Raw genomic sequence first — 288358 nt, forward strand, 5'->3', positions numbered from 1 at the left:
TATCTATTAGAATAGTTATATGAATTTTGTACACATGTAAATAATTATAGTGAAATTATATATGAAGTAGTAGTATTTTTTTTTTTTTTTTTTTTTTTTGTATAATGTTACTTGAAAATCTGAAGAAACGAAGCTTTGCTGGAAAAGTAAGAACACAGGGACAAGTCTAGTAAGCATTGTGTAAATGGCTGTCACTAAATTGGCGAGATATGGCCAAGCTGGCGACGTTTTGAAAACTAATTTTTGTCGACAAATTTAAGTAGAAAGAGAAAAATCTACGAGAAATCGCCCAAAGTCACCAAAGTTGACGACCATTTGGCGAATTTTTTGGTCCTGTCCCTGTATAACTATAATCGGTATTGAAAATGAATAATTGTAATTAATCACATATGTAATTGCAATCGTATCCGGCCCTCTTATGCCTTCAAGTAATTTCGGGAAGTAGAAGGTACTAGAGATTTCTTGGTGGCTAGGAGAGAAACTATATAAGACCGCAATGAGCATAAGTTTCGAAGTAGAGTTGCTTAGTTCAGGGTGAGTTAGGAGTATTGAGATATCTCCGTGTTAGCTTCGCTGTTTAGATGCGCTTTGCATTTTGTTGTGTTTTACGTTCTTAGTAGTTTGACTGATTGCGCTCTGTTGTACCGAAAAGAGTTGTACGAGTATTTTTGTGGAAAGTTTCAGAAGTGTGAAGTGTTCTTTTTCGTAAAATGAATTGTATCAAGCTGTCATCGTTCTGTGAGCATTCAATCTATTTCGAGCCCGTACGCATGCTACAATATGATATGAGATATAAAGTATTTCCAAATTGTTTTTCTTTACATTTTTTGCGCAGAAAAAAAGAATGAAATTTTTGCAAGCTGTATAAATCTTGGTGATACTCGGCACCTACTTTCATTCATTTTCACCAGTATATCATGCATTTCTATATTTCTTGTAGTTTTAATGAGCGTTTTAATAATTTCAAGAGTCTTGAAAATTATCAGGAATAACCTTACTTCGACCACAACGAATAAACGTTTAAAAGTAATTCTAAAAACACAGATGCAAACATAAAGGCCAATCTCGAAGCGTTAGTCCATTCCAGCGCTTAGCCAGAGTTATAGCCCGAAGCATAAGTAACGCAAAAAATGAATACGTTATTCGCTTATTATAACACTATATGAATTTATCTATAGGAGATAAATTTGAAATCTTGTGCTTAAAGGAAATTTACCTGCAATAAACCTATGTGTGTAAAAATTCCATCATAATCTACATATCTCCAATTAAGTGGAGATATGGTGATAGAACTCTAAACGACTATAAGTGAATTGTAATGGATGCAAAATTATTTACTTTATGTAATATTTTGTTAGCTAATTATATTAGTTTTACTTTGATTCTAATAAGGCAGAAAGGAGATTTCGTTTTGTTTCATTTCAATGCATTTTTCTCCCTTTTTTCAAAGCCGACATGAAAAGTAAATAAAATATAATCAGATTCTGTTAGGTATAAACTTTACTTAATTTTTAACATTAAGCTTAGATGTGCTTATTTTACCTCTATGCAGTATAAATAATTACGGTATTTCATCATGCGTAATACTTCCTTATAATACCCTTTTCTTCTGAAATAGTTAAGATGAGAAGTACTGCCTAGCTAATTAAACTATCTAGCGATGCATGTGCTTATTTCTTTTATATTATTTTACTGCATATAAATTATTAAATAACGTATTTTTTCCCGAAACAGGCAATATAATCCTCAGGCAATCTAGTTTGGAAAATATACAGATAAAATAAAATTTCAAGTTTTCTAAGAAGCATTCAAAAGAATATGTTTAAATTTTGCCTAGAGTAAATGGCCAGAAGACGTTTAGACGCAAAGAGGCGAGAAAATTCTTATATCGCTTTAGCTCTAAAGTTTTCTTTTTCGTCATTAAAGAACAAAATATTAATGTCTAGACTGGGTTGAATTTACTTCATAAAATAGAGAGGTTTCTCTGAAGCCCGTTATTGTTCTTCGTTTGTACATAAAGCCTCACACTATAATTTTCAAGAGAAATATTAGAAATTTCACAGCAAAGGAAACTCAAAAAATACATTTTTAAAACATCTGAAACTGGAGTTTGCTTATGAAGAATAAAAAATTTCTAGAATAAATTTATAAAAAGTTATGCTTATGAGATTGAAGTCTTTAAAGTTAAAATGTATATTATAAGATTCATATTTTAAGCTTAAAAATAACTGCTCATATTCCAAACATTTCAAGCTAAGAAACGAGCATTTTAAAATACATTCTTTCTTCGTTTTTGAATAAAAGGCAATTATAAGTTTAGAATTGCTTTGATAAAATTAAAATTTTATCAAAACAATTCTAAACTATTAACTAAATTTAAAAATTGTTATTTACCTTTGGAAAATTTAACGTATGTTCCTAAGTGATTCAATTACCCTTCCGTTATGAACAAAAGAAAATAATTGAATCTGGCACTATTCTGTCGCAGAGTCCTTCTCAAGAAACTGATAAGTATCATGATACTTTTGAAGAAGTTAAAGCAAAAACAGATTGTAAAATTTCTATATAACTCACCATTTGCGATAACAAAAGCTGTTTTTAATAGTGCAATGGCAAAATGTCATTTTTAAGAAATAAATCACATTATTGAACTTTTAATTTAATTAAGGTCCAATTGGGAATTTATTATAACTCGTTATACAAATTCTAAGCATTTTAATTTATAAGGTATTTTCTCCCTCTTTTCAGCATGCCTTTGCAGTGTAACTGTAGCACACATAGCGCGTGTTCGAGAGGTGACTTTGTAGAGACATTAGGATTTTTTGGAAGCCAGAGAGATGAAAAATTAGCAACCGCCTTCGCCGGGAATCGAACCACGGAGCTCTGGATACCGGCCCAGCGTGCAGAACCACTACACCACGAAGGACGCTAGGAAAGTGGGAGAAATACCTTATATACTCCCCTTTTTAAAGGGCGACTAGGGTTTTAGGGGACCTAGTCGCCAAATCCTGGGTGTGGAGAATCATCATCCACAACCCTTTTAGTTTGGGCGCCATTGTAGAGACATTAGAAATTTTTGAAAGCCAGGGAGATGAAAAATTAGCAAACGCCTTCGCCGGGAATCGAACTACGGACCTCTGGATACCGGCCCAGCGTGCAGGACCACTGCACCACGAAGGACGCTAGGAAAGTGGGAGAAATACCTTATAACTTTATGACTTAACTTACTTAACTTTATGACTTACTGTACAGTTCGTCTGCAAGACATTAGAGCTAACTTTTAAGAAGTTTCAACAAACAAGCTAAACGATAATTGACAGCATTTACTACAATGACGTCTCAAACTGACTTTTCTAAAATGAATTCTGTTGCGAGAAAGAATTTTCTATGTAAATAATGTTTGATTTGATCCACTAAATATCTGCCGTTAGACAATATTGGATGTTTTGTTTATGATCCGCAAAGGAACAGCAATCATCTGCTTAGGTTCAAGAAGATTCGCCGTATATACAGAAAAATGGAAAATGTGGGTTCAGAAATCTCGAGTAAGGATCATGTTAGCGATCATTTTTAATTGGAAAGCGACAACCTTTTAATAAATTCATTACTGAGAAACAGACTTTGAATTCCAAATTTAATGAAGAATTAATATCATGTTGGGGATTCTGGCAAATTCTTTCCACAGTAATGTAATAAAAGACTTTTCCCTGTGTACATTGAACAAATATGATTACTTCAGAAAAGAGGGGACGTTTTTGGTGATAATGCGTAAGTTCAACGTGATCTCACAGCTGTAACTGTAAGCAACTACAATTAGTTTGCATTTCTCTCTTCACAGTAAGTAAGAAAGCCTTTCGTGATGCACACTGTGACTTGAGATTAAAAGAAAGACTTTTTTATAATTCTCATATTACTCAAGAAACTCAAGAAAGTCGTACTCAAGAAATTATATTATTCTCATATTACTCAAGAAATTCTCATATTACTCAAGAAATTCTCATATTACTCAAGAAATTATTCTCATATTACTCAAGAAAGTCGCTGGATGAATGTAAAAGAGATGCCGAGTCTTACGAAAATCAAGGTTGGTTTGTTGTATTTGTTCTTGTGTTTGTGATCAAGTCCATTCAAATAGTGCCACGGGCAAAGATGACACCCCTGGCAATCTGCAAAATGTTTTAAACATGGTTTAGTTCTGCATACACTATCTTTACAAAAGTCGTTACCTGTCTAAGCTATTTTCTCCCTCTTTTCCGCACGTCTTCGTAGTATAACTGGAAGCACGCAAGACGTGGAGGTCTGGAGTTCGAATTCGGGTGAGGGCATGGTAGATTTCTTCAGTTTCCAGACATCGAAAAAAACTCCTAATGACTCTAAAGTAGCACTCGAACTAAAATAGGAGGTGGTGGACAAAAGTTCGTCACCACCAGGATCTGGAGATTGGATTCCCTAATCCCCATTCGGCCTTTAAAGTTGTGGAATATTTAAGGTATTTTCTCTGGCTCCTTTCGCATGGCTTTGTAGTATAATTTGGAAGCACATTTGGTGCATATTCGGGAGGTTAGAAGTTCGAATCCTGGCGAAGCGTTTTTCGTTTTTCAAGTTCCTACATCGATGTTACTTAATGACTCTGCATCCGGAATTTTTATCCCATTTTTTGGTTATACTTACATTTAGAAACCATTTATACTCATTCTAATACTTATAATTTAAACTCATTATAAAAAGCACAATGCAAAACATTTGACTTCCGTATAAAAAAAGTGAAGGACATATTTAATTTTAAAATTTCTGATGCTCAATGTCATATTCCTTTTACCTCGAAGGCTTAATAAATAAATTAGACTTCATAAATAATTCGAGGTTGAATTTTTTCTTTTAAATGCTATTCGATGATATTCTTCTTCTTTAATTTATAACTTTGCTATAATTAGTCCAGCGAAAGAATTTTGACACAAATAATTTGCATGTTCTGAAACATAACAAATACTTTATTAAAACTCGCCTGAATTTTTTTACTTTAAAATTCTAAACTAAAAATCATGCGCAAATTCATTCAGATACATTTAAAATTTTTAATTCATGAAAATAATATGCTAAAAATTGGCAGCATGACAATGGTGACTTCCGGTGTTTTCTAGGTAAAGAATTCTGTAAAAGTACGTAAACATGAACTCTTTTTTAAAAACCAAAAAGTCATATTGATCAATACTTTCTACAAGTATTGATCAATACTGCTTATAAATATTCGTCAGTTAATCTACTGATATCAAAATTCTTTTCCTACGTTGATATTTTACTAGTTGTTAAATACAAATGAAAAAACGTGGGTCTTCACTTTGTGCTGAATATGATGCCCAACTTTAAAATTGGAGTACAGAGCATGCATACCTGCATTATTTAAAACAGTTTTGTAAGCGCAAGTATACGAGTAGGATCAACGGTTTGAAAAATAAAGGCTGAAGAAGCACTGTTTTATGGACACAGTATAAAGTAGGAGACAGAACGTATGATTATTTTGAATTTGTTTGCTATAAAGTAACCTGAAAATTAATGCAAAAATCTGATATCTTCAATCATAATATTTGAAACTAAATTTAAATAGGAAATACTTGCATTAATCAGCAGGCCTTGGTGTCTTTCTGATTTTCCTCATATGTAAATTGAATAACGTTTGCTTTAGTTTATTTGATTATCGCAAAGCACTCAAGGCGGCTATCTGCCTAAAAGGAGGGATGTCTGTGGTGGACTTTCCAAGTAAAACTGGCTCGTGTACACGTAACACACGGTAAAATCTAGAAAACACTCATTCAGCCAGCTCGTTCGTGGAAGTCAAACCTTGGACCGAACTACCAATGTTCAGGGATTTCACCGCTCAGCAGCTGGTGGGCCCAAAATGTTGCCCAATTCTTTCATAATGTCCTATATCAAAGTATTCCTTCTCTTAGGAAGTTATCCCTTGGTTTCAAATTTATTTATTAAACAAACAATGAAAACTCAAAGTTGCTTGGAATTGACTCAGTTAATTGAAACTTAAGAAACTTACGATTTAATTTGGTTTCATCTAGTTTTGAATCTCCATATAAATTGCAACATTCAGACACTTAAAAGATAATCTTAATAAAAGAGCCGATAAATTTGTTATTACCATTTGAAAAACCTTTTTGAAATGCAGTTGAATACCATGAAAAGTATGGCGTCACATTCAAATTTTCTTCAATGCTTCCCTTTCATTTCCATTCCTAGAAGAACGAGAAAAAAGTCACAGAGATAAAATTTAGGCAGAAATTGTGTTGTTCATATGGCTTCAGTTTGGGACTATTCTAATCTTTAACAGAAATATCAAATTAACTTCATATGCGAAAAACAGTTTTCATGATTTCATTTACTTGAAAATTAAATCTATATTTCTCCTAACTGTTTCTAAGACTTCCTCTTTCTCCACAAAGGGATTTAATTAAAATATTGTTGACGCTATACTTAATTAAGGAATCTATAAACCACATTTCCTTGCACAATGAGATAAAAATTTCATTCTAATTATAAAGGAAATGCAGTATAAATTCTCCTTCATATTTATATATTACATGTGTCCTTTACCCACCCAGATTAATTCATAAAATATTTTTTTTACGAAACACGAAACCTCGAGCTGCATGCACGATTTAGCATTTACATGAAAAGGTTGTATTTTTATAGATAAAATACGTGTAATTCTTAATACTTCACTTTTACTAATAAATAAAATAAAGGTCTTCAGTGGTAAAGAAATGGCTAATGTTCTAGCTAAGGAAGGTATATTTTACAGACAGAAAAGGACAGTTTTATAGCTCCCATTCTACTAGACCGATGGTCGAAATGTAACTTGTTTTTTCCATGCCTCGAAAGGGCGACTTAGGATATATATTAGATTTATATATAGCATATATAGCATTGTCCTATTTTGATACAAAATCGGACTTTTTCTGAAATACTATGCCAATTTTTTCATATTTAGATTCTACGATTAAAATTACGCATAGATATTAAATTTTGTGTTTTTGGTGAGAAATTTATGGAGAAATTTAAAATTTTACCTTATCACAATTTTTTGCGCCACTTGGCAAACTTCTTAATTTATAGCAAACTATTTTCCTTTCCTTTTTTTTCATTATATACCAGCGGAAAACAGGTAATCGTACTTTGAAATAATTTTAACAAAGTGCGTGAGCCACATATGGCGTTACTATCGCTTATAACAAATAGACCAAATTTCGAAACTCGCCAATTTAACAAAATTCACGTTTATCTTAGGAAATTCTAAATAAAAATATCTAATTGTTTGCAGATATGCTTAGAAAAACATCTACTTTAAGATGGTGGTAAAAATTTTATAGGTTATAATCCCAAATGTTTTTTGAGAAAATTAGAAAAATGATTTTAAAAGTACAAACTTTTAAAATAAATCGTAAAAAATGGGCGAATTTCTTTTGAAATGAACCTAAATTTCGAAATGTGAAAGGAGGAATCAAATCAGTTTTATAAAAAAAGAGATATTAATAAATATGTACCAAATTCAACTAACATGGAGGAGCAAAAATTTTGAGAGCTAATTTTTTAAAAACTACTCGAGCGATTTTTACAAAACTTGACACTTTGGCATAATTAGAGTCGTAGAATCGAAATATGAAAAAAACATAGTATTTTATTTCAGAAAAAGTCCCATTTTGTGCCAAAATACCTATGTTAGATCAATGTTATATATAAAGCTAATATATATCCTTAGTCGTGCTTTCGAAACATGGAAAACGAAAGTTAAATTTCTACAATCGGTTAACTAGAAAGGGAGATATGGAACTGTCTCATTTTTTGTGGAATGTATACTTCACTGACTCTGACCACTGGCACCCTGACGTTTTTTGGAGATCTGCTCTAGAGTCAAATCCAGTGTTGCCTTTTACTGGCATTATCCTCCGACACATGGCTGGTACTTTGGTAGGCAGCCGGGAGGTGCTATTGCTTTTGGGGGTAATCTGGCTCAGCAGACTACTTTGACGAAGCTTCTAAATGGACATTTGACCGGAGAAATAAGATCTAGCCTATCTGTAGGAAATGTAATACTGATCATTTTACTCCTAAACATCTTCTTATCTGTTTTGGACTTGTGAAAGAGGACCTTTGAAAAGACCTGCTCTCGTTTTGGATTTATTGATGGTTCTTGCACTGATTGATCTGATCTAGTCCTAAAGGCTAACCAGTTAGGATAAGTAACAACAATGTAAATGTTGGTAAGATCGTACAAAACAGAGGTTGATTTATGAGGTGGAGAAAGTCGTTGTCGCAAAGTACTCTGTGTTCTATAGGGTTCCTAAAGCATCAATGCTTTTTTAATCGTGTCTTCATAAGAAGATTCCAAACAAAATCAGGTGATGTTGATCTCATTTTATAAATTCACCGCTGCAAGGAGAAAAATCAGAAATATTTCTTAGAATAACGAGATCGAAAAAGATTAATAAAACACTGAAATATGTCCTGGAATTGTTATTGAAGAGTTACATCTTATCACAAACGCACGAATAAAGAAAGTAGCTGTGTCGCAAGAAGTGATTTAGATGAAAGCGAGAGAGGAAGGGGATTAAAAGAGATAGCATTGATTAAAAGTGTTGGATGCCGCCCAAATAAGATAATGAATAGTGACTCTGACTATAGGGAACAGGTGACGGAGGACGTGGGCACCATGTCTTTACCATTATGGTTAATTGGTATTGCACCACGTCCATCATTGTTTAGGAGACTCTGACTAGAGTACCGAAGGGCCCGGGTGCGAATCCTGGAGAAGGCGTATATTCTAATAATTGTATAGTGTCTTTGCGGCACTCTAAATATATGGCGAGCCGAAAGTTCTCTTGTGTGGTTTGGTAGTAAGAGAAGAGGGGCGGGAGATACTCGGACCCAAACCTATGTCTTTCCCTCAAATTAGGGTGGAGCTGGACAAAATCGTACTACCACTTATATCGTGCTCAAAGCTCTTGACAACAACAAACATAATCTCGTACTCCTTGCCACGGTGAATTTCTCGGGCATGCTCTGATGAGGTGAGATATGGGATGCAAGCCACAACAGTAACAGCAACAACAAAAGTATTGGATAAACAATTCGATTTACGGAATAAAAGGACTCGGCCAAATTAAAAAAGAATCATACCAAGTTAAAATTTAAAATTAAGCGGAAAAGTCTTCTTAGTCTATACCAAACTAAGCTTGCATTTCTTGACTAATTTTAAAAGAATTTAGTATGGGGAAGATAACCACCCTCACACAGTAACTACAGAAATTCACTGAAACTTTGCGAAGCCAGACTATGGTTCAAAGACAGGATTGCAGAAGTTGAAATCGCAAAAGGTTCTTGAAATCCTCAATACTTTTTTAAGATGTAAATGTATCCTGTTTCTTAAAACAAAAAGGCTCCAAACCATCAGGTGAATAAGGCCCCTATATTTCACAGATCCATCACTGCATACAATAATTACCATTACTAAAATAGTCCCCTATTTTAGTATATTTAATCAGCAAGTTATAAGTCATATTTTAGTATATATAATCAGCAACAGGTAAAATATTGTTTGAAATATTTATTGACAAAGAAAACAGCTTTATTTTATACCATGTGCAAAATTTCCCATTATACATTAAAGAATGGATTATTGAGTGTATGCAATTTATTATCAAGAATTTATTTATTAATATTTAAAAAACTAACGTTGTAATATAAGTGTTGATGAAAACATACTGCGAAATATTGTTCATACTTTCTGTTTTGTTATATGTAAGTAGCAATAAGTTAAACATTCAGGAAACCTACGGTAAGAAAAAACTAACTGTTTCACTGCATTTTTCTGTTTTTTCCCGAAATTATTTTCAAAGTTTTGAGGATCCCAGGTGTTTGAGAAATCACGTTCATATTTCCCAGTGATTATGTTAGATATACACTGCTCAAAACAATTAAAGGATATTGCGGTTTTAGGTGGGTCTTGTGGCTGGGAAACGTTTTAGCTGATTGATACATGGTCGACAGACGTAGTAGGTTATATGAGAATAAATTGGCAGAAAAAATGCATTTTATTGCGCATTTGTGTACAAAAGGAAAAAAACACAATTTGTGCATATGAGAAGTAAAGAATAAGAAAAGATGTTTTCTTCAAAGGAAATCATTTTCAGTAGAGGGTAGGGTTTCCACGGACGGCCAGCAACGTTGAACACCTTTGAGGCATGGAGTCAATGAGGCTATTAATCACGAGTTGGAGTATTCTGTCCCACTCTTCCAGAAGAGCTCTTTTCAGTTCTTGGAGAGTTTGTGGTGTTGGTTGGCAGCCAGCAACTCATCTTCCTAGAGCGTCCTAAACGTGCTCTATTGGATTCATGTCTGGAGAACACGCTGACCATTCCATTCGTACGATTCCTTCCTCGAAAAGGAAATCCTCCACCAGGTTAGCACGATGTGGCCTGCAGTTATCGTCCATTAAAATGAAGTCATCTCCGATTGCTACAGCGTAAGGGACTACAATAGGTCTGAGGATCTCATCCCTATATCGGCGACCAGTCAGAGGTCCATCTCGAATGATGTAGAGGTCTGTGCGCCTGTCAGTGGAGATGCCACCATACACCAACACTCCCCCACCGCCAAATCTGACACTTTCGTGCACGAACGCAGGATTATTCCTACTGCCACGGTCCCTCCACTGAAAATACGCCTATTATCAGGATGAACAGAAAAACGGGACTCGTCAGAAAAAAGAACATTGCTTCATTCATTTCCTCTTCAGTTCACATGCTCTGTTGCCCACTCCCTGCGGTCGCGACGATGCCTTGATATTAGTCTCACACATACCATCGGTCGGCGAGAATATAGACCTACACCATGGAGCCGGTTTCGGATAGTCTGAGTTGAAACGTGGGGCCAGTAGCCGAGTGAAGGTGTTGTTGGAGAAGAGTTGATTCATATTTCGGTGTCTCCGAGCCGTTAACACTAAATAACGATCTTCATTGGGTGTTGTTGCCCGTCTACGACCTTGCCCTAGTCTTCGGCCTGCACTTCCAGTTTCCAATAAACGGTTCCAGATCCTGAAAATCACACTTTGTGACACTCCAATGGCTTGCGCTACTTCGGCTTGAGTTTGGCCCCCTTCTAACCTACCAATAACTCTCCAAGCTTCTGAATCGGTTAAATGACTTCGCTGAGACATCGTACTCATCGAAACAAAGCAGTCACTGAATGCCGATCATCCTTGTCTTCATTGTCTTTTATTCAGTTGAAAGTCAGATTTCATTCGCTGCCGCTGAAGCGACGTTTTTGACGTCGAACTCAAAATTAGCATACTCCACAGTTTGAAAATCAGAAAAATTTGCATTTGTGATTCTTTTCTTCCATTTTCGGCAAAAAAAATTTCGCTTATATCTTTATTTTATATAAAACTTACAATATCTTTTAATTGTTTTGAGCAGTTTATAATCAGCCATATTAACAAGTAAACAATGTTCTGCATATTGACTTATCGATTTTTCATTTTTGTAGAAGAAATAAGCCTTATAATAAGTTAATAACCTATGTAAGAGAACTTTGTCTTTTCATTTTGTCAAAAACTTTGTCAAAAAAAAATGCAAGTCATTCTTCTGTTTTATCCAAATATTCTAGAAATATTTTCACAGATTTTCTTCGAAATAATTTCTAAGAACTGTCCCTTTTTTAATCGATTTAAAACAAAAAAAAATTTTTGAAAACGAAAATGTAGTTGAGCTCAGTTTAAATTTTTTAATCTCTTTCTTTTTTATATAAATTTTTAAAAAGTCCTACAGGTGACATAATTTCCATTACATAACTGGCTTTGCCTAAAACAGGATTTTATTTAATGCAAGCTGGGTGGAATTTTTCCCCAGTTTCTGTAAAAGATTAAAACATAATTCCGTGAAAAAGAATTACAACAGGTTTCCTTCAGTCCTCTGAATGAAGGAATTGCGCAAAGTCATGTTTTATTTTCATTCTTAACAGATATTTCTCCTGAATTATTTTATGCTTTAAATTTCCCTTGAGAGCCGAAAGGAACTTGAATTGTTAACTTTTACTGAAATGCAACAGCTAATAATGGGCAAGACTAATGCTTGATCTGTTTACTTAACTATATAGCTATAGAAAACATACCATGTAATGGCATAAGGAAGAAATTAAAATATTAGAACTAGAGAATATAAACATTATGGAATAATATCATTACTATAATAATATTTTAGGTTTTGAAAGTATGTTATTAAGTTCCCATTTTGCTATGAATACAGTAATGGAGAAAACCGATAATTGTTCGTTCAAAATTCTGTTTTCACTTAACATTCGATACGCTAATCTCATTAATTTAATGTTCTGCAAGTTTGTTGCAATTCTTTGCCTACTAATATTAGTATAATTCTTACTTGCCTAATTTTGCTAATTCATACATCATAATTGTCCAGATATGAGAGGATCTCGCTTGTAAAGTTGACTCTTAATTTTTAAGTTCTTGAGTGAGGAAACAAAAACGAACTTGAATAAACTATAAGGTCACATATGTGAGATTGAAGTAAAGATATTCTAGGAGAAAAAAACTTATGAATATGAAGTGTGTTTCAAAAGAAACATAACTTTTGTTATAACATCTTTATGGCTTATTGTATAACATTTTAAGCACCTTCCTCATCAAAGTAATCCTCTCTGCTGGTAGTACACCATTGCCACTGTTTCTCTTATAAAACCTGAGCGAAACCTGAGTGATAAAACCTCATCGAAACCTGAGTGAAAACCTCCCGGAATGCACTTTCTTCGATGGCCCGCAGATCGTTTGATACAATGCCCTGAATCTCTATGGTTTGGAAATGACGTTCTTCCAACGTAATTTACAGTTTGAGAAACAGTAAAGTGTCTGCTGTGGCTAGGTCCGAAGAATACGGTGGGCAAGGCACAACTGGAGTGCGGGTTTTGTTAGATAGCTGCGGAAAAAGAGTGACACGCGAACCAGCGCTCTGTCGTGAGGCAGCATCGAAGTCTGTTTTTCCCATTATTCAGGCTTCTTCCTGTGCATAGTACCCCTTAAATTCGTTAGAATTCTTGGCACGCTTCCTTTTTGTTTCCGTGCGACTCATATTATCCTCTCCATAAGCTTGGTTAAGCAACTGAAATGTCTCTGTGAACGTTTTGCCAGATTGGCAGCACACGCACACGTTGTTCTGGAAGTTCTTTCATGGTCACTTTGACACTAATCCGACGAACAACTTGTGCATGTGCTCACGTCAGCAGTTGCATCTCACCAACTGACTGTCAGAACGCAATGCGAAGAATGGCAGTTTGCTGTTTAAACCTTCGGTTACGTGCATTTAGTAGCCTCAACGTATTCTCTTTGTCGGTTGGCGCGCTATTTCAAAAGGTTGGTCTCTTTCTGAACATACCTCGCATGTTTTTTAGTATGAAGGTTAAATTAAGTTAATACATTTTTAACTGAAGAATAAGATAATTTTAATCTCCAGAAAAGTATTTGAAAAAAGTTTTTCATTCGATCCAGAAGGGTGGCGTATAATCGATAAACCTCTTGAATTTAAATTAACTCTTTTTACTAAGACTCTTTTTAAGACATATAACTATTACTTTTACCTCACTCGCTAATATAGAAATCTAGTCTTTCTTAAATCCTGTACTATGTACCTCACTATAAATTATCTTCTACTATATACCTCAACCACTAAGTATTATATTATATTACAAATACTTATTTGCCAAGAGGTTCCAACTCTTGAAAACAGATAGTGGCTTTCAGATTTAGTTGGGTGAATTTACTACTCCGCAGCATCTTTCAGAGAAGTGTGATGAATGATTAAAATGCCCATATTGTTCCCAAATGAAAGAAAAATCTTGGGTTTTAATGCAGTTACTGTATGTCCTGCGTTACTGTATGTCCTGGAAGACGTCATGGATTTTTTTTAGTCGAAGTGACGTTTCCATACTAAGATGGAAATAGGTTTGTAAAATCAGAACAGAAGTATGTTCAAGAATAAAATCCAGTGCACTCTAGCAGTATCTTTGCTCTGGAACTCGCGAATACCACCAGGAGAGAGGCTTGTGAAAGATATTTAGGTTTGATTTCTGTCCCAACAGGAATTTTAAGAACTCAGATAAATTCAAAAACGTTAGATGGCCGAGACATTCAGCACTTATTATGACATAGTTCTGTACATATGAAATTCCGTTTTAGCGTCCATAATCGTAATTAAACATTTCTCATGATAAAATTCTTTAACATAATCGAGATTTATTTATTAAAAAAGTTTAATTTTTGTGTAATTGTGATACGATATATCGTAAATTCATTAAATTCAAATCCGAATAAAAGTTTACTGTTAAAGCACTTGTTGTAATACCATTGTTTCTACATGGATACGAATACGCGCAAATGGATAAAATTATTTTAATAATTTTAATTTAATGTAATAATTTATGTCATATCGCATTTATTATTGTGAAGTTCCAGTTAGAAAATAATGTTCATTAATAACGGGTAGTAAAACAGCAATCATAATGTTACACAACGACTACCCATTTGAACGGAGATCGGGATCCATTCGAATTCCAGTCGCGATAACCGAAAATAGTGCACTTTATCGGAAAATTCTCCTAAACACTTTGTGATCTCGGGAGTGAAAAAGAAATCAGCCTTATATTTTGCATTTCGATATATTATGACATATTCCCGTTGCCAAAAGAAATCAGTGAGGAAGTCAAAACTCGAACTTATAACCTTTCGGACGATCTTCAGCGCTAGAAAAGAATATCACGTCTCCTACATGTTCCATCAATCAATCGGGTCTCTGGAGCACGCAACGAGCCGTGTATGAATTATTTGCCCACTGATCGTAATCCCCCCAACTTCCGTCTACCCTCCCCCAACTTCCCTCTGGCTTGCGCTCACCTATCTTCTTCTTCTTTAGAATATTCTCCATCTAAATCATGAACGACAGGGGGGACAATCCTCACATTTAGGGAAGAATATTTTCTGCTCCATTAGAGATCGCTGACAGCCTCATTACTTATTGAACATTTAAAGAGTCTGAAGTTTTATTTCACTTTGAGATGGAAAAAGTTTAGTTGGAAAGAAGTCACGGTTTTCTCACTTAAGTTTTATTTGTTTATTATCATTAAAGAATATGTTTTATAGCAAAAATAGCTAAATTTATTATTTAATAAATTTAATGCAGGATCTCAGAGAAATGAGTGGTAAGATTTCATGAAACCTTTTGAAAGCACCATTCTGTGAACTGTACTGGACATAAAACAAACGAGCTGAATAGCCAATTTCCAAAACGATGGATTAGTAGCCCATATCCTGCGAGGAGTCGTCATATTAGATCATTAAGTTTCATTTGCTATCAAAAATGTAATTTACAGTCGAAAATCTGATGAATTCTGACACTCCACAAGGAGAGAACCATAATCTGTTGTAAGCATTATAGCAAACAGTGTAGCCAGAATACAGATCGAAATGAAATAATACTATGACGTATAGGTCATGCTGTTAATGATTTACATATTAATTAATTAATTAATAATTAATTAATAATTTTTATTTGTAATCTTTTTGAGAGACCGAATTAAATGAAAACATTTTCATTGCATGTAAGTCATATTTTACAAATACGTACTGAAATTATACCATTCACTCTCAGAGAATATAAATTTTTAATTATCTTGTGATTCATTTCGTTAATTTCATGACTGCGCTTGTATGGAAAATGTATATAGCACAAATTACCTCAAAGCATTCGGAAAACTGAATAATGGATATTCTCTTCTTTTCCAAAACTTTCTTCTCTCTAAGCTGTGTTTTAAAAGCCAATGTGCAACAATTAAATACTTAATTCAGAAGTTAAACAACAAAAATCAGCGTTATATTTTCAAATTTTCACAGGACTAGTTTCGATGGTATTACCGAACCACCATCCTCAGCTGCAAAAGCGCAAATGATTAATCATTATATCCTATCTCGTTCATTTACGCTTTTGCAGCTGAGGATGGTGGTTCGGTAAAACCATCGAAACTAGTCCTGTGAAAATTTGAAAATATAACGCTGATTTTTGTTATTTGACCTCTGACTTAGTATTTGTTCGGCGTGTTATTGTGTCTTAATTAATTAAATACTTATTACAGATTTATTCACTTTAAAGTACATTTTCCATTGAATGTGAAACACTTCTGTGCACAGATTTATCATAACATAAAAGTTAATTTTCACAGGAGAGGGATATTTTTCGATGAAGTTTATAAAATAATTCCGATTTGATGACCTTTGGTGAGTTTTGTAAAGATTATCTGGGTGTCTGTAGCTAGCTGTATATGTTTTCGATTCATATGCATTCCTAGCTCGTAATTTTTACTCTATCCTTCGATTCTGAATAGATTAAAAATGCTAAATAGAAAGAAGATTGTGGCTGGTAGAATGTTTCAATGAAACTTTTTAAATATAAGAACGCATATTCAAAAATTAAAAAAAAAAATTTTTGTATTATTACTGCAAAAAGTATAGCTTATTGTTGTTCTTGGTTAAAATATGAGCCAAAACTGAGTAAAACTGAACAAATGTAAATTTTAATAGCAGGCTGGTCACTGCTTTGGGCCCAGTGGCGTAGCTAGGGAGGAGCAAGAGGAGACATTTGTCCCCACGCGCGGCATCTAGGGGCGCCAAACTGATGTTAAGAAATTTTAGAATGAAATGTTTTCCATTCTTGCGAAACAGGAGGGGGGCACGAAATCTTCAGGTGTCCCCGAGCGCTGAAAACCCTAGCTATGGCTCTGTTTGGGCCCTAACATTTCTCTAAATGTTTTTAAGTTACTCAAGAGTCTTTTTTTAGCAAAATACCTTTCAGAAATTATTACTTGGCGAAGGTACGTAACCTTAATACTTTCGATTTTGAAAGATTATGAAGTCAATTTATAAAGTTCATATATAATCACTTTGCTTTAATGTTATTATAGCAGTTAAGCTGAAGTAGTTTTCTTGGCAGAGAATTGTTCAGATCATTTAATTATTAATTTTCTATTGATGATTATCTCCTAGGAAGGAAAATGCAAAACTATTGTAAATTGAAATTACGAAATGTTAACACTTAAGACGGCTATGATAAAGCTATTAAAAACTTATAAAAAATTTAAGTTTAAAATCTGTAATGGTATGCATTAAAAACGCACATTTTAAAATTCACAAATATATATAGCTCTGTAAAGTTCTTTCATAGTTACGGTTGATTTAATGATATCATAGCATTTAAGATGATATACTATAGAACAGATTCTTTAGTTAACAGAAAATTGCTTTAGTAAGTTGTACATATATACGGTATAATCATATGATTGCGCCTATAACATTCTGAACAGAGAAACTGCATATGTCTTCGTAAAGCAGCGTTTCTCAAACTATAGTTCCTGAATTCCAATTGGTCTTCTAAAAGCCCCGTTCACATGCAACGCTCCTTCGCACAGCTGCCGTTAACAAGGGGAGAAAAGGAGACATGAAAGAGTTTCGTCTTCAGGACCCGTTCAGAAGACCACCGTCTTCCTCCCCCTTTACACCTAAAGCCTCTGTGAACAATCACGTCTCCGAATTGGCAGATTTCTAATACTGTTTACACATTTTTAACGTGGTTTACTGTTGTTAATTTTGTAATCTGTACTTTCGCAACTGGTACCTGAACTTTCGTAATGGTTCCTGAAAAATATTCCTGAAAAATTTTTAATTATTATTATTATTTTATAAGTTGTTATTTAGTTCACACTTGGTGCTTGTCGCTATGGTTAAAAGATGGTAATGGATTTTTAAACTGCTTCTCGATAAGATATAGAACTCAAACTTTGTACATACACTGCTTGTGGATGTGGTGTCACGCTTTTGATTTTTAGAGGATTAGATTTTTTTCAAATTTAAAGTTGAAACGACTTTTTGCAAATATTAACAAATAAACTGAGAATCTCAGAATATTATAGTTTGCACCATAACACACTGTGGAAGAAAAAAAAATTAAATGAAATTTTTAGCGTAATTTTTTAAAAAATATTTTGGGAGAATTTTTGAAAATCGTTCCTATTTTAGACTTTTTGACGCCCATTAATTTTAAAATTTCATATCTAAAAATATATCAGTTACAAACTTCCGACATTTTCACAGCTTATAAAACAAACTTTTCGCATTTAAAAAAAATGAGGAAATTAATTGGATGATTTTTTTTTACTTTTTTGAAAGATATGCAATGAAGCAGAATAGGAAATATTGGTTCTTCTTGGGCATCAATACGAAACATCGGTTTTAAAGTAATAATCTCATTATACCACACTATTTTTATGACATTATTTATGCTATATAAGTTGTTATTGTTACCATTTGTTAGTTCAGCGTGAGATTGGAGATATTTCTGAGTTAACTTTCTTTTAAGATGCGTTTTGCATTCCGTTGTGTTTAACGTTTTTATTAAATTGAAGCATAACTACTGATTATACTTAGTGATATTCTAAACACTTGTACGAGTATTTCTGTGGAAAATTCCAGAACTTTGAAGTGTTTATGTTGATACAATAAATTTAATTAAGCTATCATCGGATTTGAGTGCAATGACAATCATTTACGAACTATTATCAATCTATTACAAACCCGTACGCACACAACAATATTATAATTAATTAATGTATTAAAATTGTTTTGAACGTGTTTTACAAAACAAAAGCAGGTAAAGAAAAATTCTGCTTGCGTTTTATGAGTTTTTGCAATTTTTCTGGCCACATAAGGTTTTAAAAAAAGGTTTGTAATTTATATTTATATTTACCAATTGAATAAATAGCACTAGGTTGGATTTATATACATATGTGTGTATTGAAATTCAGTAATAAAATTTAAACGATTTGAAATGATAAAATATCTATTTAGACAGTTTGTATTCTTTAAACTGCAAATGCAAACTGAGAAACCTTTTGCACTTTTTTCAATAAATCCTTTTACTTAAAGTCCTAAAACATATACAGGTATGGACTAAATTTTTTATTATTTTTACTGCTTATATAAAATTATATACTTTATAGAAACAACGATGGGTTGTGCAAAATACTGAAAGGAAAAAATTATTTAAAATGAAAATGTGACTGAGATCATATTTGTTTTAAAGATTTTGGATAAAAATGTATTTTTTTCCCTCAGAAACTAATTCATTAATTGCAAAATCATTCCTTGAAGTTATTAAAAACACTCTAATAAATACAATAAAAAATAACTGGGGGGGGACATTGAAAATTGTAGGAGAAGAAAGACATTTTAATTGTAAAATTTTTCTTCAAAAATTTTAATTAAAAAAAATACTAGCAAAGACCTTTTTTCGGCTTAAAATTATTTTGTCTCTCAAAACTATTTAATATTCATAAAAAGTAGATGAAAATGCTTAAATTTTTTAAAAAAAATCATTCAAAAGGTACCGAGTCCCTTTTCGCGTTGAAGCCGATATGCACTTGTCTTAACTTTAGTTTTAATTTGAACGATATTCCCGGAATACCTAGCATCAGATAACCTTGTCTGTATTTGTCTATAATTTCCATATCTTGTACAGTTCTATCTAATTTTTGGGGGGATGCTATCACATTCCCAGACATCTATCAGCGCGATTGTTTCGCTGACAGTCCAGCGAGCAGTAACTAAAATTAAGTGAACCGCACAGTATAGTACGGGAAATCTCCCCATTTGCCCTGCTCCCGAGAGGTAAGGAACATTCAACCAAGTTCTACCTCCAATTCGGCGAGGCAGTTAATGCTTGTCCCATGTGAACGGGACACGTTGGAAGAACCGGTTTTCGCTACCGGTCGAATCAGCTCTTGTGAACGGGGCTTAAAACTGCTCATGCGGTTCTCTCAGGTTCACAAAAATGTCTTGTAAGCTAAATTAACTAAATTTTACTTCATTTCTTACTGATGACATGTGACTATGTATACTGTTATATCTTTTCAAAGCTCATGAACACAGCGAACTCAAAGTCAATGCACACTTGAAATCAATGAATTAAATATTTGTCCACAAGATATTTCTTTGACTATTCTAAATACTCATGAGAATTTAACCTACCCCATGAGAATTTAAAGGGCTTTAGGAGGAAATATTTTATGGCTTAATTGTGAAATCAAAGAATTTTTCACCATTTTCAGGCTTTGGGATCTTTTTCAACAGAAAATTATATGTTAAATGGGAATTATGTATAACATACGCTCTCTTATATTAAACTTTTTTAATGGCCGGGCGCTTTATTTAATATCCATTGTCCTTGCGCTATTATAAGGGCCGGAAGTGGTGACCATTTCATTATGGAAGCACCTAATGGGTGGTTACCGGTGCTTCCTATGAAGGGACGGACAGTTACAACCAGGCATTTTCCGGGATTCGAACTTAAGCCTTTCGTTACAGCAGTCAGGATCACTAACCAATATACCGGTTGGGCGGTTCTCAAGTGAAACTTTAAGGTCATAATTTGAACTTGTTTTCCAAGCGGCAAATATAAGGAGAAGATTCATGAATTCTTGATATTTTTCATAGCGAATTTGAAAATGACAATTATAATTGAATGAAAGAGAACAGTTGCTTCAAATCTGTAATGAAACAGAACTTAAAATGAAATTTCAAGCAAACGTTTAATTTTTGGACACCATTACCACTGAAAACGGAATAGTAAACTGTACAATCGCACTTAAAAATTAAAATTATGTTTGTTTCCGAGTATCTATTTGAGAAGGGTTAAGGACCTAACATGTTTAATATATGCGGTTGTCTCACACTTAAGCTTACTAGGATGCATCCAAACATAAAACAGCTGTGCAAGAATCGGCAAGTTTGTATATCTGTAGTATAGAAATTTATTTAATTTTTAGTTAATAAGATAAATATTATGTACCCCTGAATTATGAAAATAAAATATAATTTTCCTTCTAGCCCACCGTTCTGCATGCCTTCTAGCACACTCGATGCGTATTCGAGAGGTTCAGGTTCGAGTCTTGGTAACGACACTACTAATTTTTCTCCTTCCCTGCTTTAAAAAAATTCTAATGCTTCTGTAGTGGCGCTCAAACTAAAAAAAAAAAAAAAAAAAGGTGGTGGAGAATGATCCTTCACCACCAGGGTTTGGCAATTGGGTTCCCTAATCCTAAGCCGCCCTTTAAAAGGGGGAGATATTTTCTCTCTCCTTTCCGCATGCCTCCGCAGTGTAACGGTAGCATACTCGGCGCCTATTCCAGAGGTCCTGGTTCGAGTCTCGGCGAGGGCATTTATCATTTTTCGTGTTTCCTCCTTCAAAACTAATGCCTGTACAACGTAATTGATTAGTGACAGTATAAAATTAAAGAAATTTTTATTAACTATATTTTTAAAATATAAACATATTGGTAGTTACGCCAAAAGAATTGAAAGTGCAGCCGGGAAGGCCAGACTTCAAATCAGACGAGGGCAATGCTTATTTTTCCTTTTTTCTGTTCCAGAAAATCCTAATGGTTCTACAAATATCGACTGAAATATTAATTACACTTACATTACATGAAGTTTTATTAATTGTATTTGTATTTACATTATTTATATGATTGATGTAAATATTATTAACTATATTTTTAAAATATTAGTAACGTAGTCATAGATGCTAAAAGAACTGAGAGACCAATCGGAAGATCTGGAGTTCAAACTTCGCACGAGCGATGCATATTTTTCTCGTTTTCTGTTCCAAAATTTCCAAATGATTGTAAAATACTAAAATGCGGTAAAATACGATTCGTCACGACCAAGATTTGGCCGTTGGATCTCATCCTCCCCAGTAGCCTTTTAAGTGAGGTAAATATAAGCCATTTCCTCCTTTCTTGCAGCGTGCTTTCGTGTTGTAATTGAAAGTAAGTCCAGCTATCAGTCAGAATGTCCGAAGTTCAATTCCGGCGACAGCATTGCTCATTTTTCACGTTTCCTATTCCAGTGACTCAATAGTTGCATATGATTCACTCAGTTCGAAATTAATGCATTTAGGAAGTTCAAAAGCACATTTTATTTGAAAACTATACGTTTCCTTCGGAAAGAAATAGCTATCTAATAGTCATTTGAAAGGTATACAGCTTTATCTAAGTTTAATAGTAATTTAAATTTGAATTTTGCATTTTCTTTAACATTTCTCTCCGTTAATTAAAAATAACGTCTAGACAGAATAACTTTTAGATATACAATGCGGCCAGAAAGTCCCTTTACACCTGAACCAAATGCGTGTGACAATGTAAGATGGTAAGGTATATGAGATTTGAAATTCCCATCCTGATCATTGATATGACAACAGTGCACCTTCACATGAATTTACATTGTATGCCAATTGACTGTCACGTGATTGCCAGGGGAGGAGAATAAAGTCTGTGCGTTGACCAATTCATTGTCTCGCCTTTCTGTGCTTGATGAAGAACAATGTTAGATATCAACTACTTCATTTCGAAGGAGTGATTAGTGACAAAAATGTCCGTCCATGAATGGAAGCCCAAGAACGAAAATATGACAGAGGTGATGGATAGGTTTTTTGAACGTTGCAGTAAGGAGCCACCAAGTCGTAAGACTTGTCGTTCACGTGGGAAAAGAAAGCTTTGAGCGGGAATGACTGAACAATACATCCTTGGTCCGTGATTCTGAAGGTTCCGTGACCTAAGTTACTTATCTGGAGACGCTAAATGACTAGCTTCTTCCACAGCTGGAGAATTTGGGCATTAATGATATGGTTATTTACCAACACGATGGACCACCAGCCCATTTCGCACTTGCTGTTCGTGAATGTCTGCATGTTCTGCTTCTTCCCTAACCGGTGGATATTGCGTGGGTCACCTGCCCCTTATCCTTTGTCTAAATTCACCAGCCCCTTATCCTTGGTCGCTCCCAGGTCCGGACCTTACGAAACCTGACAATGAATGCCCCATGAATGATTATTAAATTATAAATTAGGGAAAAGTGGTACGTGGACATTGACGTCAGATGTGTTTGAAGCCTTCCAACGTATGATACTGCAGCTGCTAAAGCGAATGAGTAGGAGGATATTCAGGCATATCAAGTGTGCACATAGGAACGTTTGGGACAAATAACTGTAAGTTTAAAAGTTACAATGAAATAATTACGCGCGTAAAGGGACCTTGTTGACCACCTTGTATATTTATAAAAACAAATGTGAAAAACTTGTGAAAATTCACCTGCATATTTATATGTAGTATTTATTTTAAATTTAGCACTAATACTGTTTTTGTATTTTATTTTCATCGTAATGACAATAATAGCAAATAAAACAAAATTAAATTTTGACTACAAAACGTTTCATTGGACGGAATAAAAGCACTTATTTTTTTCACTAAAATAGAAGCTTCTTAATAATAAATAATAATGGTAATAATAATAAGTCTCACGATAGTTTTCACATAAGTGTAGCAAACAAAAAAAAATCACGCTGATAATTATAATAAAGGTAATTAAAATAAAACTAAGGATTTGCTAATATTCACTTTCATTGCACATTTTAAATTGATTTTCAAGTTTTCAGAAAGTCACGACTTTGTTTATGACGTCTCCTTTGCGTTATTCATAAACCTGCGCGTAAATACGGCGTTCAATAAACTCCTAAATCTTGTTTATGCCGACACTAGCGTTAAGTACAAACTATGTCTATCTTCTAAACTAAATCAACTAACTATTGAAGATACTTTGAAGTGAAAAGTCAACATTTCTGCTCACCAAATAGCTTAATTTATTCTTTAAAGCACTCAAACTTAAACTGCTCTGAGAAGTATGGCTTAGAATGCGAAGACACATTATCTTAACATTATAGTGTTTACGTTCCACTAAGAGAAATTCTGACAACTTCCATGAGTGTAAATGTAGCCAGACAGCGTATATCTCTGGGAATAGGATACCAGACGAAACTTTTGTTTGTAATTGATACACTAACTTTCTTCAAAAATCTGTTTGAGTTTATTTTATATATTTTCGAGTCAAAGTTTCAGTCAAACTGCTCTTTCTTGCAAATTTAGAAGAAACAGTTATCTTAAAATATTTCCTATTTTGGCGTTTTTGTTAACTTAGGAAAATTTATGTCCTACAAGTAAATGTTAAAATACTTACTTAGCAATTATTTTTATGTATCAATTCTACGTATTTCGGGAGACAGCCGCTTTGGTTCGCCGTTCTTCAAAATTTAAAAGTATTCTACAAAAAAAATTTTTGAAAATAAAAATTGCACCTAAGTTTTCAGATTACCTAAAGCATAATGCATTAAAGTAGGGGCTCTCTACCGGATCCTTATTAACCGCTCTGAGTAGACAAAATTTTAATGCGAGCCACTGATGATAAGGGGATTAATTGGGGGTCGACAACCGAATATGCACCGGCAAAGTTGATTGGCATAATCAGGATTTCATTAAGTAAAAAAATTAATTATAAAACTGATAATTAAATTGACACAAAGCTATGTCATGCAATGAAGAAATGATATAAATTTTTTTTTAAAAATCAGTAAAATTATTTAATGTATTTTTGAATCAAAAATATTTTTTTAATATATAAATTTCAAGCTAATCAATTTTATGTCAGATATAAAAACGTTGCATTACTACATCAAGCGTAGCTATCACATTAATTAAAATCAAATATTTATGCAATTAAAATCTGTGATTTTGTTATTGAAATCTTAATTATATTTGTGAAACTGAAGTTAATAATAATGTAAAAATTTAATTCTAATCAAGCATTTTTTTTCAAAACGCTTTTACATATTCTTAGTCTAATCCTTATCTTTATGAGCAATTATCTGCATTATGATTATGTTGTATGCAATATATTATAGACGAAAATGCAAAGCGTCGATGAAGAGCACCATTCTTTTAAAAATGTTTATGTAAGAAAAGCAATCTTTGCGTTAAACTACAAGACAAAAGAAAATCCCTGCGTTGAAGTATAGAAAGGAAAAAAAAAAAATTCTCGAGAAATGAAAGGAGTACATATGCAGAAAGAAGTGCATACTCGATACAACCAAGTACTATAAAAGAATAGAATAATCAAATAAATTCAAAGAAATAAATCCAAGATCATGCATATCTTGTAACCTCTCTTCAGGTGTCTAGTGTCTTAAAATAATGAATATAATTGGTTCAAGCAAAAGAACTATTAAACTGATACTACAAAACTATAAAACTGGTACTATAAAAGAACAGAATTGTAGAGACATTAGGTTATTTCGGAAGCAGAAGGCGTGAAAAATGAGCGATGCACTCGCCGGGACTCGAACCACGTATCTCTTGAATACGCGTCAAGCGTGCTGACCACTACAACACGAGGGCATGCTAAAAAGGAGGGAGAAATAACTTATATAATGATGAAATAAATTTAAAAAATAAAACCAAGGTGATGTACATCTTGTAACCTCTCTTGAGGGGTCTAGTGTCTTAAAATAATGAATATAATTGGTTCATTTTGCGTCAAATGCCAATTTTTTTCATAAAACCAGTTCCACTCTGAAACCGAATTTTGCCCACTTTTAAATTTTTAACTGATATGCTCCACTGCAATGCATGATTGATACTTAAATTTAAACGTGAATACATTTGGAGTTAAAATAAATATAAGCAAGCGATTTCCAGAAAAAAAATATATATACAAAATAAAGTTTCTCAAATGTGTAATTAGAGTGCTCTGTGAACCAATAGAAATTCCTTTAAAAATAGTAAATTATCCAAATCAAACAGAAATTGAATCCATGCAATTTCTTTTTTAAATATTAGAGGATATATTAATCAAAAACAGTATAACTGACATTTTAAAATACATACTGAGGCTTATAAATGATAAATACCGAGTAACAAAAGAAACTAAAAAAGCAAAGACTGAAAAATACGAAACTTTTCTTCTGAAGAAATCTAATCTTTCATGTTTCGAGTAATAAATTTAATGAAATTGAACCTTTAGATTTTCTTGTTTTGGAAACGAAGCTTTTAATTTAGCTATTCTAGAAAGGAAAAAAATAGCTCTAGAAGTTTTTTTTTTTTTTTTTTTTTTTTTTAGAGTAAGACATTTTTGCTTATTAGAGGTTACAAAATACATTCTTCATATTTGAATACGAAGCTTTCAAACTGAAAACATTTATATCAGAGCAACAGAAAAATTTAATTATGTTTTTGTGTCATTTGCTTAGAACTCATGCGATTAATCAGGGTTAATTAGGCGTAATTGGGGAGGTATCAAGACATATTTTATGCAACATTTTTTATTCTGGAAATAAACAACATAATTGGAAAAACAACTAGGAAGCCTTCTAATAACTGAAATTACCCATTTGCCTCAGTAGCTTATTTTGCTCAGGATTTACCGTAACCGTAATCGTAAATTATGTTTATTTTCTCAGCAATAAGAGAAAGAGCGGTAGTGCTAACGTTGAACGTTTTATTTTGTTTTTCTTTTTGAGCGTGTGCTAAAATATCGATCGTTTCCTCATTTTATTTGCAAAGAAATATAAATTTCAAAGAAAATGGAGATTTAAAAAAATATATAACTTTTTGAACAAAATATTTTATACCGGTATCTTTAAACTCGTATTTTATAGTTCTTTTAAAGCTTTTGTTTTGATGGTTGTTTAATTCGTATAACAAAGCGTTTAAAAGCTATGCCTTTATTGAAAGGTTATATTTTGGAGTAGCTGCAGTTTCCTGAGAACTGGAAATAAGATTTCCTTAAGATTCTTTTATATTTTTTAGCATTGTTCCCATTCTCGAGAATTGAAATACTTCCTGGAAAATTCTGGAGATATTAAATCAGGTCCAAATTTATTTTCTGATATAAGATGCATGTAATAATTCCTGATTATAATTATTTGTAATTTAGCTATTTACTGCCATAAAATTTCATTATTTTATCTCAAACGAACTTAACTTGATTTTAGTAAAATAGTTAATGGTATAAAATTAGTAGCACAACAAACTTGAGTTTGGCGTAGATTTAAGTCAAGATCTCAAGAGATTTCGAAGGCAAACAGTTCAGGTCCATCTTCATCAGAAGGAAAATATCTGCAAGACTGGTGAAAGTTCTTTGCTCTTTCATGACAGAATTACTTTGATCCCGATGAAGAGGGACCTGTACCTGGTTGTCCTTGAAATCGATTGAGATCTTGACTTAAATCTACACCAGACAAATACTACTAATATTATGCTTCACCTGGCGTGTTCCTCTTCTACTTTCGCTTAGTTAATGGTAGTAAAATAAGTGATCCACTCTATTTATTTTCTATAAATTGCTTAATTTTGAAAATTATGAGCTGGGATTGTCCTTTTTTGAAACTATTGAAATCATTTCCAAGAAATATACTAAAATACCAGGTTAATAAAAAGGGCATAATTGGGATACTTTAAATACGAGAATAGTTTATGAATTTCCCTTTAATGTATTAAATTTTGTTATAAGGAAGATTTCATTAATCTTGATGGTTGGTGGACTGAAATGTTTACTTCTGGGCATCAAATAGTGAAACAGTAGAACTTATTTATCAAATGGAAGATTAATTTGGCAAACCATTTCAATGACTTAAGTAAATAATTGTTAGCAATTATATGCGTTTTAGTTTTTGATTTAGCTCGGGCGAAAGCCATAAATATGAAAAGCTTAGTTATTAGATAATATCTGATTGTAACAACAATTTTCCGCCAAAAACGTTTTTAATAAAGTTAAAAAAAAACGAAAGCAGCACCTTTAGTGTGGGTAGTAATCACCAACCAAATCTATGACTTTTTGCTAACGTTTTGGTAGTTTTTCAAAGCCTTCGCCCCAGAAACTTCGTCTTCGAAAACCCAAAATCAGATCAATATCATTTCAGACGTCCTGTCCAGAATGAAAGACAGCACCAAAAGATGTTACAGGTGTGCAAAAAGTAGAAATCCGAAGGAACGATGTCTGCGCTATATGGTGAGTGTGGCAAAAGATCCCATTAGAGAACGTATAGAGTATAAACGGTGAATAAAGACACATGTGGTCTTGCATTATCTTGGTGAAACATTACCGTTTTTGCACCGGAACACAGTCCGACGTTTTTCCTTGATAGTATAGCGTCAGCACGAGCTAGCACCTCCCTATACACCTTAGTATCGAGAGTTTTACCCTTTTCCTGATACTCTTTGTAGATAATACCACGGCAATCCCACCAGATACAAAGCATGATCTTTCTGTTAGTCAAATTGCGCTTTACGACGTTGCCTACCAGCTCACCGAGGCGCAGACCAACCCTCTTTTCGGCTTGTGTTGTTGACGTAAATGCATTTTCATCACAAGTGACGAACCGCTCCAGAATTTTGTCATTACGTTGATATTCGAGCAGATTATTACAGGCCCGAACACGTCTGTTCTCATCTGAATGAGTTCAGTGACTCAGTTCATGCGACACCCAGCTATTGAACTTGTTCGTCAAGTTTATGCGATGCACAACGCAACTAATGGACATAGCATTAACTTGTAACTCCTTAGCAAGCTTTCGAGTGGTTGCATACTGATCTTCTACAAGTTCTCGCAGGCGGTCCTCATCGACAGCATTAGCTGACCAGAGCGCTCTGCGTTTTGAATGTCATAGTCCTTGTTTTTGAATTGTTGGTACTAAACCTTTACAGTCTAATATAATACAACATTAATACCTAAAGCTGTACACATGATTTGGTGTGGGCAACACATTCTATAGCTGACTGTTTGCAACAGTCTCGTTTTTTCAAATGTCAAAAATCATTTGACAAAATATGATTAAACATGCCAGCGCGAATTGTTTGTTAAGATGGTATTTGCGGTGGCGGGAAACTTTCGTCAAAACCCGATATTTTCTGTATTTTAATTATTACATTTTAACTAAACCATTTCTTATTTTGCCAGAATTATCAAACAACTTCTAAAATCTGTTAAATTACCTTTTAAAGTAGGTTTATGTTTTTATTCTCCTTTGTCAGCATACAATTGCTGTGTTTGTGGTATGAAAGATGAAATTTTCGCATACGTAAATTATGTATGCGAATATTGATAGAGTAATCATTTTTCACATGGTGAATACTGCCGCGCTACATAATGTCTATCTTTAGATCGCTCTGGAAATCAGTTAGGTGCACATTTCTCTTGCTTGTGATTCTTCGCAGCAAATTATTTACTTTCAACTGAATTTGAAGCAATTTAAAAAGGAATTCATTCAAACAGAAAGTAGAATATCGCGTAAGGCACATTCCAGTTTAAAAAATGTTTTGAAAAAAAATAGTAGCACGGTTTTATCGTCTTCCTCGGAAACTTAAAGTACGATAATTTTCAGGTAATTGGTATTAAAATTTATTCATGTTAACACAATATAAAAATACGAACAATTACAGCAAAACGCAAAAGGCTGTATAGTTAGTTACTTTGGATGTTTTTCTCGTAATCATTTTCATTCTTTAAACATGGAACACTTTTCTCATTTTTAAAATGCATTTTCTCTCCTTTCGTCTTATTGGATTCGTATAAGAGTTTGGAGACAGCATCCAGCTATTCCACTACTTTTTCATGAATACTCTGAATGGTTTGCTATGCCAGACATCTAAGAGACCAAGCTGAAACTGATACACCGTGCGTGGAAATACGGCTAACAGAGTTTTTATCTCTCTTAAATTTCTGTTTTGCAGTTTCAGCTTCGATATATCTAAACTGATCCCATGCTTTCTAGAATATGTTTCTTCTTAAAGTCTCTCAGGGTGTTTATATCATAATTATTTTATCCATAATTATCATACATTTTATTCATCCGTCGTACATCTAGCCTTCCGGTGAACATGAAAAAAACTTTTAAGATTCTTTCCTTAGGTGATATGCTCTTAAATACCTAGAAAAGATGCAATATTTTCCAACTGCACAGTAATATATTGCTTAAAATTAGGTAAAAAAGAATTTAGGTTTGTGTATATTTTAAATGGAACACAATACAATATGGTTTTTTTTTCCTAGCGTTTGAAATATAAGTTAGCTCAAACTGAAAAAGTCTTGACATCTAAATAACATCTAAGGTAGCCGCCGTATGAGCCGCAACGTATTTTATCACAGTATTTCTAATAAACAAATTACATCTTCATCATCATTCATGGCGTGAGAGCTTAGGTTAGGCCAAGAGGACTTCCTTCTCTACAGCATCTATCCATCGATCCATCTATAGCATCTAGGTCTTCCTCTTCTTCTCGGTTACCCGGTCTACCAGAAAAAAAATATTTTAGTATGTTATTGTCGTTCATACGGATGACTTGCCCAGCCCAATTGAAGCGGCTTATTTTAACGTAATGAGAAACATCTGGCTCTCTGAACATTCTGCACAATTTGGTGTTGTGCCTTCTACGCCAGGTACCATTTTCCTGCACAAACTATGCCTTATTCTTTGTAAAATAATGTAGCTAAAATTTGTCATTCTTCCGAATATGCAGTACTCAAGCTAAAAAGAATTCACATTTTACAAAATCATTGTTTTCAGTCATTTCTGCTTATCTTAGAAAGAAGACAGTTTATAGACCCGGTTTAATTACAACTCAGCATTAATTAGAAGTCAGCAGAAGTTAGAATATTGTTACCATCTACAGGTTCCTGGATTCCTTTTAAATAAACACTCCAGATGAGCAGGAAGTGATTAAAAATTTATTGTAATTAATAATAATATGCATCAAAATAGCTAGATGCAAATGTCTCAAGGAGAACCAAGATATAAAAAAAAGTCCTCCTTAAGAAGATACTATAGATTGTTTGATATCACGCACATAACAAATTCTAGAATACAACTGTGTTTAAATCTCAGTCATTCTGAACATACTCAGAAGCTGAAAATGTATGCCTTCTGGCTGTCCAAGCTATATTTATTTGGTGTTGTGTGGCCTCCTCGAAAACGTCGCTCCTACAGCCTCCAAAACGCATTTCCCCAAAACTGCCAAAAAATCGTCAAGTTGGCGAAAGGTTGAAAATGTAGCTAAAGGAACTTGGCGATAATTTTTGTCTCCAAGATGGTTTAGGAGGATCCTTTTATTTTCTGTTCATAACCCTGGGTTCTAGATATCTTTTTCCAGAGCTGAAATAATATTGGATTCAGAATCAGAAGATCTATAATTCCGTACAAGAAATATGCACTCATATACAAAATACGCGGTCATAAATTAGAATAAAGGGTTTCGCAAATTATTCTCTCAACTAATACGTTTAAAAACGTTTATTTAAAAAATATTGCTCTCACAGAGTGCTTGTATTAATATTTCTAGCAGGTAATATATTTACCTTATAAAACTTTAAAAAAAAGATTCTTCAATCTTCCTTAATATAAAGGATATTTATAAGGTATTTCTTCCGCCTTCTTAGCGTGCCTTCTTGATGTAGTAGTCAGCACGCTCGGCGCGTATTCGAGAGGTCCGTGGTACGAGTCCCAGCGAGGGCACTGCTCATTTTTCGCATCTCCTGCTTGGAAATAACCCAATGTCTCTACAGTGGCGCCCGAACTGAAAGGGTGGTGGGCGATGATTCTCCACCATCAGGATTTGGAGACTGGGACCCCTAATCCCCATTCGCCCCTTTAAAAGAGGTAGTAATAAGGTATTTCTCCCGCCTTCTTAGTATCTCTTCGTGGTGTAATGGCCAGCACACTGGGCGCGTGTTCGAGAGGTCCATGGTTCGAGTCTCGGCGAGGGCATTGCTCGTTTTTCCTGTCTCTCAGCATAAAAAAAATCCTAATGTCTCTACATATTAAAATGCATGCAAAGGTTACTTTATGTTTTATTGCCAAGTTAAATTACAAGGAATAATCACACGCTGTAATTCTCCTTTTAACGAAATGCATCCTATATAATTAATTTATAATAACAAAATAATAAAATTTACCCTGCCAATTGCGTGTTCCCGCTCTAGATGGAATATGAACCATTAGAATTCCTATCATAATGACTAGAAAAGTGCCGGGATGGAAGATGTATTCTAATCTAGCTAAAATGTTATACCACTCTGTAACTTTTACATGCTCCCCTAACTGAAACTAACCACCAGATGGAGGGGGAAAGGAATGCCATCACAGCCGTCACCAAATAGAACACGACAGACTGTCTGAAATGATTTCAACGAATGTATTCTTAAAAATGTTTCAGCATGTAAGGAAGTGGTGAGAAAAATATTGTGCATTTTTTCTGTCAAGTGGACTCGCAGTTTTATGGAGATTACGACAGCGATCTTTTGAGCAATAGCTTACGTTTTGATGCCTTGTATAATACGAGTATTGCTGTATATATCAACAGTTAAATCTCCGCTTTGTTCTCAGCACAGTGCTTTTATTGTTAGTATGTAAATTAGGTATTTTCCTATAATGCTTTTCAGACATTATTTTACTGAATGCAATGAAGAAGTTTATCGCTCTTTTAGAATTCTTCAATCCCTAAGACTATCAGTTAAGGTGGTTTCATAGAAAATAATTAAAAATATATTATACGAAATAAAAGTCTCAAATGAGAACGATTAAGACGAATCAGAATTTATTTAAAACATATGTCATGGTGTAAGCGCGTATTCAAGTTATCAAAAAGAATCGGCTGTTTTAATCAGGCAAACGAAGAATGTTCATATTGGGAAAAATAGCATCCGACATTTGATTGTAAACCTATTCTAACGTCGTATTCTCTTTTCTATGATAAAATGTCCTCGACGTTGAAGACTTGGTGAATTATTTCCAAGTCCTTTAAAGTACTATAAAGTAAGGAGGGTGTAAAGGACCCTTTATTAACTCAAATAAAAGTTACATTCGGCACCACCTCGTTCTTACAAAAGTCAATACTTTTGTATTAACTCATAAAGGTAAAGAATAACTTAAAAATTAATGAAGTACAGCTCTAACGGCTTCGCAGGTTAACTATGGCCTAAGCTGGCGCTGACTCAAAAGTCGAATTAAACAAGCCTAATGGCAAGAAACTCAACGCCACAGAATTCTAATCGGTAGAGAATTAAGGTTAGAAACGTGGCTTTCAAGCAGGTAGAATATACCTGGATTTCACCCTTCAAAATCTTCGAAAAAGGAAAAGAAATGAGAATTGAAAGGAAGGGTTCTTTAACTTAAAATAACGGTTTCTAAAATTAAACGATACTCTACACTAATTAAATAAAATTTGAGAAAACGTGATACGTCTTGCAAAGCATTTCAAGCGTAGAAATTGGTAATTAGCATTTAAAAAAGTGCATTCTCAGTTCGTTTATAATAAACCATGAATTTGTTTTATAACTAAATTTACACGTAGACTCACATACCTAATTGTTGCATGCTTAAAAAACAAGCATTTGAAGAAGAAAATTTTCAAAATTTATAAAATCATTTTTCTATTTCATAAAATCATTTTACAAAGAATATGCATTTTTTTTTAATTTCTGAAAACGAAAGCAACATATATTGGATATTTTACTCAATTTTAAATTCATAAAGCAAATACAATATAAAACTTATTTTATTTAACAAGTAATTTTTATGTTACTGTTTTATAAACTTCTATTCCTCCCGTCAGCCATCACCAGGATGTAAATTAAGTTTGAGTTTTAATTGAGAATGAAGTTGTAATTTGCATAAAACGCTCTAGCAACCAACCAGTGCAGCCTGTTATTTTGAGAAAAGGAGGCCGTCCGTCTAATCGAAATGTGGATTGTTGGGTAAATTTTGCATATGTTAGTGCGTAGGATTAAGCTGATAGGAGGGAGCCGAATTAATATGTCGAATGTTAAATTATTTGCTTTAGAAATTTAAACACTAGATCTCCTGAAACCTCGAGAAAAGCAGTGGATATTGTTTGTTCGTCTAAGCTGTAAACTACAAGGTGTATTTTAATAAACATTGTGGTTAAGTTTCACATTGTTTCTGTGTTATTTTCTGTGTGTGTATGTGAACGAGAAGGATAAAACAAGTACACTTTGATAGTTAATTAGGTTTAACCTACAGTCATGATATAGTCAAGTAGGATTGATATTCTGAGCATTTTGTATTATATTTTTTCCTCCGTTTCAGTGTGGGTTTTCGGAGTATATATTTTTTCAAAGGTTATTCATTCGGTGGTAGCCAGAAATTAAATTAAATTATTAAACTCACATGTTCAGATTTGCTTTTAAACTTTACTTGCAGTTATTCTTCCTAGAAAATAATATCTGAAAATGTTCAGGGTCACAATTATTTAAGAAAACGTAACTGAAATTTCTCAGTATAAGGGTAAAAAGAATTATGCCCTATTTAAGTACCTGTCTTCACATACTTTTACATTTTTACAATCATTCCATTTAGTAAAATACCTTTTATTGAATGGTAAGCAGATGACTGTTTACGTTCTAGTACCTAGAAATTGTTTATTAAATTTTCAGCCAAATGAAACTTCAGATAAACTTGGCGGTCATAAATACGGTTTGAATTCTATTTCTGTTTCTTTTCATAAAATCTCGTTAACAATATAAACAATACCATTGTACTAGGAGAAAAACGCAAAGTTGAATTTAAAATTAAACAAAATACAATCTTTGACTGAAGTGGTTTTTTTTCGGGGGAGGGAGGGAAGAGAAGTTTCGAGAAAATTAGCAGAGTGTTTCTTCTTAAAAGTGAAGCACTTTTATGTAAGTCTTTATATAACCTAAATAAAATAAGTAAAATGATGCCATAAATCTAGTAATCTAGTTTCATATATCAAACGAAAGATATAAATTCCAAAGATTATATTGTACTAAAGTATAGAACATAAATCTTAATAATATTTGCTATATTTTTATGAATCATAATATTAATCCAGACATTCGTAGTTTATCAGTAGGGTTTACTAAGTTATGTCTTTTAACTGAGGTAGTATAAAATTTACAAATTAAATAAATTAAGAATAAAATGAAGCTATAAATTATTAAGACGTATGTCTGTTGCTTTCAAGTACCTTGGTATGTTAAATTAATAACATTGCAAAAAACTTCATTGGTTCTGAAATTCATTTTTCCGAAGTTGAAATAATGTAATAGAAACCGGACAGTAACTTAGTATCAATGAGTTAGATTTTGTCATTGTAATTCAGTACATTAATGACCTAGATAATGAATACCAAATGATATATATGTAAAATACGTATAAAAATAGGACGGCTTTGCTCTACGCGACCAAGCAACCTTTAATTAACTTTCTGCAATTTCAACATCTTCCCCCTAGACCAGTACTTTCGAGAACATTCCAGCCTATTACGTAACCGCTTCTATAAATTGAGAACTCGCGCCATTTGGCTTCCCAGAAGCTCCTCTCTCCCTCTGCTGTTAAGTTCTATGCCGCTGCGCTTCTCATCTTTCTTCCCTTTGTTAGAATAGTTATGACGTCAAAAGCCTAGATTTCATCGTATTTAGTTTAAAACACTATTTTATATGTAATTATGAGAATTTCATCTAAAAGAAAAATTATCGGTCATTTGAATTGAACAAAGATGTGCAATTAAAAGCAAAATCCTCTGTGTCATAATTCTGCTGTATTTCACTCTGCCAAACAACGCCTGGACTCTGATGCCAAGCTTCGTCATTCATGTGTCCGACTGCCAAAATATTATATATATATGATGAAGAAGACATAGCGATGTTCATGACGTAGAACGTAGATCCATATTGAAGAGATTAAACCAAGTAAGTTATTTGTTATGCAAAATAAGGGAAACCCTATACATTTAAAATCTTTATGGCGGAGTTTCTTTTAACATTTTAAGATTTTACCTTTGAAACATTCCGTTTTTACTTGGGTATGTATTTGGAACAATTTCTTTCCTTGAAGCCAAACTTTGGCGTTTTGGTTTCCTTTCGTGTTGACAATATTACATGTTATAAGTTTTTGCTATTGAGAAACCATGGCTTTCACTGTGTTTATTGATAACTAGATACGAATATTTTTTTCGGAAAGAACCCAGATGTAGCCTACCATTCACTGCTTGTTTTAAACCGCAATTTTGCATGAAAGCAAAACTGACAAGTAGCGGACTATAATTTATACTTTCAAAATTAGAGTTGTAATTCAAAAAATTTTCCAAGCAGATGAATGTTTTTTGTAGTAAAGCAAAATCTTCTAAAAATGCGCGAATATCCTATGTAGGCACCGGAGGAATATGTAAAATGTTAAATTTCGTGATCTTTATGAAACTTTTTTTTAATCTAAAAATGTTAAAATCTTAATCTTTATATCAATTAAAGCAGGGGTTCTCAACCGCATATACGTAGGCATGATGGTGCCACCCGATCGTTTAATGCGTGCCCTCCGCTGTGCTATCACAATAAAAGTGTTTTAGTTTTCAATAAAATTCTATGCAAAAGTTTCGTAGTTTTTAAATGAAATTTACATCCAACGCAGATACCAGCACTTATGAAGTGAGATTTCTAACGGCAAAAGCAGAAGACATTTACTCATTTCCATACGCAGTAAGAGTAAGACCCCTGTGTGTTCGGCTGAGGATCTTTATCCATACTGCTTGCTTACTATATCTGAGCCAACGCCGTTAAGATCATTCCGCAAATCATACCGAAAAGTTGCACACCAAACGTAGCAGGTAAAGGGAATACATATACACTCTTTGATGTTGAGTCTGAATCGGTCGTTACGTTATCAAGCAGAGGTCTGATTTTATTCGACAGATATAATAATTCTCATACGCATGTCTTTTTTCTCTTATCAGTAATTTGGATATATTGCATATGAATAAATATTTAAAAAATAAAGAAAGAGTTATTGTTTCGCTTTTAGCTCTGCCTTTTAAAGCTTAAAAAATTATTTGAATAAAGAAAAAAAATGAAAATTCAAAATTTTAAAAAAGAAGGAGTACGGATGTGATTTTTATTTCATTTACAAAAAGTTATTTAAAAAAGGCTGTTTATGTTTAATTCTAGTATATAGTATCCTAAATTAAATGTAGCTCATTTCGAATCCTAACATTAGAACTTTATGAACAGATTTAAGAATGTTATGTCTCTAGTAATCTTATTTTAAAATCTACCCTTCCCTCACAAAAAATTAAAGGTCATAGTCATATTCTAATATTTGTTAAGTAATGTAATATTTTATAAACCACCAAACCTCAGTTGTAAACTTGAGAAAACGCAATACATAACATAGAAATTTATGTTATGTTCTGGTCCAGATGAAGCTAACTTTCGGAAATGCAAAAATAAACAAGTCATTTCTTTTCTTTGTCATACATTTCTTTTCTTTGTCAAACAAAATTCATGTGAAAAAATGATTATATAAATACATAAATACCCAACTTCTTTCATGAACATGCGATATAAATTAATCAAATGCGATGTGATTTAGTTGAGGCGATATCAAATAAAAATATAATGGCGCAGATTAAATACTTTCAACAATAATAGTAGTAAGAAAGCTAAACAAATTAATATTCTGTTTTCAAAACTGTCTAATACTGCGGTCGAGGGTCATGGTAGCTTTGACTGCTACTTGTAAAAATAGCTACAGATTTTAAAGTCTTCTATACTTTCACCTGTTAAAGTTTTGGCTCATGTGGTTGCAACTTACCGAGATCTTGACGTAAACATTTTATCAAACTATATTCAGTAGTTACTTGATTTGTCAAATAACTAGATAATGATGTGAGATTTTGTCATAATTGTATAATGACTTGTGAAAAAATATCCATACAAAGGCTATATAGCTATAGGCTCACTGCATATACAAGCAGAACCGGATTTAAATTTGTTACGACATATTTGAAATATTGGGCTCTTTATAAGTCTGTCATACTATATTTTAATAATAAATTTAGGCGGCTGATCTTTAGAATATGGTAACTGGTAATTTGGCGACAATTTCGAGGCGATAAAGGTTACTACCTGGGACTTTGGTAATAATGTGAGCAGTACTCAGTTCCGATTACGCATTATTTTGTGTGAGGGAAATGAGAGATCATGGGATATGTCGTAATATTAATGGACGAATTACGGTTCTTTAATCGGAAAAGGGTGGAAATCGTGAAAAAATCTGGAAATTTTGTATTTGGCTTTATTCTGTGTTGTGTGAAACAGTGTTCGTTAATTTTTAGATCCCATGGCCCTAACTAAAGTGAATTCGAAATGGGTATTTAGTGGGATTGAAAGGGGTAGTAATAAGTGTTTCTTTAACGTTGTGCGAGATAGAAGTAAAGATGTTTTATTAAGTTATTTATTTTACCTGGTACCTTGCTGTGAACTATAAGTATGATTTTAAAGATCCTGAAACAGAAATAAGAAAAGTTTATCGGATACGTAATCAAGATTCTGAAGAAGATTAGGTAAGTTAGTATTTTTAATTATTTGAGGATATTATTTTTATGCATTGTTCTAAATGTAAGGTGGAAGTAAAGTAATTTGGTATTATTGGGAAAATTGTTATTAGCAATGATTTAGTTTAAAGTAATTAGGATTGTAAGCTAATTTTTATTAATTTAATGTATGTGCTTATTTATATTTTAAGTAGTGTTTTTGAATTTAATTATATTTTAATTAAATGATAGTTATTTTGTGAATTTTATGTTTGTAGGAATTTGGTATACGTTTTAGTTGAAGTAAACGTGCATGGAAATAATTTAAATATTTGACACCAAGTATTTGTAATGCTTGCGGTATGAATTCACTGGTGACGTTTATAATATAATAGATGATTTAGAGGTAAAAGTTTTTGGATATTTTATTTATTTTATATGTGGAAATGTTCATATTTGGAAAGGGTATATACTTTTTCGCGATCAGGTAATTTCATTATATGTTCTTTTTACCGGGTTTAAAGATTCAGAAAATTGTCATGTATTTTCGTGAAATTTTCTAATTTATGAGAAAAAAGCAGTGTACATGGATATAGTGAAGAGTGTGCGCAATGCGATTTTTGTGTAATTCTGGGATGTTTTTTTAAGTAAAAATAAGTCGACGTGTACATGGTTTATGTGTATGTGTTATTTTGAAAAATGTGTAAGGAATATGGTATTGTACACTTTTTCCCAATTTTGCAGTGAATATTTGTCATGATTAAGCAGTTTTGTTAGATAAAATTTCTAGCATAAGTGTAATTCGGCTAGTAGATTGTTGGAAGAAGTGTTAAGTAGATAAAAAGAAAAGAAACATGTCTTTACTTAGTGAAGACAAAATGGCGGCGGGAAAAAAAATAGAGGGTTGCTGTAGGAGAGTTGGTCGCCAAATTTTCGCCAAAAAATCGCAAAGTTACCATAGTCTAAAGATCAACCTAAATTTATACTATATTTTAAAATTTTTGGAGGGCTCCAAGAAAGTGGGGGCGCTAAGCTATAGCTTGTGTAAACTTATACGTAAATTCTGCGCTATATACAAGCAATCGTCTCTAGTATAAAAAACTCGCCAATCCATTTCCAGAGATGAAAAATTGTAATTTGAAAACGGTGAACTTGAAAATGGTGAGATATCTGCACATGATCTTACTACACATGAAACATGTGATTTTATGGCATTAAATTATCCTGTTTAAGATTCTGAAAGTAGGAAGATTGTCGAGAAAAATCGCATAGAAATCTCGATTACATGGCCATCAGAGTTTACGAATTAAGGAAATCGTATATTGCTTGAAGGTTCTGATAGAATATAAGATGCATTTTTCGCTCATGAGAATGACTGCTTTACAGAAGTTCCCAAAACATTTCTTCTTAAATACAAGACGCAAGCCTAAGTACATACCAAGAGTCACATACATTTGTAACTGCAAAAGAATGATGTTCTTCTCTAGATGCCTGTTGTCACAACAATGCTTGAACTTCATTTTCTACCAACAGTTCTAAATTCAATGAGTACTTTACTGGTCATATGTCTGGATTACGACCTTCGAACCACCGTAAAAATCTTTCACGTAATCCCAGAAAATTTTGTCGATCCATATCTATCTCATCTGTATTTCATGAAAACTGTATCATGTTCTAAAGTGAGTATCTCTGTTTTGCATTCATTATATTGTTAATCGTTGCTGCGTTCTGTGAGTTGTTGGGTCTGGAATAATTGATAATAACACTTGATGGAGAATCAAAGCACAGGTTATTCGCCAGTAAACACTATTACACAGGACAGCTCCGAAAACGTTTACACTTGTCGAAAAACTACCACAAATACGCTGAAACAATCAGCAACACTGCCTTTAGACTATAACGGCGAAGACAGCTTTACGGTAAAGCACTAAAATACAGCTCCCGACTCGGTCAATCGTTTTCAAGCTAATCTTTGAACTCAAAACACTACTTTCTTCCCTTACAGCCAGGGTATATATAGCTTAAACCTACCTTCGAGAATATTCCCCTGAAAAACCGCTAAACCTGCATTCTAGAATGTTTTAGCTCCGACTGATATCGGCTATTTTGTCGCCAAATATCGCCAAAATGGCGATTCAGCGACAAATCTGGGAATCCTGCGTTTCCGTGGTACTTTCTGGCAACCCTAAGTCCTTCACGCCAGTAGGCTTCCTTCTTCCGCTCCGCCCGAGCAGCTTCGTTTCTTTCTCGTTTTGCGTGTTGGCTATCTCACCGAGATAGCCAACACGCAAAACGAGAAAGTTTTTGTGCATTCCTAAAAAATAAATCAAATTTAAAGCTCTGTGAAATGCAGACAACATAAAACAGCATGCGACCTTGATCCATCTTCTGAATCTAAGCAGATTATAGTGAATTTTAGTTGGCTTACGCAAAGAATAATTATGTTTTGATTTTCAGAATCAAACTGCAGTTTTTGAAATTCTTAATTCAATCTGGAATATGTTATTTATCTTTTAAGAAGGGAAAAAAAAGACCATAATTATTGTTTACTCTCTTGATTTTTAATTATGCTTCTTTAATGTCTTAAAAATCTCTTTGTGCTAAATGAATTAATAATATATATTGCAAATTCACAAATATAATAGTTGTATAAGTATTATTCGCCTTTAATTCGTATCATACAGTCTTTTGAAAAAAAAAATCGAAGCATCAAAAAGGACTTTTGAAATTGTGATGAAATTTGATACGCAAAAACATCTTGATCGAACATGCAAATAATAAAAGTTTCAAGGCAAAAGAACAGGAATTGCGATCATAGCGCGCAATTCTAGTGCGCAATTCGCAAAGTATAAAACCAGTAACAGAGGCGGAAAATTTAACTTCTGTTGTTGCCATTGTAATTCCGTAAAGAAGCAACTAAAGATGCCATTACGATGATATCGAAGACCTTACAGATAACTAAACGATTTCGAACGTGGTCGCATTGTAGAGTTGCGTGAAGCTGGGTAGTCATACCGAGCAATGGGCCGCCACCTGCAGCGTACATACATTGCTGTGCAAAGATGTTGGCAGCAATTTTTACTACAAGGAAATTGCCGGCGAAATGAAAGCTCTGGAAAGCCAAGGATCACAAATGCGAGGCAAGATAGGATGATTGTTCGCCAGGCCCGAACCGCCCGAACGGTATCATTGTCGACTATTACAGCCACGTCTATACTTCTCGTGATACCGTCAACTATCTCACGGCGCTTGTCTGAGGCGGGCTTACGCCCACAGAGGCATTTAAGATGTTTGCCTTTGACCCCACAACATCGGCGGAGTCGTCTGGAGTGGTGTCGCAGCCGATCATCATGGCTGCCATCAGACTGGTATCGTATAGTGTTCAGCGATGAATCCCGCTTCACTCTTGAAGCAGATGACCACCGCGTTCGTGTCTGAAGAGGACGGGGCCAGCGGTCCCAATCAGCCGTTGGTTTTTACAAAGGCATACGGTCATAACCCTTAGTGTGATGGTGTGGAGCCCTATTTCTTATAACAGCAGGTCATCTTTAGTCATCCTCAATACATCTTTAACAGCTCAACGATATGTTGATACCCTCCTGCAGCCGGTTGCATTATCCATCATGGCACGTTATCTTGGGACCATTTTCCAACAAGATAATGCCAGGCCACATATCAATAGCATATCTCTGGACTGTTTCCGTGCGGTTGATACTCTTCCTTGGCCAGCAAGTTCACCAGACCTTTCACCAATCGAGCATGTCTGAGACATGGTAGGCCTCCAGATTCAGGCACCACAAAATATAGCAGATTTGGAGCGACAACTGACGAATGCCTGGCAGAATGTGTCGCAGGATGATGTTAGGAACCTCTATTATTCCTTGCCTCGACGAATTCAAGCATTCATTGCCGCCAGGGGCGGTTCGACCAACTACTAATTTGAACACTCAATGGGTGATTGTGAGCCGTGAACAGGTACTATGACCTTGATTTTTTTAATCATTTTATTATCTGTGTATAAGCTATATAAATATTCAATTTCATCAAAAACAACAACTTCCTTCATGGTGCTTCGATTTTTTTGCAAAAGAATGTATATATATATATATATATATATATATATATATATATACTAGGGCCATCCAGGAAGTAGATTACGTTTCCGTCTGTGTCCGCTAGGGGCGGGGCTAGCGCGGCCATCTTGGGGTCAGAGCGTTGCGCAGCTCAGTCTGCATCTAGCCGTGCTAGTGAGAGGTTCGTGCTGTGCTCCGTTCAGATACTGTGACGGTTTGAAATGTCTGCGTTAATTGAAAATCCCGCGAGCTGCGAGGTGCGCTCAGTAATAAGGTTTCTGACTGCAAAAAACTGTAAACCGATAGAAATCTATCGGCAGCTTCGTGAAGTGTATGGGGACAACATTATCACTGAAGGTGGAGTGCGTCAGTGGGTCATAAGATTTCAAAATGGCCGAACCAATGTTCACGACGAAGATCGAAGTGGGAGACCCAGCATAGTGACCGCCGAACTTCTCGAAAAAGTCGATGCTAAAGTCCGTGAAAATCGAAATTTCACAATAACGGAACTTTCTTTGAGTTTTCCACAAATTTCGCGAAGTTTGTTGCACGAAATCATCAGCGAAAAGCTTGGTTACCACAAGTTTTGTGCAAGATGGAAGGCAAGAAGAGGTAACGAAGTGGTTGAAGGCGCAGGCGGCCGAATTTTTCGACGAAGGAATTTCCAAGCTCGTACATCGCTACGATAAATGCCTTAATTTGTATGGTGACTATGTAGAAAAGTAGTATTTGAGTGTGGCTTTCATCTGTATATAATAAAATTTGTTTCCTATACTTTGTTTATTTTTTTATTCCAAAACGTAATCTACTTTCTGGATAGCCCTCGTATATATATATATATATATATATATATATATTCTAAGTTTTAAAATAGTGTACATTTATATATGCGCTGTTTTAAAACTTAGTGCAAATAAATAAAAAGCTAAATCAGGCACTGAAAGCTGCTGTAAATTAATGGCAATAAATTTAAATTAAATTAAAAACAAATTCAAATATCATATACAAATATGACAAAATAAAACCTAGCGTAATTATTACAAACAGTGCAAACAATAAAGATAAAAGTGAAAAATCTTTCAAAATTAAACAATTTATAGAAGTAAAATTAGAATTCTAAAATGGGAGTAATTTCAAGAAACACCAGATAAACCAAAGTTGAACAAAAAACGAAATCTTGTTCCTTATAATTACTCTTCTTTTTAACATCTATGTTCTTTACTTTCTTATTCTTATTTTATACTTTCTGTAGTGCAGTTATTGGCATTCCAGATCAATGCAACTGAGATTTGGTGAGTTAGGTTGTCGTAGCAAGACTGAAAATCTCTAGTGAATATTCTTCTACCCATCATTTGGCGCCTGAGGATTTGTATAATGGATCACTTTCCTGTTACGAGAAACAAAAATTTGTTGCAATTAATGTGAGGTCTGAACAATTATGCAATTCATCGGAAATGATATCCACTTAGCTTAACTTCCAAAGGATATTTGTAGACGTACCAAGGATCCTAATGACACTGTAAATTAAACAAATCCTAAGATACAAAGAGCCCACCAGCGGCCGAGCGGTAAAGACGCTGAACACTGGTAGTTCGGTCCGAGGTTCGAATCCCGCGAACGGGCTGGCTGCATGGGTGTTTTCGTGGTTTTCCCCATGTGTAACGTGTATACGAGCCAGTTTCCCTTAGAAAGTCCTCCACGAAGGCATCCCTCCCCTTAGGCAGATAGCCCTCGTGTGCTTTGCCAAAATTGAATAATCCATCCATCCTAAGATACAAAGAAGTTACAACAGTTGCACAGTCACCCAGACTCTGCTGACATGTGAAATCTACTAATTTATCATAGATCTTTCCTTCTACCAGACTAAAACTTGCCTAATCAGACCAAGTAATTCTTAATTATTAAATGATTAATGGCGGAATTTTTAAGCCTAAATGAGCTTATCCGTTCTGTTGCTGTGCAAACGGTTTATGGATCCCGGAAGGGACATCCTTGATTTTTCGTTCATAAAGCATAATATTCTCTAAAAAGGTGGTCAAAGGCCGAGTCACAGAACACTAGTAGTTCGGTTGGAATCCAAACAAACGGGTTGGCTGCAGGGGCGTTTTTGTGGTAAATATGAAATGTTCTCCATATGAAACGTGGATATGACACAGTTTTCCTTAAAAATTGTCTTCCTACATGGAGGGACCCACCAGCGGCAGAGCGTTAATGTGGCTGAACACCAATAGTTCAGTCCGAGGTTCGAATCCCGTGAACAGGCTGGCTGCAGGGGTGTTTTCGTGATTTTTCCCATGTGTAACGTGTACACGTATCAGGTTCAATGTTCCTTCTAACCTTCTTCGGGAACATGCAAGGACCTGACTCGGAACAGAGAGCTTACTAAAGCTATGTTCAGAACTGTGGGAAGTAAACAGGATACACAAGAAGGGTATACAAAACCCTTTATTTTTCTCTATTTACAATGACTTCCGTACTTCGGAATACACCGACCCGCTACTTGGGGTCAAAACGTAAAAGTATAAAAATAAAACTAAACTCTAATTTAACTTTAGAATAATAAACGTGGAAGATTGGCCTTATATTAACAGGAAGCGTATGTAGTACAGAGAACTGTGAACACTACAATACGTTTAAAATTTATCAAGAGAATTAAAACCTCTGGCCTGGAAGGCAACAAGCAACTGCGTAACTTCTAAGGTAAGCGGCCTGCTTCGACTAACTGCTTCCTCTCTCTCGCTTGGCAAAAAGCCACAACTTACATACTTGGCGTTCGCCAGACAAACTTTGCATAAAAACCTTAACGCTTATAATTCTGGCCGGAAGTAGAAAATAAGAAGTGATAGTAAAGATTTAAAATAAAATAAACGTTAGTAAAACTTAAGATCCTTACACACGAGCCAGTTTTCCTTACAGAGTCTTGCATGAAAGCATCTGTTCCCTTAGGCAGATAGCCCTCGATTCTTTTACGTAATTAAATAAACCAAACCAACCGAACTTCCTGCACGGGGATCCCTCTCTTTGATGATTATCATTATGTGCAGCGCCATAATCATACTTATAATAACAGTAATAATAAACTGTTGTAGATGAATAACTCATTACTATCTGAAGAGCGTGGAGTGCTATCATGTTTTTTTTCCACTTGCCTATTAATTTGGAGGATAATGTTAGGTAGAATTGATAATAACACGGGTAATATCAAATTCCTTTCTCATATGCCCCTGTGATATACGTACAACGGTTTTAAGTTAGTACATCCAGCACTGGAAAATCTATGGTTCAAAACCCAATTAGGGTGGGTAGTAATATACCCCATTTCTCGTTTCTAAAAGTTTCTGTAATGTAAATGCGATGTTTCTACAGAATGGAAACTCTTAAATTCTATTTCTCCTTCAGAAGAGATATTTTCCTTGAAAGGTTACTTGTAGGTGGATAAGAATAGGGGATCCTTGGATTTCATCCCCCAGCATATTATTAATTAAACGTCAAGTAGATATAGTGAATAAATGTGTACTGGAATGGATTCAAATTCTTATCAGCGCATGATACGTGTATAGGGAAGTGTTGATAAATTAGTAAATATAGTGAAATTTATGAAAAATATAATCTAATTTTCTATTACATTTAGTTTCAAGCAAGTATTTATATACATACGTTATTACTGATAGCCAACTACTGAATTTAAAAGTATATTCCAGGGAAAAATACCTCTTTGTTAACATAAAATTTATGCATCGCTAGAAACTAATAAAAACAAGTTTTATCTTTCATTAATTCTATATTTTTCGATAAAGAAAATCGTAAATAATGAAAACCTTTCTGCTTCTTGCTAGCAAATGATCGAGGTTTAAAGGAATTTTGCTTTGCTTTCAATTTCTGCTTGCGTAATTTCAGAAAGGAGAAAGGAAGTTACTTCAAAAAAGGTTACTGTAAAATATGTATTAAAATGTTTCTAAGGTAATCAAATTTGCGTAAAATATACTTTGTCTGGATGGAAAAGCTGTCGAAACTAATGAAAGGAAATGAGTGTTTTAATTTAATTTACTTCGCGTTTGCGTTCCACATTTGTGAAACAGTCTTTTAAAAAAAGTATCTTTTTTGTGTTGATATGTTTTTTTCCAGTCTAGTACCATAATATATAAAATTAAATACCTGCTAGACGTTTCAAAACACTAAATTAGGTTTAATTTATAAAAATGAACCTTTCAGCAGTAAAGTTGGCTGAAATATTAAACTGAATTATGTTTTAAGATAAACAAATAAAAAAAAACATTAAAAATTGATCATTTCAATGACTAGAATAAAGCTGCATAAATCTACCTTTATTTTTCATGCTTGTAGAAGTTACAAATTATATTAAGGGGGGAGTGAGAGCCTGTATGTAGTAGAACTAATCGACTTCTTTAACAAGTTCATCGAAATTATCTATGATTTTGAGCTAACTGCTCTTTGTACTTTTATATCTCCATATTATTTGTACTTCTATATCTCCATTTCTTATATGTATTCCTACGAATTCTATAATATATGTAAATAATTTTAGTGGAATTGTACGCAAATTGTAGAATTATTTGTATAATGGAACATGAAAAGATTCAAGAGTGCGAAGCACCGCTGGAAAAAGAGGACTAAAGCTGTAAGTTTATTTAACATCCAGGTAAATCTTGAGGTAATACTGGCGAGATAACGCCAAACTGGTGATAAGTTTGGCGACTAACTTCTATCGATAAATTTCATGAGAAATCGCTAAACGTCTCCAAACTTGGGTTTTATTGGGCGACATTTTAGTCCGAGCCCTATGTAATGCTAACTGTGTATGCCTTCCAGCCATTTCGAAAAATCGAGACAGAAGAAAGGGTCAGTTTTCAGTCCAATTCGAGTTCAGCTCAGAGAACTGAGATTATAGAGAGATCAGTGTCCGAGCCTACATATTTAAGGATTTTTATAATGATTTGTGTTGAGCGTTCTTAAGTAGTTTCAAGTAGTAATTACTGACTGTACTGTGTCATACTGAAAAGAGCTGTACGAATACTGTTTTAGGAAACATTACAGAACTGTAAAGTATTTTTTGAAAAAAAATAAATTTGATCAATTTTAAAAGTGGATCCACTTTATTACGGACACGTATGCACGTAACATAATTTTTTAGTTCAAAGGGGCTTAGTACCTGACGGTCTATTGTTTTCGTTTTGCGATTTTGGTTCGAATCACTGAGTGTCCGTTTCACTTTTCAAACTATTGCCACCAAATATTGTCGCTCTGTATTATATTTGAAGAAATTAAATAATGAAGAATGTGCACAAATGTATGCATGTTTCGCGCATTGTGATAAAACAACGGTACATACAGCCATCGAATTTTGAATGACGTAATACTCCTATTAATATGGGCCTGTGGAAGACCAAATTTGAAATTTCGAATTCGTTTTATTATCAGTTTCATATTTTGCAGAACTTTAAGAAACTTTTGATTAATAAACTCAAGGATTTAAAAGCGGGCAATGACAACGTTGTACAGAAAAACATTTTTATCTTCAGCGCGTGAGAGTGTCTACCGGAAATTCTAAAGATGTGCTCTATTTAAAATTAATTTGCGATAGTGCTCTTGAACTGAATTTTATGGTTTAACCCTTTGTGGCACAGTGTAACCGGTCTGAACACACCTAAAACTTTCCTTCTGTACGCACAGAAAAATTGAATGAAAAAGGATTTATACGTTACTATAGGTTATTCTGAACCTTCTTTATTTATAGTAGATGGCAGTCAACACAAACAACTCACACAAACACAACTCAACACAAACCAGTCCATATATTTTAGCAATGTTTAGTGTTTTAAGACCCTCATTTTTCAAAGAAATCTTCCAGAAATTTTAGGGTATAAAAGGAATTGTTTGAAAAGAAATTTCTATGTTATTTTTTCGCTGTATGCTAATCTTCTTATTCTATATTAGTTTTAAATTTTTACCTTGAAATCTTGCTTAAAATCAAACGGCTAACCCTAGGTGTGCCCAGACTGGGCTCACCGATGATCTAGGACGACTGAGAGTCTGTATTCTTTGTTTCTCCGCATCTCATCGGTCAGTTCATTGACAACAATGCTCGTTTCAGCACTTTTTCGAAGCTCTATTCAATCAGTGTGCCACTTTCGGCACACCCACAGAATTAAAACGAATTGTGCTATATTCACAAAATTTTACTTGTGTATTCCTCTAGGCCTAATTGGACTGTCTAGCTTTTTTTTTAAAATCAAAACTCTGACTTTAAAAGGTAGCTTGCCGGAAAGGGTTAAGTGTGAAGAACATAATATTTAATAAAGGTAACACACAAAATGTTAAAAAAACGCCCCTTTAGACATGTTTTAAAATCTGAAACCTTTCAGATTTTTTTTTTTTTTTTTTTGATTTTTTTAATATGAAATTCTCAGCTGTTTTTGTTTCATTTAAGCATATGAAAAGTTAATGAAAAATAAAGATCAAATATGTAACGGTCAACTGCGAAAATACTATAAGAAAACCCATAGCACACTAAAGATCTGTTATATATAACCACTGAACACTGGAAGTTCAATATAGGTTAGAATTCCGGCGAATGACCTGGTTGAATGGCCAGTCGTAGTTTTTCGGATGCGTAGAGGGTTCACCAACTACCAAATTGTAAGACAGCTGAATGCTAATATTTTGACCTGGCAAGTAGCATTAATGTTTCCGAAGTTTTTCTCATATCTAAGACGAATATGGGAGAATTTTTCATAAATTCCTCCATGAAGGCACGGGTTTCTTGTTAGTAGTTTCAGGGAAAAGCAAACATTCGGCATTATTGTTTCCTGCCAATCAATATTTTAATTCCTTTCAGATAGTTTTTCGATTAAACATCGATGTTTTCAAATTATCACTGTTAATAAGCTTGTTGTATTTGTGGTGCGTAGTTCACAGTTGTATTTAAACAGGTCAATCTATATTTAATAGATACTTATGGGGTCTAAAATTTAAAAATAAACTACTTTTCAAATATTTTGCTATATTTTGTTAATATACGAATTGATAATGAAAAAATGATTAGTGTTATCTTTCATTTAGACATTTTTTAATTTAGTTTATTTGATTATGGCCAAGCACGCGAGGGCTGTGTGGCTTTCGTGGAGGACGTTTTAAGATAAATTGACTTGTATCCATTTTACACATGGAGAAAATCACGAAAACGTCCATGCAGCCAGCTTGTTTGCCAGGAATCGAGCCCAAATTGAACTATCAGTTTTCAGTGACTCTATCGCTCGGGCGCTAGTGGTTAGGTAGTGGTTAGGTTATTTTATTACGGAAAAGCCTCGAACGCTATCTGCCTAAGGGAAGAGATGCCTTCGAGGAGGACTTTCTAAGGGTAACTGGCTCATATACACGTTACACATGGGAAAGACCACGAGAATACCCATGCAGCCAGCCCGTTCGAACCTCTAACCGAACTACCAGTGCTCAGCGACTTTACCGCTGGTGGGACGTCAGGTGTATAAGGGGAAAAAAATCATGTATACATATCTGGAAAAATATTTATTGAATGTAGATTATTTTACAGCTCAATTTCAATGCGCTATTTCATGTTCTATATCTTAAAAGAGTGTCCGAATACTTAAAAAAGAGTGTGTTCTCTATTTTGAACTTCTTGAGTATTAATTCTTAAAGTAATATGCTGATCGTAACTGTTTCGCTTAAAATTATGTTAGAGATTGAAGTATAATATACGTACAAAGGTTTGGACGCAAATTTGAAAAAAGAGAACAAAAAAATATATATATATATAAATTTTTAAAAATTCTGAAAGGTTTCAGATTTTAACTGTCACCCAGAAGAATATGTTAAAGATTTTAAGCTGTTGCTGAGCTCGCGGTCTACCAGTCTACACTTGCACTCACTCCTAGTAACCCATTTTATTAGATAAGATTTTAGCTTATAAAGTGAGTGAGTGAGTGAATGCACCGCTATTATGGCTTTCGACCACAGACATGAACCAAACGGAATTATCTACCATCACGGCGGTGAAACTCCGTGATGGTAGATAATTCCATAGTATAATAGTACATACTAATAACAGTTTCTATAGCTTGATAACTGCAGTCACCAAGCGTTATTTTGATTATGTGCTTTAAATTATGAACATTTGAAACGTAATATTATTCACAGTGCTTTCTGCTTACGCAGTGTCTTGAGATTTTACATATTTCACCAAAGGTTACTCTGTTTTTGAGTGTGTTAGACATCAAAATTGCCCAGGTACAGTCCCCTGGTTTCTTCAAGTGCCAGGTTCTTGTACAATATATATACATAATGAAAGTATAGATGGTCCGTGTCGCATTCCTCTCCGCATTCGCAGAAAGCACAAGAACTGTATTAGGCTAGCACGGTACGTCTTTATTTCCATGTTGACTTTTACCAGTGAGCGATATTATCTTCGTCCTACCTCTGCCTCTATCCTACTTTGCAAGTTTTATAGCAAACTTATCAAAGTTATTCGCTTAATGTGAGACCAAGGAAGTTTAGTTGGTCGTTCTAATAAATCCGCGCAGTTGGCTGCCTGCTTGGTCAGTAGGTCAGCTACTTCATTGCCTTGATTCCCTGTATGAGCGGGAACTCATTTTAAAGTGTTTCTATGTGAGATTTGTCAAAAGCTGTTTCTGAATTCGGTAAACCAAGGGACTCCGGCTGTTTTGACGTAATTAAGTCAAGTCTGGCGATAGCCGCCAGACTTGATGTCGAATCGCTGAGTACGGAGAATGTCTGCTGTTAACATGTGATTGGAGAGGTCTAAGCTCGAGTCCCGGCTAGGGCATTGCTCTTTTTCACGTCTTCAGCATAAAAAAAAAAAAAAAAAAACCTAACGACTCTACAAGCTTTATTATTAAGCATCGTCTTCTTTGCACTTAATGCTAATGTAATTTATAAAAAAAATATTGAATATTTCTAATTAGGTTTATCATGGTTTTGATGCAAGTTTATTTAACTAAATCACATTAAAAAGTAGAAAATATTCTCAAGAACTATATTTATTGCTTTTAAATCGCTTAGTTTATTATTCACTAACCTTCCAAAGTAAATCTGAAATCATCTTAAGCTTTATCAAATGGCAACACGCTGGAACGTGAAAAGTAAAAGTATTTTATTTCCAACCGCGGCAACACATTACTTTCGTTGAGCCAAGTTTGTTAATTAAAACTGAATGTTATATATCGTACATTTTTTTTCGAACGGCAACAGTCTCATGCGCCGGATATAAAAAAGTTTTATTTCGAACAGTGTTGCCACTGCTCACTTTCAAGTTATTAAGTTTTTAATCAAAGAATTCATTACAAAATAGGACATATAGAATGAAAAAAAATTCGAAATTCAAAATTCGGGCTTCCAGGTTCATATGGAGGACTATATTATTGTTCAGTGGAGGACTATATAATTCAAAATCTGATGGCTAGCTGCCGTCGTTTTCTCACAATGCGAGGAACGCACATACATACAAGCAGATTCGCTATTGTTTAATTCTCCTAAAAATAACAGAGCGATAATAATATTTGGTCGCAACAATTTAATAAGCCGTTCATAAAGAACCAATGGAAAATCATAATTCGAGAATAATGCCTCTTCTGGATGAAACAAATTGCTTGAATTTTTTAAAATCAAATGATTTTGATACATTTTTAACTATTGAAAATCTAATTATATTTTTAATATGAGTTTTATTTAAATTTTTAAATATTTAAAACCTTTTTAACTTTTAACAATATATTTTTCTAGATGTTGGTATGCAATCTGAAATGCGTTGTATTTATTTTTGTATGTACAATAAATTAATGATAGTTTTTGTACATTATGAAAACTATTTTGAAATGAAACATAAAAAATTATTGCTCCCTAAAATTTAAAATACAAAATTTTGGTGTAGTTTTCAAATATATCTAGAGAAAATTTCTCTTCAGATTTTCTTTCATTAGTGAATTCAGAGCAGAATTTGTGATTTAGTAGCATATTTGGCTTACTGCCACGGAAACTGCTCTTGTTCATAGCGTGAATGATCAGTTCTTGCCTTTCATCGCCGTATATCATGAAAAGCGTTCATTCACGGCTATTTCGTACTAAATTGATAGATGTAGTCTCACAATAAAAGTGGTGTGGTAAATCACGGTTTCGTGTTTGGTTTCATTAAAAGTACATTTGACAACGGTGATTTATAACTACGCAGTTCTAACAGGATACGTTTTTCGGACTTTGATTAAAGTTTGAAGGAAGAGCTATATCGTTTTGAGAATATTAATGCTTAATTCTTGCAGATTGCATTATTTTCGCTTTGTGTTTCTCGATTTACAGCCATTTCAGTACTTCAGCGTGTTCTCCCTAAAATCATCGGTAATTAATATGTTCCCGATAAAACGCGCTTAGCGACTATGTAATGATTTCTCGAGAGATAAACTCTCTCCCAATAAAAGTGAGGTCGCTCAGCCACTTTTGAGTTGGATTGAACGATGTAGATTTACGACATACGTTTAGAACCTACCTATAGCGTAAACAAGCCCAGCTAAAACAATCCCACAAAAATATCAGAATTACTTTTTTAGGAAAATAATTTTATAATGCATATATACCAACGTATCGAGAAACTAAATGAATGTAGAAAATGATCATGATTCATGATTTAATTTTAATTTTAAGGTTTTCATTATTTTAATTAACCCGTTATTATAATTCAGACCTTTACTGTCGTCTTGCTAGAATGCAAATTAGTTTGCTAGTATTTAAACTGAGGTTTCTATATTGTAAGACACAGTATATTCTGCTTCTCGAGTCTACGTTACTAGTTTGCTTTTACCTCAGATAAGATTAGTAGTCTTCAGTCTTGCATTGTACCTGCCGATATTTGAATATCTACTCCTGTTAGATTTGTGAGCCAACTACACGTAAACTGAATTGTGTAGTGTTTAACTACTAGCTTATTTTAAATTTGAAAGTACTGATACTTTACGTTATATCACTACAAGTTGGTTGGCTGAATTACAAGCACGATTTGTACATTTATGTTACAGTTCTGATTTAATAAAAGGGTTTGTGTAAACCTTCTCAACTCTCTGCTGTTAAATTTAGACTTAGCAATAATTCGCTGTCAGTCTATCTAAACTGTGTTCACAATTTATGATAGCTAAAAAGACTAATCATGCAGTGTACATATATGATCGCATGCAAGTACTTATTTTTGAGGCCCACCAGTGGCCTTGCGGTTAAATCGCTGAAACTTGGTAGTTCCGACCTGGTTTGGATTCCAGGCTAAAGAAGCTGGCTGCATGGCTATTTTCGTTTTTTTTCGCAAGTGTAAAGTGTATAGGAGCCAGTTTTTCTTTGAGAGTTCTCTAGAAGGCATCCCTTCCTTAGGCAGACAGCCCTTGTGTGCTTTACCATAATCAAACCAAACTAAACTGTTTATAAACTGCAACAAACCAATATATCTGAAATAACCCATGGACACCCACCTCTTTAGCATTATTATAACAATTCATTTAACATTGTGTTGCCAGTACTAATTATAATTATCTCATTATGTTTATTTGTTTATTAATTATGTTTATCTCCTATTTTTGTTGCACCAAATCAGATGTTCAATTTATCTTGTGAATCTCAAATTGTATTCCGACTATTTTGTAATCTACTTATGCCCTACACCATTATTTTTAATAAATACTGGATGCGGGGCGTACTGTGGAATTGCACGATGTACCATAATAGGCACACTTTAGACCTTTTGAAAAGCTTCAGTTTATGCAAATTCTTATAAAACTTGCAATTACCCCCCCCCTTTTTTTTTCTCAAAGAGTTAGTATGGGAAGGCATTACCAGTTGACCTATGGTACATCGCTGGTGTCCCCCATACTTTTACCTTTACCTTTACCCTTTACCTATGTGCATTATAAATTTAAGAAAAAGTACAGAAAATGTTGGATAAACATCCAAACTTGAATATTTTTTTGTTTTATTTATAAATTAAAACTAAACGCTTAGTAGGTAAATAAAAACCTGACCTTGTTCTCATATGAAATTGTGAAATTCCCCTTAAGAAAAATACTGCGCTTGTTGAAAATCCTTCTGATAAAGGTTTTAATTATAGTCTCATCTCAAATTATAAAGTGAAGGAACAATATGAGGTAGAAAATATATGGCCCATCGCTTGTCGAGTGGATAAGACTTCTGAGTAGTGTTATTTCAACTGGCTTTGAATGCTAACGAACAGATTGATGTTAGCATTTCTCCCATGTGCAATGTAAATATGAGCGTTAAAATGCATTAAAATTTCTGCAATTTAATACTGATTATTCTTATGTATATGTATCGACAACTCAATGATATACTATTTTATTTCTCATTACAATAGGCGTATGATTTTTGTTAGATTTCGTCGGCAATGATTTACTGTTTATACAAGAATAATAATAAAATCATATCTTAATTTAAGTTAGGAAAAATAATTATACTGGATCTATCTCAAAGAAAGAAAATTATCATATTAGATAGTTAAAATTGACCGTGTCACAGGTAAGTATTGCCAATTAGATTGTTTGCGATAATTATTTGTAACAAGATAACCTTTTAGAATTATTAAGTCAGATAGTTATTTACATTTGATGCTATCACAGGTAAATATTGCCATTAAATTGTTTGCTACAATTATTTTTAAGATGATCGCATTTTTTAAAATTTTCTCTACGTATTTCAGTTAATGCTAGGAGAAGTTCACTTCAGTTTCGTATGTTCTACCTACAGTGCATTTTAAAGTGATTCAGCTTTCTAGTTCTTAACGTAATGAAAAAGGGGTTGTTATGCTCGTGAATTATTTCGTAATGAAGATTTGAGTTTTATCGTTACAAAATATCTCGAAATATACACGTTTTATATTGCATAGTCTATAAAGTAATAAAGCTATTCAGAATTGTTATTCTACGTGTGTTCGCTTGAATACTGCCTTTACTGTCAGTCAAGAATTATTGCTTATGTCCACAACTCGAAACAAGAAGCCTAGCTTTTAATTGCTCTCAGTGTCAACAAGTACTCTTAATTATTTTATAACATTTAGTCTTTAATTTAGTTAATTTAACATTTAGTTTTTAATTTCGATTTTTAAATAATTTCAGTGCTGGGAAGCGTACTAGGATTATCATATGCTTACGGAAAAGATGCTTTGGTGGAAGCTTTTCCAACAGAAATTGACTCGTAACAAGTTACGCATGAGAAAATCCACAAACATTCCATTTATGAGGATTTGAGTCAGAGTCGAAATGCCAATGTTCAGAGATCTCACTACTTTGGCCATTTGAAGGTAAATGTATTTTAATACGACGTTTATGCAGAAAGTTAGAAATATTACTAGAACTAAATTGTACAAATTAAATTACCGTGAAAAAACGTAATGTTATTAAAAATTATGAGGTAGACAGTTTTAACGACAAATGCAACTAAAAATAGTCTTTTTAAGGATTAGATTATTTGGCTATGACAAAGCACATTAAGGTTATTTGCCTAAGAGAAGGCATACCATTGTGGAGGACTTTCTATAGGAGACTGGCTCGTATTTATTTTGCACATGGGGAAAAACACGATACCTCTTATGCAACCAGTTAATTTGCCACATTCATAACCCAGGTCAACCCCACCATTGTTCACCGTTCTTAACTATTCGGCACCTCCCAACAGGTATAGTGGTTAACGTTGCTGAGTGCCGTACCGAAGGACTCGGGTTCGAATCTCGGAGACGTTTGTAAATGTATAGTGTCCTTTGCGGCAGGGGGGGGCATTCTATGCGGCAAGCCGAAAGTCCATTCGAGAGGTTGGTGGTAGGGAAGAGGAAGTGTTGGGGACCCTCGGACCCGTTCATCTGAGGTGCTCTCCACCAAAATTTTCGGCGGAACTGATCTAAGTCACACTGTCACCTGTAAGGTGTTGAAAAGTGTTCCCATCGACAGGCGTAATCTTGCGCTCCTTGCCACGAGGAATTTCGTGGGCTTGGGCTGACTCTCTTGGTCAGATAAGTGAGCATCAGTCAATAATAATAACCTATTCGGCCATTGTTAGAGTCCAGTGCATTGAAATCTTAAAATAAATGCAGCATTATCACTGAACAATCAGAGGCAAAAATGTGGAAAAAAATCGTATGGCTATATTTGAGTTGCCAATATTTCAGTAATATTTAAACGAATCTGACTTTATAAGCTAATTACCGAGTTATAATACGAAGACATTATGACATCAAATGCAAATACAAAAATTACAAGATCGTTTGGCTCAATACATGATTACCTTAAAGCTCAATCCATGATTGTCATAAACCTAAGGTCTAAAAGGGCGAAAAAAGAAAAATCTACAAAATGCCACCCAGCGAAGTATGCCGATAATTGATTCCCAGACTATTGCTGTTAGTCTTGTTTTCTTTCTTTACGGCAAGTACCCTGCAAACTTTTAAAGCCTCTTTCCTTCCGAAAAGTTTCTGCATTTTTCCTAATTATTTTCTTTAGCACTATTTTTCAGTGCACAATACTACTCGGGCATGCCCCCCTTTTTTTTTAATCCTTTCGCTATATATCGAAAAACTTAATGGCGACGTGGACACTAGTGGCGGTAAGTGTCGGGACCGAAATGTCTTGATTTATGGGTCCTGATACAGGGCGTGCCATGGCTCGCTAAATTACGCTCTCCGAGCTCTACAGTTTATCGATCAAAAATGTCACTTCGTCGAACCATCGTTGTTTTCTTCCAAGCATTTTCCAACAGATTTATTTATTTTCCTTCACTATTTTTATGTTCTTCTACCATTTTTTACATCAGCTAAACCCTGTAAAAATAGGTAAACTTCTTTAAGATTGGTTGGTCAGTCAAAGTGAATTTCGATTTTAGTTCTATTCTCGAAGCTAATCTGAAAACTCAGGAAATGGTACACAGTATGGACATCTTCCAAGTAATGTATTCTGTTCAGATAGCTTTTGCAGAATAATTTCGGTTATTAGAAGAATTGTTTAGGCTTATATATTGAAAAAAAATGGATTAAACTGGAAAAATAGCTCCTTTTTACTTCACAATTGCTCATTTTTACTAGCATTTTCAGCCATTATTTTTATGTCAGAACGATATTTTTAAGAGAGAGTAGAATCTATTTATTCCGGCGTATAACACGCCCCTGTGTATAAAGCGCACGTATAAATTTAAACTACATTTTAAAACTTTTAGATATATTCGCCGTATAACGCGCACCCTGTTTTTACCAAGAAACCTGAAATATAACATGTGGAATGCTCTTACGTTTTTAAGTCTTTCATTCGAAGATTTTTCTCAGGCTTTCGAAGAATAATACACTGAAATGACCAGCCATAAGAAGGAACAATATGTGTGGGGAGAAACGCTATGGGGAGTAAATATTTCTGCACAAATGGGTTGGGTTGTATTCAATGTAGGTGTGCACAAGAATGTTATTCTAGGGTTTCGAGAAAAGGGGTAAATAATTTCGGAACGAATGTACTTCCGACCCGAATGAATTCGTGCAGTTTAGAAGTCAGATGTTTTCTCTTTCTGTATTGATTTGAATCTGTGATTCAAATCAATACAGAAATGAGCATCGAAGTATTTCGATTGCATTTTGATTTGAAATGAGCGTCGAAGGGTACTGTAAATTGTATTTGCTTTAATTGAAATACAGTTGTTCTAGTGTTCCTTTTAGTAGTAAATATGGCTCCTGCCAAATGAAACATAGTTCTGGTTTCAAATGCGAAGTCGTTCAGTTTGCGAAACAAAATGGAAATTGCACTGCAACAAGGAGGTTTGTTAATGGTGAAAGCTCCATACGCGAATGGAAGAAAAATGAAACAACAATAATTAATAGGCCAAGGAATAAATGATAGGCTTTGTGTAAAGCAGGAACGAAATAGTCTATCCTAGAAAGAAAGTGTTGCGAACTTAGTCTTAGAAAATCGCCAGAAACAGCATTTAATAGGTAAATGCAAAAATTTAATTTATATATGCTCCTTTTTTCTAAATCCATAATTTTTATGCTATAACGCGCACCTGTAAATTTTGATCTTATTTGTTGCATTAAATGTGCGCATTATACGCTAGAATACGCGTTATACGCACTCTTACAGACAATATTAATGTGCAGGGTGTATAACTAGAAGGATGGTAATAAGTTTAAGGAATGCTAAAGCTTGACAAAGTAATGTTTGCATAATATAGTTGCGCGGTAGAATGTGGCAAGCGACCGGCTCGCTCACGTAATTGCAAAGAATATGAGAAATAAAAAGTCGTTTTCAACCATATATATTTACAAGAAATAATATTCGATATTTACCAGAATTGTTTAAATTAATGATCATCAATCGATATACGTGCATCACAATTATGATGGAATGACTGGCATATACTTTGAAAGGTACTTAAGTTGCACATATACCTGCAGCATCGATACTAACTCAGGCGACAGTGTTTTCAGGATAGTCAATCTGCATCTCGTAAACAAAGCTTTCCAGTTGCTACTCAAAAACCAGTTGAATATTTTTAACAATTATAGCACTTGGCAGGAACCCAAGACACTAGATAAATGGGTATCTTAGGAATCCTTTAAAACGGATTTCGACTGGAAGTGCATATTACTTCACACGTAAAAAAAGCAACTCAGTTTTGCTCAGAATTTTAAAGAGTGATGAAAGATGAACGTCCCGTAATAATAGCTCTTCTGATCCGTGGTTTTAAATGCAGCTCAAGTCATCAGATCATCAGAGTTAAAAAATACTGCGTTAGTTATTTGGTGGTTTTTAGGCGGTGCAATTTATCGATCTTTTTCCTAATCGTTAACCACCGCAATCCAAGTGTCTCAGTTTCATTGCAGTGCAGCCTCAGGCTATACTGCAATTATATCGTAACCACCACGCGAAAACCTCAAATATGCAAAATCGCAGTTTCGCGAAATACGCACGTGAATGTTAAGCAGGTGGTTGGTTACGAGAGAAGTTAAGCTATGGATAAGTTCTATATAGTACATTTCTATATAGTTCTATATAGTACTATATAGTACATGTTCTATATAGTACATTCTCATAGAATATAGACTTCTTACTTTTCACATGCTAAATAACATGATATATAACATATAAAAAACATGCCAAATAAAAATTTTAAAAAAGTATCCTGTTTATGGGTTGGATTTACAATATACAAATTGCGTATTTTTTAATAAAGTATATTTTTTTACTAAATATAAGTACATTTATGGGGTTATACTTGGTCTGGAACCACTGTAAGCTGGATGTGGGCTGTAATCAAGATGTGGGCTGCGATATGACGCTAAGTGGAATAATTACAACTAACAGAGCTGGTAGGAACTAAGCAGAGTTTTCACGCACATCCTAGAAACTCGCTCTGTCTTAAAATCCAAAAACCTCAGTTCAAATACTAGCTATCACATTTACATTCTGGTCAGGAAAACGGTAAGTATGAAATACATTGTGAAATTTTATTTATTTATTTTTAACTAATAGTTAATTTTAAGTTCAGTTACTTTTCTATCACTTTCTTTTCATCCACGCTTTTCATGCGAGAATGTAAATAAGACAGCGAGCGTTTATTCAGATTGAGGGAGAAAGAAGTACTCTTTAAGCGAACGTTACGCAAGTTATTTTTTGATCATGTTCTGCCTATTCCAGGCCACGTTGTAGCGTAACTATTATCGATTTAATTCTGTGACTTTAAGTGCTTCTAGCCATTTAGCTTGTATCGTCGGTTTCCTACAAACCAGAGCCTTTCCTGCGCATTTAAATTATCCTGTGAGCCGTTAGGCTAATCTAGTACATTTGAATTACTTCAACATTACATATTTAAGTTAAGCCAGATGTGTTGGCTTCTAAAACCCAAGTTTACTCGTTGTTATTTCTTTATGTTAAAATAAAACGGCTTTTACACCCTTCTTCTGACTTTGTCTACAGTTTAAGACAAGAGGATTACTGCTCTGTAGTCCTTTTAGGATACACTAGTTTATGCTACCAAAGAATGTGACATATAACATAAAGAAGTATTAAACTGAATGATAAACATAAACAAGTATCAAACTGAATGATTCGTAATTTCTTCTTATCAGGAAACTTATAAGAAATTAAGAAAATATAGTGTAGGAAACCGCTTTATGTTTAATAAGGGTTAAAAAAACGTGTTTTTTTAATTTAATGTGCCTTCATATAGTAAGCAAAAGAATTTACAAGGATTACGCGAGTAACTCTGAAAAAAATTATTTCAATCTATTATTCCTTTAAAATTTCCAGAAAAGAGAAAAATATATTTCTTCATATTGATACATCTAATTGTTCTTCCGTTACTTTCTGTTTTCTTCAAACATGTGTTTTATGTTCCAGATCTTTAGATGACTTCAGAGATCTTCTTTTAGAGCGCAGTATTTCAGAATTTTTGCTTTCTAGAGAGTGTTCAAGAGGATTATTTCTTCCTATCCTTTAATCCGATTAACAAAATGATATTCTCCGGTCAATACAGATCTTCATTCATGGGGCATATCTAAAATTTAGTTTGAATCCGAGGGTATATAAATAGGACAAATCCTCAAACCTTTAAAATTAAGGTTAAGAAAACCGAAGATTACAAATGAAAGCAATGAAAAAAAGAATGATTATCTGTAAAATTCTATTGTATGGGGGTCAAGCTTAAATTTCTCATTTTTAACACCAAACAGCTAGTGGTCAAACTAGGTAACAATCTTTAAATTTTAGCATAAAATAGCATGATTTTTATTGTACGTGACAATAACAATACACTGGCTGAACATTCTGTATTATCATCCAGCAAATGTGTGGGTGAAATTTTAGGAGTTGAAACTCTACAGATATTATAGGGGTCATCTAAAATTTCACGAATAAAATAGCTAGTAAAATTTAATAAACAGGAAAAAGCAGTATTATTTATAATTTTCATCCTTACAAACGATGATTTCCAAATTTCATGAATTTCATTGAGAAGATTTTCATCATACATCACATTCTTTTCAACAGAGCTTGTTCAAAATTTCAAACTTCTTACTAGAATTATTAGCAAATGTTTTGTCAGGTGTCTGAATTCTGAACGTTTCGTAGAACATTACAATTCACTGCAAGGTTAAAGTAACCCCTTTATGCGAATTATAAGCTTCAACGATTATTCTCCAGAAACTCATAAATTTTATGTCATTTTATTCTACTAATAATTATGAAATTTAGCAAGATTTATAACTGAAATTTGTATATAAAACCTAACACTTGACGATATTTTCTAGACAAAGAATATAATACCAAGGATTCTGTTTGTGCTACAGTTGTTCCATTATTACTTCTTTTGACTGGACATGATTGTCTCAATGACCTCCTCTTTTATATTAGATTTAGGAATTCTCCAGTTCATTTTTCTAACAGTACACAGTCTTTGAACGAAGAACATTTAAAAATGTGCTCTTTACTCAATAGTTTTAATTCTGTCTCCCAGAAGTACTGGAAAGCGAGACGACTAACGATTTAAATGCTAAAAGCCAGTGTAAATAAATAGCAAAGAAATATGTAAATACATTTACAATATCACTAATAAGAAGAATTTAACATTTTATTACACATTTTTTGGAAATTATTTATTCATTCCTATAAAATCTTACATAAATCTTTCTTCTGCAAGGAGAATTTTGTATTAAATATTTGGTATAATATTTTTGATCTTTAAAAGAAGAGAAACCTTTATTATGGGGTCATCTAAAACGTTTTTGCGGAATTTGATGATAAATACAAATGAAGCAATGTGAAACCATTATAAACTTTCATTGAATCACATAAGCACCGCTTTGTTCTATAACGTTTCCCCATCTCTTAGGCAGCTGGAAAACTGTTCCTTGTATGAAGAAACTGAAGTATTGTATTAACGAAATTTTTGGGGTATCAAATTTCGACGGAAATATCCATTTTGAACCTACTCGAATCCATCTGGGCGACTATTTTTGCGTCACGTCTGTACGTAAGGACAGAATAAATAAATCCTTTTCCCAAAACGGATTGTAAAATGGATTTTGAGATTTTATAGTCCGTTTTGGAATGGATTTTGAGATTGTAAAATGGATTTTGATTGTAAAATGTGGATTCGAAAGGGATGCATGTAACTTGACGTTGACTCAAAAATCCGTAGAATAGTGAAGTTTTGCATATTAGCGACCATACACGTGACAGTACGGCTTTGCTACTCCTCTCCCCCATTTTTGATGGAGAGCACCCCGGATGGACAGGTCCAAAGGTCTCCCACCCCTCTTCCCTCTACCGCCAACCTCTTGAGAAGACTTTCGAGTCGCCGCATATTAAGATTGCCCCATGCCGTACAGACACCACATTTACATGATTTCTGCGGGATTCGAACCCGAGTCCTTCGGTACTACAGCCAGCGTCGTTAACCACTATGCCGGTTGGGCGGTTTAACTTGCCTCGAGGGATCAATTAATTTTGAATAATTCGAGGAAATAAGTTTAAATGAAATGTAGCAAAAAATGTGTATAATTTAATAAGCGTGCAAAGAAGTCATTTAGTGTTAAAATCAGATTTTTAAAAAAGCCATTAGGTATTTTTTATTCTTAAAGAAGTTATCAGTCTGGAAAAGATCTAACACAAAGCCCTTGGAGAATTTTTATTATCTAAGAATAACCTGACAGAAATAAAAATCCGAAAGGGTAAGGTCTAGTGAATGTGGGGAATAACACAAAATATCTGAGGCATATTAAGTTTCATTCATTAAGTTTTTTGCGACATTCATCGAAACGTGGGTCCGAGCAATGTCATGATGGAAGACGAAATCTCAAAGATTGATCAGTTCTGGACGCTTTGCTTTGATTTCTTCTTTTAACACTGCTGCTTGGGAACAGTATTTTTCTGAATTTATTGTCTGATTTGGTGGCAAGAATCATAGTATATATTTCCCTTGCAGTCCTACACAAAGCATTAATATTTTGGGATGCAGAACCTTGTCGATATTACTAAACAAGTTTCATTTAGCTTACTCCCTGAATTTTTCTTGCAATATTATTGCATAGTATCCACTTCTCATCTCTAGTAATGAGCTTTTTTAAAAAGAAGATTTTTTGTTATTTGCAAAGAATAACATGCCAAAACTCGAGTAAGTATTATCTACTCGGTTAAGCTATGGGGTACCCATACATAAAAGCATGTTTCATACCTAGTCTTCTTTAAATAATTATGTACACTACTGTTTGGAATATTTATTATATGAATGTTCATGGCCAGCTTCTTTTAACAGGTTTTTTATTAAAGAGGATGATCGGTCGATCATCAAGCCCCTAATTGCATGCTTAAACCACCTCGAAATGTGTCATCAGAAATAGCACCTCTTCAATGTACAACCCAAGTTTTATGAGCGGTCGTAATAGCACTTTTGTTTTCCTTTTTTAAGAATAAAAGACCATACTATGATGAAAATTGATTTGTTTCTCCATTCTTAGCACTTCCGTGAAATTATGCCGTATTACATGTTAGTATTATTTAATATAAGCAAAAATATACCTTATATGCGTTAATTGAGGTCACTTGGTATCAGAAGTGGCAAAATAATTAGAAGAAAACTCGCTTCGATTCGAAAAATTCTAAGATTTTTTGGGACGATCCCATCGATTTCTATAAAGAACAGAGGATATTTTTATAGAATTCTCCAGTGAAGTTGTAAATTTAGCGTAAAGTTCCACATTGGAGGACTAATCCCCAACATATATCTTATATTCAAAGAGAAACATAAGAAAAAATTAGACTTTTCAAATTTTTAGCGTATTGAAGCCAAAGCAAAACTGATGAGACTTGTGGAAGACTAAAGTATTACCTTCTAGACAACGAAAATGTCTTGTGTTCCCTAATATTCAGTACCTTACCTTGCGAATCCCATCCTTTTATTCCTCCTCATATAAGAAATATCAAAAATATAAAACAAGACGTCATTGCTGATGTGCCAGGTCATACAATCTTTGACGACTGCCAACGTCAGTAATATCAGCAAATATCGTCACGTCCTCGGTCAAATTGTAGCCGTTCTCTTCTGTTTCCCGCACGCCGTAAAGAAAGAAATTTTTCCCAGTGGAAAAATGGGAACGACGAAAAAGAATTCTTCCCCAAGGGCTTTTACAAAAATTTAGCTGGCAGGTCCTTCCATTTCTTAAAATAAAAAGAGCACTTCGCCTAGGGGGCGGTTACGTGGTTTTCATTCTGAACAGAGGCTTCTCTGTGTATATTCTCGTGGTATTGATTTGTAATCATAAAATATTTGGATAACTCTTAATGAGAACAGACCTTGAAACTTATCAGAATAAAATCAAATGAGAAGTGCGGTATTATACATTTATTTAATCATTGGATAAGTAAAGAATTTTCAAATAATATATAGACTGACATTGCAAACTTATTCAGAAGTCAAACAACAAAAATCAGCGTTATATATACAAAATTTTCACAGGACTAGTTTCGATGGTTTTACCGAACCACCATCCTCAGCTGCAAAACCGCAAATGAACAAGATAGGAAATAATGATTCGATAAGATAAGAAAGCCTGGACAAGAATAAGCAAGTGGCGCCATCTGTTGGTGAAACCAGAACTAAAACATTATTTCTCTAAAGACCGAAGGCAAATTTGGATTGGAATTAGGATCGTTAACTAGAACAGAAAGATTTTTATGAATGTGAAATGCCTCTAGAAAATCCAGTTCTCCAATGGAAGATGTTTTTTGAATAATTTTGGCAGCAGAAATTTGAAAGTGTGATTTTCAGACCAACAATGTTGAGCAACAGAAGACTTCCGTGTTTCCATTTTTCTAACATATGCCTCATGTTCCTTGACGCGAAATTTTAAGGCTCTCTTAGTTTGGCCAATGTAAATTAAACCACACTGGCAAGGAATCCTATAAATACCCCAGGAATTCATATCCGGAATGGGGTCCTTGAGTATGGAACTCGGAATTTTATTGATGGGAGAATAAACAACCCGAAAGTTAAATTTCTGCAAAATATGTGCAACTTTATAGCTAATTGATGGAAAGAAGGGAATGACAACAGAATTTTTATAATCTCCTAAAACAAGAGTGTGCCTTTTAGTGTGTTGAGATGAGAATTTTTTAACTGCTTGATTAATAATGTTGGGTGAAAAGCCCCTGTCAATAGCTATTGCTTTTAAATAATTTAGTTCTTCAACAAGGGCTAGTTTGGAGGAGAAAAATTGAAGAGCACGGAAAACATAGGAATAAAATAAAGCTAACTTTTGTTTAGTCGGATGACTTGATTCAAAGTGTGGTGGAAGGCAAACCGATGAAGGTTTACGGTAAACCGTAGTACTGAAGTTGGATGTATTATGTGTGATCAGAATGTCGATAAACGGAAGAGAATTGCAAGTCTCAAGTTCAAAAGTGAACTGAATAGCAGGTTCAATAGAATTCATTGTCGAAAAAACTTTATTTAAATCATCTTTATTACCTTCAAACAGAGTAAAAGTATCGTCTACGTAGCGGAACCATGCCGGGAAGTTTCAAACAATTTTGATTCATAATAGTGCATGTAGATATCAGCCAGGATGGGACTGAGGGAGATACCCATGGCTAATCCCTCAGTTTGCTTGTAATATTTATTTTGGAAAACAAAATGTGTTTGTTTCAAACAGAGTTGAGTGAGAGAAATTAGCTCATCTATTTCGATGCAAGAGAAATGAAATTCGCGAAGTCTGGTTTCTAGACATCTTAATGCACCCTCCACTGGGACATTGGTGAATAATGATTTTACATGAAAAGAAACCATGAGTAAATTATTAGGAGAAATGTTTTTAACCTTTTTTACAAACTCTATTGAATTTTTTATGGTGTAAATGTTATTGTCTAATTGAGCTATGATATTCAAACAGATTTTCTTCTGAAAATAAGATCATTTTTAACATTTCCTCTGTTAGCAGATTAATTCATTGATTTAATTTACTTGAAAATATTGTGTATTATAATTTATCTTGTATGTAATTAATTTACTTAAATTCAACTTGCTATTGGTACAAATACATCACTATATATGTTTGTTCATGGGAAATCTTGCAACATTCTTCATATATACTTTAGATTTATTGAGTTTTGCGCCACGTCCTTATTAAAACGTAACATAAGTTTTTGACGATATCTGAAATCAGCGCTACTAAAGTTGGCAATTAAGCTGGGTGACGGTTTTAATAAGAACAGATATTTTAGTTTTTATATTTGTGAATTTATGTAACAAAAGGATCAGATAAAGTAAGGAAATAGATAAATAAAATATCGTATTTCCAGTAGTTAGATACGTATAGCGAGTACAATCAGGGCTTAAATTCGGCTGGAACATATCGGAGATCCGTTCCTTAATTTCTCAAGTTTTGAATTAAATTTTAATTCCATCAGCAGTCCCAAATACAATAAGCATAGGTATCTATACCATTAAAATCTGTTTGTGTCTGTCTGTCTGTTTGTTTGTGGCATTATCTCCTCCGGGATAGTGGGGACTTAGTTTTGAGAGAGGTACTCCTAGATTAGAAAAATTCATGAAAAGCCATTTTGACCATTGTCATCTTCGTACCACTTGCTAAGATGGTATTTAAAAACGTTAATTTTCGCACTCATTTTTTTCCAGTGGCTACAGTCTCGCGCTCTGGAGATAAAAATCTGCTTTATTTCGAAGCGGTATTGCCACTGCTCGCTTTCAAATCGTAGAGTTTGTTAATCAAAAATTTGTAAGTTTCACAAAATATGAAATATAACAAAAATCTGAAAGTTTTTAGATTTTATATTACCCCTGAAGTGGCTTTTTTAATACTTTGTGTGTTACCTTTATTGATTAAATATCGTGTTCCTTCCACTTTAACCATAAAATTGAATTCAACAGCAATATCTCAAAGTAATTTTAAAATGAGCATGTCTTTAGAATTTCCGTTACACAGTTTCGCGCTCTAGAGAAAAACGTTTCCCCCCTTTCATTGTTGCCATTGCTCGCTTTGAAATCGTTGAGTTTGTTAATCAAAAATTCGTTAAAGTGTTACAAAATATGAAATAGATATTGAAACAAATTCCAAATTTCAAATTAGGCCTTCCAGATGTTCATATTCGGTGGAGAATTACGTTATTCAAAATTTGATGGCTCTAGGTGCCATTGTTTTATCACAATGCGAGAAACATACATGCAGCTGTGCAGATGCTTCATTATTTAATTTTCTTAAATATAATACAGGGCGATAATATTTGGTGGCAACAATTTGAAAAGTGATTTAACACATTTAAGTTTTCACCACAAAATGCCAAAACGAAATTAATAGCCCTTCTGGACTAACCCCCGTTGTGTTGAAAATAGCATTGCCGAACATTCAATATATTATTATTATATATTCTGACACTGAAGAAAGAACTCTATTGCATGTGACGTCATTGTATGTCGGAAATCTTTCGTTAATGTCACCATTTTAGATAAATAACTGGTGATGGCAACCTTTTTATTTCAGATTATGATAACTTATACGGTATGCTGCCATGTTAATTTTTTATATTGAGAAAAGGTAGTTATAATATATTAAATTTAAATCATGAGGTTCTGAAGCGTCGAAAGGTTTTGTTTCCTGGTTTGGCAACAAAAAATTATTTACGAATTGGTTGTTGCTTCTAAAGAATAAACTGATTTCGTTCATATTAAGTTGATTTTATACATTTTCTCTTTAGGCCGCGAAACGATCACACGGCGATCTTGCCTGCGCTAGTTTTAATATATCATTTGACTTCAGTTTTAAATTCCTTATTCAGTCCTTATATTATATTTTATTTTAATTACTAGTTTTTATTGCTTAATTTGTCTATTTTTGTTTACCACCGCAGACGCCCTTACATATATTTCTGGAATTTCTAAATTTGGAAATTAAGCCTTGCATAAAGTTCTATGTATGTCTTACTCTATATTATGCAGATCAATATAACTTTGATTATTATGCTTGTAGTTTCAGAAATACATTTACAGAGTTTCTTAAGTGAAATTTAATATGTTCTTTTAAGTAACTTATTTATAATATGTGTATTTAAGTAAATAATTTATAAACCTATCTCTCTTCACCTGCGCAGAGAAAGATGCCTATAAATTTCTAAATTTTGTGTAAAATTTTATTATCTTTATTCTCATCGGTTTTTTTTTATCAAAAATTATTCTACCTGCTTATGGTTTGCTCCCATATAGTTTCTGCGAGATTCTTATGCATTAAGTATAACCGTCTGTTGGAGTTTTCAGAGATTTAATTCACTGTAGAGTTACCCTGTAGAGTTGTACGTGCATTCGAACACGTTTTTAAGGCGCTAACAAAGTTTGTTATTTTCATAAAATATAAAATAAATAATCATGCTAAATGTTTAAAATACTTCCAGATAATTGTCTAACTTAGTATAGTGGACAGAATATCAGAAAGCCTTCCGGATACTTTTATGCTGCTGCAATAATCCAATGTAGAACGAAGTCTCTCGGTATTAGCAAAGCTGGAAGTAATGGTACGAATGGCACCAAGTTTGTCGAAAATCTCGAATTTCATGTTACTTCGTGACTTTCGCACTGTTTCATTGCGCAAAATGCAAATTTCACTTACACATAGCAATATTAGTTTTATATGCTACTTTACTATGAATTTATCTATTTTATTACCATTATGACTTATTATATTGCGGAAATTTATTTATCTGTTCTGTTTACAGGTATCTAGAAAGCTGTATTCATTTCGTCTACTGATTTTTAAGATTTGGCCAACAAGTACTTGAAAAGTTCTATTGAATTGTACACGAGTTGGCCTACGCTACCCACATAGTTCATTGGCTTTATCTACCAGTTTTTAGGAGAATTTTGCTTATGAGTGACGCACAAACGTAGTGGATTTTTTACTTTCTACAATTATCGATAAGCCAATTACCTGTATTAATTTTATTGATCCATATAGAGCATTTTAGCAATGTCGATTTGTAAAGCACATGAATAAAATCTCCTAAATTGCGTAGAAAGAGTAAATGTCTGATTATTTAACTGTAAGTTTAAGCTTAATAATTAAGATGAAAGTATAATAAGATAACAGTAATTAAGATTATATGCTACTGAAATTAATAGAAATAATAATTTAAGTGCATCTGTAATGCAAAAGTTTTATATTTACTGCCTTTCCGTTCACATAAATAACTTATAATCGAATATATCATATGTAATAATTTTCAAACCACAGTTTTGAAATACTTTTCACAATGTCACAAAATTTATTATTCTAGGAAACTACGAGAATAACTGAAATCGACCAACAGTCTATGAATTCAGTCAATCCCCTAGAAACATTTCTGGAGTTCTTCCATTATTCTTAAACGATATATAGATACCAGAACGAATCTTACTCTTTGTACTTCCAGACTGCGAGTTAAGTTAAAAATTTATTGAATATGGAAATCATGATTAATTTTGGTTGACTTGTAGAGACATTAGGTATTTTTGGAGGCAAGAGAGATTGAAAAATGAGTAAAGCCTTCTCCGGGAATCGAACCACGGACCTCTGGAATACGCGCCCAGCGTACAGACCACCCCACCACGAAAGCATGCCAAGAAGAAACACCTTATAAATACTAACCCCTTTAAAAAAGCGACTGGGGGTTTGAGGGGACCCAATCGCCAAATTCTGGGTGGGGAGAATCATCACCCACCACCCTTTTAGTTCGGACGCCACTGTAGAGACATTAAGTATTTTTTGAAAACAGGTAACATGAAAAAATGAGCAACACCTTTGCCGGGCATTGAACCACGGACCTCTGGAATACGCGCCCAGCGTGTAGACTACCACACCAAGAAGGCGGGAGAAACACATTACAGACTTACATATTGAGCTTTTTCGAGCGTATTACACTAAACTAAATTTGAAAATTTGGACAACTTTGCAGCATATATTACGACATCTGAAAACGTATTGGAAAAGATCATTGTATCATATCTCCCATCAAAGCCGAATTTATGAAACAGATGTATAATTTTATTTGAAAAGTCTTCATGCTTTAGAAATGATAATGAATTCGAAGCAAAAATTGACTCGATGTAATTAAACTATGAATAAATTTATTGCTAATAAGTATGAATAATTAAACAAGTTTTTAAAATTAATATGCGCAAATGTTTTGCCCTTAATCCATTCAATAACGCCAAAAAATCATTTGTTGCATTGTTAGCTCAAAAGGGCTATTAGTCTCGATATGCGATTTGGCGTTGTTTCATTTTTCATTCGAGACTGTTGCCATTCGATAAAATGTAAGATATTTATATATTAAAAATTCTAAACTATTTAAAAACAATAGATACAGTTCTTAAAAGGAGTATTATTATTATTAATTTTTTTCTGATTTGGCTAAATATAAAGACATTTAATTTATAATATACTTTGTTAGCTAGTTAGAATTATAATATGTATTTTTTCAGTTTCATATATACAAGAGATATGTAACGTTCCCATGCTGCTCTAAATGTATTTTAACCTAGTATTAAAATATTCCTCTTAAGCCATCTCCAATGGTAATCCCTGCTGATAAACCACATTAAATTTTAAAAGAGGCCTTTTTGGGGAACTTAAAATCTGAACCCTTCCAGAAATTTATATATAATTTTAGTCTGATTATCCGGTATATTTAATAATTCCGCATCTAAATCCTTAACATGCCAGATTACCGAAATTTTACTGTACTGAATATTATGAATATTATACTTCACAGCTTATTGCAAATACACAACACACATTTCTATTTCCGAAGCTTTACGTGTTGTTTAACAATGTCTTCTGCAATTTATCTCTATCTGGTACTATCGGGTGGCCAAAGATTAAAGCAAATTCACTTGCTTTGGGTTCGATTCATCCTGGGCTACTCGACATGTCTCTTGTGACAGAAGAACAGTTGCATTTACTACCAGCTAGTTGCTTTGCAAAATAATCGAATACTTTAATTTTCCGCACTGCTGTTCGGCATTTTGTGCTTTAGAAATAAAGCTTAATTCGCAGCAATATTAACTATATTGTGACGTTATTATTTTTCATCAGATTATTACTGCAAAATAAGCTTCTGCCCCGAGATGAAATAATATCAAGCTACTCAGGGAAATAGAAAACAATGTATTATTATGGTCATCCATTTTCATTCATTCTTCAAAGCTATGCTGACACTAATTTTTACTAAGGCATAAATAAAAATATAAAATGTGTTAGTTTCCATTTTAAGAAGAAACAAATACACACCTTTCCTCGTAAAGAATTTTCCTTTAAGTATACCTACAGAATTTCTGTTCTGTGAAAAAAATTATTAAAAACACTCTAATTAGCGACGACCACGTCCCTTAAAGATAATGTTTATGCTAAAGTTGAAACTCTTTTCTGCGTAGAGTTCTAAAATAACTGAGGTTTCAGACACAAACTCTATCAAGTTGCAAGCGTTTCCTCTAATTTCATAATTTCAACTGCATATTCTGCTGCTACAATGTATGCTGCATCAGAGCTTTTAACTTAAAAGCAATAAAATTTACAACTTGTTTTTCAAGATAATTAAAATCAAGAAAGGTAATCAAAATTTCTCTCAGTGTGATAATAATAATACGCACGTACTATTAAAGTAGTGGCCAATATCGCAGATCGACTTGCATTGTGAGTCGAATCACACTGAACATACAGCACCATATAGCACAACAGTGGTTTTCGACAAGCAATATTTCTCCATACAGATTCTCCATTCCCCGATGAAGTCTGAATGGACCACATTCAGACTATTTCTATTTTATCTAGACATCTTATTTATATCAATAGAATGATTTTTATAACAGCATTTCATTTGCTTCAAAACGTTTGTAATACGAAAATGTTGCTATAAAGTGCAGCTCGTATTCTCTTGATGACGAAGAAGCATAATTCAAAAAGCATGTCCGAAAAAACTTATTCCTGTACTTTTTATTAATCGCTGAATGCATGGTAGTCACTAATAAGCTGCAATTCCAAAAACTAATTGCAATACCAAAAAGTGGGCAGCCTTGTTTAGTAACTCCTACATATCGTGCAGATTAAACTAAATTTAGCATCATATCATGCAGATTCAACAAGTTAGTTATATGTCCAGAAAAAACATAGAAGAAAATCAATTCATGGTATTCCTTTCAAGTGTTTATTTTTAAATATATTATTAACATTTAATTTTATTTAATTAAAAAACAATAAAATTCTGTGTTATTCAACTGCCCGTTAAAATACGACTTTTAATAAAAAAGAAATAAAAAGGCACACAATTTGGTTATATTGATTCTAATTTATAAAATACAATTTTTAAACCTGGCGAATTATAGCTGATAAAATATAATACAAAATTGTGTTTTATAGAGACCTTTCTATTTATTAGAACTGCAAATTATATATTTGTTTTACTTATTGGACCAACAAATTATATTTTTGTTTACAAATAATTGACCGGAAATCATACTTTACTTAACCGGAAATCATACTTACTATTTTAAACATAGAATTGGCGGGAAGTCATATGCTGGTCAAATTAGACTTTTTTTGGATGGCGTATAGCATTATACATGATGACAAAGGAAAGTGTGCTGATTTTTGAATAAACATTTATATAGCAACGAAACGCATTAGCGTTCTTGGAAAATATGTATGAAATAATGTCATTTATTAACATTTATTCTAATTACCATGGAGTCTTGATCAGAGGAACGTCGAGTCTTCGTACATGCACAAGCTATCCCCTCCCTTCTTTCCGGCGTATGTGATATTACAGCCTTTGTGGTGTAATTGGAAGCATACTCGACGCATGTCTCCTGCTTCAGAAAACATAACGACTCTACAAGTGGCGCCCAAACTAAAAGGTGGGGAACGATAATTCGTCACCACGAGGATTTGTCGTCACCGTATATAAGGGAAAGTATGTAAGGTGTTTTTTCCTTTCTTTCCGCCTGCCTTTCATGGTATAATTGCAAGCAAACTCGACGCGTACTTGAGAGGTCCAAGGTCCGAGTCCTGGTGAGAGCACTGAATATTTTTTATGTCTCTTGCTTCAAAAAACCATATGACGCTACACATGTCCAATGCCTATATTAAAAACATTAGAAACGGCGAGTCACTGGCTGGTGGTATATGGTAATGGGTTTAACAGTTTCTCACAGGTTCCATAACTCCCAAAAACACCACCAAGTTCTGAACGTACGGCCAGGACATTCTGTTGCAAGAGAGCAACAGTTTCCATAGTCTTCGAAGTCTGGTTCGCCGCCACTCATTAGCAATACACTTGAGGCAGGGAATCGCCTAGGAAAATTTTGAAAATCGATCTCAAATTTCATCTCAAAAATTGTCTGTGGTCATAAATAAGTCTTGACAGATTATGGTAAATGGCAGCTACGTATGTGTTATCATCACGATGAACACAATACGTTCCCTTTTATGAGTGATATGTAGTATTTTCAAGTTAACAGGTTCGTCAACTAACGGATCGTCAAGTACTAGGCACCAGAGGGCTCGCTCGATACACCTGCATGAACGACCCTTGCGTTCACCTCTGTAAATGCGGTAATCTCAAGCATCCAAGCGTAACGTTATGGATTCCCTTTTTTTTAAGAGGAGGACGTAGCTATGGCAGTGAATTCCAGTCTCAAACACCGCCAAATATTAAATGAACCTATTATAAAAAAATTCTGTTCATTTGATATCGAGATTCGGAGATGTGGTTTGGTCTCTTCGATCTTCCGACCTCAGTATGTGCGACGTTTTCCTGTGGGGATATTTAAAGAAGTACATACAAACCTGCGTCGTGGAAGATAAACATCACCTTCCAGATGTGACTTTATCTATTAACACAAGTGACACTCCTTTCTTCATCTACTTAAACCTAATTATCCTTCTACGCATTTAAAATATCAGCTAAAATCAGTTTTTGGTATGTGATTTCCTGCATTACGTAATATGAAAAAAAAGTTGAATGAACACTCAAAAAGGAATAGATTACAGGGGTTGGACAAAAATATGGAAACATCTTTAAAAAAACATGTTTCTTTGCTTAATATGGTGTAGGAAACCCGTTGGCATTCAAAACAACTTGCAGTCTTCTCGGAATGGATAAATACAGTTCCTGTATGTTTGCCAAGGGAATATTATACCATTCTTCCTGAAAAACGGTGACAAGTTCAGATAACGATGTTGGCGGTGGATAACGAGAACGCACTTTCCGTTCCAATGTAGACCACAAAGGTTCGATAATATTCAGGTCTGGTGACTGTGGTGGCCAGGGGAGATAGGACAACTCATCCTCGTGCTCATAAAACCAGTCCTGGACAATGTGAGCTGTGTGAACAGGGGCTTCGTCGTCTTGGAAGACACCATCACCATCGGGGAACAAAGTTTGTACCATGGGATGAACTTGATCGGCCAAAATGTTCACATAAGTCTTGGTAGTCATGTGCCCTGACACAGTTATCATGGGGCTAGCAGAGAACCACGATATGGCTGCCCAAACCATAACAGAACCCCCGCCATGTTTCACTCTTGGCAACAAGCAGTCTGTATTATAGGCTTGAGATGGCGTTCTCCAGACGTAAACTCGGCCAGAATTGGGAAACAATGTGAAAGAAGACTCGTCAGACCATATTACTCGCTTCCACTGCTCTATAGTCCATGCTTTATGACTTAAACACCACCTTTTCCTGTTACGGGCATTAGCATCACTGATGAGTGGCTTCTCAATTGCAGCACGGTCAGCCATTCCCTGTTTATGAAGCTCCCTTCTAATTGTTTTGGTACTCACAGGGTTCGGTAACACAACATTCATTTCAGCAGTAACTTTTGCAGCTGTGGTCTTCTTATTTTTCGTCACAATTGCCCTTAATGATCGTCTGTCACGATCACTCAGGACACACTTTCGTCCGCGCTGTGATTTAGCAGATAATGTTTTTCCGCTTTTCAAATATGCGAAATAAATCTTCGATACAGTACCTCTTGAAACACTAAACACCTCGGCTACCTTGCTTACGGAAGCACCTACCATACGTGCTCCAACAATTGGCCCACGTTCGAAGTCTGTTAACTCTGACATAATGCAATGACAACCTCACATAACAGTACTCCGACAACAACTGAACTGTTTAGCACATTTACGAAGTTGTATAGGTGGCGTCAGTAGTCAAAAACGCCAGCGCCATCTACATATTTCATTAAAATCAAGCTTTCAAACATGCATTTCACAAGGGAGCGTTAGCTCCGAAGGACTATTAGTCTCGAAATGGGATATTGCGTTGAATCACTGTAAAAGGCTGAATCGCTTTTCAAATTGTTGCATATTCGCCTTATTTTATTTTAAAATACATTAAATAAAGGGGAATGTGCATGAATGAAGATATGTTTTTCGCATTGCAAGAAAACGACGGTACCTAAAAAAGCCATCAAATTTTGAATAACGTAATCCTCCACCCGACCACGGGCACCTGGAAGCCCGAATTTTGAATTTCGACTTTTTTATTATCTATTTCAAATTTTGTAAAACTTTAACGAATTTTTGATTAACAAATTCAACGATTCCAAAGCCAGCAATGGCAACACGTTACAGGAAAAAATATTATCTCCACCGCGCAATACTGTCTAAAGGGAATTCTAAAGATATGCTGTTTTTAAATATTTTGTGATATTGCTGTTGAGTGGAATTTTATGTGTTTTAAGTGCGAAACACGTGATATTTAATAAATAAAGGTGGTGGTGTATTTAATTATGGCAAAGCACACTAGGGCTATCTGCCTAAGGGGAGGGATGCCTTCGTGGAGGACTTTCTAATCGGAACTGGCTCGTATACACGTTACACATGGGGAAAACCACGAAAACACCCATGCAGCCAGCCCGTCCGCGGGATTCGAACCTCGGACCGAACTACCAGTGTTCAGCGACTTTACCGCTCGGCCGCTGGTGGGCCAAATAAATAAAGGTAACACACAAAACGATAGAAAAACACCCCTTTGGATGTAATATAAAATCTGAAAGCTTTAAATTTTTTTTGTTTTTATTATTTATACTTATAATCAGCTTATATTTCATATTTTTACCAGAAATATGCTTTCTACTTACATATATCTTCTATAATGATCATTTAGACGATAATTATTATTATACCTTCATCATTTCTAAAGAATACTGTAGTTGTTATCAAACATGAAGATAACACAAGTTACACATATTAGTTGTTAAATTAAAGGGCCAAAAAATTAAATACGAACTTTCATAAGCCCTCTGTATTGCTTAATTAGATAACGTATTAATATGCACAAAATATGTAACAGCCTTCTGTAAAGCGAATATATTGTGCATTATAAAATAAAGCGCAGACAGCATTAGAGAAGTTACAGTACGAAATGCGTATGAGTAATAACAAAAGAAGGCCGCTTCTTCTAGCATTAAAAATACATAAATAATGCATCTGTTTTGTAAAGAAAGCCACTGCAGAACAACGCATTACAGCCACTGTTGAGATTTCGCAGCGGATGAAACTTCGGCTCGAACTTTACCGTTGAACAGCTTTGTTTCCAAAAGTACTCTGTTTTCGAAAGATATCGATTATAAAGGATGGCGTTTCAGACGGCGGAAAGAAGCTACGAGCAGAAACAAGAGAGCCGAAGGGAAGGAAAAAAATGTACATTTATCACTGGCAAACATTCTTTGGCAGAAAATGATCAAGCTTCTAAGTTCAGAGAATTTTTCATTTTGCTTGTTGCCTCTTAAGCATTTTTTTTAGATCAAAATTCTCGCCCCTTTGAAGAAAGGTTAAGACTTCAAGGCAAACAGCACATTCTCAATCATGGTTACCTGTTTCAATTTTTTTTTACAATCGAATACGCAACTGTATTATGCTTTTCCATTCATCTGCATAAAGAAAATATTTTCCAATAATACCAAGGAAAACAAATTTCAACAAAGAATCATTAGTTCATGTCCAAAACATTGTCTTAGTTTAATTTATAATACAGAAATGTTTCGACAATACTTTGAATAATTCTACACAAAATGAAGTTCCCTGTATCACTCCACATTTTTAAGCTTTAGCGAAGAAGTTACTATTAACTAATCTAAACTGCTCCTACATGTTCTAATATAAATTTTGATTAAAAAATAATAGAGACAGTGGAAATTTGGAAAACAGTTTTTTTATACTTCGCACTTATATTCAGGAATTTATATCCATATTTTTAGCCCAAAAGGCGTTAGCCCAGAAGGGCTATTAATTTCGCTTTGGCATTTTGCGTTGATTCACTTTTCAAACTGTTGCCACCAAATATTACACACCTGTAATATATTTAAAGCAATTAAATAATGAAGAATATGCATAAATGTATGTTTCTCACATTGTGATAAAACAACGGTACCTACAGTCATCGAAGTTTGAACAACGTAGTCTTCCACCGAATATAGGCACCTGGAAGCCCTAATATGGAATTTTTTTATTATCGATTTCATATTTTGTCAGCCAATAAAGAATTTTTGATTAACAAACTCAACGATTTCAAAGCGAGAAATGGCAACACTAAACAGGAAAATGCATTTTTATCTCCATAGCGAGAGACTATATCAGAAATTCTAAAGATATGCTTATAAAAAGTTATTTTGCGATATTGCTGTTGAATTGAATTTTATGGTTTAAGTGCGAAGAACATGATATTTGATAAATCAAGGTAGCAGGCAAAACGTTAAAAAACGCACCTTTGGGCCTAATGTAAAATTTGAAGGCCTTCCAGACCTTTTTTTTTTTTTTTTTTTGTATCTCTAGAATTGAACACATGCTCTTTACTTAGAAAAAAGGCACATAGCAAGAAAATGAACGCAAATCAGTTAAAAATTAAAATATGAAATAAATACATAAATATATAGTGTATAATGTGTACCACATGTTGTAATTGGATAACTGTGACTCATCAATCGAACTATACCGCTTGCTCTTGGTCATGTGATCGGAAGTGATAAAACTCAGTCGGATAGATTACTCGAAAGATTTCACAGCAAGCTAGTGCGTCATACTATATCTTCAGTTTGACCTCGAGATATCTTTTCTCTTAATTTTATGACAAAAAGTGTGTTATATATATGGTGCAGCGCGAAGCCCTGAAACCAGAACTTAAAGAAACGACATTCAAATTGTATGTGGATACTCAAATCCAAAAGTGGCGATAGCAGCCAACGGATGGATACGTATTTTAAGATTAGTAACTTGAATGTTTGGTGATTTGTAGTAGTATAAAATTGGAACAGAATGGAAAAAAAAGTTAAGAAGAATTCTTCTCGCCCTATCCTAACCTGGTTTCCTCTAATCATCCGAATCAGGTAAATGTTCTGTTGAAATTTGAGTTCCTATACATGAAGTGTGATCGCCCTGATTATTTCATATTAGTTCTGTTACATTAGAAAATTATCGCTTTTAACTTATTATCGAAACGATCTAAAGTGGTTTTTGGTTAAATGCTAATCGTTTTCATTTCAAAACGTTTGCAGCACCTCTAGCAGCGAACTGGAAAAGTTCGAATTACCTTCTCGAAAAAGTAGGAATGTAAACGAAAACTTTTGATTACATTGTAGAGATATTAGTTATTTTTTGGAAGCATGAAAGATGAAGAATGAGCAAAGCTTTCGCCGGGAATCGAACCACGGACCTCTGGAATACGCACCCAGCGTGCAGACGAAGGCACGCTAAGAAGGCGAGAGAAATACCTTATAACATAATTCTGAAGCTCTCACCTTGAAGTCTGAAAACACACTTGAATAGTGGCTGAAACGTTTTAGGGGTCAATACACAAACTAGTCTGATTGACTGAACATTTAATGAGGATTATCAACGATTTTTACACAGTATGAAAATGGGCGACAGGGGCATGAATACTTACATGAATATTTACAGAAAATCGCATACACAGTAAACAAAAATTAGAAAGCTGTTCTGTCGAATGGCGTGCAGCGCCATCTGTCATTCATTAAAGACGACACCTCACATTGTTATAGTTTAAATTGTTATTTTGGAATTATAACTTAGTTTTAAGTGTCCATTTTTTATTTTCCATGAGGACCTTCCTTATGCTCTTATGTCACTTCCTTACGTTCTCAGACGTGCAATGACCTAGTAAATGTCTTTTCTAAATAGGTGCACTAGGTGTATAGTTAATATTCGAATCGAGTAGTATTTAACTGACCTTTCCCTGATTCTGTATCTATATGTATCAGTAAAATCATGTTTCTTTACTTTGTCATTCCATAAAACAGTACATTGTAATTTACAATACCGAAACAGCATTTCTTCTCTGCTTTGTCACCTTTGGCCGATTAAGTTAAAGCGTCAGAACACCATACATAGATACAAACAGCTACTTGGTATATGGTACCATTTAATTTTAACTGTGAATGCCTCACAGCAATTTGAGAAGTCGAAGGTGCATAAAATTTCTCGGAGAGCGGGGAAAAACTATATAAGACGGGAAAGAGTAGCAGTTTTCAATTTAGTTCAGAGTACTGAGTTCAGATTACTGCAATATCACCGAGCGAGTTTCGCTTCGCATTGCGTTGTGTTTAACGTTCTTAGTAGTTTGAAGTGGCAATTCTTTTATACTTAGAACAGCTGTACGAGTAATTTTGATTGAAAATTTCCAGAACTGTAAACTGTATTATTTGGAGAAGGGGGAATACATTTCACTGCTATCATCGGTTCTTTGTGTATTCAGTCCATTACAAATCCTTACGCACATAACAGTTTTTGGTGTCAGAAGGGTGACTGAATCACCGTGACAAGGATAGAGTAGCCTAAGACAGATGGTGTTGCTTTTTCCGCTTTCCAAAAACAGGTACAAGCAGGCCAGAAAAAGACCGTCAAATCCGTTAAAGCAGTGATAAAAGCTGTTCAATAAAAGACGGAAAGTGTTTGCAGTCTGTAATGCAGTGACATGCGTTAAACGAACGAGTAGTCCTTCAGTCTCTGGGCCTTCAGAGAGCCTAATGTCCGAGTGATTGCAGAATGCACAACGGAATTACAAAGAAAGGAGTGTCAGAAAAAGTGTTATTCAAGAATTTCAAAATGTTTTCTCACGCACATCTTCTAACGTAGGTAGAGACAGTTTGGCACAGCTTAGAGTTAATAAGGAGGATCATCCATCAATGAAGCCATGTCCTAGGCGTCTACCGGTTACTAAACAGGAAAAGGTATGAAAACTTCTAAAGAACCATCAGGAGTGCGAGCTTATTCATCCTTCAGCAAGTTTGGTCTCTCCCATCGTCCTGATCAGAAAGAAAGATGATTCAAGCAGACTTTTTTGTGTTGGCTATCGCCCATTGAACGACATCCCGAAGAAAGACAGTTACTTTCTTTCTAGTCTGGACACTCTGTCTGAAAGCAATTGGTTTTTTGACTCTTGGCTAAGAGCTGGATACACCTTAATGACCAGTAAAAGACGACATTTACGACCAGACAAGGACTTTGGTAGCTCAACGCGATGCTGAGATGTCGTTTGCATTATGCAATGAACCGGCAACATTCGAAAGCCGCATGGAGATAGTGCTGTGAGGCCTTTCACTACGAAGACTGTCTAATGAACCAAGGATGATACCATCATCTTCAGGAAAATGTTTTGAAGACTAGTTAGAAAATATTAGAAAGGTGCTTCAGAAACTGAAGTTAGTTAATCTAAAGTTCGATCAAATGTAAGTTGTTCGGACATGAAATAAGTTACCCTGCACATATAATCTCTGTTGCAAGTGTGTGTACGGATCCAGAAAATGTGTGTCTATTTAAAGATTGAAAATGCCCCGAAAATGTTCATCAGCTTAGAAGTTTTCTGGGGCTTTGTACGTATTCTAGGTGGTTCAAGAAGTACTTTTCTTTCCTTTGAAAATTCCACAAACTGACAATGAGCAAGGAAATGCTCTTGTGAACAAATTAATTTTAGGTTGCATTTTACAAACTGGAGGAAGCTTCCACGTCTGCAACAAGCCTGAAACATTCTTAGCTAGATACAAGATTTATTTTTGACACGGATTTGGGAAATGTGAATGTCGGTGCTGTTTTGTGCCACGAAATAATTGTTCCATTGTTCCAAAGTGCGTCATAGCATACTGGAATAAGTGTCTGTCTAAACGGAGAGGAATTACTGTGTTAGTGGGAAAGAATAGCTCTCCATAATTAAATATTTAGAGCATTTTCACAGTCAACTCCATGGCAGAAAATTCTGCTTTGAGTAGATCATCGTTGACCTTACTCTTAAATTTCAAAAATCCCGACAAAGTCAAATAGTCAGAGGTTTATGGAATATGACATCCTTATCCGGCATAGGAAAGGTTCGTCACACAGAAACACCAACGCCCTGTCTAGAAGGTCCTGCCCAGAAAGCTCCCAATACTTTTTAAGGCTTTCTTTTCTCCTACGATATATATATATATTTTTTTTCTTTTTTTTTTTTTAAGTTTTCGCTTTGCGTTATTTGGTTCGCTATATTTTCGTCCATGATGATTTTGCCAGGATGTTTTTGCCTGTGGATAGAATAGTAGCTAGAATTATAAAAGTAGGAAATATTTGTCGAATATATTTCTGAAAACAACAATAAATCAAATAAGGAAAAAAATAGAGAAATATAAATCAAATAAGAAGAAAAAGAGTCTGTACCACATTCTTTTGCGAATGCAGTGTACAAATAATTCTTCGAGTTGTCAATGTATTATTCATAAACTATGCCTAGGCTTTCAACTTATAATATTTATTCCATTATTTTATACCAAAAATATTCTCGAGAAAACTGGAAGTAATATAATGAAATATAATGAATCATTTGTTCAGGGAAAATGATAACTATTATTTAACATTGTGACAATTAGATATGTGCTAGTTGTATGTATTCGATTTCTGTAGAAAATATCAAGTCCATTTTGTAGATGGATTATGTCAGAAGACTGGAGTAAGTTAAACGATGTTTCTTGACATTATTATTTTAGTTATCATTACTGAAATCATCTCTCTTTTGCATTATAAATTTCAACAGCCCATTCAAAGGGACCTTAATATTTGTTCTGTGTGATTTCAGAAAGAAAAGTCTCAGTGTATTACAAACTGCAATATCAATTAGTCTTTGTTCATCGGGAAAAGTTATTCTGTTAACAGAAACAACAGATAAAAATTATTAACGTTAAAAATAAGCAGCATAATAAAATAACTTGGACGCAAAAACACATTATTCCGTTTAATACTAGGAAAATTTTACTTCAGTTTATACACTGAGTTTGAAACAAAATTATCTTTGAAATAAGATGATACGATCAGCCTTTCGTCTAAGACCAAATACACAAACGTTTGTGAAAATTGCAACACCATGAAGGACTTACGCGAGTGAGCTGAAATTTTCAGGAAATGCAAAGTAGCGCATGATATGCAAATGATTAGAATTGCAAATCCGTAGCGCATGCGTATGCTGAGCAGCGCCCTCTGAACGGCTGATGGATCCGAATAAATAGACGGCTGTAGCGAGGCGTGTATGGTTATCGGTGGTTATCTGCTAGTGGTAAACGTTAACTCAATCTGTACTTATGCCTCGTCGACGAAAGAGAGCGAGATTTGAACAACTTACAGAGTTTGAACGAGGGAGAATCATCGGCCTTCGTGAAGCTGGATTGTCGTATCGTGCAGTAGCCTCTCGTGTGCAGCGTAACAGCAGCACAGTGATGCGCGTTTGGAAGCAGTGGACGGACGAGTGTCGGACAACTCGGAAATCCGGGAGTGGACCCCGAAATGTGACGTCAGCTCGCGATGATAGACACCTGGTCCGCATGGCGCGGACGGACCGTACAGCTTCCTCTAGACAATTGGCAGCACTGTGGTCAATAGCTACAGGTGTTTCATTGTGTGCTTCATCAATTCGTAGACGTCTGCTGCAGTGTGGACTGCGCGCACGGACTCCTTTATACAGGATCCCCCTAACGCACGACCATCGCCACCTGCGGCTACAATGGGCCAATCAGCATAGAGACTGGCGTGCTGATTGGCAGCATGTCGTGTTTTCTGACGAATCCCGCTTTAATTTGTGGTACCATGATGGCCGCATTCGTGTCAGACGCTATGCCGGTGAACGCCACCTTCCGGAGTGCATTATCGAACGCCACAGTGGACGAACACCCGGAGTTATGGTCTGGGGCGCCATAGCATATCATAGACGATCTCAATTGCTACGAATTGTGGGCAATCTGAACAGCAACCGGTATATCCGTGAAGTTCTACAGCCCGAAGCTGTTCCCTTCCTTCAAAGCTTGCCAGGCGCTGTATTTCAACAGGACAATGCCCGCCCTCATACTGCTCGGATTGTTAAATCCTTCTTTGCAGCGCAGCAGGTACAGCTTCTTCCTTGGCCTGCGTGTTCCCCGGATATGTCGCCAATTGAACATGTGTGGGATGTCATTGGTCGGCGTCTTGCTCGTGATCCTCGTCCTGTTGCGTCTGCAGACGAACTTTGGGTACGCGTACAAACGATATGGAATGCTCTTCCTCAGTCAGACATTCAAACTTTGTTTGACTCCATGCCACGTCGTGTAGCAGCACTTATTGCGGCGCGTGGTGGCCACACAAAATACTGATTCTGATCTCTTGTTCTTGTTTGTTTGCTTTGAACATTTAATCATTTATTTGTACCACTACCACTCAACTGTGTATTAAATTGCATTCAATTATGACGATTCCTTCTTGGTGTTGCAATTTTCACAAACGTGAGTGTATTTGATAAATATTATCTAATTTTATAATTCAAAATGGCATGATTCAACTGCATCGGTTTCTTTCAAAATATTGCAATACCTTTTTTCTTAAAATCATTGCCAGATTTTAATCGTTGTTTATAACCATACAATGAATTCTTAAGCTTTTGCTCATGATCTGTTATTCTAGAAAAGAAAGCTTATTCAAATTTCGAAAATCGATGCATTTGTATATTTCCATTTCGAAAAGCCTAATACATTTTAAATTCGCATTTTCATGAAAGATCTCCTATAAAGTCAAAGAAGCGTTTGAAAGAAATCAAATATATCTCTTTTATCGAACACATTCGTATTTCAAAGATATCTGACAGCTAAAATTCAAATCATTCCAAGAAGAGATAAACGCCTTTTGAACGTGAAATTTTCAATACTATGGTAATTTTGTCTCATAAGATCTCAATAAGAAGAGGAGAAAAAATATATATTTAAATGAAAGATCGGCTGTCTCAAAGGTGATACATTAAAGAACTAATTCCTAATAAACGTAATCTGGCATTTAGGCTTTAATTTAGCTCAGGCAATGCAATTATTGGAAGCGATTTGTTATTTTTCGCACAGGAAGCAGCAAAAAAATTATATCTTTTTTTTCTGCTTTTCCTTCCTAACTACCTCATTAAGTCCTTCACGTTAAAGAAAACCTGCTGCCCTATCGCTGTTCTTTTCAGACTTTCAAATTGCTTATTGATTTTATACGGAAAAATAAGCCCTCGCCTTTCTCGATAAGGAGGGTGATATATCGCTGAATCAGGAGTGATACATTGCGACAGGTATGCTTAACGTCAAGCTGTTTCTGAATGCGCGATATGACGCATATCATTGTAATTACTCATTTGCTTGAAGTTAGCAGGAGGAGGGAAGTATTTAATAATAAAGGCAACATCACCGAAGCCGTGGAAGTATTGGATATTATTATCCGGAGTAAAATTAACTCAATGGAGCCTTTTTAGTTTTGGTTAGAATTAATTCTGCTCTACACTAATAATAGTCTTCAGAATGAAAGCTAAGCAAATTTAGAGGATAATTCTGTTATAGTATACCTTTGAAAGTACACGTCCGTTTGGCATAAACGAGCAGTCATGATGTTAATCGATGAATGATACTAATTATGTTAATCATAGTAGTATATACACTGACAGAAATGAATTATTTCAATTATATTAAATTTCTTTCCCTAGTTTTATGGATTATTTAAATAAAATATACTTTCAATCATTTTGAATACCGAAAGCTGAAAAATTTAGTCTTGCATTTTTGTACTCAGTTCAATGAAATGATTCATGAATGAAATGATGAAATGATTCATTTTTGCAATCAATTCAACATTATTATGTATAAATACACAACATTGTTTTGGAACAGAAGTAAAATCAACATAAACTAAACCAGTATTTCAAGATAAAGTTTACAATTAATTATTTCTTGTTCATCATATTAACTAACTTAGATTTAAGGAAACTGACAAATTAAGTTTATTAAGTTAGCCAATACAGTTATGGAGTCGGCCTTGATGTGATAAAAGTTAACTAAACTTAAAAAAATACCGAGTCTTTCGCTAACCTAGATGCTTAAAATACCGAAACGCCCGTCCTCGTCTATACTCGTCCCGTCCGTTTCCTTCCCTCCCCGTTCATTAACGCACAAAGAGGTGTGAAAATTTCAAGTGACATCATTTCTACTTCCTAACAAAAAAGCTTCCATTAGCCTCTTAGAACAAGCTATATGCTATAAAGTGATACAATGCATTTGGAAAAACTGCACATACAACTGCATACCTTAGGGAGAGGGAAGAAAACATCATCGCAAGCTCGGCCGTTCTGGGCGTTTTTAATCGTTTGACTGAAAGACTGTTTCAGGAGTTTTGGCCTCAAAAATTAATCCAAAACCTCTAAGAGACGTGAAGCGAATTATAGCTACGTCTGAAAGTCACTACAAAGTCAGGGAAATAGAACATAAGCGCACTTTCTTGTGCTGACAAAATCAACCACAGCTCATGGTGATGCAACTAAACGAACAATCAGATTCAAATTCAGACTTGAAATAGTACTCATGGGTCACACAATTGAAATATACTCTACGCTGGCTTAGAATTTCCATCGGTGTATCATATTCAAATGTCAGAAGCAATATAACGCAAATTCCCGAATAATTACAACTTATCAAAGCTAGCAGGAACTAAAAGTAGTGTGCACGCGCAAACCAAAAACATATTCTCTCTTATAAACAATATATCTCAAAACATATTCTCTCTTAAACCTCTAAAATCTCAATTTAAATACTAGATAAACTGATTTACAATCTGCTGAGAAAACGGAAAGAAGGTGTTATAGTAAGGCTAAAATTATAAATAACTGATTAATTTAAATAATAACCGTAGAGAATAATTAACTAACTAAAATAAAGGACAGCGATGTAAACTCAAATATTTATTTAGTTATGTTTAGTTATTTAAAAAGTTTTATGAACATTTTATTATATGCGGAGTTTTTTAATGTTCTTAATTACTTTATTTTATTAGTATAATTTTTCTATTATTATTTGTTGGATCAACGAACTAAATTTAAAATTTCAAGGACTGTAGCAACTTGAAGAAACAACCTCAAAAATTTACAATACCAGCCGCATTTAAAGTAGTATTTATAAATTTATTATTATCATTCAGAAATTAAATGCGATATTTTATATATTGTATAGATTTTAATACAAAAAGTTTAAAGTTTTAAACCAGGAGTAATTGTATATGAAAATGTTTAAAATTTAATGTATGAGAAAAATCATCCACAAAAATATCAGTAGGATACATCTGGGATTATAATTTTTAAAGTCAGTCTTTCTCATCACAGAAATGAGTCTGTGACTTCGTTTCAGAAGTAAAACTTCTTAATCAATAAACATTTGCTTGGAGATTTTAAAGTCGAGATTGAATTGTATAAATGATAAATATTAAATAGAGGAAGAAGCTAAAATTATAATGGTGCAAAATTTCTTTTTGAAGAGAAAATAATCTTTCATTTCTTTCGTTACAAATTTAACAAAATTGGACTTTTGAATTAATGATGATTCTAAGAATGTGAAGCTAAATTCCAGAAACATTTTTATCTCTTTCTTTTGCGCAAGATGTTTCGACTTATCAAATGATTTTTTTGCATATGAATTTGAAATATTCAGACTACAAACATTTACTTAAGAAAAACAAGAAAATCTAATTACGTTTATGCATCATTCTCATAGCATTCATGCTATTATCAGAATTCATTAAGAGTTGTTGCGGGAGGTATTTTTATGGCGGAAGGAACAAAGATAAAGGTAAATTTAAAAACTAAAATTGCCTTCGTGCTTCAGATGCTAATTTAGTTCACCGTAGGTCAAAATTACATTTGTTTAAGCAGCACTATTTTGAAGTTATTAGTAGTATTTATTGTAAAAGATTTTCTAGTAAGCATAACATGACTTTAAAAAGAAATGGCAACCATATTTAAAATGATATCACTGTCACTAATTTTTATTTGTGTTTAATATTATCTGAAATTTATCATAACTAAACATACGCTTCAAGAACGTTCATTTCGAAGAATCTCAGATGAAGCTCATTTTTACATGACTGGATAATGCACAAGAAGCTCTCTGCTTTCGAAAAAAATTAATGTAGTGTGGGATTTATAGTATAGTGACATCATCGGGTCATATTTCTCGCCCTCTGAAACGAAGGAAAAGATTTAGTTACTGTGACTTGTGAGCGATACCGATTGACGAAAACAAATTTTTGATAGCCAAATTTGGAGGGCACTAATTAAGAACATATGGTTTCAACAAGACCGTGTCCCATGCCACACGCCCACCAGCGGCCGAGCGGTCGCTGAACACTGGTAGTTCGGTCCGAGATTCGAATCCCGCGAACGGGCTGGCTGCATGGGCGTTTTCGAGGTTTTTCCCTTGAGTAACGTGTATACGATCCAGTTTCCCTTAGAAAGTCCTCCACGAACGTATCCCTCCCCTTAGGCAGTTAGCCCTAGTATGCTTTGCCGTAATCTCAATAAACCAATCCAAACCACATGCCACACTGCCAACGCCATTATCAAAGTATTGCAGGAAAATGTTTGGCAAAAGGATAATTTCACTAAATGCAGCTGGTAGTTGACCTCCTAAAAATTGTGATTTAACTCCTTTAGATTATATTTGACGTGTTATTTGAAATCAATGGCCAGTGCGAACTAATCACAAACTCTTGAAGGATTACGAAAAATCATCGAAAGTTACAATGGTAAAATTAGCCGGGAGTTATTGCATATAGTTATTGAAAATTTGTTTCATCGAATTCGCTCATATGCACCACGTCATGCTGAAAACGTAAACGATGTTTTATTAAGAATATGATATTATAAATTGCACTTCACAATAATATAAAAAATTTGGCTATATCTGAAATAGTTTTATGTCATTATAAAATTATATCAATCTTAACGGAACACTCCTTATTAGCAGTTGAAATTGCAATCATTATCGTAGATATGAAATATTGTTACGACTTTTGTACATATCTAAATAATTTTGGGAAAATTGTTGTATAGATTTTGTATAAGTAACACAAAGATTAAAAAAAAAAAAAACGAAGCTTTGCCAGAAAAGAATACAGGAGGAGGTCTATTTAACATTAAGTAAATGGCTGTCTCGCTAAACTGAAAAGATATCTCCAAGTTGGCGATCATTTTGGAGACTAATTTTTGTCGCCCTAGATAACTGTAAAGGGTACTGTAATTGATGCTATATGTAACTAACTATAACCGTATTCGGCCGTCATATGCTTTGCCGTAATTTCGATAGAGGCATGTAATAGAAAGCTCTCGGTGGTCGGGAGAAAACTATATAAGACCGGGAAGAGCATCAGTTTCAGAGTAGTTGTTCTGAGTAGACGCTTTGCATTTCGTTGTGTTTAACATTCTTTTGAAGCGTAATTACTGATTGTACTATGTAATATTTTGAAGAGTTGTACGAGTATATTTGTGGAAAGTTTCAGAACTGTGAAGTGTTCCTTGTGAGAAAATAAATTTTATCGAGCTGTCATCAGTTCCGTGAGCATTAAATATGTTACAAAACCGTACGCACACAACAGTATTTTTTATTTTATTTTACTTTCTGAATATACATTTAGTTCGAATAATTTTACGTCTTATTAAGAAAAAGACTGTCCCATGTGTTCAAAAACACGAAAATTCATAATTTTTTTTTTATAAAATATCAACACCTAAACATTTCCACAATCATAGTATACACGTCGCTTCAAGTCCAACTGCACATTTTGATAAAAGCCTTCGAGTGACCGAATGAATAAATCCGATGGAGACTGATCTTTTGCTGGAAGTTCAAATCCTGGCAAACCAACTGAATACAAGGCATTTTTTTGGTTTTGTAAATTTCCTTCACGTTTACCGTGAATACAAGTCCGTTCTAAATGAGAAATCCTCCCTGAAAGTGGGCCTACTATAAATCTCTCGAGGGGACTTCAGCTCGCCGCATATTTAGAGAGGCTCCATGACGCACATACATTGTATATTTACAAATATCCATGTCTTCGCCGGGATTCGAACCTGAACCTTTCGGTACCACAGGCAGAGTCAGTAACCACTATTCCAGTTAGACGGCTTAAATTACTTTTAAACTTTATTTGTACTTATCGAAGGGATTGCTTGTCGTTTTCAAGGTATTTAGCTAATAACGCCGAGTGAGCAAATATTTGAATTAGAACGTGCTTACCGAATGATAGAGGAATAAAGCATCTCCCCGCAGAATCAAGTATTTCATCAAGAGATGCAGGCTGAGTCCAGGCGATGGCTTTCCACATTTCTCATGTCTCCTGCTTCAAAAATAGCCTAATGACGTAGCAGAGTTATTTAGAATGTTTTCAAAGCCAATAAACATAAAGAAACAGTGACACTCTCGCCGGGATTTGAAATCTGGATCTTCCGATGATAGCCGGAAATGTTTTCAATTAACCGCGAAAGCATAGAGTAAGGTGGGGGAAAATACCTCACAGATGTTCAAAAATACGTTTGCAATTAAGACACAATAACACGCCGAATAAATAATAATTCAGAATTTAAACAACAAAAATCAGCGTTATATTTACAAAATTTTCACAGGACTAGTTTCGATGGTTTTACCGAACCACCATCCTCAGCTGCAAAACCGCAAATGAACAAGATAGGAAATAATGATTCGATAAGATAAGAAAGCCTGGACAAGAATAAGCAAGTTGCGCCATTTGTTGGTGAAACCAAAACTAAAACATAATTTCTCTAAAGGCCGAAGGCAAATTTGAATTGGAATTAGGATCGTTAACTAGAACAGAAAGATTTTTATGAATGTGAAATGCCTCTAGAAAATCCAGTTCTCCAATGGAAAATGTTTTTTGAATAATTTTGGCAGCAGAGAAATTGAAAGTGTGATTTTCAGACCAACAATGTTGAGCAACAGAAGACTTCTGTGTTTCCATTTTTCTAACATATGCCTCATGTTCCTTGACGCGAAATTTTAAGGCTCTCTTAGGTTGGGCAATGTAAATTAAACCACACTGGCAAGGAATCCTATAAATACCCCAGGAATTCATATCCGGAATGGGGTCCTTCAGTATGGAACTCGGAATTTTATTGATGGGAGAATATACAACCCGAAAGTTAAATTTCTGCAAAATATGTGCAACTTTATAGCTAATTGATGGAAAGAAGGGAATGATAACAGAATTTTTATAATCTCCTAAAACAAGAGTGTGCCTTTTCGTGTGTTGAGATGAGAATTTTTTAACTGCTTGATTAATAATGTTGGGTGAAAAGCCCCTGTCAATAGCTATTGATTTTAAATAATTTAGTTCTTCATCAAGGGCTAGTTTGGAGGAGCAAACTTGAAGCTAATAAAATGAAAGGAATAAAATGAAGCTAACTTTTGTGTAGACGGATGACATGATTTAAAGTGTGGTGGAAGGCAAACCGATGAAGGTTTACGGTAAACCGTAGTACTGAAGTTGGATGTGTTACGTGTGACCAGAATGTCGAGAAACGGAAGAGAATTGCAAGTCTCAAGTTCAAAAGTGAACTGAATAGCAGGATCAATAGAATTCATTGTTGAAAGTACTTTATTGAAATCATCTTTATTATCTTCAGACAGAGTAAAAGTATCGTCTACGTAGCGGAACCAAGTCGGGAAGTTTAAAGTTTCAAACAATTTTGATTCATAATTATGCATGTAGATATCAGCCAGGATGGGACTGAGGGAGCTACCCATGGCTAATCCCTCAGTTTGCTTGTAATATTTATTTTGGAAAACAAAATGTGTTTGTTTCAAACAGAGTTGAGTGAGAGAAATTAGCTCATCCATTTCAATGCAAGAGAAATGAAATTCGCGAAGTCTGGTTTCTAGACATCTTAATGCACCCTCCACTGGGACATTGGTGAATAATGATTTTACATCAAAAGAAACCATGAGTAAATTATTAGGAGCCAGGATGGGACTGAGGGAGCTACCCATGGCTAATCCCTCAGTTTGCTTGTAATATTTATTTTGGAAAACAAAATGTGTTTGTTTCAAACAGAGTTGAGTGAGAGAAATTAGCTCATCCATTTCAATGCAAGAGAAATGAAATTCGCGAAGTCTGGTTTCTAGACATCTTAATGCACCCTCCACTGGGACATTGGTGAATAATGATTTTACATCAAAAGAAACCATGAGTAAATTATTAGGAGAAATGTTTTTAACCTTTTTTACAAACTCTATTGAATTTTTTATGGTGTAAATATTATTTTCTAATCAGAGCTCCTTTTCATTTCCTTCTGATGTTAATATAAAAAAAACTTCAAATCTGAGTGTCAAATCTTTATCATTAAATTTAATTTTAACTTTTTGAAATAGGATTTTGAAAATTCACTGTTCAGAGAAGTCTTTTACGCGCTTTTTCCCTATCTTCTCTCTCAGGAGAGGGTGTAACACCTTATACTATCACCGAGTTATCTTATACGGATTCACTTAAATTTCCCAAAATAACTGCTAGGCATCTACTCGGTCCGATAATTTCAAACTTCTTTGTGTTTTACTCATTTTCCCCCAAGTTGCGCAGGCTTGGGAAGATGTTGGATCATCCAAGTAGGCCGTTATCTCGTCGTTATCGGCGGTGGAACTTTTCTCATTTCCATGCAAATTTCGAAATTCACGTACCCCTCAACCTTCCCACTCTTCTTATCTACCGGGCTGTGGGGATGACAAGGAATATCGACGAAAGTTAGAGATTCTGTCCCCAAGCACCAAAGGAACGAGAATGACCACGATTCTAGACATGTCTAAATTCGGATATAAATTTAATATAAAAATTCCCAACTTTTAATAGAAGCAGCGCGTCTCTCTTTCTCTCTGCGTTTCTCTCCAACCGTATATGTATACACACAATTAAAAAGAAAGATATTTAAAGAGGTGGAATCTTCAGCTAAGAAAGTTACCTTAATTCTTGAAACACAATAGATTAAGCTTTTAATAATAGAATTGTTAAATCCTAATCAGACCAGGATGGCTAAAACATTTTTATAAATATATTCATATTTAAATACAGAATGCCAAATTTTTATTCTCTTTTATTATTTAGCCTATTACCGGCCGAAACTCGAACCTCGAACCGATCTACCAGTGTTCAGCGACTTTATCGCTTGGCCGCTGGATAGTCTGTGACAAACGATTCAAAATTAAAATAAGATTTTACTCATTTAATTAAACAAACTGAAAACTTAAACCAAGGTAATTAAAGAAATCAAACCTACAATTAAAAACAATCTCAGTAATAAGTTCATAGTACGAAATTTTAAAATCATACTCCAGAAACTTATATATATTCTCTATAGTTTTCCGTACTATGATTTTAATAGAATTCCAAAGGTATGGTATAATATAGGAGTATACACATAAGGAATTTGAGAAGCTAAATTTAAACTAATTTCCTTACGAAATCATAGAAAAGGAATACTCTAAATTTCTTATATATATATATATATATATATATATATTTCTGGAATTTAGATATTTAGAGATATAGGTATATTTTAAAATATTTTTCAGTAAATAGCTTTGTTATAAATTATTGTTGTTCTTACAGTAAGCGGTTTAATTGAAACTTTATTTAAGTACAAATTTCAGCATTTCATAAAATTGTTCCTTATTTTGAAATATTTATAACTGAATGTTTAAAAATGTCTAAATTAACACTTTAGGTAATAAAACACACAGAGATTTTTTTAATATCATTTTATATATGAATAAACATAGAATTCTAAACGTAGACCAGTCCCTGATATTTGTTTTAAACCGTATTAGCCAGCAGATGTTTTATATTTAGCAAAAGAAAATAATTAACCCAATCTAGATTTAAAGATCATCAGGTACCGGTGTTAAAATTCATTAAATTTGAAGTTACTAAAATAGGCAGAGTAAAATGTACGCCTCTCCATAAAAGTCCTTACCCGAACTTCATTTTCACAGGTGTTGATCGTAAACATATAATTCAAGTTTCAGAAATGTTCTCAGTGGCGCAACTGTACATGGTTTTCCATTTTTTAATTTAAAGAAATCAGTTATGTAAAAATTGTGATATTTAACATTTTATACGATCTTCCAGCCTCACAGAACGTGCTAATCACTTATGCCAAAATTTGATCTAGGTATATGATAAGGGATGATTTATTTGATTATGGCAAAGCACATTAGGGCTATCTAACCCACGAGAAAGAGTGCCTTTGTGAAGGAATTTCTAAGGAAAACTGACTCATATCCAGATTACACGTGGGGAAATCGCGAAATCGCTAATGCAGCCATTGAAAGACCTGGCCACGCGGACTTTTTTCGCGTGATGTTTGACATTAAAGTGAGGAACCATATTCATACTCGTAAACAAATTATACAGTGAAATAATTGCAGTTGTACGTAACTGAAAATAAAATAACAATTTAGGAAAAAGTTTCATATATTAAGATAATACGTAACGAGCATTTCTGTGCAGATTATTATGAAAAGTATTGGTAAATATAATTTTATTTTTAATTGGAGATCTTTTATCACAGAACCTTATAAAATTCGCATTTTAGAAAGTAATGGTAGACATCAGTATTGGCACTTAGCCAATTTGAAATATTCGCATTAATTAAAAATAAAAATGATATGTGTACTAAATGAATTTGTTCGACTATTAACAGATTATAATTCTAAAGTAATAAAAGTCCATGAGAATATTAATGACATATTTTTAGAGTTTGAAAAGAAATAATATAGTTGTGTGGAAATTCTTTTGGCCTGTCTTTTATAACAAAATTTTTAATTAAAGACACTATGGATGCGCAAAAGAAAATTATTGAATGGCTCCTCACAGGAGCTGGGTAAATAATAGGGAGGGAAAAAACAACCTTGATTTATGATAAATTATTTATCAGTCGACCTCTTAATGTTAATGAGCATGACGGCAAAAATCGCAAATTTTGAAATTAAACTTTTCGGTCAGGTTTTGTCATATGGGAGCCAATATTTTTGTATTTTTTTTTCATGATGAGTGTAATATTTTCTTTAACATAAAGAAAGAGGCCAGAGGAATGTATAAAAAGTCATATTTCATAATTTTTACGAAACTTATTTCTTTAAATTTAAAAATACCAAAATATGAATACTTATGTCATTAAATCCTTCTTTAATTCGTACATTATATTTACTATAAACAGTTGTTAAAATAAAAGCCGGCTCTTTTGTGGACCTGGTACATAACAAAATATTATATCCTGTTCATAATTAAGAGAATTTGCAAATTTTGTCTATTTTTACGAAAGGTATTGAACTAAAATTAGTAATTTTGGCGCCAAAAAATTATGCAAATGGTCAGAGTCGAATACGTAATCGTACACGTGCGTGTCAGCAGAGCTGTGATTTCGGAGGAGATCAAAGTGCACATGAGATTTTCTATGATTTGTGCGCTCGTATTCCTTCACAGCATTCACCTTTATTTCTCACAGGAGCTGGGTAAATATTACAAGGAGCCACGAAAGTATGGATAACAGAATGAGATGGAGAATTGTCGATAGGTTGGAGGCAGACCAATCACAAACACAGGTGGTTGCGAAACTCATTGTAACGGCCAGTGTCATCTGCAGTTTGTGAAAACAGTTTCAGGGTACTAGATCCATATCAAAAAGACCTGGATAAGGTCGAATAAGGATCGTTTATTGGAATTTTCAGCGCTGTAATACAGGACTGCTACAGCTTCACAGTTCTCAAATTAGCTGTATACTGCTACTGGAACCTGAGTTTCACAGTCTGAAGTTGCCTAAAAGCTTCATGAGGCAGGGCTGTATGTCAAAAGACCCACTGTTTATGTCCTGCTTCTGCAGAACACAAGAGAGCGCGTTTATTAAGGGTGCAGATAACATGGCTTTTCACCAGGTTTCAGCGGAGTAACATGCTTTTTACCATCTATGGGACATGCTTTTTACAGATGAATTGATGAGATTTATACAACTAGACACTGATTATCTGTTTTGGGAAAGAGCCTGGAACACGATATCATTCTCATCAAGGAAAAGTATTGTTACGGTGGTGGAGGCGTTATGGTTTGGGCTGACATTATATTGCTCACACCCGTTTGCATGTATTTTGACAAAGACTCCCCGATTGCTGTGAAGTATACAGAGGGGATTTTAAATATCTACGTTCAATTTTTATGGGATGGAATTGGTCCTACGTTCCTATTAATCAGCGACCAATCTCGTCCACATAGGGCTCAGCTGGTCGATAATAACGTAAAAAGTGAGAATATTCTTCGCAAGGATTGATCAACCAGATCTCCTGACCTTAACCCTATACAGCATGCCTGTGACATTCCTGGAAAGGCATTTTCATTTCTCTGTTTTCCTCTGATAACAATTTCGGAGTGGAAAACTGCTTTATTGCTGGAGTGGGATCGACTTCCACATGGATTCCTTCCTCAACTGCCTGCTATCCAGCATGCCGTCACGCGAGAGATTACCACACCTCATATCAGTCTTAGTGGTCTGTGCTTGATAGACGTTTAAACTAACCCTCTTTCAAACCAAACCAACCCATATGAGACTTATTTTCAGTTCGATATCCCAACGTTGATTTGAACATCCCTGCACTACCAACTTTACTAATAATCATGCGTATATAAAATAACTTTTAAGTGGTACATCTCTGTCTCAGTTATAAATGCATATTAATAATAAATTTCATTAAATTTTGCCCATTAATTTTTCATAAATTCTACATAATGTGTAAAGTTTCTTAATTTTGCACACAAGCATATAAAATTCGTGCTCATTTCAAAAATGTTCACCTTAAAGTCTTTTTATCGCGTTTTGTAAAACTTTAAATGCTTCACGTTTTCTTTAATATTACTTCAGGAGTGAATACGAGTCTTCATATTTCCCCCTCATAATAAACGTCCTACCTGTCTTTATTCTATTGTCATGAAATTGTATCTCCAAAACCGATGGCTTCCTAATTCAAAAACTAGAAGTTCTGTAAACTACATTTCGGTTTTCGATAGCAATATCTCAATTATTTGTAACATGCAAGGTTGTGCACTCTATGTTATGGGAATATGACCAAAAAAATCCGATATTCTCATAATTTTTCTGTATTTGTGTAGCATACAAGTTTACAAAGGAAAATATTAATAAATTATAGTTTTAAATATTGTTTAATATCGACCGAACAGTTTAATAAGCATTCGTAAAAGAGGCATTTTATTTACATAAAAGTTATATTAAAAGCAATTCAACAAATTTGGGAATAAATATTTATCCTTAATGTACATATTTCGCTTGTTTTCCAAGTGCTTTTAATGTTTTCTGCGGTTTTCATTGTATAACTCATTTTATGAAATGGCTGTACCGATTTTTCAAGACGAAATTGCGTTTTTCGCATCTATCATTTGATATCAGAGCTATTATAAGGAAATATTTCAGTTTCAAAGGGAAAGGAAAGGATTTGAGATCCAAATATAGTCAATTCGTATGATCTTACCAAAAGAAAAAATCGTGGATCGTATTAACATTTTATCAGATTCCTTTCTATGACGCAGTTTAGAATTTTTTCGTTACTCTTATTATTCTTCATTCGCGTGCATCTTTTACATGTTTGAAGATGTCCAAGTAAAATTGTTCTTTGCAATCACACCGAAAAACAATTCACATATTCTTGAGCGCAATCAAATAATGATTCACATTATTTTAACGTTCATCTAAATATCCTACTCAAATATCAGGTCTGCAATATTTGTTGTATAGTGTATTTAAATGTCTGATTACTCGAGAATAAACTTAGCTGTTTTCTCATGGGATAAAGAGATATAGGCGTAATTTCACAGAAATGATATATGTACACTTTATTTCTAAACATTATATGACACAAACATTTTTCATACCTCTTCCTTTTTCAATTTCAAAGGAAATTAAGTGATGGTTTCATGAAAAAATGTAGCATCTCAGCGTGATCTTCCTTTGACATGAAAAGTCAATAATTTTCAAGGCTCACTATGAGTATGTCCCCAAGATGGTCATAAAATTTTCTCATTTTAATAACCCATTCAAACGCGTACTGTAATATTTAGTAAGACAACTAATATCCTCGAATGTCCTAATTCCTGTTAACAGCGACGGCCACGTGTTAATTATATGAGGCAATTCCTTGTTTTCACAATGCTTAAATAAGGTAAGTAATTAAATGGAAGCAGGAAAGCTTAACTGTCTGGATACATAAAACGAAAACTTATTAGGAATTAAAGACTAAATGTGACGCTGATCAGCATTAAAAACTTTTTAACTTGATTGAAAACTTATTACGAATTAACCATCTACATTTTGGTAAAATGGAAAGGTTGCAGAATTATATTTCTGCATATTAAAAAGTTATGCCGATCCAAAGTTAGACCAATTTCACTTAGTGTTACTCTTCAATAACTGAATTACAATGTAATTTTAAATATAAGTAATTCAATTAATGTTATTACTGCTACAATTGCAATGTAGTTTCAAATTGGGCATATTTCACTTACAATGTTATTTATTAATAACTGAATTACAATGTAATTTCACATATTATAATTTCAATTATAATTAAGGAAATCACAATGTAATTGTAATTTGAAATCTTTGAATTATAATAGTATTGCATTTGAAATTAAAGCCATTGCAATGTAATTGTAGTTATAGATCCTTTAATTACAATGTCACTGTAATTATAAATCGGACAATTACAATATAATTACAATTACGGTTAATTCAGTTACAATATGATTGTATTATAAATTGTACAATTACAATGTAATTATAACTGCAGTTAATTAAATTATAATGTTGATTATAATTGAAGTTAATTCAATTAAAATGCAATTGCACAATTTTTAATCACAATTACAATAAAACTATATCCACTGTTACAATTATACTGTATGTACATTAACTAGAATTACAACGTAATTACATTAAATATATTAGTCCTCACGGTTTATTACACCTTGAGGAAGGAGCATTACTTTAGCTTATGACATATTGTCTTCGAGAAAAAATTTATTATAGATGCGATCATGCCTCAGAAATTGACGAAATTTCTTAGAATATTGTCATTCGTGAAAGCGTAAGTAAGATCTTTGAAATTTAAGCTTTTATTGACTGAAAAATGTTGGTAATTCATTGTGGTCATTTAGCTAACCTGCAGTTATAATGGCATTCAGAATAATAATGTAACTGCAAAAGCAATTAGATTTTTGATTTAGCAGTAGAGTAATTAATACCTTTTACTAATAGTGGTAGATCGATTCGGGATCGAATTCCGGTGAATAATCTAGATGCTGTGTGTCTTCGTTGCTTTTCTTCCATGAATACAAAACAGTTTCTGTTAGACTATCTTCCACCAAGACATCCTTACCCTTTTAAACAATCAACTTATACTTTTGCTTGAAACGTTTCAATTTTATCCGAAATCAGTGCACTTATTTATTTTTATCCGAAATACTTCTCGCATATACGATTTGTTTGTGGCAAAACTTAATTTCACTATTTATTACAAATATGTTTATATTTAATAAAGGCCTAATTATAGTTAATATTATTATTACAACTTACACTTCACACATTAATTAAGCAGTATGGTCTCGAACGGAATATAATGTCATTTTTTGGTCAAGTGTCATCTTCAGACATGTCTAAATAATGTTATGTTTTTTTTATTTTTACCTGAAGCTATAGATAGTAGTTCGGGTGTGTGTATCCTGAGGTAAAAAAAATTATGTGTTTTACGTATTTATTGAATATATGAATTATATTTAATAAAGGCCTGTTCCATGATTAATGTCGTAACTGCAAGTAGGAGTTCGTTCAATAATTATGCAGGATGATCTTGGATTGAATAAAAACTCCATTTTTCTGCCGTAATGTGTCATCTTCAGATACTTCTTAAATATATTATGCCTTGTGTATATAGTAATAGTTCGGACCAGTGCACCAGTGATTACCTGTAAAAATAATGTGCTTTAACAATTTATTGAAATTATAGGTTATATTTAATAAACTTACTTTATAGTTAATATCATTATCACAAGTTGGAGTTTATTCAATAATTATGTAAGATGATCTTGGATGGAATATAAGGTCAATATTCTGCATTCAATTTTCATGAGCCGCAGAGCGATAGGATCCCAAGAATTATTAGTCCAACCCTGGTTTAAATCTCATCGAAATGGGCTTGTTGTATAGAACATTTTATGGCTTTCCTCACCCTGTAGTGCGTATACCAGCCAGTTTCCTTTAGGAAGTCTTGCACAAGAGAATCTCTCGGTACTTTTTCGTTATCTGCCAGAAAATCTGACAAGCACATTTCATTATGGTTGGGCAGCCATTTTTATTCTCGGAATTCTCATTTTAATTCTCGCCAGGAGGCTCTTTGAGTTACCATCAAATATTTCCAGTAATGTGGGGTTCTTCCAAGTAATAAAAAATGTTCAAATCTTCATGATATGAATTGTTTATATAACCAATAAAAGGATCGGGTGGCGATGTAATGGCTGCCGAGACGATGTCAGCGTTAGAAAAGGTAAATGATTTGAAACATCTCCTTTACATGCGCATTCAGATTTATTTATTTATGGCATAAGGAATTGACCTCAATTCAGTTTTTCCAAGACGACCTTTACATGTCACATGAGATATAGATGATTGGAATAAATATTTACGCGAGATTTGTACACAAGATGTTTGGGGACAGGAGAGGAAAAAATCAGGAGGCACAGGCTTAATTGTCGAAAAGACTAGAGTCTCTTTACCAAAAGAAAGAACCACGCGGGTCATGTTTTGCTCGTTTTGGGAGGGATTTGTAGAGAGACGAGAGAAACATTTCTTATAGCAGTGCCCAACAGAGGAGCAGCCTGTATTTTGCGGTACTTTTGCAGACAAATACTAACAATGGAACCACGATTTATTCAGACTGTTGGAAAATAATTGGAAAGGAAACTCACGAACTTGAAGAGGCTGACTATTCCCATCTGAAAGTTAACAAGAAATATAATTTCGTAGATCTGGAAACAGGAGCTCATACGCAAACTATCGAGCTTTTATGAGCATTGGCTAAACAAAGAAATAAAATAAAATGCGGTACCGCAAGGCAACTGTCAAAATTTATTTGCAGAAAGAAGCGAGAAGCAAGCGGGGGGAATTATTTTGATTCCATTATAGAGGCAACAGGCAAACAGTTTCCACCTGAAATAAACATTAATTGAAGTGAGCAACGCCCCTTCTACCCTTTTTATAATTAAATTTATTCTTCTCATTCTTTTGTTATTAATTATAATGTGTTATTATATCATATTATTTGTTCTTACGATTTTACGATATTGCGGGCAAATAAAGAGAAAAGTGCACATCCCTCTCCTTTATCAGATAACGTTTGTATGCTTTGCCATAATCCAGATAACCTTTGTATGCTTTGCCATAATCCAGATAACATAATCTTCTGTCGGAATAGTCATCTACAGGGAATTAACAAAATTATACAAAATTATACGCTATATAATATTATATACTATTATATATATAAATTATGTTTGCTTATTTTTACCCAAAGCTCATTAGGAAAATAGCATTCATTTGTAAGTAAATAACATTTTTAGCAATTTATCGTTTATTTATTGTATTTAATACTAAACTAATTCGAAATTAATACTAGTATTGGACATTTTAGTACACATATCAATTACACAAGGTGGCTATAGATAGAGTCCTTTTTCTATCAGCTACGACGAATAGGGATTAAGTTGGATAAGACTTTGAAAATTAATTTCGCTCTGTTATGGATTCCTTTGTTAAAACGAGAAAACTAAATGAAACATTCGTGATTTATTTCCTATGTAGTATAAAAAAGACCTGTTCTCTTAAGAAACCCTTCGCAAAGACATCGCTTTCCGTACGCGCACAGTCTTTGTTTGCTTTCCTTTAATCAAATAATTCAAATTCACATATCAGCCGACAAATATTGTAGATATACACTACTGTTTAACAATGTTATACGAATTTATTTCTACATAAAAAAAGACGAAATAATTTCCCTATAAATACATTCCTCTTTAACTATATTTCTGTTTCCTACTTATTGGAAATATGTGTAGTACACTGGTGATTAAAGTTAAAGGATAATGAGAAAATACATGCTCTTTAAGTTAATGTTGTAACCAATGCCCAATGCTGTAATTATTTATGTTAATTAAATACAGCTGCATACAAAATTGCATTCCCCCTGATATGTTAGCGCCGGAAATATGCAGATTCTTTTATTGATAAGGTGGTGCGGAATGGAAATGTTGGAATTCCGATCTGCAGTGTTGTTTAAAGTGAATGTGGTTTCTGAACGTGATCAGTAATCAGTAGAAGATCAAAAGTGGCGAATAATTAGTAGAATGGAGGGAGGTCAAACACAAATATAGGTCACCCAAGATTTCGATAACCCTCAAAGTGCCATGTAAAGAGTTTTAAACCACTTTTTAAGCACTAGATCAGTTGATAAACAGCCTGTTCAAGGACGGCAAAAAGAGAAACAACTGCATTTGAAGACCGTTTGCTGTCGTTGTTGGCTCGAAGAAACTGCGAACCAACTGCAAGAGATTTAATTTTAGACATTCAGGCTACCATAGGATTTCGAATTAGCCAATCTGCTGCTGCACAAAGGCTTAGCGAGCTTAGACAGTAGGCGAGAAAAATCAATGACTTATGTCCCATCCACTCCAGCTTCCAGAGCAACACTGGTGCCATCATCATGTTCAGTGGAGCCAAGAAGACTGCGCCCGAATACTGTTTATTGATGATTCCAGAAATAATCTGAACTGTGATTCTAGACGTGTTTTGATCTGGAGAGATGCAGGAACGCGAATCTTGCCTTGTCTTGTTCAAGAAATATCATTCCCGGATGTTCTGTAACCGCTTATTAGAGATAAGTGTACGAGATAGTGGAACCCCTAGTTAGGCCGTTTAGGAGTGCTGCTGAAAGAGAGATTTTGCTAATGGATGACAATGCTCGGTCTCATCGAGCATATGTGGTGTCAGAATACTTACAGAGAGCGGGTATCACTTGAACGGGTTGACCATCTTACTCGCCAGACTTGAACCCGATTGAGCATGTGTGAGATGTCTCAGGACGTTAAATTTCAGCGCTCCAAATTCCTTCTCGGATTCTTTAGAAGCTGAAATTTGCGCTTTTGTAAGAATGGCACGCAATTCCGCAAAACTTGATCAACACTTTGGTAAAGTCTATGAAATGAAGATGTGAGGTATTCAGACCTGTCCGAGGTAACCATACAGCATATTAAATAAAAATGTTTTCTACAACAGTTGACTTAATTTTTCCATCATTTTCTAGTGTCCATAAATTCGGCTTTAACTTCAACATTTTGCGAATAATAAACTGCCAAACATTGTAATTTGTGTTAACTAAATGCTGTTGTACAATTTTTTTATTAACAATTATCCATTAACTATCAGTTAAGTTTTATTTATATTATTATCCTTTAATTTTGGTGATTAAACAAAGGATTAGTTAATAATTTACGTTGCTGTCACAAGCAGCAATACACGCAGAAATTAAACAGGAGGATTCCAGATGGAATATACAAGCAATTTTCTTATAAGCGATTAATCCCTTTGTATTGTTAAACAACTCAGTGTCCAAAATGGTGAACGATTTCAAATATACTTTCATTTACTGTAATTTTCAATCATGATCACGATTCTTTTAAGCTAAGTAACAGAAATTATCATGAGCAGTTACTTTTGTAATCATGTAATTGTAATTACTTATAGCAAATTATAATTACAATTGAGTTCTAATTACAGTTACAATCCCAGTTGCTCAGTAATTGTAGTAGATTATATAATTCCAATTACATTGTAATTGTAGTTGGAATGCAAAAATTATCTTTTAACTGCTTTCAATTGCATTCGGTGTTTTAGGTTTTTCTATATTTTACAAGTTTTAATGAATATGTTTTGAATTTTTATATATTTTTGCCTTGCCGCGAAGTAAGGAATGGATTGATTGAATGAGAAATATATCTATAATGAAATTCGAGAAAATAAGCTTACATGAAGTCCAGCAAAGAAATTCATGTATTGTTCACACCATATTTTTTATATTTGCAGGGATATGAATTACAATTGTACATGCAGCTGCAACATGAATATACATGACCATCTAACTTCGAATTTTGATGAGCACATTTTCTTAGACTTATTTCAGTACATGGGATATTTTATCTGAAATAAAATATTCTTTGCAGACAATAAAATCATTACATATGTACAGATAGGTTAAAATGCCTTATGGTAGATTATAGAAGTTTTTGTTTTTCATAGAAGTTATAACAGCTATTTTTGAGTATCAGACTTACCCCTGCTTACCTCTAACATTCTTAACGATTTCTCGTTATAATTAGCATTTCGAAGTTAAACTTCGAAAGCCGTAACATTTTCCCACTTGCTTATGTAATGAATTTTCGCTAGAAGTTTTCGCTTCTTGAATATTTTTTAGACATCATCGAGTGCAAAAGAAGTGTTTCTTGTTTTCTTCGCAATTTTGCATTTCAATAACAATAAAACATTTCGTTTTTCCTTTTTCATTATCAGTCTTTCCCACTTCAGAATTATGTTGCTTCCGTTATATTTGCCTCAAGATTCTAGATTTTTGCATTTGATCGAACCTACAGCAGTTATTATCTCCAAGTCTCATCTTAATTCACCCACTTCCACTTCCATATTCGGTTCATATTATTGTCTGAAGCTTTACGCCATTATAAGACTCATTTCTTAGTACAACAAAACCTCCATCGTTTGTGATTCCGGACAAACTTTGGATTAATACTTTAGCTTTATAGCCCAATATAGCTTTCTATAAAGATATGCGACATGTTCGATTTTTCGTAAATCCCGTGGAGTTTACTCCTTCTGACCATAGTTATATTGTTTGTTTCATGCCAAGTGAATGACATGATTTCAGTGTCTTTGGTTTGCTCTTTCAACACAGTCTTGTGGTTGACTATGACTTGGCTTTCTATAAACAATTACGAATTCCTTCCACATACCGCAAACATCACCAATAAATTTATTAGTGAAATTTCGGCCATTGTCCCTTTGCATACTGCTCGGAGCTTCTAATGTTTTGAACACATCCAGTAGATAAGAAGCACTTCAGGTCAATTTCCTCCGCCAGCTTTAATTTTTAACGCTCTTAAATGAATAAATTTCTATAAATGGTCTTGATAAGCTATTATAAACTTAGTCTCCGTCTGCTTGTGATTGCATGCTAATGAGTCACCTTGAATTTAATTGATAGCTTTTAAATAATTTAATAATAAGACCTTTTCTTTGAACGCTTTGTTTCTTTTGACAAGGTTAATAAAATTGAAATATGTCATTACAATTTCGATTGTAATGTTTTTATAATTTTACTTAAACTCTTTCGTTTTGTTTCGCGTTCCATAGCCGATTGTAGTATGAATGTCATGAATTATCTGAAACGTTGTAGAGTCATTAGGTTAACTGGAAGCAGAAAAGAGGAAAAATATGCAACCGCCTTCGTCGGGAATCGAACCACGGACCTCTGGAATACCGGCCCAGCGTGCTACCGTTACACCACGAAGGCACGCTAGGAAGGTGGGAGAAATACCTTATAACGTTTCCTCTATAAATCTATAATAAATTATCAGTTGTTTTCCTTTTTAACTGGAATGATGAGTTTTTTTAAGATCATTATTCTTAAAATATCATATTTTGATAATCGTTGATAATTTTCTGGTGATTTTTCCAGAAGTTGTCGCCTTGCTTTTCTTATCCTTCGAAAAACAAAATCGAGTTATATTCTTTTCTTGTAAATAACTGAATTTTTCTTTTTCAGTTTGAGCATGTCAAAATTATTGTCGAAAGGCGACGCTTTGACTTCTACGTCATCATTTATTTTGTTTAAAAATATCGTAATATTTTTGACGATTTCAAAATTTACACGCATGCTAGCAATTGAAAAGGAAAGTAGTATCAAACTGGCATTACGCAGCACGTAGTGAAATATCTGTAAGCATCCTGAAAAATGCTCGCATCTCCATCTACAAAATATCAACTAACATTTTGTAGCTGTTGCCAATAGACAAAACCAAACTCATCCGCTTTCAACAGCTATCATTACATTTGCACGGAATAAAACGAACCTTTGCGTGGCGGCATTTCTCAAATTGAACATGCTGAAAATTGTTACATTTACGTCGTTTGAAATATCATTGATAATATTAAATAAATCCTGTGTATATGTGCATTCACAAGCATTTATATAATGCATGTATATGTGGGATTGTCTCTAGTTTCTTTAAGTGGATCAAATCGCTCATTTTCGATGTTTAATTAAAATAGCGTAATTCTGAAGGCTTATTTTCTCTAGTAATACTTGACTTTTTAAGGTGGTAATTCATATTTTTACAGATTTTTTAAATTTATTTGAAATGAAATTTTGAGAACTATTTAAAAACGCTTCTTATTGATTTTAAAACTGAATCTCTTGTCTCTTTCTATTCATTCACACTGTGTTCTCACTCTGATAAACATATAGCAGATTTTTATGCTTTTCATTCACTTAATATTTATCAGGCAATGTCTTCTTGTACGAAGCAGCTCAATTATCTGAGAATGCTTACTTCTTACGATAATTTCACATATTTCTACTTTTTCTCACTTCGTAAACAATTGTAATAATTGAAATGTTCCTTTTTCCATTTCTGTTAGTTATAAAATCTCCGCATTTTCTGTATGTGCAATTTTCTTCTCTACAGCTGAAGTCAGTGCATCACAGACTTTGATTATAAATGAATTTGTAAGTAGGATTTCATATCCACCTTTAAATTAATACAACTGCGAAACTTCATTTACTTACATTTTTCTATATTCATTTAAATATGCTGTGAAGCATTTTATCTTTCTTTGCGGCATGTCTCCGTCGTGTAATTGGAAGTACGTCCGGCTAGCATCCGAATGTCCTGAGTTCAAATCCCATCGAGGCAGCGTTGATATTTTAGATTTCCTGCTAGAAAAAAAATCTAATAACTTTACGATGATAACAATGTAAATAATCATTTAAGTATACCTTTAAAGTATTTACTTAAATTTAAAGCTTCTGTTTCTGAAAGTGCTTAACGAAGATATATATTTTTACTATTTCCTAAAAAATATTTCTTCAAAATTAAATAAGATCCAGTTAACAGTGAATTTTGCCCAATTTTATCTCTTTTGTTATTCTTTGTTGACAATTTCGTTAAATAGGTAAAATAAAAATTTATTCCGTGATATGCTGAGAATAGTATTGATCTTACTTTTAAAATAACAACTAATTATATTTTAATACTGCATGGCACTCAAGCAGATATAAAAGCTGATCGTTAGGTATGTAGCCTTAGTATGTAAGATAATTGTATTGTTTGACAGTTGTGTTTATTCTCCCCAACAAGAAAGACGTCACTGATTGGTAGAAAAATGTAGATAGAATCTTTTGGCCTTTCAGAACATAATGTGAAAGAAGTGGCCTAATTTGCTAGTGTTTCACATAATGTCTAAGCACAGCCTACGTCAAAGCAGCATGCGATTGGGGTCAAGAAAAGGTGTCTTAAATCCTGACTGCCATAGACTCACATTTTCCAGTGTGTAAAAACAGTTTCCTAACCAGAGAAAAGGCGACTGGTAAAGGTTAAATCAGTGTTAAATATAAATGTAATACTATATTTCGTCACTGCTGAAAACCTTCGAAACAAAATAAGGGTGTTATCCATTATTATCGTACAAACATTGTACCTGGTAAATAAAATAAGAGCTATTATTACAGGATTTGAGAAAAATCAAGAATCTCCAAAATGTTTGTTTTTATTAAGCCAGCATTTAATTATAGTAAAATATTTTTGTGGCAAACGTAAGTGGCAATAAAATAATCGAGAAAATCTCCTTGGTTTTCCTCTTGAGACCCGATATTATGGCCACAAGAAGGCTAAACATATGAGATTTAGAAACAGCAAGCAAATATGTCTCTGCCTTTAAATGACAGATTAAAGCGCACCTCCGTGATTCGAACAATAGAAAATCCAAAATCAGTTAAGCTCACGGTAGTTTGCTGATATAAGTGATAATTGCATATGTATGTGTTGGAAAATGTTTGGAAATATTGTGTGTGATATCTTTGATTAAGTGTAGGTGAATTACACTATCTACTATGTCATGTTTACATAATATTAATTTTTCGATTTATTATATCATGTGTCGCAATCAATTCTTTTACCATATAAAAAAGCACATAACGTACGTAAAATAGGTCTTAGAATAATACAAACATTTACAGGAATTAAAATACGTTAAAAGTATATCTACAAAATTTAAGTTGTAGCCCAGTGCAGTATGGTGACTGAAGACCCTGGCGTTTTTTTTTTTATTTCGGAATTTTGCAACACTAATATTTTTTCAAGCCATTAAGAAAGCCGGAAATATCTGCAGATGTTGAGACAGCAGAAAGAAAAACATGTCGAGATTGTATATTGGGTGTAAATCAGTTTTGGTAAGCTAGCGCAAAATACTGAAAAAGGCTATTTCTCAACAGGAATGAAAAAGTAGGGTGATACCGAAGAATGATATAGCAAGCAGGCAATCACGCGTTGCATTCTGTCAGCAAGCTTCGCTTTTATATAAGATACTTTAAAAAAAATTCTGAAACTGCTGCAGGAGATAGACAAAAAAAAAAGAAGAGAAAGAAAAGTGAGTATAGAAAAAAAGTTGCCAACTAAACGATATCTCGTGGGGTTCAACCATTCATCTTTCAACCCTTTTGTTTCTGTAGCAAGTACGTCGATATAGTTCTCGCTCTTTTTGCTTCCCTCCATTGGACCCGCTTCCAATGAGCTGCTATATATAAGGATATTGATTCTCAAACGACGATCAGTTAGAGCCGGGGGTTAAAAAAACTGATGGTAAAACAGTGAAAATAAAGAAAAAAAGGACGAAGCTTTTCCTGATTGATTACTGGTTGATGGATGATGGTTGGGATGACTCAAAGTGGTGAGGCCTGCTCTTCCTGAAATAGCTGGTGTTGAGGATGATAGCGGCACAAGTCGTTCATCACAGATGTACTACGCTTCCACTTCGATTGATCTCAGAAGTTATGAGCTCTTGTTTACCAAACAAGTGCTTCTCTGTTTGGAACCAGAAGACCTGAGACACAATTTTAAGCGAAAAAGCAAATTATAGAAAGTTGTATTATAACCTTAGTTGTGCAACAATGCTTAAGTACTGAATACGAAAAAGGAAACATCTGAAATTATAGATTTTGCAATAAATGAATAACTGTGGTAAAAAAAATGTAAATGTAATTAAAAATTTCTATGGTTTTTCATTTACAGATATTTAAGTTTGCAGATTTAACGTAATTTACGTAATTACAAGTCACAATGTGCCCAAACGGGGGCAGGGAGATATTAAAATGAAGACCCATATATCAGTTTTGTACACGCCATATGTTTCTAACATTTTAGTCATCAAAATTATGTGATTAGAGTTAAAAAAAAAAAAAAAAAAAAAAAAAAAAAAAAAAAAAACTAAATTTAAATTGAATCTAAAAAGCACTTTTATATTTTGTGTACTAAGAAAATGCAAAATGGCAAAAATGGGACATATAATACTATAATTTATCATAAGTTTAAAAACTCCAGAACTATAGTCAGTTCCTATAATTGCGCGTATGTTGGAGAATTGTGCACATATAAGCTATATTTATCTTGACTAGATTTATGGGAAATAAATATAATTAATGCTTTGACGAATAAAATGAATAAACATTTAGCGCTTTAACATCACATTGAACTAATATAAAAATGGAAATTGCGTAAGGAATAGAAGCCCAATATTTCTATCCATATTGCTTATTTTATGCATTTTTCTAGGTTTGCATGTCTTCCACAGCTGTGTTCTGTAGGAATTTTGACAACATAAAAAGACCTCTATTTCTTTTTCATAGTCTATCATGATCTGAGAAGAAAATAAACTTTTATTAAATCATTAAATTTACTAATTATTTAAATGAACTGTTTAAATAATAATACGATCGATACTCATTTACAGAGGAACAAATATAAGATATTTCTCTTTAAAATTGTGTATCATTATCCGAGTGCATGAAAATAAAGTATAATTTAGAAGTTCATTATTTAAATTCAGTTATAATGTTCCAGAAAGTTAAAAAAATTCTCTTTCGGGGAAACTAACAAACTAACTCCGCATGGATACTATTTAAAATTAATATTATGGAACTGCAATTTAATATCTGAAGATACATATTTATATCAGATGAAACTGAAAGCTACGTATAAAACTCAGTAATTCAGTACTGCTGAAATTTGTCGAAATATTATAGGAATACGATCTACAGGTATCATACAACCATTGTATCTAGTAGTTAAAGTAAGAGTTGTTACGTCAGAGTTTGAGGAAAAACAATAGTTCTGAAAGATGGTTTCTATTAAGCCATCAGGAGGGATATAAATAAAATAAAACGAATGGTTGACTAACTCAAAGAAGGAAGTATAGAAAGCTGTAGCAAAGTCTATATTTTCTCCCTTAATTTAATGGCGAGATAAATCAGAACAGTCTTGTGAGTTTTTATGAGAACGATAGTGATCATTATTTAGTTTACCCTCACCTTTCTTAAATCAAAATTCCAATACTTTTGAACAAACTGTCTTAACAAATTTTATTAACCAAAAAGTGCTATTAGTAAAATGGGATTTTGCTTTGAATCACTATAAGGCGCTTTTTCACTTTTCATTCGAGTCTGCTGCCATTCAGCAAAATGTTTTTATCGTTCAAATTGAATCTGCCTTTCGTAAATTAAAAAACTAAACTATTTGAAAGCAATAGATGGAATTCTTAAGAATATTCGTTCCTTACTTTTGAATCGGATTGATTTAAATAATAAAAATGTATTTATTTCAGGAACTATCTAGTTAAAAATATTCAGTATTTTCATAGAATGATGTTACATACCTTTTATTATTTATTTCATGTTTTCTTCAACTTTAATGATTTTTTGATTCAGAAGTTCAACGATTCGAGAAGAGCAGTGGCAAAACTGTATGAAATAAATTATTTTTATCTGGTGAGCGTGACACAGTCTATCGAATATTCTAAATATTGCTGTTTTTAAATATTTTATAGTTGAATTTAATTTGATGTGGCCTAAATGGGAAAAACGTAATATTTAATAAATAAAGCCAACACAAAAAACGTTGTTAATAAAAGAAGAAAAAATTTTGTTCTTTTTTTTTTTCAGTAAGTTCTTATTTTTATTAGTAAGGTGGTTCGTCTTACTAATAAAAATGAACATTGATATGATGATCTGAGAAGAGACTCAAAAAATAGAAATAACGCATGGCAACATTTAACACTGAATCGGGAATTCTAAACATTTGCTGCTACGCTGCTTTTGAAACATTTCTGGGAATTTGCTATGTGGCGTATGTGAGAAGAAAATGATGCTTAATAATAAAGCTAAAAAGGAAAAAAAATATTGGCCTAGCAGCAGTGAGTGCAAGAACAGACGAATAGGTTATGAGCTCAGCGAAAGCGTAAGAAACTTAAAAAACTCTTTTGGGTGACCGTTAATATCTGAAACTTTTCAGACCTCTTTAAACTATAAATTTCTGTCTAAGAGTACTGTTCTTCCGCGGTAGATTGTAGACTACACGAGAGAAACTTAGAACTCTGCCACGATTTTCAAAAAAGCTCTAATCATTTTTCACAACTTATGTCTAAAATTTAGTTACGTATGGACATTTTATTTCGCAAGTGAAAATTTACTTCGACCGCTCGACATCGAAGCTACGTTGCATTTGTAATCATTTTATTAGCACTCGTAGTTGACCCAAAATGAGTTGGGTAATTACAGTTCCGCTGAATCATATATATCGTAGTAGATAAAATTGAATACATGATTTGGCAAAGAAAATATATTCCAGTGTTCAAAATATTCGAGGAAAACACTTGCAGGGCAGTTCCATTTTAAGATAAAATAACCCGCCGAACAGGTATTAATTTAGAAGTCAAACAACAAAAATCAGCGTTAAATTTTTCAAATTTTCGCAGAACTAGTTTGGATGGTTTTACCGAACCATCATCCTCAGCTGCAAAAGCGCAAATCAACCAGATAAGATATAGTGATTAGATAAGATAAGAAAGCCTGGACAGGTGTCAACTACTGGCGCCATCTGTTGATGAATCCAGAACTAAAACATAATTTTTTTAAAGGCTGAAGGCAAAGATGGATTGGAATTAGGTAGCTGAGAATGATGGTTCGGTAAAACTCCGAACCATCATCCTCAGCTACCTAATTCCAATCCAGTAGTATGGTATTCCTATGAAAATTTGAAAAATATAACGCTCATTTTTGTTATTTAACTTCTAAATTAATATTATCTACCACCCTTTCAAGTAACATTACTCGAAGCGCATACGTTCATTCCAGAGCCTTCAATATTCGCGAAAATATTGGGGAAATATATTTTTCGTTATTCGTTGTAGATCGTCTTTCGTGTAGTTTTCGTTTAATTGTAACATTGATCCCAAATTCCCCATAAAAACGGAAAACAGTGTGATCAGATAGTGAAACATATATAAAAGGACGTACTTAGAGCATGACAGAGATTTATTTCGTAATATAAAAATTTACTGTATTTCTTTAACACGAATGAAAAGTGAAATAGTAACTCGACCAACTTCAAAACGTTTTAGGATTGCACATTAGCATATGTGTTTCGAAAATGTTACTTTTCGTCTACATGTAATCAGCTATCCTTCTTACATATCATTTAGTTTTCTAACTTATAGTCGATGCATTAAATTGCTTTATGATCAGAAAATATTTGTTTCCTATCCCTGAGATCTCGAAGTACAGAAGGTAATAAAATAAATTATATGGATTCGACTTCCGTTTTACAACAGTTCAGTTTTAAATAATTATGTTAAATAATAAAAAATATATTTAAAACGTTTAAATTCAAATAAATAAATAAAAATTAAATTTCTTGAACATAAATATACATGTATACGGCAGGACGACGGTCAGCATTACAGTTCAACCACAGGATGCGCTGCGCTTCTGTCAGCTTTCTTAACCACAGTTAACCACCTTTATGAGGTAATTTTTGTGCAACGCTAAATAAAGACATTGCTCATGAGACATATAAGGGATAAAACTAAAGAAACGTAAGCATAATCACTGATGAAAGAAATGGACTAGGGCGGCTGATAAAAAGATAAAAATTAAAGTGATTACCCGAGAGAAAAGTAGTCAAAGTCACCCGCATACTTGCAGGTCTGTAAATTTTCTGCTCATATGACTGAAGAAATAATTATGAACACAAAGGAAGAAAACAATATAATATGTTGTTCGATTAATTGTTATAACTGTTATAAATTATTCAAAGAAAATATTAATTGAGAAAATGTAGGTAATGCTATTAATGATTTAGAGCAGAGTTTCTTAAGCTGTGTGTCGCGAAACCCAAGAGGGTCGCGGGACCTGTAGCAGGGTGTCGACAAAAATTTTAGCAGTTTAGATATTTCTTTAACATATTATAATAATTTTACAATTATCAAATATTTTACACAACGTATATGAAAATAGATAAACATAAGGCAATACAGACAAAGAAAAAAACGAAAAAGTTTCAACGCATTCTTTTTATAATATAAACGTTTATTTTCATTGCTTTGCTCGTGAAGCAGGCATTTCTTCTGTTACTTATTTAATATTTTCCCATTGTTCTATGTCTTAAAATTGACTGCAATGTATATTACAGTATAAGTGAAAAAATTGACAGTTTCATTCACGCGTGTGTCGGATTTGGGCAATTCTTATTGGGTCCCACATAATTTTTGTAAATATTATGGGGTCCTGGGGTTCACGAAAAAATCTCAGTGATGAAAATGGGGTAGCGACTGAAAAAATTTAAAAAAAACCTGATTTAGAGGAAGATAAGAACTGGCTTTCCTTCCAGCATAAATTTTAAGTAAATTGAATTCCTGATTCACTCAAAAGGGAGTAGACTATATCGGCGAAACATTTTTAACCAGAAATTGTGGCTTCCGTGTTATAAGACTCATATCAAAGTTTATTGAATAAAAGTAGTTGTTGAAGCTGAGCAACTCTTCTTTGTAGAAGCTTCCCAAAGCATTATACTGAGTGGTGATCAGTCTTATTTTGAATATGCATTAAAGAGGATTTAGAAAGAATATTTTGAATACCTTTGCTTGTAGCTGAAGAAAAGCCTTCAATTGGATTTGAAACTGCCAAGAACAATATTGAAACCCCTAATCAATGGTAATATGCTTATTACTAAATTTGTAATAAAAGACAAGGAGAGGAAATTTTAAAATAGTATATAAATTTTTAGTTTTAAAAAATTATTATTCTTTCTTCAGCAAGAAAATGAAAACTGTGTATCTTATGGTAGCATCGAGTGATAACTCAAATGATTTAGATGTTCTACATTCATCCAAGGGGATTCTCCGCTATGTAAATGAAAAGATAAATTTTCCTCTCCGCTATGAAAAATAAAAAACACAATACATACAATTAATTTTAAAATGCCTATCTATGAAAAACCAAGGTACAATTCAATTTTATAATGCAGCTTTAACATATATTCAGTTATTGGTAAGTGCACACCTATCGTGCAGTTACTCGTTTCCTATCCAAACACTAACTGATTTCCTGAGGCTGTAAAATCGCCAGAAAGAAATATAAATTATTTACATTTATAGTTATGTACATTTTCGTCAAGAAATTTGAGAGGAGAGGGAAATTTCAGACATTACAGTAATACTTAAATTTCAATGTATCAATTTTCGAATCATAAATAATAATTTAATATATATTAGCCTAAATTATTCCCATAGCTAGAAATTAATAGCCAAGAAGGGCTATTAATATCGTTTTGCCTTTTTTTAGCGTTTCACTGTAAGCGGCATTTCTTTTTTCAGATTATTGCCACCAAATATTATCGCCCTGTATATTATTTAAAGAAATTAAATAATTAATAATTTGCATAAATATATGTATGTTTCTCGCATTGTGATAACACAACGGTACCTAGAACCATCAAAATTTGAATAACGTACGTCTCCAACCGAACATGGGAATCTGGACACCCAAATTTGGATTTTGTTTTATTATTTGTTTCATATTTTGTAAAGCATGTATGAGTTTTTGATTCAGAAACTCAAGGATTTCAATGCGAGCAATCGCAACACTATACGGGAAGAAAACCTTTTTTGTCTTCAGCGCTCGAGACTGCGTATCGGAAATTCTAAAGATATGCTCTTTTAAAATTATTTTGTGATAATGTTATTAAATTTAATTTTTGTGGTTTAAGTGCGAAGAACATTGTATCTAATAAATAAACGTGACACAGAAATCGTTAAAAAGACGTTAAAAAAAGCTCCATAAAATCTGAAAACTTAGTTGTTTTTTTTTTTTTTTTTACTTAGCTTATATTTATTATTTTATGTTAGCTTAAAATGAAACTGTAATTATTTTATATTAATTTACCTTATATTGGTATAGTTTAATGAACTTAAACAATGCATTTTGGGATGAATGAATTGTATCAATTAACTTGAGTTGCAGAATTTGCATAGGAAGAAACAAGTCATCATTTATTCTTTAATTTCTTCATACTGGTAACGAAATTAAATACACTTACCCCTCCGTGCGGTAGCATTTAATAGGTTCATTCACATGAAATGTTTGTTTACACAATAATTTACTTCCCTGTTTTTCTCGTTATCAGTGACTCTTGAGAATGATTTCTAGATCAGGAAAGAAAATACGAGAGAAAAATATTTCGTAGAAAAACGTAATGTATGTAAAGTGGGCCCGAATCTCATTACCTGATTAAAGTGAACGTGGCATTAAGAGAGAAGATTTCGTAATATTTATCCAATTATTTAAAAAAATGTTTCCTTGGCTTCCCGTTTAATCATTTTCATTTTAATAAGATAGCGTACTTCGATTTACTTTCCTATTTGCAGTTGCAAGATATTTCAAGTTTAAAATACGGAGGTTATCTTGATACTTTTCGGATCTGCATTAGTTTTTATTTCAGTTCAAGATAATTACGTTTCGCAATTCGGATTGGGATCTATGCCTTGAAGTTGTATCTTTTCTCAGTTGCATTTTTGTGAACGTTTCTCGATAGGATATTATTATACATATTTTTTTCGGATGGTCAACCATTTCCTACTTGCGCATCAAGAAATAAATTCTCGTGATTTTGAGATGAGAGAATACTGTATTAAACTGATGTTGAGTTAAACAAAGCCTTCTATGCGTTTTAAGGGAAAGTGGCTCTTTCAGAAACCAAAATCCTATTTAAAAATATGGAAAAATGTTTTTGTCATGAAAATGAGGGACCCATGTCAGTTCTCTTCGAAATGCATAAAAATTTTCTGTGAATTGTCGTCGATCTAAACTTGCATTCTGCGTAGTTTTAAATTTTTTAACGTATTCTTTTCCTAGTATCAATACTCACTATATGCTTATATTTTGTTTCACAACTTTCTTCGAATTTTTAAAATTTCATCAACGTCTTCTTCAGTCAACTCTATTAATAAAGAGCAGCAGTAACGCTTCTGTGTTCTTGTTGTAATCATATTTTTCATTGTATTCAAATGTAACAGTGAGGTTCTGTACGGCATTTTCTCCCTCCTCACTACATGCCTTCGTGGTGTAATTGAAAACACAACCAGCTAGCAATCGGGAGATCCGGAGTTCGAAACCCGGCAACGGTATTACACATTTCCAAGGTATCTTGCCTTCAAAAAATATTTTAAATCTCTACAATGGTGCCTGAAATAAAAGATGGTGGATAATAATTCGTCGCAACGAGAATTTAGCAACTAGGTCCTCTTCTTTAAATCGCTTTTTAATGAGGGAAGAAGGTAAGGTGTTTTCTCCATCTTTACTGGGTGAATCCGTGGTCTAATTGGAAGCACGTCCAGATAGCAGTGGAAGGCCAAGAGTTCGAATCCTGGCGAGGGCATTGCGAAGTTTTTACATGTCTTGCATTGTACTAATATGCACAATGTTATCTTCAGTTTGCTGGCAGATTTATGCACATAAATTTCGTCTTTCAAGATTCCAGAATTATATTCAACTCATTGATACTTTATCGGTTAAATGAGTTTCGTGCATATATTTCATTAAAGTTCCAAATTAATGTAAAATTGCTAATTGCTGATTTTATTCTGATTTGGTTTTTGTAACTGAAAGATCTTACGCACAATCTATCAAATTTTTCAGACTATTCATAATAAATTCAATAAAATATTTATTCAGGTCTAACCTACACAAACCTTTCTGTTATTATTATCATTTTTGTAGTCATCCCTGTCAATTTGCTTATCTATTATATTGATAGTTAGAGAAGATTGGCGGCGCTGCTAGTTAAGATCCCAGGTAAAGTACGGAAATTGTTGACTGCAGCTTTTTATGGATAGTACTCGTAGATTCTAAAAACCCTTTGATACAACAGGCCTGTGGTAGCCTACGAACAAGTCCGTGTGACTCAATCGCTCTGAGGAAAGTCCCCGTACACATTGGTATTACGTACCGCATGGAAAACTATAATGTTGTCCTTCTCTCGATCGAACCCAAACTTTGAAGGCCTGTGATAGCTCCGTGATATCCAAAGGGTTGTAAAAGGCTACTTTTCCATTCATTAGGTTGTGGTCGCTCAAAGCTAGATTGAAGCTTAGGCCAATATTGGTCACATTTTTTGTCTGATATTGAATAATGTAGCTCTAATTTGAAATTTAAAGAGGGTAACTGGTAAGCATGCGAAGCAGAACCGATTCATTCTGGGTTCCGTTCCTGCCAATAGAATGCTCTGGAGTCATGGAAATTCCTTTGTGTACAATACAAATATGAGTCCTTTTCCTTCAGAGAATGCTTTTACGGCTGCCCAAACACAAAGAATTCCAATGAGGATTTCTTATTCCACTCATATTTGTAACCTATCGCCAGTCTATGGAATACATGAAGTTCAGGTCTAACTTTTCCAATACAACTCTGATTTTGAAAGTTTTGAAATATATAAAAAAGGCTCACAGCTTGGCAGCAGGTAACTAACTTACAATTTTGTTGTCTAGATAGCTTTCTCGCTTTTTACATACTGCTGAAACTTGCACGTGCAGTTTCAGTACGGTACCTTTTCCCTCCTCCTGAAGTAAGGATTATGGATCTGTAAGTAAAGGAAATGTTTAATGAAACTGAAAGTGATTAATGTAAATGTATAATAAACCCTAAAAGCTTTCTTCCGCGTACTACATTCGCACTATAAAAGAGGAGGTAAAAGAAAACGAAATGAGGATGAATGAATTACCCACGAGTAACGTCACATTGGAATAATTTGTTTCATGTCTACGTCTTCATCTACTGGTTAAAAGGCTATTTGCGTTTAGTTTCATCGCACAGTTTTTGAAGAAGTTAATACAGTATAACTTACTAAACAGATTTAATCCCTCTGATTTCAATGAAATATTACTACTATTTGCCATCTTATTTGCCATTAATGTTGTTTACTTACTCATTGATCTATTCACGTAAACAGGTACTGAGTATGATGTATTTTGTTTACTACACGGAAATTTGAGAAAGATAATTTTGGAATTCATAGCCAGTGAATGCTGTAATAAGAGTCCTATGAATTCTGAAATCGATTTTGTATCTTATTTAAATCCTTCGCTTTGCTAAATTTTCATTTTAATATAAAAACAATATTAACTGAATAGTGATTACGTTTTATAGAGCATTTTATAAGGCAATATTTGCATGCAATCTCAAGTACACATCTATTGTAATGATCGCTATTTCCTTGAGACATACTGTGCAAACGATCTTCGTGTAGGTGTTTTATTATTAGAAATACATTACACAGCAAACTACAAATCCTCCAATAGGTAGGAAATGGGAGAAAAATTCAACAGAAAGGCTACATTTTTACGATTTAATAAAGACCCCTTTGGAGAAGCGGCAGGGGCTCAATATTCCGATCACGATCTTTATGTTGCCTTAAAGATATCGTTTCTTAGAAAGAGGATTGCCGAAAATACGTCGAGATCGAAAGAAGAAAACTTCCCCGTGGATGAAGAGCAGAGAGGATTATGAGGATACAGCTTCTCCCCATTAGAATCTCTCTCAAAACAGTTTTCTTTCTTCGATCCACTTGTTCGTCCCTCCCTTCTTTCCTTTTGTTGTTGCCGACAGCGTTATTTTGGCAACACTTTATTCTACGGTATTTGTGGAATCATCCAAGGCCTTTTCTACCACCAACTATTCCTCCAGTAGGGGCCAAATCCGTACGATGAAATGGTGGTTTCCACAATTCTCTACTAATCACCTGCCAAAAAAGAGGCATCCGAGTGTGTCCGAATGACTTTTCTTTATTTATTTGATTCGTTACTTTGTCTTTGTCTAAGACCAATAAGATGGTCACAGTTGTTTGCGGGGATCGTAACCTAATACCGGATTGAGAGCGGAAATGGAGAGCAATTCCTGCTTGTCGGATGCAATGTATTCTGGAAGTCGTATCCTGCGACTCCAGAGAAGAGTTTAGGTGCTGGTGTAGCAAATGTTTTGTAACACCAGGTTTGGTAACTAGTGATTTGCACTTCGTTGCAAACATATATGTTTCCAACGTAGTTATATTCATATATGAACCTTAAACAAGGAAGCATACTTTCAAAAATTGCTTTTTAATTCATCAGATATAAGAAATATTAAAATACAAAAAATATACTAAAAGAAGTCTGTTAAAATATTTCTTAACTTATTACCTGGTAACTTGCACCTTTAAGACAAAAGCTCAGAGCGATAACTATAGAAATATATAAGTATAATATGCATTTATAATTTTAGAGAAGAAGCCACACAACTTTAAACATTATAATTAAGCCATTGGCGAAGTTTAGCTGCACTGCCAATTCCTAACAAAGAATCAAATTCATTGAAAATGAAATAGTTTGAAAATGACCGAAAAGTACAAAAATGTACCTATATAGATATCTTGACTATAACACCTGAATCTGTTTATTTCGAATAGAAATGGCTAAAAGCTCTCAAATAAGTCATGAAACCCTGAATTCGGATAGTTTTCATTGAAAACGCAATAAAAAATTCTGCTTACTGATAAAACATTCCTTAAATTCTTTAACTAAAGCGAAACATGACCACCTTCAGACATTGGCATGATATGGAAGGAAAGTTAAGGACAAGAACGAAGGCTGACTGCGTAATACAAGGTAATTAACTATATGTTTAATTGGCCCTCCAAAAATATTAAAGAAATATTATTTTAGACAAAATAGGAACATTTTTTTAAAAAAATGCTGTCTTATCTTCTTTCATTAGTGTAAATGCGAAAAGATGCTAAAAGCAAGTAAATATGTGGATAAATCGTATAAAAGGAGTAAATTAATACAAAATGTTTTTAAAGTATGTGTATTAGAAAACAGTGATTATAACAAAGTTAAAAATGGTTCATATTAAGTGCATTATAATTTTGCTACCGACCTGCGAATCATAAAAATCGACGAAAATATAATTTATTACGTTCGCTTGTTTACAGAATATTCCTTTGTCGATCAAAGTTTTTTGAGCGTAGATTTTTCCGTGTGGACTTTTGAGTTATAATATTTCTGAATCTGAAGCTTTAGAAAACCTGAATTATTAATTTATGCCTAAGTGTAGAATGCAGTCGCCAAAACGGTAGATTTTAGAAAACAATGTGCTATAGGTAAAAGTATGAATAAAAATACTTCAATATTCTTCATGAAAGTTTCATGAGACTGGTTACGGTTGTTGTCCCTGATTACCTCATTCACAATATATGCAGAAAAACAAATTATTTCTTGTTCAGGTTTTCCATACTCAAATGCTTATCTTTTGTCGAAAATCTGCCATTTTCTTCTTCCATTTTTCATTTCACCTGTTTAGCTTGGGAAGAAATTCTTTCATGGATATTGCATACTTCTCTTACACATTGAGTTGTTCTAATAATTACTAATGTAGGCAAAATCCCTAGCTGTACAAGAATCATTCTGAATATTTACTGAAACTGAAATGAGAGATGTAGCCAATGTGCAACGAGAATAGTGTAACTTAAACTTAAATATTTGACAATCTTTGATTCGTTGAGGAGAAACTTAAAATTCCCTCAACGAATGTGGCTTTTCTTAGTCCTTTATATTCTTTTCCCTTATTATCAATTAGGTTCATTGTGTTTCTATCTTCTCATGACTTTATGAATCTATATTTGAATTTATTTAGTTGACTTTAAGGTACATGTGCATTTTAATCAATGTATGTGAACTGAGGATCTCTAACTCCAAATAGTTCCAAGCACTCGCACTGTCTGTCTTCATCCTTTTTTTAAGAATGCAGCCGGTTAAAAGAGAAAATGTGTTTAGTACTTTGTGGAGTGTAGCTTATTTATTTGTCACTTATGAAGGTGTTAAGAAATTAAATTTTATACATGTTCGACGAAATATATGGTTCCAGTTGTTTACTGTAAAGGCCCTTATTTTCGCGAGGCTTTAATTTTCACGAACCTGTCGTAATCGCAAATATTTAAGCCTCGCGAAATTCTTTTTTTTCCGCCTCAAATAATAATAAAAAATCAGAAATTTTTCACACACCCAAAATTTAATGATTTATTGCACAGTTACAAGTATTTTCTTGCTTTCTTTATTATAACTATTTTTTGAATAATATACAACTGTATTTCTCGAATATAAAACAACAAAATTAATAGAAGGCAGCTCATTCACTTAGAATACTATTTATACCAGCTTCTTTGAAGCCATTGAAAATTATCTCATGTTTGGCTTCAATACCGTTAAATACGCGCACAAACCAAGAAGCATGAATCAGTTTTAGTCGTAATATTCGCAAGTACACAGATTCTTTTTCCTCTAGAAATTGAAGCTCATTAAAATACCTCTCAATAAACTTACTCTTGAGCAAACGCTTGAACTCACCATTTAGACGGAAACGGGGGGGACGAACTTTTCGGACAAAAGGAAGTTTCTTATAATGCTTTATGCAAAAGATTTACTTTTAGAATTTTTCAACTTTCTCAACTTTACTTAGGTACTTTTGAAATTTTTCAACTTTCGGTTCTGTTCATATAAAATTAGCGAAATTTTCAACTCGCGAAATCACCGATATATTCATTTCCGCAAAAATTACGTCCCGCGAAAATAAGAGCCTTTACAGTAATTAAAATAATGCTTCTTTAAAAATATGGCCCTACATAAATTAAGTCGTACTAAATAAAATGTGTAAATATTTTTTTTTTTTTTTTTTTTTTTTTTTAAGTTGGCCTCTATGTTGGATCATGGAGTGTATGTCAATATTACCTGTTATGTATAGTGTTTATGCATAATTTTATTTGCTAAGTATGATATCTATGATAAATGTCAAATATTCTCAGAGGGCTGTAAGAGCTCAGTACTAAATAAGATAATGTCAATTTGAAATTCGTTTTTTAAGTTAGAACAAATTTTAAGTTAAAACTTTTAAGGTAACTACTACGTTGGATCATAATATGGAATTCATGTCAATATTTCGCAGACATAGCTGCTTACTGCGTACAGTACTCACTTACAACGTGTAGAGCAAACTACTGAATATGAACATATCTGCATTGTGTCTCTATAGTAGTTACAACTACTGACATAGTATTTACAACGACTGAAATATCTATAGAAGTATTTACTGGAATAACCACAGTTATTAAAACAACTGCAAGTTATATATCAGTGTATAAGGTTATAGGGTTTATATTTATTTTAACTAACATTTATTTTAAGCTATCTTTCCTGTCAAGCCTTTACTTTCCCCTGGAATTGCCAATGCCAGAGTATGTAAATTTTAGTAGAACGCGCAGAGTATTCAAAATTTCAGCAGAAGTAATTTGAGTTAAATAGAAGGGAAACGAGTTTGTAAGTGTGCTTTCTTGATTCACGAGCGTGAAGGTTACTAGGTAGAAATTTAAGAACCGCGCGTTTCGGCCTTTATGCCTACTTTGGCAGTTAATTGAATCTTTCAACTTCTTATTCAGAAAGTTTGCTGAAATCTCAGCTGTATCTTAGAACGCGGTTAAGTTAGCCACGTTTATAGAGCCTCGTAGGTAGTGACTTTGTGATTTATTCATCCTGTTATTTATTTTTAGTTGTACTTATTCTATTTTTATTTAACCGCCGGGTCGGCGTAGTTTGTGATAGTCAAGTGAACGCATCTGTAACTTCTAAAGTGGAATAAAAAAGGGAGTTAAACCCTTCTTAAGAGTTTGTGTAATTTCCAGTTCATAGCAGTCACTACTACTGTTGCGGGCAAGTTGGGGCCCCGCAACACCACAAGGTACTGTGCGCAGAGTAATTGGAACACCCTTACAAATCGCTTTCAGAACTTATCAACAGTGTACAGAGCTCAACACTGACTAATCACAAGCTACTACTTTCATGTCTATGCTAGTCCATGCTTAACTGAACAGTGTAAAACAAATGTGTATCCAACTTTGCATTGTGTAACCATTCTCTAAGCATTGTGTAACCATTCTGTAAGCATTGTGTATATCACAAGCATCATGTATCTATTACAATACTAATATGCACTGTATATTCTACAACATAGTGTTGCTCCTACAGTCATTGCCAGTACTGTATTACTCGTACATAAACGGGTTATACAAACTATCTGCAATATATATGCACCTCATTCTGCACTGAATTTGTCAAATCTTGCACTGTATCTGTTGTATATAAAGTATATAATTACTATGCAACTATATCTACATTGCGTGTGCATTACCTGCATAATATGCATTACCTGCAATACCTTACAATCTGCATTGTATTTTCAATACCTGTGAAATCCAATAGCTTTGCATAGAATTATTTAGCTTGGCACCAACATACAACATAGCATGCATGATATTCTACTCTATAATTTTGCTGTATGTAATTGTATAATGTTTTATTTTATTTTATTATGTTCATATAACTGTACGCAAACTAAAATCTAACATCTAATACTCTACAAGCACTGTGTATCTGACTTTGCACTGTGTATTTGTTCTGTAAGCAATGTGTATATAAAAAGTATTGTGCACCTACTTTAATCCAATAAGCACTGTGCATCTAATATAATATAAAATAAACGCATTCTATAACATAGTGTCTCCACTACAGTTATTGCCTGCACATCATATCTGTATTACTCAAACTATCTGTATTATATCTGCACTGTATCTGACATATGCATAATGTATAATTCATCTATATCTATTAATATTGTATCTGCATTACCTGTATAATCTCATAGCTTCGCATAGAAATATTATAGCTTGGCAACATCACACAACATAGCATGCATGGTGCTGCGTACTATAATTGGGTTTATATAATAGTATAGCTTTTTAATCTGTTAGTATAATTGTGTTTATATAATTGTGCACAATTGTGTTATATATGGTAGTATAGTGTTTTATTCTGTGTTTTAATACGTTAGTATAATTGTGTTTGCATAATTGTACACCATAACTGTGTTGGTTTTAGTAGTATACTGTCTTATTTCGTTTGTACATTTGCGCGCAGTATAATTTCTAATATCTAATGCTTTACAAGCATAGTGTATCTGTTTTTGCATTGTGTATCAATTCTGTAAGCATTATGTATATAAAAAGCGCTGCATATCTATTCAAATTAAATACGTATTGTGTACCTGATATAATGTATTCTACAGCGTAAAGTTTCATCTGTAATTGCTACAATCTAATAAAAAAGTTTAATATTTTACAGTGTGTCTGCATGCTTTATGCATATGCGCATTTTACATGTGACCTATATGTGTCTTTAATGTAAGTGTATACTATATATTAGCTTAATTATGTTTCATTATAAGTATGTGTTTTACTTGTATAAGTGTGCGCAAACTAGTATCTAATTTCTATTATTCTATAATGTGCTTATATGTTTTGTATGTGTTATATATGTGTTTTACAAGTGTTTTGTATGTATCTTTATATGTGCAAGTGTAAGTGTATGTGTATGTATATGCTGTAATTAGTGTCTAACAAAACAAGATGTAACAAATCATTCGCCTATCGATCAAAACTAATGTATTCTTAAGACGCATCTGTATGGCCATGTACCATTATGTAAAATTCTTCAATAAACTCCCGAGGTGGTCTCATGAGGCTCCTGGGAGTTGCTGCCACTAGATAGGGGAGGGCGCGGAACATATGCCTCTGTTAAACATCAGGCGTCCCCGTCCTTCGTCACCTGTCATAGAGGCATAGTCATAAAACATAAGCTGCGGGAATTCCGTTCACATCTGCCAGACATGGTCTAAGCCGTAGCCAATTAGAGAAGATAAATTTGCGCATGCGTGGATGCGTCTACAGCTTTCCCGCTCAATAGGTTTCTCGCGTGCGCTGTGATTTGTCGACTCATATTAAATCGACTCTTTTACCATAAAGCTGAAAACTCCGAACTTTATGCCAAAACCCCTAAACCAGTTTTTGTTCAGACGGTAGCAAGGTCTGGTTACTTAATAACGAAGCGCGGCTTAAACTGGTTATGGCATTTATAGCACGTCTAAACGAAGCATACTTCTAGACTACTTTATCCGAGTTTTAATTTAATTGTCTGTTATCGCTTAATTTGAAGAGTCACAAGTGGTGGTTTCATCTGTTGCTTAAGTCGAGTCTTATGTTCAGTTCAGATTAAATAAAAAGTTGTTTAAAACTTCTCTTGCATTTATGAGCGCTTAAGACTTAGCGGTAACTCACTAACTTACTAATAGCGTCTGTAGAACATAACTTACGTTTCGAGGTCAAAAGCAATTCTTTACTAGTATAAGTAAAGTAATAAGAGGAACATAAAGTTGGATACCTATTCCTTTTCTTTTTGAACACTTTGCATTTTTTCCCCTCAGCCAGCTTCCGTAATAGGAGAAATCGTAAATGATACCTACTGTTCGAAAATGCAATTTTCAGAGCAGAGGTCAGATGAAGCTCTGTTAAACTGGATCTCGTTGTGGACTTATTCCATATCACTAGTTAGAAAAAAATTTTCACACGTGCAACTGAACACATGAATCACGTATGATGAGAATTTGCATCTTTTTGAGAATCACGCTGATAAATGTTTTTTTATAATTCTGGGATATCCACTTCACTGAATCTTTGCCTTAATGTTGAGTCGCACTGTATTTCTATTAATTCCATCTATAACTAGGTTAAGCATTTTTATGCTTAACCTAGTTATAGTATTACCTACCTAGTATAGTTATAGTATAACCTACTCAAAAGTATTTTATAGCACCCAAAGATTGCATGTGCATTTCGATTTTCGATGAACTTTAAATTTTTATTAATATATTATAATTATCGTATTTTTTAGCATTTTAAAACACGCTTCTGAAAATTTTCAAATATTTATGTTGTTATCCCTTTCTCAAGGAGTGCGTAAAATTTTCTTCCCTACATTCTTAAATGGATTCATCCATGTATTTTCTTTCTTTTTGTATTCTGTTGGAATAACTCGCATAATACAGACTTTTATGCAAATATCAGTAACTCAGAAGTTAGTTTAAATAATGCGGCGTTGTAAACGTTTGGTTGAAGAGCTCATTTTAGCACTAGAGGTGCTATTAATTTCGATCATCACTTTTTTGTACGTATCATTTTTCAAACAAAAGGAAGCTGTCCCCGAATGTTTTCGCCATGTACTAATTTTAAAGAAATAAAGTAGCGAATATAAAATAATGTAGGACACTATTTAGTAATATATCAGGAATTTTAAAAATATGCTGTTTTTAAATAATTTTTAATATAACTGTGGAATTTTATCCAGCGAAAGTGAAAAGTGTTGTTTGATAAGTCAAAAATAAAAACTTAACCTTAAATATACAAAAAAAGGGGGGGAGATTGATATGATGAAATGAGAAAAGACGAAAAATAAAATAATGACAACACTCAACCGTGCGGCGGTTGCGAGATTGAGCAATTCTTTTTTCCCAAATCACGTATGATGAGAATTTGCATCTTTTTGAGAATCACGCTGATAAATGTTTTTTTATAATTCTGGGATATCCACTTCACTGAATCTTTGCCTTAATGTTGAGTCGCACTGTATTTCTGCGAGATATCTCTCAGTCGTAAATTTATAATGCGAGCTTTTTCAATTGCACCCACTGCGGGATGTAACAGAAATGCGAGTTGAGGTCGTTCATGACCACAACACTGTATCAGGAATTCTAAACATATTCTGTTTTTAAAATTTCTGAGATTTTACTGATGAAGCGAAGAAAGATTGTTGAAGCACCGAGCGCAAAGAAAGCGATGTTTAATAATGATGTTAAAAAGACAGAAAAAGCTCATAGTAATAAGATTGAGTCCAAAAGCGCACTGTTAAACTCCGAGCTCAGTGAGAGATTAAGAAACCTTATCAAACCCTCTAGTCATTAAAATCTGGATCCCTCCTGATTTTTTTGTCTTTCCTTTCAAACTTAGGCTATTCATAATCTATTATTTGTCGTAAATCTGAAAAATTTTCTTACAGTTATGAAATAATTTGAAAGAAGATTACTATGTTATTGTGACTAGAGTCATAGATGTCGCTAAAAATATAGCAGATGCTAGTTTCTAGAGCAGAACTACAGTGGTGGCCAAAATTGTGGACACTTTTGGAAATTTTTATGTTTTTGAACTTTGTATGCTTATAGAAAACGTTACGTTTCACAAAATGCAAACTTGTATATATCATTTTAAAGAGAATTTATTACCGAATTCAATACAAAACACAAAATTCAATTATTTGCAATACAAAAAAAGTTAAACGATAATAGTTATCGATATACATTAGATAGTGATGATTGTAGTGAGTTATCAGTACTTAGTAGGGTACCCTTTATTTTTGATTACAGCTTCACATCGACGTTTCATTGAGCTGACAAGAGTTTTTAGCTCTTCTTTCGTTATTACATGATGCCAGGAAACAATTATAGCCTCAATTAGTTCCCTTTTATTTGATGGGCGCCTCATTGGGACAGTTTTCAAAAGGTGCCACAAAATTTCGATAGGATTGAGGTCAGGACTGTTTCCTGGCCATGACAACAATTTAATGCTCTTTGTACGAAACCACTCTTTCGATATTTTGGCCGTGTGGCAAGGAGCAGAATCCTGCTGAAAAATAAACGAAGCATTGTTGGGAAAGAGATCTCTGATGGAAGGTAGAAGTTTTGCGTCTAGAATAGTGTCAATGTATTTTCTGGCATTCAGTGTCCCATCGATGACATGAAGGCGACCAATACCATCTGCTGACATGCATGACCAAATCATAACACTAACTGGGTTCTTCACAGTTGCATGAATTCAGCCAGGATGTAGCTCTTCTCCTATTCTATGTCTTACATATTTTCGCCCATCACTACCGAATAATAACGATATCTTAGTTTCATCACTCCATATAACTTGTGACCACTGATCATCTGTCCAATTAATGTGTTCGTTTGCCCACTGTAGTCTTTTTTTTCATTGCTGAAAATTAAGATAAGGCTTTTTTCGTGGAATTCTACCTCTCAGTCCAACATCTGTTAATCTTCTTCTGATTGTTGTTGAACTGACAGAAATACCAGCATCATTCAGATCACTTCTGATGGCCGCTGATGACATTTTTCTATCTTGGAGACATAGTCTTTTTATTCTTCTGTCATCAATAGATGTGGTGCACCTTTTTCGGCTTTTTCCTTCTTTGTTTTTTATTCAATTTTTCTCCTGTTATCGTAAACAAAACTTTCGGACTCCAGATTAGTCACTGAACCACCCACCTGTCTTGCAATTGCAGCATAGGAAAGACCACTTTCTCGTAACACAATAACATTACATCTCTTTCTAGGTATCCAATCTGCTCTTTTATTTGATGTCATTGCTTCTTGACTAAAAAATTTTTACAAAAATTCCTACTTGTAATTGCTGTGTATAAGAAACAGGTCCTCCTTCTACAGAACAAAGCAAAATAATGAATTGTTTCAGGTGTAAACATGATGTCAGCTTCTAACATTAGATGGCAGTTACTAACATTTGATTGGTTCTCAGAACAAGAATAGTGATTGGCCAGGAAAACTAGACATTACAAACCACTTTATAACTGTGTTTTTTATTTACATTAAAGTACATATAACTTTTTTTTGTACTGCAAATAATTGAATTTTGTGTTTTGTATTGAATTCAGTAATAAATTCTCTTTAAAATGATATATACAAGTTTGCATTTTGCGAAACGTAACATTTTCTATAAGCATGCGAAGTTCAAAAACATAAAAATTTCCAAAAGTGTCCACAATTTTGGCCACTACTGTAGATTAAGCAAAATTAGGACGTGCTTAAGACTTCATGAAAAGGGGCCACCATAACAAGGTACTTGGGAGTCTCAGGAAAAGTGGACCGCAAAAATTTCTAATTTCCGTTTTTACCACGGAATTCATTGCTACGAAATATCCAGTTGCGGTAAGATAGCTTTTTGAAATTAGCTCATATAGATTAAATAAGAAATTCAGCGAAATATTTCCGATTGAAATGCTTTACTGTAAAAAATATTTCCTCATGCCTATATACTATAATCAAGAAAAACATAACAATGGTCAAGTTAAGACTGAATACTTTTTTTTTATTTTCCTTTCAAACGTGCATATAAACACACATGCATAAATGCATACATATATAAATAGATGTAAAATAAGAAAAGATCTGATATCGAGTAACTCAGATCTCATGTCTTTTGGGACTTGAGTTTCCTACTCAATGGGTTTTTTTCCTTATGCTTATACTACTACGATACATCGCAAAATATTCCAGCGAATATTTTATACCAGTATTCTCTAGAGGAAACATAGCTTTCATTTCGATATGTATCAAAGGCACAGAAAATTTTCGTTTTGAAATAATATATCTGAAGAAAGGGTTGTGAATGTAAGATACTGCAGTTGCATTATTTTATCAATGGATATTGTTTACCATTTCTATGCTAGTGTTTATTTATTTATTAATAATAGAGAAACTAGATTGTTTTAAATGTATTTTTACATTCATTAACAAGTATATTCTACCAATTCAGAAGTCAAACAACAAAAATCAGCGTTATAATCAGCGTAAAAATCAGCGTTGTTTGACTTCTGAATTGGTATTTATTCGGCGTGTTATTGTGTCTTAATTAAGTATATTCTATTTCTTATTTCAAATATTAAATATTACAATAAATAAATTTGATATTACGTGGAGTAGCAAATGATTTCTTAAATTTTATTTACACAGACGTGCAATCTTCTAGGAACTGAATTATTTTAATATTAATTTTTATAGTATGAGAAATAGTATTTGAGCTCTCTTCAAAAACAATAATATTTTAAAGTACATTAATTAGTTAAAACGTTATTTTTAGTTTTTTATTAGTTTTAAACCGTTCTTTTTAAAGTATATTTGCCATATTTCTTGTATGGTTATTTTAAGTTTGTATATATTGGAAATTACAGATATTTAGTATTTTAAACGTTGGAGGGTAGTAAAATATGAATTTTAGTATACATTTGATTTGCTAAAATGCTACAGATATCATGTGACAAGTTATGTTAAAGGGAAAAGAGAAGAATTGCTGAAAGAAGCAAAAGGGTACATTTCAAAGTATTTACTCATTTCTAAGCATAAAATATGGTATAACAGCTAAAAATTTAGGGAAAATCAGAGCAAAAAGCAAAGTCCTTAATTTTAATTGAGATATCCTCGATCTATAAGCTGGAAAAACGTACAATTTTAAAGTACTGCATTATATTTTAAATTTTAAAAAAAATCGTGTCAAATGCATTATATTTGCGAAAGAAAACATTGCTCAAATACTTCTTAAAGCAAGATTCTTTATTGCTGCCGGGAAATTATCAGAAATCTTTTAGTCATTAAAATAGCTACTTCAGAAAGGGAAGCAAATAACAGAATCTTGTTTATTGTATATATGCATTGCAAAGAGAGGATGATATGATTAAATTTGCGCGGAGTTTGAAGTACCCGACGTGTAGAATTCAGTAGATAGAGCTTCTACCACAGAGCTGATAGCAATGGTGGCTCTAATCCGGCTGAGTGTCGAGAAAAATTGAACTTTGATGGCTTTGGGTTGTTTATTCCATGCGCCACCAACTCTGTGCAAAAGTTCATAAATCGTAGCGGCTTGTTATTGGTGGCGCGCCATCCTCTCAGCAATCCATATCTCTCGACAACGTAGTTGTCCTCAGTTGGTGAGAGATCTAAAGAATGGCAACAGAATCGAACACCCTCTATATCGAGGTTCAAGAGATATAGAGGAACCAAGAGTCTCAATACGTCGAAAATGTAAGAGCGACTGTCCAAAGCACCGGCTACGCGAATAGAGGCAACCGATACGTACACCCGGTGACATCCCATATCAGCATGCCAAGCGCTGGGCCCATATGATGATGATGCATGCCGGTCACCAACATTCGTTCTCTTTGGTGCATCCACACATAGATACGTTCATCATGGCGGTCAGAATTGTAAAAGTGATAAGTGCTATTTCTTTGTTAAGTGTCGTCGCTCGTCGCACCACTATTGACGAGCTTGTCTTTGCTTCAGCGTCAAAGGAAACTGCATCAATAGTCGTCGCGCTGATATTCCGTGACGTTGCAAACGTCATCGTACTGTCCTTGCGGATATTTGTCTTCCTTTACACGGTCCAAGTTCCTGACTCAAGTTACGTGACATGGCTGTATTATTCTGCAAGACAGAAAAGACTACATGTTTGTCCTGTCGGGCGATGGTGGCCCGGGGCAGTTGAGATTCACTATGACATTCAGTATGATTTCGTTGCGACTCCGACCAACATGAGCTGCAATGTTGCGGAACGGTAAATGGCAGTTCCGATAGGCCACTATCCTGCCGTAGTCAAATTTCGACATTACCATCATATCTCATATAGTATATTGTGGTGTTGAAAATATGACTTCCTAATCTGGTGTGATACTAGGAGTATCAAATATAAATCATGTCTGCATAAAATATGCTAGCTTGAAAATTAGTGGAGTACATTGCGTTGACAATTTAATAATAGGAATACAAAAATGGTTGACTTACCCAATAACCCCGATGCATGAGACTTGTAGAATCATTTAATCACACATTTATTTCATAAAAAAACTTCTCTTGAATATTAATATATAACACATAATACGAAAATCATCATGAAGATCTTAGAAACACAAAACTGATATGTGAAGCATGCGTGTCACGAGTACCATCTATTTTGCAAATAGAGAGTCCAACTTATTAATCTAAGAACATCGGTGGTATAGTGCTCAATACTGATTTCTAATTTCACTATTTTATGTGAAGTGGTTATATTTTAAACGAAAGGATCCTTCTTTTATCATACATTTCTATTCTTTGAGCACATGGTCGGCTTCTCCCGAGGTTGATGAAACAGGTCTACACACATTGGAAACGGCACAGTTCAGACATTCGCTGTAGGTTTACCTTTGGTCTCGCATCATGACAGATTAATTTCCATCCAAAATACTTATCACTAAATCGTGCACTTTTTAGAAAATGGAACATATCTTCTCATCCAACTCAGGAATGAATAAAATAGCAGAAATAAAAATAAAAAAATAAAATAACAGAGGGATGTGAGTGATGCTCCATAATACGAAGACGAGATGTGTGAGGCCGAAAAGGTCGAACGTCGTCAGCAGAGAGAGCGAAAAACCAGTCTGTCCAGTTTTTATGCATGCGGCGAACGTGGCAATCCAATAATTACAATTACAGTAGCGATGAAGATAAGCTGAACGGCGTGAGAATTTTATGTTCTCACATGTATAAAATTAGAGCATAAATTTTATTAATATTAAGAGTAGATGCAGTTTTACTGTATTAAAAAACTAATAGTTCTATTTTTAGTCAAAACTTTAATTTACACTAGCGCATTAATATATAGAAAACAAAACTGTTATACACTATATCATGTAAAATTAAGCAAAATCAAAAATAACTTTTTTAGTTGCTTTGATTTTGCTAATTTAATCTTGATCTCTTTTTTAACGTTATAAATGTCTTCAGGGAAACCTTATGAATTTTTTTGGATTCTTATGCTAATTATGGTAAAACTTTAATTTACACTAGCTCATTAATATATAGAAAACAAAACTGTTATATAGCATCCCATGTAAAATTAAGCAAAAACAAAAGTAACTTTTTTATAGAGTTTACATAATTTAATCTTGATATCTTAATCTATTTCTTCACGTTAAAAATGTCTTTATGGAAACCTTATGAATTTTTTTTGATTCTTATGCTAGTTATGGCTACGCTATATTACTGCTGTGTACAACAACAACAACAACGACAACTGCTGTGTACATATCAGCCATTTGCCTTGACCAATACTACTTCTCTCATTTGTGCTTCACATATTTTCGATTCTCAAAATGTTGCCATTCGGCAAAAATTAAGATCTTGAATTTATATTGCAGATTTAATCTATCTATGTCTGCTTAGTTACTGTTCAGTGTAAAAGCAATAAACGCATTACTTAATAATTTTATTCTTAATTTTACTTTTAATAGTGCTTTAATAATTAATTAATATAAAATGTTTGTACTTTTAACTTGTAATAAAGTTGTTGTACTTTAAAAAAAATAATTAAAAGAATTTTTGTACTTCAAAATTAAATTTTTATGAATATTTGCAACGTTATAATATTATCTGGTTAAGAATATATGTTTCCTCAGGCTTACGGTTTACGTAGGTACTTTTTTTTCTCTTTTATACAGAAATCGCTAGAAAAAAGGCGGTATAATTATAAATTTTAATATTTACTAGTGACTGACTGTTAAAATTTATTTCTTCGTTAAAATTTTCATTATAGTTTATTATATATGTCTCTCATACCGCTCGTTCCAAAAGGTGGTGCAAATTTAATGAATAGAAAGTATACGCATCGTTTTCACACATGTCAAGCTTCAATAAGAACAATAAAAGCATTTTATTGATATCAACCTTACGACTTTCGCAGAAACGCAAAAGCTTAACGAAAAAATGAACTTGGTGGCATTATGGCAGAAGTATATTTAGCTTATGCAAAATTTGTGTCTGGCGAAAACATCGCAGCAAAAACATCGCGGACGAGAACGTCACGGAGAAAACAACGCAAGGCGAAAACGTCGTGGTACAAACCATGGTGGGAGAAAAGAAAGCAAGGAGAAAACAATCGCAGTTTAAGGAAACGGTGGACTTTAAAATACCTAAAAATCAACCAAAATATTGAATTTGTTTTTTTACTGTAATAATATTCCATATGCAAAAGTACATCGTATGCAAAAAATCGAGTTCAAATATTCTAATTTTTAAAGAAGTTACAAGCATTTCAAATGTGTAAATAACTTACACTTTGCCCTTTAAATTTTGGAGAAAGTGTAAAAAAAAGTATTTCAACAGTTATTAATTGATGTAATAATTTATATATTTGTTCAAAAGAAGCGTTTATTTCTAAAAAAGGGCTAGAAATATCAAGTATTGACAACTGTTAATGAATTTAACTTTGGTTGTGTGGATGCTGTACGCATAGAACAGGAAGAAACTAACTCGTTTTCCCTACTCGTTTGCAAAAAAGCGTGATCAACGTCGCTTGAACCAAAGCAATAGGAGAAGTTTACTGCTTGGAAAAAACAGAAATAGTAAAACATATTGTAAAGCATTAAAAGATACTTTAAATGTAACAAATGAAGGTAAAACATTTGATGCGACTGAATTTTAAAAGTTTCATTGGATGTAATGCATAAATTGTTTTTACCTCTAACTTCGAATCACATACCAATTTGCGATATGTTTATTTTTATCGTATTTAATATTAAGAGATTAAAAATAGTTAAATGATACGAAAATATTATCTAGTGTCTACATATTCATATTTAAAGTTAATTTACTGTTTCTCACGACCATGTGTTAAAGGCTAGTTTGAAGAAAAACTTTAAACTCAGTTTTCTCAAAAAAACTTTTCTGCACTTCGTATGTCTTGAAAATGCTCTTTGCGTCTCATTTTTAGTTAAAAATGAATGATATTTAGAAGAAACTATCTTGTTACATGTTACAATACATCTGTGTATGCATTTTTTGGATATGAAGTTATTAAGACGCTTAAACTTGTGATAATGTTTAACAAAATGTGACATTTTTCCGAAAACTGTTCACAGACATACTTTTTAAAAATTTTTGATTCATCATATACAATAACGGATACACAAAAACTTTTGTCAAATCTTTATAACTAACTAAAAGGAAAAATTAGGAAAAAATATTGAAAATTAGCGCTCGAGGAGCATTTTAAATCCTTAATTAAAATAATTAATTATATGTTTTAAAATTTTTTAATTTAAAATAAATTGAAATTTTGATCATATATTTTATAAACTGATGTTATAATACGTATATATATAAAATTTCTTGTTGAAAACAAAAAAAACTTTAAAAAACAATTTTTAAAGTTCACCGTCCCCTTAAAAACATCGTCATCGAAAATGTCATGCTAAAAAGTAAAGTACCTACAAATCATCGCATGGAGATAACATCGCACACATGCGTTTTCAAGTCTTAAAACTTGTAAATGCATGTTCGTATCATGATTTGGGAGCTCAAGAAAGAAAGAGGTATTCTTTTACTTCCATATTTCATATTTTTGAATGAACTAATAATATTTTTGCTAAAAAAATGAAAAGGAAACTTAAGCAATTAAAAATTGAAAATGAGTAGAAAATTAATGCAACTTATAGAACTTGATAGAATTTTAAATTTATATAGTTAATTAACAAAGGTCATTAATAAATTAAAATTTTTCTATGAAGTTTTACTGATAATGTTTTATGAAAAATACACCCTAAAATGTTTAGAAAAATGAAGATAAATAACTGCATAAGTTTACCTCTATAAAAATTGTTTAGTTAATTATGAAATTATTTTCTTTCACATTTGTTAATCTGGTATTGTTTTTGTGAAAATTATGTTTTGCTTTGTTCCGGTTTATTCTTAAAGTGTCGCTAACATTTTCATGTATAGCCTGAAATCAATTATTTGGATGTCGATATATTAGTTATGACGAAAGTCAGTTTACGTAATATGTCAGTATGGGATTGAAAAACGCATGTGCGCGATGTTATCATCATGCGATGATTTATAGATAGTTCAATTTTTACCACGATATTTTTAAGCTGCGAAGTTTTTGAACTGCTTTATTTTAGACGAGGATATTTTGTTCCTCAATGTTTTAGAGCTGTGATGTTTCTCTTTGCTTCCTTTTCTCCATAATGTTTTGTACCATGACGTTTTCTCTTTGCCTTGTTTTCTCCACGACGCTTCCGTCCCCGGTGTTTTTGCCACGATGTTTTTGTAACCATGAAGTTAGTAGCTTAGTTATTAGGACAGGATGTACTCAAAATATTTGGACAAAGCAAGTTCTATTAAACGTTAACTTTCCGCAATTTCAGAATCTTCTCCCTAGACCAATACTTTCGAGAACATTCCAGCCTATTACGTAACCGCTCCTATAAATAGAGAACTCGCGCCATTTTGCGTAGAAAGAGACCGCTTTTTCCTTCTGCTGTTAAGGCCTATGCTGCTGCTCTTCTCACCTGCCTCTCTTTGTTTGAATAATATGACGTAGTAAATTTAATGTGTGTGTGTGTGTGATTATGGCAAAGCCTCGAGGGCTATCTGCCTAAGAGGAGGGATGTCTTCGTGGAGGACTTTCTAAGGGAAACTGGCTCGTATACACGTTACACATGGATAAGCAAGCGATAAGGATAAGCAACGGAGGACGTGGGCACTGTCCCTTTACCAAAAGGTTAATCGGTATAGCACCACGTCCACCTATATCTAGAGCCTAAAGAGGAATCACAAGACGCCACGCACCGGGCGCCCAAACCCAGAGCCAAATTCAACCCGGGGGCAGTCCAACAGACCAAATGCCCGCGAAAGACAGTCCCAACAACCGCCCAGGCCCCACATTTATTAAATAAAATAACAAAAGCATGCAGGGCCAAAAAGGGCGAGTTTTGACAATAAGCAAAAATTTTACAAAGGTGTAATACACACAGATATAGATTATACATAAGCTAAAGTACAGTCTGATGTTGGGCAGCCCAATAATATACAATGAGTAAAATATAGACAGTAGAATTAGACTTAATATAACATAAAAATAGAGAACATAGTGACATAGTGAATATAAATGATTACAGCAATACACAGAGGATATACCAAAAGAAATAAAAATAAAAGAATACAATAGCCATCAGTGTGTGACTGGAAGTACTGATACATGGGAAATGCGTAAAGCATTCAGAATTCGACTTAATTCAGAAGGCTAACAACTGGATCGGGATACATTGCATAGACGTTACACATGGAGCAAAACCACGAAAACGCCCATGCGTTCGCGGGATTCGAACCTCGGACCGAACTACCAGTGTCCAGCGACTTTACCGCTCAGACGCTAGTGGGCCTCAACTTTCAAGTTAATCTTATCTTAGTAAAGAATTATGATTTGCCATTCGAATTGAATAAAGATGTGGAATCAAAACAGCTAACTTCTTAATCATTTCATGCCAAGCTTCATTCATGTTTCCGACTGCCAAAATATTACATATATAGATACATATACACTGACTACCAATAAGTATTTGGACACCTGTGATAGAAAAGAAAAACTAACTATATTCAAAATAAATAGTTGTTAGAGCCTCCACGAGAGGTAATTACAGCGTGGACCTTCCGGGGCATACTTTCCACAAGTCTTTGTATGACAGCTAGTGGTATTTTCTTCCACTCGGCTTGGAGAATGTTGGGCAGCCCAATAGAATTCGGCTTGGAGAATGTTGGGCAGCCCAATAGAAGTTCCTTCACCGATTTTGCACGGGTAGTGCACCCCTGAATTCGGCGATGCAACTCGTCCCAGAGGTTCTCGATAGGATTCAGGTTTGGACTCTGGGCAGGCCAGTCCATTCGATGAACTCCACTGGCACCATACCAAGCCTTGGTTAACGTCGAAACATGACAACTGGCATTGTCGTCCTGAAAGTAACAGGGGTCCAACCCGTAAAACTGCCACAACGTAGGAAGTACATTGTCATCCAAAATACTGCAGTAGGCATCGGAGTTGAGCTTACCATGAATGGGGACTAAGGGTCCCAGCCCATACCAGGAGATACACCCCCAGACCGTAATTCCACCTCCGCCGAACTTGACTGTTGGCACAATGCATTCTGGCAGGAGACGTTCTCCAGGTAGACGCCAGACCCAGACCCTACCATCCTTACGCTAAAGGATGAACTTTGATTCGTCACTCCAAAGAACCCGTTTCCACTGATCTACGGTCCAATTTTGATGTGCTTTGCATCACATTAACCGAGCAGCGTGGTTGGACTTTGTGATCAAAGGCTTATGGGCAGCAGCACAGCCATGAAAACCAAGCAGATGTGCTTCCTTACGGATGGTATTCATTGAAACAATACTCCCGGATGCCTGTTGAAACTCCTCGCGGAGGAGGGCCATCGGTTGGGTGCGGGTCTTCCGAATTTCTCTGGACAGCATTCGTCGGTCTCTATTTCCCAGTTTCGTTGGTCTACCGACTCGGGGCAAATTCCGACAATCACCGCTCACCTTCCACTTCTTAATCACATAGGCCACTGTCGATTTTGGGTACTTCAGATCGCTAGATATGTCCCTTAAGGATCTGCCACATTTGTGATACCCGATAATTATACCTTTCTCGAAATCAGAGAGCTCCGAACTGCGAGGCATCTTGCATGCGACTAAAGCCGATGCTGTTTCTTACACGATATATACCGGGAGTCCGTGACGTACCTTAGGACCGCAGATATCGTCATTTGCATAGGTGTCCAAATACTTATTGGTAGTAAGTGTATATGTCGGATAGATTCTGTAGATATCTTGAAATTGGCAAATAGCTTGAGAAGAAAAACTTTAGCTGACGTGGGGCAAATACATAGTTTATTTCTTGACTACTAATTTCTAGGCCACATGTTCTTTTTTACACTTCATTATGGGTGCTATATATGCACTCCTCAATTTCGTATTCCTTACTCATTTTTAAACAAAGAACAAAGCGGAGCTACAAGCGGTGCAGCTCATAGAAATTTAGCGAGCGAAGCAGGAAAAAAAGAGGCACAGCGTAAGAGTAACAGCGGTATTTATAGACTCAGTTCTTTTGTTTGAATGATGAACATTGATTAGATTAAAAATATCTGCAGTACTACTTTTACGTAACGGCGTAATACGGATTAATTTTCAAGTGACTCTCTTAGTAATTTTAACACGGGATAGGAAAGTGGATAAATGGAAATGTGGAATTAAAAGGACTATTGTTAAATTAAAATTAGTAGTTAGCTTTCTTATTTTATATCTTACAGACACACACACTAACACACATATGTATATATCTATTGCCCTTTTTGATTTAGTTCAGCCTTTTTGTTTTTGCCATTTATATGTACTTTTTGCTACTAATTTGCATTTGTATCTAATACTGTTTATATTTATGTATGTTTGTTTCCTTTGAGTACGAATGCTTGTAGGGGAAAGACCTGAACACTTTTCCCTTAAAAAGCTATCTTTGAAGCGTTTAAAGAAAGAAGATTATTATTATTATTATTATTATTATTATTATTTGTACAGTTGTGTAACACTTTGTATTTTTTTTCAGACTCTTACATGGTAGTTTTTATGATTTTCTTTGGATGACTTACGTCTTTTACTTTGCACCTTTCAATGACGTTACTAGGTTTTTGTTACCATTTCACAGAGATAAAAAATAGGTTACTCTTTATATATATATATATTTTGGAACTAAATTTATATTTCAATTACGTTACAATTTTCTACTTCACTATGAAATTATATATCTATCTCTATATACATACATATATATATGTGTGTGTGTGTGTAAATTTCCTCTTAGTCATTGAAGCAGCATAGCAACTACTCAGCTTGTACTGAAGTCCCAGCAGCCGTTTTTACAGTTTAACGCTTTTTCTGCAGATTTGGTCCAATTGAAATCAAGATTTTTAAATATTAATTTTATCTTTTCATGCTCTATTTATTTTACATATATACTAAATCAATTCACAGATGTCCATAAATAATTTGCATTTTAATTGTTTAGGATAAGTACTAAGTGTTTTGCTTTAAGTGTTTACTGAAGTTTAGTTTTAATGGTTTTACGCAGAACTGCAGAGTTAGTAAACAAAAAAGAGTGTTTTTGATGAAGGAGATCGGTGCAGTTGTCTGTTGAAATGCACAGAATACATTTTATTGAAATTAAATAATAAACTTTATCAGTTATTAAGAGGAGTTAACGACTTTGATTTCATCAAAAAAAAATTTAATTCAATTAAAGTTTGTGTTTAGAACTATATTTATTATACCTCATTTTGCACATTAACTTAGATTAATAGGTTAAAAAAGCATCAAGTTTAAAAAAAAAGCATTTATGCATTCTGACATATACGTTCTTATTTTCACTGTTTTTACTCAGTCATATTTGCCAAAAGCACTATGAGTATCCTTTACATCTTATCCTTTGTCATGTTAACGCCAGTAATCCCCTGACAATCTGAGCAAAAGATATGCTTTATTTTGCAGCAAAAACGAAATGCACCAAATACGACCCAGCATCCTTTTTTTTCTCTAAAAATAGAGAAAATGGCATAAATTTCAAACCTTTGAGTCAATTTTACTTGTTACCTTTCATATTTTGTAAGATTTCTTGCAGAATGGCATCAAATTACATTACTCTAAACATTTTATGCCACACTCAGCTTTCCTTAAAATTCCTATGAGGGCTCACTGAAATAGATTCTTTGCGAAGAAAATGTGGTAGATATTTCGTAAAACATTATTTTAGCTTAGGATTGTAATGTTTGCAAAAAAAACAAAAAAAAAAAAAAAAAAAAATTTCAGAATGTGTAGAAATATACATTATTTGTGAAGGTTTCGCTTTTGCTTGAGAATAAACAGGTAATACTTCGGGATATTTGAAGATCTTTTCTTGTAGATTTTGAATAGGTTCCAGCACCTAGATACTAAAATATCATTTTTTAAGGAGAAAGAGAGAAATGAAAACAATAAAAACTCGCAATGATAGAGACGGTAGGGCATTTCCAGCAAAAATTCTTTTAATTGAATATAAAATTCATTTCTATTTTTTAGAGATTTAAATTTTTATAAATTTATTTTACAACCAGCAGTTAATAAAGCTTTGGATGATTCATTTCAGATGTAGTTAATGACATTTACTGCAAAAATGCAAGTAGACAGTTTAAAAATCTTATTACAATAATTCTGGAAAATGCAATAAAATTAGGGTTAACTTAAATACACGAGAAATTTAAATTTTAGTAATAACTAGAAGAATTTCTATTTTAGCCTAAGCATCGACTTTTTGAACCTGATTGGTTTAATATGTTGAATATTTCCGACTATACATCAAAGTGCAAGGAGACATTCTACGACTGCAGGGCAATTGAGAATAAATATTAATACAACGTGACTTGAACAGAGCGTAGTATAATAGCTTTTTGAACATTAAATTAGTTATCTAAAGTCGAATTTAATTTTATCTTAAAGTATTTCTAAAAATTTAAAAATTGTCGTGTAATTTTTTCTTTCTTCAATGAATTCAGAAAACGAGCTTTCCTAAATTTTAAAATAGATTCAAACAATTGAAAGCTACTCGCGAAGGTCGTGAAGGTCTCGCGAACTTTTTCTTTCAAACAGTTAAACTTTACGTCAGCCTTACATAAGAACGGACCCATCATAGCGAAGCAAATACGAACTGGCATTCAGTTTACAATTCCGCTTAGTCAGCCGCATTTCTCTGATTATTTATGGATAGTTTAAGGTCTAAGGAATAGTAGTACGAATGGGTGAGATTTTAGTTACAGGAAAGTGGAAAGTAGAAATAAAGTTATTTTGTTAGATATTGTAATGGTAATAATACCATGTATTTTGATCGAAATGCAGTTTTTTTTAAGGAAATAATACTGTGAAATTTACTTGTAGTTTATGCACGGCTACATTTGACTTTTTATTTTCTTACTTTACCTGCGTCGTTTAGAAACTAAGCTTTTCACATAACTTTATTCTCTCAATTTTCGAGCATTAAATTAATAAAATAACGGAGAAAATATCCAAGGAAATAAGGTAGTGAAAAATTGTATTTGCATGATAAACGAAATCCCGAATGTATTCCGAAATTCAATTCTATCAACTTTGAATATATGATGTCTGATTTCAAGATTGCCTGCGCCTATACAATTTGAGTATCGACGTCAGATGTATGGATAGCTGAGATTTTTAAAATTTTTCCCGGAAACTAGTTACCTATTAACACGCCTTTAATACAATGATTTCTGTAGCATTCATTTCAATTTGATAGTGCGACAGCTGAAATTAGATTTACTTGGACTTTCTGATGGGAATAATGGTTAGAGTTGCTGGCTTCTGTATCGCTGGGCTCAGAATCTCGGAGAAGGCTGGAATGTTTGGAAGTGTATAATGTCTTTGTGGTATAGGGGCACTTAAAATACACAGTCAAAAATCCGAATTGAATGACGGCAAGGGAAAAAAGGTAGAAGTCCCTTGAACCTGTTCTCCGAAAGTTTCTCCTACTAAACTGGGACACAATCTGTTAGAGATGTACTGTTACCTGTAAGTTCAAGGTAACACAAGTGCAATCCTGCGCTCCTTGGAGCAATAAAATTCATGGACCTTGATCGTATTAATAACGCAACAGATCTACTTAGAATTTTTTTCAGTTTTCGAAATAATATTATTGATATTAATGTATCCATAAAAAACAATAGAACGGGATTTATTTAGACCAAAAATAATTTGAGCTGTAGCAATATAAGAAAATAACTCTTCCATTATAGCAATTATGCCCGTCTTCAAATGCTATCAGTACATTTTCAAGTTTGCACCTCTTCGTAATTCAAAGGTCGAATAATAGTTTGGCAGGATATGATTAAACTTGTTCTGTGATAAAAACAATTCGCTAGGTGGCTTCCTTATAAAGTCCATAGTTGTTAGCTTTGAATATCATTCTTCTTGCACATTGTAGATGGAGGATGAGTTTCCACAGAGCCCCTGTAGCTCTCTTTAATGGTTGAAATATTGCCTAGAATTTTTAAACAGCATTTTACTCGATTCGAATTCCATTAAAAGTTTTGGCGATTACAACGCCTTCATTATTCAATCTATAATCGCTTTACGCGAAAATCATAATTATGAAGCATGAAAAATTTGCGTTTGTAGATTCATTACTTTATATTGTTACGTATTTTGTATATATGTATATAATTTTAGGTACGGAGGAGAGTCCATTTAACATTGAGGTAAATGGGTATCTCGGCAAATTAGCGCAATAGCGCCAAAGTGGCGATGGTTTTGGCAACTAATTTTTGACGGCCAATTTGCCGAAAAATCGCCGAAATTCGTTAAACCTGGCGCTCTTTGGAAACATTTTGGTCCGATTACTGTGTAATTATAAATGGTCCTCTCACTGTAACTATATATGGCTTCCAGCACATTCGAGAAATCGAAGTTACTAGAAATTTCTTGGCTGTGGGGGTGGGGAAAACTGTATAAGACCGGAAAGAACATATGTTCTCAATTTTTGGTTCAGAGTTCTGTGTGGAGTATTGAGAGGTCTTCGCGAAAGTTTCGCTCTTTAAATGCCCTTTGCATTGCGTTGTGTTTAACATTCTTAGTAATTTGAAGTACCAACTACTGCTGCTATTGTTGTGACTTATTTTACTTGTCTTACAACTATATCAGACCAATTCCACGGTATTAATCGCGGCAAGGAGTGCAAGATTGCACCTGTCGTTGGTCATAATTGAACATTATGCAGGTGACAGTACGACTTTGCTCAGTTCCGCCCCCCAATTTTGATGAAGAGTATCCTGCAGGGACGGGTTCGACAGTATGACGTCTAACACTCCTCTTCCCCTACTATCAACCTCTCGAGAAGACTTTCGGCTGGCCTCATATTTAGAGTACCCCCATTCCGCACGGACACTATATATTTACAAACATGCCTGTCTTCTCTGGGATTCCTACCCGGACCCTTCGGTACGGAAGTTAGCATCGCTAACCACTACCCCGCTTGCGCGGCGGTAACAACTGGTTATGCTCTGTCATACTGAGAAGAACTGTACGAGTGTTTTGGGGAAAAGTTCGAGACTGTAAAGTGTTTCTTTTGGAAAAATAAATTTTATCAAGCTATGATTGGGTCTGAGTGAATTCAATTCACGATGAACCCACACGCAAGTAACAATATTTAGAATTTCTAATAATTGTTGTGATGAAAATAATGAATTTTCTGGTGCAAAATATTAAATATTATATGCGCCAATAATGCCTGTGACCCCGTAGTGTAAATTTCTTTTTCAACTGTTATTGAGCTTCTGCATGCCTCGCAAGCGATGGAATCGAAAATTTGCATGTTCGTTGGTTTTCAAATAAGCATATTTTAGGCATGCAAATCATAAAAAGTCTAGTTTCTTGGGTTCTGCAATTGTATCTATACATAACAAAGTGCATCCTTAAGTTTTGGGCACACGTGTAACTATGCTTTTTTAAATTAAGACGCAAATTTGTTCAAATAAGTCGATAATTTAACATCTAATTTTATTTTTAAAGCAGAGAAAATAATTTATACTTATTTTATCGATTTAGTCAAGTTTTATTCTTTAAGTTAAATAGTATAATTTAAATAAATTGTTTTTCTTCAAATCTAAAATTTATACTCCTATGCAACACCTGATTTAGTAATCCTATCCCTGTGTCCGCATAGACGTAATTTTTAGGATCTTTTATAGTAAATAATATACCAGACTTTCCAAATTATTGATAGCGTTTTGGGCATCGATGAGGGTAAATACGTATGTTCAGTTTGCATGCCATTCAATTTGACCAATATGTCTCACATATGAATCCAACATATCATATACAAATGTAATAACCCCAAACATTAGATGATAAAGTGTTATTCTTTTAAAAAAGCCAAATAAAAAAGGCTTTATTTCTAGTTGTTACCGCTCTTGCAGAACAAATAACAGCGATCATAATCGGTTGACCAGTTCTCTTGGAACTTCCCAAACTGTCTTAGAAAGAAGATAATAATAATCAAAAAGAGAAATAAAAAAGAACTCTACAGAATCATCCACTGGCCCCAGGCTTAAGCTCTGAGTAACCTTTGCGCCATTACATCGGATTAGAGGAAAGAAATAGACAGAAGTAAAATAGAGAAAAAGCTCTCTTGAAAAGGACCAATCCTGGATTAACCTGAGTTTCTTGAGCCAGCTAACACCGAAGTCGATTCCAAGCTTTCGCGAAGAAACAGGTCTTTCCCTAATAACGAGCAGGGGCGGATTTCCGAAAGGGGCGAAATTCAGTTGCCTTCTTCGAGTTTAGTTCTTTCTTTCCCCATCCTTTTGTCTCAATTTCCCTCCTCAACGGGGAACCCAGATGGGTGGGAGCAACATAAAGCTTTCTTTTTCCCCCTTTTTTTTTACTCGCTCTTTTTCTTTAGTTTTTTTAAAGTGAAATATTGCTTGAACGGGGAATGACGGTAAAATGAAAGAAAAAGGGTCTCATGTAAGTCGATTTTAAAGCTGTGAGGTTTTGAGTGCTTTATTCTTTATAGTAGAATAACGTAGCTATTAAAATTAATTAATTATTCTGCAGCAGTAGATTATTAAATTATGCCTACAGCTGTCTGAAAAAGCGTGAGAGGAAAAGGGGAAAAATTAATTTGATCCATATGGGACTAGTCCATCTGAGAGAAGTTTAACAAATGATAGCTGACATAGACTCGTATTCTTATAATGTGAAATTCTAATGTTGACCCAAAATTAAAATATCGAACGATGCTTCAAAGATAGATTCAATTGCTCTTTGCTTATTTTAAAAGCCAGATATCCAATAATTCTAATACAGATGAAGATCTTATATTATTTGAATGATCAAAATTGCCTCCCTGGGGTGGCATGATCCGACTTCCTTTAGCCATGTTCGAATCGCAAAGAAGGCATGGATATTTGCAAGTGTCTTTGAAGCTCCAAGATGCTTAAAAACTGTGGAGCCAGTAGCTCTCTGGCATCACAGCTATTTCCTATTAAACTGGCTACTGCCGTGGTCAACGAAAAGCGCTTGTTACCTCTTATCCATTCTGAATTCCTAAATCTGATCGAGATCCTTTAAGATAAAGCTTGGTTTGATTTATATGATTACGGAAAAACTATCGAGAGCTATCTTTCTAAAGGGAGGAATGTCTTCGTGGAGGACTTTCCAAAGGAAACTTTTTTTCTGGATCATATACACGTTACGCATAAGGAAAACCACGAAAACGCCTACACAGCCAGCCCGTTCGCGGGATTCGAACCTCGCACTGAACTACCAGTGTTCAGAGACTTTACCTCTCGGCCGCAGGTCGACCTCTTTCAGGTAAGGGAACAACAGCAGAAACCAGATCAAAGCTTCCTCTTTTAATATGATGCTAACTATAGATGCACTTTACCGCTTACTGATAACTATAACACCTGTTTTTACTTAACATTTAATAATAAATCTTTTAATTAGAGGTTACTTGTCGCATAGAGCAAAGCCATCATGTTTTTTATATTTTACACACACACACACACACATATATATATATACTGAAGAGTGCGTTTGAGCAAAACGAGTTTAACATATATTTATTCTGCTCAAAGAGAAAAGAAAAATTAGATTTTACAGATTTTTTTAAGCTTGCTTATGGTTTTGATGCTATAAATTTGCAATTTCTTGCACTACTTACTGCGACCTGTACGGGTTTGAATGACAAACATGCAGATTACTATGATTAATTTTCTGAGATCATTTTAAGCACTGAAATTTAGTTTTTATATTCCCGAAACAGACTTATTTATTTACTTCTTTCGTTACAGCAATGATGATGCAATGTAAACAACTTTTTTTTATCATTTTGGCATCACAGTCTTTGCACTTTTCATGCAATCTACTATTTCTGGGAGTTATTACTATGTATTTCAGTTTACTATGTATTAAATCAAGGGAGCACGCTGCCCAATTAATTCTGTCAATATATTCGCTTTCCGGGAAATCTTCAGCAGCATAAGTCCTGTGTGACCCTGCGTTGTCATGCATAAAGACAATCTGGAATCAGCAGCACACTAGAAAAGACGCACGGTGAAAAGGATCATCATACTTACGATGTCCGGTAAGCTATCAATTTAGAGCCTACTCCAAAAAGAGGCTGAACTTCTATTTTCCACCCCCAAATTTGAGGGAGAGCTCCCCGGGGGGGATCAGCGGGTCTCCCCTTCCACCAATCTACACTAGAGGACTTTCGGCTCGCCGCATATTTAGAGTGCCGCCATGCTGCAGTTATACACGTTATTATACGCTATACAATTAACATCCATGTTTTCTCCAGGATTCGAACCCGGGCCCTTCGGAACCGTAGTGGGCTCCCCTAACCACTATACTGTCTGGACGACAAGTTAATACAATAAAACAGTTTTATGCAATTCATATCCCAATTTGGAACTATCCAACGCTGTGGACAACAAGAGCTAATAAATTGAGAGGCTAATGTCGAACATGCTGACGAAAAACAAAAAGTTTCGTAATTCTGAATATGTTTGAGTTTTAAATGTAATTTAGCTCAATTAGAAAAGCAGGAATGGATAGAAATTTTTCTGACGAGCCTAGTTGCCAAAATGGCGACATTCCACCAACTTGGTGGCATTTTGAAAGTTTTCGGGTAAATCTAGTCGTAAAACTCGAAGACAATTTCTTTGAAACTTCCAGAAACGCTTAGACAACCCTATATATTTTGGCTACGTTAGGGCAGACAAACATTCAGTTGAGTAATTCAACTGAGATTTATGCTATATAAGCATTCAGCACTAATTTAAAGTGATTACTATTTTACTTAGTGAATGATTTTGTTAAATTTGTGATATTTCTTGCGTGCTAAGAAGAATTGGAATTAACGCTGTTTTTCTCTTTGAATTATTTATATCTGATTATTTGTCTGTAATCTCTTATTTATTTTAATAAAGTGTAAATTTATTCATGTTTACCCGACATATTTATAAAAGAGAATTTTTACGAATCCATAAAATTGTAATACTTCGAATATAGAACTGCATTTCTGGATTATGGAGTCGGTTCGATTTTGTCGCAGTATGGTGAAGTACTGAATTTTATAGAAGGTAAATATAAATATACTCCTGAGTAACAAAATAAAAATGAAAGGCAGAAATTTTGTGCCATGCCTAGTGGCTTAATGGATAAGGCATCGATCTCCTGAACCGAGGATTGTGAGTTCATGTTCCGCCGGGTGGGGGTACGTGAGTTTATTTTAAAATTTAATTTATTATTATATTTTAATATATCATTTCTATAGTACTCCTCATATATATATATATATATATATATATATGAATATAATTTTTATTTCGTACATACTAATAAGCATTTTTCGTGATCCTCACAAATTTTCTCACATGGTACCACACATACATTCTATTATCCACAAGTTTCAAATGCATAGAGTTAATTGCCCTAGTTACCCGAAACAGTGTTCTATCTATTCACAACAAAATATTCAAGTCCATCTTATGGCCCATGCTTTGTTATGCTTGTCCGGTCTGGACATACTCATGTAAATCTTACAGGAAAAAGCTGAAAGCTGCCCAGAACAGTGTTCTGAAGCAGATTACGGACGCACCATGGTACATTCGTAATAAGACTATTCATGAGGAGCTCGGAATTCTAAAGTTGAGAACTTTTACTACCGTCTTGCTAAAAGTTTTCACTTTCGTTTGAGAAATAACAACAACACTGAACTACGAATTTACAATTACGATTATAATGACGTGCAAAACATAAGACTGCTTATGTCTATTCTCAGTCCTATAATTAATATGGAAGATTAAATTTTTAATCTACCTTTCAACTTATTCGTATGACTTTCCGTACTTACTTGCTCAATGTACCAAAGCTCGACAGCTTTTGGATGCTTCTCCCCATTTACCCATTTTAGTACAAATTGTAAAATTTTTATATTATTAGAAAGAAAAAAATGTTAGTAAAAAATTTATATGCAGAATTTTTTTGTAATCAATCTTAAATTAGTTGGGATACTATTTCGAAGCTCTCTATTTTTCAATTGAGTAAGGTTCTCCCAGGTACCCAGGTGTCTTAAACACCGTTCCAACACGCGAAGACCTTATGGGTTTTGCACAGCTTGGTTATGTAAAAACAGGCCTTATTAAGTTAAAAATGGGCTGTAAGTTTTTAACCCTTAAAAAACTCTTAAGGTTTTTTGCTATGTAAAATCCTTATGGGCTTTTACGTAGCTTGTGTTCGTATATAAAAATGCTTTCTAAACACTCCTGTAAGCAATTTAGACTTTTATTTTCCAGTTGATCATAAATAATAAAATGATTTAGAAGCTATGCAGATTGAAATACAAACAGAATCCCAAAATGGGCTTTTTTCTGAATATTAATTGTAGATGTTTGGTTGCATTTCTTCTCGCAGAAAGTGCGAATAAAAAATTAATTAGAAAAACAAATTCCTATCTTTATGTTTGCCAGCTGGAAAACTTTCATTTTTTAAAATATAGTAAGTAACAGTTTAAAATAATAAACTAAAGGTGAAATGTTAAACACAAGCAGTTATTTAAATGAGATATAGATAATTTTGTCAAATATCTTCAAAGAAGAAAGACAAATAACAGGACGCATATTATAAGCAGAATTTTATTTCGCTTTAAATTCTTAACCTCATTACTTTGGAGGACAGACAAATGAAGAGATGCATATTTCGAAAAAACTTTTAATGAGGGTATAACGAACCTCGCAGTAACGGATACGTTCTTATTTCTTTTATTTATATCTACAGAAATGCATTATACGTATATATTTAAGCCTGAGCGTAAACATAATTCACATAATTGAGTACTTTTCTTATTTCGCTTGTTTTTTTCCTTCTGGGTTGTTTTCTAAATAAATTAGACTTCTGTAGAGTATTTTACTTAGTTCAATTAAGAATTAAATTAATTACAACAGAACTTTAAGGTTGCTTTTAACTGACTTCATTAAATATTTTATGATGTGATTAATTGAAGTGAAAATTCTAGAGATATTAATGCTTTATTTCAGTCCAATTCCAAAATAATTCTGATTTAAAATTTTACATTTCATTATTTCTTTCATTTTAATGTTACGCTTTAAAGAAAGCATTTAATATGCAATTTTGCAGTTACTCTTTGAAAATTAAATTTAATTATGCATTTATTGGATATGTTGTGCAGTGTTTTCATATTTGAATAATTGCCATCGCTTGACTACTACAAATTATGCATATGGAGTAATGGATGCGATGCATATTCGTTTAATTAATTTTAATTTTTGATATTAGCTCTTTGTCGCTATACATTTAATTCATTTGGATAGCTATTGAAGTAATTGTCTTATTTTGGCAAGAACACTTACAGATTATAGGATTACTTTATAGTTAGAGCAGAATTTAAAAATATGTAAAATAAATTTGATCGAAAAACGTTTTCCGTGAGATAAAGGCTTAAAAGATTTATTTTAGGGATTAAATTTCTCTTTATATATAATAATGTAAAATTTACATGATTAAGTAGCGTTATTTTATGTATAAACTAATTTAAAACAAAAAGAGGAAAATGGTTTTGACACATTTGTAAAAAAATCCCACTTATTGTTGGAAGTTACTCGAAAAACAATACTAAATCTTAAATAACGAGCATTCTTCTCAATAGTTTTCTGCATCGATCTGAAAACAACCAGATCAGACAGAAGTATCAAATCTTTCGACTCTCGAAGAATTCCTTGCAAGGTTCTTCAAACTGCTCAAACGTCTTGTTGATCTGACTGGGGACAGCCTAAAAGATGATGTATGGAAAAACAAGATATTATTGAAGGTGCAGTATCAGATTTGATTAGCTAAGTAAGACCTAAACTGGATTCCGCCTAATTCTAAAAATTTCCTCTTAGTATTATTAGCGTTGTGAGGCTTAACATTTTCCTCTTAAAAGAAGTTACGCTTTGTTCGTTTTTAGCTTTTGCAGAATGGCCGTGTGCTGATAGTCAGACATGACTGCCTTCACAAGTGCAACACCCATTATGTGTAAACCTCAAACACTTATATCCGGTAGCTCAAGAAGAGGCATAGTGGAAAATTACTAACGTTAAAAGTGGATGTCAGTACACACGATACCGAGTATCTGAACAAAAACTATGAGAAAATAATTCCATCGGCAAAACCTCATCCTGCCACGTAATTATAACCACTGGGTTTGTACCAGTGATATAGCAGAACTTGAAACATATAGTGACGGATCCAAGACTAAGGACAGCACAGAAAATGCCTACTGCAAAAAATTTGGGGAATGATTATATTTTTTAATGGTCAACACTAGAGTAAAAGACCTTAATTCTGTCATTCAAACAGAATTACTTGCAATTCTCAAAGTAGCTGAGTGAGCCCTAGAAAATATAGAGCGATTATACGCTCGAGATAGTATGTCTAATATTCGAGTCATTAGAGGTTGCTCCTTTAAAAACGCTCTGGTATACGCTTCAAAGAAACGTCTTCTCGGTAGTTGCGGTCACATGACGTTGTAGTTGTTTAAAACTTACGCAAGTCATGAAGGAAATAAAAGGGCCGACATGCTGGCAAAGGAGGCAATAGCATTACATATCCATGCCAAAGAATATATTACCAGTCAACACTGAAATGGAAAGTCAAAATAAATGCTGATAACACCTGGCAGTAAAACAAAGGAACATTGGGGCTCATTATTCGAAATTATTTTCCACTAGTGTCGTCAGACTAAAATTATAAAGCCTCATGTTAACCCAACTACATACTGTTTTACATCAGCATGCCTATGTAAAATCTCCGAAAGAACTCAGATGAGTGCTCCTGTGGTAAATTGAAACATTACTTACATCAGTGCGCCCTAAATCACACATGCATCTCTCAAAATCTTTTAAAAGGATTCTTCAGACTTGGAGCTCTAGACTAGTGGAAAATGTCTAAAGAAAGCTTTGAATGTAATTGCTTATATCAACAAATTTGCTTATATGCATATCTTTAGGCTTTCACACAACATACTACTTCTTACTTCGAATTTTGTACTGCGAAATATATTGTTATAGTCTTACATAGTAATATTATCTCTTTCTCGCATTTATTATTTTTCCACTATTTAAATCTCTAACATAATCACGTTTGCTATGTGGAATGTCATTTTGTTGTGTTTATTCTGTAAAAGGTTATTTTTATACCTGAATATGTTCTGTAAAAATTGTCCTATAGTATATGGATTACTGTCTGGTATTTCTATAAAATTATTGTAAATGATTTTGTAATTTCTGCAATAAGTCTGTGATCTCCTGTGCACATCAAGCAATACGAGATCCCAATATATTTGCTTCAAGGACCTTGTGTGCTCATATAATTTAACAAAATATATTTAAATAATGTCGCCTATCCAACCTTTCTCATAGTTGGCCAACTGGTAGACTTCTTCCTCTAGGGGACAAAATACGATAACAGCTGTAGCCTAACAGCAAGCCTGTTTCCTCCAGGGGCAGAGTAGAATTCTGCGGTGATGGCACTCATTTGGTGCAAATCAAAAATCAGTGATACCATTTTCCAACAAATAAAGTTCAGCATTCTTTTGCAGAACCTGGTCCTGTAAATCTCATTGTTTCTTGAGAATGTGATTGGAAAAGTAACTTCGATGAAAAGAGTGTAACTGTCCGTCCCTTCATAGGAGGCGATGGTGGCCCACCTGTTAGGTATAAATAATAAAGAGACCTCCATAATAAACAGACCACCACATCTGGCCTTGTATAGATTAATGGACTGTGTTACACTGTAACTGTTCACAATCTGCCATTGGAAAAATAAATAAATAAATAAATTTCAAAAGTTTCAGTTTTAAATTACGTCCAAAGGGGCGCTTTTTTAACGTTTTGTGCGTTACCTTTATTTATTAAATATCATGTTTTTCGCACTTAAACCGTAAATTTCAGTTCAATAGCTGTGCCGCAAAATAATTTTAAAATGAGCCTATCTTTAGAATTTCCGATATACAGTTCCGCGCGCTGGAGACAAAAAGGTTTTTTCCCCCTTCGTAGAGTGTTGCCATTGCTCGCTTTCAAATCGTTGAGTTTGTTACTCAAAAATTCGTTAAAGTTTTATAAAATATGAAATTGATAATAAAACAAATTCCAAATTTCAAATTTGGTCTTCCACGTGCCCATATTCGTAGGAGAATTACGTCATTCAAAATTCGATGGCTTTATGTACCGCTGTTTTATCACAATGTGAGAAATATACGTACATTTATGCAGATTTTTCATTATTTAATTTCTTCAAATATAATGCAGGACTCTAACATTTTGTGGCAACAGTTTGAAAAGTGAAACGAGCATTTATAGTGATTCAACGCAAAATCGCAAAACGAAAACAATAGTCCTTCGTGGACAAAGGCCCTTTGGAGTCGTAATGGGCTAATCAATAGTGACGCACAAAACACAAGATAGCAGACAGCAAGAACAGCGGACATTCAATTTTCATACATATAACTCGGTAAATGTAGAAAGCGAGTTGTTGTTTTTTCCATCCCACCAACTGTGTTTAACGTTCAGTTTTTGAAATTGAAATCTTGTCAACTGCCATAGCTTAACAGCCAGTCATTTTAACTGATTTTTGAGGAAAACTATACTATTTAACTAGTTACTGTTTATAATCGTTTTACCACAAAGAGCGGGCACAAAACAATGACAGCCAGTCATTTTAATACACAAAGAGATGTTAGATGAGCACCTTTCTAAATTTTACGTTTTTTAAACTCGAAGCAAAATATGAAAACATTCAGCAGCAGGGAATGTAAATAAAAACAATTTCACAAATTTAAATTTTATTACACGTATATAGATTGAAGAGAAAGTATGTAAGCTTCTATACACCACTCTTACCAATCATTTGAATACTTAAGTAACGAAAATAAAAAAGACTGCAAAACTTTGGTTGCATAATTTGAAATCAATACAGAAGATATTACGTCTCACTTATTTTCTGATCAAAATAATGTCTGGACCAGTGTAATTAGCATATTATTATCTAAGCTTAACAACTTATCGGGACAAAAAGGAAAAGTCTATAATGTTAAGTAGTTATCCATTAAATAAAATGATGTAAATATATATAAAACTATAGCAGGAACAGGATGAAGCAAAGACGGCAGATACACTATATCAGGTATCACTAGACCTCTAGCTAACTACTCGTAAATATGCATACCTTCTCCGGGATTCTAACCTTGGTCCATGGGTAGGCCAATCAGTTAAAACTATACCCTAATTAACATAGAATATATAGTAATAAATAAAAGAAATCATTCTGAATATAGGGGGAAATTTTACTCAATTTAAACTTCTTTAATAATTGGCGTTAAAATGCATAATAAACGTCTAAAATACTTATCTAAAGTATTTAAATATTATATATATATATACATAAAACGTTTTTAAGGAAGAGGAATGTTTAAAAGCTAATGCTAAAATATACATTTGACACTATAGTTCCTTAGCAAAAATGTAAAATCACGTAACAACAACAAACAATACTCAAAGCAGTAAAAATTATCGCGTAAAAATTACAAATCGAGATAACTTCAAAATCAAACTATTAAAAAAGAAAAAATTAAGAAATTTTAACGCATAATATTTTAAAAGGACGCTAGTAAAAAAATTAAATACATTTCAAATACACAGGTGACAGGTGAATGCAGGGCCCGGACGGCTTAATATGACAAATCGGGTGTCGTCCGGTACCCGCACCTATTTAGAACAACACAACCCTGGCGACTTCCTGAAAGGGCTGCATCGGGAATATATTAATGGAGAATATGTGGTATTGACGTGACCAAACAAGGGCGTGTGCATATATATGCTTCAGTATACAATTAATAAAAAGTTTCATACATATTTCAAATACACAGTAAATATGTACAAAAAATTACAACAAATGGCAAATTAGCTCAACCCGAAAGCAGCTCAAAACTCGAATTAAACTAAAACCTTTAGCGCGGTTCGTCAAACGATAATAATTGAGACTATAAATGTAATTTCATTAATAGAATAATCTAACTTAATAATCTTAAAAAAATAAGTAAATCTCAATTATATCGCTTCTTTTCCCGACGCGCTGGTAATTTAAATTGTAAATGTAAAACTTACTGTTAAACAAGTAAAAGCTATACTAGAAAGGCTAGTTAGGCAAATGTACAATTAAAATAAATAGATAAAAAGCTATTAGTCTAAACACTACACAGTTTTAAGGAAAACACCTCCTATTCAGAAGAATATAAACTTTTTAAGGAGAAGAATTAAAAGAAACATAATAAAAACGTATCGAAATTGGTCATGCAGAGACCAAAGAAAATGCAAAAAATGTTGAAATATAACTTGCGTCCAAAGCGGTGGTCTGTTCAACTTAAAATGATCAAAATTGCTGCAAAGGTTGCTGTAAATAGAAGAATTCAAAAGAAGTGCTACCATATATATATATATATAAGATATAACAAAATATGATAGCTGTTTCAAAAAATAATTGGCGACCTCAAAATTAACATTCTAAATTTGGTGATCTGCCCCTAAATTCATGTCTTCTCACAGGTTCCAGATTTTCTATCTTACGTAACATTTTAATGCAGATGCCTCTTGTCCAATCAAATTAATTGTAAACCAAAACTCTGAACTGACACTTTCCCCACTCCCAACCTTCTTCCTCTGAAAGTACCATAATTTTTCTCTTTTCCGCATAAGCTCTGCTTGCTGGCAAGACGCTTTTTAACCATGATCATGCTGCTCTTGCTTACTTGCTTAAGATGACGTTCTAATTCAAAATGCAATTTATGTATTCAAATATAATTAGGAACCATCTTGTCTGAAAAAGGATGATTTTTATATGCGTAAAAAATAATAATTGTGATTTTTCAAGATACGTTGTGCTAAATTGTGTCATAATTATTTCCATTGTGCCACACTACGGTCTTGTCGGTCATGTACTTAGTATCGTAAGCTACTAAAAGTTCCACTGTTTTCATTTACAACATTTGAAATCATTACATATATGAATAAGCAAAATTAGTAACATAATGAACATTCATTTATAATGAATAGACTAAGCAGTTTATTTCAATACGCTTATGAATTAAATGATAGTATACACTTTCATAAAGGACACATATTGTGTAACTTAATAAACATTTCTAAGCTAGAATAAATTATCGGGATTTCATAATTTTAAGAAAATATGGAACATTCATGACTTTGCGATTTAACAATTAAAATGGTTAATGTTCATTGCTATAAGTTTACGTTTAACTCGAAATAATCTGAGAATTCAGTTTAATGTTAGTCAAAAGTAGATGATATTTCTGTAGTTTGAATTTAATTTGAAGAGAACTTAGCAATGCATAATTAATTACAAAATTTGAATATTTGCTTCATGAATAATTTATAGTAGTTCGCTGATTATAATATGTGAGAAAATAATTAAGTTGATCGTAATTGTTATTTTAGCGAAGAGTTTTATTAAAATTTTGTTTAATTCATTTTGCACAGCTGAAAGATTTAAAATCAGTGAAATCCGCTTTACGACAAGCATTACCATTAAAAGAAACGAAAAAACAGAAAAATATGTGAAAAAAAAGGTCTGAAAGTTTTCAGATTTTTTATTTTATATATTTGTATTTCTTACCTTTATTCATTAAACATCATGTTTTTAGTACTTAAACCATGAAATTTTATTCAACAACAGTATAACAAATAATTTAATAGACCATATATTTAGAATTTCCGATACACAGTCTCGCGCGCTGGAAATAAAAATTTTTGTTTTTTCGTACAGTGTTGCCATTTCTCGCTTTGAAATCTTTGAATATCTTAATCAAAAACTCATTAAGGATTTACAAAATATGAAATAAGTAATAAGACAAATTCCAAATATGGGCTTCCAGATGCCCATATTCGGGTGGAGACATACGTTATTCAAAATTTGATGGTTCTAGGTACCTTTCTTTTATCACAATGCAAGAAACGTAAATACATTATACAGATTCTTCATTATTTAATATCTTTAAATATAATACAGGGCTGTAATATTTGGTGGCAACAATTTGAAAAAAATGGAACGCCGTTTATAGTGAAACGCCACAAATGCCAAAGGAAATTAATAGCCCTTTAGGGCTAAAAACCGTTTCCAAGGAGATATTTTAAACAAAAATATTTGCAAAAATAATGTAAACTTTTTTTTTTTTTTTTTTTTTTCAGCTTTTCGTATAGAAACTTCTGATTTATGATAAACACAAACTATATGCACAGACAAGGAAAGTACGTTCTATAAATTAAAAGAATATTATTGAAATTAACATTTTTAACAAAATTCTTTGAAGTGTAGTTATATAGGATAAGCCTCAAAGTTGTAAAGTAAAGAGCATCAGACTAAGCCATACGTACAGGAAAATACAGGATAAGCCGTAAAGGTTGTAACGTTGCGCGCCTCCAACTTGCACGCAACCAAGAGGTGACTGTGGAAACTGGATAAAATACAGAGTCTTGTGAAGGGTTTAAGTCCCTTTTTATTCAACGTAAAAATTACAATTGCGTGCTCTTGACGCTCACAGACTGCGCCAACTCGGCGGTCAAATAAAAATAATAACCTGAAAAGAAACTAAAGACAAGACTCTAACTACGAGGCTCTCTAAAATAACTAACTCACCGCGTTTTACAATATCGCTACTAATTCAGCAGACTTGAAGCTCACTTGAACGATTAACACTACTTCCCGCCAAGCACATAGGCCGAAACGCGGGGTTCTTCAATTTCTCGCTAACTACCTCCGCGCTCGTGAAGTAAGAATATCACACACCGAACTCGTTTCCTTCCTATTTAAATCAGAATACTTCCGCTGATAATTTGAATCCTTGCGCGTTCTACTAAAATTTACATATTCTGGCATTGGCAGTTCCAGGGGAAAGTAAGGCTTGACGATAGTTTAAACTTAAAATAAATGTTAGTTAAAATAAATATAAACCCTACAAGGTGTAAAATTAAAGACATACAAGATAAGCCCAACATACAGGGAAAACAGAACATAGAGAAAATACAGGGTAGTCCACAATGTAAAAAGCCATAAAGGTTTAAATACATATATGAATTTTCTATGTAAATGACATGTATATATGCAGATAATGTTAACAGCATACAAAGTGTGGCATGATATTATGGTAAGGGAATACACTGATTCAAGTCACTTTATTTCACTTGCATTAGTAAAAACTTTCAACCTGATCAGCACATTTCACGATACACATATTCTTCTGTTGGATCATGCTCTCCATAACAAGGTGACACATGAAAAATAATAGTCGATTCTTTGATGAACGTCAGTAAGATATCTCGGTTTGGCAACATAAACATGATCCTTTAGCCATTCCCCATTACCAAAAGTCACAGAGCCAAAAGTTAAGTGATCGTGCTGGCATGCCAAGTTAAACTATTTAAAGTAAAATTTAATCTCCAGTAATAATTATTAAGACATTTCAAGGCCATTTAAAACCAAACTTATTATTTTATTTATTTGTTAAGGTATTATTTTATTTATTTATTTGTTAAGGTGGATGTATATGTCTTTACAGTAAAACGTCATACCATAAAATTCTTTTCATTGAATTTAATACCACGGTAGCTCCAAATATCTGACACTATGTAATTTATAAACATGAGATTTAAGCAAAAGTATAAATATAGTCATGCTGTATATAAACTATGTTTATTCCAAAAATAGTTATTCAACTGTAGCAGGTAGTTCTTTTCTTAAAGTAACGTGTTGATATTATTTTGAAGCAGGAAACGTAAAAAATCTTAATTGCCCTCGCCGGGACTCGAACCTTGTACCTCACGTCGAGTGTGTTTCCAGTTACACCACGAACTCATGCGAAAAGGCATTTATTTATTCTCTCTTTCCGCTCGAGAGAGAAACAAGCGTATGTGTTTATTTCAGGACCCTCTTAAATAGAAATTATTATTATTTTTTTTTCAATCTACATAAAGCTGAAAGGGATTGTGTTACAGGAAAAAAATATTTTTGTCATAGAATCTGGTCGAACATAGCTTGATTTTGCATCAAGGTAATCTGAACCAAAAATAATTTTAGATTTTTGTAACAGTAAAAATCTTCGCTAGTACAAAACACGGTATAAAATAAAATAAATAAATTCAGTAAAATTACCCCATTTTCATCCCGATAAACACGTTTTTATATCTACAGGTTTTTATATAAATTTGTGCAAATGGCTTTATATAAAGGAAGTTAGTCCAGATAACTGGAGTTTTGCTATATTATAATAAGCAGAAGACTTACAAATTTACAAAGCGAAATAAAAAAGCTTATTTTACTTGATCTAGAAAAGAGAACAAATCCAGATAAATAGATTTCTAGGTATCTGAAGTCCGGCTATTTGGAGTTATATTGTGATTCGTGAAAAATATAGAAATAATAGTTAAATTTAGCGAAAACGACAACTGTTTTTTAATGAATGCTTATAACTGTATACACACATTATAACCCGACTACTTTACAATTTTACAGCATCATTGAGATATACCCGTAACTGTATTAAAATGCTACTTTCAGGAATTGCTTGTTTAATTTTTTTGATACTGCCTGATCTATTGTTATCTAATGTTGTAATGTTATAAAATATAAGTCACGAAGCTATAATGGTAAAATACCAGAAATCACTCTGTGTGAGCCACGCTAGTGCTCGCCTGAAAAGTTCTATTAAGCCCTTATAATTTTTCCTTTGTGCATGAACATGTTGCACACGCAAAAGGCTCATGACTTAGAGAGAGCCAATGACTGAAAATGGCCGAAAGCCTGTATAACAGAGAAATTATATGAAGAGCTGAAATCAAGCCATAGGATGGCAGAAAAGTTAAAGCCATAAATTATAAACAATGAGAACCTTCTGTGATTTGTCTCACATTTGAGACTTGGTAAATTATATCTGAACGAATGGCTAGTTTTCTTTAACATGAGCTTTTATAATATATGTTAGATAAATTACCCTTGATTAAAATTTTTTAATCATAGGAACATTATCTTTCATCATTTATAATAAATATTGAGAATCTTATCAAAAGTGACCAGAAAGAAAATAAGAATACTGTCTATCAGACCGTCGTCCGTAAATTATCAATACGAAGTTTAAATTTTTTTAATTATCTCAAAAACTCTTTTTAAATTTATTTCTAGAAATTATTAAAAACTTTCCGGAATTATGCTTTTAATTTTTAAAATGTAAATTATTTTTTGACATGATAGGTTAACGCATTACAGCAATAACACTTTTTAACAGTTGAATTTCAAGTTCAACTGTTAAAAAAAACAGTTAGCTGTCCAGTTTTAATTCACTCCCTTTTCAATAATTTGTCGAGTGCAGACGTTTTATGGAAACTTTCAGTATAAGTTGAATTACAAGAATACGATTGCATGCGCAGAAGTTAGTAATAGACTGAATGCAGACAGAATTGGTGAGAGCTTGATAAAAGTTATTTTATCGACAAGACCCCTTCACAGTTCCGGAACGTTCCACAAAAATAGTCGTACAACTCTTTACAGTATCACTGAGTACAATCAGTAGTTATACTTCAAACTACTGAAAATGTTAAACACAACGCAATGCAAAGAGCACCTAATGAAAAAGCTCACTCAGAGATATCTCAGTACTCCCAACTTACGCTGAACTAAACATCTAACAACTACGACTGAGTAACTGATGCTCTGGGGTCGTCTTCTATAGCTTCTCCAATTCTAAAAGCAATTTCACTGTCTGTACAACCCGAAAACGAAAAAATGAATCTATATTCTTTCCTCTTATGTAGTATTATCGACGCCAGTTTCGCAGCCCAACATCTATCATGAAGACCAATTTTCTGTGTTCCAAGGAATTCACAGTTTAAAGCACCCCTGAGATTAGAATTACTGCGTAACAAGATCCAGTAAAATTATTTTAACGCAATAATAAAAGAATGCAGATTAAATTAGTTTATAATCTTCAAATAAAATAGTCCAGCTGGCAATTCGTGAATATAAGTTAAATTAATTTCTTAAAATAACTATTTTAACTAACATGTATTTCTACTTTTAAACACCAGCGCTTACCCTACGAAGTTGAACTTACGTAGATACCAAACTTTACAAGGCTTGCTCTTGTAGGCGGTCACTGACTTATAATCTGTTCGAAAGCAACTACTTTCTTTATGTATTCGTTTCTTCCACTTCTGTAAATAAGTGACGTTCGCTGACAAAGTTTTCTTTCACGAACTGACTCACTTTACTGAGCGAGTGAATGCTTGATTCGCGAAAAATGAGCAGAAGGAGGGTGGGAGCGTGGGAGCGTGGCAGGAAAGTTCGATTCCCATTTTAGTGGAGAGTTTATCCTCCCGTGTTAAAATTGAGTTTAATTTTCATCATTTCCCAAGTTTTTGAAAAATTTTTATTATAGAACTTTATTATTAGTTCTGTGTAAGAAGGAGATTTCAGAAAATCTCAAAACTACAGCTGAAAGAAATCATTTCATGGATTTGACGGATTCGGTTCTTCAGATCTCCAGAGATGCCAGATGTTTTACTCTTTTGGTCGAATCTCTCTAACCAGTTCCGATCCCACTGCTCGTTCGATTAGTTCAGCTCTTAATTCTATGCTTGCTAATTGCTCTTGAATCACCACTCTATTTAGGATCGTTTTTATGAAGATCATTATTACTGAACAGTGAGTGATAAAACATAATAGCTTCATTTCAGTGAGCAATCGGTTCTGACTCGATGCCATAAAAGAACGGTTTTGCCCATCTTCAGTTTATTGAATAAAATTTCTCATCTGATCACATTCAAGTTATTATCTCTGTAGTAAAATAAGAGAAATCCTTTCTAGAAACACGAAAATATTTAGATAGGGAAACAAAAAATCGCCGTATGTATTAAATTATGTCCGTGTTCTGAGTTCTCCGAGTCATTAATCAAAAATTCAGGGAAATCTAACTCAGATCGTTGATTAAAACTTCCGAGCCGAGTTGCAAAATTAATTTCTAAAAGTCAAATACTTTTCTAACTATTTATCCCCAAACTATCCAGGTTTTACAAGCATCACGATATATCGTCTCAAGCACATGCATTATTTTGCTTAGAAACATTGAACACCAATTTTTCTTTCAAAAACTTCTTCGGATACAAGGAAGAGATGATGCAGTTCAATAACGTTCACTGAAGGAATAGCTTGTGTGCGGGGTGCTAAATTCATTATCGCTTCTTCATTCACTCCAGCCGTCCGTTATTTTTAATTGAATCGATGCTTGCGAGCCAAAACGTGTTTATTAACGCGTTGTCAAAGTATTACTCAGACAATAAACGCCTCTCGTGATAAATAATTTAGGATTATACGACGGTTAATACAATATAATTAATGGCCTCTAGTGATTTGCGGAGAGTTACAATTGAGGAGGATCGTCCTATTCTTAATTAGCCAAAATTAAGAGGAAATGAGTGAAAACAATTAATATAAATCTAATATCGAACTTTACAAAAGAGCGATAGAAATTTCTTTAAAAGTTAGGTTGTTATTACTAAATGAATTGTTTTTTGATAAAATTCATTCATTTTAATTCATTGAAATATTTGTTTTCTAGGCTTTGCTATATATACATGCCATTTATTTCTTTCGGTTTCGAGTAATGCAGTTTTGTTGTGCATTGCAGGAGTAAAAATGTTCGGTTATTTTTTTGGTAAAACATTCCTTTTCTCAAAATGTAAAAGGAACTCGAAATTTTAATTACTTTGTATTTATTGTTCCTAAATGTCAATTTAAGGTTTCCCAACCCCAGCTGTCAAGTTTCATTAACTTTTCAACTTGAAGTCCAAAACGTATTTAAATGAATGCATCTGTATTAAAATTACTGTAAATAATTATGCACATGGTACTCGCATTCTTGTGGTGCAGTAGTGATCCATTTAGCGGCAGGAGAAGTATTTTTATTGATTTCCAAGAAGTACACCATAAAAAAAAAGGGGGGGAGTTCTGTACGTCTTGTTCTGCTGGGCCGATTGACGAAATTTAACTTGCGTTTTTCATGTCTCGAAGGCGCGACTTATGATATATCAGATTTATATATAGCGTTGTTCTAACATACAAAATCGGACTCTTCCTGAAATAACATTTTTCCATATTTCGATTATACGACTCAAATTAAGCTAGAGTGCTCAGTTTTGTAATATTTGGATAGGAAATTTTTAAAAAACTAGTTTTCAAAATTTTGTTTGTTCAATTATAATTTAATTTGGTGCATAAAATCTTTTTTTTTTTTATTAAACTCCCTTGATTCCTTCTTTCACAATTCAAAATTTAGGTTCAATCCAAATAAAATTCTCGGCCATTTTTTGATTTATTTCAAAATTTGTATTGGTTAATAATTTTTCTAAATCTTCCGAAAAACATTTTGAACCTATAAAATTTTTACCATAATCTTAAAGTAAATGTATTTCTAGGTATATCTTCAAAAGATTAGAGTTATTTATTTAAAATTTCCGAAGATCTACGTGAATTCATATATTTGATCATCATATCGTTTTGAAATTTGGCTTAATTGTTATAAGCGATAATAAAAGCCAAATGAGCTTAATGCATTTTGTTAAAATTATTTGAAAGAATGAACGATGTTTCTTTTTTTCAGCTGGTGCAAAAATGAAAAAAAAGGAAAAGAAAAATGGGTTATTGCATATTAAAAATTTCGCCAAGAGATTATTCTCGGCACAAGCTTGAAAAAGTGCGCCAAAATGGATTTTTAAATTTCTGGGTAAGTTTCTCACCAAATTTTACAAAATTTAATAATTGGACATAATTTGAGTCTTAGGATCGCAATATAGAAAAAAAAAAAAAAAAAAAAAAAAAGGGTATGCCATTTTAGAAGAAGTCCGATTTTGTGTCAAAATACCTATGTAGAACATGAAGCTAATATATATCCTAAGTTCCGTTTTCGAGACACGAAAAGCTCAACTTAAATTTCTTTAGTCGGTCCACTAAAACGGGAGATATAGAACTGAACTGGTCCATTTTTGGTGTGTACATCTACAAGGTATACAGGCGTTATTAAAAATTTAATGATTCGACACTACGTTTCAAAATATCTAACACAAAAGCAGACTGAAGTACACGCTATGAATATGTACAGAAAACGTTCTTAGGAACAGCATGCTTTAGCGAGCAACATGCGGAAAGACATATGCTATATTTAAAATAATAGGAATGGTATAAAGAACTTAAATTTGCATATACCATAACAAATCATCCATATCTAGTAGTATATGGCCCATAGAGCACTCCAATCCGGCCCCTCAAATACTCTAGTCCAGTCTCCTTTTACCATTTAAGATTGAAAAGTTTTCCCTCATTTTAAAACAGAAATAGAACTTTTAGAACGAAAGTTTTCAACGTTAAGGGAATAAGGTATTTATCGCGCCTTCTTAGCATGTCTTCGTGGTGTAGTGGTCAGCACGCCCGACGCGTATTCGAGAGCTCCATGGTTCGAATCCTGGCGAGGGCATTGCTCATTTTTTTTGTCTCCTGCTTCGAAATAACCTAATGTCTCTACAAGGGAACATAGGGAAAGAAATATAACAACTTTCTTCTGTTTTACAAGAACTGCTGCCAAATATTTGTGAATTAGCCAAAAACTTGCTGATATTTCAACTAAAAAATAGATGTTTCATAAATGCAAAAATTTCATAGGTATCCCCCATAATCATTTAGTTCCAAAAGTTTTAAAAGCTATTTCACAAATGACTGTTCAGTAATAAATGCTAGCGTTTTATAGCAGGGTTGGTTGAAAACAGCACTTTCAAATTTAAAAAAAATCTGATGTGTACACCACATGACTTCCTTGTACGTAATATTAACTTATACGCATTTGTTCTTGCATTTCATTTAAACGTATTGGATTGAATTAAATCTACCTCGATAGCGCATAAACCACAATAGAATAAGTGCACTCTTTAAAATTCTCTATATTTGTTTACCACAGCGACACTCTGGCGCTAGCTTCACTTAGTAGCGTTCCATTTCGTCCATATTATAAATCAGAACGCATATAAATTTATATCATTTGAAGAATTATATAATCGTTGCCACATGTTATATTCAAATACTATAATAAATCTAAAACGATGTATAAAAAAATTAAGCAAACAAAACAAAAAATAGAAGAGTTTTTTACAGACGATTCAGTATTTCTCATTCAATTAATTCAGTTTTCACTTCCTAACAAGGCAAAAATACACAAAAAAACTCAAAATATCTGCATTGAAAATTACGAAGTAAATCTTAAACACTTATTTCCTCGAATAAATTCATGAATGGATTAAACATGATTTAATTCTCAATATTAAAAGAAGGCGTTATCTTTGTTGTTGCGAAGCTTCGTTTCTCTAGATTGGCAACAAATCCGCTTTTTTAATAAATTTGAAATGTAAACAAGCATGGCCGCCATCGCAAAATTCATTAGGCTTAGCTGCACTTAAACAACCCTTAAATTGTTGATAACTCCACAAATATTGCATGCAGATTTACTAGAGGCATAAAAATCTTAACCGGAAGATAAGAACAACATAATTCAATCATTTTTAAATCAAAAAATACACAACTTACAAACATATAAGAGTAAAGAAACTGAGATCACTGAGCCGGTTAACAGAGTGGATATATATATATATATATACATATATATAGATATTTTTATATACGTTTGGTGCGGCCGATTACAACCAAATTACGAGTTGCACATCTACATGTTATAGCAGTCCTATATACAACATTTCAACGTTCTGAGGCTACTCTTTTTGAGTTATGCGAGATACGTACGTACAGACGCCACAAAAAAATTCTCTTCAGAGTTCATTTTAAATCAGTTTTATAATTTTTTGGTGGGAAAAAAGTCTTTTATTCTGAAAAACATCGTTAAATTGCATTCGATAGCTGTCAAAATGGATATCTTCGTTGAAATATGAAGCCTGAAAATTTTAGCGTTTTCAATACTTTCTTTTTGCTTCGTACAAGGAAGTAAAAATGCATAAAGAATCCCAAAAGCCTTTCTCACAGATACCCCTTTACAATATTTTCTGCTCTTTACTTCACAGAAACGGGAAGACATTAACTACTTAAGTGAATTAAAGCAAATCTGGTGTTAACTTGACTGTAGGCCCAACCATTATTTAATTTAATAGGAAAAATAATTTTGGGTTACATTTTTGCTAGTCTGCAGATTTAAAATGCCCAATTTACGATCCATTTTAACGCTTTTGCTGTTATTATTGTAAGGATCTTAAGTTTTACTAACGTTTATTTTATTTTAAATCTTTACTATCACTTCTTATTTTCTACTTCCGGCCAGAATTAAAAGCGTTAACGTATTTATGCAAAGTTTGTCTGGCGAACGCCAAGTATTTAAGTTGTGGCTTTTTGCCAAGCGAGAGAGAGGAAGCAGTTAGTCGAAGCAGGCTGCTTACCTTAGAAGTTTTACTCAGTTGCTGGTTGCCTTCTAGGCCAGAGGTTTAATCCTCTTGATAACTTTAAACGTATTGTAGTGTTAGGAGATCTCTGTACTACATACGGCTTCCTGTTAATATAAGGCCAATCTTCCACGTTTATTATTTTAAAGTTAAATTAGAGTTTAGTTATATTTTTATATTCTTACGTTTAGACCACAAGTAGTGGGTCTTTGTATTCCGAAGTATGGAAGTTATTGTAAATAGAGAAAAATAAAGGGTTTTGTATACCCTTCTTGTGTATCCTGTCTACTTCCCACAGTTATTGAACATAGCTTTAGTAAGCTCTCTGTTCCGAGTCAGGTCCTTGCATGTTCCCGAAGAAAGTAAGACGGAATATTGAACCTGATATTATCTCTTACGTAACGCACACCTGAAACTGTCCACACATAAGGATAGGATAATTCTTATTCCAATAATTCAAAAATTTAAGAGAGCGTCATGAAATAATCAATATAAAGCTGGAAGATAAGTAAAGTTCACAATAATACTTACTATAACTTACGAGAGAAACAGCAGTTTATCGTTTTAGTTTTACAGGGAAGCAGTAGCCATAGCCTTGAGGCAGATTTTGAATCCCGGAGAAGGCATAGACGCTTCTAAATTACACAGTACTTTGACGGCAAGGAGGCACAATTACTTTCGAGCCTAAAGTCCTCCAGAGAGATTCGTGGTAGCTGGGTAGAAAGATCTCATATTCCTTCCACCGGGAAGGGAAGAATTTCAATCAAAATTAGGAGGGAGTTGAGCAAACTCTAACTATCACCTAGGTGCCTAGGGCCTAGGCCAACGACCCGGTGGCCAAGTGCTACGTCTCACCTCATGGCAACGATAAAATTCGTGCAACTCATCTGGCTGAAGTTCAGGTCAAGAGAATTAGTAACAACAGCAACATAAAAATCAGAAAAAAATCGAGTCTAGAAATATAATAATCGATTTTCATATGGAATATTTTTATAATCGATTTTCAAAATAAATATAACTCCTACTGACTCGCATTTTATCTCAGAAACTCTCAATTTAAAGTCATGTATTCTTTTAGACATTTATTAGAAAAGTTTTTAAACTGGTGTAAAATTCATTATATAATCCTTTATTATAAATTCAAAATTTAACTGCATTTTTTAAGAGTCTTATACTTGTTAAAAATTCTTTCCAGGAATTCCTTAAAAGCTCTTTATCCCTTAACCTTTTCACGTCAAGCCACCATTTCGTGCACCCATTCCTATGCTGTAACTGGATATTGACGTTTGGCTATGTCTAATGATCATCCGCGCATCAATGTCATGATCCGAATTCGCCAGGGGTCGCAGTGAGAACTATTAACTCCCTTAAACTTCATTTAATAGGTTACCTCTCGCACGTGGAGGGATGCAGTTGCACGCAAAATCAGATTTGTCGTTTTCGGTGCCAGTCTCCCCCAAATAAACATTTAATGAATACCTGGAAAAGGGGGCATTAATGATTCAGGGCCCGAAGCGTATCCCTTGATCATAATTACGATTCGAATGGTGCCCAACGCACGCTCAGTGCTTGCCGGAAAGGAATGCATGGAATTCGTAATGAGGGTCTAATGGTTCTTTTCGCCGGAAGAGTGCTCCCATTTTTTTCCCTCGTTCTGCAGCGACACCTATGATAAATTTCTTATATTTTATGCATTTATACCTTGTCTATATTTTACTAGTTTGGTGCATATTCAAAGGAATCTTCATCATTAGTCTTGAATGGTGCCTTCAAACTTTACTTGAGAAATTATCCTCCTAAAGAATGAAAGAATTCTTCAAACTAATAGTTTCTAGATTATTTTTTGAGATGAAGTAAATGAGGTAGAGATCGTATTCGCTTGAGAGCAATTATAATAGAAATGTTTGACTCGGCTATGGAAATGGAAAACTAAATCACGACATTTAGCAATTAATTGAAAAATAAATAGCCATTACTAAAGTAATGCTGAATGAAAACGTACTACATACCACATACATAATGTTTTCACAAATAAGTACAATCCAAGAAATCTCTGTCATTAATATTGAATAAATGAGAGCTCTTAAATTTTCTCTGAAAATAGGTCCTTCTTAAATGAAGTATATTTCTTTCTCCGTTAAGGGAGCTCCTATATCTTAAAATCTTTAAATTCTTCAAATATGATATTGCAGCAAAAGTTTAAAAAAAAACTATTTATTTCCCAAGCAATTACTTTTGTCTTAAAAGCTGATTGCTTAAAGTAGCTGCTTTAAGAATTAATGACCAAAAGTTTGATGTTGCCACAGACACATATATAATTTAGCCTGTTTTTGTAAGAAAAGTCTTTATGCAGGTTATCATCTTGCGTGTACAGTTTAATATTTAAAAGGTTTTGTTTATTAGTTTAATTTTATGTTTATTATATATTTTTCAGAACAACTGAAAACAATTTTGAATCAAAATTTAAGAATTTTATGATTAAATACATTTGAATATAGAAAGTTCTAATAGTTCCATGCACCAAATTTATATAAATATTATCTGACGAATTATTTAACGAATTTATATATATGTGTGTGTTACCGTGAAAGACCGAAGTCTGGAGACTGTCCGGTGTATCTGGAGTTTTCTGGTGAATGCAAACATTTACATAGTCGCCTGATGTGTATTCGAAACATTTGCTAAATATCCTTATTTCATACTTACGTCGGCAAATGTCGACATTCATAATGCACTGATGCTGAATGTTGAATCAAAATATCTTTGCTACGCTTTTAATTCATACTTTGTTATTAAAACTTATCGCGATTAATGGCAAAATAGGAAAAAGCTTAGGTAATATTTCATGTAAGTAAACTGTTAATCTTAAAACAAAAAGTACATTCTAAATGAGAAAAGAGAATAACACCAATAATAAACTGATTTAGTTATCTGATTCACGTTATATAATCTTATTTATTACAACAACTTAAACAACTTAAAGTGTTATTAGAGATTGAATCGCACAAGAATCCTTGCTTTCTGTCTGTCTTCTCAGTTTCTCGTTCAGACTTCCGCTAGAGCATATCTGTGCTTGTTGACGTACACCGGTGATGGTTCGAACGTATAGAATATAACCAAATATTCGGTCATTAACCGACGTATTTGGTACGTGTCGACATTCACCGTAAAATGTCGACATTCTTCAATTATGGTCATTCACGATATTATATAAATAATACACAATAAAAAAAACTATTTTGCAATATTGATGCTGTAGAAGGTAGAAGGTTCAATCCTTAATGAAGAACAGGAATTCTGGTTGCGTAGAATGCAAAAATGCTATGCTGATCCACAATGAATAGGAAATGGCAGACGAGGAAGATTAAATCTTCATTTTATTTCAATAAACATGCTGTGGCCACAAACAACTTGGTATATGATTTGTACCTATTTCAAAACGTTTACATTTTCGATAACCATATAGTTAGAAGCAATATTAATATTAACTATGATATTAGTATTAATATTAACTATGATATTAATATTAATATTAACTATGATATTAATATTAATATTAACTATGATATTAATTTCGTAAAATTCGTAAGAATTTTATTTTATCTTATTAAATGACACATAATTGTATATTTTTCATTAAGAATTAATAAATAAATACCATTCTTTAAATATAATTGCAGGTCTGTTCCTACGTTTCAGTTATTTAGTTATAAAGATCTCATGCAATATATAATTTGCCAAACAACCTATGTTGTTTTTAATTTATGTATGTCAACCTATGCCAGGTGTGTCGTGACACATTTCAGCTATGGACCGGTACATATGCTTGCTAAATTCCGGCAACTGTGAGTTACACCGTAAAAGTTACTAAACATATGGTATTAAAAGATTAAAAACGTTATTTCGCTAATACGAATGAAATTACTACGCACGTAGTATAGACGACTACACGTAATATACTAGAGGTAACACGAGCTTAAGCTGTAAATTTATATGTTAGACATAATCGATATTATAGATTTAATCAATATTAAAATGAACCAGTCAGAAATTTTCATTGCCTTAGGTTAGGTTATTTGACGATGGCGAAGTCACGAAGGCTATGTGCGTAAGAGGAAGGAAGCCTAATGGAGAACTTCCTGAGAAAAAATTACTCGTACTCACGCTACAGATGGGAAAAAACACGAATCCCAACTATGCAGGCAGTTACTTAGCCAGCCCTAATTCGAATACAAACAAGACCTAACTACCGGTATTCAGAGGTCTTAACTATTCGGCCACTGGTACGGCTTCAAGGCTTTGTTCAAGATAAATATGCTTTCATTTATTTTTTTAGTCTTATATAAAGCAAGCTAGCATCTGCTTGTATCTACGGGCTGCTAGTATATGCTTATATGCAGGAGAAATGGAGTAATCATCCGTAGCGTTTTTACTATTCTGTTATACAAAAATACATAAGCATGAACGAATTGTATTTTTAATCATTCCACATATAATTTATTTGCTGTTACGTCCGCAATTTAATCTCACATTTCTACATAATACAGTTATTATAACTTTTAAATTTCAATTTTCTTGAAACTACATTTAACGAAATACCAAAACTTGTTGAAAAGACATTGCACAAGAAAATATCCATGTAGACGCAAAAGGTAAACTGAAGAGTCTAAGAGAAGACGATACAGATACTCTTTATTTATAGAAAATAACTTTTTGAGAGAAATTTTAATTCTCATAGGGAAGTAATACTTGGAAACAAATATCGTGCTAGGAATCTTACAATGTCTTCTGGTATGAGATTTTAAAAATTATCCTTTTAATCTGTCTGCAAACATATAATGATTAAATGAAAGAATAATTTACCACAGTTTTTAAAATGAAGTATTAACGCCTAGCGTATGTAGGGAAAGGAAATTTACTGATTCTTGCAATGACTCAAGCTGCATAATGGTAACTGAAAATCAATATCTTATAATGGATGAACCAGAGTTACAGTCTCTGGCGTGTTATTACCAGAACATAAACAAGATAAAGAAAGATTTTAGAGCGAAAGATAATTTAGATAATTAGTATACTTGGGAAACTGAGATAATATTTATTTTAAATCATTTTCTTATGCAAGAAATCTTGCATATAATGTAGTCGGAAGGAAAGAACTGCTGTCGAAGGTGCTCTGTCAGAGGGCAGGAGAGCAAGTAATGAAGTGCGTCCGCGTCTTCCCCGCGAAAACCGCAAGAACAGTTGACGTCCCGGTTTGAGGAATCATCTGGGAATTTCCTTTGGTTGGTAAAGGCCTGGAGGAAGAGTCGGTTGCATTTGAGCCTCTTGAGAGCAGGTATTGAGAAGATGTTGTAAGTAAATCTTATATCTTCTTCCTGCCATCGTGATGACCATGTCTCTCGGAATAAGCAGGAGTGATGAAAAATGAGCAAAGCCCTCGCCGGGAATCGAAACACGAACCTCTGGAATACGCGCCCAGCTTGCCAACCACTACACTACGACGGCATGCTAAGAATGCGGGAGAAATACCTCATATACTCCCCCTTTTAAAGGGTGACTTGGGTTTATAGGGGACCCAATCGCCAAATCCTGAGTGGGGAGAATAGTCATCCACCACCCTTTTAGTTCGGGCGTCACTGTAGAGACATTAGGTATTTTTTTGGAAGCAGGAGAGATGAAAAATGATCAACGCCCTTGCCGGGAATCGAACCAGGGACCTGTGAGTACGCGCTCAGCGTACATACCACTACACTAGGAAGGCATGCTATGAAGACGGGAGAAATACCTTATAAATTGTTTAACTGGTGATTACCATTAAATAATTGATAATTAAATCTTCCTGCAAGCAGTTTTAATGACTTCAATTAAATCTTCACGCATCTACATTTCATACAACATATACGACCTCATAAAAATTTTTTTGTTACACATAAATGTTAGAAACAATGCAGTGTCTATTATTTATATTCTTTTGTAAATATGCCTGATTTCTCTCTTTCTCTTTTTCTTTCATATGCTTTTGTAAATACGCCTGATTAAAGAAATATGTATATTGTAATTAAATTATGTATATTTTACATGCTATATAAAAGATTTTGCCATTAAAAGTAAAGTAATATTTAGGATTGCGTTGGATTGTTTAGTTAATGGCAAACACAAAAGAAACTCATCTGCTTAGGGAGATTGATGCTTTCATGGAGGACTTTTTTTTAAGCGAAACTAGTTCCTATTTGTGATAGACATGGCCAAAAAATTAGGGAGAAGGAAAGGGAAACAGAATAGAAAAGAAACTCCCATGCGGCTCGTCCATTCCCTAATTTGAATCCGAGTTGAATATTCGTGTTCAGCCCAAGTGGTACCATTAGATTTGAGGAATCTATAGGACTTGATTACAAAATTCGGCTACATTTGAAGAAATTCTGCAAACCTGATGACATGAACGATGTTTATGAAGGAAATGATTTATTTTTGCCACAAAATGGTACATAAATACATAATGCAACTTTAAATAAGAATGTGAATAAATAATAAATATGCAACTTTATTTTAAAAAACGAACAAAAGAGTTTTGTCTTTTTGCACACCTAAGCCTGATTTGCTATAAACCGCTTTTTTTTCTACTATATTTATGAGTTCATAAATAACAATGGAAGCGTTAATCAAAAGACAAATTATTTATTTTAATCGCTTTGTCAATGATAAGTATAAAAATATTTCTGCTGTTTGCACTGCTAAATAACACTTTGAAATATACATTAAATGTATCACATAGCGATAGTTCGCCAGCTTCGTTTTCGGCTACAGAGCTTTCTTTCTGTCGAAAAAGATACAAACTTATTATTTTATGTAAAGAGAACATCGTGTATTTTGGGAAGCAGAATGTATCTGATTAATTCTTTTTCACGCAAGGCCTGTAATACGTCAGACTGTTAATGTTAACTTTATTTCGTAACCTTTCTTTTCCCATTAATGGCGCTGAGTTGAAAATAACATGTTATTTCTATTTTAATTCAAGCTTCCGTTTCTGTTTCCTAAATCTTTTGTTTCCTTCTATCTACTTTTTCCCTTTGATGCGTAGTTTCTATTTTTATTTTCTTATACATCATTCTTCTTTGAGTGTTTAAGGGTTTATGCTTCGAAGCTTTCGGGGAGTTCTTAAAACGATGATTGAAAACTTGTAGAAGACATTAAACTTTCATTTCAATGTTACACAGTTTTTTTTAAGTCCAAAAGAGATGTTAGACCCGAATTAGTCTTGAAACGGCATTTTGCATCGAAGCACTTAAAAGCAGCTTATCACTTTTCAAATTATTACCACCAAATATTATCACTTGTATTATACTTGAAGAAATTAAATAATTCAGAACATGTATGAACACATGTTATGTTTCTCGCACTGGGGGAAAAAACTACGGTACCTAGAGCCATCAAATTTTAAATAACGCAGTCCTTCACCCGCATATGGGCACCTGTGTGCCCAAATTTTGAATTCGTTTTAATATCTATTTCACATTTTGTAAAACTTTAACTAATTTTTGTTCAGCAAACTCAATGATTTCAAAACGAGAAATGGCTTTACTGTACGGAATAAAACATTTTTATCTCCAGCGCGCGAGACTGTGTATCGGAAATTTTAAGGATATGCGCAATTTTAAAATTATTTTGCGGTATTGGTCTTGAACTGAATTTTATGGTTTAAGTGCGAAGTACATGAAAAATAAAGGTAACACACAAAATGTTAATAAAACACCCCTTTGGAAGTGATTTAAAATCTGACCCCCCCAAAAAAAAAAAAAAATGTTTGTTAAGCTATCTTAGTAAGAGAAGTTAATATTGATATAATGAACTTGGAAAAAGACTGAAAAAAAAGGGGGGAAATGTATGCGAATACTTAAAGCTGCATCGGGAATTCTAAAGGTATACTGCTCTGTTGCTTTTAAAATTTTTGTAATTTTACTGTTGAATTGTATATTGCGTAAGTGCGAAGAAAAGAATGCTTAATAATGAAGCTAAATAGACTAAAAAAAATTAGTGCAGTTCAACCGCCTCATCCCCGATCATGAGTGCAATCATGCATGCGCCATTCGGATCAAATTATTCTCAAAATAGAGTGGAAGGATGGCAAGTTTCTTTCCATCGAGGCATATAAATTCTCTTTTTCCGAAAGTCTTCACTTGACCTTTCACGTCGCAGCAAATAATAATGCCTCTTTTGGACAGGTCTTTGTGTTTTGGTAGAATGCCAGCCAAGGTTGCGTTTGAGACGGTCGAACTATAGAGTGAGTGTAACAGCAGACTAGCAGACTTCGATCTCAGCGAGAGCGTAAAAAACCTTAACAAGCCTTTTTCGACAACCATTAAATTCTGAAACTTTTTCAGATATTTTTATTTTGTCTTTTTATTATTAAAATTTTGTGTGTTAACTTCATTTTTATTTATTTATTTATTTATTTTGTTGGTGTTGCTCTAACTTTGAACTTTTTGTGCTGCTTGTACTTTCTTGCAAGTATACCACGAGGTTTACACAAGTAATAAAAAATAAAATAATAATTAAATAAATGTATATGCATGCAGGAGTGTCGTTAGAATACTCTTCTGCTAATTTACATCATTTGAAAAGGTTTGATTGGAAGTGAGGACAGTGGTAATTAAATAAAAGATAATAAACAAGCCCCTCAAAAAAAATCTGAAAGGTTACCAATTTTAAATTACGTCCAAAGGGGCGCTTTTTTAACGTTTTGTGTGTTAACTTTATTTATTAAATATCATGTTCTTTGCACTTAAACCATAAAATTTAGTTCAGTAGCAATGTCGCAAAATAATTTTAAAAAGAGCATATCTTTAGAATTTCCGATGCGCATTTCCACCCCCGCTGGAGATAAAAAGTTTTTTTTTTGTCCCCCGTAGAGTGTTGCCATTGCTCGCTTTTAAATCGTTGAGTTTGTTACTAAAAAATTCGTTAAAGTTTTACAAAATATGAAATCGATTATAAAACAAATTCTAAATTTCAAATTTGGTGTTCCACATGCCCATATTCGTAGGAGGATACGTCATTCAAAATTCGATTGCTCTACGTACCCTTGTTTTATCACAATGCGAGAAATAGACATACATTTATGCAGATTTTTCATTACTTAATTTCTCCAAATATAATGCAGGACTCTATCATTTGGTGGCAACAGTTTGAAAAGTGAAATGGACATTTATAGGATTACGTCATTCAAAATTCGATGGCTCTATTCACCGTTGTCTTAGCACAATGCGAGAAATAGACATACATTTATGCAGATTTTTTATTATTTAATTTCTGCAAATATAATGCAGGACTCTAACATTTGGTGGCAACAGTTTGAAAAGTGAACTGAATAATTTAAATTGAGAATGGAATTCCGAAAAGCAGAAAATGTTTTATGGAGATGATTTATCATCATCTGTCTCCATCAGAAGGTCATTAGAAAGGACTAAGGATCACAGACATCAGTTAGCAATTAAAACCAACTTTATTTAACATTATAAAAAGGATGTCTCGCAAGAAACTAACTCAGGGGTTCTCAACCGGTGGTACGCAAGAGAAAAATATGTGGTTCGCAAAGAAAAAGTATTTTTAACTGTTAAATTCAAAAACCTCGTGAAGAAAATGAAAAATTGATAGAAAAATCCTGTGATCGAACTCGAACTCAAGATTTAAAAAATAATACAATTGTTAACTTTTGTCTGAACCGAAAAATAGCTTTAAAGGCATTTCAAATAAAGATATTAAATTTTTATTGCTTTTTTGCATAACCTATTTGTGCGAACAAGGATTTTCTCCCATGTTCTATTTAAAAATTAAGTACATAACAAAATTGAAAGTGGAACATAATTTGCCGTTAAAACTAAGTGAGATAAGACCAGACACAAATTCGTCTTTTAAACTGGCCCAAATTTCGCACTAAATTTTAAAATTAAAGTATTATAACTTTAATTTTGATAATAATTTAACCATTTTTAAATTAAAATATTTTTATGTATGCATATTTAATACAAATAGCCAATACGTTGTGAAAATGGCAAAATATATTTATTATTAACATTTATATTTTGAAACTGAAAAATAATCATTGTAAAATGTAGCGGTGGTACTTAAGTTTTAAAGTTTTTTTAAGATTAGTCAAAATATTGAGAACCGCTCGACTAACTATTTAAACATTAATATACACACGAGAAGGCCAAAATAAAAGGTGAGGAGTAATTACTAGTAAGTCTCAGAGAAACAAATTGAAAGTTTTTGTCCTTGCGCTATGGCGAACCTATATGCATGCTGCACAGCAAAGACTGATGTTGCCACTCACTGTAACGAGGATTTATACAACCCACATATATCATAGTCTCTTTATAGAAACCATTATAGAAAAATAAAACATTTATTCCAGTCTTTTAACCTCTTTGGGGTTAAAAGACTAGAGACATGCGACTGAATATACTTCTTGTTATACCACATGAAGCTCTGATGTAATATTTCTCTGTTTTTAAAGATTAATTGTCAGTAAATATTTTTTATGAAATTCTAAGGCAAATCACAGCAGTAACTGTCTTATGAAACACATGCAAGTATGCATTTTTACGAATAATTTTTAGTATCAGAAGCGGTTATTAGTGTCGATTTTCACTTTTTTTGTCTCATTTTTGCATCACTTTTTAAACTAAACGTGGATCATATAAATATATATAAAAGAAGTTGGCAATCTCTGTGCTGGTAGTTACAACGCTTATAGCTTAATTTTATAAAGCTGATTATAACACATAGACATTTGTAACGATAAGCAGTATCAAGTTTTTCTTTTCGGACTATACCGTATATCGTTTGTAATGCTTGTAACCTATCCTCACTTTTGCGTATAATCACATTTTCAGTGTATAATCGATTTTTACGATGCTTATGACACATGGACCTTATAAAGCACAAAAATATCATGTTGTCGAATACCGAAATGAACTGTTTTGCCGAAACACCCTGTATATGACAGAGACGCACCAGAAGGCTTGAAAACCATTTTATACGTCTTTAAAGTCTGAATCATTTTTTAATATTTTATTCTATTAAGTAATGTTAATTAGTTGGTAATTTTAAACAAAAACGTATCACTGACTGCAAATATATGAATGCATATCTGAAATCAAAGTCTACGACTGTATGACGGGGAAAAATATTCTGAACCGAAGGAAGCAAATTAGAGGTATTTCCTTAAGAAACGGAAATGCTTTCGTATAGGATTTTTTTTAAAAACACTGAATCTTAATCACTTAACTCATGACCACAAAACACACATATTACACAAATATATGAAAACCTCTACAAGGCCAGCCCTTCTGGTGAAATTCAAACTAGTTTAAAAGACCAATGCTCACTTCAGTTGTTATTCAATTAATCACTGGTCCCACACTGTATGTTTTATGACTAACTTATGTAACAATTTAAAAGTATTAAACAGCGTATTTTATTAAAAGGCACGATAGCCTACTAGATAACAATTCTCTAGTTAAAAATCTATTATAATGTATTCTCTAGTTAACAATCTATCCTCTAGTTAATCCTCTGGTTAGTTCATTGACTAGTTAATCCTCTGGTTAATTATTCAGTCGCATGTCATACTCAAAGAGGTTAAAAGACTGGAATGAATGTTTTATAGTTCTATAATGAATTTCATAAAGAGACTTTTCTGTATATATATATGTGTGTGTGTGTGTGTGTGTGAGAGAGAAAGAGAGAGTATAAAATATGTGTGTGTGAGAGAGAGAGTATAAATCCTGGTTGCAGTGAGTGGCAACATCAGTCTTTGCTGTGCAGCATGCATACAGGCTCACCGTATAAGGTATTTCTCCCGCCTTCCCAGAATGCCTTCGTGGTGTAGTGGTTCTGCACGCTGGGCCGGTATTCCAGAGGTCTGTGGTTCGATTCCCGGGGAAAGCGGTTGCTAATTTTTCATCTTGCCTGTTTCTAAAAAAATACTAATGTCTCTACAACTATAGCGCGAGGATAAAAACTTCCAATTTTTTATATATTTTTTCAATTTTTTATAATGTATTTCTCCCGCCTTCTTAGCATTCCTTCGTGGTATAATGGCTAGCACAATCGGCACGTATTCGAGAAGTCCGGGGTTCGAGTCCAGGTGAGGGCATTGTTCATTTCACATATCTCCTGCTTCGAAATAACCTAATTTCCCTATGGCGTCCGAACTAAAATGTGGTGAAGGATGAGACTTCCCCTGCAGGGTTTCGTGACTGCGTCACCAAACCCTACAGGTGAAGACTCATCCTTCACCCTAATCCCCAGCCTTCCCTCGTGGTATAATGATCAGCACACTCGACGCGTATTCGAGAAATCCGAGGTTCGAGTCTCAGCGAGGTCATTGCTCCTTTCAAATCTCACCTGCTTCGAAATAATGTCGCTACGAGTAAACATCTCTAGTTAATTCTCTAACTATCCTCGAGTATCTAATCTATCCTCTAGTTAACAATATATTGCTATAGTTTAATAGAAAATTACAGTGCCTGTTGGTTGGGAGTGATCGATCGATTTCGGATGCCATCTTTCTGCTTATCAAACACCTCGAATAATTTTTTCCCCATTTTGCGGATGTCTAGTCCTGGGAATAAAAAATATCCCATGTTCTTCGTGCTTAAACCATAAAATTCAATTTAACAGCAAGATCGCAAAATAATTGTTAAAAGAGCATACCTTTAGAATTTCCGGTACAATCCCGCGTCCTGGAGATAAAAATGTTTTTTTTCCTCGTACAGTGTTGCCATTGCTCGCTTGTAAATCTTTTAATTTCTTAATCAAAAACTCATTAATGCTTTACAAAATAGGAAATAGATAATAAAACAAATTCCAAATTTGAGTTTCCAGATGCCCATATTCGGGTAGAGACGTACGTTTTTCAAAATTGGATGGCTCTAGCTGCCGTCGTTTTATCAAAATGCGAGAAACATACATACATTTATGCAGATTCTTCACTATTTAATTTCTTTAATTATTATACAGGGCGATAACATTTGCTGGCAACAATTTGAAAAGTGAAACGCCCCAAAATGCCAAAAAACGAAATTAATAGCCCTTCTGGGCTAACTCCCTTTGAGCTAATAATAATTCCTTAGATTCTTACTATCAGTTTCAGAAAAATAATGCACGCGAGCATGAAAATTATAATTTTGAGAATGATTGAATTAAAGACATAATTGTCTTCAAATCTCGTAAACATACATTAATTTCGTTATAAATAAATATAAAAATATTGTTGCGATCGTTGTTACGGTTTCGTGATTAACGACATCACTGGATGAAGAATGAAAACACAATTTATTAGCCACTATTGCTGGAGACAGCTCCAAAAGCACGTTTACATTCGTCGAAAAATTACGACAAATACGCTGGTACAATCAGCAACACAGCCTTCAGGCTAGTGGCATTAATTTGTGATGAAATGATTTCACTGTAATTTTTTTTGTACCGTTTGGCTTCGATAATTTGAACAGCTCATTCAAAATGGCGGATATTAGGATCTTCATGCTTATTTTCTAGAGAACTAATTTTTAAATTAATAGGTAATAATAACTTTTATTTCAAATGTCAAGCATATCAAGCTCAGACCGCAATTTCTTTTTAAGCTTATGAATTTTACATTTTAAATTTATTTTAAAATTCGATGGTAAACTCTTTGAGCTGCTGAATTGAAATTTTCAAAGCGTAGTATTTTCGCCCTTCTTCCTTGACGAAAACAAAATGAAGTACGAAATTTTTTTCTTAATATTTTTTACCTAGAATATTGGAAAAAATCTTCCAATGAAAGATGCAAAACACAAATGATGGTAATTTTTGTTATAGTAAAAACAGTGCTAAAAGATTAAAAATATTTTCACAACAGTATCATTATTTAACACAAAAGGAAAGAAATTCTAAAACTGACACTTGGGGCATTGTATGTAGCTAGTATCAAATATCCGATTAAAATCATCCACAGAAAAAAAGCAGCAGTGAAAATGTAAACTTCCTAATATCATTAAAAAAAGAGAGCCAAAGAACTCGATAACTTATTGGCAAAAACATTCCGAAAATTTCTCTTCGGGGCTCTTTCTTTGTAAGAAAGAAACGAAAACAAAACCAACCGAAGTGCCTCGCAGCAGCTGCGACAAGGAATGGTCCAATAACAGCCACTCCAGAGCCAGTCTCTGCAAAGAACACGACATTTTGTCGGAACGAAACAATAACAGAGTGCTCTTAACGTCTGCAATAACGACGACTGGTTGAAACAAAAAGAATTATTGCTGCTTGTTTTTCTGCATGTTTCCGAGATCTTACGTAACCCTATATTTCTTTTTTATCTGCTTTACATTATGACAAAAAAGAAACCAACTATACGATTTTTTTCCTGCAAAATGCGCCTTTTTGTCCCTTATTAACAATTGGAAGCTTGAAATCTTTTATTTATTGTTCAGAATTTACATTTACATCTATGTTTTCAATGTGCGTTTTTACTTCTATTTTTTCCCTTGCTCTGAGTAATAAATATTTTGCACTCATCTGTGAATACCAGTGCCATATAATTTTAAATAAATGAATTAAAATAAGCTGAAGCTTATTTTAATTCAGAAATTCTAAGCATGGTGCGGGAAGGCTGTAGCCGAATCTAATATCAAATTGTTCCTAAGTAAGCCTGCTGCTTAAAATAATCTTTGAGTAAGTAGAAATACAGAAAAAATATAGTAACTTAATCAACTATGTATTATACACCTGAATTCATTTGATGCTGAAATATGATTTTTTACGTCATTCATAAATAAATCAGATAGTTTATTTGAGAAAAGCCTTGAAGATCTATTTCGAGGACTTCATGAGAAAAGAACCAAACCATCTAGAATTTCGCAAATTCGAACTACCAGTCACCTTTCGTCACCAGTAACTAGATGGTTCATATCTGCATGATTCAGTAACTAGATGGTTCGAGAATTTTTTAGGTGGATGACGAACAATGGACGTGTTCAGACGTTGGCGTCATTAAGTTCATGTGGAATCCACTTGCCAAACTTAGACACGATTCCTTCAAACAGTTATAAAAAACTGATACCAATGAACTAATTTTTTCTGCCAACATTTCAACAGTTGAGTAATATGAGAATTTGCATGCACTGGACTGTTCAGCATATCATTATCAAGAAAAGGATACTGAGATCCCAGTGGCTGGCATTTTCCAAGTCCAAGCTGCTTTGTCGAAATTGAATGACTCATGGTTAGCGCTTGGGATTCTTGAAACACTTTAGCAGGCATTTCCTTCGCATTGCTTACAGCATCTGCCACGCTTTTTTATGCAAATGAAAAAGATAATATTTCAGCAAATGAAAATAAAGTACGTCGTGTTTGATGTGCTGTTCTATAACCGCAATTTTATTAACGGTCTATAAATGCAAAAAGTACTATTAGCATGTCAGAACTTGTAAACAAGAGCTAGTGCTTACAAACAACTTGTTGCAAATCAAGACGCCTACTGTTTGACGTTATTACGTTTAACTCGATAGCTCGAGATCTCTGAAGGAGAAATTCGCAGGCTGCACATAATTCCACTCAGGTTTGTTCGAACGCCAGCAAAAGAGCTAAATGCATGTTTCGTGGATTTCCCCATGTGTTACTTATACGTCCCTCCCCTTAGGCGTAGTACCCTGTTCTACTTTGCTATAGTAAAGTAATCTAGTTCCTCTAGGCATATCTATAGATTATAGAACTATGACAAATATTCAAATTAGAGCTGCAGTTCCGAAAGCATAATTTTGTGCCATCAAGCAGAATTTCTGTTGCTATCAGCAAGCCGTATTTGCTGTTTAGAATGCCAAAAGTATCCTTTTCTGACAAGTCACTTTCTGTTTGCATTATTTGCAACAAAAATGTTTGTAGGCAAGACAATTAACAACGATGAAAAGGCGAAAATAGGGAAAATTGTCATTTCAAGCTTCAATACAAGTAAGAAATATACTCTCCAGGGAGATAAGAGAGACAGTTTATCCTGAGACTTTTGATTAAAATATAGGAAAAAGATATGACTTACACTACATATGGCAATCTTGTTAAGCTACATCACCATTCCAACATCACCATTCCAAGTCCAAAATTAGTTACTATGCTGTAAATGAGGCTTTTACTGCGTTTACCAGTTTTTTTTTTTTTTTTTTTTTTTCCTGTCTGAAGCATATTCGGTCTTCAGTTTATTCATGACACTTCTGCTAATTGATGAACTATTTTTACGTTAGCCGTTATTATTGGCGCAATTTTAATTATACCACTATTTTGCGCACAGTCAGTAAGAATTACTATTACAATTTAGTTTATTTCATTTTTTAAATCTGTATCAATAATAAAAGGGAAACATTATGGATAAAGATTAAAATTTTAGATATAACAATAATCATATTTCATTCGATGAACATCATCAACTCACGTATGTGATGACTCATACATCTTTAATGGTACATATGGATTCATGATAAAAATTCTCTTGGAAATGCTGATCTAGAACATTAATAATATTAATCTTTTTATCAAATTCAGCATTCCTGAGTTTTAATAAAGCGTAATTTCATTTTATACACTGTAGAGTTCCTCACTTTGTAGAGGCATTTTCCTTTTTTCCCCAAAATTGAGCTTCAATTTAGAAAACGAAATAACTTTTATCTATCATAATGTACAATAATTGCTCAATTCTAAAGAAAGTATTAAATGGAATAAATACACATAATAGTTTTCTACATACAATCAGCCAATGTTTTTATGGGCCGGAATGATTAGAATGACTATATAATACACATAATAGTTTTCTACATACACATAATAGTTTTCTACATACAATCAGCCAATGTTTTTATGGGCCGGAATGATTAGAATGACTATAAGTTCATAGCAAAATAAAATTTAAATAAATGTACCGTTTAAGCCATTCCTAAAATAAACAAATATGTTTTCCTTCTTTGTGTTGAATTAAACAAATTTATTTATTACATTAAGAAAAGCCATAAAATGTGTACGAGGAAGTGAAACTGCTATGTGAGGATCTGCACACAAATATGCTTTCACCAAAAAGTTATTTCATAAATTTAGTCTTTATTGTGTGGAAGTAAGCATGCTTTTCTGTTGAAATCTTCTGTTTGATAACATTTAGAGATATGTTATGCAGCATATAAATAGTCATTTTCTAAGAAATATATTTATAACAAATGGCCAGAATAAAAATTTAAACTAAAGCAACCATCCCTCCACTTCCCCCAAAAAAGGAGTCTTGGGCTCCTTTTTTTGTGATCAAATATATCTTTGTTGCCAGTTAGCTTAATGCAGCGTGAAGCTGTTAGAAGATTCCAAATGGATTGTTAAAAAAATGGCGAAAAGTGAGAAGAAGAAAGATCATTTTCAATACTAAATCGATGGTTTGGAAAAAAAGCAAGTCAAGGAGGATTAACTTTAATATTTTTATCAGAAATGAGTGAGCAACAGCTTTCTGATTGGCGCGTTAAATGTCTCATGAAAACGCCAGAGAACTCTTCATGGAAAAAAAAGTAACCTTTATGAAGAAAATTCCTCTTGAGGACACTACTATCAAACAGAGGGAGCACATAAAAAAACACTGAACATTCCGCTCACTTTCGTGACAGTCCCACTTTCTGTATAAATGCTTCATTGAGTTCATTATCGTATAAGTAAGAACTGATGAGCATTGCTAATGCAATTTGTGCGACTGAGAAGACAACGTGATTTATGTGACTTGTATAAGCTTAGAGAGTATTTCGTCTAGGAGTTCATCTTTTCGAAATTCAAAGATAGGTATCGAGATTGTCAATTTTAACCTGGAAGTAAAAAAGAATTTTGCATTTGCGCAATATTTTTTTCTTAAGACATCAAATAAAACATATTTCTTAGTTTGCTAGATATCGTAGCTGAACTGTTTTCCTGTTGTGCAATTCTGTTGACTTTGTTCCATTTATAATTACTATAAACTTTAAAAATATATTCAAATTGATCAGAGAATCGATAGACTATGAAATTTTGGTCATCTGGAGCCTCCAAGTTAAACAGCCCAAAGAAAATTAACTTTTTTTTTTTTCCGTTTCGAAAAAATTTATTGTTTTCAGGTAACACATGAAATCCTGTTCTGGAAAAATAAAATTTGTGGATAACATCAGATTTTTGATATTAATGAACGACAAGAATAGAAACAATCTATAAACCCTTTAAATTATTAATTTTCATATATACTTTGCTCTTAGAATGTTCTGCAAAACGCAAGACTCCCAAATTACGTTTCAAATTTAATCAATAAATTATCGATTAATAAACTGAGAGAATGAGCAGTAAATGCGCTACTTACTTACTTTTACATTTTGTATTTACTTAATTTAAAATAATTTTAATTTGCAAAATTTTTAACTTACAACGTTTGTCAACGTTTTGTAGCTTTATTTGAATCATTAAAACATGCTAATAATACCACATACTGCATAGTTAATACACTTCTTAGTTATATCCTCTTAATATTATATAATGCAAGCCCTGCTAAAAATTAAAAAAAAAAATTTTAAAAATTCGGAAGGTTTTTTCAGATTTTATATTGCGCCCAAAGGTGCGTTTTTAAAACTTTTTGTGTGCTACCTTTATTTATTAAATATATTCTTCGCACTTCGATTCAGCAGCAATATCACAAAATAATTTAAAAAGAGCATATCTTTAGAATTTCCTAAAACGTTGAGTTTCTTAATTAAAATTTCGATAAAGGTTTACAAAATAGGAAATAGGTAATAAATTAAATTCCGAATTCGGGCTTCCAGATGCCCATATCCTAGTAGAGGATTACGGTATTCAAAATTTGGTATCTCTAGGTACCGTTGTGTTTTCAAAGTGCGAGTAACATACATACATCCATGTAGATTCTTCATTATTTAATTTCTTAAAATATAATGCAGAACTCTAATATTTGGTGGCAACAATATGAAAAGTGAAACGCCGTTTATAGTGATCCAACGCAAATTGTGGAAACGAAATTAAAAGCCCTTCTCTGCAAATTGCCCCTGTAGGCTAAAAAAAAACGAATCTGAGTATCTCATTAACTCAGTTAATGAAGATGCTATAGAGAGTTTAAATACCTTCGATTTCAGGCCGCCGATATAAAGAGCTGTGATAAAGTTTGGCAGCATTTGAATTTTAAATAACACCCAGCAGAAATATTCTAGTTGAAAGGTTTATATTTAACCGCCGTATAGAAGAAACAAAAGAAAGTTTAGATGTATTTGCGATTAGGAAATTTTAATAGATTTAATGAAATTGGTGAAATCCTATCAATTTAATGATTAAGCGGAAAATTTGGAAGAGACATGATAGTACGGGGCATCACTAACAAGAATTTAACAAGTTCTTTCTCTAGTAAGAAATGTATGGAGTTACATTAAGCAAAATTCTGGACAAAACTATATATTCAAAAGTGCAGTCAAGAAGGAATAAAAACCCTTCATAAAAGACAAGTGATGAAATCTTCTGTGCTAATATTGGTTCCCAAAATTTATCTGAACCGAAACGCATCAAGAATTGGATGAAATGCTCTCGAAACATGAGCATGGAGAATGCTCGGCTTATGAAGAATAAAAGTGTGATAATCTAAACCATTTTTTCTTTGGCTTCTAATTATTACTGTGTGCAAAACCTATTGCATAATGATAATTAAAGCACAGAAGTCTACTTCGCAAGGATGTAATATAACAGTGTTTGAGGTTGGGAAAGAGTCTTCAAAAATGGTCGGGAAAAATGAATTAAAGCAGCTGGTGACGGAAATTTTGTTAGACATTGGATTCCATACCACTGTTTTACCATTACGCGTTATTTATAAACAAACTCTGAAATTTCTGAAAATGAATATAGTACTAGAGGTATATGAGGGGAATAAAAATTAAATCTGTTGGTATAATTAATGTAAATTTCAGTGTTGGTAACGAACAAACAAGTGAATATTTTTTAATCATAAATAATAATAATCACAGTTTTGGAAGGTTTTGTATCAGTTAACTCATTATATTATTACTGGCGGAAGTACTCGATGCCAGTTAGGTTAGATTGAGAGTAATGTATTATTTTACACATGATATCATTTTGCAAGTCATATAATAGCATATTACACATCATAAGGAATAGGATGCGTCATTGTAATGTATATAAAATGCCAAAGAAAAAAGTAATGATGAATACGTGCACCACAACTGACTACGTAATCATAGAATCATATGGTACATATATACCCATATGACATATAAAATTGTCATTTGTGTCAGAAAATAAAAACAAATACGTCATTATTTTGAGCAAAAAGTACAATTTATAGTCATACATTTCTCAGTGTGATGAGCTATGGAACCCATATAAAAATTTCGATAGAAATATTAACTAATTCTCTTTCACTATATCAGCAACAATGGCTCGCAGCCATTGTTTCTGATATATCACTGTTGACATTGTTGCTGATATCAACACTGTCGCCACTCGGAAAAATGAATGCGAAAGTAAGCGTTTTAAGCATTTTTAATTATTATCTGCTTTTAGCTATTTTTTTTAAAAAGTGGACTTCGACCATTTCAGAAACCAGAAAAGAATTGTTGAAAGTTTAGTGGCGATAGCTAAAGTAGTGACTGAGTTGTTAGCGAACAAACAAGTTCACGGACTTGTTTGTTCGCTAACAACTCAGTCACTACTTCTTTATATATACAGATTATATCTGTACTCTCACTTCTGTTTAATTCAGCTCTCATCAGAATGCAAATTAGTTAAACTGTATTTAAGAACGAAGCTCTTGAAATTAATAATAAGGATCCCTGATAATTTGGCAACTTTTAGCCTGACCCCTGTTAAATTACTGTTTAGACTTAGAGGAACGCCGGCAAGTTCAGTGAGAAAAATCTGGATATACAGCAGATGGAATGCAAGCTTCAATGAATTCGATTTTCGTGAAAAGGCTCGAAAACCATTCCTTGTTATTTCCAGTGGGACAGCAGCAGAAAAAATTTGCCCACGCAATCTCTGTTCTGAAGAGTTGGTTTAAAGGCATCAGAAATAATTTATTATATCAATGAGACTTATAAATTTATTTTACTTAGGGTCATCCTAATGAAAGCATTAAGGGACAGGACTCGGAGTGATTTAGTATAGATGAAGTATCAAGTGCGAGTGGAAGGATTAACAGCGTGTATGTATAACAGCGTTATGTTGCTGAAGTCAAAATTGTTATATTGTTGTAAGGAAGGAAACCGAATGCGGAAGCAATATTATAATTAAGATATGATTGCTACCGCACATTCTTATACCTCACAATGGATGATTTCAATGTAAGGAATGCCGGTACACTGGAAGAATTGTTTGAACAAACTGTGGAACATGAGAGCCGCAGAGTGGCTGAGAGTGCGCGTACGCGAGATGATGATGATAGGTATGGGGTAGTTATGGAAACAGATTTAGCTCGACAGGATGACGGTAAAGATGGCTGTTTGAAGTCGTAGGGAAGACAGTCGTAGTGGCGCAGGGTCAGTTAAGGCTATACAATTTAGCACATTTTAAGCATTTTTACGTATCATAGATAATTTAAATAACTCTTGTTGACTGAAGGCTTAATTAATAAAGATACCTTTTTTTCTGATTCTGTTAGGGTTATTTCGAAGGTATGCATGGAAACCGTTTTAAAGAATAACTAATATTTTTTGCAGTTATGCATTTGGTATCGATACTGAAGGGCGTTTTGAAATTCTTATAACTTAGGTGTAAATTTGCATAGTTTAGATTAATAAATAAAAGAAATATACAATGAACTAAAGGAAAAAGATAGTTAAAAGTTAATATATTTTTAGACATGTATATGCAACAGTGCATGTTTTTGACACATTTTGTGATGAATACATTTTGTGTCATGATATAAGGATTTTAAAACGCAGCATTGAAAAATTGCCAAAGTTATGTTTAATATAAATCTTAATCCTAGTTCTATTACCTTTCGAAATTCTTCTCTTAAAACTCGTAAAGAAAATATCGTTTAAAGTAAATCTTGAAGATTTATTTATAAGGTACTTTTGTCCTCCTTCCAGCATGCCTTCATATAGTGGTAGCACACTCGGCGCGTATTTGAGAGGCCCATGTTCGAATACCGGCGAGGGCACTGCACAATTTTCACATGTTCTGTTTCAAAAATAATCTAATATATCTACACTGGCGCCATAACTAGAAGGACGTGGACGATAATTCGTTGGCACCAGGATTTGGCGACTGGGTCTCTTAATTCCCAGTCGCTCTTTAAAAGGAGGAGTACACAAGGTATTTTCTCCCTACTTACAGCATGCATTCATGGTGTCTGCGTGTATCGAGAGATCTAGGTCCGAGTCCAGGAGAAGTCAATGCACATGTTTCACATGTCCTGCTTCAAAAATAACTTAATGACTCTACAAGATTAACTTCTAGCACACTCAGATAATTCACACTACTTTGCCGCTAGTCATCACCATGATAAAATAGAAATGATTTTTCCAATGAATTAAAGTTATGTTTACATTACATGACCAAAAGATGAATCAAAACATTTTGTTCTTAAATCGAATTAACTGATGTATGTTTGCTATTCACGTGAAAGTGGAATATTCCAGTTAAGTTTGTAGAGACATTAGGCATTTTTTGGTAGCAAGAGAAGTGAAAAATGAGCAACGCCTTCGCCGGGAACCACGTACCTCTGGAATACGCGCCGTTTCGTGCAGACCACCACACTACGAAGGTATGCTAAGAAGGCGGGAGAAATAATTTATAAGTTTAGAGGTTCACAAAGTTCTTTTTTTTCCCCATTACTTTTACTTAATGCGTAATGTATTGCAGTAATCTTTCTATTCCTTTTACTAAATTCCCCAAAATATACATATCAATAATTACCGTATATCAATCTGAGATATAATATCCCCCGTCCATGAAATTTAGTTATACTTATGCAACGAGAGGATTTCATTGAAATGAATAACTAATATGCTTTACCCAATAAGTTTCTCCAAATATTGTAAACATCTAAGAACGAAACCTTAATCATAACTAAAGCAACATATCTATGTATAATATATATACATAGATACATGTATAATATATATACATAGATATGTGGTTATGTAATATGTGTGCGTATATGAATATATGTATGTACGTATAATTATGAGGTGTCTATGATAAATGAACCAAACAAGCGAATTCGCGTAGTCAGGAGAATAATCTCCGTCAGACATCAGCAACGATTAACGAAAGCATCGATATGTTTGGACAAAAGAGCAGAAACCACAATGAGTCGTTTAGCGAATGTTTCCGCCATGTGAGGGATGGGGGAAGAGTAAAACCAGGGAAAAAATGGACACCGTCCAGAAACAAATGTCCTCCGGTCTCCGAGCAAATAACTGGCCTCTCTCTGGTGGTCCACATTCCTCTGTCAGGTCATTGATCAAAGAGTTTCGCTTCTCAGTTCGATCCACTTATTTACCACCGATAGACAGTGTGGGGGTGGACCTTCCAGTTTCTTTAGGCGCCACACGAGAAGAATTCGGTCATTGCTTTGTGTCCCGTCGACGCTGTAAATCATTCGGAAAGATGGACTTGAGGGTAAAGTGTGTCTTCTGTTTTCTCAGCCACACCTTTGCGTTTGAGTTCTGAGTTCTTCCGTGATTATTTTTCCATGTGACTGAAATTTATAGAAGTCATTTGTTTCTTGTTCGCAAACAAGGCTTAAGCTACGGATTTTTACATTATAAATGCATTTGAAGTCACAACAATGCAATAATCCATTACTCCTTTTAATTTTATAAGCGTGGAACCTACAAATTATCATTAATTCCATGTATTATTCGCATGTTTCTGTTAACCTCAATTATCATTTACTGATAATTGCTCTCAGGTATGGAATTTTATTAATTGCATGCAAATTATTTTGTAAAACCATCCTTCCTGACTTTTGAAATAGGCAATAAATAAATAAGGTAGTTATCCCTGTTAAAGCAACTATATGCAGAAATCAAGCACATGTCAGCGTTTTCTAAGATTATAAGAGTCAGAACTCAAAAGTAATATCAACGGAAGCAGAAACTTTAAGCAAACTGCAACTTATCATAGAAAATTCGGTATCATTGTGTAACTTCTGCATGCATAGAGTCAACATTGGCGTACGGCCGATATTATAGTCTGTTATTTTTAAATGTTCACTTTAAGGTCTTTCCAATCTCTTCTTTGTGACAGCAACACGTGTTTTCACCACAGCACAGCACTTATATACTCCACCTAATTTGATGCCAAGCCAACTTTCATTCGAATGCTTTTCACGAAGTGAAATACTATAAATAGAAAACAAATGGGGTAAATACAATTGATGGTTCCACCACCTTTCGCAACTGTGATTACCATAGTTACGAGTAACAATATTACAGGGGGAAATGACCCTGAAAAGTATATTCTCAAATAATGGAATCAACTCTTTAAAAAAGGAAGAAATGTAATTAGTATTAACACAACTCATGTATTTGCGAAAAAAAAAAAAAAAAAAAAAAAACCACCCGGTAAAAAAAAGGAAGCGGGAAAAAGTGCGCCACAAAATAAACCGAAAGAAGGACACCGGAAAAGGGGGAACCGGGAAAAAAGGAACTCAAAATATCTTGTCATATAATATCGCCAATAGGAGAGGGGGAAAACAGCCAAATTCTCATTTAACCAGCTGAGTTATAGTGAACTTTCTTGAAGGAGATGTTAAAGGTAAGACGTTGAACAAGCTGCACGCTATCAACGTCATTTGGAAACGAGGTTTTTCTGAGATGCCTCTGAGAAAAATGTATATTCTGCTCCACTTGTTCTTAAGTGTATTTGTTTCATCATGTTCCAGGAACAGACCCAGGTTGAAAACCGGTCACCACCTGGATGGAAAGAATTAATGTGGAGCAAATTTATCTGCTGTATCATATTAACGATTACCGGCCGGAAAGGGGGGACTAAAGCCAGTCGGGGGCCCTAACGATAAAATGTTTGGGGCTCCTATGAAAATATTTGCATACCTATATGCTTGAAACGCTTACTGCTGCAATGATAAATAATTAAATACACATAATTACTTAATATTATTAATTTTTAATAAAATTAGGATGCAATACTTTTATTTCCACTGCATAATTATGATTTCCTCTGCATATCAGGACTAAAATACTTATAAATTATAACTAGAACAAAAAAAATATATATACTATATAATAAAGCTGTATATAACAATTATATTGAAGAAGCAGTTCCGAATACTGAAGAGAGCCAAACGCCATTTAAAATGCTAACATTTCATCCATACGACAGTAGTATGATTTTTAACACTTAGTGATGACTTTTGATTGCAGTGCCGTCGAACTCCGTTAAAAATGAGAAACGCTGTTTATTACTTAACACAATGAGGACGGCGCAGATTTTTCTATATTGAGGCACCAGACGGCTGTAAAAATGGCCCTATGCTTTACCTGGCGGCGCCTTGCATACATTGTTGTGTAGCAAAACTTCAGACGCAAAAGTGTAGTTTCCTTTTACTATACGTTTATTATATGCAGCTCTCTTTAGAAGAAGAGTTTCTTTTCCTTGTTATTCTATAATTGGGAAGCACCTTGCACTTAGTGGTTCAGTAGATAAAAAGTTGAATTTTGATGGATAATTCTTCATTCTTTACTAATAGTGAACTGCTGTTGGCGTGCAACTTTGTTTTTCATTTTGTACGCAAGAATTTGAAATTAAAAAAAAAAAAAAAAAGTTAAAGTTGTTTTCTTCTGGTAAGCAGAATTATAAGACATAGCCTGTAAAATATATTAGAATTTTCACCCCTATAAAATGGAGGAAATGGATTTTATTAGAATTAATGAGTTATCTATCATGGATTAAAATGGGTTTTGATTATGTCAAAGAACATGAGGGCTACCTGCCTACGATGAGGCATGCTTTCGAGGAGGACATTATGAGGCAAATCGGCATACACAATGGAGATAACCACGAAAACACCCATCCAATCCAGCCGCTTCGCTAGGAATATAGTAACTCAGATCGGACTACCAGTGTTCAGCAATTTAACCGTTCCGCAGCTTATAGGTTTCCTTCAGCATTACAGCTAATTGTAATGAATGTAACCACCACTATGAATAAAAACACAATGAATCCTTTCTGAGAGATCTATCCACGATTCTAGCTGATTGTGGTCTTCTGTGGAGGTGATTGTCTTAAAGAGATGATATTCAGTGCAAGTTTTTGCTTATACTTTTGGAAATGCTGGTAATTTTTAGAAGTGGTCGTCTTAGGAAGATGATCACTTCATTACATATTGAATTTTTTAAATTATTTCTCGTAAAATACATTAGGAATTCTTGTAAAATGTGTAAAATTCTCTCTAAGACGACCACACATGCTTCTAATTCATTTTGTTCTTCGGTGGAGGTAGAAGTAATACTCAGTACAAGTTTCTACTTTTTGAAATACTGGTCACTTTTGGAAGTGATCACCACAAGAGGGTTCATTGTATATGAAATGTGTAAATCCAAATGACTATAGGCTCCCTTATAATTAGATTTAAAAAAAATACATATTTTTCAAATAAAACTTTTAAATATCTTTATTTCTTATTCAAGCAATTACTTCCCAAGCAAATACGTTACTTTTCATTAAAATCAAGTAAACGAATATGCGATGTTTAATAATGGAAAAAATTAATAATATTCCTATCACGAACCGTACTTTAAATTGCATCTACAACGGTTTATTTTAATACTGTTTTCGTACCAACGCTCAGACGAACTCTTATTCAATTATGCGATAATCGGTGTTTCACTGAGCTAAAATTTAAGGTTATAATACTACATGGTGTGCAAGGGAGCCTTTATTGATGACGTAACAATGACATCCTCTATTTTTACTATCGTACAAGCAACAGCTCGGTAGCGTTTTTGAAGTCATCCTCAGTAAATATCCGCTAAGCTTAAGTCATCGTTGTTGTAATAAAACTTTTCTCTCCCAGCTGGGCGATATACCTGAAAATGTCTTAGTTTTAAATTTGCGAAACAATGGTAGCTTTTTATCCATTTTTTTTTTTTTTTTTTTTTTTTTTTTTTTTTGCGATGCCCTTCTTTCTACTCCTTTATGTCCAGGTGACATTTTACCCTACAACCTCGTTATCCACACATAGTCTCTCAGTAATGCCAACTACCCTGGCATAGAATTAACACCCGCACACGATCGACATCGGCATGCCCTAGACAGATGCTTGGGTAATGATCGAGGTAAAATTATTTCATTAAATCATTATTTTTAAGAGATTTGCGCAGGATCAACTAGCATACGGAATCAAAACCGGTTTTTTAGTTGCCGAGACGATGGTGAACATAATTTTCCTGTAAAGCGCTCTCTACGTGTCTCCTGCTTTTTGACGACACATTTATATGATTTCTTTCTACTAGTTTCTGGACAGTCTTCTAGACAGTGCTTTTGAATATAATATAAATTTACTGCTCACAATTTTAGAAAATTGACAATTCTTAATGCTGCAATAAGAAATCAAACTGAATATTTTAATAAATTGAGATAGCATAGCATAAATTCATAAGTGATTTCTGTAACAGTGAGATGAAAATTCTATTCGTATATTTTGCTGCTGAAAACAATGTTCTTCAATGTAACCATAATTGAATAAATTATCTATTTTTCCCTGAATCAACAGCGATTATGTAAGCTATAGTATAAATTGATCTATATATTTCTATCCAAAATAATAAAACAAAAAGCAATTTCGTATGGCTAGAATTTATAAGATTATAGGGGTAACTATGCCAATCATTCAGTTTTAAATTTGTAATTAATTTTCTGTGCTTCCAAATGTTCAGTTGTATACCCTCAGTTCAAACAGACGCGAAAATTAATTAGTCTAAAGAAGGAGTTTCAGAAAATAAATTTTCTTAAAGTTATTTAATGTGTATCTAAATATGCAATATTTGTTATGAAAGGTACAATCCTCAAAGGGTTCCTAAATAATCCAGATGTCAATTCAAATCTCCAGTTAATTGAAATTACTAATCTTGGGAATATGTTGATTGAAAAGTTCAATATTTCAAGTCGGGAAATTAACGAACATTGCTAATTAACACCTCTGGGGACGCTGATTTTACCATTTTAGAAAACAAGTCAATTTGCCAAATGATGCATTATATACATATTGATGATATATATGATTATAAATTTGGAACCAAATACATAATTTTCTCAAAGAATAGCAAAGTTTTCCCCTTGTGTCTGTGGAATAACACATAAGTCAGACAAATGCGTCTTTAATGGTTAAATATTCAATTTTTCAAGGCAGTTGATGTTATTAGCTGCAAACTGTGGTATTGTGGAATAATTTTTCAGCTGAAATCCAGTCATCCAATCATTAGATGATCTATGCATCCTATGCTGTTGTGGAGAGATCAGGTTCAATTTTGGCAGATTTAATAAGTTTCTTACTGTGAAATATCAAAACAATTAATAATGAAATTTAGAAATCGCGATTAATAACAAATGGCTATTAATACCTTCTCGGATTCGTCAAAGGCATATTAAAATAAAATACTACACCTTTGAATTCGTCGGACATATACTTCTCAAAATAAAAGAATACCTCCTCGATTTCATTGAAGATATGTTTCTGAAAATAAAAGGGTATGTTCTCAGACTTATAGAAAATATTTTTCATAAAACAAAAGGATACTTCTTTGAATCCATTGAAGGAATCTATTCTTAAAATAGAATCTATTGAAGGAATCTATTCTTAAAATAGAATCTATTGAAGGAATCTATTCTTAAAATAGAAGAAAATATCCTTAAATTCATCGGAGATATTTTCCTTAAAATAAATTTATGCAGTTATTTAAAATAAAGGGTAAAAAAGGTTATGCTTTACATTCCCGTACACTTTGAATATCTATCTAAAAATTGGTTTAAGAACTAATTATTTGAGTTAAAACAACACTCTTAGTTTTTGCACTTTAGCAGCTAAAGAAGTGGCTTCCATATTAAAACCTTCGAAACTAATCCTGCAAACTGATGAAAATTATGCTGATTCTTGTTACTTTAACTCCTCCAATAAATGATCTTTAATTGTGTCTTTGAGCAGCTTTAGAGTGAAATAAAATGTCTTTCCAGGCCTTATTTCAAGCATAGATGACATAGGCAGCCACCCAAGGCGCAGATCTTCGGGCGGCTACAAAATGAATTTGTCTCACAAGCAGTAATGTTTCGGTAGAACGAATGCTAACATACTAAATTCGATAATAATGCTATACAGATGATCACATATTTGTGCTGTTTACTCTCGTTCAGGTCTCCACGGAGTGGCAAAAGCACCAAAAATAGTTGCTTTCTACATTTACATAAGGTACTTATCGTGCCCACGATCGCATGCCCTAAAGACACATATAGGCTGCCCTACGGAATTTTCTTGACAGCTTTGGCATTAGTACTGCAAAAAAAAAAGAAACTTTCTGAGCTGTAATGTATTAAGCTGTGTTTCTCAGCTGTAATGTATTAAGCTGTATTTCTGAGCTTAAAATGGATTCAGAAGAGATTTTTTTTTCGTGATGTCTGTTCGTATGTATAGATGCATTTATCTCGCAAAATTCAAAAATGAGCACCCGTAAAACGGTAAAACTTTGCATGTGGGAGTGCTATAGCATGCAGTTCGGCATCTCCATTTTTGTTGCAATCGGGCCCCATCAAACGTCTGTTAGGTGAGCACACCCGGTCTGTTAGGTGAGCTCAGTTTTTTTTATTCTTATATATTGGTAAACTGTGCATCTTTTGCTTTAAAAGTAATTGAATTACGTTGTCCTTATGCTCCAGTTAAGGTTTTTATGTTGTTAGTTAATATGCATGCATGAATTGTATAATTATCAATAATTTAAAAGTGGCGCTTAGCCTAACGAGTCCGCCATTTGTTTACATTTGAATCTCTTAGTGTAATAGTGAATTTATTCCCCACCCCCAGTTGGTGCACTAACTTAAGTGTCTTTATTCACAATGGGACCGAAAGATAACTTTCAATTTTGTGCACAGTAAAATTTGTCTTCCTGCACGCTAGCCGAGTTGGTTGTTTTTGCGCAGAAACTCTAATTTCAATACTAAAATTTATTTTTTAAAATTATTTTTAATTTTATTTGGTGTTTTATTTTTTTCTTCTAACTTACAATTTTTAATGATGATGTTTTGAGTTTTTACGTGTTTTAGCTTTGCAGCGAAGTGAAAACTGAATTAATTGAATACCAAATATATCTCTAATGAAATTCCAGGAAATAAGTTTAGCCCATATTGTACCTCTGTCTTAAATATAGGACAGCCTAATTAAATTTAATTAAATGGAAAAGAAAAGTAAACAAATAGGTAGACTTTGGCTTAACTCTCTTGAAATAGACATAAGTTTCATCTGTAGACTAAAAAATGGCCTGTCATAATTAATCTCATGAAAAAAAAAATTTTAAATAACCCTTTAAATTATTTATTTTTGAGCCATTATTTAGGATTGAAATCTATATTTTTTCTAGACAGTTGTATACATTATTTCTAATTAAAGAAATAAAAATATCCGTGAAAAAACAATCTTTTTAAGGTATTATGTTTTCATTTCATATGTGTCCTGTAAACGGGAGAAAGGTCCCATCCCCAACTTTTTTTTTTGTTCGTCTCTGCAATTAATGGATCATATTCCTTCAAACCAATTTTGAACAATAGTTATTCATACAATGACGTTAGAGAGACATATGGAAGGATTAGGGAATAGATTATTCTGGAATTTTCTTTGGATATCTTTTGTATTACTTTACAAAAGTAAAATGCCACACAACTTCCACACAGCTTTCAATATTATTCTATCGGACGAATGGTCCCTAATGATTCAAACGTAGAAGTTAAAATGTTCTTAATGCCAATTAGTAATAGTTTTCAGTAAAAACCAGGGAAGTTATATTTAGTTAAATAATATATTCAAAGCTTACTTCGACTATCATAAAATCAACAATGTCATGTGACCGTCTGTAGTTGTGTTCATTTTTCCTGAGTAATTCCACCGGTATTACATTGGAGAATTCTCAGTCGTTAAATCTCTTTAAAAGGACAATCGTCAAGTTATCATCAAAAAGAAGACAAGAGAAAGCGACAAAGCTGTAGCAGATTTAGCGTTATTCAGGGTGCATCACGAACAGGCATGCTACTTTACACACGGCATATCACAGATCAAAATTTCAGAGAGAACCAAGTCTATGATATTGAAGGTTCGCGCGGTTCATTTGTGCCAACTTGTGATTCTGATCCCTACGCTTCTTTCATTGTTTAAAGATGTAAATCAGTATATAAAATTGTGAGGTGCATAGCGCAACCATAATGATGACGTGTGAACCTATTTATTCTGTTTATGCTTATCAAGGCTTGCTTTTGTACGAAATAAAATTATGTTTAATCAACTACCATGCTCTTACGTTTTCCTTCTGCGTTATGTCAACTAATGTATATACGCAGCTACCGTCAAATTCTCAAATTACCTACAATACCTCAAATTACCTATATATATGTGTAATTCAAAATATCTGGTAGAAATATGAAGGCAGGCAGAGGGGACCGAAGTAAACAGGCTCGGTAATGGAATGTGCGAGCCGAAATAATGCATTAAAGTGGTATTAGGTGCTGTTGAGAGCTGTTGAGGCCAAAGCATTCTGTTAGCGTAAATGGTCTTTCCCGTGCGAACTTCGGGCGATGTTCTATACATGCCGAACTCTCCGCTATGCGTTTTATCCATAGGATTGGGATAGAAAAGAAGCTGCTGCTCAAAGGAAGCAATCGTACATCGTTCACGTCACCTCCCTTGATTAGTTGCTTGGCTTTAGGATCAACCTCGTGTATAAATGCGTTTCGATGGCTTATTAAAGCGATATTGGGTTGTTAAATGAAGTCAGTTTTCTACTGATAGTAGTAGAAAGCAAGCGCTTACTTTTATACAGATGTTTTGCGTCATGAGAAAACGTTATACATGGGTGATGCAACTGAAGCATTTGCTTCATTCAACGGGCATTAAACAATGAATATTACCGATATCAAGTCAGTCTGGGAACATTGTTAATTAAGGTTGCTATATCTTTTCAAGTTCAAACTGGGAATGCAACAGCTGCAGAGAACATCAATACAGAATTTAAGGGTGAAAGAACTAATAATAGATCCACTCACTGTTGGTTTGTAAAATGGTGCTTAAGAGATTTATAGACTACCAACGAGCATCGTAGCCATCTTTCTTCCTTCATTGATTCGAATATTGAACGATTTAATAGAGTTAGATCTATAACAAACTATACGACAAACTTCTTGAATATTAAAGGCACAGTTTATGCAAGCACTGCTTATACATCTTCAGACTACTTACACATTTTCACACTGCTTATACATCAGTTTCTTGACTTGATAGCTTACCCCAAAAGTATTTTTAGCAGTTTGGAGAAAACCATTAATAATTTTTCACATTTAGCAAAAAAGATTTCGATGTGCTTTTCCATGCTTGATGAAATTTTCTTTTAAATTTCCAAAGAAATATTTTGACTAATATTCTTTTGAGATTAGAAAAAGTGCTGGATTTTGTCTCCAGTTTGGCGATCTCTCATAAACTCATTTTGAATCCTATATAAAGTAAAGCTACGATTGTTTATAGAAATTTTGATAAATAAAATATTGTTCCTTTTATATTCGATGAATGTCCGTTGGAATTTGTAAAAAGTGTTAAGTATTTTGGTATCGTACTTGATCAAAAGTTACATCGCACCCAAAGTAATCAAGTGATCAAAAACAAAGAAGAAAACGTAAGCATTTTTGAATGTTACATTATAAAGTATTTTCTCCCTCCCGACAGCATTCCTTTGTTGTGTAACGGTAGCACACTTAGCACGTGTTCGAGAGTCCCGTCGAGGAAACTGCACATTTTTCACGACTCCTGTTAAAAAAAAACCTAATGACTCTGCACAACTACTGTTATCTTAAGCGCAGAAAGTTATCTAACGTTCTTTATATGAAGAAATTTGAAAATTTAACAAACCAGAAATAATATTACGTTTTCTAGGCATATAATAAAAATCGTAATTCAAATTTAAATATTATTTAAAAGAATACTTTTGCACCAGTATACCTTTTTGCGTTTTCGATAAATCCTTTTATCGAAAACGTATTTATAAATCTGTATGCTTTTGAGAAAATTAATAACTTAAATGAAGACAAAAAAGTTTTAGCAATTTTAAACACTTCGCATTAAAAGATCTGGCTACTCATTAACGAGAGAGAATTGCAAGGAAAAAAATCTCTTTAATGAAACAGCACTGAATAAATTATTTCTGTTTGAAATACTGTAATAGTAAAGCAATTAAAAGACAGGTGCTAAACAATAAATCAATTAAAGTGATTTTAATATTTCTTTTAAGTTATTCATGAAACTCTAAGGCAATTTCGATATTGCCTTCAAATAAGCTAAAGAGTAATTTTTAAATTGCTAATTTTTTTATGTATTTTCATTTTATGATCGGAAATTAGCAGATTTTATTATTCATTTCTCATGTAAAATGAATTTAATGTTCCGAGATTTTTGCCTTTTGAATTTTTTGGGTGCTAAACGGAATCTAAATTTACTCGTCAGTGTATTGAAAATCTAAATTTCAAACGAAAAAAACATAAATACACAAATAAATAACCAGGTAAATGGCCGTACTAATGAAATTGAAATACATGTTGGAACGCATGTGCTATAGAACCCGTTTAAGAGAGAAAATAGAAAAAAAGCAGCCAAAATCTCATTTCAAAGAATCAAAAGCGTTTGATGTTTTAAGTGATTTCTACATATTATAAAAAGATGTCAGATTTGCAGTCCAATTTTAACACTAATTAACAGAATTTAATATTTGGCACTAATTTCAATCAAAAAGTCACAATATATTTCAAAACATTTTGCGTGATTGCTATTTCCATTTAACACTTCTTTTTTGTACAGGGACGTTTTTTCTATTTCCAAGACTATTACGAATACCATGTTCTCTCTTTTGAAAAAATAAGGATTTTAAATTGACGCCTATCGTATATGGCATAAACATGAAAAAATTGATCAAATTAATGTGATTGAATGATTCACTGCTTTCCGTCTTCAAGCGAGTGTCCGAGCCGTACGACAAAATGACAAGATTATTGAATTTCAAAACGTTCACTGACTTTTATAGAAAAAAATGGAGGAAATACTAAAATTAAAGACTTGCAGTGACTATATATATATATATGTAATATTAGAGTTGTCGAAATTAAAATATATAAAAATTAATCAAAACTGTTATATAATATAGTGTCGTGAACCTCACAAATATGCTCAAATTTCAAATACAGGGGGATATAATTAAAATTTCTCTGTTTATCTACATAATTCCCGTTCCTATTTTCTTGAAATTTGGTATATACGCTTTATAGACCACAGGTAAAAGAAAACTGCAATAAAAAATAATAGTTCCGATTTCGACTATAAGGTGAGGAAAGGAGTGCATGAGAACAAAAAATAAAAGTTTATGTAATCACATCATTTGTTCAATGTGCATTCCATTTGCTTCAATCACGCGTTCAAAGCGTGTTATAACGTTTTCAACAGTAGCGCGAGGGATTTCTCGATCAACTGCAGCAACACTACGTGTTATGATGTGTTGTAGTACGTGTTATAGTATAATTAAAATTTATGTTCAACCAGAGCTTTTTGTCGGATTCAAAATAGATTCAAAATAAAACTCAGCGCATAAGTAAATTCGTTAATTTGCAAACTCATACAATAGTCTCTAGCCTAAAATCGTTAACGATTCAAAATTCTAAATATACGGTTTTTTCGATACTTTAATATGCCGCTATAATATGCCTATACTTTAATATGCCGATACCTTCTAACTACAGAAATTACAAATTCAAAATGAAGATTTTAGATTAATTCTCTTTTTTCTCATATCAACTTGATGGTTGCACAAAACTAAAAATATAACTGAACACAAACAATGCAGTTTGCAGGAATTTCAGAACAATCGTTCGAATCCAACTGAATGTGAAATAAATATTAACACGGCTTAATAATAGACTCTGGCTCAGTCCTAAGTATTCACTAAGCGAATTCAGTTTGCGGGAAGATAAAATTCAGACAGCGCTAAATTCAATTCAGATAACAGGAAAGTCTAGCAGATAGCAGAGCAAATATTTCGAAAAGCACTCTCTTTTTTAACTCGAAGGTTCAGATTCTTATGCTTATACGACCATGTACGAGTATAAAGGCTTAATAAAGTAGATGAACCGAAGCCACATGAGCACGTCATATGATAAAAAATCAGTTGCTTTCGCACAGGGCAAGAAAATGAACAGAGAGAAGAAAATGAGGCACTTCGCCCTCTCAGTAGTAACGTCCACTGACGATGTAGTAAGTCCTGACAAATGGGAGATCTGTAAAAGGGAGCAACATATCACGTGATGATTTTACGTCGAGTCGTAAAGGAAGGCGAAAATATATAAAATTGTTTCACCTTCTAACATATCCAGAACTGAAAATACCAATTTCAATTTTTGGATTGGCTATTTCGCATTCTTACACTTTTCTGCAATCTCCTCGATGTTCAGCTAAATCCGTTTCCTGCAACTAAATCCATAGCTTGCTGCTGTGTGGCTTCACTCTGGGCATACGCAGCAATAATTCTGGGTTGGGATCTGCTCCTGTTCTTAGGAGTAAATGGATATGATTTCTTCGGTCTTGCTTTGAACTGGCAGTTTTCTACACACTTTGCTGCGTATCATCGGGTATAATTCACATCCAATAAATGTAGCAATGAGATGCTAATTACTCCTGTCACAGTTGGATTTTTCATCCTTCTTTTGGCAAAAACATGAACGGGGTTGGTTGTTACAGAAAATTTGACCATTGCCAAACCTTTGGCATCTATAAATCATTGGCATTTTTTCTACTACATATCTTCTGATATTAACTTGTAGGTTGACGAAAGTTTGCTTAACTAGATAAGCATTCCTTTTCATCTTTGGTTTTCGTAACTGAGGCGGAGAAAATAAGACGTTTCTCATTTCATCCGTGTTGTGAAAATTTCTTAATTTTGGAACAATGGAATACCCTTGCTGCAACGTTCGTTCCGTTCTCATCATCTGCATTATATATCGGAAATCTGTGGATGATTGCTTTGATAGGAGAATGAGTTTCGCTTCTGAAAGAGTTCAATTGTGCTTCATCTTTCAATAGATATACAGATGCTTTTTCAAGCACGGCGCTGGAGCCAAAGTTGATCATAACTATCTCTGTAGACAGCGATCCAGTATATTTTTCTAGTCTGTGCGTCGAGAAGGATCTTCTCAGATCCTTTCAGGTCATCTGATGTCTAGGAAAGACAATAAGGGATAACCTTCCCTTTTATTTATATATTGGAGAAATAGTGTCTACTTCTATGAGCTTCCTTCAGGGTAAAACATCTTACATTCTACATTTTCAAAGTAGTCGCAGTCCATTTGAATTTTCGACACTGGTCTAGAATGTCATGCTTTGACTTCAAGTAAGTCCGCAGTAAGCGGTTTATTGCTGTTTGTGGCAGTCACTGTCGACACTATGATGATTCTGTAGTCTTTGTAATTTCCAGGACCGTTTTTTATGTCAGTTTCCTTAATTTTAAGAATAAAATTATTGGCAATGCTGTGCTTAAGCTTAGCAATAGCTTCGTCATACACATTTCGCGATTACCTAAGCGCAGTCTAGCATGTCTTTAAACACAGGGCATTCTTCTCAAGTGAAGATGGGCACCCGAAAGGTGACGCTTTCTAGACTCTACAATTCCCCGCTTTTTATATTTTAACTAATTTGCAATCTGGTAGGAACTAATAAAAGTAGAAGTGAAAGTACATGGAAATAAAACATACATCTAGGTTAATTAAAATAAAATCTAACTTAGCTAGCCGATAAATGAATTATCTGGAAGAATTCTGTCCCTTCAGATCAAATACCTGCTTACGCTTATAAACAATTTTTAGAGTTACCAGTAATTAGTAGGACAGTAATTCACCTTCAACAGCGAAGCTGCATACTTTCTCTAAAAATAGCGAAATTCTCTAAGATTCAACTCAGCTACGCACAGAAAATTTAAACTGTATTATGAAATTGAAATAACATAAATTTTAGTATTTTAATTAATTACTGCGATGAAATCTAAGAAGAAATAGGGAAGTGTTAAATTTGGACCATAACATAAGTGTGAAAAGTCCAAATGTCCTTTTAAAATTTCTTCGCAAAGACGTTTTATGCATTTTTAAGGAAATTTATTCTACAAAATTTCGTAATTTATTTACTATATTTTATTTATTCTGTTTTGCTTCAGAACACAAAAACATAGTCAAGTTTATTTATTTACCATATTTCTTTATAGAGTTAATCAATGTTAACAAAATTTCGCACAGAATTTGAATATTAATTGTTTTGGATAGAAATGCGCTGCAATATACGTTTGAAGCTTTTGTTTATTAATTTATTTTGTAGTGGACTCGAATAGAATTTCAATAGAAAATAATATAAATAATGAATATGAACAATAGAATTAGTTTTATTAAAAAATAGGAAGGATTAAATTATGTCAAAAATATAAATTGCCTTATTATAAAACCTCTATGAATTTCGAAGGCATTTGACATGGATCCCTCCTCTTCGGAAGCAAAAGTATTTTGACATTAGCCATTCCTAATTTAGCTTGGGGGCTGATATCTCAGCATTCTGAAACCGTAACTGCTGCTATGTGATTTCATGACGCATTTCTTTGACCAAACGTTGATTTATTAGAAAAGCATAGCAAGCATCAAGATCACTAGAGCATACAAACTGCTTAATTTACAAAACTTTCACATGTAGTATTCAGTATGTTTCTATCCTACGAGTATGTTCACTAAACCATTATTAAAACTAATTTTGCATTTTAAATTTATAAACATTTAATTTCAACTTATTTTAGTTGTTTTTATGTATATATATATATATAACATGAAAATATGCAGGCAACAAATAAAGTTGTTTTTCAAAATTTACAAAATTAGTGAAACAGAGCTTCGTAGGTACACATAAAGTATAGTCAGATATTTATATTTAAATGTATGGTGAGTTAATTTCAATAAAAATATTTGTTTATAAATTTGAAACTCAATTCTATTAAAATGCATCTGAAGTAAAAACCTGAGTAAACAATTTGCTAAGATAATATTATGGATTAAATTTTACATTAAACGTGCTATCTTCTGTTTGTTTATCTAATGATGTGATACAGTGAAATATTTTCTCTTCGCTGGGAGCAAAAATTAAATTTTAACAAATAGCTTAGGAAAATTATTTGTGTAAAATTTCCAGCCTGAAGTTATTTCTTTTTCTAAAGTCAAAATTTTGAGCTCTTGATATTATAGAAGGTAACCCATCATATGATTTAAGTTAAATAAATATTAGTTCTCCTCGCTTATCTTGTGAAAGGTGTCCTGCAAATATATTTAATTTTATGTGTTAGCATTTTATTTGCAAAAGTTTAATCTTTGATAGTGAAACTGGTTTGGTTAGCAAATGTTATAGCATTAAAGTTATTCAGTTTTTTTTATTAATCTGTCTAATATTTTAAATTAATACAAATTCTTTACCAGCTTTCAAATATGCATTTCAGCAAAAAATAGTAAAGGGTTAAAACCTATTGTTAACAACGTCTAAGGTTTAAAAACACATAAGAATATATGTGATTTGTAAGATATTTTAATGTCGTCTTAAATTGAATAATCAAAAATCTGAATTCGAACATAAGTTTCCCATCATTTTTCTGGCTCACTATCCGCTTTTCAATTTTTTTCCTTTCAAAGCTTCCTTTAAGTTTGTTCAGTACTTCCTGTGCTTTCAATAATAATACTTTATGTATCCTTATGGGTTGGACTGAATCAGTATTTGTGTTACGGCAAGGCACATGAGATCTATCTCTGTAAAATATTCTTATGAATGTGAATTATATATTTTGACTGAAGATAATCAGCAAATTTTAAGTATCAATTTATTATATTTAATCGAAACTTCATCAAGCTATTCGAAAACAGAAAGAAATGATTAAAGACACTTCACGTAGTTATAATTACAGCAAATGATTTATATTCCTGTCACCTCGCATATGCTTAACGTGCAAGAGCAAGAACTTGCATTAAGTTGATGGTATATGCTGTTGCCGTTTATTGAAAATCAGTGCAACTACAGGTTTTAAATTTGCTTGGAGAATTTTAGACTAATATATTTTATCTTTCAATTTGTACCTTTTCTTGCTTTAAACAATGAAACTACATTCATGCAGCTTGGACTGATATTTAAGAAGGTTCAAATAATGAGTTTCAGAACGATTCTTAGAAAGATGCGCATGCGTTAAGCTTGTGTAATTAGATGAACGTTTTTAATAGTTTGTTTTAAAATCTTGAGGGATCATATTTCGAAAGTACGTTTTGATGCTAACTTGATTATAGAGATAATAACTTGTTTTCTTTTTATTGCCTCTAGGACCAAAACCACGCTTGGGAATTTGAACAGCCATCGGCTAGAGATGCAGTTTACATGAGAAACTGTGAATTAGAAGAAAATGCGGATTGATTCTAAAACATCTGGCTAAAATGTGAAGATAAATACAAGGGATCCAAATGAACAGATTTAAAGATGGAATGCTCTTGCAGAAGGGCACCTTAAAGAGGTAAAAGGCCTCGTTGAGATTGGGGAATGAAAGATATTCACTGGTGTTAATTTCTGCAGCTGATTGTTAATCTCCGTGAAGATTTTCCTCGATATGCATCGCTGCAAGAAAGTTCACCTCGACAATATGCATTTTATAGGGTTAATCATTGGATTATGGTAACTTGGCGATTTTTTGACTAAAATTTGGCGACCAACCCTGCAATAGCAACCTGCTAGTTTTTGTTTGGACGCCATTTTGTTTTCACGAAGTAAAGGCTTTTTTTTTTTTTTTTAACTCAACCTTTTTATTTCTTTTGTTCAACAATCTGCTAGCCAAATTACGCTTATGCTAGAACTTTTATGGAACAAAAGTGCTTCAAAATCAAACAAAATCATGACGAAGATTAGGTGAGAAATTGGGAGAAAGTGCAGAATCGCAAACTGCTTGCCGCGTTTTTAAGAATTGCACATACACGGTAACCATGTACACGTCGACCTATTTTCACTTAAAAAAACATCCCAGAATTGCACAAAAATGACATTGCGCACACTCCTGACTTTATCCATGTACACTGCTAAAGTCCTAGCTAGTAACCTTTATCGCCTTACCAAAATGTCGCCAAACTACCTGTTACCATATTCCAAAGATTAGCTTTTTATAGTTACGCACAGAAAAGGAGCTGCTGCTCAAGAGTGAGATGTGCAAAAAGCGATTTCCGAGTATACAGCTGCCAAATCGCTAAGCACTCCATTGCATTAACTAGAAGCTGTGGGACAGTGGACCATTTCGTGATTGCACGAGAACTGCTGTATGTGAAGAAAACCCAATCGCTTGGAGAACTCTTAAGTAATGATTGAATGCATGTATCATGTATTTCATTTGCAGTGACTTACAGGTACTGAAACGAAACGATTATCTTCTGAGTGTTAGCTCTGCCCGTGGGTACCTAAAGAAGGGTGCAGTTAATTCTAACTTCCATAAGTACATCTGATTTACAGATCAGGTTACGTTTGCATATTAAGGAGATATGTTTAACACCCTCACTTCTAACCTTTTTGTACATGATAATGCATATGGCACGAGATCACATGATTAGGAGAAAACATTCTCCACTAATGTTTGGATTGGCATGGTATACGATTGCTTTTAATACATTCTACCAAGCTTCATGAACAACATGTATGCCTCCCCAAACCTTCATTCAAATATTCCTTCAGCTATTCAGACACAAATTTATATAATGCACCCAGAACGATAGAGCGCAGACTGCAGCTCACTGCAGACATATTGCCAAACATTACATCAATGACAAATGGATCGGATGCAATGGATTTGCTCCTTAGCCATCTTGATCTCCAGATTTGACATGCTTTGATTTCTGGCAGCACAAAAAAAGAATGATTTATGAAAGTATCATCAACTTCCAAGAAAATTTTACAACAGTGTGAAATGTATGTACTAAAACGGAAGGAGTTTTGATGTAAATATCCAGTAAAATGTAATTACAAAATATAAATATAGTAATTATGTATATATATATATATCGAGTAAGCCTTTACGGTCTCCTTGTCAACCATAAATATTGTATAATACTTCTAGTGACAGATTTATTATCAGCTTGCATTTCAACTGGTTTGAAATATTGCTCCTACTACTAACTGACAACTCTTGTAAACTCATTTACAACAGTCTTAAATATACTGTAGAGTGATTAGGTTATTTTGAAATAGGAGTGCATGAAAAATGTGCAGTGCCCTATCTGGACTCGAACCTGGACCTCTCGAATACGCGCCGAGTTGCTGCTACCGTTACACCACGATGGCATGCTGGAAGGAATGAGAAAACACCTTACATACTCCTGGCTTGTTATGACGATAAGAGCAACTTGTTTGGTTAGGTGGGTCGGGCTGTGCCCATTTCTGGTACCTTACATAGTGTTCGAATATGCTCCGAGTGTGTTACTGTTATACCACAAAGGCATGCTGGAAGGAGAGAGAAAATACCTTATAATTTTCATTTAATAATTCGTAAAACTAGGTAAAGAAATTTAATATGATTAAAATAATTCATTAAATACATTTAACAATGTAAGCTTTATTCCCCAGAATTGTTGCAACTAACTCTTAAGCTCCGTTACTTATTCTTTTGCTGAAAATGGCGATCAATGTTTCCATATATTCCCCTGATTATATGATTTAACCCAAACCGGATTCCAAAGCTGTCACAATGAACGTGACATTGTTTAGAATTATGAAATAAGCTGTGACTCGGATCACAGTTTCAGTTTTATTACAAAGGCTGACGATTTATGTTAAATCATCCTTTATACCTGTCTAAGACCTTTTGTTGATTCTAGCCTTACAGACGGATATTCAGTCTGTTTATAAGAAAGGCGTAAAAGTGAGACAGTAAGATTATTAGGTATTTCTCCCGCCTTCCTAGGATGCCTTCGTAGTGTAGTGGTCAGCACGCTGGGCACGTATTTCAGAGGTCCGTGGTTCGATTTCCGGCGAAGGCATAACTCATTTTCATCTCTCCTGATTTAAAAATATCCTAATAATTCTACAGTGGTGCCCGAACTAAAATGGATGGAGGTTCGTGATCCCCTTCTCGGATGTAAATATTTTGATGTGTCAATCATGCCTTAAATGATTTAATGGACGTTTTTGCGTCAATCACTTATTTAAAACGCGCAGGCATTGTAAGTATTTATTGTAAAAATTGTGTATATACGCACATTCTACAACCTTTTCTACGTATGTAAGCAGTTGTTTGGTCTGCTCCAGGTACGTAGACAGAGTATGGTATTGTGAATAATTAATAAGGTATATGCACCAGTACTGGTCTATAAGGTTATATCTTCAGTTTTTATATAGCATCGTATTTACTAAGGAATATGTATGGAATAGAACAGGTGTATAAAATGTATGTACATATGTATGTAACAGAACTGGTCAGTATGTCAGCTAATTTCAATGTAAATCACTATCAATCAAGCATAAGTATATGTCTGTGTATATAGTGTAAGCAAGCGTGTTCTAATGTATGTTATTTTTTTTTATTATTTTTATTGTGCTAGGTGTATATACTAGCTCTGTCATATTATTCCAAAGCAAATTAAGGTAATGTCATGTAAGTATTTAGAAAGTATATGTATGTAACAGTGCTGGATTGCATGTCAGCAAATATGTATTAACAGAAGCATGTAAATAACTACTAATGTATATCTGCCCTTGTTTAGCCATGTAAAATGCTATTTTTTGAAGATTCAATAATCACTGGACCCGGCACTTTGGACGGGTGTCTACCCGGTGACATTTGGTTCGCGGAACTGCCAACCGGATGGTCCAGGCGTTGGGTTTGGGCGCCTTGTACAAGCCTCCCATGTGGCCCGTCTGGCTTTACTCTGGATAAGCGCGGACGTGGCCCCTATATACTAATTAATTTAATAGTAAAGGGGTGGTGGCCACGTCCTCCGTCACTACCACACTATCCCCTTCTCGGAAAGGCGTTGCTCATTTTGTTTCAAAATGTTTCAAAAAACAAATCTAAAGGGAAAAGGTTTTATGCGCAACGTGTTTTTAATCTATGTATACTGAAAATTGCGGGATTTAAAATTTTGACAGGTAAATGTGATTCAAAACTTTGAATCAGCTATTAGACACCAGGAAACTATTAACGTCTGTAAAGTTTCTCTCAAAAGTTTCTTCAAATCGAAAACGAACATATCGCGACAAATCCATAAATATATCTTAAGGCGAAAACTATAAGAGATACCCTACATTTCATGGTGCTTACTTATAATCAAGGGGTAACGGAGGCTATGCATAGTGTCCAACTTGAATGCCAGAGCCATATTACGACGAACTATTCAAAGTTTTCTCTCGCGTTTAACATTCCAAAACGGAGTTATTGTTTTCAGAAAACGATAATATCATGTTCGTGTCAAATGTAGATCAAACTCGGAGTGTGTATTTTTGCGAGTCGTCGATACGTAAGCTGTTTCAATGTCGTAAAGCTTGCGTATCAACATAAAACGTTTAAAAAAAACTTTAAAACCAAACATTCGCAAATTTTCACAACATTTTGCAAAAAAAAGTGCAACATTTTTCAAAAGTGGTACTTTTATAGCGTGAGTGCATCGAGTAAAACAGGTTTATAATACCTATAACAAACCGCAAAAATTCTAATTCTATATTTTGCATGCATTATTATTATTTTTTAGGTGTTCCGCCTTAAGACATTACAACTACCAACACCGGACCAAACTACCAGTGTTCAGAGACCGGTGAGCATTTTGCATGCACTGAGACTCGCGTCCTAGATAAAATCCACATAAAATAATGAAATATTATAGAATTAATGTACATATAATGAATCTTTTTATGCAGTTATTTTTTCATTTTAATTGATAAATGTATAAGTAGGGTTAAATATTCGCATAAATCGAGAAGATACTCTTGACAGAACATAATTCAAGGCTGAAAATCGTTTACATAAGTTTGTAATGATATCTAATCGGCATTAAATTTTAGCCAGGCCGGTATTTTAATAAAGTTTCTCATAAATTGCTGTTGCTAACTTAAGCTTTTAAACGAATTCCATGTTTTTGTTCATCAGGTATCGATCATGTGTATCTCGTTATTTTCAAAATTAAAATTACGCACTGTATAAATTTTAAATCTTTCTAATTTACTTAATACTTTAGTTGAAACTTAATTAGAAGAGAGTAGTTGTTTTTGACACAAGACAATGCGAAACATAAACATGGCAGCACTAACTTATATAGTTTTCCCAATATTATTTCCGCAGGGCGCCTTACACTTTAGACTGAGACGGAAGAGAAAACTTATTACTTTGACAGCAGGATATTAAATATTTACGCAAGTGTTGCAGACGCTTCCGAATTTTGCTTGATTTTATTGATCACACTGAAAAATGGGAGGCGTAAGGAGAATTACTTCATTTTCTTCAAAGCCTCATTAATGGAACCGAGGATTTGTAGAGAGTTTGAATGAAAGGATAAACACTTTTATTTAAATAAATTTGCTATATATACTTTTAAATATCTGAGGTAAAGTGTTTCGGCACTTCAGCGAAGGTATTAAAATGACGAGTCCAGACTTTTCTAATGCAAAATTTTATACAGATAATTGCGTTATTTTGTTTTCGGCATATTTAATCAGTTTAAGGGAGTGGGTCTACAAATTTTTCTAGACCTAACATCCTCAGGGAATGTCTGAATAATCCTGGCCACAGCTAAGCAGGTAGCATAGCTCCATAAATACGTATATATTATTATTACTGCGCATTATTGGAGAAAAATGTATAATACGCTTATATGCCTAAAAGTATATGCATATTTTCGCAGCCAAGCTATCTTGAAATGTATCTTTCATGTAATTCGCATTAGTCGTTAGGCACAGAAGTCAATTATTTTCTCAACGCAGTCTAAGAAAGAATGATGCCATTAAATGAAGACAGTTACTGTAAAACAGCGCAGATTCAATTCTAAAACTTTTGAATATGAACTGTAATGGAATATATAATGGAGTAAAGCTGCATCTCTTAGTTATTGCATTCTTTTGTTAAATATACGAAACTGTTTGAAAGTGAAAATGCACTGTATATCAATTTTTTTTTTTTAAATTTCTTGTTAGTTTACATTATGGCGTATAAAGCGCAACGGTGTATACTGTGCACCTATAATTTAAACTACATTTATTAAATTTTAGGTACAATTTTAGGTCAGTAATTTAAAAATAATATATTGCCTCGCATCAAAGCTTAATTAGTTTGTGTTTTAAATTAAATCATCAAAATCAGGGAATTATAAGAAATATGTTGCCACTGCCGAAATAAAATATTTTTATTTTCAATGCACCTATTTTTTGTCTTTAGCAAAGCATAATATATTTTTAATTCTTCTTTCAAATTTAATCTATCTGTTATTTAGTATTAAAAACTAAGTTATATAAAAGAAATAAATATGTTTTCTAATTAAGAGCAAGAACAGTGAAATTACACAAGCCAGAATCATTATCTATTGTTTCTGTTTTATGCTTAGTAGTTTGAGCGGCTGGCCGTGAAAACAGCTAATTATTTTAATTATAAACTCTTAAGAGCTGGAGATAAATAATATAGTTTCTAACTTATTGTTAATGATGATCAAGCATTATTTCTTTGTATTTGGTTAAAAATAAATAATAAACGTAAGTTGACTACTTTGCATTAAATAATTAAATTACTGCTTTTAATCAATATCAGAGATTTGTATTATTTAAAATCGCTGATCAAAGGAAAACTTGGAATTGCTTTACCATCAATATCATCATTCGTATATAAAGCAGTTATTTGTTTAGTAACCTGAAAGAGCTATTTATTCGCAATATGTACTTCCCCATTTCTAGTTAAAATTATAGTTTCTACCATTAAAACTCCTAATTGTCTTTTATAGGTGGCATCAAAGCTGCTAGAAGAATACGTTGTTAAGAGATAAGTTGTTAAGAGTTAGATACATTGTTAAGAGGTAGTTCTCTGTTTCGCAAGCTCGCGTTTTTCTGCAGATAGGAATTACTAGCGGGCTGCAGCTAAAGTAAAATGTGTAAGTTCTATGTACCCCTGTACGAAAACATTTCAGTCAATAGTTCACTCTTTGCAAGCAGCAAACAATTCCTAAATAATTTGTTTATTGCAGAACCAGGAAACAAAATCTTTTGACACTTCAGGTTAATACATATGACGTCATAATTTAAATTTAATGTAATATAATAACATTTTCTCAATATTAATGAACGAATTAACGTGGCAATAATATATCGTGTTGTCAATTGCACCAAACTGGTGGTGGTGGTGGTAGTAGATATATGGCGCAAAGCTCTAGAGGCCATATGCGCCAAACGTAGGATTCGTTTTTCAACATAAAAACTATAGCTTTTAGATAAAGAAAAAAAAAAGTCTAAAGACAACAGCACACTTTTAAAATCGAGGCAAGTAAAAAGATAATGAAATGGTGGGATTAAAATGCTGATTATGATTCAGATAATGAAATATGCAGTATAGATATAAAATCCTAAAACATGTGATCCATTAAAATTCTAACATAAAATCGCAGGACAAAATTCAAATTAAAGAATAGAAACCTGTTTCCTTCAGGTAGTGAAACAAATTGTTATTGACCTCTCTTGCGATTAAACGGTCGAGAGGCAGGTCAGAGCTATTAAAATACTTCTCACGAAGACTATTAAAATATGCACACTCAATTAAAATGTGATAAACAGAGAAGTAAACATTACAATTTGCACAGACAGGCTCGTTCTCAGCTTTCAGAAGGTAATTATGTGTCACTCTAGTGTGACCATTTCTAAGGCGAGTCAAAAAAACTTCTTCCCTGCGATTGCTAGTAGTATGCCAATGCTCTATTTTAGGCTTCACCCTTCTCAACTTGTTATGAAGTTGAATGTCCCAAAGTTGCTGCCATTTCTTTCTGATCTTCTCTTTAATGACACAACGGATATCTCTAAAAGGGATGAAGCGGCCGGACATTTCAAAAGCAGATTTCGCTGCGATGTCCGCCAGCTCATTGCCCTTTATTCCTGTATGTCCGGGGACCCAGCAGTACAGAATTTCATATCCACAACTTGTCAATTTAATATTCAACTTGAGAACATCCACTATCACAGGATTCTCAGTGCTAGAAAAGAATTATAAAGCTTTCAATGCACTGCAGAAGTCTGTATATACAATGGATTTTCCATGGTGCAGAGTTGAGATGTACAAAAGCGCATAATATATGGCAGTCAGTTCAGAGGTTAAGACAGAGGAAGCGTCGTGTAAACGTCTGCCTTCCATGTGGTCACCAATTATAAATGACAGCCCAACATGGCAAGCCGACTTTGATCCATCCGTATATATGGAAACATAACTCCTGTAACTATGTCTGTGCTAAGGAAAAATTTGTTTGTAGATGTTCTCATTCGTAGTTGTTTTGACGTAACTGTGGAAAATATCAAGAAACTGGATTTGTGCATTTTAAACATAGCCAACAGCAGCTGTTTATTTAAAATGCTGACAATAACGAAAAATTTTCGACATACAGTGACGTCACATGACACCGCGTGCTTCCTTTAAGGTCAGAATACTACCGTATATAATAATAATTTGTTTAATGTTTGGCAATGTTGTTTTTATTTCATACTTTGTACAACTTACAAAATTTTATTAACAAACTCTACGATTTAAAAGCAAGCAGTAGTAACACTTTTCGGAATAAAGTATAAGGTATTTCTCCCGCCTTCTTAGCATGCCTTCGTAGGGTAGTGGTCTGCACGCTGGACGCGTATTCCAAAAGTCCGTGGTTCGATTCCCTCATTTTTCATCCATCCTGATTCCAAAGAAATACCTAATGGTCTCTACAAAAGCATTTTTATCTCCACCGCGCGAGATTGTTACCACTCGGATAAAATGAGGGCGAAAATAGCGTTTCTAGATTTTTAACTAATATCTCCGCTAATTAAAGTTGTACGAAGATGAGAATGGTCGAAATGGCTTTTCACGAATTTTTGGAATCAGGGGGTAACCGTCTCAAACTTCAACTTCCCGCCGTTCTCGAGGGGATAAATGCCCCAAACAAACAAACCAACGACCAAACAGACAGATGCACACAGATTTTAATAGTATAAATTTCTTGAGCAGAAATTGTAACATCTTTCAAATATAACACCTCTTAATTATTTATAATTGAAAAAATAATAGTTTGTCACATTAGAATAAAAGAATGATAAAATACTATATAAAACAATAAGTCAATAAGTAATGTAAGATAAGATTTTAATCTAAATTTTAAAACTCTGAAATTTACTTACATATTTAGGATTGCTTTTCAGATTAAAATACCCCGTGATCGAAAAATATTCATGCGTAATACTCGGTACCAAAATTTTACCCTTATTTTGCCGCTTAAGATGTCCATTTGCCGGAAGTAATCAGCAACGTCCGCAAATTTTGCACACAAATAGCATATTTCGCTTCCTTATAAAGTTAGAACTTATGAATTAAGTTTGCCAAAAATTAAATTTAATGTTTCGCAGGTATGCCAACATCAAATAACCGATTGGCTAAATTGTGTGCCTTTAAATCAAAATACAGTTGCAAGAAAAGATAATTATTATCTAGGTAGTATACAAGAAAACCTAATTCCTGAACTAACAGTTTTAGCTAGAACGATTAAGAATATTAATCAAAAATTAGCCAATTACTATTTAAAAAACTACTTTATCGATTGTGCCATTCAGTGGTCGAGCGATAAATTGGCTGAACGCTGGTGATTCCGACCTAGCTTCGATTCCAAGCTAACGGACTGGCTGAATGTTTGTTTTCGTGGATTTCCCTATGTGTAACGTGTATACTAGCCAGTTCCCTCAGAACGTCTTCCACGAAGGCATTCCTCTCCCTCAGATAGTCCTCACGCGCTTTGCGATAATTAACCAAACCAAACCAGACTTTACCGAATAATTGAATCCAATATTTCAGAAATATAATTCACTTTTGTACGGATCTGATGAGAAATTCTTGAAGCAAATATATTGTTCTAATGAATGCTATTGTTCAGTAGATGAAAGTAGAATTCCAAACCGGCACCTTCTATGTAAACCATCAATGTTTTATTAAAATGATCTTATGCAGATGGTACTAATTATTAAAACAATTTAAGGGAACACATACACCTTAAACCCCTCCTGATCTTCGAATATGTGACTGTTGCAAGAATTGGAATATTTTATTTATTTTAAAAACAATTACTTCCAACTTTTTACAGCTGACTTCATGATATAGCTGCTTTGGAAACTAGTAACCAGAAAGTTTGTGTTGCCACAAATATTTTTGTAATTTAATCCTCTTTGTGACAAAATATTTCGCCATATTTCCACCTTGCGCGCATGATATTTTAAAAATGGCTAATGGTACATACTTGAAATTGGATGGAATTCTTTATATGGGCACTATATTCTAACTGAACCAACAATCTGATGAATGTTTTACTATTGAAAAATTTTATGGACGAAAACATTAATTTTTTTTTCATAAAATACATTTTATAAACTCAAATCAAAATAAAATAAACATTTAACATGAAATTTTTAGAATTTTAGGTTCACAGTAGTTTCCAGACGTTATAGAAGCTATATATTAAATATGGCATTAAATTATGAAACAGAATGTTTTAAACTATGCGCGCAAGTTGGAAATATGACGAAAAATGTTGTCACAAAGCGGATTAAATTATAAAAATATTTGTGGCAACACAAACTTTTTGATGACTATTTCAGAAAGCAGCTATATTATGTAGTCAGCTGTAAAAAGTTGGTAGTAATTGCTTTTGAAATAAATAAGTTATCCCAATTCTTGCAATTCACAGTCACCTATTCGAACATCTTATGGGTTTTAAGGTGTATGAGTCCCCTTAAACTTAAATGGTTTGAAACGAGATTGATAGTTTGTTAGATGCATTTTGCTCAAAACAGAGAACTTAAAGCATACGTTTTCTTTGCATGGCCCGAAATTTTATTCAACAACGATATTTCTTGGCGTCAAAACATATTTTGCAAATGATTTTGACCTACATTCCTAACAGCAGCAGTTTACCAAAAGAAATATTTATTTTTCGGACATCTTTTACGCAAAAAAGGGCACACAATTCAAGAAGTTATTTTTAGCTTCAAACCCAGATATGCCAAAGAATACTTCCCTGGAATGTTGCTGGATTTTGATGTTGGGAAGACATTTCTGTTAAACTATGGTCTTCAAAAACACATTTTTGACGCATAATATATCATGTTTAATACATTTTCCGAGCATATCTTTTTCTGAGGCTCTTTGATACTTGCGTAGAGATGTGAACGACTTACAGAATATCTGTTGGATGCCTAAAATGTTGCAAGCTTTATAAATTTAGTGTGGTTCAAAATGAAAATGTTTTCATAAAATCGTCTCCCAGAATGTCTTTCCCACCGTAGTTTAGATATCTCAGAAGACTGTGTCAGTTAAAATGCCTTTTCGAGGACATAAAGCTTTTCGGATATAGATAATAAAGACGGCACGTAAATACAATAGCAGGAGCTAAGGGAAGGTTGAATTTCAGAAAAGCTTCATTGAAACTTCAAAAAATATCTAGTAATATGTTTGAGCTTCATGAATTCTAAATTCCGTCTGAAATCATTTAACGCATATTTTTATCCATTTAAGACATTTCTTTGATATAAACAGCTATTGCGATTATATATGAACTTATAAAAAGGCTCATCATGTAAAGGTTTTTATATTACTTCCTTGATAATGATACCAAGAACATTAGACGTCATTATATTGTGTAGAAAAAATCCTACTAGTGGTTGATTGGTTAGAACCACTAAGAATTGATATTTCGACTGGCATTCAAATTTCGGCAAATAGTTAGGCTGCATGAGGGTTTTCGTGTTTTTTCTCATATGTAACGTAATTACAAACCAATTTCTTTTAGAATATCATTCACAAAGGTATCTCTTCTCTCAGACAGACAATGATCGCTTTACTGTATTTAAATAAATAAACTATATTGAATAGAGAAAGATTTTATCTGAAGGCTTACCGCCCTGATCAGTACAGTGGTTAAATATATTTATTGTCATACCATTAGGCCCGGTTGTTTATAAGCATTCCGCATCGCGCGCGTATATCTCTTCCAATGACATCATTTCCTCTACGCTTAGGAAACCTTGATTTTGCTTGGGCTTGAGAGTACACCTTCATACAATTTTCAAAAGTATTAAGTAAAGAAAGACTAATTCAGAAGTTAAACAGCAAAGATCAGCGTAATATTTTCAAAATTTTTACGGGACTAGTTTCGATGGTTTTACCGAACCACCATCCTCAGCTGCAAAACCGCATCAGCTGCAAAACCGCAAATGCGGTTTTGCAGCTGAGGATGGTGGTTTTTAAAACCATCGAAACTAGTCCCGTAAAAATTTTGAAAATATTACGCTGATTTTTGTTGTTTGAATTAGTATTTATTCGGCGTGTTATTGTGTCTTAATTAAAGAAAAACTGTTATTGTTAATGAAATGAGTTTTACTTTTGTTACTATGACATTACATTTCTTACGGCACAATAGTGTGATAAATTTAATATAAAAATGTAGTGTTACCCCCTCCTCCAAAGAGAAAAAATATTATTTCTTACAGTATGCTAATTTCGTAATATGTACTGATATTGGTTGCAGGGGTTTTTAATAAATGTATTATAAGGTATTTCTCCTGCCTTCTTAACATGCCTTCGTGGTGTAGCGGTCAGCATACTTGGCTTTTGAGAGGTCCGAGGTTCGAGTCCCGGATAGGGCATTGCTCAGTTTTCATGTCTCCGGCTTCAAAAATACCTAATGTCTCTGCAGTGGCTTCCAAACTATAAAGGTGGTGGGTGATGATTCTCCACCACCAGGGTTAGGGGATTATGGGGCCCAATCGCCAAGACTTTTCATTTAGGTAAATTTGTATGCTTCATCAAAGGTCACAATGTATTTCCATTTACCTTCTGGTATATAGTTTTGAACACTGTTCCACAAATTGTTCTGCGTTAATCCCCATGCTTTACAAAAGCTGTTGAATGTTATGTTTTTTAGCCCTTTTTCAATTATAAACCTCGGCTTATTTCTTTATTTATTGTTGTTACAGATGTACTTAAAGACTTTACAATTGATTTCTGGGTCGGCGGATTTCCTCTTGTTAACAACGATTTAACTTTAATAGCACTAGAAACAGTACCTAACTTTTTTGAGTTTTCGTTTAGAATCCTTTCCCCAAGTAATGATTGATGATATTTTCTTTTCCGAATAATAATGTTGCTTATTTTGGACTTCGAAATTTTACAATATATGCATTTCACAACGTTTCTGAATCATGGAATAGGAATATTTTTCTCTGGGAAAGCGCAAAAACATATCTTTTAGTCCCCAACAACGCTCTGAAACAAGAATAAATTTAAAAGTTACAAACAATATACTGTATTTCAAATAATAAGCCCTTGTCATAAAATTTTATTTGAAAACATTTGCTCTTTTTTAATTCTTCATAGTAATCATTCTGAAAATGCATAAATACCCTCCGTAGAATATACTCTAGCTCATGCAAATCTAAATGGAATTCTTTTTAACTTCCATGATTAAAAAAATGTCGTACCAGCATTTCCGCAATTTTCTTATTTTAATTTTTGAATGTTCATCATTTATATAATCTTCTTCTCTTTAAATTAGCATAACATTACAAGGTTTATAATTAAATAATTAATATTACTACTTCATTAAATAATACGTCATTATTAGCAAAATATGATTAATATCAGTGTATAATCTGATAATAATTATTATTTTTGAGAAAGGGAAGAAATAATGCTGTCATTGATAATTATGTGTACCTAAGTGACATTTAGAAACTATTATCGAATTCGGATGCTTTTTTTAACTATGAAAAAAGTGGAATGTGTGTATTAAATAAGTTTAACTAATGACAGCATGCAAGATAAAAATATTTCCAAAAAGAAGTAAAACCATTTGCAGGTAAAAACAGCTTCTTAGAAAGTGACTTGTTTTCGCCACTCGAGACAACTCCCACTGGCCTAAGACCTGCCAAGACTGTGGTCCCTAAGGACATTCTCACATTAAGCCTAATTTATCCCTTCCTAATCTCCAAGTTTCCTTCTCTAGCTTTCGCCCTAGAACAACAGCAACTCGAACGGTGCCCAGATAAGATTGATCATATAACCACCGCCGCCATTACTAGGCGAAGCTCCTGGGAGACATCCATGTGGATGGACTTCTTGGAAAAAGGCTGCCTACGCATTATTATTCATGTCGATAGATATATTTGGTTTCTAGAGCCGCAGAAATTTTTGATGCGTAGATATATATTTATGCGTTAAGTAGTGGAGTGGAATTCTAATGATTATGTTCTACAACTTTATGTCCCAGAAGATTTCAAATTTTTCAGTGTCAGAATTATTTCTTAAAGAAACTGATAGCATATCACTCATTCAGTATCATGGAGGATACTGAACATTTTACTTATTTTTTTTTCAAAAATTCCATTAATAGCCAGATATTTGGGCAGTTGTAATCGAGTGCATACTTGGCCAGTCGTACTTCCGCGTTCATGGTGATCAGTAATAACGGTAGCTCCATTAACGGTTAAGTTCCTAGAAGGAAAGCTTAGTCTGTAAATGTTTTCGCAAATTAAATTATACGTAGCGTGAATGCAAAAAAAAAAAAAAAAAAAAAATTCCATGACAATTTCCTAACCATTCGCATGGCATGTTAATTAGCAAAACCACTTATTACGGCAGTGTATACCTGAATTCCGATATTCGGCAAATGTTTGCTTTTGCCAGTGTTACGTCTTCTCGAAATGAAAATAATTTATCCGTGTCTCATAGAACTAATGACTGAAGAGACAGTAGGTTCTCGGGCATCATGATTTCTGAGTTCGTCGACAGGAATTATAAAGGCATCTTCCTTATTTGAAAGCGTTACCTTAAACTCCTAGTAATTTTATGCGAAGGTTTCCCATTTTCTGCTTTCACTTACCCGTTGATAAAATCCTCTACAAAGCAATCCTACCTAGATAGATTACTTTTTTTTAATTTTACTGTGATATATATATATCTATGTAACATATAGTTAATTTTATCTTAAAACAGTCCGTAATTTTCAAGTTATAATTATTGTGACTGATTTCAGGTTTCGAATTGATGTATGTATTTACTTGTTTTTAATAAAAAGAAGAAATTAGTAGTAAATAGAAAATCATTTCCTGATTTTAACACACGCAATTAGTCAATCTGAAATTCCTTAAATTTTCGTATAATTTATGCACAAATTCATACATTAGCAATTCAATTCATAAAATTTCATCGTGTGTATAGCGATCTCGAGAGCAAATCAAACGCTCGCATCATGCAGCACTTCGAAATTAGAATCTGCCGTACGGGAGCTCTTTTGCAACAGCGATATGATATTCGAGTGCCATATAACAGACCCAGGATCGAATCTCAAGGTCATGCAAAACTAGTGCGCTGTTGCACTTGTAATTGGTGCTAATAGATGGCGGCACGAGCAAGCAACTACATACCGAGCAGCAGCAAGTAAGAATGTCACCACGTGATTGTTGCATGTACTTTAAAATTGAAACTGATGCAGAATCGGTGAGTTTTTGGTTGATTAATTCATATATTTTGCTAAATTTATACTTAACCGTGTGCAAATACAAGAGAAACTAATTAAAAATTTGAAGAGAAGTTTTTCTTTGGCTTTTAAGCTTAGCTTAAAGAAATATATTAAATTAAAAACCCCATGCACCACCAAAGGGCACATTAGATGCTGAATTCCGAAATCATATAATTACTATATTGCTACAGTCTCAGGGGGTGAACTCGAAAGTTAACAATTAGTGTGTGTATGTGAATTAAACAGTTACGTACACAGAATCGTCTTACTTCTTCTTAAGCCTGTTATTTATTTATTCATTAGTATTAAATTAGCAGCTGAAGGCTGTGACCTAATTAGGTAAACATATACGAAAATCTTAATCTGACTTACCCGCCGGGGGTCGACGTAGAGTACTCTGCGAAGTACTGGCTAGGATTTGTACTTAGGCAGTCTCGGCCACGGGGGTATACAATTTATGAACTTGGCGGTTCCCGATGGTCCATGGGGTGAGTCTATACTTACTCTTCATGGGCCGGGAGGTGTCTGTCCTCTCCAGCAGGGTATTATTAGCCAAATAGCAAACTGGACCATTGAGTCTATACTTACTCTTCATGTGCCGGGAGGTGTCTGTCCTCTCCAGCAGGGTATTATTAGCCAAATAGCAAACTGGACCATTGAGAGTCTGGTTACTGCTGTCCTTGGTATTCCATGAAAAGCCTAAGGAGAGGAGCATCCTGTGTAGTGCTGGCAGGTAGCCTCAATCAACGGCCAGCCATCGCTCCAAGTTGTCATCGCCCACCCCACCGTGGTCTCGGTCCAGCCGATACGGTGGTCTTGACTGGTTCGTGTTTTGCGGTGGGCGGCTAAATGTTGAGCGTTTAGCAGAGGGAGCCTTTAAATTATTGGCTAACTCGAGGATGTGGGACCCTGGGCGCAGCAGGAGTAATTGACCATCCTAAGGGTGGATTCTGACTGATGTTTCAGTCCCTGAAGTGCCATTAAGTTAGCGAAGCAGGTAGAAATTTAGTTAGTTAGTTAATCTGACTCAGAGGTGCGGAAACTTCGAATAGGCATTTCATCAAAGCCTCGCTTTATTTATATTTGTTATCAGAAATTTCGTTACTTTTTACAGTGATCTCATAACACAGCTTAATGTGATTACGTATTCCATGATTATTTTGATAACATTAATCCGAATGATAATATTAGCAATAAGAAATATATCCTCAACATATCAATGGAATTTAATTAATCTATCTGGAAATACTCGTATATAAGTACTTACTTTCACAGGATTAAATTTCGCTGAAAAAATATCACTACAGTTGATTATCTTTTAACTATTACGCAAAAGTTTTAACTATTACTATGAACTGTATGTATTCATAATGTCTCAGGAAAATATCTGGTCGATGCTGCTACCCCTAATCTGAAAACTCCAAAAGAGTTTTTTATCTCAGCATTTGTAAGAAATTAACCGATTTCACCATGTTCTTTTTTAGAAAGTTTATTGCACGAGATTGTTTGGATTTGTTTCAGAAAGCGAAAGGTAAATATATTCTATCATTGATGCTGCGACTTCAGTTTTTCATCATTACCCACCCGAGCTTTAAATTCCTTACATTTCATCCTAGTTGGAGACTTACTTTATTCTTCAACTCCCTTTATTTCATCCTACAAAGTCTTACGCTACCGAGGAATCTGTCCCTTATCCACCCACCCACCTCATTTTAGTTTGGGTACCACTAGAGTCATTAAAATTATCTGAAGCCAGGAAATCGAAGAAATCCATCATGCCCTCGCGGACCTCGAAATCCGTTTCTTTCGATTGCTAGCTGGACGTGGTTTCCAATTTCACCAAGAGGGTGCACGATGAGCAGATAGAAATTCCTTATAATCTAACTTTATAATTTTGTTTATATATTCCTTATAACCTAATGTTTTACGTTTTCATATCTTTCGTCAATTATTAAAGGGAAGGCATGTCAAAAACTATTCTTTACTGTCTTTCGTGAGGCGCGGTTCTCGAAGATTTAAATATTTCTTTAAATCAAACTCAAGGTTCTTGGCGACTTAATCACCTAAGTGATGACAAGTTTATGTCATTTGGTAATTTCTATATTCTATGGCAATCTTATTTGGTAATTTCATTTTCTGATTTGATGACATTATTTTGGTTTAAAAATTCTCTGTAATATTTTGGAAACATTAACCGACAGTATGATCATAAGCAGAGATTATTTTCTCTCTCGTTCAAGCATGACTACGTGATATAACGGTTAGCACGCTTGGCGCATATTCAAGAGGTCCAGGTTCAAGTCCTGGCGAGGGCATTGCTCATTTTTCATGTCTTCTGCTTCAGAATAACCTAACGACGCACAAATGGACATATTCTCATCAATTCTATAACAATATCCTAAAGATAACTGCGATCACATTAAGAAAGATGATCGCGGTGACTGATGTGGTGATCAAGTTAAGAAGGTGTTTATTTCGAGAGATTTTATTATCTACCTTAAGTGTCAAATTCAAGAATTTAAAAAAAAAGAAATCAAAACTGGAGTCGAATACGGTTTCTTCATTTGAATTCTTTCATATACATCAGGATATTTGTTAGAGAACACTTTTTGTAGATTCGGATTTTTTAAAGTAGAAGAAGTGAAAAATGTGCAGTGTCCTCGCCAGGACTCCAATCCTGGACCTCTCGAATATGCGTCGAGTATGCTTCCAGTTACATCACGAAGGCATGCGCAAAGGAGGGAGGCAATACCTTATAACTTAATTTATTCCCTATTGTGTTTTCGAGTTTCGATTAACTATCGTCTCAGTGATTTACTTTTCTGACTACCTCTAATCTTTACCTTTCCATGATTTTTACAGCTAATATATTTTACTTTTATTACGTTAGGACTAACTTTGCCGTTCATTTTCTTCTTATTTGCTTTTATTCAATACGTATTAGGTTAGATTTCTTCTCCTTAGCGTCATTCTTTTAAATTCACGTAAAAGGTTGAGATTAGAATGATATTGCGTCTATTGGCGTAACTCAAATTTTACACGACACTTAGCTGTATATTTACGAGAAAAGAAGGAACTTCATGGTAAAGAAATACACCCCTTTTAAAATCTATTTCCTGATGGATAAAAGTTCCGGACCAACTCTTTCCTTTAAATACACTTTCCTACCGAACAGGGATGTAGAGAAAAAAAATTTAGCTCCGAGACAGAAGGAACATAATCAACGATGCAGCATATTATCTGACGGCAGATCCTGAACTTTTCGTGACTCGTATTTTAGGATCTGAATGGAATTTTTATTGAATCCTTTCGTCCAGAGACGCAGAGAGTAAAATTCTGTTTTCTTCTTTCTCCCGCTTCAATGCCTTCATTTCCTGCCCTGTGCTCAAGATTGGATTTTCCAACTGCACTTCCGTGGGCTTGTCTCCTCCGAGTCCCCAGCAGTTACCTTTCTCTTAGTTTTATAGTTGCGATTTTTCTACAAAAATCTATTTCTTGACGCTTTCTCGACTATTCGGGCATCCCCGTGGAAGTACTTTTTCACCCTCTGTATGGTTCCCAGCGTGCAATACAAAGATTTTTACCACCTTCTTGTTTAGTTTACAATGCTTTGGGATAAAAAGAGAAGCAATAATAATATTTTCGATATAAAATACAAGCGTACTAAAGGCGCAACACTTTATATCCCTTAACTTGCTAGCCTTATATAAAATGACGCATATTCAAACAAAATAAAAATATCTTTTAATCTATCATTTACTCCATATTATATAATAAAGAATACTAATTCAGAAGTCAAACAACAAAAATCAGCGTTATCAGTAGGTATAACGCTGATTTTTGTTGCTTGACTTCTGAATTAGTATTTATTCAGCGTGTTATTGTGTCTTAATAATAATGAATATTTATAATTATTCTCAACTCAAAATTCAATTCCACTCAAAGAACAAAAGTAATTAAAATTTCTCTTCTTTCCGCAGAAAATGCAATTTGTATTTGCGTCATTTCCAAAAAGTTATTTCTCTATTTCATTTAGCAAAAGAATCCAAATTAAAACTAGTATCACATATAATATTATAATGGGAAATAAATCGTTCGTACAAGCAGAATGAAACAAAAATCGGACGAATGCAATAATAAGAATAACGCAAACTATATAATAACTCCTGTATCTATTACACAAAATTTCCACAATACAAACTTTCTACGCCTAGAACTCAGATTAGCCGCGGATAACATTTCTTGCTGTCCAGTATGAAGTAAATTGAAATTGTTATTAATTTATTTACAGCACTTTTAATCTTACTTAGAAATCATGAGAAAATGGAGTGTTTTTCATTGATTCAAATAACGAGAAAATGTAATAGAGTAGAATGAATGATTTAAGATGTTATTAAATAATTTAGATGACTAGGTATACGCATAAATTGGGCTAAAATATACACATAGATTGGCCTCGGTAAATATTTAGCCTTACACATGATTATAAAATGCCTTACATCATTTAAATAATAGTAATTACGTACAATATATAGGCTGTATTTAGTCCTTCATATAGTTTAGAATTATATATAGGATACTACTTTATATACATATACAGACGCGCGTCACCTTATGAAGTTTCCTTACGGCCCCTGAAAACTTCATGAACCATCTCGCAAGGGCAATCCAATTCTAGCCTGCCCTTCCTTCCTCCCAGAGGCTTTAAGTCTCCCCGGGACCAGGAAGTTCGATGGAAAGTTTTGGTTTTATCATCGACATCATTATAGAATGCGCTTGTTGGTGAAGCCTTTCATCACTTTCGATGGCAAAATTCCAGGGTTAAAATTTTTGGAACATTTAGAAGAGCACTTTTATTAGACCTTGTTGCAGAGTTGCAGAATGTCACCTTAGCAACGGTGGCTGTGCGAGGACAGGCCTTGAGCTGGAAAAAAAGGACTTCGGGAAACTTACTTTTGTTAGGGGAACCAGGTTGCAAAAATTATGTTTCAAGTATATAAAACTGAACTTTTCAAAGCGATTCCAGTGGTGAAAGATACTACCAAACTAGAATTTGAACGTTTTGGTAAATATCAGACTAGAACAGAGGAATTGGCGGAATTTGTTTTAAGAAATTTCAAGTCCGTAAATCCGTTAGAGGGGAAAAACCTGATGCTGAAATTATGCAAATAATATTATTCAGGTTATTGCCTCAGGTGCAAGATTCTTAGAAGCTATAAAATCTTAGTACTCTAGACCAATTTCCTGAACTAAATTTGAAAGCAGACGAATCTGAATGAACACGTACAGAGGTATGTGTATTGATTCAGTACATCCGACGAGATTTCACGGATGTTTTCGCAAGCATATAACTGAAGGATGCAGTAGGTTTGACAGTAGCAATCGATTTGCTAACCGGTTTGACGATAGCATGCGATTTCATTAAGGATGACACTTCAGAAATTAATGTTGCCCATCTAGCATGGCAACTCCTTCTCACCACATGTCCTTTTACGAGTCGATGAGGACTTCAGATGACGCGTCAAACATTGACTCACTCTCACCCATGTAAACATGTACTAGTCTCATCCTCTTGTTACATGTTTTAAAGACGATACCCGAAGGTACGTACTGCATAAATATACTAACGAACCTAATTTATCTCCTAATGAACATCGTGAGAGAAATACTTAACGAACTTAGCAACATTTTACGAGCAAATTCATGGTAAGAACCATCGTTCGGAACGTAACTGGTTCAGTAGATGACTAGCGTTACTATATCTATATCTATCTATCTATATATATATATATAGGGTGGGCCAAATAAGACCTACTAATGATAAACACGGATAACTCTTGTAATAATCATTTATTTTGATTAATTTTTAATACATTAAATATATTTTATGGAAGTTATGCAAGAAATATGACATCAAACAAATGTCCACCATTTTTCTCGATACAGAGATTGGCTCTTTTTAACGCGTTTTCCATTACACCACGTAATGTTTCTTGTTAAAGGCTTAGTATTTCGTCTCGAATATTCTGCTTCATCTGTCTAGTCTCTGGTTTATAAACATACACTTTGTCTTTTGAATATCCCCATACAGAGACAGGTGGATCATCTGCAACACTGCGCCGCACAGTTTCCACGTTGTCTTCACTCCGAATATTTCGATGGGCACCTCTTCCAGAACGGTCGGCCAATGAACCCAGTTCCTCAAAACGACCGACCAAACTCCTAATCATGAAGGCTGTGGGAGCTGATCTTGAATTAAAATATTGCCGATATTTACGCTGCGTCATAAAATTGATCTTTGATTCAATTGATAACAATCGCGTTGTTTTGTATTTTATGCTTCCATAAAAAATTTCTATGAATTCAATTACAACCTACAAAAGAAAAAAAGTAATTATATCAAGAAATAAAATATATTTGTGTTTAACATTGGTGGCCTTATTTGGCCCACCCTGTATATATATATATTGGAAGTTCATAACCCAATCCAACTGCGCTCTGAAAGCAGCAGTAAGTGGTGATATTAATAATGCAGGATCATTTAAAATAAATAATACTTTTTAAACGCATCCCATATTGAATGTGAAATAAACTATCTGTTAGAAAACAAAAACTGGAAGCACAGTAGCAGATTACATGAAAGTAGCAGAAGATGCCAAAACCAAAAATAAAAAACGAAATTTACATCTTTGGAGGCAACCTTTCGAGAAGATTGGTGCAACGAAAGCAAATGCATAATTCTCATTTTGAATATCATCAATGCATGTATAAGAAATTCGTATTTTCCACGTAAATGGAAACCTGCAATAATTATCACCTTCCTCAAACCTAACAAAGATGCTAAAAGTCCTACCAATTATCGTCCAAAAAGCTTGTTACCATGTCTGGGCAAGATATTTGAAAGAGTTATCCAACGATTATGTTTCAAAAAATAATATCATCTAAAACAGCCAGTTCGACTTTAGACACACACCCTCAACTAGTACGGAAAATTTTAAACGTCATTGAAACAATAGGAGAAGCCTTTGCTAATAAATCATGCATACCAGCCTGCTTTTCCGATATAGAAGAAACTTTGATCGGATCTGGAATACCGGTTTAATTTAAAAAATGATTTCATTAAGAATTCCTCAAGGAATTATCAGATTAATCAGTTCATATATAAAAAATCGTACTTTTCAGGCCAGAGTAGGACAATAATTGTCAAAAAGAAAATATCTCAAAGCTGGAGTCGCTCAAAGATCGGTGCTTGTACCGACTTTTTTTAATCTCTATATAAACGATCTCCCAGAACCACTTTAGTGTTAAAACAGCCAGCTATGCTGACGATACCATTAATATGTCACGTTCACGCAAACCACAACATGCCATAAAAAATTTACGTTTTGGAATTAACTACATAAATCTCTGGTGTAAATTATGGAAATTCAAAATAAACACCAGCAAGGGCAATACCATCCTATTTAGAAGTTATCATAAAAATCAGCCAGTTAATAGTAGCATTACAATAGATAACTCCCCTGTTCAGATTTTCAGTTCAACAAAACATCCAGGAGTCATTCTAGATGAACAATTAACGTTCAAAAATCATGTGGCATGTACTTTAAACAAAGCCAACGCCGCCTTCATGTCGATCTACAGTTTAATCGGGCGAAAATAAAAATTTAATCTCAATATTAAGAGAACTTTATATCTTACTCTAGTTTGGCCAATACGTTTTTATGCAGCTCCGTATTGGGACACCGCGCCGAAATATTATCATCTCAAGAACATCGTCGTCCAAAATAAAATCCTTAGAAGCCTAACAAATTCACCATGGTTTGTCAGAAATCAACAGATACATCAGGATTTAAAAATTTCTCATGCCCAAGATTATTTATTGATGATCGCGCAAAACTTTTTCAGAAATGTACAAAATTCAGAACATCATCATATCGCACAACTCGCAAACTATGATCCAACAATCCTTCATCCATTCAAGAAGTCCTCGTACTATTCATCATAACCCTGCAAATTAAACTTCGCCAACTCAGGCTAAAAGTGCAATAACCTCGTTTTTCTCTCTGCTCCTAACTAATAAATCTCACCAAAGAACAGATATTAAACAAAAGACTGATTTAACTGGCAAAGGATTAGGACTTCTGTTTTGAATTCTCTAAATCTTTTTGTATTTTTATTTTATGTATTCGACTTTCACATAACTTTCAAAGAAATGGACTTTGCCCCAGACAAAAGCGGGAATAGAACTTTGTTGTACCTTACTTCAACCCATATTATTACTTTCAACGCATTTTTATTATTTTAGTGTTAGCGCATTTTTACTTGGCAATTAATTTTCAAGTCCTCATCGCAAGAATATAATTTCTTGATATTATAATGTACTTCATCTATATTTATAAGTTGCAACTTAATTTTGCATTTCCCCTATAGCAAATAACATGTTTAACTTACATATTATAATCTAAAAGTTGCTGAAAGGTGTTTATTCTTCTATTTCCAGCCAAAGGCCTCTGAGCACAGCGCCAACCTAGAGGTCAAAGCTCCTAGCGGTTGATGCCTCAAGAACCACCAGCGATGTCCATAATAAAGACACGAATTAAAGTTTAATGTTTACAATAATCGCAGAAAATTAATCAAAGTAACCTGGACTTTTATCAGTCCAACCTCTACAGGCTGTAGTAAGTAGTGCAAGAAATTTAAAATCACAGTATCAAAACCAAGAATAAGCTTTAGAAAGTTTAAAAATAAAACAAAATAAAATAAATATTTGTTTTCAGTAAATAAAAGTCCCCCAAGAAAACCATATTAAATACAAGAAATCGAATGCATGAAAAAAATAATAAAATATAATAATTTTGAAACCATAGAAGCCGGAGTAATTTTTTTAATTATAGAATTAAAGTAATAAGCAAAGAGAAAAGTTTAAAAATCTGATAATAATAATATTCAGTTCAATTTTGACCGAGTCCATAAAACAAAACTCGTAAAGCAGAAGCAATCTAATATATAAAAAATAATAACAAATGAAAATTTTCTCTAAAAATATAAAAGAAAAACAAACTAAGAAATATAAAGAAGAGTTTGTTCTTAATAGCTGTAACATTATAGCAACAAATGTTTTCAAATGGAAAAACGTTAATTCGACTTACTCAATAGCACACTACTGATGCTATGCCTAACATGTGCTAATTAAAATAAAATTAGATAAACTACGAATTTGTAACTTATTATTTACATAAGTTTTCATGTTTGGAGAAAATCTGTATGATATTAAAATGTATGCGCAAAAGATTCCTCATATAGAAACTTCAAAATCAATTGGCTTTGTAGCAAAATTAGTTTCAAAACTTGACCCTAACAAAAAAGTATGCAATGCAACCGAACTACATTAAGCCGAGTAGAAATCCCACTCTACAAAGTAATAAACAACGTGATTTTTTTTCATATGCAAACAGATGCCTTTTGAAGCACTTTGCAGCCTGGTTTGTTGTTCACCTTTAGGATTATAAAAAATAAGTCTGAAATAACTGATAAAAATACAGTAGAACCTCGAGATACAAGCACCTCTATATACGAAAAATTCGAGATACGAGGAAAGTATGAGCGAAAAATTCGTTCCTAAATTTCATTGACTCGAGTAACGAGCAACGAGTCATGTTTTGGTATGCGTGGCGTTTTTTCTGAGTCGGCTCGACTCGGGGAATCCTTTCATCAGAACACTCAGTGTTCTTTGATCTACATGTTTGTGCGCTTGTGAGGATTTTTTTTTAAACATTTAATGTAAAAATAATTATTTCACGATGCCTCCCAAGAAGGTTGTTGTCTTAGATAGTGCTGCAAAGAAAAAGAAGGAAGTCATGACTGTTGAAATTAAGAAAGAAATAATAGATAAATATAAGCGTGGTGTAAGAGTGGCAGAGTTGGCTAAGACTTACGGCCGTTTGACATCGACCACCTGCGTTATTCTAAAGAAGAAAGAAGAAATTAAACTTTATGTGGCCAAAGGAGTTACCGTTACTTCCAAGCACCGTCCAAAACTCCTAGAAGAGCCGAGAAGCTATTTTTGGTGTGGATTAACGAGAAGCAGTTAAAAGGCGTTCTATGTCAGAAGCTAACATTTGCGCTAAGGCTAAGAATCTGTACCTGGACCTGCTCCGAAAAACACCAGGTATGTCGAATGAAGGCAAGCCGTGGATGGTTAGACAAATTTAAAGAGAACCGATGTTCACAGTGTTTTGCGACATGGGGAGGCTGCGAGCTCTGATCCAGCTGCTGCTGCCAAATTTCGGCCAGAGTTCCTACAATTTATTGCTAGTGAGGGATTGCTTTTCAGCAAGTATTTAATTGCGATGAAACTTTTCTTTTTTTTTTTCGGGGGGTAGGGGGAAGAAAATACCTAAGAGGTCCTACATCACGCAAGAGAAGAAATCTAGGCCTGGCCACAGGCATTGAAAGATAGGTTTACCCTCCTTTTTTGCGCCTACGCAAGGGATCAAGCTGTTGCTCGTCTACCACTCAGAAAATCCACATCCCTATCGCTAATCAGGACTCTTTATATAAAGGTAAACTACGGTTACATTATTTACCAGTGTTATTTACTAGAAAAACTGATTTTTATGTTGATATTTTTAGGGGGTGCGGAATGGATTAACTGTATTTCCATTATTTTTAATCGGTAAGTTTGTTTCTAGATACGAGAAATTCACTATACGAGCTCAATGCTGGAACAAATTAAATTCATATCTCGAGGTTCCACTGTACCTTACTTTCTTGTTGGTATCCTATCAAACAAAGAGTTTAATACTTCTTTAAAAAATTATCACTGACTCTGTAGCAGTTTTCGATAACCTTAGTTTTCAGCCTAATTGAAAGAATTATAAGGTTTAATTAAAAACCAAAATAATACCATGCCAAATTTCATAGTTAGTAACTCCCAATGAAAATTTATGTTGCTTTTAGTAACACTCTGCTTATATACACACCAAATTAGAAGCCACATTTATAAAAATATACCAGATCTGCTGTTAGAAAAGTGTAGAAAACGCAAGCTATTAAGCAAACGTGTGTAATATTTGCTAACGCAGTATATTTTTACTACGAAGAAACAAAATGAAGGTTCGAATTAATTTAATTGTTACATCCAATCATACTGTTGTCGTATTTTAAAAATTATGAAATTCTTTCAATTTGCTCTTATTATGTTTAAAATAAAATCGAAGTTTCTTCATTTTACGCTTACTTTTATTTGAAACAGAAAGGCAGAAAGAAAAGGTAAAAAAACACAGGTGTTAAGCAAATGTGAGTAATTTTGGCCAATGTAAGTATATTTTTGCTACGAAGGAGTAAAATGAATGTTTGAATTAATTTAACTATACCTTTGTCGTATTTTAAATATTATGGAACTCTCAAAGGCTTTTTATTTTGTCCTTATTTAGATTTAAAATAAAAATCAAAGCCTTTTTATTTTACACTTATTTATATTTAAAATAAATACGTTCAATAATATCTGATATTTTGAGAGTACCTTCTCTTAATTAACCTACAAGTTGTTTGTAGTTAAGAAAACTCCTTGAAAAATATTTTTGCATATTATAATAAGTTGCGTCACGTTATGAAAATAGTCTTCTTACGTAAAATTCTTTTCTAGTCAAAACCATGCCGTGGTGATCTATTTCAAGAACCCTAATAAATGCTGAACACTTGCAAAACTGCTGCAAGAGAGGATTTAAAAACTCATTTACAAGTCTGAATATTTTAAGTAGAAGACAGCTGACATCTTTTCTTTTGTTTGAGAATAGTTAACTGTTTTATAATGTTAGGGTGAATCTTTTAACCATTAGACAGTTGATGTATTTCCCTTTCTTTCAAAATAGTTTGTTGTTTAAAACTCAGCAAACTTGTACAGTCTTTTTATTTTCTTGTTAGACACGATATGTTTGATATATGATAGTAAGCAACTGCACCTCTGCTACTTGAGGACTTTAAAAAAAATAGTTAACTGTCATTTTTAAAATCTATTTAAATAAATGAAATAAGTTTATTTTAATTAACATTGTAATTTTTTTAACTATTAAGTAGTTTTGTTTTAATTTTTCATTGTCTTCATATTATCTCGCTTCTTCTAAATAATTTGTCAAAAGATGCAAATTATTAGAATATTAGTTTTCTCCGGTTAAGAGGCGTCAGTTCAAAGTTGCATGCAAAAGCGTCTGCTTATGACATGAGTGGTCATAAGCAGGAGTCATAAGCATGAGCTTCATGAGTGGTTAGGTGATGCCAATATTAGGTTATAAGCAAAGAAACAAATAAAAAATTATAAAATAAATAATAGAAAAATCTGAAAACTTTCAGATTTTATATTACGCCCAAAAGGGCGTTTTTTACTTCCTTGTACGAAGTAAAAAGAAAGTATTGTAACTGCGAAAAATTTCGGGTATAATATTTCAAGGAAAATACCGATTTTGACCGCGATCCAATGTAATTTAATGATGTTTTTGCGTGACATACGCAAGTAAGGGCAGAATAAAGGACTCATTTACTCAAAAAAATTATAAAACTGATTTAAAATGAATTCTGAATACAATTTTCCGTTGTGTCTGTGCGTACGTACTTATGTATCTCGCATAACTCAAAAATGAGTAGCTTCAGAACGTTTAAATTTTGTATATAGGATAAATGTAGATGTGCACCTCATTTTGGTTGCAATCGGCCGCACCAAAAGTATAGAATATATATATATATATATCCACTCTGTTACTTGGCTCAGTGAGCTCAGCTTCTTTATTCTCTTTGTAAGTTGCGCATTTTTTGCTTTAAAATAATTGAATTATGTTGTTCTTATCTTCCGGTTAAGGTTATTATGCCTTTAGTAAATCTACTTGTAATATTTGTGGAGTTATCAACAATTTAAAAGTTGTTCAAGTGCAGCTAAGCCTAATAAGTTTTGCGATGGCGGATATGTTTGTTTACATTTCAAACTTGGCAAAATAGTGGATTTGTTGCCAATCTAGAACAACTAAGCTTAGCAAGAACAAAAAAAAAAAAAAAAAAAAAAAAAAAAAAAAAAAAAAAAAAAATGCCTTCTTTTATTATTGCGAATTAAATCATGCTTAATCCATTCTGGAATTTATTCGGATGAAATAAGAGTTTCAGATTTACTTCGTATCTTTTAATATATATATTTTGAGTTTTTATGCGTTTTTGCCTTGTCGGGAAGTGAAAACTGAATTAATTGAATGAAAAATACTTAATCGTCTGTAAAAAACTGTTTTTCTTTGTTTTGTTTGATAATTTTTTTAAAAATCGTTTAGATTCATTATAGTATTTGAATAGAATAAATATGTGGCAACGATTAGATAATTCTTCAAATGATATAAATTTATATGCATTCTGATTTATAATATAAACGAAATGTAAGGCTGTTAAGTGAACCTAGCTCCAGAGTGTAGCTATGGTAAACAAATATAGTGAATTCTAAAGAGTGCATTTATTCTATTGTTGTTTATGCGCTATCGACGAAGTAGATTTAATTCAATCCAATAGGTTTAAAAAATGCAAGAAAAATGCGTATAATGTAATAACCCGTGCAAGGAAGTTGTGTGGTGTACACATCAGATTTTTTTTTAACTTTTGCGTGTTACCTTTATTTATTAAATATCATGCTATTCGCACTTAAACCACATAAAACTCAATTCAACAGCAATATCACAAAATGTTTCAAAACAACAAAACATCACATCTTTAATATTTACAATACATAGTCTCACGCGCTAGAGATAAAAATGTTTTTATTGCCATTGCTCGCTATGAGATCATTGAATTTTTTAATAAAAATCTTTTTAAAGTTTTACAAAATTTGAAATAGATAATATAGTTTCCAGTTGCACATGGACGGTTGGAAGACTACGTTATTCAAAATTTGATGGCTTTAGTTACCGCTGTTTTTTCACAATGCGAGAAACATTCATGCAGATCTTCATTATTTAGTTTCTTTAAATACAATACATGGCGATAATATTTGGTGGCAACAGTTTAAAAAGTGAATCGACGCAAAAGGCCATTTTGAAATTAATAGTCCTTCCGGACTAACGCCTTTTGGGCTAAAAATTTATTTAAAACATATAAAGTAACTGATGAACTAAAGGTAAAAAAAAACATCGCATACTTTCACGCTTGAGATTAAATAATTACCTTTAAAAATGCATGTATAATTTTATATCACGAATAAAGAAAGTGTGGGACATCCTTCATAAATTTCAAAGTTAACGATTTTTACTTCTGAAAATCTGTTCGATTATTAGTTTTTGTTATTTAGGCGCCCGCGCGTTTGTTATTCGTGATATAAACTTGTAGATGAATTTTGTAAAAGGAATTATTTAAACTCTTGCTCCCATGAAATTATGTAATATTTTGTTTCCACTTTTATTTCATTAATGAATTTATGTGTTTTAAATAAAAGTTTATTTTAAAATCTTCTTGAATTTCTATTATTATAATTTTTTAAGAGAAGTAAGTTATATTATTTAAAAATTAAGATCGATAGCACTTGAGCAATAGAATTAACAGAGACAAACAAATTTCCTTTTTATTATGAAATAGATAAGAAAGAACATTGGCTATATCTTTAATTTCATTTTTGCTTAGTTGGTTGCAGAAGAACAAGGGATTTTCAAACTTAACTAGAAATATTGCAAACTGCTACTTATTTGTGAAAATATGATCTTATCAGCATGTTTAAAGTTAAAATCACTGTTAGAAACCTAAAGTAACCTCTACAACTGTAGTCTAGAAAACCTTTACAGTTTATTATGCAGCATGTTAATTCAAATTTTGCTTACATTTAGGCAAATTTCAACTTAAAAGTGATTGTCGTTGCATAAAAAATTACACATTTCGAGCGATATAGGCACGGATGCTTCTCTTTAAAGGAGCAGACATAATCTGAATATGTTGATGGAATACTTCAACAGAAACGTTTTTCTACTAGAAAACGAGTATCTCCTTGTCTGTCTCTTTGAAATTTATAGTATTTTTAACTTTGTTTATTTTTGTACATGTCTAAGATCGAGCTTCGATTAAATTTCGTTTTTGACTGGCATCAGGAATTTTATGTAAAATACATGATCGATTTTCTTATAAAGTAATAATTTCTATATGCTCCTGAATAACTCTTAATTTTTCCCTTTGAGTATAATTTCTTAGTAGAAACTTACTATTTTGAGACTTGAGGAAATATTTAATATAAACACGAGTATCAATCTATTTACAGTAGACCGCTAATTTTCAACCGGACTTCCGAAGTTCAACACATAAGAAAAACCTGACAGGTCTTTCATCAGTTACTTCTAATCAATGATTTTCAGGCATTCTTTAATGAAACACTTAATAATGTGCAGCGAATATCACAGGTGCCGTTTAAGAACAAAAGTGATCTCAGCCATTACTATCATATAGAATACCTTGTTAGTATCTCTGAAGTGCAGTGCTAATACTTTTTCTCCGTCATGGTTTTGTCATGGTAGAATCTTTATACCAATGCCATCTTTGACTTACCATTAAAGATTATCAAGATTGTAAACGAGAATGATCTAACAGTTATGACATTACTTGTTAATATACTGAATTGTATACTGAATTGTAGTTAAAAAATTTTAAGACAATAAAATCTCTATGTTATTTCTTATAACGGAAACACTAAAGATACCGAGTCAAATAAAATTTATTAATGATCTGTTTCCGTTGCAAATATGGACGTGTTTGGTGTCCCTTTTGAATTAGCACAGTTAAATGACTAGGAAGATTGCATATTTTGTCATTAACAAGTTAAGACTTCAAAGTGTTTCAAAACTGAAACAAGAACTCCATGTTTTAATATAGTATGTCTGTATGCTAGATCAGGGATGGGCAAACATTATCGGTCGCGGGCCAAAAATTTAAAAAAGAAAAGTTTGACGGGCCAAGACGAAGTCTAAAATTTTAAAAACAATATACAAGTATTATAATTTAACTATGTTAATGAGATAAATGAAATTGCGACTTCATATTTAAAAGTTCCTTATATTGAGGTTCGAAGTGAGATGTACTGATTCTAAGGAACGAGGCTAAATGCTCATCTGTCAGTCTACTTCTGAAATAATTCTTTCTAAGATTTATGGTTGAAATCACTTGTTCACATATCTAAGATGAAGCAAATATGGCACTGATTTTCTGGGCGTGAGATATTAAATTTGGGAAACTTACTTTCAATAATGATTTGAAAAACTCTAATTTTGGTATTTTGTAAAAGTCTAATTTTTGGCATATTTAAAAACAGCTGCTTGAGATGATTGTTAGATTGCAATTCAATTAATGGAAGCTGCAAATCTGACATCACTGCTTCACAATTTACTTTGAAAGGCACGGTAAAAAATCCAATTCTGTTTGAATGGCACTGAAATCTTGAAATCATGGTTTGAACTCAAAATACAGTCTTTTCAAGCCATCTTCATAATTCTTAAGCTTCTCTTCATTTACTGAGTATTGAATTTAACCTCGGGAAACGAGACTAGCTAGCTGCCCAGCAAACAGATTAAGTTTTAAGTTAAGATAATTAAATTAAGTTTTTTTCTAAGAGGTCTAATTCACCTATAATTGGATTCCCATATGTCTGCTCCCCGAGAAAGAGCTAACGCTTGTTGGCGCCGGCGAAAAAGGAAGAAAAAAACAATATTTAAACAAAGTAGAAAAGGAGATGGATATATAATATATAAATATATATTTCTTTTAATTTGCCTCGGACCGGCAAATTAAAATTCTATCTGCGGGCCGGATAGAACCTTCCCGGCGGGCCGTAGTTTACCCATCCCTGTGCTGGATTATTACCTTTAAATTGTGGTACTTTTAATATAAAGTAAAAAAATGCCTTCATATTAATCCAGACTTATTGCACTTTCTTCATCCTAGCATATAATCTTTGGAAGAGCGATGCATCCTTTCTTGTGGCATTTATGTTTTTACTAACGAAATGCTATTTAATTTAATTCTTTCTTTTCTGCCTCTTTTAACCACTAGGTTCACTCATTGCAGAATTTATATAGATTTTAAATGTCAAACAGTTTTTATTATAAAATAGAGAGAGTGTGTTTAATCTGCGTTCCACTGTCCTACTTATCAAAGAAAGCAGGCTAGTGGTGAAGCTAAAACTGATCTTGCTGGAGTAATTTAGATTCAGGCTGGATCCTATATGGTAAGTGTGCGTGTTCAAAATTTTATCGCGGTCTAGGTAAGTTTGCAATCTCTCTTTAGGTAATTGCTGAATTTATATCCTTTCTGAAAGAAGGCTTTGAGTTTTAAACCAAATCCAGGTTGATTGGTAAATTTGCATTTGTATATTTTAATTTGAGCACTCACAAGTAATGAAGTAGAATAAAGTGCTATATCCCTTAGAAAACCGAAGCCTTTCCCTAACCTAATTTCTTAAAATGACGAAGCGCCCGTCCCCGTCCATTATCCGCCCCGTATGTTTCTTTTTCTCCTCGTCCATTAACGCAGAAAGAGGTGTGAAGATTTCAAATGACATCCTTTCTTCTTCCTATCAAAGGAGCTTTCATTAGACTTTTAGAACAACCGCAGTAAACTGATACAATGCATTTGGGGGGACTGCACCTGCTACTGCATATCTTAGGGTGAGAAAAGAAACCAACATCCCAGTCTCGGCCGTTTCGGGCAGTTGTGGTCGATTGAGTGAAAGGCCATGTCGGACGTTTCGCCCTTCAAAGGGTTAATTATGCATCTGTTTACTTGATGGTTAGTTGTTTTTTTGGTGATAATTCATAGCACAGAACAAACGTAATATCTTATTTTTATTGTTCTAGACATCTGTAAGTTATTTGGAACTCACATCAGGTACTACAAACTGCAATTTATTGAAAGCAGTTTATATCCCTCGACTTATTACTCAAAATATAAACGAGAAAATATCAGGATGAAGAAACTGGATGTATTTACGTTGATCACTTTTGATAAAGAGCATCAGAAAATTATTTCTGCTCGGGTCATGCTTGGGAATGATCTCTTTGTTCAGTGACCTGCATGGAAAAAGTCATTCTAATATTCATTTCTGGAAAAAATATTCCGAAAATAATCAGATTTTTCCTGTTCAATAAGAATACTCTTGAGTAATAAATGTTTTCGAGGAGGTCAAGTAGAACCTGATTTCTCGATACCACTTCAACCCCTCAATACCCCCTTTCTCCCCCTGCAGCACCACTTGTCTGAATTGTTTCTTCCTATAAATTTGTTATTATATTTTTCCTTTGCGTCACACTGTTTCCAAGTTACCCACAGGAATTTCCTTCTCTACGAACGCATGGCGTTTGCGTTTATTCCAAATATTCCTGTTATTGAACCAAAACTTCAAAATTCATCTGGAGAAATCCCGAAATACAGAAGAGAAAACTGAGGAATTTCCAATCCCATTCCCCCAATCCGCCCGGAGTCAAGGATGTTCGAAGAACCTTAGCGCCATCTTTTTAAGCGTCCACGCACCCGCGCGATTTATCGCATGAAGCAAAAGTAAATATGTGATTCAGTAGAGAAAAGTACACATTGTAATATCCAGACCTTTTACCAGCCACTTCAAACAATGGACCGTATAGTCCAGGAAAAGTTTGATAAATGTTGAAAAATGGAAAAATGCTTCAACTGAAAGGAAATAAATAAATAAATAATCTTTCAGAAAAGCTTCACTGGATACGAGCTCCGGCATCAAATATTTCTGGTGGATATTTTTTCCTCAGGTCAAATTTTTCAAAGGAATAAAATTCAGAGTTCTATGAAAAGGAGGGAAATGAAACGCGAAACAAAGAAGAAATATATAAAAAAAAAAAAAGAAAATATTCAGGAATCTGTAGTGCAACTTTTGTTAAAATTATAGTTCAATATGTTGAGATTTGTTTTCCATTCTGTTCTTGTTTGCGCAAAAGTTTTATTCAATTTCGTGAAAAAATACTTTTTCCTCATTCGAGTTGGAAAGGAGTGTATTTCTACGAGCGAGATTAAGGAAATATTTCTTAAAGTTGTAAATTGTAAAACTTTTCTTATGAATTCCACCCATTTTTAATATTTAAGAAGTGACTATATAAGCAGAGCTATGCATTTAAAATTTGTTATCTGCCCACCTTTTTCTATTTTTGAAGTTCGACAATATTATTCAGACTCATGTAATATCTTTCGACCTATCTGAATCTTTTTTCTATAATTACAGTCCATTTCATTTATCTTATGTGATAAAATTGTGTGGCTCAACCTAATTAGCTGATAAAACTAAATCCAGTTTAACCTTAACGTATTGTAAGATGAAATTTTGGCTTAAAAGCGCCGGAGTGGTAATGCCGTTGAACCCCAATAACTCGACCTGGGTTCAAATCTGTGGGAGTGGTCTGGTTGCTTGAGAGTTTTCATGATTTTCTTCACGTTAACGTAAATATAAGCCAGTTTCTCTTAAGAGTTATCCTGTAAAAGCAGCTTTCCCAACTGGGAGAATCTTCAATTGCCTTACAATAATCTTTCTATTCATGACAAAAAAAAAAAAAAAAAAAAAGGATTATTATTAAAATTGATAATGAATAGTTTATTGATAAAAAGCTGTAATGCATTTTAAGGAAAGAATCAATAAAATTACATATAAGGGGAAAATACACTGCATTTTTTATATATTTTAAAAATCAATAATATTTTTAAGATCTATGAATATTTTATGCAGCTAGTGCAGTGCAAAATATGAAACACAAGAACACAAAGAAACATGATAAAAAGCATGAACGATGTAATACTTGAATGGAAAATAAGAAGCAGGTTGAATATTTTTCAGTACATCAAGTGCAGCCATTACATTAATTAAAATCATATTTTGTGGAATTAGAATATGTTATTTTTGTTTCTGAAAACTTGTTTATATTCGTAAAATTAAAAATAATAGTAATACAAAAAATAATTAATATAAATCTCATAAAAGATTTTTTAAAACATTTGTTTATACTCTCAGTCCTAATTGTTAAGTTATTTACATGCAATTATTGGTATTACGATTATGTTTATAGAAAAATGTAAGGGCGTTCATTAAAAAATCATTCCTTTAAAAGCAGTTGGATGTTCCTGATCTAAAAAAAAAAAATTAAACGAACTAAACGAATTCTTGTCATCACAAGTACTAGATACCGCGACTTGCGAACTAATAACTATAAAAATATCAGAATGCAGATCATCACATTGGTCAATGTATTAGAGGAAAAACATTTTAACTACCTGCCACAGTTCTCTACCTGGCCTATCACGTCATGGTACGTACTGAGCCACGCTCGGATAGCGCTCCGTCGTTTTGATCTACAGCAGCGGCAATAATCGTTCTACGAACGCAAAAGTAGTTGTCACGTAATAGCGTATACCCTCAGGAGTACCTGGATATCAATTTTATGCGTATACGACTATTAGTTCGTTAACTGTGGATTTTACAAATTTTGAACATTAATCAGCGTTCCTTGACGCCATTTTCGACGTGAATTCCATCTTCACAACTGCATTAGGAAGCCATCTGAAGTCGCAGCAGTCCAATACTGGTATCATTGGAAAGAGGATTACTTCAGCTTTCTATTAATAATCTCAATCGGCAAACTGGATGATGGATGAATTATAATTAATTTACTAATATAAGGTAGCGAATTTTCGCTCAGCAAGCACTTTTCGACCGTTGAAGGAAATCGTTTCGCCCCCTTTCCCCCCGCGAGCTGCAGGAAGTTCGCGAAGGTCATTCACAACGCCGAATTTTTATCAAGTGGGTTATTTTATTCAACGTAGTAATTAAAGAACAACTCGACGCACCAATCCGGGACCAACGCCATTACTCATACTTCACCTTCGCGGACAGAAGTTTCCAAATTTGGTGTCATTCCGATAATTAGATCCGGAGATACATTTTTTTTCCTCTATTTATTGGACTTAGCAGAATTCAGTGCAGTGTAGTGCTTACATAGTGCAAGAGTGTGTGTCAAAGTTAGAAATAAGTAAAAGAATTCAGTGCAGTGCAGTGTTTACATAGTGCAAGTGTGTGTGTCAAAGTTAGAATTAAATAGCAGAATTCAGTGCAATGTTTACATAGTGCAAGTATGTGTGTCAAAGTTAGAAATAAGTAGCAGAATTCAGTGCAGTGCAGTGTTTACATAGTGCAAGTGTGTGTGTCAAAGTTAGAATTAAATAACAGAATTCAGTGCAGTGCAGTTTTTACATAGTGCAAGTGTGTGTGTCAAAGTTAGAAATAAATAGCAGAATTCAGTGCAGTGCAGTGTTTACATAGTGCAAGTGTGTGTGTCAAAGTTAGAATTAAATAGCAGAATTCAGTGCAGTGCAGTGTTTATATAGTGCAAGTGTGTGTGTGTGTCAAAGATAGAAATAAATAGCAGAATTCAGTGCAGTGTTTACATAGTGCAGTGTGTCAAAGTTAGAAATAAATAGCAGAATTCAGTGCAGTGCAGTGTTTACATAGTGCAAGTGTGTGTGTCAAAGTTAGAAATAAATAGCAGAATTCAGTGCAGTGCAGTGTTTATATAGTGCAAGTGTGTGTGTCAAAGTTAGAAATACATTTACCGTGGATAACAATTATTAGATTTCAACTAATTAATATCAGATGAAGAATAGAGAAGTCTGTCTGCCAAGATACCCAGAGAGGCACAATCGTGCAATAGTGCTAAAAGTGTGTTAAAGTGTGTCGAGTGTTATAAGTTCACCAAGTGTGACGCAAGTGTCATCTCGAAGTGCTAAGTGCTAGTCTTTTAGTGTTCAGCGCATAATTGTTCAGTGCTGTGTTCCACTCTGACATGACACGTCCGACAACTTTATCATATAAAGCAGGAACTACCTCACAAGATAACTTGGATACGGAGGCCTTATTGACGTCTGAGCTTACACGCGAAGAGCGAATTGCAGCTCTAGCAAGGGACATCAGTCTAATTGCCGACACTTATCGAGGAGGCAAACACGTTCTTTCCCAAGTCTTAAGGAACAGGCTCAAGGATTCACTGGAAGTGCTAAAAGGGTTGGCACTCGAAGGGCCAGATTTCAGTCCAAAACCGCCAACACACGAGGCAGGCACAAACACATCTACCCTCGTCTGTTGCGGCTTAGCGCACTTCCAACCTAACGCAGGACCAAGTGATTCAGCAGCACCAAGCCCTTTCACTGACGTAGAAACAGCTGTAATTCCCCAGGTTCCCATCCCAAGATCTTTTGCGGAGGCAGCAAAGCTGATTCAGAAGCCCAGCCAGTCTAGAAAACCCAGTACCCATACTCTGCTGATCTATCCGGCCCAAGACGCCAAAGGAACAGGCAAAGATCTAAAAGCCACCTTGAATGAAAAATTCCCCCTTGCTACCTTAGGAGTTAGAGTTAATGCAATAAGGAAAATCCAAAAAGGAGGACTGGCAGTAGATTGCCCCACAAAAGAAGACCTCTCTAAACTAGCCAATACATTGGGCAGTGAAGAAGGTCAAAAACTTGTACAGACGAAACTCCCGGAAAAAAGGCATCCTAGGGTTGCAATTCACGCTGTACCGCCAGAAGTACAGAGGGAGGAGGTCGAAAGGACTCTAGCTTCAGAATTTGCTCTTACAAAGTCCACAGCAAAGGTTCTGTACAGACTAAAAGAAGGACGAAATGGAACAAAGTGGATTATCCAATGCGAACCTGCGGCATACGACAAGCTTACGCAACTCAAAAAGATCAGCTTCGGATGGAGAGTCTACAGAATCTCAGAATATTTTAATACGCGACGGTGCTACAGATGTCAGGCATTCGGACACCTACAAAGTGAATGTAAATTCCAGCAACATTGCGCCTTCTGCTCAGGAAGTCACAGCGTTAAGGAATGCAGAGCCAGCAGACCAACCTGCATCAACTGTGCCGATTTTAATTTCAGAACACGTGGTAAAATCAATACCGCGCATGCAGCATACACAGCCTCATGCCCGACATACGCACGATATATTGAACGGCAACAACGCAGCACAGCGTACTAACAGCCAACTAATAGCAACAAGTAATAATCAACCGATACCCACAGTATCAAATAACCCTACGACAGCACAGATAATCCGCTGCACACAAATAAATCTGCAAAGAGCAGAAGTTGCTACAGCACAGGCGATACAACATGCAACGGAGCATTCTGTAGACTTCCTGATGATCCAGTAGTCGTACTGCCAGGAAGGACGCATTGCAGGTTTCCCTATAGCATGGCAGGTCTTCCAGTCAAAAGCAAGGAACCAAGATCAAGCACCAAGAGCGGGTCTAATATGTTGTAACCCAGCCTGGAATCCGCTGCTAATTAAACAGGACAGAGACTTTGTTGCCGTTTTAATTGTGCTCAAAAATGCACAACTGATTCTTATATCTGCGTACTCCTCCCCAACAGATTCCATCGACAATTTCGTAGCAAACGCAACGTACGTTCGATCTAAATGCCATTCAACGCCACAAGTCTATGGGGGTGATCTTAATGCGCATCATGTAAACTGGGGATACCAAGATATCACTCCCAAGGGACAAGCGCTAGAGGACTACTTAACAGCAAACGATCTACATTTGGTCAATACCAGCGGCGCACCCCCTACCTTTGATAATACGTACTGCAAAGGTTGGCCAGATGTCACCCTGGCAACAGGAACGGCTCTATCGCAAGTACAGGACTGGAAAGTTAGCGACGAACTAAGCTGCTCGGATCACCGTTACATAACCTTCACAATCAACTGTGACACCAACATCTGTATTTTAAAGCGCTTTAAGTTACCAAAAGCCAAAATCCGTCCTCTGACAGCAGCCTTCTCTACTTTATTAACAGCAGAACAGGAGACACTAGAAGCCTACAACGGCAAAGACGAGATGGAAGAATTTACAGAACATCTTCTGGATAATATTAAGACCATATGCTCAAATTTGCTTCCAACGCGAGCTGCCAAGAAACGGCACAGCATTTCATGGTGGAGTAAAGAACTCAGGCAACAGCGTCAGAAATGTCGTGCTCTAAGGCGCAGAATAAGAACAGCAACCGACGAGGACACAAAAATGCACTACCTTTCAATTTTCCGTAAGGAAAGGGCATCATACAAAAAGAACATCCTCGCAGCAAAGATAACAAGTTGGAGAACTTTTTGCACGCAGAATAACAATCCATACAGCGTCCTCCATAAATTGTCGACTAATAAAATCTACCAGCCATCACAGATCTTCGCCCACCCCTCTCTTACAACAGACATCGCAGGAGTCACAGCTGCCACCTACTTAGACGCACTGTTCCCGAATGACGATCCAACACAGGACACAACAGAGCAAAGGGAGATACGTGCAGACTCAACACCTCCAGCAACTCCAGCCGACGAGCCCTTCAGTGACTCAGAAATCAGACAGATCTACCGCCATCTCCCTCTCAAAAAGGCACCGGGACCCGATGGCATCGATTATAACATCCTTAGAATAGCCTACAAGGCAAGACCATCCTTCTTTACTAAATTCTTCAATCAGCTCTTGCACCATCGAGTTTTCCCTCGCGTCTTTAAAGAGGGACAAGTCGTCCTCTTCTTAAAAAAGAATAAAGATGCAGAAAATCCGAGCTCCTTCAGGCCAATATGCCTTCTATCCTCCCTAGGGAAGATATATGAGAAGTTAATAGTCAATAGACTCAGATTTCACCTTCATCGCAGCCGCTATCTCAGTAATAGACAATTCGGCTTTAGAGTTGGACAATCCACCACTCATGCTCTGCACGCTATCTTGGAGGAAATACAAAGGAATAGATCAGGCAACCTGCACACCGCCTTCATCTCGCTGGACCTCCAGAGTGCCTTTGATACACTCTGGTGGCCAGCAATCAAGCAGGCACTCAGGAAAGCGCATTGCCCCATCAATCTCTACAGCGTCCTCTGCCACTACCTGCAGGACAGAAGTCTACTAATAACTCATAACAACGGAGTTACTACTAAACACCAAGAAAGGGGCTGTCCGCAAGGCTCGTGTGCGGGTCCGATTCTTTGGACGATTACTTTCAACGCCATCCTGGAGGCCACATGGCCAAGACATACGTCCATCGTCGCCTACGCTGACGATGCCGCACTGTTAGTACAAGGAAGAACCCGCGACGAGCTTGAGAAGAGTGGCACCGAGTCTTGTGCACTCTTTGCAGAACTCTGCGGCAAACTTAAACTTCAACTATCTGCTGAAAAGTCCTGTGCCCTGATCATACCGAAGCAAAGAGCCAACCTGAGACGCAAACCATGCATCAAATTAATGCAGAGGAACATTAAAATCAATAACACCTTAAAGTACCTTGGCCTTCTGTGGGACAACAAATTAACATGGATTCCCCACCTCCAAAGTATTAAACAGCGAACTTCCGAAATAGCAAGAAAAGCCCGCCTATTTCAGGGGCGAAACTGGGGTCAAAATCCTCACATACAGAAAATTCTTTATCTTACAGTCTCAGAGAAAATAGCCCTTTACGCTTCAGCAATATGGGCCAATCCGATGAGTGGTAGAAAAGTCAAACAGCTGGGAATTATACAACGACCTTACGCCTTACTCTTGTGTAAGGCCTACAGAACAACGGCCACTAGTGCAGCAGTGGTATTATCTGGTCTAATGCCACTGCTCATACGCGCAGAAACTGAAGCTGCTTACGCTACTGTTATCCATTTAAAGAAGGAAGCTACCTTCTACGGAAACACTTATAGTCCAGTTCAGTATGAGCATCCAAAGAATACCCTGGAGACGCACCCTGCGCACAAGGGAAGAAATATAAGGATTCACGTCAGCAGAAGTGACGAGCAAATTACAATACAGGATCCACGGTACCCAATGCAGTACTATACAGATGGATCCAAGCTCGACGAGGGTACAGGTAGTGCCTTCGTCCTGTACCACGGAGGATGCAAGGAAATCGAGTGGAAGGGCCATCTTCAACCAATAAACAGTACATTCCAGGCTGAAGTCATAGCCATTACCACTGCGATTCAGCATGCAATTGACAGCGGGATCACCGATGCAATGCTGTTTACAGATAGCATGTCAACGCTATTCGCCCTAGTCAACCATAACCACACCTCCCCATTGGTAGCGGACCTCCAGAATATTCTACAATCACATCCTCAACTAACTGTAAATTTAATATGGACTAAGGCACACGTTAACAACGAGGGTAATGAGACAGCTGACCAACTGGCAAAGGAGGCAGCAAGCAACATAGCTGCACACATGGTAACTATTCCAGCGCCACCCTCGTATCTCAAGAGAACTCTTAAGGAAAAAGGTCTGCAGAAGTGGCAAGCTGAATGGGAGACCTGTGATACGGGTCGCAGAACCAATTTATTTCTGCCTAGAGTGAAAACGGAGCGCCAATACTCCATACCTCCCATCACTAATTACATCTCGGGGCACGGGCCTTTTCCCACCTATTTTGAGCGATTTGGTATCTCTCATACAGGCTTGTGCGTCTGTGGGTCGCTCGGAACTCCAGACCATTACATCTTTGAATGCCCGCTCACGGAGGATAATCACCTCCACTTGCCAGCAGACAACCAAATAGCCTTCAAACGATTCATCGTTAATAACAAAGGCACAGTGAATACCATCTGCAGAATAATCAGCCAGATAACCGCCCTGGGGCAAGACCTATGCCAACCCCACTAATTCAGGGTCTTAAGTGAATGTAAGTACTCCTCTGCATCTAAGGAAATACAGTATCTTCCTTCTGCTAAGCGCATGTACCTTCTTTATTAATAGTATTTATGTGTCATGTCATGTATGTGTTATGTTAATATTTTTTTTTCTTTTTCTTTTCTTTTTTTTTTTCTTAAATGTGTAACCAGTATGTTATGTAACGTATACCTTGCAAACCTAAATCTGTAATACAATATAAATAGCCAATGTATCTCTCATCTGCCCCTGTATGGCAATGTAATAAATCTTTTAAGATCTCAATAAACCTCCGGTAGATAGGGGAGGGCGCGGGACATATGCCTGTTTACCTCTGTTAAACACCAGGCGTCCCCGTCACCTGTCACCTGTCACCTGCCACAGTTCTCTTTCTAAACTACAAATTCGCTGAGTATTTAATTTCAACCTAACCTGCATTATGGTGATTGCCGATAGAAGAAATTAGAAAACATCGGAAATAATTAACAAAATATATAACATTGATTATATTATCTCCTAAGATTAATTTTAGTAGAATTATCTAAAAAGAGTGAATTCATAGTTGGTAAGTTTAATTCCGAAAATAACTTAATTTCGCACTAATAATAATTGGTTAGCCGAAAATAACTGGTTAACACTAGAATAACTTGGTTTCGCACTAAATGAATTTAAGATCATACAGCATATATATATATATATATAAGTGCGGTTAGTCAGAGCAACCGATCATACTTATTAGTCAAAGGGTGTTGACCCAGAAGGGCTATTAATTTCAAAACGGCATTTTGAGTCGATTCACTTTTCAAACTGTTGCCACCAAATATTATCGCCATTTATTCTGCATGAATGCATGAATGTTTGTCGTATTGTGAAGAAAGAACAGCGCCTAGAGACATTCAGTTTTGAATAACGTAGTCCTCCAACCGAACATGGTCACTTGGAAGCCCAAATGAAAAGCTTTCAGATTTTTTTTCTTTCTTTTTTTTTTTTTCTTTTGTTTGTTTGTTTCTTATTATTTTTCTATTCTCTTATTCGCTATGACAATGGTCTCGTGACTAAATGATAACTAAATTTTCATTTCTAACGTTTCTGTTAAACAACAATATATTTTTATGTTGCTTTCTTTCTGTATTTTCCTGTATCTTTTGTCAGATGTCATCAGAATGCAAATTAAAATTTATTAGCATACAAATTTGGAATACTTAAGTAGAGCCATGTTATTAGCACAAAGGGAGGGCTATTAATTTCGCTTTGGCATTTTGCGTTGGTTCACTATAAATGACGGTTCACTTTTTAAATTGTTGCCACCAAATATTAGAGCCCTGTATTATATTTAAATAAATTAAATAATGAAAAATCTGCATAAATGTACGTAAGTTACTCGCATTGTGATAAAACAACGGCTCCTAGAACCATTCATTTTGAATAACGTACGCGAATATGGGTATCTGGAAGCCCAAATTTGGAACTTGTTTTATTATCTATTTCATATTTTATAAAAAAACTTACAATTTTTTATTTACAAACTCAACAATTTGAAAGAGAGAAATGGCAATACTGTACGGAAAAAAAAAAAAAAAAAAAAAAACCTATCTTCAGCGAGCGCGACTGTGTATCGGAAATTCTAAAGATACGCTCATTTTAAAATTATTTTGCTATATTGCTGTTGAACTGAATTTTATGGTTGAAGTGCGAAGAACGTGATATTTAATAAATAAAGATAACACACAAAACGTTAAAAAAACGCCCGTTTGGGCGTAATGTAAAATCTGAAAGCTTTCAGATGTTTTTAAGAACTCAAAGCGCGTTAGCCCAGAAGTGATATTAATTTAGTTTTAGCGTTTTTATTAGTACCTGATGACTAATTATGCATTTTAATTATTTGAATATTTGAGTTATGTAAACTCCTGAAACAGCGGATGATAATATCAGTTAATTTTTAGCTGTTGTGAGAACACAGGATTCTCACAGTGAACACGGTGGCTGTATCGATTCTTAAATCGTTATCGCGCCCTGCCACGTGCATCGCAGTGGATAAAAACTGGAAGGACTGGTTTTGTCTTTCTCTTTCTGCCTGTCCACGTGTTAACGAGTGGGCCTTCGGGCCACACACACACAGACACACAGCTCTCGCCATCGTCCACGGTACTCGATCTGATGTCCATTTTCAAGGATGGAGGAAAAAATATGTTCTTGTACGAAGAATATAAGAACACAGATAAACTTTACTGATTAGGCTGCGAGGTAAAAATTGTTCATGTGCTGTGACTGAACGTGTATAATCCTGACAATTGGATGTTTCGAAGTGACGACCATGTGCGCCAATTTCAAGCCTATCTACCAGAAATTTGATCTCTTCTATCACGAGTAATTGCACTGCATATTAATTAAGCTTCTTGCAAGATGCTGATAATTAATGTGCCATTGATGCATCAAGATTAGGAATTGCAATATACCGTCAAAAATGAACGCTGTGACAGTCCCGTAGGACTAACGAGTAGCACATGCCGAAGGGCATTCATGAATGTGTTTTTTTCTTATAACATATCGAATATAGGCTAATCAAGAAAAGTGTGTTTTTGTGATTTATCTAGGCTAATCAAGAGATGTGTGTTTTTGTGATTTAATAAATATATATTTAAAAGAGAGCTCATGACTCATGCATGCCTTATTGGGTAAGTCATTTTATTCTTATTATTAAAATTCATGCAATGTACTAACCACTAAATTTTTAGTTTAACTTTTACGCGGAATTAATTCGCATTTGATACTTTTAGTATAATTACTTTTATACGATCACGGCCAGCAACAGCACATTTATGGTGCCCTGACCAAGATAATAATAATAAAGGCACCACATTTATGGTGCCGTGAGGAAAAAAAGAATGAATTTAAGTTTAACTGTTTGAATTCAGGTAGAGAACCATTTTATGCTTATGCCTAAAAATATAACTACACATGTGATTCCAGTATGAATACTATTGATAATTGCTTAAATATTTTGAATTTTGTGATTATGTCTGATATCAAATAGGTGAATATTAGTAATGATTGGGTAAAATTTTAAATTTTGTGATTATCTGATATGAAACATTAAGAAAGATTAAGTTGAAAATTGCATATGTAAAAAAAAAAAAATTCAGAATTCCATACGACTATGTTTTCTGCTAATGTGAAATAATTTAATGATAAAAAATAGATATGTGAAAATGGTAATATCAATTCGAAATTGGTCATTTAAGAAATTATTCCTGAATGTATATCATATTGTGTGGTAATGAGTATGTAATAACTTGTATCCATGTGACAAATTTCGATAAGTTACAATAGTGTATTTATGAATGTACTATATATTAGGAGTAATAATAATAGTAATTTATAGTGGTACTAAAGGATAGTAAATTGATTTAGAATGGCTGAGAAAAATAATGTAATGAACATGAGTCTGGCTACTGCTCTGCCTACTTTTTCAGGGGAGCATGACGAAAATATAACATTTTTTTTAGATCAGTTATGCCAAATGGCAAATTTAGAGAACTGGAATGAGAACAGAAAAGGTTTGGTGTTAAAAATTCAATTGAGGGGTAAAGCATTAAAATTTGTAATTGATAATGAATCGTGTAAAGATATGTCATTTGATGATTTAAAAGCATTACTAAGTAAAAAATTTGCAAAATCTCAGTCATTTGACACAATTCAAAATAACTTTAAATCAATTAGACAGACCCCAGATCAGTCAGTCGAGGACTTAGCGGAAAAAGTGAATACTTATGCCACAAAATATTTTGGGTGCTGTCCTAGTTCGAGTGAAGAGGTACATAACCTCACTCAAAAAGCAATGCTTTCAAAATTCTTAGAAGCTCTCAGACCAGATTTAAGACTGGAGGTTAAAAAACTAGGACCTGTTGATTTTGCTACTGCTGTGAAACAGGCAAAGAACATAGAAAAAGCATTGGAGGATTCTGGTAATAGCTCACAGACACATGATTTTTGACCTGAATTAAATACATTAATTATGCAACAAATGCAAAATAATAGAGCCATTGAGGATTTCTCAAAAAAATTAATGAAATTTTACCTAATGGTAGGGTAAACAATGTAACTAAACTAGAAAATAATGCTACACAAAGTAGTAATAATAGAGAATCTTGTCATATTTGCCAACAGAATCAATGGACTACAGAGTGTCCTTATTTTCCTTCAAACAATAATTTTCAATATTATACACAGGCTAGAAACAACCACAGAAGAAAATTTTATAGAGGTAACTTTATCAATAGAAGGAATAGATATAATAGTCGGTATGCTTTCACGCAAGGTAATAGACTACAGAACAGTAATAGAAACAGGCCTCAATACAGAAGATACAATACTCGTAGAAATAATTTAAACTAATGAAGGGTACTTGCAGATCTCCCAGATACACAAAGTATTACTCAAGTGCCCATAAAAAAATTTGGGAGAAACAAGACAAAATTAGAAAAATAAGGAACTCAAATAGGCCAAATACACATGAAAGATCCCGACACAAAATTAAAGAAAGTAATGAACAAAAATTGTTAGCTTCTTGCCAGACTAATAGTATCACAGAATTACCAGTAATAGAAATCAAAGTTGGCGACTTTGTGGTAGAAGCATTACTCGATACAGGTGCAAATTTAAGCTTAATACAGCCAGACACCTTGCAAGTAATAAAAAATTATACAAAGATTCATTACTTAAGCAGATCTGTAAGAATACATACACTAAATAATGCGACTATCCCATATTTATCTGCTGTAAACTTAAAATTTCGTTAGGAAATAAATGGCTTGCCAACCAATTTTTTGTTACACAACATAATTGGAACACAAATTATCAAATGATTTTAGGGTATGATTTCATTCAAAAAAATAAGATACTTATAGATGCAGATAAAAGTCAGTTAATCATTGATAACACATATTTTGATCTTCTGGACAAAAGAAAAAATTGTACTAACATTAATGCAAAAAAGGTACACAAGAATAGTAGACCAGAGGAGTCGGGTATTGTAAGAGTAGTATTGAATACCAGAATTGCGCCAAATACAGCAGAGATAGTAAAGTTAAGCATTCCAATTAATATGCAGAAAGAAAAGCAAATAATGTTCTCACCAGACAGGCGAAAAGTGGGCAAGATAGGTATGACTGATTCAATTCATGAGATAGGTGACAGGCAATATATATTCACCATAATTGAAAACAATTCCAATTCCACAATTATTCTAAGAAAGGGTGAAAAGATTGGTAAGGTATATAAAGTCGAAGAAAAACAATTTGAAAAACCTAGAGAGCAACAAAATTTGCAGATTAACCATATAACTTCAAAAGAAATTAAAAAATTAAGAAAGGAGGAATTAAGCCCAGATGATTTTGATTTAAGTCATTTAGAAGCAGAACAAAAAAATAAGATGATTGAAATGCTCATGAAAAATTCAGCTGTGTTTTCAAAATCTTACACCACTCTGGGTGAGACTGATGCTGTCGTGCCACAATTTAATTTGTTACATAACTTTCCAATTCAAACTAGACCATACACTATTCCTCGCATTGCTAAAAAATATGCCCAAGAGGAGATAGCCAAACAGTTAGAAGCAGGTATTATAGAGCCATCGACATCGAGTCACAGTTTTCCAGTAATTTTTGTCAAAAAGAAAGCACCACCTAATACTGATCCTAGCAAATTAAAATTTAGAATGGCAGTAGATTATAGATTGCTAAATTGCATAACTGAATCATATCAAATATGTCTACCTAAGATTTCAGATATTTTGCATAATATAGCAGGTAAAAGTTATTATTGTGTGCTAGATCTTAAGTCAGCATTTTTTCAAATAAAGTTAGATCAGAAAGATAAAGAAAAATTAGCCTTTTGCACGGAACTTGGCAATTTTCAACCAACTCGGTTACCTTTTGGTGCAAAAAATTCATCTGCTTATTTCCATACTCTAATATCAAAATGTTTAGATGAATTGCAGGGTCCAAATTTACAATATTTTCTAGATGACATAATTGTTGCAGCTAACAGTATAAATGAACTAGTAATTATTTTACAAAAGGTGTTTGACAAGTTAAAAAAATTTAATTTAACGTTAGACCCAGCCAAATTGCAGTTATGTAAACAAGAGATTACGTATTTAGGTTTTTCGGTTAATAAGAATGGTTTTGCTCCTTCAGAGGAGAATATTCAGAAAGTAGCCAAATTTCCTAGGCCAAGAAATGTGAAAGAGGTTCAAACATTCATAGGCATGGTAAATTATTTTCGACACTTAATTTTTAATTATGCAGAAATTGTCAAGCCAATAGTAAATTTAACAAGAAAGAATATACCATTCGTGTGGAACGAGAGATGCCAAAATGCATTAGATAAAATACAAGAATTAATTTTAGAAAAACCCACAATAAAAAACATAGAAAATGATAAGCCTTTATATTTAGTAACCGATGCTTCTAGATCAGCCATTTGTGGCATATTAATGCAAAAAAAAAATGATGATAAGTTTTTCCCAGTACAATTTTACTCAAAAATTTTAACACCTGCTGAGGCTAGATATCCTTCAATTAGGAGAGAACTTTATGCAATCTTCAGATCAGTAAAGCGATTTCACGAACATCTGTATGGGAAAAAATTTATAATATTAACGGATGCTAAACCTCTGACTTTCCATATTAGTCTTGACAAACAGCCAGATATTGTAGCACGCTGGTTGTTATATTTACAGGAATTTCAATACACGATGGAGCATATTCCTGGTTTAAAAAACCCAGCAGACTACTTGTCAAGAGTTTCAGAGGAGGTAGTGGTAAACAATGTAAATATATTTAAGACCAATGATAATTTGTCTATTCAAAACATAATTAGTAAACAGCAAAGTGATCCGGACATAAAATCAATTATAAAAAAGTTACAGGGTAACCACAAAGAAAGTGTAGAACAATGTTAATGTTTATAAATGTTTATTTTATTGATAGTCATACAGATGTAGTAATGATAAAATTAAAACCTGTAAATATTAGAAAGAAAGACAGAAGTATACAGAATAAAATTCTAATTCCTAAGGCATTAATTAAAGAAGTATTACAGACAGTTCATGCGCCTCACTTTGGTATTCAAAAGACATATGAGTTTGTAAAGGCAAAGTATTATTGAAAAGGTATGTACAGCGATACGAAAAGTTTTGTAGAAAATTGTTCAGATTGCTTACAAAATAAGTCTAGACCTCACAACACTCTGCCACGTCTAATTCCTAAGAAAGATCTTGCTCCTGGAGAGATGATAGCTATAGACATAGTTGGTAAACTGCCAAGATCCATAGATAATAAGTTTTATGTACTCACTATCATTGATCATTATTCCAGATATTTGGAAACAGTTCCGTTAAACAACTGCACTTCTCAATCCATCATAAAATCTTTAAATGATTATTTTGCCAGATTTGGCATTCCAAGAATTTTGTTATCAGACAACGGTTCCTATTTTCGTTCCACAGAATTTAATCAATTTTTAAAATCGCTTAAAATAGAACACAGAAAAAGTTCAATTTATTATCCACAGTCCAATGGGTTGATTGAAAGAGTTCACAGGGTAATGAAAGAATCAATTGCAGCATTAGCAAACAAAATATTTGAATGGCCACAAAAAGTACTGATGTTTAAACTGTATTATAATAATGCTAAACATTCTGTAACTCAATTTTCACCAGCAGAACTATTTTTTGGTAGAACATTAAATACTCCCATAGATAGCAATGATCCTCTTAAATTAGAAGATTTTCAGGAATAATCCAAAAGAATAAAGGAACAATTGAGTAGAGATAAGCAACAAGTAAAATTAAATGAGGATGAATACTTTAATTGTGCAAAAAAATATTTGAAAGGGAGAAAAATTCCAGAATTGAAATCAGGGGATAAAGTTTTTATGCAGGAATTTACTGATAGAAGGGTGTTACATCCAAAATACAAGGGGCCATATGAGATCATTAAAAAGCTACGAAATGATAATTATATAATACAATTAGAGAATAAAACCACTAAAGTTCACGTAAGTAAGTTGTTTTTACAAAAGCCTTCAAGAATAGATTCAACACAAAATGAGGATTAGGAGTGTAACACAATTGTAAATTGTAGATCAGCAAATCAAAAAAAAAGTGTAAAGAAGTTGTGATTATGATAAGAATGTAGCAGGTGGACAAGCTAGATAATGAATGATGATCATGTGTGGTATGGGTCAATTTAGTGTAATAAAGCGCTAATTGCACGACTTTTGGTAGAGTTGGCTGGTCCATATACCAGAATAATTGAATTGTGTTATGCAGGGTCTCATTGATTATTAGGTAGCAGATTAAAAAAGAAAGAAAGAGTGTGGTGCTAATCTCCTTGTCTTGCTGATGAATCGAATGAGATAATGTAAACAAAGGTAAACAATGGTTAAGAGGAGTAACATCAAATTGATAATGCAATATCATTAGTAATTGATAAATTGATTTTATCACATGTGAGTTATAAATTATATATGTCAAAATTTATTTTATGGAATCACATCTGTGGTGATATTTTAGGTAAGAGTAGACATGCATGAGTACGTAAAAGAATAATACTAATTTAAGAATGTAAAAAAAAAAAATGTGTATCACAAAGTGTTTAAAGTGCTGTGTTTTTTTTTTCCCAAGCAATGTGAAAAATTAATGTGAATTATGTGTGTATAGTGCATACGAAAGCTCAACTGTGTGCGTGTAGCGTGTAATGTTAAATGTTTATATAGTGCCAACGAAATGATAAAGTGCAGTGCCTTTGCAAGTGATATACAGATTGGTGTGAAATGTGTATGTGATGCTGACGAAAGTTCAAGTGTATCCAGCAGAGAGGGATTTCATTTGTCCAGTGATCGGACAATTTTTTTTTCTTCGGCCGGAGGGAATGTGAAACACAGAATTCTCACAGTGAACACGGTGGCTGTATCGATTCTTAAATCGTTATCGCGCCCTGCCACGTGCATCGCAGTGGATAAAAACTGGAAGGACTGGTTTTGTCTTTCTCTTTCTGCCTGTCGTCATGTTAACGAGTGGGCCTTCGGGCCACACACACACAGACACACAGCTCTCGCCATCGTCCACGGTACTCGATCTGATGTCCATTTTCAAGGATGGAGGAAAAAATATGTTCTTGTACGAAGAATATAAGAACACAGATAAACTTTACTGATTAGGCTGCGAGGTAAAAATTGTTCATGTGCTGTGACTGAACGTGTATAATCCTGACAATTGGATGTTTCGAAGTGACGACCATGTGCGCCAATTTCAAGCCTATCTACCAGAAATTTGATCTCTTCTATCACGAGTAATTGCACTGCATATTAATTAAGCTTCTTGCAAGATGCTGATAATTAATGTGCCATTGATGCATCAAGATTAGGAATTGCAATATACCGTCAAAAATGAATGCTGTGACAGTCCCGTAGGACTAACGAGTAGCACATGCCGAAGGGCATTCATGAATGTGTTTTTTTCTTATAACATATCGAATATAGGCTAATCAAGAAAAGTGTGTTTTTGTGATTTATCTAGGCTAATCAAGAGATGTGTGTTTTTGTGATTTAATAAATGTATATTTAAAAGAGAGCTCATGACTCATGCATGCCTTATTGGGTAAGTCATTTTATTCTTATTATTAAAATTCATGCAATGTACTAACCACTAAATTTTTAGTTTAACTTTTACGCGGAATTAATTCGCATTTGATACTTTTAGTATAATTACTTTTATACGATCACGGCCAGCAACACCACAGCTGTTGTGCAAGATATAGCCTTTTAAAAAAAAATCTGTTAGGACTTACCCCTTTTCTGTGCTACTGAAGCATGCGCGAAAATGTTTCAAAGTAAGGAAATGTTAAATAGATATAATTAAATAGAAAGGAAAACATTTGATGAACAATTTTAACCGCGGAAAATTAATTTCACTATATGACGACTGTCTAAAAATTGATTACAAAATTAAACTTGAGTTAGATGTTTGACAAACAAATATTTCGTTTTACTGCATATACTTACCTTTGCTCTCTATCCATGCACAGTTTGCATTATATTCTTTTTTATTATTTTCTGTGATATAAAATGTAAATAAGAATAAAAATAAAATATATTTTTGTCGTATTTTATAGCATTTCCTATTACTTTTCGCATAAGAAAGTTATATAAAATTTAGTTCAGAAAAGCAAAAGTCGATATGTATCAGAAAATGTAAGAACGGTACAAGAAAAATATCGTTTGCTTTAAGGAAATGTTAGAAATTTGAATTGAATCTTTGGCAACTTACACACATAAAAACGGCTAACTACCAAGGCGACGAGAAGATGGTGGATTCCAAAGTCGTCAAATTCTCTTCCGATTTATCTTGGCGAAAAGACTATAAATTTCGGCTAAAATCCCGAAAGAAATATTTTATGGCGCGAGTTAAGCCAGAAGATTGAGGCTAAAAGCACGTTTCCAGGAAAGTGGGACAAAAATAGTACATTCCTGGACTCCAGGAAATTCAGCATTTTTTTTTTTTTTTTCCTCCTCATATACACAGGACTCAACTTCTTCCTCAAATACGCAAAGAATATGTTTCTTTTACTAGCTGGGCTAGCTACGTTCGCTTGTTTGTTGCTTTTATTATTATTATTATTGCTATTATTGCATTACCATTGGCATTTACTGCGGAATCTCAGTAAGTGGAGACAGAGCAGGATTTGGTTCTTTGGTAAAATTCAAGCAGAAATTTGATGGAAGACTGTAAAATTAGTTCGCTCGACTTTAGTGTTGCGGGCAGGAATAAAGAACGTTGCGAAGGGTTTGAAAATTCGTCTTTGTTTCCTATTTATCGTAGACATATCTATTTGTTTCGTGTGAGACAATTTGACAAGTTTTTTTCTCTCAGAAAAAACGCAGCTTAATATATTATATATATTATACCACATATATATATATATATATATATATATGTGGGTAGATATATATATATATATATATACACCAACTCTGTTACTCGGCTTTTTTTGTATTTTAATTCTTATATGTTGGTAGATTGCGCATTTTTTGCTTTGGAAATTATTGAATTACATTATCCTTATCTTCCGGTTAAGGTTTTTATGCCTTTAGTTAATCTGCATGCAATAGTTGTAGAATTATCAACAATTCAAAAGTTGTTTAACTGCGGCTAAGCTTAATTTTTCTTGTTTGTTTACATTTGTTTACATTTGATATTTAGCAGAATAGTGAATTAAATCTTCCTGAACCTTCAGTGCCTTTTTTGCCGAGTGGGACTAAAAGGAAACGCTTAGTTTCGTGCAACGAAAATTCTGTCTTCTTGCCTGCTGGCTGAATTGCTGGTTTTTGAGCGGAAACTCTAATTTTAATTGGAAAAAATGTTTTTAATTGTTTTAACTGTATTTGGTGTTTTATGTTGTTCTACATATTTCAATTTTTAATGAAAATATTTTGAGTATTTATGTACTTTTGACTTGCCGCGAAATAAGAACTGAATTAATTGAATGATTAATATATCTCTAATGAAATTCGAAGAAATAAGTGTTAAATGAGAAATACCTCTTTAATGAAATTCGAGGGAATAAGTGCTTCATATTAGCAGCAAATATTTTGGCCAGTCTGTCTCGGATAGCGCAGAATGTTTACGAGTAGCGCATCCGCATGGCGCTGGATGGTCTGTGAAAAGCTATTTCTTTTTTATTTGTTTAATTGTTTTATGCATTTTTTTTAGATTTATTATAGTATTTGAATAGAACTTGTGTCAACGATTAGATATTTCTTCAAATGATATAATTTTTAGGCATTCTGAGTTATAAAATGAATGAGAGGTAACGCTGTTAAATGAACCTAGCGCCAGAGTGTCGCTATGGAAAACAAATATAGTTAATTTTAAATAGTGTATTTATTTTATTGTGGTTTATGTGCTATCGATAAAGTAGATTTAATACTATTCAATAAGTTTAAATGAAATGCAGGAAAAATATGTATAATTTAATATTATAAGGAAGTCATGTGGTGTAAACATCAGATTTTTTAACTTTAATATTTTTTGTTAAGAAGATTAAATCTGCAGTTTTTAATTAGATTTCAACAGATTTATTTAGACCACTAACTTTGTATTAAAATTTGTTTAGATTATTAAGCAGATTTATTTAGACCAGGTTTTTACAAAGCTGTTTTAAGCTTAAAGATCTTTTAAGATTTCCTGAGAACAAACATGAAAAATAAATTGTGTCCTCTTCGGATTTCGAGCCACAGATCTTCCACGCTAACCTTTGACACTAAGATAGCATGCGCTGCGTAATTCCACAGACTCTAAGCAAAAGTGTGTTAGTCAAATAATCTTAAATATTGTGAGTCAAATAATCCGCCAAAAAGGCGGATTGATGCGGCAGTATGGCAGTATAGTAGTTTGCTTTTTCAGTGTGCAGTCCACTCATATGTAATCTTCGGCGTACAGTAGCTGCAGTTATCGTTTTACCAATGGACGCTGTAACCATAGATGTCGCCCGTGTGGAGGTCGTTCTGAGCTTCCGCTTGCCTACAGTAGCAATATATCGATCTCCCGCGGGGGTTGTAACCTTTGGGCGACCGGCTACGGGTCTTCGGACAACTGTCTGTGTGGTTTGGAATTGTTTCCATAAACGTGAAATTACAGAATGACGAACGCCGAAGAAAAAAGAAACATCTGTGATCGAATGTCCTGCTTCAATGCGGCCCACAGCGCTCAGAATGTTCCATTCGTCTTCTGGAAGTCATAGAAACACGTATGTTTTGAAAACAAATTGTACGAAAGTTTTAAACACTTTCTATCAGCACTTACAATAAACTTCTGTAACACTTCATAAATCTGGCTTCTTATAAGACTGCTTTTTTCGCATATTTCTTGACATGAAAGCGCGATTGGCTGTTACCTAACATATTTGCGTACTTCCATCTACCTCTGCAGCGAATTGCATGCTCTTCAATTCTAACTGGCTTCCGGAAATTAGCATTTCCCTCTCCGTGCTTAACTTTTGGAAGTGAGTGTATTTTATTCTGTACATTTGCCTAACCAGGCTAGTCTGTATAGTTTTTTGCTTGCACCATTAATGTGTTTCTCATTTACTTTTTACCAGCGGACGCGTCGGGAAATAAAGCAGAGAAATTGATTCTAAGTTTTAATAGGCTAATTCAGAAGTCAAACAACATGAATGAGCGTTATATTTCCAAAACTTTTCACAGAACTAGTTTCGATGGTTTTACCGAACCACCATCCTCAGCTTGCGGTTTTGCAGCTGAGGATGATGGTTCGGTAAAACCATCGAAACTAGTCCTGTGAAAAATTTTGTAAATATAACGCTGATTCTTGTTGTTTGACTTCTGAATTAGTATTTATTCGGCGTGTTATTGTGTCTTAATTATTTTAATAGGCTATTTTGTCAGTTTAATAGTCAAAAGGTTATTTCATGTTCAGTCGCAATTCTTCTGTTTTGACGGAACGCGATATGGAATTAGCTGGATTCGAACATCATTGTGCATTTCCCCTGAAGAGTCCGTAATGAGATTCTAATTAGGCTAATTTACCATTTACCGCTTCTCTGTATTTTTGCTTCTGTCTTAAATAACTTTTGTGTTAAAATGGATTGTTTATGTTAAAATGGATTGTTTAAACTTTAATCAATATTTTTTAACATTCAAATTTGATTTGAGTTTTACATTCCCTTTTTATTTGTAAGTTTTCTTGTTATATATATATATATATATATATATATATATATATATATACATTTTTTTTTTTTGCATTTAAACTTTTAATTGCATTTTATTTTAACTTCGTGTTAAAATTTATTCACGGAAACCACAGTATCAAATTTTCTTTAAAGCAATAGTATAAAGAATTTCCTTTTTACCTTGTTTTCTAATTCTGCAGCTCAATGCGCAAAGTCCTTGACCTCACAAGTCTTTTTTAGTTTGTTCTCCTTTCTTAAATTATATATATATATATATATATATATATATATATCATGTATGTATATATGTAGATCAAAATAACATAAGGGAATGTACGTAATCTAATTAAAACTATAATATAGTTTTGTGTCTCTGGAAACATAACACATATTGGTCGACAATAAAATAAACATCAGAATATTGAAAGGCCAGTTTTATAAATAATCGCTTGTAGAAGATGCTTCGCTATGTATCATGTATTATATATGGCATATCTTTTTTATTGTTATATTATGTGAAGATAAATATGAAATTATAATAAAAAACACTTTATATACTCGATATGCGAGACAAGAAATGTAAATTGTTACAATAAGAAAAAAATACATCGCAAGTACGAATTAAAAAGTATATTGTTTATAATATCAAATATCATTTAAATTTTCCTAAAAGTTAATTTAATATTTAAATTTCATTCTCACTTATTTTCTTTTTAACAATGGTGGAGTAAAATTTGGATGGATACTAAAAGGAATGTATAAATGCAAAAACAATCGTACCTTACCTTTTGATATATTTGATATGCACCGCTTTTTAAATAGTCACTGTCTTAAAACTACGAATACGTATAAATTTTGTTTAACTAACTCAAACTTTTGTTTCTCTGTTTATTAATGTAAACATCTCCATGCTATGATATATTTTTAAGGCAGATGAAATAAAAGAAGTTTTAAGCAAAATGTAAAGTACTACTCTTGGGAGAAAGCACGCATAACAACAATAACAGCGTCTGACACTGAATTAATCTATGAATAGAATGCATTTGCTACAGGGCACCGGAAAAAATTTACTTTAAGTGAATATAATTTATTTCTTCTGAACAGTAAACAAACTTTATTTACCATTTCCTATCCATCTCTAAAAACGAATTTTCTTCGAAAATGTGCCTTCTGACCGTGGATTTAGTTGGTATGTGGAGCGCCTAAAGACATATGTTTCCATTTTATCAGAGCAGTGTGCAGAGCCGATCGGGAAAATGCAAATACAGGCTTTTCATCGCAAGAAATAAAGAACAACAAAAAAAAAAAAAAAGTTCTGGCGAGGAAAATTTAAATGTCTTGAGAAGGTACTCTGTTATATTTTTTCAGCATTTATTTGTGTATTTTGTTCTAGGGTGTAGAACAAAGGGGTAGGCTTTTGATTATTCGATTCAGATCTTCTGGGATATAAAAGACACATATAAAGTAGAAATGTATTAAATTTTTTAGATAAAGTTTCAAATATATTTCTACTTTGTTTATTTTTTTCCAAAGAGAAAATTCGTAAATAATGATAATGTGATATATGCATATCTGATTCTACAAATTACATTTAGAAAAAAATATTCAAACGGTTTGAAAATTTTTATATTGAAGTAGTTCCGTTTAATAAAAATAATGAAAAAAATTAATAGTTAATATTGGTTTAACAAGAAATATTCTCTATATCATTTTCATCTAAGCTACTAAATAAACTTTCAGTTGTGAATTGTTATAAGTAGGAAAGTTAGCCGAAAGGTTACTTGTAAACATTTAGCCAAACTGGAAACCCATGAATGAGCCAATTGAGCGCTTGATTGAGTCTGACGTTGGCATGCACCTTAAGCACCATGACTTTACCCACCTCTACCCCACCTTTGAGAGGCAGCACCTTAGAAGACAGATCCGAGCCCCCCCTCTTACCTTACCACCAAACCACTCGAGAGGATTTTCATATCGCCATGTATTTTTGAGAATCCCATGCCACACGAACACTACACATTTAGAAGCCTCCATGTTTTTTTGAGATTCGAGCCCGAGAATTTTGTACGACAGTCAGCGTTACTAACCACTATCCAGGCTGGGTGGAAAATGCCAGTTATGTATCCAGTTATCCAATAAATCCAGTTATGTATATGCCAAAAATGCGTATAATTAAGTCATTGTCTCAAGATGAATGTAAGTGTCAATAGATTTTTAATTTTTATTTGAAAAATAATAGGTTAGGACACTGAACAAAGAAATGGCATTTTTGGGGCTAAGAATATCTCTTTTCCAGTTCTTCCATCTTTTGAGCATGCGCCCTGCTTGAGGCCTATTGTTATCGGCCAGGATGATTACAGCACACTCGTTTATTATATTATGTATTGTATCTGCGAGATGGATGAGAATTAATGGTAAATGAAATTCGATGATATTCACACAGACGTACTTCAAGAAAAGATACCAAAAAAACTCTTAGTCGGATATAGGTGTTGAGGAATTTTCTTTATGGGTTTTAGGATCAAATAATTTGAAGGAATATTCCTAATTATTAGTTATTCTTATATAATCAAATTATTTGTAAATAATTTGTTTTTTTATACAAGCTTACTTCAAAAATCCATCAGTAGTGAAATTCCGCTAAAATCTCTCTACTCACACATGTAAATGTACGATAATAAGTTTTATATCTGATACACATTTATTTATATATACTGATGTTTCGTTTATGAATAGTTATACTACAGTGTATTAATTACAGCCTTTATTACAATACAATGTCTTTAATAGAATATGCAGAATAAAGCAATGTATTAAAATCCAGTTTATGTTGAAGCAAAACGTGTCTTATTCCAAAAAACTGGCAAAACTTACAAGGACTCCGCTGTGCTGATGACGTGCTACAGCATTAGTCATATCTTCAAGAACCCTGGCTAGCGCAATGCGCAGCAGCACCGCAGGTCCGGGGTTCTATCCCCGGGTTGGGCAAAGTTGACTCAGCCTTTCATCCCTTGAATTGTCGATAAAATGAGTACCAAGTTCGCTTGGGGACTAAACACCAGAGTCTTGCGTTTAGCTGACCACGTGTTCACGGCATATGTTCGTCACACCGGTGTCCACGATTTGGAAAGCAGATATCGGGGCATTGCAGGCCATAGCCCGCTAGAATTTTTGTACCACTGAGTTTAGTTTTTAAGAACACTAAACAAGCCGTTTTTCAACAAAATAACGCTAGGCCACATACTGCTTGGCTAAATTTGAATGCATCGTAAGGTCGTAAGGTGAGAAAGTGCTCCATTGGCCAGCCCAACCCTTTGATTTCTCACCAAACGAGCATTTGAGAGATATGGTTAGATATACATGAGTACCGTTCCTCAACCAAGAAACGAAAATGAATTGTTTGTTCGCACACACAATGCTAGATATACGAAGCACAGGATATGATTCGTGATCCTTAATTCGACGCAATGACATGCTCAAATGTATTGCTTGAAATGTATCTTATTGATGTCCTGTATATATATAAGCGTTTTATCGTTGCGCACCTTTCAGAGTTAAATTATTTGTTAAGAGCTAGATTACCGATTTATGCACAATGTTTGGTCTTTTCGCAAAGTTTCGCATTGGAGAATTTTAGCAGTGAAAGTATTAAACTAGAACTTTTATTTTGAGCAAAACAAAGAAACAAAAAAATTCAGATAATAATACTTTCAACATTTTACACTTGCTATTATCAGCAATAAATCATCAATGTATTTGTTACCTTTCCTTATACAATACATTTCTCGCAGAAATTCGTACAAATCAGAAAACGAAAACGTACTAGGAAACGTGTCTCAGCAGAAATTGCATAACTGAGGTGAATAACAGAAGTTAACAGTAGACATTTAAACTTATAATTCTTCCTTCAGCTATATAAATTATTAACAAATACCAGTAATTATTCTCGAAGTTTAATTTGAATGAAATGCAATGAAGATATTCCTTAGAAAAACAGAATCAATTATGACATTATCTTCAAGACCAATTTCAGCGCGGCAAGATTTCATTAAATCTGTTTCATGATTATGAGAAGAACTACTTCAAAAATTGAAATGCAAAAGAAAAGCTAAAAATAATATTTATCTAGCTCAGTAAATTTATTTTAATGTTATCGTGAAACTCAATTTGTAGTTTTATATTAGAGATGCTTAGATCAGTAATTAATAAACCTGCCTCATATACCGAACTGTGCAACTTTAATCTTCAATTACATTTTTATTTAAGGAATTCGTAACCGTGGAAACTTCTGAAAAGTTACAGTCATTAACAGTTAGTGCACTAAAGATCTTAGTAAGGAAAAGAGGAAAATGTATAAGGAAAATTTATTCAAATCGTACAATTTGCTGAAAAATTAATGAGAATGGAATATAAGAAAGTAAATAATAGGTGAAGTTTATATTTTGACACTGGCTAACCCTCTAATCCCCCCCGCACAAACAAGAAAAACTTTAAAATAAATAAAAAAGTGTTACGCTGAATCCATTTATATTCATCAGGGTTTTAAAGTTTGAAAACTATAATAATAATAATAATAAGAAGAAGAATGAATATATAATAAGTTTTGAAAAACCTATTTGAAAGTCATCTTAATTTTTATAACCTCACCAATTTAAGACAAAGCATTTTGGGTGTCGAGATCGGAGGAATTCAGTTATCAAAAACCAAAAAACCAGAGGCACACTGACAGGCAAACTGCGTGAAAAAGAAGGCAACACTTGTCAAAACAAAAACCAAAATAAGAAATTTACATCGTTTCCTGCACCATCAACAGTAAATGAAAGTAGTAAATAAATCAGCCTGTTTCTGAACCAATAAAGACACACATTAAAATTTAAAATTTTAAAATATGTTAAAAAGAACTAAATATGTGTCCATTTCAAGTCCAACACCTACAAGCAGAAGTAAGCAGTATAAAATATTTCAAAATTACAGCATCAAAAACATAAACAAATTTTAAAATATTATTTTTTTGACCAGATGGAGTCCAAAACATGCAAATATAAGCAACCCAGCAAATGAAAAAATACAAATATATGTAAAATTTGAATTCATACAGTCAGAATAAAAACTTTTATAAACTTTTTTCATAGAAACGAAATTCCAATTTAAGTGGACGGAGTCCTTAAAGCAAGTAAAATAGAAGGAATCCAACATATGAAATTCTGAATGAAAATTATAAAACTAAAAATAAGGAATAAAAAAGTGCTAATTCTGAAAATGAAACCCCCTGTTGACGATGCAGCGAAAGATGTAAATTTCTTTTCATTTTTGATTTCGACATTTTTTGCCTCCCCTTTTCTTGTAGCTTGTCAGTGTGCTAGTTTTTTCGATTTTGCGTGTGTTTATCCCGAACTGAATGTGAAATGAACTTTAAATGTATTATTTATTTTAATTTATTTTACATTATTACGAGCTGATGTTTCGACCTTCCCTTTGGGATAAATGTTAAAATCTTAAAAAGAGTTAAAATCATTTAAAAATGCGTTTACGGCAAAATGTAAGATGACAAAACAACAGAAACATAGGCAGAAAAATTCCATATTGTGGTATACGGGGACATGAAATCACATAAGTCTAATTATTAGTAAAACAAATAAAAGGGGAATTGAAAGGCTTGCAGCAAGAACGGCCTAGGTCCATTTTTGGTAGATTTTCTGTTCGTGGTCTTTTTTTGTTAAAAACAATCGTTCTTTTCATTGGAGTGACAGTAAAAAATCAATTTTACTAGCACTTTTAATGAAGACAAACGTTTAGAACATATGTAAAAAAATTAATTTTTGAATTTTTTTGAATTTTTCCGAAAATTTAAAAATGTGGAGCCCTTTTGATGCCAGCCCTTCAATTAATATTGACGTATTTGTCTTATCTTTCCGTAAATATGAAAAGCGAAGTGGGTGTGAAGAAAATTCTTTGAAAGCATTTAAATTTAGGCTCTAAATTTCAAACCCCTTATAGCCAAATACTATATTAAATTAAACATACGCGTTTGAATTACAGCTCTTTCAAAAGAGAATTAATGTTTTAGTTGTTAATAAGAATCCTTCAAATTTGTCAATTGTCAAGAATCAATAAAAACAACTGGCCTAAAATAATTAAATATGTATTAAGAGATAAGACCAGTAAGTACAGTGAATAAGCTAAACAGAATACGGAGTCATTGAAAATCCTTGTTGTAGCAACTGGCAGAAAATATTACATCATTTAAAGTTGTTAATAATCAAAAACAATCAATTTAAATAAAAGTATCAGTTTAACAAAGAAGTTCCAATCAAAATCAGGGAAAAGGACCAGCAAATGTATTTAACAGATGAAAACACTCTTGGATTGATCATAATACTTACTCACAGGATTGGCAGAACAGGAATGAATTCCATCTTAGGATTTGCCCAAACTGTATTTTTATAATAACTACAGGTATTATCCATGATCCTGAACGAATTTTATGCATTTTTAAGGTATCTTTCCTGTTTAATTCAATTTTAAAATTATACGGACCTTTTATTGTTGTGACGTGTTTGACAGAAACATCAGAACAAGCTCACGAGTTCATCCTGGCAAGGAGTGCAAGTTTGCGCGTGTCGTTGGGAAGAGCCTTGAGCACCATACAGGTGACAGTACGACTTTGCTCAGTTCCACCCCCCAGTTTTGATGGAGAGCACCCCGGGTTGCGGGTCCGACGGTCTCCGACGCCTCTTCTCCTACCACCAATTCCTCGAAAGCACTTTCGGGATTCGAACCCGAACGCTTCGGTACGGCAGTCAGCGTAGCTAACCACTACCCAAGCTGGGCGGCATACATACTTTATTTAAAATTCAGATACTTTTAACATTAACAAATTATTTTAAGATATAGTAATATATAGCTTAAATATCCTAATTAGGAATAAACAGCTGCTATTGAAGCAACGTATTCCTATTTCAGAAGTGTTTACTCGTTAAAAAAATTCACGAAGCACATTTTACGTTCAAAATAGAAGCCTACGCCATACAGCGCAGCAGACAGCTTATTTCGATATTCCTTATCATTCATTCTTCAAGCGGGAAAACCAACATATATTCAGTTTTATATCTTTTTGTTGTAGCTTTCCAACACCGCTTCATCCCATTCTTGTGGAATTTTATTTCCCATGACTGCCTTTATTTATACAATACTTCTCTCGTATACTGCAAAATAAACAATAACATCATTACTATTCTCTTCAAAGAAAGACGAGTGTCTGGGTAAGAAATGTTCATATTTCTATGTCTAAGCTTTTGACATTTCCTAGCCCTTCTTTGCCTGCAGGAATTTTGTTCTGTTTCATTTTTACTGGTCGTTACGCGGCATAGAGCTTGAATATTTGGCTTACTGTGGGGCGGTGGGTTTACCAATATGTTCTATGAAATCTTGTTAGGGTATGCACCGTTTCCTTGTCTTCGTGAGTTCTGTTTTGGTTCGGGTATTGATCGGATTAAGCTGGCGGTGCTTTTATTCTTTTTCTTCCCCGCAGTGGTTCATATTGCTCAAAGTACAAAATATTTCCCAATCAGCAGCTCAAATCTTGCTTCGAATAAACAAATTATTATGTTTTATCATTTTTGAGAACGATTTGACTCAATTTTCAATACAAAAATCCGTTTATGACTTATGATATTCTGAGTGCAGTACGTGGTATATTTCGTAACATTCTGTAAGAGCTGCTGCCTTATAACTTACTTAATTACCTTACTCTAATACTAAAGGTGAGATAAATAGCCATGAAAAAAAGCCAAAATAATTTCTTGAACAAAACTTATGTATGCTTTCGTAAGTGCATAGTTAAAATCGATCACATCTTACATCAAAACCGATACATTTTGTTAATTTAATTTACGAACTCACTGCACTTATCAAAAGTTTTAATTTATGTCATTTCTTACGTTGAATCTTTCCTGCACTTCTGTTGCTTTGTAAGCTTCAGGAAGTGCAAATTCAATGAATTTAAACAAGGAGAGAGAATGACATGTTCATATTTCATATGAACTTTCATAAGCATTTGTCGTTTCTTAGCCTATCTTTGCCTGCAGGAATTTTTCTGTCTTTCATTTTTATTGGTTATTATGAGGCATAGAGCTTGAAGTTAGTACTTTATAGCCATTCAATAATTATATTAAACGTAAATCGCATGCATCTGAGATAGAACTAAACGCCGAGTCCAAAACGCAAGATGTGAAATGGTAATTTGAAATTTAATTCAGTATTAAGTATATGCTGCATTTTTTGCGGTCATAATTCCAATGAGGAACAAATAAAACTAGATAAATGAAATATCTAGCAGCATTTATTTACTTATGTATATACATGAGTCTTATTAAAAATATTTCAAGCTTAATTTCATGAAACTTGTCCTATATTTTTGCTTGTCTTCTGAACAGAGACAGCATGCCTTAAACATTCTCACAATGAAGAATACGATTATAGAGTCATTTAATTGATACATGAAATTAGACGTACCGATGAGTTGAAATAACCTTATAGTAATTGTTTATAAACTAAAAATTATTATTTGAAATAAGCCGTATCAAATAAAATCATTACAAACAAAAGTGTGCTTGCTTTTGTATAATGCTATTTCACATTGCTTTTAAAATATGAAAGCCGAATAATATCTTGAATTATTCCTATTTAATTCTAAAAAACTAACTTCTTTAACTAAATTCTTCGAGATTTAGTGACTTGTGCCTAGGTTGGTTAACACGCAATTTTTATGGAACTTTTCTTCTTTTTTTTAAGGTCGGACTTTTCAAATAAGCATACTTTTTCTGAGAAAAGCTTGTTCCACAATAAACATTCCACATATATATTCCCCATTTTTTAAACTAAAAACCATTTTTGTTTTAAGCGATCATTTTACCTTTATATTGATGTCTTCAAGTACATTTTCAAGAGACAGACATGAAATTTATTTAATGGCTACTGTCGCGTTTGTTTACTAGAACTTTACTTCCACGGACGCCCTCTGGCGAAAGAGACTAAAAGTAGTCAGTTGAACGGCTGACGAGATGTATAACGATAGACCGTCTCCGTATAAATTATGCTTGTAATCATTATAACTTGTAAATATTTTGTAGATATCTTTCATATGAAATAAAATTTCTTAAAAAGTTTATAGCTGTGTTTCGAAGTGAATCGAAGTTCATCATAGAGACGGATACCTACAAGAAGAAAAAGCAGGCAGTTCAGGGCAGCCCTATTTAGAAGGTAAGTGAACTTTCACTTATCTATTTAATGATCAAAAAATTTTAATAGTACAAAGTTGATAAAATTTTTTAACATGGCGCCCGAACAGGGACTGCCAGTAACTGCTGTTTTCCTAACTATTGAAACTGTCTAAATTGATATCAGTTATATAGATAATACATAAGCATAAATAATTAGTGAATTGCTGATACTTGTTGAATTGTTGAATATTAAACAATGACGGAATTCATCGATACATTGAAAAGGAAACGCGGCCACATAAGGGCTGCCGTTACAAAATTAATTGGCCGAATCGAAACTGAATTACCAAAAACCGAAGTGAATGCAGAGGAACTAGAAATTTCCTTAGAACTCTTAAATGAAAAATCGAACGAGTTAAAACAAATAGATGCCGATATAGAAAAATTAATAGGCATAAAGGATCTTGACCAGGAATTAAACGGTGTTGACGAATATCGTGAAAGAATAACTACATTTAAATACAAAGCTAACAAAAAATTGAAAGAAATTAATATAGAACAACAAAAATTTAATGTGTTAAGAAGCACTGAACAGTTAAGTGAAAGTATTATAGAAAACGTTAAAATTGAAAGTCATAATGTGAAGCTTCCTAAACTTAGGATTCCGAAGTTTTATGGCGAGAGCTGCGAATGGCTGACATTTTGGAACACTTTTTCATCAGCCATACACCAAAATAAAACGCTTGACGCTATAAGCAAATTTAATTATTTGAAATCCTTTTTGGGAGGCACTGCTTATAACACCATTGACGGTTTCGATTTAACCGAAGAAAATTACGAAACTTCAGTTAAACTCCTCACAGAAAGATTTGGAAATAAAGATGTACTGATCAACGCCCATATAGATAAATTACTGAAAATAAGACCTCTAAAGGATTCTAATGACATTCAAAATTTCCGTAAGTTATTCAATTATATACAGAAACATATTCGATGTCTTGAATCATTAAATATGACCTCAGAAACATATGGAGCTTTATTAACACCTATTTTGCTTAAAACATTGCCCGCAGATTTGGTTTTGGAGTATAATAAAACAGTTCGGAAATCAAATTACGATTTGAATCACCTAGTGGAATTTCTTTCTGAACAGTTAGTTGCGCGGGAACGTACATTCCAGACGGTCCAGCCAAAGGCGGCGCCGCAAAAGCATAACAAACTGAGTGAAACCAGACCTACTGCGAAACACACAGCTTCAGAGTTGACGAACGCAAGTTTGCGGGGGGGACAAACACCATGTGTTTTCTGCGACTCTTCTGATCACGAGTCTATAACGTGTAAACAAGCATCTTTATGGTCTACTGAGAAAAAAAGGGAGAAATGCAAAGCGAAATTAATATGTTATCGCTGTTTACACTCACGGCATCTTAGTTTTACACTTCTAGAATAAGGTGTCAATTATGTAAACAACGACATGCCACTATAATGTGTTTTAAAACCGAAAACGGAGAAATTAAGGAAGAACAAATTGAAAATAAGGCCTTAACGAATAATTCATCCTATGAAAGCGTAATCTTGCAAACTTTAATTGTCAATGTTTACGGAGATGGTGAAAGCAATTTTATACGAATAATTCTGGATACCGGAAGTAGCAGATCATATATCAGCACATTTCTTGCGGAGAAATTAAAACTAAAATCTTTAGGTCAGGAAAGTGTGACTCATGGGCTTTTTGGAGGGGTAGAAAAAAGGAAAAATCACAACAAGTATCTGATTAAGTTAAATAATCCAGAAACAGGATTCACATGCGAAATGGAAGTTTTGAGCCAAAAAACCATATGCTCACATATTCCAAAACTGGAGGATAGGGAATGCTTAAAGAAACTAAGAGGTTACAAAATTTTCCCCAGTGATGTAACTAATGAGAATTCTTGTTTATTTGAAAAACACCCTAATGAAATACACATGCTTGTAGGAGCAGATTATGCCGGAAAACTCTTTACAGGGGAAATAAAACACGTAACGGAGAGTTTAGTAGCGATGAATACACACCTTGGTTGGACTATGTTAGGGAGAACGAAGGTAAAGGGAAAGAATTTTAATGAAATTCTTTTATCGCTACACATTAGTGACAGAAAAATTTGTGACTTGTGGTCTCTTGATTCTATCGGAATAACTGAACCAGCTCTTTCGCAAACAAAACAAGAAATAGAAAAGGCTACAGAAAATTATTTCATCCGTACTTTAGAAAGAGATGACGCTGGAAGGTATCAGGTATCACTTCCATGGCTTCAAATTCATCCTGAGTTGCCAGATAATAGAATCCTTGCAGAAAAGCGTCTGAAGTCTTGCGTGAGAACCCTTCAGACTAAGAATTCCTTGGAAGCCTACGAAACTGTTTTAAAGGATTGGGTAGAAGAGGGAATAATTGAACCTATCGATATTTCGGAGGCAGAAAAGATCAAAGGGCATTATCTGCCACATAGAGCCGTGTTTCGAGAAAATTCGACTACCAAAATTCGACCAGTGTTCGACGCATCTGCAAAGGAAAAAAATTCGGTATCTCTGAACGACTGCCTGGAAAAGGGTCCTAATCATCTTGAATTGATCCCCAAAATTTTGACAAAATTTCGAGAGGGGAAGTATGGAGTAATTTCGGATATAAAAAGAGCATTTCTTCAGATAGGTGTGAACCCAGCGGATCGAGATTTTCTCCGGTTTCTATGGTGGGAGAAAGGACAGCCTGAAAAACGGACTATATATCGGCACCGAAGGGTTGTAATCGGCGTAAACGCCAGCCCCTTTTTACTCGCTGCCACGATTAACTACCATTTGGAAAATGTACCAAAACATGATCAGGAAATAGCTTCAAAGCTAAAGAAAGTCATGTATGTGGATAACTGCGTAGCGAGCGTGGAATCAATTGAAGAATTAAACTCATTTATCAAAGGATCTAGAGAAATAATGGCTACTGCAAAATTTGACCTAAGAGGTTGGAAACATAATAGACTTAAAAATGAAACTTCAATTCTAAACCTTTCTGATAAAGATTATGAAGATGTTGTGTCAGTATTGGGATTGAAATGGGACTTGTTTGACGATACTTTGTCTTGTCACGTAAAATATAAAGAAAACCCTGTATTGAGCAAAAGATCTGTGCTTTCCGAATTGAGTAAAATCTTTGACCCAATTGGGTTTACTAGTCCAGTTACTCTCATGCCTAAACTGATTCTGCAAGAGTGCTGGAAACAGAAAATTAACTGGGATACTAATCTGCCGAATGATCTAGCAAGGAAATTTTTCACATGGACATCTCAGTTAAAATATTTGAAAGACATCAAAATTCCTAGATTGCTTCCCAAAATAGACGAAAGTACCACTCTGCATGTATTTTCGGACGCAAGCAAGGACGCGTATGCGACCTGCATTTTCCTTAGACACAGCGGTGAGAGTGGAGTCACTTGTCAATTGATACAATCTAAAGCAAGAGTTGCTCCGCTAAAAGCACACACCATACCTCGACTAGAGATACTCGCTTGCACTATTGGAGCCAGGCTGTCTCATACAATAAGAGAAGACTTGAAACTAAAAGAGGTTCCAGTTTTTTACTGGACGGATTCCAAAAATACCCTCTTTTGGATAAAACAGAAAGAGAATTGGTCCACTTTTGTAGCCAATCGCTGGCATCACATTCCCGGAAAGTTTAATCCTTCGGATTTGCCATCACGCGGTTGCTCTGCAAAAGAAGGAAATCCGAATGGTGGAAAGGACCAGATTGGATTCATCGACCTCCAGAAGAGTGGCCTATTGCAGATGGAGAACATCCTGACTTCGATATAGTAAATGGAGAGAGAAAACGAACTGTGGTTTCAGCCAGCAATAACACGAATACAGATAAATTTAACCTTTTTGACAATATTTCAAAATTCGAAAAGATCATAAAGGTCGTATCTTGGATCTTTAGATTCATTAAAAATGCTACTACACCACCATCTGAGAGAACTCATGGGAGAATTTCAGTCGAAGAACTAAAAGGAGCTGAAACAGTGGTTTTCCGACTCATGCAACGAGAATCTTTCGAAGGATTGAAAGATAAAAGAATACGTGCTCTAGAACCTATCATGGACTCCAATGGCCTTATAAAAGTGAAAACACGTATCTTTCAGAGAGACGACGATGCTGACTTTCGTTACCCAGTTTTACTTCCCTCAGAACATCCATTAGTATTAAAACTGATCAAATCTGAACATGAAAGGCTAAGTCACGCTGGAGTACAATTCGTTATGTGCGCTTTGCGTGAAAAATATTGGAACATAAGGAGTAGAAAGACAGTACGTAAGGTTATCCAAAACTGTGTACGATGTCGAAGGTTCGACTCTGATTCATATAAGATTCCTCAAGCGCCACTACCTGAAGACAGAATAAGAGATGCTTTAATTTTTGAGATTATTGCTGTTGATCTGACGGGTCCCTTAATTTTAAAACTAGGCCAAAAAACATGGATCGTCATTTTTACTTGCGCAATATATAGAGCAGTTCACTTAGAGCTAGTCTCATCTCTATCAACTGAAAGTTTCCTGCACGCGTTCAGGCGATTCATCGCTCGAAGGGGTAGACCTGTCACTGTATACTCCGACAATGGAACCAATTTTGTTGGATCAAATAATTTGTTTAAGACCATAGATTGGAATTCTATCTTAGAAAACGCAACAGTTAAGAAAATTGAATGGAAATTTATTCCCCCTTCCTCGCCATGGTGGGGAGGGTGGTGGGAAAGATTAATTGGAGTACTAAAGAGAATTCTTCGAAAGGTACTAGGAAAATCTTCTCTGAACTACGAAGAATTGTTGACAATCATTTGTGACTGCGAGAGCATTATGAACAACCGTCCTCTCACGTATTTGTCAGAAGACGTAAAGGATTTAAGAGCTCTCACCCCAGCAAAGTTTCTAACAGAAATTCCAGAGACTGCAGTTCCTGAATTAGATCTTTTGGATTTTAAATCCATCAATAAAAGATACCTTTACAGAGCCAAATTGAGAAAAGATTTACGAAAAAGATTTCGATCAGAATATTTAGGGCAACTAAAACAAAGCTCAAAATTCATCCGCGAACCATCTTCTGTGAAAGTTGGTGATCTTGTAATTGTGTCCGACAACGAAAAAAGGATAAACTGGCCCTTAGCTAGAATCGTGGAAATTTTTCCATCCCACGACGGACACATTAGATTAGTGAAACTGAAAACTGCACAAGGGGAGATTATAAGACCTACTAAGAACCTCATACCTCTTGAACTCAACTTTACACCTGAGTCGGATATGCTAGTGAGGTACAGAACTCGACGTATGACGAAATCTCAAAAGACTTGAACTACAGGTCAGTTGAGGTCCATCCTCTGCTGATACTGGACCTCAAGGTGGGAGTGTCGCGTTTGTTTACTAGAACTTTACTTCCACGGACGCCCTCTGGCGAAAGAGACTAAAGGTAGTCAGTTGAACGGCTGACGAGATGTATAACGATAGACCGTCTCCGTATAAATTATGCTTGTAATCATTATAACTTGTAAATATTTTGTAGATATCTTTCATACGAAATAAAATTTCTTAAAAAGTTTATAGCTGTGTTTCGAAGTGAATCGAAGTTCATCATAGAGACGGATACCTACAAGAAGGAAAAGCAGGCAGTTCAGGGCAGCCCTATTTAGAAGGTAAGTGAACTTTCACTTATCTATTTAATGATCAAAAAATTTTAATAGTACAAAGTTGATAAAATTTTTTAACAGCTACTATAGATAATCCTAATAGGATCCTTGAATGTTCAAGGAAATATGTGTCTGTTGTTTGGTCTACAAAGAGAGTGTCTGCCTTCACGTCTACCTCCACCTGAGACAGTGCTCTATTTGGAAATTTTATTTTGTACCGTTAAAGTCGATTTTTTTGAACGGCAGAAAACTTACTTTTTTTGAAACGCGTTTTATTGTTAAAAAAAGTGACGTTTCGAAACTTTGGATCTTTCAGGTCATATGTTCCAGCTGTTGGACTGTAGATTCCTGACGACGGTTCGATTCTTTTGGGACGGGTGCAAATTTTTGTATACTACAAATAAATCTTGTTAGCCATCGAGATCTAGAAACATATTCTAACATCTTCAGAGCATCTCTTGATCAAAATCTATATGAAAGATAATTTTTACTCGTTAATTCAGTCAAGGAGTAAATTTCTCTCTTTTTTGCTAGTTTAATATAATTCTGCGATCTGAACAGTCCTGTTTGTGTAAAGGTTTCGTATCCTTATATAAATTACCCAGTTTAATTTCGGACGCCAAAAATCATATACATTTTTGTTACGTAAGCATTCGTTTGCTAGTTTGCGTACTTTTCTTTACAATATTATTATTATTATTATTTACGTGTTCCGCCCTAAGGAACTATACGGAAGGGAGGAATGCCTTCGTGGAGGACTTTCTAAGTGAACTGAGTCGTATTAACACGTTACACATCGAAGAAACCACGAAAATGTCCATGCATCCAGCTCATTCGCGGGATTCGAACCTTGGACCAAACTACCAGTATTCAGAGACTTTGCCGCTCGACCGCTTGTGGGCCTTTACAGAGCTAGAACAATTATAATTCTCGCATACTTTCTTTTTCTATCATATCTCAATGCTAATAAATCATTTCGAATCTTCTCCTTAGGTTGATATGCAAATTAAAGTCTTAATGAATTACATCATTAAGTTAAAAACGCTCGTAAAGTTGTCTTCAAACAATATCTTTCTGAGAATAAAAGAAGTTAAAACTATAACCTTATCGGCATAAATATGGTAAGTCAAAAGCTCGTGATAAAGTCGATACAGACTTCGCAGCTGTTAATTACATTGTTGGTTTCACACTGTATGGATGAGCCTGATCTGTATTTATTTCTGAATCTGTATTTATTTCTGAATCTGTATTTATTTCTGAATCTGTATTTATTTCTGAATCTGTATTTATTTCTGAATCTTTCTTAATACGCTTTTATTTCTAAACAGCTCTGTTGGAAGTTCATGGTGTATAAGCACTTACTCAGAATTTTGAGAAATTTCAACTTGTGAAGACATTTTCTCAGTTGTCGAAATTCTATTCAAACCAAAGTCTGAAAAATGAAGGATATGATATTTATTACTACTGAATTCCAGGATATGTCAGCAGCGAAGGGAAACAGCATGCACACAATACAGCAAAGAATGATGTGTAGCTCTGGAATTTGCAAATATTATAATAAATTACAAAACACTTAAATCAGTAAAGAATGCAGGGTGTCGAACAGGAACTGGAAGGAGAAGGCTTTTATTAATTTGAATATGAATTCATCATGTTCACATTAGCCATTGACATTTGTAAAAGATTTAAATGTTTTGTGTAAAGTGTAAAATTCTTTATTTATCTTTTTGTAGGCTGATCCTCTAGATCTGAATATCTGCTGAAAGTTTTTTAACGCTATTGACTTAACTTCAGATGAATCATTTTTCATTCATTTAACCGGAAAATATCATCACTTCAAATTATTTTCAGTTTTAAAAGAGATACAATTTATTATAAGGTATTTTCCCTTCCGTGTGTAAGTTTGAAAAATATTATGTAGTGTAATTTCAAGCATACTCGACGCGTATTTGAGAGGTTTAGGGTTCGAATTCCGGCGAGGGTATCTCACATTTTTAACAAGTGGCACCCGAACTAAACGTTTGTGGACGATAATTCGTCACAGCCAGGAATTGGCAATTGGATCCCTTAATCCCCAGACGCCTTTTAAAAAGTGAGAGTATATAAATTTTCTCCCTCCTTTCGGCATGCGCTCGTGGTGTAACTGGAAGCACGCACGGCGCGTATTCGAGAGTCCCGGCGAGGGCACTGCGTATTTTTCACGTCTCCAGCATCAAAACTCCTAATGACTCTACACTATTATAAACTGTTTAAATGTACTTTAAGTTGTTTTAGGTATTATGCGTTTCATACATTTTCATTTATGGGAGTTCTAAATTCCCTTTTACATATATTTCCCTTTTGACATTTCATGAGCCATATGCTAATCATATTTTCTTATTATTGCTATTTGTGGATTTTTTTAGATGTCCTGTGTAAGTTTGAAAAATATTATGTACGGTTTAGATTTAGCGTTTTAAAATATTACCAACGATTTTATTTTACATTTGAATAATATAGAGACACTAAATGCTTGGAGTTATTAATGTCCAAAGACATGCATGGTAAAAATTTACACCACGGCATAAACTAAAGGCAAGAGATAGTCCCATAAAAATGTCATTTTTTAGGTATTCCTAAGTTCCGGCGAATCACTTATAATTTAATATGCTATTTTAGTTAAGAGTTTCCCTAAAATATTTTGTGTTATCGTAATCAGTAATTACAAACCTCAACTTTCAATTTAACATTTTCAGAGTATTTCATATACTTCTGCGACAACATGTGTTTACTGAAATTGGTTATATTTCATTGTGAAATATAAGCTTTAAGGAGAGTGTGGATAAGACCACTTTGACAATATTTCATGCAAAATCTGATTTACAAATGCAATGATGTCAGTTGTAAGAAATATCATCTGTAAATTTTTAAACGTGAGTTTTGCTATGTTTATAATGGATAAAAATCAGAAAAGATGAAAAGCATTGCGTATGCGAGTAGTATTATTAAAACTAAAACGTCTTGGAGATTATGTTTGAGAATATAGGGTCTAGTATAGAATAAAACAAATATCAAAAGGTACATTGTGGAATTTGCTACGAGATTATGTATAACTGCTCGACAAATTTATGCGTACTGGAAGCTTCCTTAAACAGCATCTTAACATGTTCCATACGTATTCGAATGGAAAAGATGTTCATAACTGAAAGGCTATGGAACGGCTTTTATATTAAGTAGATATAATTTAAGGAGCTTTATCTTGCTATTTATATGGATGCTATTTTGCTGAAAATTGAGTGGGCAGTACTTCCGGTCGCGGGGTGTCTCGACTATAATCCAAACTTTAAAATGCTATAAAATATTATTAAATGTAATCAGTTATCGTGCGTAAATGATTGTAATCAATAAAAGTATCGTTTATCACCATTAAAAACAATTATCAATGTAATTAACAGTAATAGGCTTCCCAAATAATAAGAATGTCAGTGTCGCAACAGGGTGGTATGGGTAAAGTAGAGTTGGCCCTGACCCCACCAAATGCGATATCCGTCAAAATCAATTGATCCAATCGATTTCCAGAATCTAATGGGAAACATCGCAATGGTCGTGAGAATTGGAATTTAGTTTCTGTGAGCTTTTGTCGGTTCAACGTACAAAGAGGTAAGTAACTGATTCTGAAATTCAGCTGGTAAAATGGCGGATGTACTTTGAAACTTATAAGGTATTTTTCTAGCCTCCTTAGCATGCCTTCGTGTTGTAGTGGTCAGCACACTCGGCTCGTATTCGAGAGGTCCGAGGTTCGAATCCTTACAATAGCATTACTCAATTTTCATGTTTTCTGCTTCGGAATAAACTAATATTTCTACAAGCATTGCTTGATTTTTCCAATAAGATGGCATCTTCTAACATTTTTTCTGTCCTCGTAATGGTTAGGAATGCGCTGTTACCACGTCTGACTATTATCGCTCCAAACTCTCAGACCTCATACAGAATGCTTCCTAATTCTTCGGTAAAACAAGCTGTCTCAAGGCCTTTTGTGCTTGTCGTGACCTTCGATGAACTAACTCAGTGCCTTATGCAGTTGTCGCTATCTTTGCTAATGCAAGCAACTGTATCGCAACAGTCAATGCTAAAAGAAGGAGAATGTGATGAGGTCCGTCTTTCAAAGAACACTGTAAATACTTCAAGAAACTATTTATTTATAAGTGAACATATTGATTGCTGAATATTGCTTGAATCTGAATTGGTTAAGCTATTTTTGATTGCAGAATGCGGAAGGAATATCTGGCTTCTTAAATCTAAAATTATTTTTAATGCAATTTTACAAATTTTAAAATACAAAAAATACTTGTAAAACCTTATAACCTCTTTTAAGTTGTAGATTCATGGAGTTCATTTTTTTTTTTTTTTTTATTTTTTTTAAGCAGGAGACATGGAAAGTGTGCAATGCTCTCGCCGGGACGCGAACCACCTGAGCCTCTCGAATACGCTCTGAGTGTGCTACCGTTACACCACGAACACACGCAGAAAGGAGGGAGAAAATACCTTAAATACTCCCCCCTTTTAAAGGATGACTGAGGATTAGGGCACCCATTCGCCAAATCCTGGTGGTGAAGAATCATCATCTACCACCTTTTACATCGGACGGCACTGTAGAGTCATTAGGGTTTTTTGATGAAGCAGGAGTTATGAAAAATGTGCCGTGCCTTCGCCGAGACTCGAACTTGTACCTGTCGAATACACGCCGAGTGTGTTACCGTTACACCACGCATGCAAAAAGGAAGGACAAAATACCTTATAAAGTAAAAAATAATAAGAAGGAAACTTACAGACTCCTTTGGGCTCTGATATATATATAACACTTAATATACAATGTATTAATTAATCTCGAAAGCAGAAAACTGAAACTATTGAATGTGTCTTTTTCTGTAATACAAGTTAATTAATCAGTTATTATTATTACACCTTCTTTTTTTCAATGATGTATAATTATGGAAAGTTATTACAACTAGCTCGATCATCTTATTCATCTTATGGTTAAAGTACTGAAAGCTCAGGGCATATTATCAGGCATAGTACGTAATGTATTAGCTGAAGTATAATAACCCTAATTAACTATAGAATAATTTACTAAAGTAAATATAAGAATTGTATTAATTATAAGAACTCTATTAAAGACAGCAGCTTTTCGTAAATTAAAATATTAGCATTACAGCCAGAAATAAAGTTCTTAATAGTAAACAGTTTTTAATTTTGTGATGTTCTTTACTTCTAACATTAAAAGTTACTTTCATAAGAGTTATGAGAAATATGATTGGTAGGATAATTTAATAAGATAATTTCCTAAATTTTTTTTTATTTTGTTACCTTGCATGAGATGCTAGTTAAGTAGTTTTAATGGATTTTAACTTATATCAAATGCATACGGATTAACTTCTTATTTTTGCATAAAATAGTATTCTCTAATTATAGCGCTGTAATATATATTGTGGGTTTCAATAATGCGAATATATTGATCAAATTTACTTATTTACAAACTTATGTCAAATTCGGCAATATTCTACTGGGTCTAACTTTATTTTTCAAGTTGCAAAAGTCCTAATATTTTATTGTATAAATCTTTTCATTAATAGCGTTGCATTATAATTCTAATTGCAGTCAACTGTATTTATTGCTGCCTATATTCTATCTCTGTTTTAGTTTCTAGTAATAATCAGTAATCTAGCTTTCACAGCCTTCAACTTACTTTATTCGTTTCTACTTTGCCATTATCTTGATGTTGTCAAATTTCTCATTTAAATGTTATAAATTCTTTTGGTAAAATAGACATGATTTTGAAAAATCGAATCTTAAGTAACATATTCCACTGTAAAAATTTGACGGTCCTTTAGAAACCTGTAAGGATTATATTTATTTAGCTAACAGTTAAATTTTGAGTTAAACTTCCTTTCCTATCGCTTCTTAATTTCAACTCACAACTTCCAGCCAGAACGTAGATTTAGAATCACTTTTGAATGCAAATTGAAGAAGAGCGGTATTTAACTATGAAGTTCTACTGTCTTAGTCAGAGAAGACCAGAGATTCTGGCTAGCACGCGTCCACCTTTTTAGGCTACTCTCTCTTAAACTATTATTATTACGCTCCAGCCGTACTTTAGGCCCTTAATAGCTTCGAAGTCAATAAGCGTTAAGGGGCCAACTCCGTTAGAATCTTGATAGCTTCGGTTATATCGTTTTAGTTAAGATTAGTTAAGTTTAGTTCTTAGTCTCTTAAGTTAAAGCCCGAGTATTGGCTTTATTGTACAACTCCAAGACGAAGTTCTGTTACACCTGACTGTAATAATAAAGAGTTAATTTTGAAGTCAAACAACAAAAATCAGCGTTATATATTATGATTTTCACAGGACTAGTTTCGATGGTTTTGCCGAACCATCATCCTCAGCTGCAAAACCGCAAATGAACGAGATAAGATATAATGACAAGATAAGATAAGAAAGCCTGGACAGGAGATAAGCAACTGCCGCCATATGTTGATGAAACCAGAACTAAAACACAATTTCTTTAAATACTGAAGGCAAAGATGGATTAGAATTAGGGTCGTTAACTATAACAGAAAGGTTTTTTGAATGTGAAATGCCTCTAGAAAATCCAATTCACCAATGGAAGATGTTTTTTGAATAAAATTTCAGCAGAAAAATTGAAAGTGTGATTTTCGGACCAACAATATTGGGCAACAGAAGACTTCTGTGTTTCCTTTTTTCTAACATATGCCTCATGTTCCTTAACGCGAAATTTTAAGGCTCTCTTAGTTTGGCCAATTTAAATTAAACCACACTGGCAAGGAATCCTGTAAATACCCCAGGGATTCATATCCGGAATGGGGTCCTTGAGTATGGAACTCAGAATTCCGAGAACTCGGAAGATTCTTAACATTCAACTGTAACTTAAAGTACACAGTAGAAAATCTTTACAAACTAATCAATTTGTTCTTTCTAGTTTTCCTTTTTTGTTTACTTGAGAGAATCTTCATTAAGTTCTTAAAGAACATTCATACTTGCCACGTTCAGCTTCATTCGATTCAAATTCAAAATAACTCGTTATGCGTTTAATATTAGAGTTAATAAAAATGTCAAGCTCAATATTCGCTTCTTTATTTGTCGACAATTTTATTTCCGGGAAAAGAAGTCTCTCTCTTAGTATCTATTTCCTTAGTATCTTATTCTCATTTGATGCGAAAATGCAGCAACAACATTTTCTGTAGATGTGTTAAGAGCTCAGAAATTCGTGTTTAAACAGCGAATTTTAATGCACCATTTTAGACAAAAATGTGTTGAAATAATACTTGCAGACTGTCCGCACTTCTTATCTCACACAAACAATGCCAATATTTTGTGCACAGAAGTTATAAAGAGAAAATCTCTTTTAGATATCTTCAGATATTTGTGTAGGTCATAATTGTTTTGCAAATGCGTCATAATTGCCATTGATTCAGGCCTATTTATATGTAACTCATGAGCAAATAACTTTAATGTATATTTATTCCCTAAATGAAATTGGATGCTTTTAGTTTTATTTTCGAGGAGCTTATGAATAGCCTTGAATTTTCAGGAAATGGTTCTTGTCCCGAAACATCATCGATTTTTGTCTGATTGAACATGGTATCTTAGCATACATGAATAGAATCCGTTGAATATTCTTCTTTCATAACATGATCACTACTGCAGAAAATCTGATTTCATAATAGTGTTTTTCACAATAAAATGCAGAAAAAGATTTTTGTTCGTTAACATCATCTATTCAAGAGATTTCAGGCTTAAATTTTGGTTTATTATACGTTATATTCTTTCACATTCCTATTTAGTTTTCAGTTTTCTACTTACGAGTAATATATAATATTAAAAGGTATTTTTTACAACTTTTCAACCTGCCTTCGTGATGTAATGGTAGCACACTCGGCGCGTATTCGAAATGTCCGGCGAGTGCACTGCATATTTTTAACGTCTTCAACTTCTGAAAAAAGAAAATTAATGACTCTACAGTGACACCAAAACTAAAAGATGGTGAACACTAATTCATCATCAGCATTGGCGATTGTGTCTTCTGATTCTCAGTCGCCGCTTAAAAGGGGGAATATATAAGGCATTTTCTCCCTCCTTTCTGCATGCATTCGTGGTGTAATGTTAGCACACTCAGCGCACATTCGAGATGTCTAGAGCCCGAACCCGGCGAGTACAATGCATATTTTTCACGTCTTCATCTTCTGAAAAAGCCTAATGACTCTACAATATGTTTTTTGAAATACCAAAATAGGATCATTATTTTATAATTCATTGCATGTTTATTTGTGTTACTTAGGTATTCAGTTTTAAATGTTTTAGTTTTAATATTATGTGAGCTTAATTCAAATTCAAATGTTTGCATTATAACAAAGGAAAACAATATTAGTTTCGCGGAATTTGGCATTAACTTGCTGATTCCTTGAAAACAGTTCTTAAAGGTGGATTACCTGCATAAACTTAATATAGCGGAACTTAAATGAATTTGAATTGTTTAATCTACTAAAATGGTCCAACTCAAGTTACATAATAGAACTAAATCCATTCTAAAGGATAGCAAAGTTAAATCAGCTTTATTAAATTAGCAGACAAATTTAAAGTGCTGAGATATCTCCTATCTGATATGAAATTAGGATTCTGTTAGATAAATAATGCGATTTCACCCAACTGTAGAAGCTGCGGTTTCTGCAAAATCAATAGAAAGATAGTAGAATATCAGTTCATTTTAAATTATTGAAAACTGATATAAATATAATTATCTCTGCATGTTCAGTGATATAACCGATGCGATAAAATGCTTAAATGTTAGAACAATACACTCCAATGGATTTGCCGTTATAGGAATTTTACGAAAATTTCAGAACTGAATGCATGCTTGAGTAGCAACAAAGGAAAGTGGATAATGCATGCTTAATTTCAAAATATGTTTATTAAATTTGTACATAAATTATTAATACATTAGATAAGCATGTTTCCATTTGAATGCCCTGAAAGGAGCGTATTATGAGGAAACCCAGTGGTTGACATACGCAGAACAATTATTTCCACTTGAATCACTTTAGCCTAAAGTAAATATTGTTCAAATGATACGTGCATAAATTAATAAAAGACAGGCCTTTTGATGTAATAAATACAGCAGTATCAACAACATGATATAATAGAATTTAGATTAAAATTCATATAATATTTAAAATGAAGTATATGTGTGTGAAAACTGTGATTAAATACTAAATATCACACTTCTTACACAGCGAGTTTAATTAAAAGTTTCTATTTCATTGGTTTATCACAAGACATTCGTTGTACTGTTGATATGGATATTGTTGTAAATTTATTCATAGTGCATGAATCTTAGATAGAAAATTATGCCTATGGGAAAAAAATTCTTTAAATAACAAGTGTATCGATAAAATTAATCTTATTTCCTTTATTAATCAGATATAAGAAAATGCAAAATTATGGTTTCGAATCAATCTTGTTTTTTCGTCCTGAGAATATTTACCATACTGATGTGGAAAAGTATAAAAGTGGATCGAAATCTGCAAGCTGCTGCCTGAAATAATTAAACATCCATTTATTTATTTAGTCATAAATGATTATTATTAAACTCCTACATTTAATAATATTCTTTAACATGTATTTAATAATATAAATACAAAATGAAGTTAAATTAAACTCGTAGAGGTATCAAAAAACGAGAAAATCTGGTCAGCTTTAAAGTTTCATGATCAGTAAGTTTTCATTTTGTAAAAAAGTGTAGTTAAAAGTATAAGGAACGAGACCATATTAACCTTTTCGAAATGTATATATATATACACTACTCGACTATGAAAATGCAGCAGCAAGAAGGATTGGCCAGAAAGTGATAAAACTCTGAAAACAGAGACAGCAACGAAGAATAAGTGATCTTTATTTCGAAATGAATACAGCGAGAAAATAATACAGAGCGAGAACAGCGTCGGCTCAGTAGGATGTAGGACAGTCTTAGAGGGCAATACACGAAACAACATTTCTAGGTTTACAGCTCAATGAGACTCCGGATGGTGTCCTGAGGAATGGTTCTCCGTTCCCTGTTTACCCTTTTTCACAGATCATCGTCTGAGAGCTGCAATAGCAGGGTCTACATATGGCGAAGAGTTGGAGTTTTAAGGTATTGCAGGAATGTGACAGGAAGGAATACAGTATTTTAGATAACATATGTTACATATTTTATTAGTAAAATGTATAAAGATTTACATTTAAATATTTGTGTGCAAGTGAATATGAAAAAGCATGTTGAAAATATCAGGCGCATTATATAAAGCTTTTATAAATGCAAAATTAGTAACACAACAAACTTTTGTTTGGCATAGCTTTAAGTCAAGCTCTCAGTCGATTTCGAGGACAAACAGGTACAGGTCCCCTCTTTATGAGGAGCAAGAAAATCTGCAAGTCTGGAAAGAAGTCAAATAAAATCAAAAATATTTGTATCACCATCAGGCATTCACTACTTTGAGTCTTAGTCCTGTGAAACTTCTAAGTGCCTTTGGCCAATCGTAGTTGTAAAAGAATAAACGGTGGGAACACACCTCACCAAACGGCCAAAATCATCCCTGCATTAGCATACAATCTTTCCGGAACGTCGTTCTGTCTCATAAGTTCTGTCTGGAAAGCAATGGTATTTATCTCCACAGTAAACGGAAATGTAAAAGTAGCGCCATCTATCGGTAAAAATATTAACGAAATTAAAAAATTAAGTAACTAAAATTTTAAAAGGTTAGGAAGGAGTAGATTGGACTTCAAGTCATTAGCTAAACAATATAAATCTTTCTGAATGTGGAAAGCCTCAAGAAAATCAAATTCAGAAGCTGAAGAAACTTTTTGAATAATTTTTTGCAGACCCAAAGTCAAAATTATGATTAAATTTCCAACAATGATTAACTACCGAAGATTTGTTCATTTTGGCTTTTCAGAGATAAGATTAGTGTTCCTTTATACGAAACGTTAACACTCTTTCAATTTGGTTCTAAAACGATCTTTTAATTCTTCTTTCA

The sequence above is a fragment of the Stegodyphus dumicola genome, chromosome 6, assembly GCF_044657685.1.
Source record: "Stegodyphus dumicola isolate Sdum_Otavi_A_Nest chromosome 6, ASM4465768v1".
NCBI classification, from domain to species: domain Eukaryota; kingdom Metazoa; phylum Arthropoda; class Arachnida; order Araneae; family Eresidae; genus Stegodyphus; species Stegodyphus dumicola.